The sequence below is a fragment of the Salarias fasciatus genome, chromosome 7 (genome assembly GCF_902148845.1).
Source record: "Salarias fasciatus chromosome 7, fSalaFa1.1, whole genome shotgun sequence".
Taxonomy (NCBI): domain Eukaryota; kingdom Metazoa; phylum Chordata; class Actinopteri; order Blenniiformes; family Blenniidae; genus Salarias; species Salarias fasciatus.
In genome coordinates this window covers 28607610-28890432 of record NC_043751.1, presented here as the reverse complement: position 1 = coordinate 28890432, position 282823 = coordinate 28607610, and the positions used below count along the sequence as shown (strand labels likewise).

The 282823-nt window shown below is 43.5% G+C and overlaps 17 protein-coding genes across 26 annotated transcripts; 12 read left to right on the top strand and 5 right to left on the bottom strand.

The window, feature by feature from the left end:
- The first annotated feature begins 28995 nt into the window (after window positions 1–28995).
- kcng4a (potassium voltage-gated channel, subfamily G, member 4a) lies at window positions 28996–52914 on the top strand. Its single transcript, XM_030096836.1, has 3 exons — window positions 28996–29187; window positions 29326–29967; window positions 51251–52914. The coding sequence occupies exons 1-3, from the start codon at window positions 29080–29082 to the stop codon at window positions 52127–52129; spliced, it is 1629 nt and encodes a 542-aa protein (XP_029952696.1). The 5' UTR covers window positions 28996–29079; the 3' UTR covers window positions 52130–52914.
- A 24053-nt stretch (window positions 52915–76967) lies between these two features.
- Window positions 76968–82239, top strand: LOC115392357 (monocarboxylate transporter 2). Its single transcript, XM_030096950.1, has 5 exons — window positions 76968–77202; window positions 77611–77754; window positions 77834–78513; window positions 79206–79446; window positions 82052–82239. The coding sequence occupies exons 1-5, from the start codon at window positions 76968–76970 to the stop codon at window positions 82237–82239; spliced, it is 1488 nt and encodes a 495-aa protein (XP_029952810.1).
- Window positions 82240–90682: 8443 nt separating this feature from the next.
- wfdc1 (WAP four-disulfide core domain 1) lies at window positions 90683–107070 on the top strand. Of its 2 annotated transcripts, none has more exons than XM_030096458.1 (7): window positions 90683–91181; window positions 100618–100813; window positions 104559–104642; window positions 105903–106043; window positions 106130–106183; window positions 106331–106390; window positions 106584–107070. In XM_030096458.1, the coding sequence occupies exons 1-6, from the start codon at window positions 91089–91091 to the stop codon at window positions 106387–106389; spliced, it is 627 nt and encodes a 208-aa protein (XP_029952318.1). In that variant the 5' UTR covers window positions 90683–91088; the 3' UTR covers window position 106390; window positions 106584–107070. The 2 variants fall into 2 exon arrangements, with proteins under 2 accessions (XP_029952318.1, XP_029952319.1); XM_030096459.1 differs by having other exon boundaries at window positions 106331–106394.
- A 13066-nt stretch (window positions 107071–120136) lies between these two features.
- Window positions 120137–132914, top strand: LOC115392440 (dual specificity tyrosine-phosphorylation-regulated kinase 4-like). 4 transcript variants are annotated; one of them, XM_030097053.1, is made up of 15 exons: window positions 120159–120187; window positions 120273–120321; window positions 124696–124779; window positions 126163–126315; window positions 126435–126585; window positions 126794–126957; window positions 128206–128342; window positions 128877–129017; window positions 129780–129918; window positions 130114–130195; window positions 130281–130453; window positions 131496–131556; window positions 131759–131888; window positions 132225–132382; window positions 132580–132913. In XM_030097053.1, exons 5-15 carry the CDS (start codon window positions 126468–126470, stop codon window positions 132855–132857), a joined length of 1581 nt encoding a protein of 526 aa, XP_029952913.1. In that variant the 5' UTR covers window positions 120159–120187; window positions 120273–120321; window positions 124696–124779; window positions 126163–126315; window positions 126435–126467; the 3' UTR covers window positions 132858–132913. The 4 variants fall into 4 exon arrangements, with proteins under 4 accessions (XP_029952911.1, XP_029952910.1, XP_029952913.1 ...); XM_030097051.1 differs by having other exon boundaries at window positions 120137–120321; window positions 132583–132914; XM_030097050.1 differs by having other exon boundaries at window positions 120137–120321; window positions 132580–132914.
- Window positions 132915–135544: 2630 nt separating this feature from the next.
- Window positions 135545–147851, top strand: LOC115392408 (NADH dehydrogenase [ubiquinone] 1 alpha subcomplex subunit 9, mitochondrial-like). Its single transcript, XM_030097002.1, has 11 exons — window positions 135545–135606; window positions 136741–136914; window positions 144296–144393; window positions 144521–144612; window positions 144712–144853; window positions 144942–145044; window positions 145133–145203; window positions 146895–146971; window positions 147168–147263; window positions 147451–147517; window positions 147609–147851. Exons 1-11 carry the CDS (start codon window positions 135552–135554, stop codon window positions 147777–147779), a joined length of 1146 nt encoding a protein of 381 aa, XP_029952862.1. The 5' UTR covers window positions 135545–135551; the 3' UTR covers window positions 147780–147851.
- A 2676-nt stretch (window positions 147852–150527) lies between these two features.
- LOC115392355 (probable polypeptide N-acetylgalactosaminyltransferase 8) lies at window positions 150528–155653 on the top strand. The gene is made up of 11 exons (XM_030096949.1): window positions 150528–150684; window positions 151568–151766; window positions 152189–152361; window positions 152469–152652; window positions 152736–152933; window positions 153326–153440; window positions 153530–153715; window positions 154877–155014; window positions 155101–155196; window positions 155269–155436; window positions 155519–155653. Exons 1-11 carry the CDS (start codon window positions 150528–150530, stop codon window positions 155651–155653), a joined length of 1749 nt encoding a protein of 582 aa, XP_029952809.1.
- A 3978-nt stretch (window positions 155654–159631) lies between these two features.
- LOC115392186 (probable polypeptide N-acetylgalactosaminyltransferase 8) lies at window positions 159632–167357 on the top strand. The gene is made up of 11 exons (XM_030096726.1): window positions 159632–159829; window positions 161818–162166; window positions 162299–162465; window positions 164419–164605; window positions 165687–165884; window positions 165976–166090; window positions 166295–166480; window positions 166548–166685; window positions 166781–166873; window positions 166964–167134; window positions 167215–167357. Exons 1-11 carry the CDS (start codon window positions 159652–159654, stop codon window positions 167332–167334), a joined length of 1902 nt encoding a protein of 633 aa, XP_029952586.1. The 5' UTR covers window positions 159632–159651; the 3' UTR covers window positions 167335–167357.
- Window positions 167358–168705: 1348 nt separating this feature from the next.
- Window positions 168706–170844, top strand: LOC115392188 (RIB43A-like with coiled-coils protein 2). Its single transcript, XM_030096730.1, has 6 exons — window positions 168706–168843; window positions 169012–169332; window positions 169415–169533; window positions 169607–169795; window positions 169895–170061; window positions 170141–170844. Exons 1-6 carry the CDS (start codon window positions 168783–168785, stop codon window positions 170208–170210), a joined length of 927 nt encoding a protein of 308 aa, XP_029952590.1. The 5' UTR covers window positions 168706–168782; the 3' UTR covers window positions 170211–170844.
- On the bottom strand, window positions 170271–174704 carry LOC115392187 (adenosine deaminase 2-A-like). Of its 3 annotated transcripts, XM_030096728.1 has the most exons (10): window positions 174473–174704; window positions 173862–174188; window positions 173452–173671; window positions 172663–172876; window positions 172442–172569; window positions 172251–172341; window positions 171558–171666; window positions 171289–171446; window positions 171012–171214; window positions 170271–170924 (listed from the first exon to the last, which is right to left on the bottom strand). In XM_030096728.1, the coding sequence occupies exons 2-10, from the start codon at window positions 174163–174165 to the stop codon at window positions 170834–170836; spliced, it is 1518 nt and encodes a 505-aa protein (XP_029952588.1). In that variant the 5' UTR covers window positions 174166–174188; window positions 174473–174704; the 3' UTR covers window positions 170271–170833. The 3 variants fall into 3 exon arrangements, with proteins under 3 accessions (XP_029952588.1, XP_029952587.1, XP_029952589.1); XM_030096727.1 differs by having other exon boundaries at window positions 173862–174704; XM_030096729.1 differs by lacking the exon at window positions 170271–170924 and having other exon boundaries at window positions 171558–171662; window positions 173862–174704.
- A 1333-nt stretch (window positions 174705–176037) lies between these two features.
- On the bottom strand, window positions 176038–213240 carry LOC115391449 (cat eye syndrome critical region protein 2 homolog). 2 transcript variants are annotated; one of them, XM_030095715.1, is made up of 19 exons: window positions 212983–213240; window positions 193924–194018; window positions 191437–191620; window positions 190945–191066; window positions 190658–190744; window positions 190295–190362; window positions 189972–190186; window positions 186465–186554; window positions 186051–186201; window positions 184975–185104; window positions 184860–184897; window positions 184679–184770; window positions 184432–184558; window positions 183337–183716; window positions 183040–183180; window positions 182063–182855; window positions 179523–181545; window positions 179238–179301; window positions 176038–179077 (listed from the first exon to the last, which is right to left on the bottom strand). In XM_030095715.1, exons 1-18 carry the CDS (start codon window positions 213100–213102, stop codon window positions 179250–179252), a joined length of 4908 nt encoding a protein of 1635 aa, XP_029951575.1. In that variant the 5' UTR covers window positions 213103–213240; the 3' UTR covers window positions 176038–179077; window positions 179238–179249. The 2 variants fall into 2 exon arrangements, with proteins under 2 accessions (XP_029951575.1, XP_029951576.1); XM_030095716.1 differs by having other exon boundaries at window positions 189972–190171.
- Window positions 213241–215786: 2546 nt separating this feature from the next.
- On the top strand, window positions 215787–222722 carry LOC115391451 (mitochondrial glutamate carrier 1-like). Of its 2 annotated transcripts, XM_030095717.1 has the most exons (10): window positions 215787–215908; window positions 216977–217330; window positions 217513–217635; window positions 218450–218505; window positions 218747–218837; window positions 218926–219041; window positions 219681–219870; window positions 220262–220434; window positions 221122–221197; window positions 221306–222722. In XM_030095717.1, exons 2-10 carry the CDS (start codon window positions 217311–217313, stop codon window positions 221445–221447), a joined length of 987 nt encoding a protein of 328 aa, XP_029951577.1. In that variant the 5' UTR covers window positions 215787–215908; window positions 216977–217310; the 3' UTR covers window positions 221448–222722. The 2 variants fall into 2 exon arrangements, with proteins under 2 accessions (XP_029951577.1, XP_029951578.1); XM_030095718.1 differs by lacking the exons at window positions 215787–215908; window positions 216977–217330 and adding an exon at window positions 217385–217404.
- A 15-nt stretch (window positions 222723–222737) lies between these two features.
- On the bottom strand, window positions 222738–226843 carry LOC115391452 (V-type proton ATPase subunit E 1-like). The gene is made up of 9 exons (XM_030095720.1): window positions 226664–226843; window positions 226348–226413; window positions 226154–226263; window positions 225147–225213; window positions 224730–224819; window positions 224571–224639; window positions 224367–224461; window positions 224140–224227; window positions 222738–223138 (listed from the first exon to the last, which is right to left on the bottom strand). Exons 1-9 carry the CDS (start codon window positions 226694–226696, stop codon window positions 223076–223078), a joined length of 681 nt encoding a protein of 226 aa, XP_029951580.1. The 5' UTR covers window positions 226697–226843; the 3' UTR covers window positions 222738–223075.
- Window positions 226844–232630: 5787 nt separating this feature from the next.
- LOC115392471 (bcl-2-like protein 13) lies at window positions 232631–245770 on the top strand. Of its 2 annotated transcripts, none has more exons than XM_030097086.1 (7): window positions 232631–232755; window positions 234077–234281; window positions 235961–236047; window positions 236339–236495; window positions 237181–237253; window positions 237341–237469; window positions 242919–245770. In XM_030097086.1, exons 2-7 carry the CDS (start codon window positions 234140–234142, stop codon window positions 243933–243935), a joined length of 1605 nt encoding a protein of 534 aa, XP_029952946.1. In that variant the 5' UTR covers window positions 232631–232755; window positions 234077–234139; the 3' UTR covers window positions 243936–245770. The 2 variants fall into 2 exon arrangements, with proteins under 2 accessions (XP_029952946.1, XP_029952945.1); XM_030097085.1 differs by having other exon boundaries at window positions 235958–236047.
- A 3797-nt stretch (window positions 245771–249567) lies between these two features.
- Window positions 249568–253563, bottom strand: LOC115391929 (wee1-like protein kinase 2). Its single transcript, XM_030096361.1, has 11 exons — window positions 253270–253563; window positions 252927–253135; window positions 252401–252458; window positions 251852–252021; window positions 251621–251742; window positions 251386–251532; window positions 251213–251314; window positions 250855–250940; window positions 250587–250757; window positions 250341–250489; window positions 249568–249923 (listed from the first exon to the last, which is right to left on the bottom strand). The coding sequence occupies exons 1-11, from the start codon at window positions 253546–253548 to the stop codon at window positions 249758–249760; spliced, it is 1659 nt and encodes a 552-aa protein (XP_029952221.1). The 5' UTR covers window positions 253549–253563; the 3' UTR covers window positions 249568–249757.
- Window positions 253564–255719: 2156 nt separating this feature from the next.
- LOC115392404 (protein LCHN-like) lies at window positions 255720–262133 on the top strand. The gene is made up of 9 exons (XM_030096997.1): window positions 255720–256318; window positions 257388–257487; window positions 257583–257741; window positions 258533–258686; window positions 258790–258928; window positions 259101–259232; window positions 259322–259472; window positions 259604–259672; window positions 259825–262133. Exons 1-9 carry the CDS (start codon window positions 255925–255927, stop codon window positions 260018–260020), a joined length of 1494 nt encoding a protein of 497 aa, XP_029952857.1. The 5' UTR covers window positions 255720–255924; the 3' UTR covers window positions 260021–262133.
- A 508-nt stretch (window positions 262134–262641) lies between these two features.
- Window positions 262642–267364, bottom strand: LOC115391735 (acylglycerol kinase, mitochondrial-like). The gene is made up of 14 exons (XM_030096069.1): window positions 267138–267364; window positions 267014–267053; window positions 266858–266937; window positions 266700–266775; window positions 266490–266615; window positions 266179–266273; window positions 265993–266062; window positions 265650–265729; window positions 265504–265561; window positions 264536–264683; window positions 264355–264452; window positions 264207–264277; window positions 264026–264110; window positions 262642–263873 (listed from the first exon to the last, which is right to left on the bottom strand). The coding sequence occupies exons 1-14, from the start codon at window positions 267245–267247 to the stop codon at window positions 263739–263741; spliced, it is 1272 nt and encodes a 423-aa protein (XP_029951929.1). The 5' UTR covers window positions 267248–267364; the 3' UTR covers window positions 262642–263738.
- Window positions 267365–267826: 462 nt separating this feature from the next.
- Window positions 267827–281667, top strand: LOC115391939 (nuclear pore complex protein Nup205-like). Its single transcript, XM_030096372.1, has 42 exons — window positions 267827–267854; window positions 268393–268535; window positions 268701–268872; window positions 269012–269156; window positions 269295–269454; window positions 269561–269789; window positions 269895–270059; window positions 270188–270363; window positions 270465–270581; window positions 270725–270862; window positions 270984–271134; window positions 272671–272876; window positions 272963–273145; window positions 273568–273618; window positions 274043–274252; window positions 274336–274573; window positions 274665–274854; window positions 274965–275085; window positions 275166–275247; window positions 275354–275518; window positions 275597–275721; window positions 275801–275915; window positions 276139–276288; window positions 276428–276502; window positions 276646–276803; window positions 276913–276993; window positions 277070–277261; window positions 277418–277619; window positions 277709–277807; window positions 278047–278192; window positions 278356–278547; window positions 278643–278764; window positions 278880–279012; window positions 279204–279330; window positions 279453–279526; window positions 279626–279754; window positions 279894–280020; window positions 280244–280416; window positions 280621–280750; window positions 280890–281018; window positions 281089–281165; window positions 281252–281667. The coding sequence occupies exons 1-42, from the start codon at window positions 267827–267829 to the stop codon at window positions 281402–281404; spliced, it is 5979 nt and encodes a 1992-aa protein (XP_029952232.1). The 3' UTR covers window positions 281405–281667.
- Window positions 281668–282823: the final 1156 nt, after the last annotated feature.

The following is a 282823-nucleotide window of genomic DNA, read 5'->3' as shown; positions in this document are numbered from 1 at the left end:
AAGGGAGAACATGCAAACCCTCCCAGAGAAGCCAAGACTCAAACTGGGAAATTCTACACCGTGGGTACAATCCACTTCACCACCGTGGTGACCAGGGATGCACTGATACCAGCGTCGATGCTTGGTTTAGTGCTTGTATTCATACTCATCTTTTAAGAAGTGCATTCCTAAAACTGATCATTAAAACCCTGTTTCAAAATCCAAAGCCATTATTTCACCAGCTGTGAGTGTTTTATGAGCCATATTCCAGGTAGAGGCTGTAGCGGCTCCTTGCTTCACTCCTTCTCTGGCACTTCTTTTTCTTTTCTATCTCTTTTATCATGTCTGTCCCTCTGCCCCCCTCCGCTCTCCCTCCTGAGCCGCGTTAAATGACTCCATAACTTAGTTTAATAGAGGCGAGTGCAGAGCAGAGTGAGATATCCGCCCTGTCGCTGTGCCACAGCTGGCCTTCAATTTCAGGCCCAATAGCCAGCATTTTGTGTTGTTTGCCCATATGTTCCCCGGCTCAGAGAAGTGTGTGTGTGTGTGTGTGTGCACTTATGTATATGTATGCGTACGTGTGTGTGAGTGTGTGTGTGTGTGTGTGTGTGTTTGCTGTCCACAGCCCTCTTTGCCTCGTGATTGCTTCAGCAGCACTCTGCTGCTTTCTCTCCACTATTCACTAGTTGGCATGTAAGGTCACGCATGCAGCACACACTTATAAGCACATCTACACACACACACACACACACACACACACACACACACACACACACACACACGCACAATGTCAAACACACAGACCAGCTGTTTTCTCCTCACTGAGACAAAGTGCTGCAGCCGAAGCAGCAGACAGAAGCTTCCCGGTAAACTTGGGCTGCATGTTTAACAGAAATTCGTCCAGGCTTGTGCGTCTCTCTCTGCTTTGGGTTACCTGGCGGTTGTAGGACTTTTAATTTTGAAAAAAAAAAAAAAAGGTTTTGGCACAATCCTTTCCAACAGTTACACTCAATTCCTCCATTCCCCGAGCAATTAGCTCAGGATTAGATTGAGGTCAATGCCCTCACCTCCACTGCATTCCCATTCTGTGAAACATTTTAATCAATTCCAACACTCGCTCACAAGAAAACAACTTTCCTTTTTACCCCCCCTCCCCCCACCCATGTTTTTATGCCTCAATTTAGATTCAAATTAGACTATATCTAATCTGGCAGTTGAGCCTTTTGTTGCTTCTCGGGCTATTAATCTTCTGGTGAAAGCTATTTTCCGCTCTCAGGTGAGGTAATTAGAGGGTCTTTTGGTCTTTTGCTATGGAAAGGAGTCCATGGTTCAGAGGGGCGGTGTGCGTTGTAAAGATGAACATCAGCACCATTGGACGGATGACGGAAGTGAGAGGGGCAGACAATGATCACAGAAATGATGAAGACGATCAAATGGGCCACAGCGCTCAGTGGTGGGAGTCAGGACCGCTTTCCTGGAGAAGAAGTCAGAGCGTTTCACAGTCCATGGGGTTTACTCGCCATTACCACCATCACCACTGAACTCAGGCTCATTCCAGTGTTACCTCGCTGCATTAGCTTGATGGTCTTGGTGTTTATGGCAGATCACAGAGCATGTGGCTCGTGGGGATTTAACCTAAGGTCATCTGTGCCGTGCGCTCGCCAAAATAACATCAACTTCTGCACAGCTTTTCGGCAATTAAGTCTCCCCTCATTAGTTACAAGCTTGGAGTCCAAGGAGAAGAGCAAGAACTTCATTAAGATCAACTTTTAATTACAGTGAGGAGAGCCGCTGAATGTTACTCCAGCAAAATGTTAACACAAAGCTCATAAAGTGCTGAATTCGTCATAAATCCTCCGACAAAAGCCTGTTAATCCTGGATGTCAGGCTCAGATGCTTTTAAATGCTTTGTTGCTGCAAAACGATTGACCTCAATTTAAAGGGGAGACTAAATTAACAAGCATTTTGCAAGCTGCACACATGCTGTTTAGGCTTATTGTGGCTGATGTGTAATAAAGTACCCACTCAGCAAGCAGAGGGATTTCTTAAAGGGTCACGACCTTTCTACTCTTCACCCACACCCATTAACCACTTCATGTCTGAAAATAGACTAATCACTTTTTATTTTCATTTTCAATGGTTTATTGAAGAAATAGCAGCAGCAGGTGATGTTTTTGGGGAAAAAGTATTTTTCCACAGGCTGTCAAAAAGTAATGTTTACTTAAAAAAAAAAAAAAAAAAAGTTGGGCGTGAAGACGAGAAAAGAATTACTGTCCCAAGTCAGGTGAGGAGAGAGTACCAATTCCTTCATGATTATTTTCTCTATCTCCATGTAGACGGCGGAAATGCTGCATGCACCGTGGCCGGAATGAATAATTCTTATGCACATGCATGGGTAGTTAGACAATGATGGAAGGCTGATTTTAACAGGAAATTAACACATTTTAGACAAAAAAAAAAAAAGACAAATAAACAAAAGCATAATTAAATGTAAAATAGAAACATAAAATACATCAGAGTAAAAGAAGCAGAGCCTATTGGAGGGCAAACAGGAGCCGGGCACATTTTGAACACGGATAACTATGTAGAAGTATCAGGCAAAACATAAACCAGCACACCAGAGACTATAAAGTGTATCATAAATAATGTGAAATATCTGAATCATACCCATTTAAAAACTTCACAAAAAGGGCAAAAAGTAAATAGCATGTATTTTCATCTTTCATACAGAAGAACCTTTATAAAGAGAGAGATCAAACCAATTAAATACACAACACGGTTTCAAGAGTTATCTTACAATAATGTTGCTTTCTTTCCTGACTTTTCATCTTGATGGAACAACTTAAACACAATAATGCTGAAGTAGAACGAGCTAATCTGTCATAAGAAGTTATAATATTTACATTTTGGTTTGAATTTTGTTTGAATGAAGTTTTGATTTTAGTGTTTTGTTCGGGATAGTTTCTTTGGGTGGCTGCGGCTCAGTTGGTCAAGCGGTCATCTCTCAGTTATGAGGTTGCAGGTTTGACTCTCCTCCCTCATCATTGAGCAACTGAACCCCAAAATGGGCATCTTGCATGGTGGCTGACTCCATTGGTGTGTGTTACTCATATGCTAATGCGAAGCTAACTGCCTTATTACACCTATATGACAAAAACACTAACTTTTAACAATTTTAACTCTTTAAAAATGAGTTTCCTGCCACAAGCCACATAAAGCTACGAGCTCATGATGTAGAAATAGAAAGAGTTCACACATTAAACTGAAGAAAGACTCAGGCTATATATAGTTTTTACGTGCTCAACATAAAACCGATCATGAGAATATAAGGTTATATCACTTTTGAGCGGAAGCCTAACTGCAGGGTTCATTTCAAAGGGATAATTTCAAATGTAGTTCAGAGCAATGAACTGCTTTCACTTATTAAACACCGTCTCTGCTGCTTGTGGAGGCTGCAGATTGTAACTCGCGCTCCTGCTGCGGCGCTGTATGGATCTCCAGAGGTCATGACTCTCTTAGAGCGGCACACTTTAACATGTCACTGCGGGGAAATTACATGTGTAATTAAATACATTAGCCGTGGCTGCATTTCATGCCTCAGTTCCTGGGTCACTGCATTGTAAATGCCTGCTCACTGTCATTAGTCTGCGTCGGCGGTACAGTATGTGGAGAACAAAAACAGAAGCAGGTGACTTCTGAATTTAATGAGGATCTACAAAAAAGTGATAAATAAAACTGAATACGAGTGGATCAAACCAAAACAGTGATGCAACAGTGAGTTTGACAGTGCAGCGGGTTCAGCGTCACCTTCCTCAGTGGGGAAAGCTAAAATATCCACACAGATGTTGGCAGCGCCTGTGAGATCCAAGGGCAAAGGTGTCCTCCCCTGCCTCGCCCTGAGGGAGATAACTGATGGCTGCAGGGTGAGAGGACAGCGGAGGGGGTGGAGCGGGAGCAGGACTCAAAAAAAGCTCCAAAGGAGAGGCGCCACATAAAAAGTGTTAAATTGAAGAATTTAAAGGCTGAGAAGGAAATTTAATGTGCATGCTTCGATTTCTTCTCCCCATATCTTCAATATTTCTCCCAGTGAGCTCAGATGTAAAACACAGAAGACGATTATTCTCCCAATATGAAGGCGGAGAAACCGTTGTCACATCTAATCATCTCTGACAAACAGCAGCTCCATGTTTACGGGTCCTGCGGTCAGTAAATCACGTCCACAGCAGCTTATGATTTACAGTAACGGAAATGTGATGTACATGTGTGTAAACGTCGCTGAAATATCAGTTCCTGCTTCTGTGCTGCTGACTTATGGATGACTTCTACTTGATTTCTGAGCAGCTCTTCTTGGCAAAGCAGCGCTTTGTGGCGTTTCAGTGAAAAGTGGTGAGTTTCAGTTCAAACGCTCGCTGCTTGACCTTGGATGTGCAGCAGAGGAGGAGGATGGCTGGAATGGACAGGGTGAGAACGAGGACGGAGCAAAGTTATTAAGAGAAGCGGGGAAAGGGCAGCAGAGCAGCTTATTTTAATCTGCGGTTTTACAATAGTAACAATGGATGAAATGAGAATGTGAAATGTGGAAGGCTCCACTGCACAGGGTCCATACTGTCCTTCAGCTTTGGCTGATTATTACTTATTATCTTATTTTTATTAGACACTCTATGTTTACACAATCTTTTAAAATGAAAACTGTCATTGCATTTTGGGTAAAAACAAATCCTTTAAAATTCACCCACAGCGCATTTGATATTTCATTTTGTAAATTTCGCTCAAAAATTAAGTGTGTGTTTGGATAACGCTGCTTTCGGCCACAAGGACGCCTCTCACTTCGCTTTGATTTGAAAGGGGCTCTTCAAATTATTCCAATCCTGAGAGAATGGACGGATATGTCTCTGCTTCCCGTGTATCAGACGCTGTCTCTGAGACGTGACAGTGAATGAAGAGGGAAGCCGATAATTCTTCTATTCATGAAGCCAGAGGAGACACAGCAGGAGAAATGAACCCGTGAATGAAGAGAAATATAAATAGAAAGAGCATGAAACATGAGGGAGAACATGAAACAGATAAACATGAAAGAAAAAAATGACAAACTCACCTGAAATGGACCATTTAGTCAGTTTCTTTGTCTTCTGAGAATTTCTGGGAAGTGTTGAATTTGTTGGCAGCAATAAGGCACAAGATGAAAAAACAGAATAAATACATAGAAACTTCTGTATTTCACTGCCTGCATTAGATTGAGGGGGAATGTATTTGGATTTTATGATCAGGTGAGTTACTCGACAGGCACGAATCGCAGGATTTTACCACCTGTACAGGAGCCACTAAAATATGACTGATGAGAAAAGCTATTAGCACTGCTTGTGTTCTCCATTGACCAAACCATTACCCTGATTTACGTAGTGAGAACCACTAAGTGGCTTTCCACTGCTGCGAACCAGGATGCTCTCAGTGAGTCTGACAAAAGTGAGCTGCTCCTTATCATCAAAGGAAAAGACTGCCGTCTGTAAAAATTAGGGAAAAAAAGTCCTGTATAGACCAGGGGAGTCAAACACTGGTGGGTTATGTTGTTCGTGAACTGCTGTTTTGCCTTCCCGTTAACACAGAAAAGGTTGGCTCCAGTTATTTTCGGGTCAGTAGCATTTCCACTCCAGCAAGCTGAGATTTTTGGCCTACAGCAGCCGGTGGACGTCTCCTGCACAGAGCTGACGAGTCCCAGGAGAACAAACCACTCCGGAGGCCGCCATTGTTGTTACTGTCATCTACACCTGCAGAGCCGCTGTTCACTACGAGCGTGCAGTGCATGTGCAGCAGCAGTGTGACGGAATGTTGTGTTTTGCCCCATATACATGGAAATGGAGTCAAAAAATGTTTTAAATGTTCCACCTCGGGAGTCGTTTGACTTGTCTTCATCAAAATATTGACAATGGTGACAATTTTGTGTTTGAGATGCACAGCACCTAAAATCCTCCTACGGATAAACAAGACAGACAAAAACACACTCAGTCACCAAGTCTAAAGCCCACATCAATACACACACACACACACACACACACACACACACACACGCCTCATCACGCAGGGGAAGCCCACTGAGTCTCCTCTCTGCTGGTAAACAACTGCTTGACCTTTCTTCGTTCTTGTATCCACTGTGTCACTTCGCTGCCTGCATGGCTGAATCACATGTACAGATGTGAGCATCGAGCGCGCGCACACACTCGTCTCTCCTCTCACTTGTCTCTTGTTGATATGAGATACTCGTCTCGGAGAAAGAAAGGGAGGGCGAGCGAGCTTCACATACACACACACACCTAGCTTTCTATAACAGGCTCATCTTTCCCTGGGCTTCTGAGCCTGGATGGGCCTCTTGTTCCCGCTGTGAATTATTAACCATGGCTCTGCCGTCCCAGACAGGCTGCTGGAAAGGAGAGCATTTCTCAAACGTCCGGCTGAAAAAGGAGAGAGCTGCCGGTTTGTCTTGAAGCTGTGCTTCCTTCTCACTTTTCCAGCAAGCTGTGCACACACGTGGAAAAACGTGCACGGCTGCTGCTCCTGCTCCATCACTGTCTGATCACGAGTGGCAGAACCTGCAAGTGTGGGCAACTTTCTCCGGTCTGAAGTCAATAATGAGTGTTGATTTGAAAGAAATCCAATGCCAGGTGATAGAGGGGACAGAAATCAATGGGAATTATGACAGGAGTGTGTGTGTGTGTGTGTGTGTGTGTGTGTGTGTGTTAGTAGTAGGGATTATCCTGTTACTGTTACACTGCTTTAAAGCATCAGGCTGTGATTTCATTAAGCCTCTTCAGCCGCTGAGCCTCAGCATGCAGGCAGAGGAGCGCGCTGAATGGGTTTGTGATCTTCTCTGCTGCTTCCTGTCATGCTGTTTTGTCTCAGACTCCCCGGTGCTTGAAAACAGAAACCCAACACCGTGCACACTGGGCATGAGGCACGGCGGTGAGAGCGGAGGCATCCGCGCAGTAATTAACAGACACACGCAACACGTACGGCGGTGCGTTTAGTGTCTGTGATGGATTCCTGAACAGGCCAGCGGAGCTGCTGAACCACGCGCCGCAGGAGAGCGACGTGCCGGAGCAGACAATGCATGCAGCTCCGCTGGCGGCCTCTACAGTGGGCCGAGTCCGGAGCCGCTGTCAGCCACACAGTACAAACGCCGCATTAACTGCGTGTCACAGCGAGCCACTGTCTCAGCGAGCGGAAATCATTTGATCATCTGATTATTATGGATCTCCGGTTCCTCTGAACGGATCATTTCAAGCGTGTGATATGCGACTCCTCGCCTGTCCACTGATAGCCTGTAACAATCAAAGTGGGCTGGATTTAGACATGAGTCCCACACCCCAGGGGCTAATCAGGCTGGGGATTGGTCACTTTGATTTCACTCAGTGGGCTTCACTGGACGTTGTGCTTGATGTTCACCATCAAAGTTTGAAGGTTACGTTTCCCCCCAGCTGCAGCTAATTGACTCTAACGCTCCCAAACATTCACTTTTTCATGCTTGATATTTTCTCTCATTCAGTCAATATTTAGTTTTATTTTGCTGATTTTTATCATTTTTACAGCATGATTTTTTTTCTTCCTTTTGAATTTTCAGAAGAAATCATGAAAGATCACAGAGTGTATGTCTTGGATAAAAGTGCAAAGTAGCTAAAAGCTCTTTGAGTAAAAATGTAGACAAAATACATCAACACTCATCTCATACAACAAATAAACAATCATGTTTTGAGTTCTGACCTGGAAATACTGTATGTAAAAAATGTATTTCATTTTTATTTGCAGATTTTGTGTGGTAGATATTTTACCCTTCTTCAGTCTTGAAATCTGAACCCCTCCATCCATCTTTTTTCCCACCAGCTTTGACTTGGTGACCGATCATGCCCCGCACTACATTTTTTTTCTTTTTTATTCATACATTATGTATGTTAGATAACACATTTCATTTTGTGCTTGTTGGACTCAGTGCTCCATGCAACCACTTCATGGCCACTCAAGCAAGTGAACATGGAAACATGGAAACATGCACACTTAATGCTGAATCTTAATAAATCAGGTTTTTAATCACCAACGTGTACACGCTTATAACAGAGGACATGATTACAAAACAAGAATCATGAAACAAATCCAAAGATCATCACCTTAGGGGATGCAAAAGTGGAAGTTTCTCATTCTTTCTGAAGGAAGTTCCCAATTTGCCACCATGAGGAGAGATAAACACGACACCTCTGACACCATTCAGCACTACAGCACAGACACACACCGAGTTGAAAACTCAGGCGTGACACTCATCGAGCAGACACACACCGAACGGAAAAGAACAGGTAGAGAACAAAGAGCAGTTCAGAGAGACGTGACAAAACTGGAATCCAGAAAATAAAAAAGTAAGAACAAATGAAATGACAGGACATGAAAGAGTGCCAGGAACCAACGGGAAATAAACAGAAAAAACTAAATGTGTGCACGCTTTCTGACTGGAACAATTTACTAGAAACCAGAGGCTGTTCAATATTTCTCATTTCAGACTGAGATGTGGCAGCGTTGCTTTTCGTTTATCTTTATTTTTCAGCTCAGACAAAGAAAATAAATGACTTGCATATTTGTTTGTGTGCCTGATTAAATCTTGCGCGGCTGAAATTACTGATTAGCTGCGATGCCCACTTCCCGGTGACGCACACCGTGTTGGCGTTGTAATTTAAGATCTAATCGACCAAATGTGTAAAAAAAAAAAAACAACGAGAACACAGCTTTTGTATTTGCAGGTCTTCAGTCTTCTAACTTTTTTTTTTTTCCCCATGTTTTCTTCTTTCTGCGGATTTTCTGCCGCAGGCCAGACATCTTTTGAAGGTAGACAGCTTATCATGATGAGTGACAAATGCTGGGGCAGAAACTTGACCGTATGAGGGGGAGGAGTGCAGGACTAAATATACACACACACACACACACACACACACACACACACACACACACACACACACACACACACACACACACACACACACACACACGCTTCCTGCTTCAAAGGGAAAAGTTGTGAATCACACATGGGCAGGAACTCCATCGGCTTTAAAACACGGCGTTCAGCCAGCTCGTTTCTTATTCCTATAACATCCTCTGAAAACAGCTGGGAAGAACCAAGAAGAGTCAGTCTGATTAAAGCAGAGAGACGCAACGCTAAGTTTTTTCATTTGCAGACTTTTGATTTGTTGCAGAAGAAGACAAACGAAACAGGAGGCAGCAGATGTAAAGCGCAAAGTTACAAATGAGCCAATTACTGGAAGTCTTCAGAAACTGTTCGGAACAAATTAACACAAACCAATTTGATCTGTGAAGTGATTGGAAATTATAGTAATCAGATTGGGAAAAAAATCATGGGAGACAGTAAAAGAATTAAGATTTAGGTTCTAATTATCTTGATCATGACTTATTTTAGCTGACAAAATGTTTTCTACATGTACAGATGGAAGTAATTTTAATTTTATTTCTCCTGACAGTGGAACTGGAGGTTTATGGTCTGAGTGTCCAGCCCCCATCACACCTGCAGTCCGTCGGTCTTATGTCTGTTTGTTGTCTCCTCTGAGTCTGGTCCTGCGGGTTTCTTGTTTATCTTTCTTCTTTCCTTCTCGCCATCTCTTCTGCTTGCTCATGCGGATTTGTTGAGATTTTCTCTGTTAAACGTTAATTTTCTCTTTTTATTTAACCTTTATTCATACAGGCAGGTCTCATTTTCAAGAGTGACCTGTAAAAATTGGAAATGACTAAGAAAAAAAAACAGAACTGAATTGATTAAGGTGTCCACAGGTACTGACATTTTTGATTCTTTTCACTAACCTGTTTTAACCCAGCTATTTTCATAACGAGCCCAGGTCTATTCTTCCTCTTCAGTTTTTTCACTGTTATCACTTTGAACCAATGGCCACTCGTTGAACTAAAAGGTTGTCCAATCAGACTGCGTGTAGGTCAGATGCCACCCCCTTCCGTGAACCAGCTGGTCCGCCTGCGGCACTGTGCCGCTTGTTTGCGTGACAGTTAGAGCAGTTGGCCTCTTCTGCCTGGCGGAGCCGCTCTGCCCGTCCATATGTCGCCGCGCGATGCTAACGTCTCCGCGCCATTCAACAGTGAACAATGACGGTGGATTAACTGTAATCGAATATGCCCCCGTCGTGATGTGTGCACAGCATAATTGGAGTAGATGAGAACAAGAGGGGAGTGAGCTAAAGGAGGTCAGAGAGAGAAAGGGAAAGCTAGAAAAGATGAGAGGGGTCACGGAGCAGATGCACAGGTACACCTGAGGTCGCGCTCTACACCTGCCTTCTGCTTCAAACGTGCCCTTTCTGCAGGACTCTGCACACCACTCTCCCTCTATATTTACTTCTGAAATATGACCTGTGGCCTTATTTCTCCTTTAAAGCGTGCTGTAATGGCCAACACCTGCATGTGAAATGTTAATTCGACCAAACCGCAGCAGCGCTCGCTCGGCCCGCCGCGTTTAACACACAACGCAGTGATGAGCTGCTGCAGCCTCTCCTCTCTGTTAAAACATGGGGGACAGCTTTCCTTTTTATTTTTGTCCTCTACACTTTTTTTTTTTTTTTTTTGTCACAGTTGAATAATTTATGTATGGAAGCTTGTCTAATATCATCAAACAAACAGAGCTGTTGTGTTAATTCCAGTCAGCGCTCCGGCAGTTCATGGTAAACAGTGTGTGCCGTCACAGTTTAGCTGACCGACCACACATGGAAAGAACAAGTTATGCAACAACCAGTAGCGTAGTAATTTTGGTCATTTTGAATGTAACAAAGCTTATAATGTAATAACTAGTGATCCTCATTGAAGGAATATGTTGTTTATCCCATCCATGATGTCTATTTTTGATAAGCAATTTGCAAAAAAATATGAAGAAAGTTTTATTTCCAAGAAATGCAATGCTATTTATGTATTTTCAGAGGACTTTTAAAATACTGCTTAAAACATATAATAACCTATTATGTTATTGGTGAACTATAATGAATAAAAAAATGTAATATCATCTTCTTACACTGTTCCCAAGTTCTTTATATTTCAAGTAGATTGGTACAAAGATATAAATTATCTTAAACGTAATTAATGGCTTCATATTTCAGCAAGTTAAAATATATTCATTTGAAGTATACAGTATTGTGATTTTACCAACGCAATCATAGCTGCACATATTTAACAGGTTCTGTTGTTGTGTGCAGAAACCGTTGCAGAGTTGCTGTCTCTCTTAACGATCATCCAACACTGTCTCCACCAAGAGGAGCTCTGCCACTGTTTAACTGTCGAACCCTGTTTACTTGACATAACTAATAAAGTAACATTTTGTTCTAATGGATCAACTTTTAACTGTAACCACTGACGAATCCTCATGAATTTGCATGATAAGGTCGGAAGTTTTAAACCAGACAAAAGTCGATGGTTTTGGTTGTTAATGTTTATGAATGATTTGCAGTACACATTTGTACAAACACTTGTATTTCAAATAAGTTTCAGTGTCATGCAGGTGTGTGTGTTCGTAATGAAGGACTTAAAACAAACTAGAAATGTCAAATAATTTGCAGTAAAGAAGACCCGTCACTAACCGGCCCAGTGGTTTTCATGCTAAAACTAACCAACACAAATTATATCTTTCACTGAGAAAATCTCTGAATTTCGGCATTCAAACGATTACTTTGCGTGTGCATGTGCAGCATAACATTGTGAGTTTAGAGATAAATGCAGGAGAGTCGGTAACCTTTAAACACACGCTGAAAAAAAACATAAGATGTGTTTCGTTTTACCTTGGAGCGTTGCAGTATTTTTCATTACGTACTTACCCTATGTACCTCATTAAAATGTCACCAGATATCTCAAACCAATTAAACTTTGTGTGCAGAGAAATTAGCTGCGCTGCTTGAAGACTGCTGAGAGTTTATGCTTTCATGCGCTGCTTCTGTCAGTAAAGCACTCAGAACGTCACGCTGTTGCCCTGCGAGCCCCGATGCTTCGTCAGTATCATAAGACTGGTTTCTTTTTGCTTGCAGCTGTTGTTGTGCAAGATGCAAAATAATTGCAAACAACAGACTGTCATACATGTGGACAAATAAAGGAAGACCTACTTCCTGCAGTATTAACATCTGTTTATGTGTTGTTATGCTCACGGTGTTAATACTAAAAAGCCACTGATATACCTATTTGATGTACATAAACTAAGTAATATCAAACCAACAAAAAGAAGAAAGATCCATTTTATGGGATCTGTCATAGATAAACGTTTGTGCTGGTTGTGCCTGGATCACATAATGCTGAAGAAGAGAAGGAGTAAACCACTCTGGTGTGGCTTCACTATAGCATCGTTGCTCCAGGACTTGACTTTGGTCGTTTAAAGAATTCAACTCATGTTTTACCATTTTATTTCTCCTCTCGTGCACGTATGCTCATGCACGGACGTACGCACGCTCACACCCACACACACGCACACACCCACACAGAGGCTTTTTCTTTTCCAAGACAGCTCTGACAACCTTTGAACATTGTTTCCTCTATGGTTTGTAGCACCAAAGGTCAAGAGAACACACTTGAAACGGGGAGGAAATTACAGTCTCCTCACTTACAAGCAGCTGTGGACGCATATAAACACACACTCACACACACATACACACACACACTGATGAGGCCGTGAAGGAAATGCATTCATTACATCCGAGCTGTTAAAAGAAATACATTGACGGTTTGAATGCATTCATATCAGTGACTCAACACCACTCAACAAAAATTGACACTATTTTTCTGGCCATGTAGGAAATATGAAGCTGCCAGGCGGCTGCCAGAGACCTCAGATCAACGGGCACAAAAAGCCCGCCTGTCACTGCAAATGAACCATAAATGCACATAAAGGAATTTCATTCAATGTAAATCTATCACTTTCTTCAATCCTTTTGCCGTCTGTGCTGCAGTTTAACTTGTAAAACCACATGAGAGCGCCGCGGCTGTGGAATAACGTGCCTGCAGTGAGCAGCTTCCTGTGTATAGGCGACTCCAGGATCGAATGTTTCCGCCCTCCAGTTTCCTCTCATGGCTTTGTGTTTGCTCTATTAATCTGAATCAATTGAGAAGCATGCATATGGATGTAAGGTATGATACATTATTGATTTCCAGTTCACGAGGGACTTCACAACGTACTTTCACACAGAAACACCACGTGCTCCTATTGTTGCTGGGGGTTAAATGTTAATTCTGTCATCGAAGCAGCACGTTGTTTTTTCCTGGAGTTTGCGTGAAAGGCCACAACAAAAGCTTCAGGATGACTGAGAAAAAATTCTTCCAGGTTTTTTCTGTTTCGTTTATACTTCTCATCTCCCCTCTCTTCTTCTCTCTTCTGTTATTATTCTGCTTGCGGCTGACACGGCTCTCACTGCTCGCTCCACTCCACTCCGCGCTCCGTGTTCTGTGGAGGGAATTAATTAGTGCTGCAGTTTGAGCCCAGGGTGGAGGCGAGGATGCAGAGGGATCCGCGGATGCAGGCAGGGATTTCAGGAGAATGTATGTAAGATATGCGTGTGTGTGTGTGTGTGTGTGTGTGTGTGTGTGTGTGTGGCCCCAGGTCAAGCGCTTCCTGACATGAACACAGTGAAGTTTATACACTTGCAAATGGTTGTTCTTTATTTCCTTTTCTAACAATTCGTTATTCATCTTTAATAACACAGCTGAGGGTCTCGAGGGAGCTGGAGCTGATCCCACCAGACACACACACACACACACACACACACACACACACACACACACACACACACACACACACACACAATTTAAGCCCTGTTCACACAAAGGTTTTCAAGTGAAAACAGAAAACTTTCATTATAGTGTTTTAGCTCAGAGTCACTGCAAACTGCACTTTTTGAAAACTGGCTTCAAGAGCGCAAAATTTTCAAAATGCATCAGTCTCCATCTCCATGTAGACAGAGAAAACACAACTTTTCTAAAACGCTGGCTTCTGGACCTGCGCACTGTGGTTGCTGTCATTAGTCTTTGACAATAATAATGAGTGTTTGTGCCGCTGATTGTATATTTTACAGCACTTCTCCAGTAATGTATATTTACTACACCGTCAGATACATTTCATACAAACACCAGATGCTGAGTGGGCATATTTGACAAAGAAAGACAGAAAGATATCTTGAATGTTTACATTATGCAAGCATTAGCGGTTGTATTATTGAAACATGTGAAAATATCTTTAAAAACAGGGTGACTATGATTATATGCTGCATTATCGTTTGCTTTAGCATCACAGAAGGTCTGAAGATCCAAAACAAAATTCATCTATTTGTGCAAATTTGTGAAGGACGTCTGGCATACATATAAAAATCAGTCAGATTTCTAAGAATAAAGGTTACCAACGACATCCACGGAAATGCTGTTTGAGGTGCTTTTGATATTTAGCACATTCACTCAGCGCAGCTGCAAATGCAGCTGTAAGTGACACATTTCGCCTCTCGCTCGGTTCTCATGAAGGTATTTTGTATTCACCGCCACTTTCTGCTTTGTACGTGGGCTACATCTTTAGGGAACAGCCACAGTTTAATAATCACACCCAACTCTGACGCTCCATCAGCTTCAATCCACAAGCCTTTACGGTTCACCTGAGGTTTACCGGGGCCGCCGCATTTCTCTCAGTTTACTCTGCCTGCCCTCCTCCCCATGCCAGCTTCTCTACTTGTTTCTGTTATCACCCAGACACTCAGGCCTAAGAAGCAGTGAGGAATTCATATGGAGTCCAAATGAGCTGCAAAGCTGCCAAGCCTCCAAAATATGAGAGGATCAGGCTCCAAATTGTTTCTATAGAAGTATGCGCCTCCAATTTTTCTTCCAAAACAAAACAAAAAAATACTTAAAGTAGCAACACAGAGAGGAACTGAGTGCTGCTGGTTTCTTCGGAGGTTTTCCTCCTCCTTGCATCTCCAGACGATGTCGGCGTTCAGCGATATGGAGAGAGAAAATACCTTTCATCGGAGCATCGCGAGAGAGAAACGGAGCGAGGAAGGGGCAGCAGTGGAGGGGCTGCTGATGATGCTGTCAGGAATAATGACACACACTCTGTTGTCACGCCGAGGCCAGCTAATCCATTTCAGTCTGAAACATCAGATGAGTGAGAACTAACAAGCCGGGGTGTGTGATCAGTCGCACGCCGCCCGGCCGGGAGCATATGCTGCGCTGCCGGCCGCGCTGCAGTGATGGAGGGATTCAATAAACCAAAGCGGTCTCTTGTCTTCACCTCCTGTTAGCACATTCTCAGTCCACTCGCTCTTTTCGCCTCTGTCTCTCCCCCGCTGTCATGGAGACTGATTGCCTTCATGCCTCTGGCCATGAAAACATGGGCTCATTCCTCAACTCTCACAAAACCAAGGGGTTGTTCGGTAAAAAAATAAATGAATAAATAAAAATGACCGTGCGAATCGCAGTATAACATGCTGGCATGTTTAGAGGCGACGCTCTGATTAACAATCAGGGCAGAAACACGCCAGGCTCGTGACGACCAAACAGTGAAAAGCACAAACACGACCATGGCGAGACACAGCGACACGCATGTAAGTGACGGCAAATGAGCGGCCAACATGCAGACAGGGATTTGTTACGCAACGAGCGTTCAGACAGAATCAAAACCCGACAAGTGAAGAGAGTTTACCAGCGTAGACTGGTTGACATGTTTCCATCGTTAATCACATTCGCACACACACACATTCACACACCAAATGAGGCCGCTGCCAGGCAAGCTACTTTCAGGTTCAGTGTCTTGTTTAAGGACACGTTGACATGTGCACAGATAGGGAATTGAACCTGCAACTTTCCCACTAAGAGATAAACAGACATTAATTTGTCCACACGGTGAAGTAAAGGTCACTATCCTGCTACAAGACAACTTTCAGGATACCGTCAAATACATACAATGTCACTATTTTTTCCTAAGCCTTAATTTACTTCAATGTAGATGCTGATTTAAAAGGAATAGATATAAAATTAAGTACGGTTTTAGATTTGGCTTGTCTGTGCACTGCTGAATAGGCAGTGTGTCATTATCTAAACCTGGTGAATGTATTTTTCTGCATTAAAGCTAGGGTTGGCGATTTGAATGAGATACATTTTTTTAAATACTGGTTAAAATGATCTTTATGACCCGATGGGAAACAATTCATGGCGTGTTCTTAAAGTAGTTTGGAAAATATCCGCTATCTACAGCAGGAGTAAAACGGGAAAAACAACAACCAATCGTCTTGACGGGACATCTTTTTTTAAACCAATCAAATCCCTTCGCCGTTCGACCTGCCCCCTGCGCGTACATGTCAATGGCGTGCACTGACCCTGATTCAGTGCGCGCGTAGAAGGACGGAGCGTCGTTGCAGAATGGCGGAGAAGAATGTTTGGGGCTTTACTTACCGGTGAGTGCGCCATACTTGGCATAGTGCAAATAAAGAAAAACGAAGAAACGAAGCGCTGAGGACAGGTTACGCCAGGAACGCACTGGACGCGGAAGTGCTGCGCGCACTGCGCGCGCGGAACGTCTCTGCGTCTCCGCTCCCAACGGAGCTCCTCCAATGGGGTGGGAGCTGGGCGGAGCCTTGGGGAGATGCTACATTCGTGCTACATGCTAGTTTTCTAAGATCGCCAACCCCAGCTTTAACTGAAGCAGTTTGAACTAGGTTCACATAATGGTCTATCAGTGGCAAATATCAATATCCAATGTCTATTATGATATTAAGATATGTATCTGAAATGAATATATACTTCATATCTTCATATAAATATATCTATATGCATAATTTATGTTATTTTTTTATCATATATTTCTTACACTCTTTTTTTTCTGTTCATTTTCCATTCTTTGTTTTGTCTTTTTATTGCTGCATCATTCTTCCTGATTCACTTAAAGGGATACTTCAATATTTTGGCAAATTGGCCCATTTAGCGCAATTCCTTAGTCATTTCGAACAGCATACTTACTTTTTTTGTGAGGGCGAGCTGTTGTTTATTCAGAGGTGAGTCGGGGAAGGTTTTCGGGACGGACACAATGGACAAATACACAATCCAACAACGCCAAAACACTTTGGTGGACACGTTTTAATCCACACATTCACTACGCTGTGAAATATGAATGCAAAATTACGAGATTGAGTGGTTTTTGTGAAGATTGCTAAGACGGAACTACTTACTAAACATGGCGTCTGGGCGTAGTGATTTCAAAAGAAAAAGTAGTTCCCAGTATTTTCTTCAGTGTCGTAACACTACAATATTATTTGTTGGTGTTCCACAGCGTAGTGAATGTGCGGATTATAACGTGTCCACCAAAGTGTTTTGGCGTTGTTGCATTGTGTATTTGATGAGTTTGACGAGGGGGAACAAAAATACCATCCACTTCCATTGTGTCCGTCCCGAAAACCTTCCCCGACTCACCTCTGGATAAACAACAGCTCGCCCTCACAAAAAAAGTAAGTATGCTGTTCGAAATGACTAAGGAATTGCGCTAAATGGGCCAATTTGCCAAAATGTTGAAGTATCCCTTTAAATTTTTCTAAATGTGCGATAAAAGTGAAGTTTGATGGAGCGATGTCAGTATTTCACAGGGATTGTTCACTTATCGAAATCTATGGAAGAGACGATGGTTTATCAGACTATGATGCTGGTTGTTGAGTTTAATTCCTGACTGCTGTGATCATGGAGAAGCCGCGCATCGGTTCATTTACACTGATGTGCGAGTCCAAACTGCACTGACGCCCATATAAAAGCCACTCAATTGAAAATGCAATCACAGATACAAGGTTAACAATGCAATATCTTAGAGAAACTATTCCAGTGACAATCTGTCAAAATAGACAGAAATCTTTACAATTTTTACATAATGTCGCAGCTAAGATTCTATCAAGACTGGTTTCATTCCAGTTTCTGCAGATAATTCCAGTTTAGAGATGTCAATAAGCCTCAGATGTACACAGAGAATGCAGACACGCAAAGGGAGAACATGTAAACTCCACACAGGAAGCCTGGACTCAAACAAGGGCCATGAGGCTGACCTCTTCACCAAAGGTCAAAGGTGAGAACCACATGAAAGGAGGTGACCTTTAGGCTTTTGATGAGATTCTTTCCACAGAGACAGAATTAATCTCTGTTAATTAAATTAGAGAATTCAGAATCAAGTTACACTGGATCTATTGGTTAAATAATATCGTGACTCAACAGTCAGCAAAATGAACCACTTGTTTCAGTTTTGGTTTCGTTCCAGAGTCTGTGCACGTCACACTGTGGACGGTTAATACAGCCATCGTTCAGCACCGGCTGTGTTTTGATGTAAATCGTGCAGTTTTTACCTTTTCAACTAGCAGTGCGCGGTTTTGGAAAGTGCTTTTCCTGGCTATGAGGTTCCAGTCTGTTTGCACCAAAGGCCCCGATGTTGTTGTCTTGTATCTGATGTGTTCTGCCTGACAGTTAATGTCACAGTCCATGAGCCCGATGGGAGGCCTTCGCGTTGGCACCGCACTGATGAATCCCATCATGCATTCATGTGTGTGTTTTTGTGTGTGAATCTTTTTCGAGTTGACATTTGGACCTCACGTGTCTTTTTATTGTCATTTCTGCTTGTGTTGAGTTGGCTGATGACAGATTGGAGCTGAAATGCATTTGTCTTTCTTCTCTGTTCGCAATAAACAGAACGACGTTGCGTCTGACTGGCGTTCTCACCTTTCTTAGCTCAGGTGAAGTAGGAATCCCGGCTGAACTGCTTCGAGTACATCTCACATTGTTGACTATGTAAATGTACACGAAGAAAAAGTCATGCACAGCCCTGGAAAACACACTGAACGGGAATACCTGAGCACTCCCAGAGCCGTCTGCACGCTAACAGCTCCAGCATGGAACCCTGCAGAGCTGTGAAACCAGCCACACACTGGCTGTTCTCTCCAGGAAATCAATGCCTATTTAATTAACATAATGCTGATGAATTGGAGGCCACGGCTGATCACCTGTCTAGATTAGGTTCTTCTTCTCCCCACAGGTGATATTATCACTCTATCAAGGGCTCTCTTTTGATCCCGGGGCACGACAGAGCGTGTGTTCTGTTACCTGTAATGAGATAGAGGAGCGCGGCAGAGCTGAGTGAGAACCTGAGAGCGTAATGAAAGGCAGCAGGGATCGTGTTTCCAGGCTTCTGGCTATTGTTTCACTTGTCTTTCTTTAGAGGTAAAACTTCAGGGATCAAGTCAGGGCAGCAGGGAGGAAAAACACGGCTGGTAACCTTTTAACAAATCTTCATGAGACGCACTTCATCTGGAAACAAACTTCACTCATCTCAGTGAAAAAAGCCTCAGAAGTTTCTGCTGCACCGAACTTTTATTTACTGCCCTTCATGAATAAATGAAATGAACTCAAGCTCTGCTTTGCTGCAGTGCGTTAAGATCTTTGATGCACAGGTCATTTTTTTTAAGCTTTATCTTCATCTGATGAGAAATCTCTCATTTCTCTCTTTTGGCCAGCTACAGACGTCTGGGCATTTCCACTTCTCCTCTTTGGGGTGATGGCTGCTCCCTTCATCCCCGCCTTAGTAAAGACCTCCTCATCTTTTGGCTCTCGCAAAGCTTTCAGCCGGCAGCCGAGACAGAAATTGAGTGTTGAGTGTTTTTCCAGTGGCTGCTTGATAGTTTTAGCGCAGCCTTCTTAAGGATGCCCGACCTTTGGGGAGAGGAGTGGAGACTCTAAATGGGCTGCTTATTTCATCTCCATTTATTTCATTAAGTGGACCGAAATGGGCTCGTCGGCACCACGCCGACGGAATTCAACTACTTAACTTTAGATTTGATTCTTTGGAACGCACATTTCACTCACTATAAGTACCTAAGTGATATGAGGTGTGCATCAAGCAGACAAACTAAACTCTTGAAATGAATACTATCAAAGAAGAATGAAGAGAGAAGGATTTGTATTAATGGGAGAGACGAAGCCAGCGAGGAGGCTGAGGCAGCATTGAGTTTATCCCACCTGGTGGCCCGCTGCATAGGATTCCCTTTCATGAAAGGGATTTTGAAGTCAGTATAGGGCCTTGTTGATGCGCCGCAAACCTGCTTTGAATGCAAATGATTCCACCCTGAGCAGAGTGAGACGGCAGCGGCTCATTCCGAGCGGCTCGGCCCGCTGGAAGTTGTGCAGGTTGGAATATTTTGACATTAACAGCCGTCATTTGGCCTCTGTAAATCAGCCATCGCTCATTATTAGGCCTGCAATTTGAGGCGATTACTGTGTTTATGATAATGCTGCCGTCGGCGCGTCAGCATCCAGTCCTGCTTCACACACTGTAACCAGTCGCCAGGCCTGAGCGCCGGGGATGTCGTCAAACAGCAATGCATTAACATTTCCAGCTCCTCATGAGTGTCGGGCGGCTGGCAGCCAGAAAAATCACAACTAAACAAATACATAAACAATACATCTCCGAACGGTGTATTTTTATCACCATGAGGCTCAATAAATTGCTTACTGGCAAATATTATGTGAACCTGAGGCGTAAGGAAGCAATCATTAATTGAACAAGCTCTGTGACAAATATTGCTCTGTGTGTGTGCGCGGGTGTGTGTGTACCGTGTAATTTAATGTTGTAGTTTTGGAATTACCTTTCGAGCATCCCTTCATCTTCTTCACGGCTTTATTCATCTCAGGTTTGTTGGAGTTTGGAGTCGATCTTAGCTGAGTATCGGTAACAGGTAGTCAGTTCATCACCGGGCCAACAAACACACACACACACACACACACACACGGAGAGTCACACACACTCACATTCACATCTACAGGCCATTTACAGTCACAAAGCACACACAAGAAGAACATGCAAACTCAACACTTCAAGGCCCCGTCACTGAAACAAACGATCTTCCTGTGCTAACACACAAACAACCACATCCACTGTTACTTTACCAGTTATTGCAGATTAAATGTAACTAGTTGACAGAGAAATGAACGTATAATTACTACTTGTAATGATCTCCTTCAGTTCAGAGTGTTCTGATAACGCGCTCAGAGCTGTATTGTTGAAATGTAGGTGTGATTCATCAGCTGAGCTGTTATTACTGTGCACGTCGGTCTAATAAGGGAAGATGCTCTATCTGCTTGAAAGACAACACACACGCATGTTTCATGTAACTGCAGCAAATTCGAAGACAAACACCACAGTTTTCTTTGTGTCTTTCTTTAATCTGCAGAAATGAGTCACTGCTCACTGAGACCACGCAGGACTGTGGCTCTCTGCAGCCAACAGGGATTACTTCTAATGTATAGACTGTCAGTATCAAAATGTCAAGCGTTCTAAAATAAACCAATAAAACAAGCAGACAACAGTTTAGAAAGTTGCTAACAGTGGGATGGCATTTGTGCTGCTGTCAGGGCTCTGTAATGAAAGACTCATTAATCAATTAAAATCCTGAGCACTCCTGCAGTGAACAGGATTTCACTCAGTTGTAATTGGCTTGTTTGCTTTGGCTTTAATACAAGTTTCCTGATTTGTGTCAAAACCTTTTTTGTGTAAAATTTTAGAATGGTCAAATTTTCTAATGAGTTTTTTTTTTTTTTTTCAATTGGAAATAATTAAATGACAACCGAAGCAATAAAGTGTCCAGCATTGTTCAGCAGGCTGCCTGATATCACTCACGCTCTTATTCTTTCTGAAACACCTGCACAACATAAGTGAGGTTATATGATGATCCATTTTAGCACACGTTGCACATTTATCACTGAAAATCGTGTTAAACGTTTGCACGAACACAAAGAAATACGAGTATTTGGGCCTAGAAAGGTCACAAGTTTTAAAGCTGCAGGCAGAATATCATCATCTTTGCTCGTTGGGTTATTTTGACAGTGTGTCTTTGAGCCATTTGTGAAGGTCATTCTGTCCCAGCTGTCTTATAAAGTGAATATGTGAGGCTGAGATTTGTCATTTTCCAGTAAATATGAGTGTGCTTCTTCATGCTCGTGTGGTTTTTGCCTGGCAGAGTACAAGACAAAGCAAAGCTTTTTGTTTTTGCTCTTAAATGCTTGGTGACACTTTCGGGCCAAAACACTGGCGGCTCAGACATTGTTTGGATTTTTAATTCGCATTAGACGAAAACAGCGAAATATTATCGCCGGCTCCAATGAACCCTGACACTAATTAAAGCAGACCTGATGGAAATTCTTTCTTGTCACATCACCAGTGTTTCATCAACCTGTCCTCTCCTCTTAATTCCACCCATGTATCCCCGATCATCTTCTCACCACCTGTTTTTCTGCCCTCTTGAAGACGTCTCTTCTTCCTCTCTCTCATATAAAATGCTTCCCCTCATCCTCTGGATTTCCTCTGTTACTTTGTCCTGATTTTGTTTGTTTTGTTTCCTCCTGGCTGCTGTTGTCAAATCTTTTGATTAACATAATCTGCCGAGAGGAAAATCAATCTGATCAGAACTTGTTTGATCACCTCATTTTGAAGGGAAAGTCTCAGGGAGAGATCGGAACACAGATGTGGGGAGTCGGGCGTGAAAGTTGGGACCATCAGATGTCCATCGGCGTGCGGATGTGTGTTGAAATGCTTTTTAAATAGCTGAATGAGTCATGGCTTGCCTCCTGCATGCACCTCATGCTGCAGCACCCTGCTGCTGCTGCTGCGATCCCATCTCAGCCCCTCTTTGCCTGTGAGGGATTAAACTCTTAATCCGCCGGGCTGAGGCTCGCTATTAGTACTGACAGGGCTGCAACTGTCTTTCCGTTTTTTTGTGTTTACTCTTTGCGTAGCATGTGTGCACGCCTGTGCTGGCTTCTGCCGCAATGCATTGTGATATTTTGGAGACGGAGGGCGGACAGCTGCGAGCATGAAGTGTGTATGTGTGAAATTAATAACATAACAACGAGGCACAGAAGAATAGACGGGGACTGGGAGGGGAAATACGTGCACAAATTGCCTGGTCTGATGTTTGAGGGTTTGGGTGAGAGAAATCCAACTTGAAAAAAACTCAGTGGCATGAGAGTGTTTCCCTCTTTCTGTCTGTAACTGAATGATAACGCAGAAAAAATAATGACGGGATAAATTGAGCAGGCATGTTGCATTTCTGGAACTGAATCCATTCGGCTGTGATTGTGACAATCTCCTCTCTGACTGACAAAAAATAAATAAAAGAACGATTGAGCACTAATAGCCCAGCATGTGTGATCAGTCTCATGTTGCATGCGCCAACCAGCCCTGCTGCACCGGAGGTTAATGAATAATGATGGAGGGATTCAATAAGCAGAATGTCTCTCTCCTCTCCGCACACACACACACACACACATAAACAAACACACACACACATACAGACGACGACAGGGAGAGAAACACAGACCACCACCTGCCTGCCTCCTCACTTTCCATCTCTCCCCTCCACTAATGTGCTGCCTGCTCCGCTAGCAGCCATAAATGCCTGGACAAAGTGTTTGCTGGTTTGAGCAGATCCCTCAGGCACATGCTACCTAATGAGCTGCAGCTCAAGGACGAAGCGCCGGGCGGGCCGACGCAGACAAATCTACAATCCCAATGATATTTTATCCTCTGAACTTTCCCCCTGTTGCAAAAAAAAAAAAAAAAAAAGGTCCCTCCACTTGCCGAGCTTGGCGGCGGTGGTGAAAGTGTTCAGCTGGAACAGGCAGTGTTGTCAAAGTCATTACCGAATGCAGATGTCTGTTTACTGATGACGCGGCTAAAAGTTTAACCAGCTGTCCGGTGTCACTTGGATTTATTGCTGCCCTTCTGACCTCAGACTTCTTCTTTTGTTTGGCCTTTGTTTATGTGTTATGCTGAACATCTGTCTGACAGCTGTATGATTAATTGACTTTCATGCAACAACATTTTCCCAGTGATATATATAAAAAAAAAATCACATTGATTATAAAATGATAAAAAAATCTCCCACACTCACAATTGGATATTGAAGAAGGAAAGTATTACATAAGTAACACAATCCAGCAAAAACAGCAGCTATAAGACTATTTTCATCCAGACAAAGAACATTTGGTTTATTAATATTTATGCTAAGAGACAATAAGCTTCCAGGCATCAGTCCTGTTTATTGTCAGATTCCTGGTAAAAAGAATGGATTGATTTTTATCGAAAAGCACTTTGTCCAAAATTAGATCACAAGAAAAGCCATTGGGCAATAAACAAAGCTGGACAAATACACATTTTACCCAATAATAATCTCACAAGATCCCTCTGGTTATTCTTACTACAAGTATTCTTCTTACTGTTGGAAACAACGTATTAAAAAGTAAAACTCTTCACTGGAGCTTCTGGGATTTCTGGCTTCAACATACCAGTAGTTGATAGCTCAGGTGCAAGATGTTAGATTTAATCTTAGCAGAGTTGATCTGTATTATGTATTTTCAACCCTAAATGAACGTTAGCTTTCCTTTATAAGACCCGCCTGCATGTTGGCAGTTCATCTAATCTGTTTTTGTTTCTTGTATCTTCATTAACCAGTTGTTTTTCAGAAGTTGGGTTGTGTCAAGTAATGTCAAAAAGTGCATCCACCTTTAAGAGATAATGTGTAATTAATAGGCGTATAATCCATCATCTAACTTCAGCAGAATTTCAGGAGCGTACCAGTCAATAAATTTTTAACTCACTGCTCAAAGCTTTGACTGTACAAACACATGCCAGTAAGATCAAGATTTGTAGCTTTTTATGTAATTAAGATAAAAAATTATTGCTTCAAGTGTGTTTTTTAATTAAAAAGTAGCATAGTTATCGCTTTCAAAGTTTAAACCCCTGACTGGCACCCAGAAACTGTCATTTATTGATCAGAATCAATCTTGAAAAGATGGGTGAGTTAGATTTTTCGGTGAAAATGGTTTGACTGGCAGCTAAAATCACTAACAGTAATCAGGAACTCATCTTAAGTATCCTGCTTCTCTCGCTCCTGTTATAAGATATAAAGATTGTGACTTAATGGTCACAAGTTGCTGCTTGGCAGGTGAAGGTAAGTTTGGAGGGAGCCGCGCGCGCCCCCTGTTGCGCGCACGGCGATCCGGGTGAGAAGCAGCCTGGCAGATCGCATCCCCTCTCTGTCCTTGAATTTTTTTCTTTCATTTTACTCTCAGAAAAAAAAAAAAAAAACGATGAGGGATCGGCGAGCAGACAGAAGCAGCCACACTCTCCCTGCGTCTCCTGCTGAAATCGCCTCTTTTTCTTAACCAGGAACTCGCGCGGGCTGGATTGTTCCTTCCCGCACGCCGCCGACACCTTTTTTACGCAAACTTGAAGTTGGGCAGAGCGGTCCTGGAGCGGCTGGAGTCTCCTCTGGTGCGCACCGCAGCCCGGCTCCCCCTCCCCTCCCCTCCTCCTCCTCCTCCTCCTCCTCCTCCCCCCCTCCTCCTCCTCCTCCTGCAGCACCGCCGGTCGAGCCGTAACGGGACACTTGGAGCACAGCAGACCTCCGCCCGCCGCGCACCGCACCGTGCGCGCCCTCCTCCACCGGCTCGGGTGATGCGGATGCCGGAGAGGCGTCCGTGCTTCCGTGACATGTGGCGGCTGGCGGCGTCTGAGTGACCGGAGGGACCAGAGGGGGATTTTTTTCACCGGGAGAGGACTCGGCTGTCTGGAGATGCGTGCGGAGCTCGGGATGGACGGTGAGGCGCGCTTCATAAGTTGCATGCATGTCTGCAGAGGCTGCAGCTCAACATTTGTCTGGAGTTGTGATGTTCCGTCACAATTCTGGATTACTGTGCATTTCTGTTCTTCACAGCCTGCTGCAGCAAAACATGGGAGTCAGATGAATTTAGTTCCTCAGTGTCTGTGTGGCTGCTTTACACGGAGATAATTAGATTCAACGTTATACAGCAAAATAGCTGCAAATTCCTACTTTATTAAGATAAGTATTAATGTCCTCTGAGGCACGATTGACTCTGACGATTCCAGTCGGTCTATAATTTGTTTTTCTTCTTGCTAATTTATCCAAATATCTGTTGGTCTTATGATCTTAATTAAACGCTCAATTTGAAAGAGTTTAATTAAAGGTCTCAGCTAGATAAGGAGCAGAAAATGCTCAGTAACCCCTGTGCGCTCCTCCTGCAAGTTTGTGTGTGTCTGTGTGTGTGCGTGTGTGTATGTGTGTGCGTGCGTGCGTGCGTGTGTGTCTCAGACAGAGCGAGAGTTTTCAAAGCAGACTAGGGTTGATTGTGATTATCCAGAATAAGGACGATCTAAAACGTGTATAATGACTACCAATATAATATATTATGAAACCTTAACATTTAAAACAGGCAGAGTACAGTGTAAAATTAAAAAAGACATGTTTTGTGTAATTGGGTTCATGAGTGACAGAACTGATGTAAAAATAAAAGCTATTGCACATGAACAACATTAATAAAGTCAAAATAACCAGAGTCCCAGTGACAGTTAAACTTGTTTCAGTTCCAGTCATTCTTCCACTTTCTATAAATAACAAATCACTTTTGACTTTGACTCGGATCATCAGCCATGAATTTAAACAGAATTAAGATGTCAAATATCACATGCAATGAAACGTAACAACAATCTGTAGTTTAGGATAAAGTCCTCTTAAACTGACGCCTTTTCTCTCTACTGTTTGTGTCCAGCGGAGAACCGAAGGAGCACAGCGTGCTGCTAAAAACACCCACTTCAATTAACTTTCCACAGGGAAAGAAACCCCAGTCACATCCACAGGGGAAACTAATCGATTAATAAATACTTTATCATGCTCTCCTCTCCACATGAGGTGGAAATGAAATACCAGCATCGTGACACAAGTGATTTATTGGTTTCTCCAGTGCAGGGTCCTAGCCTGCTGGATCTGAATTAGTGATCCGAGGCTTCAGACTGTCCGTCCCGTCCAGTCGCACGTCCGACACGCCTGTGGTTGTTCCAGAAAGTTACTGAGCAGAATAATATGAGTGATGCGGATAACGGTCCTGCTTTACAGAGTCTATACACTTCCAGGCTTCTAATCTCCCATTGTGGAGTGTGTTGTCAGTCAGGGTTCATCGCTGTGACCGATGAGTGTTTTATTTGTGCAGGAGAAACTTTACCTGCATGTGTAATGTCATCATAGTCTGGTTGACAATGTTAAAAAAAGGAGGACATTCCACCATGTAAATCAGCTTAATGTCAGCAACTCGACACCAAAAGCTACGAAAGATCCATCGATCTTCTATTCCTGAACCATCTGAGACAGCATTATGAGGATGTAGTATATAGATAATAAAGATCCAAGAACAGGATGCAAACAGACCTACTTACCAGTATGTGACAGGGTTACATAAAAAGACAATCAAACACACGAACACACACTTACGTGTCATTTTATATTCACCAAGTTCCTGAAACAAGCTTTAGACTCTGGTGTCTAAGTACTTCGACAAAAACACCAACTGCCACACAGTGTTCCTGCTCTCAGCGGAGAGTGTGATCCACTCCACAACAGTGCCGTCTCAGCTGCCGAACAGTGCCTCTCAAAGGCAAAAAATCAGTCAGTCACATGTTTTTTTTTTCATTTCTTCCCTCAATAGCATTCGATTTTAGACAGATATCCATACGCTGCATGTACAGTTTAACATCTATCAGCTTGGATCAAACGCACACAACTTCAGATATGTACCATTTTAGTTTAAGTTTTCAAATCTCCTTCGATTCACTGGAGGAACAAAGTACATGCTTAATTGAGGTTATAGCTATTGAAATAGTCATTATTTAGATTATTAAACACAACAGTGCTTTCCTTTGATGGCAAATGTCAGAATGTTGGCTATGAAATACTATCAGGTGTTTTTTTTTTATTTTTTTTTTACATATAATTTGGTAGGAGCAAGCAGAAACTTAACTGCAGTCAAATGGCATGAAAACGGGCCTACTTTTTAATTAAACTGTTAGAACTATTTAAGTGTTTGATTCGCAGCGCACCTTCCTGGGCAAGTAAATTAACAAACCTTCGCCAGTAAGTTTTAGAGCAGTCTCATTGCCAAAAAAAACATTTACAATCTTGTCTTTGGGTGTCTGTTGCTGGGATTTTTGCCCATTTACAGCAGCCAGTAACTTTCTCTGGGTGTGAAAAACACCAAGTAGCCAGGATGTTTTTTTCTTCAGCTATTAATGAAAAATTCTCACTCGCGTTTTGGCGAAATCTGTTGTGCTCACAGGAAGCTGATTTGAGTGTAAATTCCTTTGCTGGCCGTTGAGGTCCTGCACTGGCCATTAATAGCAGCAGAAGTGATCTGTCAGTCCGGCTCCTCTCTGAAAGGAGGTGAAAGATGAGGGAGGAGCCTCGCCTCGCAGCGCTGCAGTCATTTAGATGTGCCGTCTCTGTCACCTCCCCGTTCTTTCTCTGCTCTCAACAGCTGTCTTTCCAATTCTTTTCCCTCTCTTGCTTCATATTGTGACTCCTGCCTTAATCTCACTCCGCTCTTGTTCGACTCTGACATTTCTCTCGCTGTCTTCTTTCTCTCTCAGCGCCTGCATGACGCCGCCATGTGTCTCGGCCCTCCCTAATCCTGTTGCGGCGACACAGTGGATCTCTCTCGGTCCCCGGACACCTCGTCGGCTCTTCGGCTCATCCGACTCATCCTCTGTAGCGATCAGCTGCTGATCAGTCCTAACCCACCCTTCCTATCCGGGCTTTCCTTTTTCTAGACTCTTTCTTCTGATCTGGATTACCTACTGATGTGATGTTGAGTCCTGATCCGTGAGCCGAGTCTACGGCAGACCTGAAATGGAAATGCCAGAACTGAACCACAGTCTGATTTAACAGCAGGTTTTTACCAGGCTCTGCCCTCTGTGACTTTTTGCTCTGCTGTTAAAAAGTTGAAGCCATCGCTCGTCTTTCACTGAGCGACATCTTGAAACCCAAAAAGGCAGCGAGCCTCAGCTAATCAGCAATAGACGTTGTGACAGGAGAGCCTCTCTCCTACACGAGGTTTAACGAAAGAGTTGGTATTAGAGCGAGAAAAGCTGAAAGGCTCAGCGGGACCCCGTCTGTGGACTCTTCTTGGCTTTGCTTCCTGGTCTGAGCTGCCCACCTCAGAGCAGCTCGCCTTCCCAATGCCACCATGCCCATCATCAGCAACGCCAACCATGACTTCAGCAACTTGTCCGTCAGTGACGACAGCAGCCTCGATCGCATCTTCACCGAGATTCCCGAGACCGAGACCATCAAGGTACGAGTTCTACTTGGTTACAAAGGATGAATATTAACGTGTGAATTTGAAACAGTTGACGGAGATAGTTGCTTCACTGATAGAGCTCCTTCCATGCAGCTGCACAGGTGTTGAGGTTCCTTGTTGTTCCTACTCCAGGGTGTGTACTACCAGAGGGCTCAGTTCATCCGGCGCCCAGAAGACTTGGTCTCCGTCGACCACGCCCTGCTGGCGGTGATCAACGTTGGGGGAAACCGCTACACCTTTCCCTGGAGCACCCTGGAGCAGTTCCCCCTCACGCGACTCGGCCGCCTCTGCGGCTGCAGGTCGCCCGAGGACATCGCCAGCGTCTGCGACGACTACGACGAGGCCCGCAAGGAGTTCTTCTTCGACCGCTCGCCGTCTGCCTTCAGGGTCATCCTCAACTTCCTGGCCGCGGGGAAACTGCGGCTGCTGCGAGAGATGTGCATCCTCTCCCTGCACGACGAGCTGACTTACTGGGGGGTGGAGATGGCGTACATGGAGCGGTGCTGCAAGCGGAAGATGTACACCCGCATCGAGGAGGTGCACGAGCAGGAGAGGCGCGAGGAGGAGCGTCGGCAGAGGAACGCCATGCAGCGGGTGCCGGTGGAGGAGACGCAGTATCGAAAAATGATGAACTGGCTGAGAGACACGGTGGAGAACCCGCAGTCCGGTTTGCCGGGGAAGATCTTCGCCTGCATGTCGGTGATCATGGTGGCGGTGACCGTCATCAGCCTGTGCATCAGCACCATGCCAGACCTCAGAGAGGAGGAGGACCGGGTGAGTGCGCCAGTGTGCTGTGAATGTAGCTGTCAGCATGGGACAGCGCCGAAGAAAAGCCTCCCTAATACTAACACATCAATTAGAAACCTCAGTGTGAACAGGGGCTGTACATCCAGGTTTTGTGGTAAGACGCCTGAAGCAGTTCAGTCTGCCAGAGGAGATTAATCCTGAGTGGTGTGAGTGATTACAGCTGTCACTTCTCGAAGCTCTTTTCAGATAAAAGATATGACGATCGTGAAGCGACAGACCTGCTCATAACTCCCCAAACTGGATGCTCACTTGGGAAAGGTCTCCAAAAATAACTTGGTTTCCTTACTGTGAATGTATACAAATATTTGTTACTTATAGTGGGAAAAAAACTCAGATGAGATTTCCATAATTCTGCAAAAATTCCCAGTTTTAGGATGTAAAACTCCATTTCTGTCACATCCTGTTGTGTATGTATGGGTGTGTGTGTGTGTGTGTGTGTTCTGTGATCTGTCTGCCTGCAGCAGCGTGGGATAATGAAGACTGAGCTGCTCACTGAGGCCTGTCCACTGTCTGCATAATGAAACGGTCGTACTGTATGCTGCCGCATTTCCACACAAGTGTGCCTCAACAGACACACTCGAAGTTGTACAAATCTGCACACATAAAAACACACACACGCATTAACATGCAGTCACATCCCAACACATTCACATATGGGCATTTACAGATACAATACTGATGAAGTCATCCACTGTGACCGACACGGCTCTCCCAGCGTTATGCACGCGCTCACTCTGGGCTTCTGCTCACTTATAACTGAAATTCGACAGCAGCGTATCCTCTGCACAGAGATAATCTGCTTTTCACTTCAATTAAATTATCCAGATGGTTTTTGCATGTGAAGCTTTCTCTCTATTTGTCGACTGTGGCATAAAGGTAAAAGTTTGCACATTTTCGCCCAAGGTGACCTTGGATAAAAGCGGCTTTTGTGTGCACTTACTGGTGGCTGAAGGTAAACTCTACAGATCGTTTTGGCAGACGGTCCTTGAGAAGTCATCCACGGCGCCGTCCATGAAGGGATTCTGATATGAGTAGTCACAGACGGCCAGAGGATCAAGTACAAGAGGGTGCGATGCTGGAGAGTTTAGCCGGGCGGCTGCAGAATGCCTGATGACTTGTAAAAGATGAGGAGAGGATTTGAAGAGTGCTGCCAGCAGGTGTCCAGTAGTTAGTAGGAACACAGATGGAGGAGTCCTGGCACAGGACTGCACAGAGTTCCCGGGTCTGGTGTTGTGGTGGGTGCGTGTAAACCTGCAGGACTGAGTGATCGTTCTCATATCAGCTGTTAGTGTCATCCTAAAGAGGGAAAAAGCGAAGTGGAGTGAATCTACTTTGTGTGTAATAGAGCCAGTGACAAGCTTCACAACAGAAGGCTGAGATACGGAGCAGTACGCCGACAGTCATGCAGCAGAAGCAGAGACTCGGTATGAGTGTCAGTAAATGAAACAGAAGAGATTAGAACTGTTGACGTGGCAGGTTAGCATTGTGTTTCTGACTTGAATAGGAAATTTGATTTTTCTGCTTGCAATTCATTCAGGTAAACACCGCGGTGGGAACGGTCCGTGGAGGAAATCAAACAGTCCTCAGGGGCCGACACACTCCTCTGAGAGCAGCTCACTTCCCCAAACTCTGCACACACACCCAAGCCTTACACACACACACACACACACACACACACACACACACACTGGATTGGTTCCAGGCACGAGTGCTTCAGAAGAATGGCAGAATTTTATGAATCTCTTCATGTGTTTGTGTTCTTCGAGCTTTGTCAGAACAATGTGGACGATAAGGTCGTCATCTTCACGGTGTATAATTGCGTCTGACATCTCAAAGCCTTGAGAGAACGTCGTGGCTCGTGAGGACACTGAGGTGTCCGTATCTGCTCATCTGAGCATCTCTTTGCATGTCAATGTGCGTTCTTGTGAAAAGGCGAGCAGCTCGATTTGCAAGTAAACAAATCCATCTGCTGTTTTCAAGCTCCTGACTGTCAAGCTATTGTCCTGCGTGCCTCCGCTGAAGTCCGGAGCTGCAGATTTCACGTCATCTTTAATTCCCGTGGCCTTGCCATCGGTATTTCTGTCCACTCGTCTTTCATATTGCTTCTTTGTACATACGGAGAGCAAAACCTGAGCTTGAGCAAAAGAAGAAATACACATCCTTTACCTCTGCCGCTCCCTTTCCTCTGCTGCATTCTGCCTTGTAATGACTTTCCCCATGTCCTCAGCTGATCCGCTCTATCGACTGTATATCACTATGAGCTAAATGCTTTGGGAGGGGCCCTAATCTTAAAGCTCAGTTTCAAGTCCACTGATAATGACGATTCTTTTATCCACCCACCGCCTGCTGTGGCTGTCTACTGCTGCACTGTATGAACTCTGTGCACTTAGTGTAAAAAATAGCCTTTTATTCCAGAGGCACTGCTAATCCTTTAATCCAACACTTTGAGAGAAAACACAGTGCTGACAATACCATGTTAACTCAGGAAATCACATGATTTATTGATGTTGTTGTGGTTGTTGCCACAGTTGTTCAAACTGATCGAAATTACAGGCTTAAGGTTGAAAATTGGAAATAAAAAATAAAAGTTTTATATGAATACATTTAGATCTGAGCATTGTGTTTAGAAAATACTTAGATACATTTTTTGTGATGCAAACGCTGCACCTGCCGCAATGCAAATGGATTTATCTAGCGTGAAGTTAAATCAATAAATTGGCAACTTTTCATCCAAAATGATCAATTCATCCATCTTCTGTACAGCTTTTTTTTTCCAACTCATGGGGCTAGAGTTGACCTCAGCCGACGGTGGTGAAGGTCAGAGAGGTCATCAGTCCAGAGGTCACAGAGCAAACACAGAGAGACAAACACACACACAGATGCACACTCAGTCAAATTCACACCCAGAGGCAATCTAGAGTCCCCTGCTTGTTTTTGGACTGACAGAGGAAAATCTCACAAACCCACAGGGGAAACATGGAAACTCAGAACAGAAACTCCACAATCTGTTTACTGCAAACACATATGAGGGTACATTTAGTAACTGACAAGTAACAAAAACCTGAAGAAACTGTAGTTTGGATTAGTAAGCATTGCTATTTGGATGAAAAATATTAATGTAACTGAATTTATTTCCTCATTATCTGAATTGTTCGACTACTTTTTTGTTCGTGTTTTTCTGACAGACTTCATTTGGTCCTTGACCTTTCAAGCTCCAGCTCAGATTTGCTGATTGGCATCTGCTCTGCACAGCTGGAGAAACAGCCGACACACACATCCGCGTTGAAAACAAAGAAAATTTCAACTTGCTTATATTTAGGAAAAAAGCAAGTTAGATTGCTTTTGTAAGAATTGAAAAGTTTTAAAATTTTTACTTTTTTTATTTATTATTATTTGCTTATTTTATCACCAGCTCATAATAATCTTATTGTTATCATGATACCGTTGAGGTTTTATTTCTTTAAGAAGCTCATTTATTTTCTTCATCCGACTCACTCAGGTATAAAACATCACGATTTGAAGGTATGTCTGGTTATTTGAAGCGGCTTGCTTTGTTTGTGAGATGTATTTCTACTCTGACTCCTGCTCTAGCCTGGCAATAACCTCTCTAATCTGCCAGCGTCACATGTCTGGCTGCTGTGTTTAGACGGGGAAGAACAGGGAGGCTGCGGGGTTTTTTAAAGCTGCAGGGCTGCTCCACATGCTGCTAAACTGTCCAAACCTTTCATGTTGATCAAATGTTAAACACTTACTAAATACATTGACTCCCTTTGCAGATATATCTGAGCACAACTTTTCAGAAAACTATTTCTGCATCACTTTTCATCCAGATACATCAAAGTGTTTAGCTTCCAGTGTGTGTCGCTCGGTCTTTTAATAGTATCACCAGATGATGAAGTATTTTCAGACAGCCTCATCAGATTTGCTCTCGTTTCCCTAATTCAGTCATATCCTGGCCCGGGGAGTAATTGAAGTGGCCGTTTTATGCCCTTAATGCCTTAAATTGAAGTGGGATTTGCAGTTCGATAATTACCTCCCGGGGCATCAATCACAGGTATCTGTAAAGACGTGGCCAGTGGCAGAATGGAGGCGCGTCAGGCCGAACCATCAGACTGTGAGGCTTCTCATTGTCTGTCCATTTGCTGTCAACTGCAGGCTCGTCGATAGTTTTATTGAAATGCAGAACCTGTCCGCCCTCGTGGTTGGGATGATATGTGATTCTATTAAGAAACTAAAGATACACAGACAGAAATATTTGTGGCAACCCGAAAGAAGATGAAGTGATTCCTAATGCACTGGAGTGGAGGAAGTAAACAGAGGAGTGTGGGTGAAGGAGGTGGAGTACAGGATGAGACGAGAGCGTACGAGAGGAGGAATGAGGATTAAAGAAGCTGCCTGAGACGAAATGATATGATCTGAGTGCCCGGAAAAGACACACAAACATCAACAGAAAACATGCACACACATTCCCACATGCAGCGTCTCGGGAACCCGGAGCCGATCCATGCAAACTGAAGGAAAGGCAGACTTCATTAGCGCTGGTGGGCAGTTTAGAAACACAAGCAACCGAGCATGCAGGTGGAGTATCTGGAGAAAAAAACCCAGGAAACATGCAAACACCACACAGGGAGATCAGTCAAATCTACACACATGCAGACCTACAGTCAGTTTAGAGACGCCAGTTGAACTAATGCAAGTGTTTGCACTGTGAGAGGAAGCCGGGGAATCCAGAGACAAATCCACAAACACACAGGGAGGACGTACAGACCCGACGCTGAGATCTTTAGATTCTCTGAGCCAAAAGTGTGAAACATTACGCCACTGACTGCATATTCATATTCTGCAAGTGTTAGCTCACTTATGCAGTCACAGGGGTAGTTGTTTAAAAATGAGGAAAAGTTAAACCAGAAGACACATTAGCACAGAAAACGTTTGTCGCACCTCCAACTGTCAGAAACTAAAAGCAGATCTGGGTCTCTTATCTGTCATTTTACACCGATGTCCAGCTCTGCTGAGAATCACTTGGAAAAGATGAAAGTATTTGGCTGCGATAGAATCTCACAAGAATTTCTGGTTGCGCTTGTAAGGGGAAAAAAAATCTGCTTCTTGAACTGTGTAAAATTCCATTATGTGAATCAACAAAGACTCTTTCCCCCCACAAAAACCTGACAGTCCCAGAGGGGAAGCTGCGGCGTGATTTTCCTGCGACTGTCTGGACTCGGAGGCATGGAGGAAGTTTCCCTGCAGCTCAGAGCAGCGCAGACGGATTCAGAGAGGAATGCATTTTGTGTTGGAATAGTGTGTCTGAAAGCCATTACTGCAAACATTTTATTGAAGACATTTCACTTCCACGGCTGAGATGTGAGTCACATGGTGTAACAGAAAGGTTTTATGTGATCGAATGTGTGTTTTATGTGTGTGCACTCTATCCTTTCTCATCAGCCAAATCCTGAAGACAAAATGCCTCCATCAATCACAAACCCTGTTTTAAACCTTAAACAACAGGGGCACACAATTAGGAGCAGCCTGCATTCTTTGCATGGGATGATTTTAATCTCCCTCGCCATAATTCCTCCCTCCATTAAATGAACATGAAGGGAACATAAATAAGTGTCGGCGCCTGTAAACTTTGTTGCCTCAGCAGGCTGAGACAGAGGCCGAGTGACTTAGAGCGCCTCTAAAAAAAAATACAGACTGGAGGAGCTGGTGGCCCGAGAATATAGAGGAGGACTGAAAAGAGGAAACAAACAAACAAGACAGATGGGGAGAAACAAGAGCAGGGCCATGAACCCATTACATAACCGTGGGGTATTTTTTTTACATACACTTACACCTTCACAGCTGCAGGAAACTAATAACGGAACGGTGAAAAAGCTAAACGTGTTTCTACTTTTAAACTTCCAGATTCTGTTACGAAGCATAAGTCTGAATGCGTGCATAATTAAAAGGTGCTTACAGAAGCGTTTCCTCTCTGTCTGTGTCTGCAGACGTGCCTGGTGTGGCTGTCAGCGCCGAGCAGAGCAGATTCCATACCTATTAGGGCCTATCTGGTCAGGAGTTGCATTCCTGCGTCTGTTGCGTCGCTGCCAAGTGGGATTACTGAGAATGCAGCAAAGTATGAAGTGTTTATCCTCTTCATGCCAGGGTGTGATTGCACAGCAAAGACAAATACTGCACAGTGCAGTGACGCTGTTTGTAAGCCCTTTGACAGCTTGGGACATTTTCAAGCACTGTTGACACTTGTGGTGCTGTTCCCTGGTCCGGACCAAAGTGAGCTCAGCTGCGACCTCACCGACCGATTAGAAAAATGAATAAAAACAGTGACAGGAATTCCTCCGTTGTGCAGAATAGCTTCAGTAAGTTGAAAGAATGCTGCTTCTGAAGCTCACCTAATTCTGTAATTGGTCCATTTCAAACTCTGTGGACTTCGCTGCTTTTAGTGCAGTTTGTTTGGAAGCAGAAAAAAGCAGCGTCGACACGCTTGAGTGTGCAGCTCTGTGGTCTGAACCAAAGATGGAAGACAAACGAGAAAACTGCCCGGTTCAGCAGGTCGTAGATTCATGCCTCTGCACACGGACCAGACTGGACCAGCGCTTCAAATAACGAATCTGTGAACTCATGGATCTATTTGCATGTGAAACGATGCTTTCACAGACAAACAATCAAAACATCAAAATTCAAACGTTGAGGTCTTATTTCCTCCTCGCTGGCTGGACTGCTCTCATTTCCATTTGTGAATAATAAAGTAAATACGATTGTTTAAACAGCCACACATGCTGGCGCTCGGTTTCGACATGTCAGACGTTGAGATGTGTTCAGATGATTTCTGAGTACTAAGATTCTCCCAGGTGGAGCTGAAATAAAGAATAAGTCTGTTTGCCTCTGTCTTTTAAACAGATGCATTTCAATATTTTCTCTCACACACTGAGCTCAGGGGTTTTTCTCACACACGAGACCTCTTTAAAAAGTATCCCCATCGTATCAGCAGTTCCAGAGATGGTTTTACCTGAATTCAGATCTGAAAGCAGATCAGTGGCATCACGCATCACAAAACCAGTTTATTTCTAATTTCTAATTATTTTTTTTAAAATGGACAAAACCCGAGAAACATGAACACACACTGCACCATGGACACAGCAGCATTCACACATTCATACTGTATATGAACAGCACTAAATGCAAAGCAAGCAATGAAAGCAAGTTTTTGCTTCAGGCGGACCAAACCTGACAAACGTGAACACACCCACGATCATGCTGTTTGCAGGACATATAACAAGGGCACGTATAGTACAACGCCATAAAGCAGGATTTACTGTTGTGCTGTGCTTCATAAAGAGAGGAAATCTCCTCCAGTGAGCCCGCCTCACCTGGGAGGACACGTCCTTCACAGACTAAAGATCACACTCATTTCTCCCATAAACAAATACCAAATTCCAAACTAACGCTATAACCTGTGAAAAGGTTTAAATTTAGGAACATTCAATGAAATAATCTATCTACCCTGCCTGAATACACTCTTTATGGTTGTACGATAAAGCAAATACCTGAAGAGTGTGAAATGAATCCTCAGATGCATCATCAGAACCGAGACTCAGAGTTGTTCTGCCACATTTTATCCTCAGAGACTGTTCGGAGCAGATGCACAGCGGCCGCCACCGTTCTGCATTCCAATCAGACCTCGCTGGCCCAACACACACACACGGACTACAGAAGCAAGCTAAATAAAGATGCAGACTCATTTCCATAGAAACTAGTAAAGGTTACAGTATGTTAAATATTTAATGAGCAGAAATCACAATGCAATCGCATTTTCAAGCTGATTTCTCTTCCAGCAGGTCTCAACAATGTAGTTGTTTCAGTGTGATGGTGAAATATTTATTGAATTGCTCACAACTCAAAGGTGGATTGTAGTGATCCGGTGGTCGAGCCGTGGTCGTCTTCAGCTGGCAGGAGTGGATGAAACCCGCCACCAGGGGGAAATTAACTTTACTAAACTGGACAAATCATTTGATACCTTTGAGTGAAGCATCTGAAAGCTGGATAAAGTGTGGGATTTTATATGTAGATCAAGGCTTCACTGCACATGAGCAGAGGCGTCTCCACCGTGTGGCTCAGACAAGTAGAAATGACCGATTTGTTTAAGAAGGTTGAGGGAATTCAGATCAGCTTAATCGCAAGTGATTCTTGAAATAAACAGATTTATGCACCTACTCCAAGAGGATTAGGAAAACCTCCAGCAAGAATCAAGGGTAGTTCTCCTTTAGCAGTGTTTATACAATTTTTTATTGATCCACTTATCAAAGCTGCATGAGGAGAAAACATTTTCTTTAAATATCTAAAGTGAATGTTTGGAGAGTAAGAAGGACAAGCAGAGAGAGAGAGAGGCTCTGCAGCTGTGTGATTTTATGTAAGTGAAGTGTATCCTGCTTCAAAATCCAAACTATTCATAACTTCACTAGCCTGGTATGTTATGAAATTCATCCCATCACCAGCTGTATTTATACTTGGAGACAATTATTTGTGTGGCTGGGCAGTTTGTGAGACAGGCGGCAGATGAAAGTGGAACACAATGAGTCACAGGTGCACAAAACAAGACGACACCAGGTGGACAGGTGAGGAATGACACCGGAGAGAAAATCCTGCAAACACAGGAGGTGGAGCAGCTGTGGCAGTCACATGGAACACACACGCACACGCACACACACACACACACACGTAAACAAACACTGCTCTGCTTCCTGCGGTCTCACACACTGCAGCAGGTGTCCAGCACATGAGAGTCCCGTTCGGCCCGGAGCGGCGAAGGAATCAAATGTGGGTGTTTGGATTTCACAGCGCAGCGCGAAGACATCATAAGTCAAGTCAATTACACGCCTTAGTGTCACCGTACGGCGTTCACACCAGACAGCCAGCAGTCAATATGCTCACTATTTACTTTTCTACTTCATTTTTCAGACATTTTCAAAACCTTGTAATGGATTTGTTTTAAAGTGATAGACGTGTCGGCACAGAATTGTGGTAATAAAAGTCGACAGGTTTCCTTGCTGTGAGTGTGTGAGTCTCGCATCTGGTTTGTGTGTGTGTGTGCGACAAGGAAAAACTGAACTGACTCAACAACCTTTAAGTTGTTTTTATAACATTTAAACAGTACAGTAGTTTGGTTAGTTGAGTGCCTACACCTAAATCTCTGTTCTGCACGAGCATCCCTCAAGTTTCTACGACCATTTTCCATAAAACCATCCTGGAAGGGAGAGTCTAACAAGCTGGAACGGAGGGAAGAAAACTCATTTGTTATTTATGTGCACGGTCGACTTGTGTGTGTTTGTGTAAATTGCTGTTGTGAGGGCGTTCAGTCCAAGAGTCACAGCTTCAAAGGAAAATTTGAAGGTTTAAACATGGTTTTAGGGTGAGGGTGAGTATGATGTGAGTGTTTTTCAAGGTTCACGACTTTACGGTTTTGTAAAAATTTAAGCAATAAATATGAAGATGTAAAGAAAAAAACAAAAATCAAGACCCTAGGAACCATGCCAGGTTTATGGGAGTTTTACCTAAACAATCTGAGTTTCTAACAGTGTGCGTGGCGTCAGTTTTAAGTTAATAACGTGGTTTTCTTTCAATGTGTGTGCGTTGACAGGTCCACATTAGTTTTTTTCTATTTTAAGTTGCATTTTCTGGATGTGCTTTGTCTGGTCTGCTGGTCAAAAAGGATTAAAGAAGACGTGGGGAAACATGTTTTATCCCTATTGACTGTAAAAAAAATCTAATTAGCAGAAGCAGAAAGGACTGTATATCCCTTAAAGCCCTGCGGCGAATTGCTCCCTGGTTAGCTGTGATCGACGAGGCCGATGTGGCGGACTTGTGTCATTCAGAGTCTGGGTTTAACAACACTTTGTGAATTGGTAATATAACATATGTTTGGACCATATTTGTGATGACCCTGGTTAACCTGTTATCCTGCGTGGCTGTTTTTACTGTAGTTCATTAAAAACCCAGCTTGAAATGGTTCTTTATTTTTTTACCATCTGTCTGAGACGCCCTCTCAGCTTGGTTATTGTTTGTTCTGTTGCACCACATAACAGCACGCATAGCCTCCTCCTGTTATACAATCACTTTTCTAGCTCCACTGATGACCCTGGATTGTGTTTGTCTGGCTTTTCCGTCGGAGCAGTGGAGCCCGATTTGTGACACAATCCAGCATTTCAGTCAATATTTGATTACAGGACTGCTGGATGAGACTTGCCTTTCACGCATGTCGTTAATGTTACGCTTGCACAACAATCACCTGACCTGTCTTTCTATTTCTATGGCTCTAGCAGGAGTTGAAGCAGAAAACAGGACATACAGAGAGGCCTTCAACTCCTGAGAGAGGAGATGTGAACTTTGCTTTATACTTGCTGAGATAAAGACAAGAGGCTCTGGTGGCTGATTTCCCCTTATTGGTCAGATCTGAGGTTTCAGATATGTGGCATGTGGTTCAGTAAGGCTCATGGGTTGACCTTGAAAATTCTAAAAATAACTGAGAGGACAATTTTATGAATAAAGATAACTGTTCCTAGGTTTACTGTTCCTGATTGCACTGTTTCAGTAAGTGCAATAATAATAACAATAGTAATATAGTAGTGCAACAACAAGCCAGAGCTCCACTACAACTTGGAAAAAACTTTGTATTTCTTGGTCTTTAAAGGTTGTCATTTTCCAGATTCAGCCGAACTGAGATAAAACTAGGTTGAATGTGGCCCGAAAACTGAAAAGAAGTTTGGAACCGAACCTATCATATCATATCATATCATATCATATCATATCATATCATAGTCACAGTTGTCAGAAGTAGCGCACTGGTTCACCTCTCTAAAGTTGTAAAATGATACATAAATCAATCGGTAACACTTCATTTGAAGCCCCCTTGTATAACACATTATAAGTACATTTATAAAGCATTATAATGCCATTATAACACGTGTAGCTATAGTTATAAACATTCATAGATGATCACAATGCCAGGACCAAATCCTAACCCTAACCCTAACCCTATGCTGTATGGTGCTGTATAGTGAGTTATAAAGCATTGTGATCATGTATGAGTGTTTATAACTACTTATAATGTGTTATACCGGGTGCTTCAAGTAAAGTGTTACCAATCAATCTACTTTGCTCCGTTCAATTAGTATTTTCCACAAAAATAGAGACTTGAATGCGTGTGTGTGTGTGTGTGTGTGTGTGTGTGTGTGTGTGTGTGTGTGTGTGCAGGTGTACAGTCTCCTGACGGTTGCAGAATAGAGACATATGAGGTGTGAAGGGATCACCATGCTTCAGATGTCCCATCTTTTCCTCATCAACTCATCTTGTAATCCCTTCCTGCTTCATCCCTCTGCACCGCTTTGCCACCCACTCTCCCTTCATCTCCCTCACATCTCCTTCATCTCCCTTCTTCTCTTTCTTTGGTTCTCTCCCTCATGCCCGCCTCCCCCCTTTCATTTTTCTCCATTGGGGTGTTTGTGTGTGAGCAAGCTGCTGCTCTGTGTCAGTTATAAGCAGGTCTGCAGCTAAAACAGCGGCCTCTGCTCAGCTCTGCTTTAATGTCCATGTTACAGCATCCGTTAAATGGAGCAGAGTGTCATAAAAGTCAGCGAACAGTGTGTGTTTGAAGAGTTGCTCTTTGCCTCCTGTCAAGGATTCATGCAAATGAAACAACACACCACATCCTTTACCCTGTGCACATATGTGCATTCATCCACCTCTCGGCTTACAGGAGCACAGCCCAATAATGGATGGAGGTGTCACATAATACAGGTGCTTTAATAACCCATGACTCGTGAACGCCGTGCTTGATGAGCAGTCTTTCGGGTTAAGGCCAGCAGTCTGCCGGTTCAGCCACACCTCCTCATTTTTTACAGGTTTTTTTCTCTCTTCTGGCTGTCCTTGCAACCTGCTCCTTTCCCCCTACTTTCAATTCTTCTTCTTTGGAGCTTTAAGCTTCAAAAGCGAGGGCAAGGTTAGCGCAGCAACACCGCGGGAAGGTGTGCAGCGGTGCAAAGTTTTTTCTCAAGGATTGCTGCGAGGTAAGGTTGATTGATGGGCAGAATATTTTACCCCGTTCTATCCAAACCTCTTGATCTGGTGGGATCACGGCAGAATCATCAAGGGAGAACAAGCTCAAGAGGGATTGAAAGAAGGAAGACAAAGGGCTAGCTACACACTCGTAATGACATAGAAGGTATAGAAATTCAGAGTGTAACATAAGGAAGGAACGCTAAGAACGAAAACCCAGTTTTAAACAGAACTTCCTGAAATTAACAATAGTTAATAGCTAGAGGAGTGTGCCTGTTTTCTCTTAACCATTGATGGAGCGGTGTGGGAGTTGTGCAGAAATGCATCATCAGAAGAGAGTGAAAAGTGAAGCTTTATCTGATACGCAAGTTGAGAAAAAAAAAAAAAGAAAAACACATTCATAATTCAGAGATGTAGAAGCTTTCTCTTGTCCAACAATAAAGAGACACATTTACACTTCAAACCCGCGGCGTGCACGGTGACCCTGCTGTTGACGCATCCAGCGGCTGTCCCACTGCACCGCCGCCGGCCGGCAGAAAGCAGGGGGTGGACGGGAGCCTGTCAACAAGACTGTAAAACTCAACAATACAGCGTCGTGCAGCCAGCAGTTAGTCATTATATAGTTCAGGAATGAGCAACTACGAGACGAAACATTCATTCTGACTGCTATCTGGTAAAACTGTGACAAGCAAAAAAGATATGTGGCAATTAAAGCAACTGATTTAGTATAAAGAAATAACTTTATGTCTTTAATTCTAATGAATTGTATGCATGCACACCCATCAACCGTGGCATTTGTCTTCCCAGAAGTGTAAAAGGATGGAAAGTACAATGAATGGAGGAACGGCTGCATCTCAAAAACTGCAGCGTTCGAAAGGATCCATCAGAAGTGGTAGAATGAATGAAAAGCAGTGGCCCACTAGCAGGCTTGTGGGTGGCCAAGGCTTACCGATGCATGCTGGGAGCAAAGGCTGACCTGTGTGGTCCCATCCGACAGAGAGGAAAGCTGGTTCTGGTAAAAAGCTGCCAGAATACACCATGAATCACCGGCTGGTGCTTATCAACAGCTAAAGACACAATATTAGGCAAGTGGCCAAAGCGCTGTGTCTGGTCGACTCATTTTCCCACTTCAAAATAAATATAGAAGTAGTTCCTTTTCCTTTACGTACTCGGGAAAATCAGATTGGTGAAATATCAGAGATGAGTCAGAAATTAAACATCATCCAAAACAAACTGGGGATTTTTGGGAGTTGCCTAAAAGCTCCACAGTCTGTGATTTGAGCAGTTCATCCATCCTTCTTTCTTCATTCAGTTTACTGCCAGGGACTCTGGGAAGTTTATGACTAACCACACTGTCTGATGCTGACTTCAAGTTTGACTGCAGAATGAATCAGAGGTGACTACTGCTGCAGTGTAATTACTCTGCCTCAGCTGATAGATGTTCGATCCCCGACTCCCTATCTGTGCCATTGAGCAAGGCCCTAAACCCTAAATTGATCCCAATGGACAGCTGAGCATCTTGCATGGCAGCAACAATGTAAAAAAGTTTGGAAACTGTGAAATAAGTTATATGAGTTCAGTCCAGTAGAATAATAATGTCCCCTTGTTTGTCGTCTATGCTACAGCTGCTTTCAGGCAGTGAATAAATGAACCAAGCAGAGAAGTGTTTTAGTCTGATAGTTCTAAGTAAACAGACAACGTGAGCGTGGTCCAGCATTTGGTGCAGCGCTGCCGTCTCGTCACTTTCTGCTGCGTTTTCTGTTGGCCGTGAGCAGCCGCAGCTTGTATCAGTAGTCAGACAGTGTGGGGTGGAGAGACAGCAGTCATGAAATTTCCAACACTGTTTGAAGATGCTCTCAGGCTGTGGTAGTCTGCTCGGCCACAAATCCATCTCCCTGCACAGCGTAAGACCGCAGGTTATGAGCCGTGGTTCCATCAAAATCAGATTTTGAAGACCGCTAAAAACCAATATTAATTAAAGATACTTTACTGACTTCAGTCTGGGATGGACGAAATTCCTGAGTGTAGACTGTAATGTAGAGTCCGGAGGATGGACGGAGATGTTTGAGACCACAGACTTTCAAAATATACAAATAAAATTGACCAGTACTGAAGTTTTTCTGCCTTCATGAAAAGTTAGCGCATCACTAAATGTCTACAAACCTTTGCGCCTCTATCAATACATTCAATACATAAAAATTCTATTTATTTCTATTTATTACAGACCATCTGTCTAGCCGTCAGCACCATCACTGACAGTATCGTAACACAAAAAGCATTATTGTAATCATGCGAAGGAGAGCCAGAGGGTCAATCAGTTAGAAACCACTCAGTTGTGCTGTGAAGTCAAAGACAAACATTAGCCTGTCAATACAATGATCATCTCCTGTGGAGAACTGCCTTCATGTGCACATTGCATTCTCTTGCGCCAAAGATATTATCAATATTCTCTCTCCCTCCTATGTTTCTCATCAACAGAATTTGAAAAATATCACTGTTGTGTAATGGCATTTCAATTACTTCATCCTGAAAGTCATAACTCATTACTGTCCTAGATTGTATTTAACTTATCTATATGCATTAATGCTGTCTAAATGAGTTTTGAGTTGTTTTTTTAAACCATTACATTTAAATTGTAACTCTATAACTGGCGCTTGCTTATTAATATGTACATTTCTGGCCTTTTTAGATAAGTTCTTGCAGATTATATTAGGATGTGAAATATTTGTGTTAAATTGTAGAAGGACTTGAGTTGACAACATCTGCTGAGAAGAGTCATACGTAGTCTGCTCTCGACATTTCTTGACGCTGTGGAAGCATGAGTGATCTTCCATCTACACAAACAAAATGTCTGACCTGACGCATGCTATTTTTTTTTTTTTATTCCATCAATGGAATAATGTCTTTATGGTGTGAAGATTCTAGGTTTGAAACTTGCCCCTTCTGAGTGGAGTTTGCATGTTCTCCATGGGCATGTTGCCCAGAGTAAACTGGGATTGGTACCAGCACCCCATAATGCTGCACAGGATGAAGCTGTATATAACACTGGATGTTTATGATGTCTTATGTTTTATCTGTACTGATAACTATGGAGCACTTGAGATGTTGGAATTTCCCCTGTGCGGAATTAATAAAACTTCATCTTATTTGATCCCAGTTTAGAAAAGGACATGTCCGATCTAGTACATCTTTTTTTATCCACTTTGAACCTCTGCAAGCCGATGCAGAGCAAAAAGCAGGGTCTGGGGCTAAACACAAAGAAAACACACATTAAAATATACTGCTGATTTACATATGAGATACAATTAGCCTAGAAAGTATGGACTGTGGGAGGATGTAAGAATATCACAGAGGATACGCTGCAGGGGAGTCAGGATGTTGGGTAACAGTGTGCCGCTGTTCCACTCAGGACAGAGTAATTTATTGAGTTACATCTGAATACCACGTTGAGTCATGTTCCTGTCAGTCATACTTAGACGGCCGGCCTGGCACACTCAGAGCCACCAGCGAGTCGCTCTCAATATCCAACAAACCTGCGAAACACTTTCCTTTTCACTTTCACACTTCTGTGTGTGTTTCCAGTTTTATCTTGGAAAGCTTTTTGGAGAGGTTTGTATGTGTGCTATAGAAGAAATGAAAGTTAACAAATAACACCAGGGATGGAAAGGTAATTTCTATGTTCCCCCTGCTGATTAAAAAAAACAACTCTTGCATATTGTCTTTCACCCTGAGTGTGGTCCGTTCAGTAATTGACATTGAGATGTGTTAATGCAGAGGATAATGTGAAGCTCCACATGCGACAGCTGCTTGGGGGGGGGCAGTTCCTGTGCTGAAATGCGTCGTCGCTGACATTAGTTCCACAGAGAGTTGTGCAGAGGAGATAAGGTCAGCGAGACGCTTGCTATTGTGGGAGCTTATCGTGTGTGCAATTGGCTGTGTGTGTGTGTTTGTGTGTGTGTGTGTGTGTGTGTGTGTGTGTGTGTGTGTGTTTAAAGGGGAGAGAGACAGAAGTGGGAAGCCTCTCGCTGTGACAAATGGCCCCGGTCCTGCAGAGGGTGAGAACACTGTCACAATGCTCTGATGGGCATAATGTCAGCACGGAAACAGAGAGGCCAAAAGCCAGGAGAAAGGGGGATAAATGACAGGTAGGAAGCGCACGTGAGAGACAGAACATGCATCCTGTGGGGGAGAAGTGTCCTCAAGATTAATAGAGGACAGACAGCAAGTGAAATCTCAGGAGAGCTGAACTTCAGACAGAAGGGTAAAAAGAAAAAGAAGTAAAGTGGAGAAATGCAGGAGAGGCTGAGGAGAGGAAGAATCAAGGTTAATATTCTGTTAAAGATTTGATCCTCTTATTCTGGGGGAGCGTTAAAATATCAAAATGTGTCTTCAGTTTTGTAAAAGTCCTGTGCTTGTAGAAGAAATGTCCCCCAGTCAACGCTGGAGACCTCTGGAGAAATCATGAGCTGTTGGAATGCCGCCGTTACAGCTCCACTTTTCACTGTGTGGGCTGCTGCACTGCTGCCGCTCCAGACCCACATGCAGTGATTCAGCTCTGAAATGCCAAACAAAGCTGTGAATCCACTAAAAGGGATATTTGTTGTTGTGTTAATTTGGACTCTAAAAGGGCATGAGGTTCTTTTTTTCCCCATCTCTTTTTCTTTCTGTAAGTACGTTTTGAATCAGTTCACATGATGAAGGATTAAGTGCTGGTGTTGTAATCCTGCGCTGTGAGGATCTGACACGCTCCCTCCTCTTTCTACTTTATTTTTTTGTACTTACTGTTACTAACTTCGCACCACACTGATGAAAAGGAAATAAACTGAATTCAGCTGCGAAGGTGCCAGATGTTCCAGTCAAAGCTCCAGTAATTAGATGTTTGATGATCACATATTTCAATCCGAGTGTTAGTCTAGATGTGTGTATGGAGATTTCCTGGTAAATAAATCAATCATATGATGTTCTTTGACTTCAAATTCTTATTAAATCAGCTCAAAATATGGGCTTGCCTTTGCTTGATTTTGTTTTTTTTCTTTTTGTGGGCCAAATTATTTATTACTTTGCTGTAATATTCTCGACAGTTTTCTATACTCACACTTGTAACTCCACCTTATCTCATTTCATTTTGTGCTCATTGCTCCATCAAATCACTGCATGGAGAACATGCAGACAGACAGACAAAGAATTCTGTTTCCAGGCCCTAACGAATGTGAAACTAAATGCACGATGGATTTAAGTGACAATGCAGTTTAACTCACTTTACAGAGTAGTAGGCCTCCGTCAGTCGGTGTCGACTATGGATGATTGCGCCCTGGTTGGACGTCTCGTTGGGACCATGGCTGGAACAGCTTCGGTTGAGACTGGTGAGGCCGATCCGAGAGCGACAGATTCTGCCACAGCGGATGCAGGTGTGAGCGGTTGCGGGGTTGTCTCCAGGTGTGCGCGCCTTCCGTCTGTCTCTCTTGTCCTCTGCCAGGCTCTGGACCTTCTTTTCGCCCATCTTCAACTGCTTCTTGAGCACACTGCGCCATCTGCTGCGGTCAGCTGCTGTGGTCTCCCAGCTCTCAGTGTTGATGTCCAGAGCTTTCATGTCGCGCTTGCAGACATCCTTGCAGCGCAGCTTGGGTCGGCCAACAGGTCTCGTGCCAGACGCTAGCTCACCGTACAAGACGTCTTTCGGGATTCTGCCATCTTCCATCCGGTGAACATGGCCGAGCTTTGCTGTCTTGTGCAGCATATACACTGTGGGGGGGCCAGTGCATGTGAGGACCTCTACGTTTGGCACCTTGTCGCTCCACTTCATGTTGAGGATACGGCGGAGGCAGCGCATGTGGAAACTGTTCAGCCTCTGCTCCTGCTTTGCATAAGTCGTCCATGCCTCGCTGCCATACAGCCGAGTGCTGATGACGGAGGCGTTGTACGCCGCCATCTTGGTCGTGGTTGTCAGCTTGGGGTTTTCTCAAACACCTGTAGTGAGCCGACCAAGTGTAGCTGCAGCCTTCCCGATGCGCTGGTTGACTTCCGCATTGAGGGACAGGTTGTCGCTGATTGTGGACCCAAGGTAGGTGAACTGGTGCACAACGCCAGGTTCATAGTTGTCGATGGTAGTGACAGGTGGCGTTTCCACACCCTGGGCCAAAAAAACATTGGTCTCTTTCGGGCTGATCGTGAGCCTGAAGTCTTTGCAGGCTTGAGAAAATTTGTTCATGAGTTCTTGGAGCTCATGCTCTGTGTGTGAGGTGACTGCAGCGTCATCAGCAAAAAACAGGTCCCTGATCGTGATCTCAGCCTGGCAAAGTTGAACCTTACTTTACAGAGGATCTTAGTAAAGCTGGTCTAAAATCTGGTTTAACTGATAATTTTATTGCCAACTTGCACACACTTCATGTTGAGCCAAATACTCGCCCCCCACATCCCTCGCAATGAGTGATAAGTTTCTAAAAGTTGAGTGAAAGTGTAGAAAAAAAATGTGTTTTACATGCTGGTCTAGAATGTACCCGATCTGGCAAATGCATTGCAGATATTTTTTAATTAACTTGTTGTCTTGCCAAAAAGCTTCTTTGCTGATTGAAGTCTTTTGCACTTTCAATCACAAAGAATATGTCAAGGAAAATGTGAACGCTGGTATAAACTCAAACATTAAAGTATATTCCTGTTAAACTAATTCTTATGTTGTGAATATTGTGTGTATGCTGCTCCCCGGTCTGCATGCATATGAGATTAATTTTACAAATTTAACACTGCAGAAACCGCTCAAATCAATATCTTCCCACTGAACGTTAATTGAATGACTACAAGGGGTGGGCGTCGCTCATGCATCAAATCAGAGGATACCTTTTCAATAAATAATGCCTCAGGGCGCACGTGATGGTAGAGTTGATACAACAACATGAGCAGACCCTGGATTAATCTCAGGCTTTGGTTTATTCCGAGTCTGCATGTTCTCCCTGTGATGAGTTCATTTTCTTGGGGGTCTTTTTTTGGATGTCAGGTCTTTCTAATACATTGCTTATGCATGCGTTTCTTTTTTTTTCCTTTGTGACTATCTTGGTGTGTGTGTGTGTGTGTGTGTGTGTGTGTGTGTGTGTGTGTGTGTGTGTGTGTGTGTGCATTAGCCTTATGATGAACTGGCAATGAAATGGATATAGATGGATGTGACAGATTAACACTACCGAATGAAGAAATCCTCATAGCAGCATGTTTTTCAACATTCAAGTGGTGCCGCATTACTAAATCTGTCAGTCCAACTCTGAACGAACCACCGCTGTCCTGCTGAGGAGCCTGACAGACTGGACTCATTCACACACGGGCTGCAGGACCAGCAGCATCCCAACATGCAGTGGTTTCACAATGAATACGCAATGAAGGGTGTTATGAAGTCAAAACACCACCCTGCTGCACACACAACAAAGATACAAACCATGCAGACCCCCCCCCCCCCCCCCCCCCCCCCACACACACACACACACACACACACACACACACACACACACACACACACACACACACACACACACACAGGCCAGCATGCAGGAATGAAGCGACAGAAGTCAGAGTGAGACGAGAGAGAGAGAGGGTGAAAAAGGGGGAGAGGACACAGAGAGTGATGAACGAGAGCAGTCGGACTGGGACATATGTGTGAGGGATGCTTCATGCATAAGGAAACCGTGGAGGGAGTTGTGTTTCACTTAAAGGCATGCTGAATGAATGAAGGATTTAATGCAGAGAGAGGGCAGAGTGAGGGGCGAGCCGGGGATGAGGGATGAGAGGGGAGGGAGTCCGGAGAGGGTGATGGAAGAGGAAACAGAATGAGTGATGAGAAGGTAGAGATGGAGGCAGGAGGAGAAAAGAGAGGGTGGCAGGGTGAAAAAAAAAAGAAAAGGGGACGAGATGGAAGGAAAATAGATGAGACACTGTGCAGAGAGACCGGTGCAGAAAGTGAACAATGAGAAAAGTGGGCAGAAAGAGGGAGAGCGAGGCTGACGAAAGAGGAGCCGCTGAAAAGACACAAACAGTGTCCGTCTTAATAAAACATATTAAGTCATGCAGTCTTGTATTCGGCATGTCATTTTTATTAAACAAGTCTGCAAAATGCTTGAGGGAAAAATATTACAAAAAATGGATTTAGTGTTTACCTCCTCTTGTGGCAGAAAGAGACATTTTGAGGCCTGAAGCCAAGAATTTACTGCTCCTTACCATTTTTCTCAGTTACTGCAAGTAAACTCAAGCATGGACAGCAGAGTGCCGCCTGAGGAAATCGTCCTCCTCAGATAAACAATGGCATCAGTCCTGTCAGCAAATGCTCATAACAGCATAGGCTGACATTCATATGACCGAAGCTGCATATGACGGCTGCAGGAAATGTGATTTTTATCAGTGAAAAGCAAAAAGGCCGAAGGGCGATGTACTTAAAGAATGGTTGAATTGTGTCAGATAAATATTGGCAGATTGTTCTCGGGGGGACACGATTGGCCTCTTTCTATGGCCATGTGACACATTGGCTCCTTGAACACTTCTGATGGTTGGATGGATGGATAAATATATACAACATTACCAGAGATGATGTGCTTAACATCAATCATAAAAGTTTTTGCCATCAAAACAGCTTGTTGAATTAAATGTATTTTGATTGGCTGAATATTTCACCTATAGATTGATGTTTTTATTGTTGTATTGCTGCTGGTTTTTGTTGTTGTTGTTGTTGTTCCCTATTGCCATTTGAGTGGTTACAGAATATTTGTGTTAGTGTGAGGCTGAGGATTATCATAAAGCATTAAAAGTGTTCTGGTTTAAATAAAAGAGTCGACTGACAGCAGGGTTCTGTATTTGCTGCATTCCTCCTGTCAGATAAATGCTCTTATTTTGATTTCATTGCTTAACCTTTGCAATATAGTTAGAGGGAACAAGGACCAGACTGCATTTGGTCTCAGCTAAGAATGTAATATTAATCACAGAAAGAATTGATTATGTAGCTGGAACATGTATCAGTGCGGCTGCAGCGGCTTCGACATGCTCACTGACTGTAACTCATGATTAATTCATGATCGCTGAGGATGATTATCTGACCTGAGGATTTTTGTCTTTTTCCCTTCTTCCCACACCTTTCTCTCCATCTGTCTTGCTGCCTGTCAATCCCTGCTCCGCTCATCCTCCGTCTCTCCGCCTGCTCCCTCCACCCCCTCACCATCTCTGTCAACCTCAGGGCGAGTGTTCCCCCAAGTGTCGCAACATGTTCATCATCGAGACGGTGTGCGTGGCCTGGTTCTCCCTGGAGTTCATGCTGCGTTTCATCCAGGCTCGCAGCAAGCTGGACTTCCTGCGCGGGCCGCTCAACATCATCGACGCCATGGCCATCCTGCCCTACTACGTCTCGCTGGTGGTGAAAGAGGAGGACCCGAACATGGAGCAGGAGCGGTCGGGAGGTAAGGGATACTTGGACAAGCTGGGCCTGGTGCTGCGGATCCTGCGGGCGCTGAGGATCCTCTACGTGATGCGGCTGGCCCGGCACTCCCTCGGCCTGCAGACGCTGGGGCTGACCGTGAGGCGCAGCACCCGAGAGTTCGGCCTCCTGCTGCTTTTCCTCTGCGTGGCCGTCACCCTCTTCTCGCCGCTGGTCCACCTGGCCGAGAGCGAGCTGACGGGCGCCCACGACTTCAGCAGCATTCCCGCCTCCTACTGGTGGGCCATCATCTCCATGACGACGGTGGGCTACGGCGACATGGTGCCGAGGTCCATCCCCGGACAGGTGGTGGCGCTGAGCAGCATCCTCAGCGGCATCCTCATCATGGCCTTCCCCGCTACCTCCATCTTCCACATGTTCTCCCGCTCCTACCAGGAGCTCAAGATGGAACACGACCGCTTGTTCAAAGAGGAGTGCGCGGCCGCCGCGGCCGCCGCCGCCATCACGGGGGAGCTGCAGGAGGCGGGGGGCGAGGGGGGAGGGGAGAACTCCGCCCCGTCTGGGCTGGGAACACGTCTGGACAAGGATAGCGTGCACTCTCTGGAGTCTCTGGCTCTCCTCGGGAAAAGCTGCGAGGCCGCGGGGAATAACAACCACAGCCTTCCTGCAGCGGCTTTCTGAACTGTTTTCACACTGACTGACTCAATCCACCACTTCCAGGAGTCCAGTACTATCCGAACTGCAGATCAAGGAAGAGCCCAGGTTCTCTGGAAACCCGGCTGGCCATGCACCTTGGAGAGCATGAGTGCTGCGTTGGGACAAAAAGGAACTACACACAAAGCATTTCTTGGAGGAATGTGCACAGAAAGTGAAGGATATCAAACCCTTTAAATCAGACGGTCTGACCAGAAAGCCTCTGCAGCAATATTAGTGACAAGCTGCTTCCATAAACATGCAATATTCAATCCAAAGTTGCTTTTCCTTCCACTGTGAAAATAATTCTAAGCCTGACTGCAACCTTTAGGGTTCATTCTCCTTATTTTTGTTATGTTGCCTACAGTATGATCTGAAGATGTACCCCATACTGTATACTATTTTGCCATGAATTTTAAAGAGTGCTCCTCTTAGTATATTTTTGAGAAGCTTGAAGCCATGTTCTCACAATAAGTACAAACCATTTGGTAGTTTGAACAATATATATATATATAATGTATATCCATCTATCTCTCATGTATATTTGTATGCTTGGACTGAAAGATATGATGCTTTCTCTACTCTCTGCAAACTGTGTTGCTTTTTTTTTTTTAATCAATGAAGAAAAGACAAAACAGAGCGAGAAAGAGATGAGTGTTTGTTTAAGAGATGAAGGATGTTGTGTGCAAGAAAGAGAGCGAGCACTAACAACCATGAAATGTACTTTACAACGCTCCAAATAAAAGTTCTCCCAGTAATCTGAGAGAAATCCATTTTCTGGGCTGTAGTTTTGTTTCTTTTCTGGTTTGTTTCGACTGTGGCGGTCTAATCTCCCAGGCCCGCTCAGGATGCTCAATCAGAGCTAAAATTTCTGGAAGAGATGAACACAAACAGCTGTCCCGGCCAGACACACAGATAAGTATTCTGTGAATTCTGTGACAATCCCCCCCTTACATCACCGCCTGGTTTTCATGGACACAGTTACAACACTCTGGAAAGGCGCCACGTCCCTCCGCAAATCTCCCGCTTTAAAACGGGGATTGGCGCTACGCTGTGCAACTAAAGAAAGATCTACTTATTGTTACATCTTCAGGTTTTAGGAAACACCTCCCCTCCCTCCTCCGGACCAGTAGGACTCTTCTGCCTCACGCTGCGGTCTCAGACGGCTGGACAGACAAACAAAGACATGCCAGATGTGGATGTAATCTAGATTAAAGATGGGATTAAAACAAAACACACAGTCAGATGAGTTACTGCCTGAAACTTTATGTGATCCCCTGCTTCAATTTTGACTTTGTATGTTTGTTTCATCCCCATAATATTCTAATGTAAACATTCTGGTGTGTGGAATCCAGCTTTAAGAGGCAATACAAATGAAAAGAGATTCCGCAAAAACATAGAATAGAAAATAGATGATGCAATATGATCAATTAAATGCAATTTACAACAAAAGACTCAATAGTGACAGGATAAGCAATGAGTTATGTATCTTATTTCACAGGAGTAAGCAAAATTTGATGGTCCTTGATGACATCCACAGAAATATACAGAATTACAGATCATTGATATGACAAATAACTTAAGGCATTAACTAAAAACTAAACAAAAAAAAACTGCCGATGGTGATAGATCAGAACAGATGGATGGCTTAGACAAATCCTGCCATGTTCAGTGAGATAAAGATAGCAGCAGATACAGGAAATCAAAACAACTACAGTAACATAAGCCAGAGCAGAGGAAACCTCCAGAGCAGCGGGTTTGATAGGAATCAGAGACAGTCGGCAGCAGTTTCTGCCTCTGAGCAACACTTCATTCGACAGCAGAAAAACAACTGTCATCGTATCACTCACGGAACCTGATATGTTTACAGGATTCAAAACCCGTGGATCAATATCCCGGATCTTTACGTCTGTGTAAGACATGTTGTCTGTACTGCTTCAGAAAGGTCAAAGGAAATGAAATGCTTGTTTTCTGGATCAATGTAAAGTTTGTGTCAGCCTAAACACCATCCCTGCTTCAGATTGTTTAAAACAGTCTGAAATTCAAGCATCCCTTTGCTTCATCAAACACAAGATGACGATTACTCTTTCCAGTGCAAGTCAAAGACCGGGGTAATGACTTCCGTACAAACCTCCCTTTATATTTACACTTGACAAATGAGCCGCCTTACTTCTGTTAATTGACTATCCACCAAGCGCAGCCACCGCAAATAAATCACGGCTGGTGTTTTTAAGGCGCTCGTCTGAAAGCTCCCCGTGAACAAATGATGCCGACATTATGAGGCAAATAAGCCAGATAGCCGGATTTAATTGGTCCAAATTGTTTCGTCGTTTTTCTAAATTGCAACAGAAGCTGGATCCGGTGATTGTTTACCACTTTTAGATGAAATCGGTGGAAATGTATGCTGGTGAACATGAGCTGTGTCGCTGCACGCGTAAAGCGACTGGCCGCTTTCGGCTGGACACACAGGCTGTTAAAGCACAAATGGGGACATAGGATATAATTGGGCTGGATCTCCTGTAGCCGCTCTTTCAGCCTCTCGGCAGGCTCGTCACATACATCGCTGCAGCCAGACACATTTCCACTCCGCTGCTGAGCACAAATTGCAGAGCTCTTCCAGTTTTGCTCTAACAATAACAGTGCAACACTTTCTGTTCCGGTCTTGATTTTTGGTTTCTTGCAGTCTTTTGTTCTCACTTTTTTTTTTTTTTTTTTTTTTTAAATCTTCATCTCGTATTGTTGTCCTCTCCTTTGTTTCCTCTTCGCCTAACTTAATTCACATGGCTGCACAGCTTGAACAATCAAACTGAAGCATTACTCAGAGAGATTTAAACGCCACATAAGAAATTTCACACGTAATTGTATGCCAAGAGTCAAATCAATCAAAAGTTTTGGAAATGGCAAATCTTTCCCCTTTTCACCGCCACGTTCACATATAAATGCTCCCTCGCAAACCCACTCATATTTGAAACGAAGGTTTATGTAGGAGTAGCTCGTCTCACTGAGAGTCTCAAGGCTGAAGAGGTCACCGCATACATTCACTGTTCCCGCGATGTGGGTGTTCGAAAGCCCTTTGAGACGGCAAAGTGATTAAAAAAATACATTTAGCTTGCAAATGTGCATCTTTTTGCAGCTGGTAAATAAAGCACAGAGGCGCCTGATGTATTCGGGGAGCTAGGTGAGAATGAAGCAGAAAAACCAAATGGATCATCTGGCATTTGCAGTGTCCGTTTTCCTGATGTGATGGTTAAAAAACAAAGGAAAAAAATTGATTTTTCAGAATAGGAATGGCAAGAATAAGAAAGTTTCATGGAGAAGGAGAAAGAGAGTTTTTAAAAGCCACCCAACTATCTGTGGTTTTGCTTCTTACAGTCATTTTGTTTCAAATGAAACTTTTTTCTGCAGCCTTGAAAACAAACAGACTCTACATGGATTAATTCAAATAATCACCAAAACCAAGATAAATATTTGAAAAGCTCAAATTGTGTGCAAAAAAAAATCCTAGATTTGCATTTTGCAAGGTTAAGATGATTAACCCTCTTTTCATCAAGCTCTGTGCACAGAAGCAAACCACCATGTTTCGTCAAATGCTAAATAATTCATCTAAAAGCCGCATGTGCAAACTGCACATGTTACAGTGGCGGACGGCCGCATCCGAGGAGAACTGAGTGATCTTCTTGAACGCGGCCTGATTTTTGTTTGGTTTCCTGCTGTGACGGGCCAATAGTCCATATGAGGAGTAACTGAAAATACGGAGGGGAGAGGGCTGCTTGAAATTCATGGCCGGCTCTACTTTCATTCTATATTTATATACTGGCCGGCCTCTCCACGGCTTCAGTTAAGTGTTGCTGGGTTGTTGGAGCTGAAGGGTGTGTTGCAAGAAGTACTGTAATTTTCCTGGTGAAGCCAGCACTTGACTTTCAGTGTTCTTCAATTAGGAACTGATGAATGATGAAGGTAAGCAGGCGGTGTGAATGCGCTTGGTGCTGCTGATGGGAAAAGAGTCTGTGTGTGTGTGTGTGTGTGTGTGTGTGTGTTTTAGTGCAGGACTTGGAGCTGATGTGCAACATGCTGCAGTCCTATATGTTGAAAATTGTGTTTCTCCTTCATCAGGTAGAAGTCCTCTGAAAGGAGAAACCGCATGGTCTGCACTTTAGACACCAAACCTCCCCCCTTTCATACCTTGATCTGGTTTTGCATTCCTTGGAAAAACACATCATGTAACTACGTCATTCCAGGAAACTGGATGATTGATAACTTCCGTCATCATTCAAACAATATTAGTTAAAAAATAAAAAACTAAAAGCGTTCAGCATTCATGAAGCCATACAACTATACTCACAGAATTCAAAGAAGCAGCACTTTGAGCTGCATCCAAAATCTGATGTTTACAACAGACCATTCAATATAAACACCACAGTTATTCAGTTACTTTCTTATCTTCAGAGAAATGCACTTTTTCGGCACCAGCAAAGTAGAATTTTATTGAGGAATCATCGAGACATAAGCTCAAACACGAGTCAGTGTGAATGGATGGCAGGTTGCCTCAGGACTCCCCGTTTCATCTTTATGAGAAGATCAATCTAAACGATTCCACAAGAAAGAAGTCAGTACAGACAGTCCTCACAGGAATCATCTAACAGTGGATCTCACAGATATAAGAGACAGCTTCTTTGGTGCTCTGATCAGATATCAGGATAGTTCCCCTTTACTTTGATCTCATTGAAGAAAAACAAGTGAAATCAATGGTCTAGTCCTGTTTGCTACATTTTTAGAATCACTTTAAAGATTAGACCGTTTCTATCAGCCAAGGACAAGGTACCTTTTGTTAGTTTGATTTCCTGTTAAATTGACATCATCAGATTCCAATAAACAGGTCGTTTTCTCGTTTTTCCGTTTTTGGGCAAAAACGAAAAAACGAGAATTCAACTCAATTTCTCGTTTTTCCGTTCTGACTGACAAAACGGATTTTCCACCCATTATTCCCTTTTAGACAGGTGGGTGGGGCTTAACACTTCTCGCTCCTGATTGGCTCATGTTTGCACCGTGCTCTTCAGAGTAAAGGTCTGTCTTAAAACGCTGTATGACTGCCTGACTGACGCTCCAGCCTCCTGTCAGTACTGCAAATATCATAGCCGCTGCATTAGTGTTAAACACACAAGCTCACTCTGTGCTGTACTGCTCTTTTGTCCTGATTGTTAGACGCTAAACTGCATTTTTTTTTACACCCGACTTCCGGAAAGTAGTTAAAAAAATGACCAGCAGGAGTCGCCCTACGTGGATCTCCTCATCACTCCGTGTTCCGTGATCAATATCTTAATCAATAGAAATGTGGATAGATACACTAAAAATAAAAAAAAAGATTATTGTTATATTTTTATTTTCATGTTTCACCACATAAATATCATTAAACCAGTACAAAATCTGTCTCCAATACATATTTCAAACAGAACTTCTAGTAGAATACTTCATTTCCACAGACATGAACGCTGAAACTGGAGCCATCGGAATCACAATATTCGTTTTTGTGGTTGTACAGTGTACAATGAGATTGGAGAATTTCTTCTTACCAGTGCAGGCACAACAAATATAACAGTACTACATTTCCCTTGTTCCGGACCATAATAATAATATCTGGGATGAGTCAGTATTAGTCCTCTTAATGTGCTTGGGAATGGTCAGTATCCAATCTGATGGTCGTCTCATGTCAGCAGTGTGAACCCATGCTCTCAGACTGTGTCATACTGGTGGTGTGTAGGGTGGTGGTCTGGATTTATGTAGATGGAGTCTTTCTAAAGTGAAAGACTCAATCCCAAACTCTCCCCCTGTCAATTTGCATGTGTTTATTTATCTTTTGCATATTTCTAATCACATGAACATTCAATAAATGAATAAATTCTATCTTTTATCTCACTCCTTTGGAGTGTAAGTTGCCTGCAAAAAGAGTTTAAGCTCTAACAGGAGTTATGGAGTTTGTCTAAATGTAGAAATTGCCATGTGCAAAGTCTGAAACTTTGATATATAACTAATAAGGATATTTCCAGTAGTGACAACAAAGACAGGAAGCTGCAGTGGTTGTTTGACATTGAGGAGCACGACCAGTCTAAAGTTTGGACACATTTCTCGTTCAATGTTTTTTTCTTTTCTTAATTTTCATGACTGTCTGCATGATAGGAGTTCAGTCAAAGCCATGAATGAATACATATGGAGTGTGAAATAAGACAAAGCATGTTTTATATTTTCCTTTTCTCAAAGTTTGCACCATTTGCTTTGTTGACAGCACTGCAAACAACCGGCCTTTTCTTAGTTTCAACTTGGTTAAAAGAGACAGTTTGACCTGGTGAGGATTTGAGGAGCTGCTCATCCAGGCTGGGTTCATGGTTGGTTTTGGTCTTTGGCCACATGGGGTCTCTGATTTACTAATTTCTAAGCAAAAATACTGGTAATCTGGGTTAACATGATTGTATATTCTAAAACCTCTATGGCATACATCAGTAAAATTGGACTGTTGGCTGTCCCCTCCCCTCCCTCATATCGACTGTACCTGGTGCCTCAGCAGAACTCAGAACCTCATCAAGGACAGACTACATCCAGTTCTCAGCTCGTTGACCTGTTGCCCTTTGAGAGGCTTTACAGATACATTAAAGTGAAGACTCTTTCCAAGAGCCACCGCCATCCTCTCCCATGAAACAACTGCTCAACAATATAATGCAGCTGTGTCTCTGCTGCTGTTCACTGAGTCATATCCACTCAATTCCTGCAATACAGTCACACTAAAGTGTACAATTCACCTTTTTACATTGTTATTCAAAATTCTTTCACACTTAAAAAAAGAATATTAATCCTTTGTGACATTTATGTTGTATATTTTTTACATTTATAATATTTGCTGTTCCTGCAAGGAGAAATTCTCCAATCTCATTGTACACTGTGACAACAAAGAGACCATTCTGACTGTCATGGCTCCAGTTTCAGAGTTCATGTCATCTGTGGAAATGAATTATGATGCTTCTCTGTCAGAAGTACTATTTGAAATATGTATGGAAGCGAGCTGTTGTCCTGGTTTTATGATATTTACATGGTAAAAACATGAAATATGACTATAAACTGTGTTACTCCACTGATCACAAATGAAGGCTACAGTCCAGTGAGGCTGGATTAGTTAGAAATAACCACAGGAGATGTTTTTATTTTTCAGCATATCAACATATCTATTGATTATTAAGATATCAAGTTTATACATTCGGTGTGATGAGCAGATCAATACAGGGCGACCCCTGCTGGTTATTTTTAAACTACTTTCATGAAGTCGTGAATCGAAAAAAATGCAGTTTTTTTTGTCGGACAATGGGGTATTTTCACAGCTCCACTACTTCCTGAAATTAAGTGTGCACATTCATTTCCTGTCTTGCATTATTGGCCAAACTGATTAATCCAGGTGTGTCTGGTTTAGACTGCTGCAACAAGACACACCTGGATTAATCATTTTGGCCAATAATGCAAGACAGGAAATGAATGTGCACACTTAATTTCAGGAAGTAGTGAAGCTGTGAAAATGGCCCATTAGAACCAAAGAGCAGTGAAGCACAGAGTAATCGTGTGTGTAGTAGTATTATTACTGCTATGAGATATTTACAGTCCTGACAGGAGGCTGGACCCTCCTCCAGCAGACAGACATTTACTGCTGTGTTGAGAAGACTTTTATTTTGACGGGAGCGGCCTAAGCCCCGCCCACCTGTCAAAAAGGGAATAATGGGTGGAAAATCCATTTTGTCAGTCAGAACGGAAAAACGAGAAAACGAGTTGAATTCTCGTTTTTTCGTTTTTGGGCAAAAACGAAAAAACGAGAAAATGACCCGTTTATTGGTATCTGATGATGTCAATTTGACAGGAAATCAAACTAACAAAAGGTACCTTGTCCAGCCAAAAGTGTGGAAGTTGTTATTCGCACCTTCATTACAGGTCAACTGAAGCTGTGTGTGATACTGTGCTCTCCAAAGTCAGCTTAAAAAAATGAATAAGTAATAAAATCCCTCTCCTTCATCTAAAACTCAGCTGCTCAAATTTTACTTGGTCCCAAAAAAAAAAAAAACAAAAAAAAAAAACACACTCACATTTCAGAACTCCTGGCCTCCCTACATGAGCTTCCTGCTGCTTATTCAATTGATTAAAACATTTTTCTGCTTTTGAAGCTAAGAAAAGTCTGGACCAAATCATATTTCTCACCGTAGGTGAGCTGATAGACACTCCCTCTCGAGTCCCTCGGCCTCACAGGAGGCAGAAGTTTAGCAGTGGACGGACTTTCCTGAAGAAAATAAGGCTGCAAACTCAGTTTCATCATTAGATGACTGCCTATTGCTTTTTCATCTATTTAATGAAACCTCTTCATATGAATCATGTTATTATTACCATCATAGAATGTTACATTTACATGTATACATTTTCTACACCGTTTCGTTCAGTTCGTCGCCGCACAGGGAGAACATGCTACCACAGCCTGGACTCAAACTGGGGAACATCTCAGAGTGTGGTCCAAGTGCTAACCACATCGTTGTGACGCCCTTTGTTACATGAAAATGGTGAGTGGACTTCACTATCATGGTGCAGATTTTTTCTTCCAATTAAAACTAGAAAGCACTCTTTCCCAGTCTGGTGTATTTGCTCAGTGTCCTCTCATAACAGTCGCCCTCATCACAACTGCAAACAATTTGTCACGGGATGCAGAGAAATGTGTTTACTGGAATGTTTGATAGGGGAGATTATGGACCGATTTGGTCCCTTTGCCTGCTGCTTTTACAGTTATACTGGGAAATGCCATCAAATAGAAGTTCCTCTTCTTTGTTTCCAAACAACAAATGTCTGGCTGTGCTCTTTCCCTGCCAGGAGATATGATCAGTTTGAGTGTGCTCCCTGCTGTTTGTATCAGGGAGAATGCACACCACATGATTTCTGATAAGATGTGAATCCAATTAAGGCACACAAACACAGAATATCAGAGCAGAAACCCCTATAGAGGCCTTATCCCTCCATCTAGACGGCGGAGCACATGGCCCAGACTGAAGATGTAGGATTTAATCAGTCGAATGAGTCTTCCAGGAGTTGCAGAGAGTCGTCTGTCCCTAATTCAGCGGAATGAGAGAGGAAAGTCCACAAAATCAGTCGGTACAGACCCAACTGACAGGACACCGGAGCCTCTGGAGCAAATAAACAAAAAGTATGATTGAAAATAGAAAGATGTTGATGTTTTTGCTCAGCGACTCAAAACGCAAAACTTGGTTAGGGGAATCAGATTTGTGTGATGTGTAGGCTGCACTTTGTTTTGTTTGACAGAAATGAGAAAAGACAGAAAACTGCAGTGGGTGAAGATATGAGAAAGAAAATAGGTCTCTCCATCGACCATCTTTTCTGAAGCCAATCACATTAGCATCTGAGTGATGTGCTCAGACTCTGAATTCCCCCTGTGTCAACTTTACTCTGAAGATCCAATCCTTTTTTAAGCCTTATTTTAGCAGAGGGCATACTCAAACACACACACACACACACACACACACACACACACACACACACAATTGTGAAGTCCGCAAGAGATTAACACACACACACAAACACACAGAAAATACCTGGGAAAGCTCATCGGGAGAAGAGATGAAGCATCTGGAGTTCAGCTCAGAATGAAAACAAACCATTCAGAGAGGAGGCTCTTCATATCAAATCATTATTTCAGAGCGGTGCTGATCGAGGCTTGCTTCTGTTATGGATACCAAAAGAGCATCTTCCTGGGAGGAAGAAAACAAACCAAATCAAGGGAGATGTAAATCCGATGGAGGCAGGATGAACTTTAATGGCTTCAGATCCCACAGGACCCGGGATGCTGCAGTCCTGAGCCTCCTTCGTCTGAAACACTTCAGTCTTGATCAATATTTTGTCACAAATGCTCGGCCAGGGTTTATGTTTAGTTATTCATAAAGAGAAGGAGATTGATTTTTTCCAGAATAAAGATTGACAGCCTCTGTGGAGACTGTCCACTATTCACAAATCTTGATTTCTGATGGACAAAAGGAAGAAAATAGCCTAAAAGTTCATCTTTGCATAAAACACTTGCCTGTTAGCAGCTATGTGCTCTTTCACCGCCTCAACTGGTTTATATAGCATGTGGGGCCACCAGTGAGCGCTGCTGTTTGTTTTGCTTTTTTTTTTTTTTTTTAATAATGAAGCCGCACACAGAGAACAGCAATAATGGACATTAATAACAGTGAGTTCAAGGACATTCGCAAGAACAGAAGACCAAGTTTGATTCCTATTATAGGTGACTCTCAAGTCTAAAAACCAGCAAGTCCCAGGAGAATGTGGACTGGGAGTCATGCCACCCTGGACGGAAACGTTGTTGTTACCGTCTATCTATATGCAGAAGAAGTATTTACTCTGACTGTGGTGCAGAAACACCAGAAGCGTCACCTATATGGAGACTGAGCCCGAGGATTTGGAGAAAGGTGGATTTTCCCCGGTTTCCAAGACCACGGACTCGGAGTATTTTTGAAAAGTTCTGTTTTCAGTGGCTCCAACAAGTGGAAGGTGAAGTCGTTTCTTGTTTTTGTAAATCACATTTTTCCCCCCTTAAAGGGATACTTAAACATTTTGGCAAATTGGCCCATTTACGCAATTCCTTAGTCATTTCGAACAGCATACTTACTTTTTTTGTGAGGGTGAGCTGTTGTTTATTCAGAGGTGAGTCGGGGAAGGTTTTCGGGACGGACACAATGGAAGTGAATGGTATTTTTGTTCCCCCTCGTCAAACTCATCAAATAGAAAATCCAACAACCCCAAAACACTTTGGTTGACACGTTTTAATCCGCACATTCACTACGCTGTGAAATATTAATGCAAAATTATGAGATTGAGTTGTTTATGGGAAGATTGCTAAAACGGAACTACTTACTAAACATGGCGTCTGGGCATAGTGATCTCAAAAGAAAAAGTAGTTCCCAGTATTTGCTTCAGTGTCGTAACGCTACAATATTATTTGTTGGTGTTCCACAGCGTAGTGAATGTGCGGATTAAAACATGCCCACCAAAGTGTTTTGGGGTTGTTGGATTTTGTATTTGACGAGTTTGACGAGGAGAAGCAAAAATACCATCCACTTCCATTGTGTCCATCCCGAAACCTTCCCCGACTCACCTCTGGATAAACAACAGCTCGCCCTCACAAAGAAAATAAGTATGCTGTTCGAAATGACTAAGGAATTGCGCTAAATGGGCCAATTTGCCAAAATGTTGAAGTATCCCTTTAAAGATCAAATGTTTTGGGAACAAAAATGAACAATGCAAATCCAAAGTAAGACAGGTATGATAGATTTAGGCTGCATGCCAAACAATTCTCAAATTAAAAATATCTAAATAGCATAACAAAAGTGATGTTGCCTGGGGATCCAAACAGCCAGATGATGGAATAGATGTGAACAACAGATGCAGGGATGTCTGATCAGAGCTAATATCACGATGAGCCATCCCAGGAGGTGGCTGTGTCAATATCACTGGAAATAATGAAAGCACTGTTTGAACAGTTAGACCCACTTTATCGAATATACTACTTATCAGGGTGGACTGTAGCTGGACTTGGATAACGCTGAGATCACACCGGCGACCGATTCCCACCGGCCTTAACACAATTCTGGTTCACAATCACACCCACAAGTAGTTGGCACAGGTAGAAGATGCAAATACCACAAAGAGAAAGTCTTAAAGATTCAAACACAAGCCTTTTTGCTGTGTGACAGAGCGAATCAACGTGTCACTGGAGGAATCCTCTGCACTTCAGGAATGTCCTGTGTAACATTATACCTGTGTATTACACGTTTGCACAGCTGATCGTCCAAAACAGGGCCGCTGCAGCCTGCACACCTTTACTGATCACACTGTCTCTTCACAGCTGCCTTCAGCACCAACATTACTCACCTCAAAGCAGGATTTATATAATGCACTGCAATTAAAATCAGCCTAAGTACATGTGTTTCTCAGCTCACTGAAATCCTATGAAATACTTTATACAAGGATCAAAGACAAGAATAAACATGAAAAGCTGAATTACACACTTAAAAGAAATGGCTGCCAGCCTAATGGGATGCAGCATATTCTTTCACTGACATAACTACTTAGGAGTTTAACACAGGTAATTCTCAGAGTACTATCTTTTCTTGAAGCAGTGAGAGGGAGTGGATGCTACCAAACTCCCGGGAGCTGTTCCCGTGTGAAATGCCCTCAGCTGATCCCTCTCATTAAGCCCGGTCTTCGTCACACTCGCATCTGCCTGTAAACATCTTTGCATTTCCTGGAAACGACCTCCTGATACGCAGCTTTCGCCTGGAGACCAGAACGACTCATCAACAGGTGAGGGAAACCACGCACATTTGCATATGCCGTTTAGACTTCTGCACAATTTACACTGTTCTCAGAGGGAGTGTCGACGTTCATGCACGCACGTCAAATCACACTGGATTTTAGGCAAACTGTTTGAGGAAAGATGTGTTGCTATACCTTTGTTTGCTTTAGTGTTAGCATGACAGGAAACACCCATATACTTCAATGTGCAGGTAGCTGCAGCTGTTTTATGCACTGAAAGCATCAGACGGCCGTATATCGTTACAAACAAGACGTCTAACAAAAGGTCTTTAAAAGATGTTTTACCTGAATGACAGTTTTGGTACATAACCTGCTTTTATACATTCATGAGAGAGTTTTAGTGTTTGAATTCTTTTACAGTTAAACACACACATAAGAACTAAAGTTTTTCTTTTCACAACAGTTAAAAAAAGAGTTTCGGTGGCTGGTTGACGACCTGCACGAGGTCGATTGCTTGGCTGCTTTGCCTCCATCATCATCAACGCCGCCATCTGGGCAAGCCCACACACACCTGTGCTTCCTGGGAGTGTGCCACAGGGAGGCCAGCGAACGCTGGAGCGTTGAAGTCAAGGTGGAGGACAGGGTGGAGGGAAATAAAAGCTGTGCAAGGAGATTACAGCTGATATAGGAACCGTTGCCTTTACACCAAGGTGCAATCTGCCCGGCGCGATGGAGGGACGCTCACCCCCTCTGGTCAGTCCCTGCCCTTTCTTGTACTGAATTATTTTATTGCGAGCGTTGCAAACGCCTTTCTCCTTCTCACAGTGATTAAAGCTGCTTCACCAGCAGACCAGACAAAATACGTTTTCGCAATTAGGTTTTAACATCCAGCTAAAGCGGAGCTGCCAAGTCACACTTCAAACTGCACATGCAGCATGCGATCTTAGAGAGCCGTAGGTCGGAAAAAAAGCATCACTGAAGAAACATGCAAGTAGGTAGATCCTGGTACACAGACATGCAACTGTCATAGCTGTTACACTAATGAGTTTTTATTCATTAAATTCTGTTTTGAAAATGTTTACAGTAATGAAAGAAAATTGAAATCTTAATGTTCATTTACTCAATTGTCATGATTGCAAAGAAAGAAAGAACAGAACCAGAAACATCTCTCCACTCTTAGAAATAAATTCCCCATCAACCTTTCCTAAGATAAGACACCTGTGATTTATAACTCTAACCTCAACCATTAAGTGGTATAAAAAATGTGGCCTGAAAGTCAGAACACTCTTATAAAAGGGAGGATTAGAAATGCACCTGTTGGTGTGCCCTGAATCAAAAAGGTTGACTTTATCTTCCGCCCCGGGGCACGATTTGGCTGACTTCGCGTCATTTGGCTCAATTCCTGTCAAGGCCTTCAGTTGTCCTCTGGAGGAGGGCCGCTCCGATCCCCCCGAGCCCCCCGGCTCCTCTTCATTCAGCGCAGTAATAACACTCAGCTTAAAAACAAAAACGACAGTTTAGAGGGCTGAGGGTGTCTGGCTGTTTAAAGGACAGAAAGAAGTGATAAGAAGCTAAGTGTGTGCTGCAGTGTGTGTGTGTGTGTGTGTGTGTGTGTGTGTGTGTGTGTGTGTGTGCGTGTATGTGTGTGTATAGACAGAGTTGAATGTGAAATGATCATCAGCGAGGCTGTTTTTTCAGCATGGAGACAGATAGGGAAAAGTGCCGAGGGGCAGTTTTAAAGGAACTTGACCGGCCTAAAAATGAGCTTACACAAACACCTTGAAAGTTTCCTCTGCACAGGAAGCAAAAGTGCAGAGTTCACAGGCTCACACGTCTGATTATTAAGGCATCAGAGACTAATCAAGCTGTGTCATGGTGCATTTATGAATATATAATTTAGATTCACACACATTCTGTAGTCTTTCTGAGTGGCGACCAGAACGTGGGGTATTGTAAATTCATGTGGAGACTGTCGAGTTTCACATTAACAATGCAGCTTTTGTCCTCCAGGATCAGAATGGAAGCAATGTCATCTAAATGACTGAAGGACATAAATGCACATGATTATTCCATTTTGTGCATTTACAGGTGATATGTTCAACCCTGACAGTAAGGAAAAGGTTTGGGGCTAGGAAACGTTTCGGTGTACAGTTTGCATGTCATTCAGGATGTGTAAATAATCTTTAGGAATAAATGTTTGAGACTGGAAAACCTATTCAGCAGCTTTCTTGCCTTTTGTCCAAAGGCTGCTGGGATTGCCTCCAGTCACCTAAAGCTGGACTAGAAAAATGGATTTAAAGATGGATTACAGAAAAAACAGGCTCATGCAATTCCACCACAAATGACACAGATTTTAAAATTTGCACTTTCATTAATTTCATATGCATAACAGAGCATTCTTGAGAAACAGCACTGCAGGATGACTGAGAGGTTAAAAAAATACCTTGATGTGTTGTTTATGTGCTTGAGCCAATATTCAAACAGGCTCTGACAGAGATTAGACTTTAATCACAGATAAATGCTCAGAGATGGTTTGTGATAATAATTTAAAAGGCGTTTAGCTTCGCCTCTTATCAGAGCGCAGGAAACGGGTCCGGAGAGCCGATGGCAGCAGAGTCCCTCAATGTATGATTACCAGCTCATCGTTCTTCCACAGTGACCTTCGCTCATCACACGCACCGAAGCGCGCGTGCACAACACAAGTGGCTTGTTAGCTTTTATTGCAATTACCGTGCGACACGTGTGAGTGGCTGCTGGACGCACTGTGGCTGCATCAGTATTCAGAGGAATCACGCCGCTGTCGCTCTGCGCCGGATGGAGCCACACAATGTCCTGTGGTAAATAAGAAACCTGACAAATGCAACATAAATCTGTGGTCTCACAGGTCCTAACAGCCACATATATTTCACAGTGGTGTCAGAGGAGAGAGATAGATATGAAATAATAAGGCACTTAGAAGAATATGATTAGAAAACAATAGTTGAGGTAGGTTTCAGGGTGCAATGTGTTAAAAAAAAAAATTAATTTTGTGCTATTGCAATTATTGGAGGGGGAGCTAAAAGTCTTTTTTTATCAGATATGAAAATAGAAATATTTGATGCGTTATGTCTTTACTGTTGGTAAAGTAGTTTCAAATGAAATTCATTTTAAACCCACTGCAATAAAAGAAAGTCCAGTGAAGAGGGAGATGCCAACCGGATAATTCCGCCCTGCTTATAAAACGTTGGTTCAACCAGAGAGAGAGACAGCAGCTCTGCAGCTTTTTAAATGTGTTTATGCATGAAAAGCAACAAGCCGCTGATTACAGTAAACACTATTGCAATACTCCGTAACATTACGTTATCCTTGGGGCTGAGTATTATATAATAGGTATGAGACTTGTTTGGCTTTACTTCCAAGAGGCACAGTTAAGCTGCTTTTCTTAGTTATTGCGTCACTGACTCGCTGAAAGTCTCAAAATTGAAACAAGCAAGGAACAAAAAACTACAAAGCTTCAGTCAGCAGCGTCTTCTGAATCAATACGCCGAGGCTCTCTGAAGTTCGTGTAGTTCTCAAGCTGCATTCTGAATGAAGAGTATTGGTTGTATAACATGAACCGCCATAAAACTTTGAACAGCCACAGACAAGCTTTTATCACATGCCATTGAGCTTCACACACACATACAGATCTGGGACTATGTATAAAAGGCAGAAAGTTTGCTCGTCTTTTTTTTTTTTTTCTTTTCCCCCCTTTAGGGCTCGAACAGTGACGTCTGATGGCTGCCCACACAGACAAACCACCCTCTGCTGCAGCAACAATACACACACAGAGCTTGATACACTGCAGCCAAACATGTGAGAGGTCCTCTGAAAACACAGCTCATAACACCAGCCTCTCCTCGCACTGTGTCAGGCCTCCGCGGCACACATTCATTATGCAGGAGGTGTTCCTCTCCTTCTATAACACTACCTTCCCCAGTCTTCCCCACCATAAATCTATAATTTATTAGCAATGCCTATAAATCTTTAATTGTTTTGAGAGCGGCCGTCGGGAGGTATATGGGAGTGTTCAGTGTGCCAAAAGCCTGCTCTTCCATGAAAGCAATTTTTCTGATACTGTCAAAAGAGACAGGAACAATTCCCTTTATATTTTGGAGCTAGGAAATACCCTGGGTATGCGGACCAGTCTAGATCGTTGCCTGGGTGGACAGATGCAGAGAAAGAAGATTGATTCCATTATTCCACCCCTCCTTTTTGGTCTCTCTAAGCTCCCTCTAATACCAGAGCAGAGCCGCCACACACTGACCTTCACCACAATGCAAAAGCAAACTAAAGTTTTTCAAACCACTGAAAATAAAAGCATGAGCGATTCTGCTGAAGAATGGATATAAAATCTGAAATGCCACATTCGGTAAAATGTGAAAATTTGGAGCGGTGAGACAACCGTCTCTGGTCACTCGAGTGTTTTGGTGTTGTGCTGACACTTTGGGAAGCTCTAATGAGATAGATTAACCATTAAGAATAATTTTCTGCCTGTTTAAAAGACGGACTATGGACCTGCTGACTCAGGACTCTGCAGGAACCTGGCCCAGACGCCGCGCACTTGGCTTCGTAAGAGAAATACTATCCTCAATAACAGTCTGGCATACCACAAACCTCAACACTGTGCTTGTTTGGTGAACCGGAAAGCTCATAAAAAGATGCTGTTCAAGAGATTAATTCATAGTTTTCAGTGGTTCATTGGCAGGATGCTCTGCTGACGAGCGGTTGCAGACATTCCTGAGCTCCGAATGCTGATGTGGGACAATATAACCATGTGACTGCTGCAAAATCTCAACTCCATTTCAGGATTCCAACTTTTAGGACAATTTTTTGCATATTTTCGAGTGTGAGAAATCTACACTGTAAAACTGAGATAAAATAAAGCATGTAAATTCAAAAACATTCACTGATTCCCTTTACTGATTCCCTGATTCTGGGTCTAGTTTGCACGTTCTCCCTGACCAGACCTCTGCATTTACTGTAATGTCTTTCCACAGTCCAAAAACATGCATTAGACATTGATTCTCCAAGTGAAAATGGAAAAGTTATTTCGAGCTTTTAGGGTTTCTTTACAGGACAGAAGTGCTCAGAGCTACTAAAAAAAAAAAGAGCTTTTTGAGAACGGCTCCTCCAGTGTGAGGTTTCAAAATCGCACTGATTCCATCTCTGTGTAAGAATGCAAGTTTCTAAAGTGCTCAGGCAGAAGTGCTACTGTGCACAGGCTCCACAGCCATAGTAAAAAGTTTTTCAGTTCATGCGTGAGTAAGATGGTCAATAACAACAGCGGCGTCCTGCAGAGTGTCAGGACTCCCATATTCTCCTTACGGTTGGGAGTTGCAGCACTAGCAATCCATCTTTGTTTTCTGTCTCTACAAATGTCTCTGGACTCGCCATTGTTAATGTTTAACCCATCCTGCTCTGTGTGTGGTTTAAGTACAAAAAGAACCAGTTAGTGTTGTTGTCATGTAAACCGCTGAAGTTTTCAAAACGTTGCGCGTTAACACAAAACTTTTCTGAAACGAAAACAGAAAGACAATGCCTTTTCACTGGAAGCGTTGTGTAAACGGGGCCTGAAGTTGCCTGTAGCTTTGACTGTGAGTGTGTCTGATGGTCTGTCTCTCTCTGTTAACTCTGTGACAGATGGAAAGGTCACCAGCTGAGGTCGGTTCCAGCTCCTCACGACCCTGAGCTGAATGCGACGGTACAGAAGATGGACGGACTGCAGTGTGTGCAGACTTGCAATAGGTAACACCTAAAAAAACAAACGCTCCAGCTAACTTCACTCTTCAAATCTCCACGAGTTGTAAAAAGCGATGTTGAGAGCAGCCTTTTGATTTTGAGAACAAACACAGCTTATTTTGGTCTGTTTCCTAGAAGCTGATGAGAATATGACCATATCTGAGCTTTCATGCTGCAGACAAATTTTTCTTGAAGCGAGCGTAAACTGTTTGCACCTTCTGACCTCCCTGGATGATTTAGCTTTGGTGTGCGACACATCCTGACACGCCGATCATCACAGGACTCATGTTAGCTGTCTGCCAGACAGCAGCGCAAGAGACGTGAGCACGAGGAAGATGATCATTTATGAAAAGACTCGCCGGGCGCCCCGCTGTGTTCACTCGCCCCGAGCAGAATATCGTCTTAGATGTGTGAGCCTGAAGCTTAGTGTCCTCATGTGGGATGTTTATTATGGGCCGTCTTTATTCTTCATTGTGATTAAAAATAGAAAGAAATTACAGTGGGCTCAGACTTTAATTATTGTACTCTTTTCTCAAGGGGAAGTGGAAATCATTAAAATTGATGTATTTTTAACTTCCAGGTCATTTACACAGTTGTAATGGCACGTCAGCGCGATAGGCCTTTTATTCCGACCTATTTTATTACATTTAGTTAAACAGCACTCAGTTTTATAGTGGAGAATTGTTGATGAATATCCACTGTGAATATTTTTCAAAACTTCACTTTGAGTGTGGCTGATTTAGTCATAAATATTTTATGAAGTAGCGAAACACACGATTTGAAACCAAGCTGGGCTTTACATTATTTACCAAATATTTTGGAGACTACAGAAACAGCTTTAATCCGTAGTTTACAGTATTTTTGCTGGGTTATTTTTCAACTTCCACCGAGAGGTGTTCATTTTGTAAAGTTCCTTCTGGTTGCATCGTCACTGTAAGGTTTACACAATAGCAGAACTAAAGCTCCGAAACACCAGATAAGGCTACGTTTTGTAAATATCCGTGGACTACAAAGTAATCATTCAAATCTAACTGGATTTCACTTTGACTTACATTCATTTCTTGCAAAACTTTTGTAATCCTAACTCGTGATGCCTCCTTTAGTCATGACCTTAACCTTATTTACAACTTGTCTTCACTTATTGATCCTCCTGATAGGCCCTATATCTCTCATACACACATGCACACACACACCAATTTACAATACTGCTATATTATTACTATGCCGCACTTCTTGCTTTACCATACAAACATAAGAAACTCTCTGGACTCTGGAGTTTCCTCTCCCACCAGGAGGGTCAGACATACCACTGGACTGCACCTCAGAGACAGCCTCTTGGTCCAGGGTTTTGGTGTTCTGACTTTTTGGTCTCCCACAGTGGAAAGAGAGAGAGAGAGGGGGGAGAGATCATTTTATTTCCATTGAAGTGGACACAGGTTCACAGATTTATACAATAAATCCACGACTCATTTTCTCAACATCACCTGACAGAACAGTTACATAAAAGTTGAGAGAGAGAGAGAGAGAGAGAGAGAGAGAGAGAGAGAGAGAGAGAGAGAGAGAGAGAGAGAGAGAGAGAGAGCAGGAGCAACCCCTAACTGTAAGCTTTATTGAAAAGAAAGGTCTTAAGCCTTGTCTTAAAAACCGAGACTGAGTCAGCCTCCCTTACAGACACTGGGAGCTGGTTCCACAGAACAGGAGCCTGACAGCTAAAGGCTCTACCTCCTGTTCTACTTTTAGGAAAATGAGTGCAACAGGTAAAGGTGGAGACAACGCATTGATTTATGGAGCATTTCCTGTCGACTTAAAATCACCTCAGCACCTAACTATCACTTGTTTAAAGATTTTTTTTTCCTTCACAGAGCGTCACTGATGTGAGAGTGAAAACAAAGTTCTGTCCTCATAACAGTATGAAAACCAAACAGGTGCGTAAGCACGCACGCAACACGTGCTGACAGCAGATAAAAGACGCTGTTTAAAACTTTGCCCTGCTGTGTATGTGGTCTCAGCCCGTTGACGTGCCCAGGAATGCAGGGTGAATGGATTACAGAGGTCCATCCAGGTTAGGTGGCTCACATGTTTCCATAAAAATTGCAGTCCGCTTGCTTTTTAACCCTTTGTAATGTGCACCTGCAACTTCCTTTTCCCCTCACTCCTGCTAATGCTCCTCCGTCTGTGCTTAAACCCTCGCATAATTTAACTTCAAACCATTTTTTTTTTCTGTCAAGGGCCTTTGTGGTATGTTGCTGGATCTGCAGTGTGTGAGTGACACCGCCACTGCAGTCACCAGCACTGCATGTGACGCGGTGCTCCTCGAACGCTAGACTGCAGGAAGGAACATATGGTGTCCAACTGACCACGGCAGGTAAGAACAGGGTGTGACTTTACATGTTTGTAAATCATATTAGGAAATATGCTGTGATTCCCCTGGATTTGCACTGTGAACTTTAAAGCCCGGGTTGAGGATTTGAGCCGTGACCTCTTTCAGACGATGGTTAATCGCTATCTCTGAAAGGCTTCAAAGTCTTTACACACATCGTGCTCTTTGTGAAGCATTGATATTTCTGTGTGAAATGCATTTTTTTCATTAACAGAAAGAAGGAAGATAAAATAGAGCCAAATCCTATCAAGCATGGTAAACCTGATCTGCTTACAGTGGCTTTGGTCCAAAGAGAATTAAAATTACTTACACTGGCAAATTTATTTCCTTTAATACCATTGTATGAACCATTATTTTTAATCTATTTGAGATGTTTGTTAGTCATTCTGTGACTGATTCATTGTTATGAGTGTGATAACGTTGAAACAAAACAGTGACTGAAATCTTAGAAGTTACTTCAGATTTATTCCAAGAAATTCAGTAAACTTCAAGGAAAGTTGATTAAACATTGTTGCTTGTTAATAGTTCTCTTCTGGGTTCATTAAATATTCATACATTCATGGGAATAAGGCTGATCAGACATAGTGCAATCAAACATTTTTAAATGCAACAAACAGTCCAAACTTTGTTGTCAAAGAAAATACAATTTCTGCTTCTTCTTCTTTTTTTTTTTTTTAACTTGAACTAATTTGCAGAATATGCAAGTGCCCTTTATCTTCCCCATGAGAAAACGGGAGTTGAGGTAAATGATTTTACAATGTTACCATAAGTTTATGGCTGTTTCAACATCAGAGAGTGTGTGCCCTCATTGACAGCAGGAAGTCATCCAGCTGGCTTATGGAAGCACATGTTATGTGTCCGGTCTGGCTGATCATCAATCACAGAGTGCATCAAGTGTGATGAAGCAAGACAGCACGTGAAAGATAAACTCACGAGGGCTGAAGTTCAGCGACAAAACTTACAAATTCTGTACTTACTGTTTTGTTTTCGTACTTTTTTTTTTCTTTTTTTAATGTGACAGGAATTCAGCATGGACAGTAAGCGTTACACTGTTGTCCTTTAAAAGATCATTATTACACTGAGTCATTTACAAGCCATTACATGGTGTTTTGGTAGTTTATTTCTTTGTTGTTACTGTGCCTGTCAACTGAAATCGGGGGAGGCAGGGAGGGGGATGGAGGGCGGGGGCGGGGGCGGGGGGGTTATTCTGCCCCGAAGCAACACGGGATTAAAAAAAAAAAAAAGAAAAAAAAAAAAGAGGAACGCTTTGTGTGATTGACCGTGTGCGCGGCCGGCCAGTTCTAAAATGACGCACACGGGTCGGGCAATGTCGGCACAAGAGGTCGGCGCAGCGAAAGTCGGGGGCTGTTTTGTTCTTCTTAAACTCGCGGTGTTCCTGTGCAGCTCTGAGACGTCGGCGAAAGCAGCGAGGCAGCCGGTAAGACAACAGGACCGAGTCTTTTCCGTGTGTTCTGCAGCGCGAGGCTGTCCGCTGACCGCAGACCTGCCGGTCTGTTGCCAGGCAACGGTTGACGCCGCTGTTAACCCTTTAATGGCAGGTCGCGTGAGCGCAGGTTCATTGTAATGAGAGTGTAATTGGTGGTGATAAATTCATTGTAGGTTTTAATTAAGGACTGATCCATTAAAAAAAAACAATCTGATGAAATATTAGCAGATAGTTGATTTGTGATTTAAAGTGATCATTGAATGGCTGAGTATTTAATCCTAAATCTTTAAAATCTGTTTTACAAATCAATTGCATGAATCAATGCACAAATGAAAAAAAGTTTTACAGTATTTCAAACATTGCATAGACTGAAAGCATTTGCAATAGATCTATTGTATCATATTGTTGAATGGATTTGATTGAAATGAATACATCTTAAGTAAAATGGTTTAAATATTTGGCAGACAAACAGACGGGCAGTCAGACATTCCTTAATTTGTCCAACAACAGGGAAACTTGAATTGTTGCAGCAGCCAGTGGACAGTAAATAAAAGTTAAGCAATGTGATTATTTACATTCCTTGAAGAGTTAAAAGTGCTAACATACAAACTGATATAACTTCATAACACATACAGAAAATAAATCCAAGTATTGAAGTAGCTGACTTGCACTGAATTTTAAAATTAGACTGTTTTATGAGTTACATATGCAATATTAGATATTTGTCTTTTTCTGTTAAACGTTTTCCCCCTAGTGGGGTAAATAACTGAACTGTGCTTCATCTCTTTAAATTAACTGTCATATCTTTGGGAAAGAAATCAATTATTCATTTAACTAGAATTCTCCAGTAAAATCTGAGCTGATGATCAATTTAAGAGTTTATGCAGAACCTTTATACTTGAAAATGCTTCTTAGCAGCAAATTCTATATTATTGGAAAGTCTTGTCATCTCCACTTTAAATGGTGCCACAACACCTGTTTTTCCTCCGAGGGAGATGTCATCCCACCCTATCACGTTGCCTTCACCCTGCATCGCTACAGCAGTCAGCACCACATTCTTGGCGTCTTACTCACACTCAAGCATCAGACTGATTGCAAAACGTAGCATTCCTCTACGAGTTCAGGTTCCAGTGCATGTGTTGCAACACCAACGCAAACTGACCCGACGGTGGATGTCAGCAATGGCCGGCTGCGTGCAGTCTGTTCCCGACTGTCCGGGCCAATAACCATCGGCCACATCGTCCTGCAAACCTAAACTGCAAATCAGTGGAAGACCGCTTATGATTCCTAAGCAGTAGCAGAGAAAGGAAACTATCTTCTGGAGGACACTCACTCTGGCTGACACCCCTCATTATGTGGAAATTTGCCTTCAGTTTACAGATGGAGCTCACAGCAAAGAATGCTGCCGTTTAATTTTACACGGAGGTTTCCTTATCCAGGTCATTCAAAGCTGGCGTGGTGATTCCTAGAGAAATCACCAACTTCACTCACAGTCAGCTCAAAACAAGGATCAAAGGCTGTTTGGCACTGTAGAAACGACACAGAAGACATAGTTTTCACAGACACAACCCATATGCTTATCCCACAAATGCACATGCCTTACAAATGTGGCACCACTTTAAAAGGAAATAATAACACACACGAATTTCCTTTCTTTTTTAGCCTAATTTATATATATGAATCTTTAAACACTCCAGATTTCTAGTGCATTAGTGTCCCTGCTCTCGCTTGTTTCATCAGCTTTAAACTTTGCGGTTCCCAAGAAACAGTGAGTAAGAATCTTGTTACACACATCACTGAAGACCACCCACTTTCTGGAATTCCTTATTTAAAAACCAAGGCTACCTGGCCACTTCTTTGGGTGGACTGAGGCTCCATAAATGCCAGGGCGCGAGCCAAGGTCAGCAAACGAAATGAAGCCGCCGTGGCAGCGAGGCTGATCCATCCTCGAGCTTCACTCCCACAGAAGGAGGGAAAGTAAATCTCATTAGATGAAAATCTTTGAGCCGATTTACGAAGGACTTTGGTTCAACTGTGGCGCGAAAGAAGCACATGCAGAATACAATCACATTATCTAACATAAGTCAGTGGGAGTTTTGGACCGCATAACGCAGAACTTTGAAATGAACCCCGGTTCAATTCCAAGTGAGGCTTTTTAGTGTGAATTTTGCATATTTTTCATGTGCATGCCATGTTTTCCCAGTGCAGTCCAGCATGCAAATTAGGACTATTAGTGAAATTCCCTTTGGATGTGAATAAGCGTGATTGTGAACTGGTGACCTGTCCAACTAAAACATGTAAAAATAGTCAGCTACAGCTTTAGGTCGAAATGTAGAATATCAGAAAGCAGATGTGAGCTGATTGCTGTTGCTGTAAAGAAAAGTTCATCATCCATTCATCACCTGGACCCTCTGTGAAGCTGGACGGGCTCAGATGAGCTGTCGGAGGGCAGGCGATCAGAGCGCCACGCAGGCTTTATGCAAAGCCATCACTGATGTGTTTGATACAGGTCAGAGTCTCGTCTCCAGTTCAGTTCACTAGAATCACGCTGAAGCGTCACGCTTTCAGAGGAAGCAGCTGCCAGCAGTAATAAAAAACCTTTTCATGTTTTTTCAAGTGGATTTCCTTAATCAAAATTCACATTTTAGTGAAAATGTGAAAACTGAAGAAATTAAAATTTCAAATAAAAGTGACAGCATTTCTGGTTTAAAAAATGCAAACTGCAAGTTTATTGAAACTATAAAATCATCACTGATATCTAAAAGAAGAACTAAATGTAATTACAGATGGCTTCTTCTTTGCCGACTGTGGCAGAAATCACCCAAAACAAAGTAAAAAAAACTCCACCTATTTGCTTTTCTTGTCTAGATATCCGAGCACAGCAGAACCCAGTCCAGGTCCACATGGACTCTCCAGCGAAGACCCACAAGAGAAGGGTCTCTGTGGGGAAACCTGCAGCCCCCGATGGAGGCTACGCTTGGTTCATCCTGCTCTCTGCTTTCATCGTCTTCGGTCTCACCTTTGGGGTCATTAAGGCTTTCGGTGCTTTCTATGTTGAAATACACCAGTACTTTGAAACCACGGCAGCAGGAACGTCATGGATCACCTCCATCGCGGTTGCTGCCATTCACATTGTGGGTAATTATCACCGATTTATTCCTCTGCCTTCAATATATAACACTTTAACGTGCTAGGATATTCCCAATATGACCCAAAGCTCTGCATTTTGGATGCACACATTTTACAAATCCTGCACGTTGGTGACCTTGAGGTGAAATCCCCGGGTCACGGTGTTTGACCAGCAGGTGGCACTCTACTACATCCCATTTTGTGCTCACCATCAGATCACAGGGTTAAAACAGCAGGTGACAAGGGTTAACAGTCAAACTCTTAAAACCTCGCTCCTTTCAAAGAAATGTTTTTATTTCTACTTTTGAATAATATGAATGCCTTTTTTTATTTTCTGTTGCTCTGAATCAGATTATTTGTTTGCCTCATTCTCGACTTGAATCTTTGTGTGTGTGTGTCTTGTGTTTCCTTCTGCAGCTCCGATAGCCTCGGCGCTCAGCACCCGCTACGGCTGTCGCTCGGTCGTGATAATCGGAGGACTGATATGCAGCGTCGGCGTTGCAGTCGGCTCTTTTTCTCGCACCATGGTGGAACTTTACCTCACAGTGGGGTTTTTAAACGGTAAGTGGGATTTGCTGCGTACCAGTTAAATCCCAACTAATGCACACCAAACAACATCCTTTCTTCTCCTTTATTGCAGGCTTTGGTTACGCATTAACTTGGACCCCTACAATGACCCTGCTGGGTTTATACTTTGAGAAGAGACGTCCGGTAGCAAATGCCTTGGCCAGCTCCGGAGAATGCATTCTGACCTTCATCCTCACGCCGCTCTTCCAGCTACTGATTGACAGCTACTCCTGGAGGGGCGCTCTGCTGATCCTCGGAGGCCTGCAGCTCAACCTGTGTGTGTGCGGGATGCTCCTGAGGCCCCTGGAAGCCACAAGAGATGCTTCCTGTGTCAGTGAGGTCAAAGCAGAAGAGGAGGGCCTGTTCCTGGAGGACCTGGATCACGTCCAGCCAAGCTGTGAAGAAGAAAAGGAACTGAAACCATCAGAGGAGGGTGACCAGCAGTTGTCTCCTGAAGACCTTGAGGACAAACCTGATTTGACCAGAAGGACTAAAAGTGCTGAGCTAAAAGCCAAAATCCGTCGCTATGTAGATTACACACTCATCACAAATGCTCGGTTCATGGTCTACTCGATGTTCGGGGTGTTTGCCGCCCTCGGATTCTTTGCCCCGGGGTTGTTCCTGATTCCGTACGCCCGCAGCAGGGGGATCGAGGAGTACCAGGCAGCAGCCCTCATGTCCATCTCTGCAGTGCTGGACCTGTTTGGAAGGGTGTTTTTTGGCTGGCTGGCCAACCTCAGACTGGTGGAGACGGTATGTTTTGTCTAATAATAAATTCAGTGCTTAAATATTGAAAATAATTCCTCAGGGAAGACTTAAAGGTGCTGTAGGCAGGATTTTGCTAGTCAATGCTAATTTTTCTGTTTTCTTTGGATTAAATGTTAGAGTATCCATTGATAATCCTTTAGGAGTGTAGTATAACTGCACTACCGCGAGGGCGCAGCATTTCCATCTGTCTCTGTTCTGAGCTGAAAAGGAATCTCGACAGCTCCAGGTATCTTTGACCAAACAGAAGAGCCCATGAGGCTCTAACTGTGATTGGTCAAGGGGCGTTCGTCACATGTTCATTTGGGAGGGGCTTAACTTGCGTAAGGTCGTGATGTCAGAGAAAACAGGACAGGATTGGTTGTGCTGGGTTTCAAATCACCATCTTAGATGGGTCAAATCTAAGCAAGATGGCGGAGATGCGGAATCCTGCCTACAGCACCTTTAACTCTGAACTGGCTTTAGCGCGGCACACTGGTCAAATCCTGGGTTAGGGCCTTTCTGTATGGTGTTTGCATGCTCCCTGTATGCATGCATGAGCTTTGTCGGGATGCGCTAGCTTCCCCAGACAAGTCTAAGACAGGTTGACATGTGACTTTATTCGCACATGAATTATTCAGCGAGTTGCTAAACTCTGCTAACAGCCGACGATATCCCCCCCCCCTCTTTCCCCCAAACAGGTGAATCAGCTGACAGTCACAGTGATTCTGCTGGGCACTGTGCTGCTGCTCTGCCCGCTGGCCGCCACGTTCCTGGAGCTGGCGGTTTTCAGCGCCGCGTACGGTCTGGTGTACGGCGCAACGGTGGCCATTCACATCACTGTGCTGGCGGAGGTTGTGGGAGTCCATCGCCTCGGGAGTGCGCTGGGGTTTTTCATGCTCATACGCAGCAGTGGAGGCCTGTTTGGACCCCCCATAGCTGGTGAGTTTTACTGGTTCTCTACAGAAACACAGCTAGCCCTGACTGCGTTTATTCCTACTGATTTATTACACCAGCATGATAGCATTATTTATTACAATGAGCCACACAAAATAGATTTCATGTCTCTAGAATAACAAATAATTACTCCATTTGACCGTAGGTTAATGTTTGCATTAGGAGAGGTTTTGAAAAACCTCGAGGTTTGTGCATTGTCTGCATTTCTCTCCATCCCGTACTCCCAGGGCATTAAATATCTCACAATAGAGGTGCTTATGCTCCGTTCTGCATTGTGACGGCTGCCCAGTAAGCCTCATTCTAACCAAATGAGTTTTTTTTTTTTTTTTTTTTTTTTTGCCTCCTGACACGCAGGACTGCCCTTCAGTTAATCATGGATTTTGTCATTCATCTATTCTACAAGGATCCTCCATTTGGTATTCATAGAGCAAGTTGGCAAAAAAAAATTACGATATCACGGTTGTGTCAATTTCATGGCTGATCGCTTTCCGCTTCCCAAATATCTTTTTTTCTTCTTCACCGATTTTGCATTATCGTACATATGCCATTCTCATGAGCTGTGTCGTCAAGAAGTCATAACAGCCGCGGCAACACAATGAAAAAGGCGAGAAAAAACAAATCATTATATAATAGGTTTGTCTCTAAAAGTTGTGTAAAAATGCACTCGCTGATGTTAGAATGTCATATTTAGAAATCAGGCAGTACAGTTTCGACATCTCTGTGTCATGAAGAATCAAGTGTCTAATATTTACTCATCTTTAAGACAAATGGCTTATTTTGCACCACAGCTAGCTTTGCAGAGTGAATGTCGCACACGTTCACACTCAAGCCATAGGCAATGTCAAGGCACCAATTTACTTCATGTTTGTGGACTGTAAGGAGCAGAAAATATGCAAAGTGCACGCCAACTCCACATGGGAAGACCCCCAAGTCTGGACTTTAACTGGAGATATCTCACTGTGCGGTGGGGATGCTATACACCGCCCTATTTTGATTAAAATTTTATCAAAGTTATCATAACCCTAAACGTCCAAGTATCTCAGCTACACCATTAGTCTGTTAGCAATCATCTATTTTAATCATTAAAAACAACTACTGCACTAAAACTGCAGTGAAAACCCCTGATTCCTGCAGCCGGGAGAATAAAATATTATTTTCCACTTCTCTCTGGACGAACCAACACTGAATAACCGCCCTATCATGACAGCCCCGCTTTTACAAACCAAGGGAGGAATCGAACCGTATTACTGAGGTTATGGTCCATATTCACTCACGGCTCTAAACAATAGCAGTAAATACAGCCTGGAAAAACATCCAGCTGCACTTGGCATCCGACGGGGGCACCTCTGCCAGAAAGCGTCCCGCCTGTGAGCACATTCGGCCATAAATCAGCGGGGGAAGCCTCTCCAGCAGAAACCCAACGTGTAGTTAGGACAGGTTCATCGGATGGGATTTATAAGGCTGTTGTTCCTCCTAAACAAAGAGGGCATGAGAGCAGTGTGAGGATTATAGGAGTGAAGGACAGACATTTCCTCACTCTTTTAGAACAATATACTATATATAGACAGCAGTGTTATAAATCCTGACCTATTACATTAAGCAAAAAAAAAAAAAAAAATTAAGCAATCCTTCTCTTTTCTCTTGTAAATCCTTTGAAATAGCTTTTGCTTCCTTCATTAATAGCCAGTGTTTTCCATTTAACCGGGAGCTGGGAAAGTCCCGATCTGGATTAAAGCGTCACTCCCACATGTAAATGTTAAATTAATGAAAGGCTGAAGGCTAACACTGACCTCTCAGTCAGTTAAATGCTAACTGAAGTGGAGGAGGGACAGATATAGCCTGTGGTGTTCTATTTTTAACCCGACATGCTCCTATTTTTAACTTATTTACCGTTTTCAAAGCTCCACCTCTTTGAAGACGACCGAGTTGATGGATGCTGAAGATGCGTCAAAGCGTTCTAATTATGATTCCTTCATGAGAGGAGGTTTCTGGCATTATCGCCTCAGGATCAACTGTATCACGATGGAATCCACTGATGCTTATCTCAGCCTCTGTGGTTGTGACTCGGGTGTCATGAACGATAGCGCGCTTGTGATCTCGCTCTGTTTTGGCGTCTTCTACTCTGCTCTGATTTGACTGAATTGAATGAAATACAGTATGTACAGATACAGTCACGCTTTAAACTCAGTGACAACAACTTTCTCTCTAGAGGCACGTGGTTTTTTTCCACCCCTCTATCTGCGTGGGTGATCCAACTCCACATGCTTGTTAACTTAATTGGCGAGGTTAAATTGGTTGTAGGTGTGAATGTGCATGTGGGTGATTCTGATTAAAGGTGAGAAAAGTCCTTAGAAACTCCACCAAAGCATAAATACATATACTTGAGTAAAAAAAAAATTACTTTGGTTACAGTAAACATAGTGAATCAGCTCATTTGCCTGAGAGAGAAGTGAGAAAGTCCAGATTCTGAAATGTAATCCAGTACAAAAAAGTGAAAAGTTATCAAAGTAAAGATATCTAAAATGGAATAATAATTTAAGTCTTAAGTCAAGCAAAGCTGCAAACCCCTAAAGCTTCTTGTCTTTTTCAGGATTCTTCATCGATAAGATGAGTGACTACGGGACGGGTTTCCTCATGGCGGGAGTGGCGCTCATCGTCTCCGCCATGTTCCTGCTCCTCCTCAGCCAGATGAACCGGAGGAGTCAGGGCACCGCCGGCAAAACCCCGACGTGCTCCTGGACTAAAGCCAGCACTTCCAGTGAGAAGAGTAGGACATGACACATGAAACGGCAGGAGAGGAACATTTTCTGTGGCTCACGCTGAACGCAGCCTTCACTTTCTGGAACACACTTTAGCTTTGGCGTCACTTTGCACCACAGAAAGAAGGAATGTGCAGTAATCGTGTCGGGAGCATAAAAGTCATGGAACCAAGTGACTTATTTGATTTTCAGAAAGAAATCACAAGGTTAGAATCTGTTTTCTCAAAGTAACTTAGTTACTGAATGTTTCTATCCTTCACTGCATTACTGCCATGAGTGGACAAATGCTGGATTAGCTCTAATGTACCTTTGGCTCCCTCCAGTGAGAGGCTACTGATATTGCATTTGCAAATTATCTACCTGCAAAAAAGAAAAAAAAGCATTGCTGCTATATTGAGGCACACAGAGGATTGAATATTTTATCTGGAAAAGGATTGAAAGAATATGACCCAAAGAACTATATTACATAAAGTTGCTTCATCAAATTTTAAAAATTAAGCAAAGTCAGTCATGCTCTCCTAAAAGGATATTTTAAAACAATATCAAAAAGATTAAACTGTTGGAGCTCATAAGTTCGAGTAACGTCTGGCTTAGTTTAGTCCCAGAGCAGCCTGAATCTGTGCTGCAGTGTTTGGAATGTGCAATCATCAAGAAAAGTGGCTTCATAAACCCCGGCAACAAGAGGCACAAGATAAACATCTTCAATCCGGTGCACTGCAAACACACAATAACAAGCAGAAATAAACATGTCACTGTCCATAAACCTGCAATAACAAACTCGAAAGGGAGAATTACAAACAATAGCCCACACTGAAATCCCTCCCGCTCCAACACAAATACACTCACAAACACGCAGCTGCTAAAGTATACAAAATATACTGACACACACTCACTCACACACACTGCAAAGACATGACGCTGCAGAAAATAAAACCTGCTGCAAAAAGAGCTGGTTACAAAATACCACAAAGCTTTGATCTACGAGACGAGAACAAAGACATAATCCATGTTTCATAGGAGCCCTGCATTGCGCGCACGCACGCACGCACGCACGCACGCGCGCACACACACACACACACACACACACACACACACACACACACACACACACACACACACACACACACCACACACACACACACACACACACACACACACACACACACACACACACACACACACACACACACACACACACACACACACACACACACACACACACACACACACACACACACACACACACACACACACACACACACACACACACACACACACACACACACACAGCATTTCATCGTGCAAAAGTTTAGCTCTGACCTGAAGTCTAACTTTAACCTGCACATAAAAGCAAGTTAGCCCTGAAGCCACATCCTGACCCTGACGGATGTGCTAAAACCTGCAGGGTCAGACCCCAGCTGAGCATCTGGTCGAAGGCTTGAGACCCCACAAATGGAGCAAAGCCAGGACATGCACACACATTCTTCTTTTCATCCTTCGTGAGCCTCAAAAGGTTTTTTTTTTTTTTTTTTTTTTTTTATAGTGCAGACCAGTGGGGTACTCCCTTCTTTCCACTGGGTCTACAGCTGAGTAAGAATCAGAAATGCTTTAGACTATTTATATCATTAAAGCTTGACTGCATTCACACACATTTGAGCAGCATTAGTTGTGCGAACCGCCTTGTGAGTAAAACTACCTTGAATCTGAACATAAAAGTGACTTAACCCCAAAACTATGCATTGATCCATAAAAACATTGTGTGTCTTCAAAGGCTTCAGAGCACACAAACCGAGTAAAACTCAACGTTCACAATCTTGTTCTCATGCTTTGTGAAGCCTCAAGGCATTTTTTTCTTTTTTTTTGTTCTCTCACCTGTGGAGTCTTCCCTTTCCAGTGGATCTGCATCGCTGGAAAAAGATCAGGCATGCTTAACTGTGGCTTCTACAGTAATGTCATCCGAGCTGAGTGTGTTGCTCTGAACATGACATAATGCCTCGTTCTAACCCGAACGAAAGAGCAGCTCAGCCCCGAAAACATCTCGACTCTTAAAAACATGCCAAACATTGTCAAGATCTGAAAAGTGGAGTTTGGTCTCAGCTTTCAGATCCCACGAATGAAGCAAGAACAAACAAAGATCTTCTTGTTTTTATCCTTTGGGAACCCCAAAAGGTTTTCGGTTTTTTTTTCTCCAATCACTCGTGGACTGCTCCCTTTCCAGTCCGTCTAAAGCTCTGGGAAAATCGTGCATGCTTAAGAGGAGTTTCTAGTAATTCAAATCAACTGGAGGCACACACACTCACACACACACACACGCAAGCATGCACGCACACACAACTGACTGCCAGGAGGAAAATAAAGGAGGCCACCTAAGAGGAAAAGGTTACTGCAGGTTTAAACCATAAAAGAGCATTTTTGGACCAAAAGTCTGCTGTGACTCAATACTTGAGAAAGCCAAGTGCTTTCATGACGTACCAGGCTCGCTGAATCCGTGCTGCACTTAATAAAGTAACATGTCTTACTGAGCAACACAAGAAAATTACACAAAATTGTCGTAGAGATTAAAGGTTTTAATCAATCAAGTTGATTTAAACTTGGAGGATCATGCTGGAATGTGGATAGCATGTGTAAGGGACAGGCCCCGCCCTCCAAAAAACTGTTAAGAGGCAGTAAAAACATAGATTTACTGCAGAGAATTACATGTAGAGGTTGTCGATCAATGAGAAAGGGAGTCAGTTTAACTCTCTTTTTCGTGACGTGTTCCAGTAACACACTCAGCCAGTCCCTGTCACACTCAGAGAAAACACACCTTTTCTGAACTTAGGGTATGACGAAAAGATCCAAATAAAACTCATTCGGGAATTTATCTCTCTTCTAGTCTTGCAGCTTCATCTACATAAACAATGAAATATCACCAAAGATCCTGGGATGGCGACTGCAATAAAAACAAGCTCTTTCTGAAAAATCACCACTACAAGAGATCAGCGGCTGATAGCAAATCTGATTTTGTATTTGTTATTTTACTACCAAATCTTCAGAACAATCATGTGGCTGCATGGCTGATTTCAGCTCAGAGAGGATGAACAGGAAAGATCAACCCTTGTTGTTGTTGACTTGACTTGTTGCACCTGCTGGACGTCTGAGACGGAGGGAAACAGTAGTGATTTTAATGAAGCAGATTCAGGGCAGCAGCACACTCCCTGCTCTGACCAACTTTGTGCTTTTGGCTCAGAAAGTACAAATATCTCATGAAAAAGGACTTTAAAAGGATGCACTTTGCTTTTTATTTTATTTTAGAGTTCACATTTGTAATTTCGGTGGAAATATAAAGTTGAATCACTGTATCCACTTTTATTCTTTTGCACTAAAGTACCTACATTATTATGAGAACCTGTGATTAAAATGCCAGTTTTCAACTCCAGTGGTATGTGTGCAAGTGTGTTGAAGAGGAGAGAAGGGAAAAAGCAGCAGCGAGTCTAAATTTGACCCTTTCAACATCAACTCCAATAAAGCCGGAAACACGGGAAGAGCTTTGAAGTGTGACGGCTCTTACGGGTCACTCTGACCTCTCGCTGGAACCCCTGGGCTCAGGGTCTTTATAGAAACAGCTGAAACTGTTTTCTTTTCTTTTTTCCCCCCCGACCTCGGGGTCGAGTTGAGGAATGCTGCACAGCTACCTGAGTTAAGAGCCGTTTGGTAGCGAGCCGAGAGAGAGGAGGGAGAGGAGAGAAACCCGGGGGATGATTGGTGAGAGGGCCGTTTCGAGCGAAGCTGGCGAAGGAAAACACGGCGCTGGAAACTTAAAACTGAGAAGGAGCCTTCAGGGAAGATCCTGACCGGGGAGAAACTTCCACATGACATGAAAGTGAGAACGCAACTTTACAAGAGAACAGATGCCACCAATTGAGATTTACACCCATACAGGGATTTCAAAAAAGGCATAAACAGAAAGCAGAGCAGCACAGATGAGATTTTAACGTCGTGACTGTTTAAAATTGAGGAGAAAGTCAAGCCGATAGTGAAAAATGATCATTCCAGTGGCCAAGGATTTAGCTGCATGAGGATAAGTAGCAATCAGACCTCCACCCGACCTCCAGCACTGAACCCACAGCACGCAAAACTGCTTCAAACATCAGCAGTTCCGTGTGCATGTGCAGGGACTCATTGTGAAAACAATAATTACGCTGTTGTGGCATTCTGGGTGATTTTCAGAAGTTTAACTTAACAACTTAAGTGAGCAAAACACTGCAAAGAGTTTGTGCCAATCTGGCTTTCTGTGGTCTACTTCACCCTGCAGGATCACGGTGAGCACTTTAGTTCTGCGTTTTCTGGTTCTAAAATCTGTGAGTAAAACATTGCTTGAGTCCGTACTGGTGCCTTTTCATTCATTCTTCTTTAATCTGCAGCTATTCTGTCCTCCACCATCCTGTTGTCTTCCTTCTCCACCTTGATCTTCTTCACCTCCCAGGTTTCCATCAGTCGGTGCCAACCCTCCTCTTTAACCAGCTGTGCCACTTTGATTCATCAAGCCCATTGTATTGACATCACCAGGAGACACTTAAAAAAGCCCAACAGGCATCTGATATACAAGGCACAGTACAAGTATGGGATTTATTATACTGGTGAAGTTTTAGTAGAATGCATGCAGGTCGATAGCCTTGTGAAATCATCCCTCCTTGTCTCCTTACGGTTGAATAAATTGTGAGTAATAACACAGTTCAATGTGTTGACTGCAGCCATATTGCATGTGTGGACGACGTAACATCAAATAAAAACATGTGCCACTGGTGAATAGAGCAGGTATTGGGCCTGCTATGGTAACAGATCTCCTTCCTTATGCATTACAGTGCACAAAAAGAATCACATTACAAACAGAACATATGTAATTCCACTATATGAAGCTAACAAAGATCATGAAGACACTTCTAAAATCAGTGGTTCCCAAACTAGAGTTCAGGATCTGTTTAAGGGCAACAGTAAAGATTCAACTGCTCTGAGATTTCCTAAATTATAATTGTAGAAAACCACAAAAAGACCATTTCAGGAATCCAGAGTTCACTGAACCAGCTGCACCTTGTCGCTGTAGGCCTGTGAGAATGAGCGTTTCTACCAGCTTCACTATAAACTCAAACTCAACTGGACTCAGTCAAAGATCATGTATATCTGCCATATTCTCTCATTTCAGAGGTTCAGGGCTCAATTCAAGAATTTGTCCATTCACAGACCTTTTACAGTGGAGCACAGGAATAGTTGGTCTAAGTTTTTGTTTTTTGTTTTTTTGCCTGCTTCTAGGCTGAATTACAAATTGTGGCTGAAATCTGCATTTTTCCAAGTTGTCTTTTCAAGTTCACGCAAAATTTTAAAGATGTTTATCCTGAAATTGTCAGAAATACAGTGTGTTCATGGTAATGTTCTTTGGTCCGATGGGAAACATCTGAAAGAAATGAAATCAGGTCAACTGGACCTGGTCGTATGTCTTGGTTACTGTACTGTTTTGGAAAATCACAGATGTGAGAGGGAGTCTGCAGCCTTTCTCAGAAGGGATCTGGAGGGATTTTTCTGCAGGGAGGGTCAGGAACTGCTGCTTTAGACCAATACTGACCTGAAAAAAATGAAAATTAAAATGAACCAGACCTATTCGACCATGCCACAGTATTAGAAGCATTCAACATAAATAGTCCTGCTGCAATGAGAGGTGTCAATCTATCCAGGTGCAAATTGGACTCCAGTTTCAAAAACAGCCGGCCGGTTCATACCAAGTAATCACGGATGACCCCTGACCTCCTAAGTTGACCTCTGACTGCAGCTGACAACCCCGATTTGGAATGAATGACTTTGACGAGCTTCTGTTTCAGCAGAGCGACACAGGAGAGGCCCAGCAGAAGAGCCAGCGAACTGAGATTTAGATTGATCCACGGTGGGCCATGTTTAAAAGAACATTACGCAGTAGGTGAATCACGATAACTCTGTGACAGTTTGTTTCTTATCTTTCTGGTGAAAGGGTAGAAGGCTCACATGCAAAGCAGGTGAATTTATTAAGGCACAGCTCTCCACAACACAAGGATCGTGATTCATGCATAACGGAGAGGATCATTATCACTCCAAATAATAAAGCAAAAACAAGCTCGTTTTCTGGAGCCACACGGCCGTGACGCTCCTCATTTCATCAGCTCCAGACAGGAAATTTGGCACTGAAGCAACCAAAACAAACTGCGATGTTATATTTACTAAAAAAAAAAAAAGTCCAAAAATGAGTGAAAGAGTATAAATTATGTCTGCTGTTTCAAACTGTAGTTACAAAACTGCATAAATGCAAGTTACAATACAGTTTAAATGCATTATCTTCATCTTTAAAGGTAAAACATGTTTCACGCGTCCAGACAAATCTTATTTGTATGGAGTTAGTGACTGAATTTGCATTACACCATATAAATAACTCGTCTTTTTAATGGGATATGAAGGATTTCAACTCCTGCCATGAATAAACACAGGAGTTTTGGATACAGTAATAATTTGGGATACTTGATTATATTTCATCTTCATCATCATTTTAGGGCTAGAGCCAAAAAAACCCCACAGAGTATCAACACAACAAATAGCAGTGGATGAAGCCCCGTTAGCTCTCCAAACTCACATATTCCATCCAGATGCAAAAGCTGGCCATCATTATCAAACATATGCCTCGCATGTTTTTTTTGGCGGGTCCAGAAATCCTACTGGCCGAATCCATTTAGGCATCGTTTGTGACTGAGGCACTGCCCTGTCCGCTGAGCCAGAGCGCACTCTGGACGGCTCCCAACTATTACACCATGAATCAGACTGGAATTAATCTCCAGCGTCGGAGAGGAGGCGCATGTGATACGAAGCCCCCCGGGACCTGCAGGCGCTCCGATGCATCTTCGCCTGTCAGATGAAAGGAATTTTCTATCAAGTGGAGTTTATCTGCGCAGGCTGTTTTCCCATCAGCAAACTTTATCTCTGAGGTGCTTTCCCTACTGTGTCTCTCCGGAGTCTCCACTTTACACACTCATCAGTCACAAATAAAAATAAACCTCAGTGTGTGAAGTGTGTGAAGGATTGTATTCACTGGTATGTGTGAATCTGTGTGTTCAAATAGCCTTTTGGCTGGACCGGCCCCTCCACACCCTGCTCATGGATTGTTTATCTAATAATGGTGTATACTGTACATTCCACATTCAGAAAGGAGACAGGATATGGATGATGAATGTGACGGCACGTCTGGGAATATCAGCAGACTGTCTACGGCTGCCGAATTCCTCTCCGCTCCAGAGGACCAGGCTGGCCTCAAATCCAACATTTCTGTCTCGGTAGCCAGAGTGTCATTTCCTCAAAGGTTAGCTGGTATTTACCTTTGAAGTATTTCAATATTCCAGACTGTTTGGAGGGGGTGATAAGGGTTGCACAGCAGGTTGTGAGAGATAAAACACTGCTGCGGTTTTCAAACACTGAGTTCTCAGAAAAACAGAGTGGAACGTAACATCCACATGCTTAATAATCATTTCCAGTAATGGACACTTTCAATCCTCTTGCTTTCTCACACATCCATTCATACAGTCACTTCCCTTTCCCCACTATCTGCAGCCTCCCCCCCGGTCTCCCCCGCTCTTTTTTCTTTACTCTGTCTTTTGTGTAAGTGCAGCCGGGGCCTCCCAGTGACATGAGCCCTGCTCCTGTAAAACTAATAATGACTGAGATTTGTGCGGGCTTAGCATTCTTTCCCCCTTTTCAGAGCAAGACACTCCGAACGGAGCGAGGGGAGGAGATAGAGGTCTGATGGTAAGGTGGGAGGGTGAGACCGGGGTACGAGGGAGGAGGTGGTGTCCTAGTTTGAGAGAGAGAGAGAGAGAGAGAGGAACTTGTGATGTATGTGAAAAAGGACGACCAGTGGAGCACAAGACGGGGGAAAAAGAGACAGAGAGGCCCCCTTTTTTTCCCCGAGACACAGCACATGCTTTCATTCTGCATGGGTCAGTGCTGCTGCAATCACACTGCATCCTCTCAAAACACATTAAACACAGGAGTGCATACTTTCACACATTCAAAGACAGATGCACCAATACATTTTTAGCCCAACTAAACTTGATAGAAAACAGTTTTTTTGTTAAATATTAGGAATGTTCACACATGCAGTGGTCAGTTAATGGTTAATATGCATGTCCAGCCTGTTCAGATCACGTGAATAGCAGGAGAGTTCATTCCCACTGAAAGAATATCACCCACACACACACACACACACACGCACGCACAGAAAGCCAAACATGTCAAGAAAACTTTCTGGATAGAAAATGTGGAGCAACTGCACGTTGATACAGCTCTGACACATTTCAGTGGAAATCACCAGATGTGCTGGAAGCCGCGACACGGGGGTAAAGGGGGAGGTCTCACTTCCACTCACTGCCCTTCCCAGCGCTCCCCCCTTCCCTCGGCTCGGCTCCCCTCCTCTCTCGCAGAGACATGTGCGCTCGCTGTGCCAGCACACAGCTCCAGATCGGCACGGCTGATGCACAGACAGCTGCCGTTACTCCGCTCCCCTGACTATTCTTTTTCATTTCTCCTCCACACTGCCTCCATTCATCCCTGCTGTACTTTCCCCTTCCGTCCCTCCGCTCTGTCATTCTGCCCTGCACTTTTCCTACATAAAGGCAGGTCCTGTCGGAGACCGGGGGGGCTTGTGTAACTCGGGCCGCACATGAGCGCCCGAGAGCCGTTGATGCTTCCAGCTGGGAGGACCTGCACGCAGCCACGGGACAAACTGGAGTGAGGCGAGGAAGAGGGGATAGCTCTGAGACAAGAAGAGGAAGAGGAGACATCTGCAGCGGGCGATCGGAGTTCAGGTGCAAAACCCAGACGATGCTGAGTTCACTGGTGCTGCTGCTGTCCCTGCTGGCCCTGTCCACAGGAAGTGATGCCAGAAGGATCAGGAAGAGAGGACTCAACCACAAGGTGAGGCTCCCACCACTCACCTCTGACCTCTGACTTCTGTATTTGTGCACACACGAGTCATGAAAGACTGCACATTTCTGCAAATCGGTGAAAGCGACCAGTACAATGCTGGCTCTGTCGCAGCGAGGCACTTCACACCGCGAGGGCAGATCTGTGGTCGAGGTGAGAGAGCTGCAAGTTGACCTGTGACCTCATGTAAAAATAAGGGAGAGAATTAGTGTTAGCATTTACTTGGATCTTGAAGAAAATGTTTAGCATAGTTCAGCAGTCTATGTCCAGAAATATCTGAATCCATTTCCAGCATGTCAAATGCAACAAGTTGCAATTCAGGAATGCGAGCTGAACTACTTTTTGCCTCATAAACTGCAGCTTCTTTTTGTATTTTTCTTCTATGAGGTAAATAAGGTGGGCTCTTTAATTATTTCTAAGTGATGATGATGACAAATCGTATATTTACAGATATGTAAATGTAATTCTTACTTTGTAATATGCTTTAATTAAGAATTACTACTTTATGAAAAATTATCTCACTTTTTCTATAAAATAAACTGTCTGTAAATTAGGGGTTTTACAAAACTTATGGTCACCTTCTAAAACGCTTGTTTGTTAAAGTGACAATCACCCTATAATTAGACACAAACTGTCGAAACAACCACGTTTTCATGAGCCGCCACATAAACATGCATGCAACAGTCTAATGCATGAGAACAGTACCAAACAGATTCATTTCACTTTGAAAATTCACTCCACCTCCTGAAAAAGCAGCTGGAGAGAAAAGCTCGCTTTGATTCTGAAGCACAAATAATGAGCAGCTGAAAGTCAAATGTGCAACAGGTTGGAATGAGTCGCCGATTTTCGAGTTTCCATGTGAGTAATTGAAGGGCACACAGGATGTGCAGCGTTTGCTGGAGTGTGTCTGTTTGTAGTGGATTATTAGGGCAGGAACTGAACTTGCCGACCAGGCCCCTGCTTGTTAGCTCGGCTCAGTGTAGCTGATTGATCATCTCTAACAAGGGCTCGCTGTGGCGCTCTGCCTTCTCCTCGGCCACATTTCATGCGTCTAACTTTCTGACTTGTTCACTCCCCTCGCTGGCTGCTTTCTCCCTCTGGTTCGCAGCCTTTATTTCTCTCCCTCCGGCACACTGTGCACGGCTCCCTCAGGTTGCTCTCTCCTCTAAACTCTTCCTCTCGTCTCCTCCGGCTCTCGGGATGGGCCAAAAGCACCGTCTTGCTGGACTCGGCTTCAAAGCTACTGTAATTGGAACATGCTGAGACAGCCGTCCATATGGAGTTAGCCACGATCCCCTGAACCTTTTCATCTCCGCATCTCTCCATCTATCTTTCTTTTTTTCCTTTTGTCTTTCCCACATGCACACAATAACAAACCCTCATTCATTCAACGCCGAGGCTTTGCAGAGAGGTAAATTATAGTCACTGTGTCACATTCAAGCTGCACTTGAGAATTAATGTGTCCCTAAAGGGAAATATGTGATTAAATTAAATATGTGATCGAGCTAAATCCACCAGGATGCTCAGCTAGTAGAAAAAAAAAAGACAATAAATCAGCGTTGTGAAACATCTGGCCGGCCTGGGGAACAATCCCGCCGGCAGGAAGATCAAACGGAGGCCTCAACCTGCAGTATTCCAGTGGAAGTCACCGCTATTCTTACACTGTTCACATTGAACTGCAGGATTTTAGAATAATTAGCAGACATAGAAGGTGTTGTGCTGAAGATCGGCCACTTCTACAGGGCAATCTGATTAACAACAGGCTTCTGACAACTTGTCACTGTAGCAACAAAACTACTTTTATTCAGGTTAATAATGAAGCTTTTACTGTTGTGTATTCAATCAATCAGGCCCCGTTTACACAAGATCATTTTAACTGACGATGTCAAGTTTCTGTAGCATTTTGGTTGTCCAAACAAACAAGTTCAGAGTCACTGAAAACACAACTTTTTGAAAATGCTTCGAATCCATGTCTGTGTAGACGGGTGAAAACACAACTTTTTTAAAACGCTGCTATTGGGCATGCGCACCACAGCATAGTAAATAGTTCCACGGTTTGTTCACACACGTGAGGAGAAAGACAGTAACACTAATCCAGACTGGCGTGACTTCCCGTCCAGACTCTCCTGCATTCGGTAGTTTTATAGCTGACAGTCACAGCGTTAACAATCCAACTTCTTCGTCTGCCTACACGAACGTCTGTGTACTCGCACCTGTTAATGTTTATAGCGTATTGTTCTGTGCACGGTTGTTTGTGTGGTTTCACTACAAAAACAAACAGCGCCTACTAGTGGCCCTACATGAAAACCCTCAGATCTGTCTGTGGGAGAAAATAAACAACTGCAGCACCTCAGTCTGTAATTTCATGAACACACAAGTCTCATTTAACAGCACTGTATCACACACACACATGCACACGCACACGCAGATTGTTTAGTCTTCGCAGACATAGCACAGTCTGGCTCAGACATCTGCCTGGACATGTCAGCGTGCCGAACGTTTGCATTGTAAATCTTTACAGTTCAGAGTGTGATGTGATGAGGGGCGCTCCGGCTGGCAGCACCTGGTTTTAATACAGTCGTCCTGCAGATGGTCAGAAACACTTTTACTTCCTTCTCTCTTTCTTCTGGTAGGCTGTTTGCCTTCGCCTGAGGCTGCTTTATAAAAGTCGATTCACGCACTCCTGAGCTGTTTCAAGGAAAAATGACCCCAAGTCAAGACAAAATGACCTGTTACAGCCTCCAGTGGTCACCAATAAGAAAACAGTTTGCAGTGAAGGGAGTGAAAATGATGAGTTGATTGCAGTAGTAGGGCATCAACAAACTTCTCTAAATTACAGGAATACTTGGCGGCACACGGTTGGGCCACACTTCGTCTCCATGGCTGGACTCCGGCGTGAACAGTTCATGATCCCAAAGTGACCCGAATCCAGTGAATGTGTTCATGGATGTAATGTAAAATATTATGCAACCAAAGCAAGCAGGCTGAAGACTTAGATGAATCAAACACTCCAACTCTAACTCGAACACTATCTTCTACTGATTAGATAGAAGACAGTGTTTGGTCCGTGTGACTTTGCTGCGTGACACATCGCCCGATGCAGAATATTGACACCTGCCTCACGACACCTTGAATGTGTGACCACATAATAACGTGGCCTGGATGGCAGTGAAAAATAAATGCGGTAAAATCAATTATGAGTAGGATATAGATTTGGGAAAAAAAGTTCACATTTGGGGCAATTTTAAACCCTGTGGTGACACTTACCCAATAAGTAGGACAGCAGTCTTTCTCTCATGCTGTTCCTGCGTCTCACCAGGTTTCCTCCAGGTGCTCCAGCCTCCTTGTGACTCCAAATCTAGCGAGTCTCTGTGTGGAAGAACACACACCTTTGAGTCATGTTGAATTAGTTTTGCACACAAATACAAAACTTTAGCCTAACTTCACATTGTTTTCTTTTTTTTTTTTTTTGTACGTTAGTGGTGAGAGTCAACAAAGAGCAGGATTTGCAAAATGCTTCGCAGCTGTGAAAACCATCAGTGTGGTATTTAAAAGTGCTAACTTTTACGTGGTTTTTCTTTTTAAGTTACTCCAATTAGCTTGCCACAATGAATAAAGATCGACAACTAAAACAGCCTTTTATATACATGAATAAAGTGTTTAATAAAAGACAGAGCCAAAATAGAAGGATTTACTGAAGCTTATTAACAATTAAGCAGCGGCGTTTAACTGCCTTTTCAGCAGCTGCTCCAGAAAACACACATGACGTACGCATAGTTAAGTTACTATCGGCTAAACATCTTTAGACTGAACAATGTGTCACTGAGCGAAACCAGTCAGCTCCAGAAAACCACTTTTGAAAGATTTTGTCTTCCCCTCAGAAGTAAACTGGTCTCACTTTGGAAGTCGTCATGACTTAACGTTAACTGGTTCACTGCTGATAATCTCAATCGCTAAGGAATTTGTATGCATTAAGGTTGATCTTACGATCCCAAAAACACAAAGCATACAGTCCTGCATTTCATAAACATGCAATATTTTTCATTTTATAGCTACATGCATGCACAAAAACAACGCAACTGTCCACAATCTGTACTGAAGTCCTTCATTCATCCGTAATTGAGACCCGCTTTAGTCAAATAGTGGAGTCATTGTGCAGTGGAGCCAATCCCAGACGACATGGGGCAGCAGGCAGGGTACAGCCGGGGATCATGTACATCATGGGGATAATACACTTTTCATAACTACAGCTGATGTAGAGGCAGCAATTAAAACACATGCTCTTTTACGGTGGAATAAAGTTTCTGCACACATGGGAACAACATGGAACCTCTAAACTGAGACAACAGTGCTTCACACTGCTGCTGCAGCCCAGTTTTAACCACAGTCTCTTAAACTTCATGAGTTTCTTGGATACATTTTTAGATAATTACTTTTTGAAAGATTTCTGCTGTTTTCCAGTTAACCTGAAGTTGCCGACTGGCTGTTGGAGCTCTGGGAAAGGATTAATCCCAGTCAGATGACATGAGCCCGCTGGTCAATAGTACATTACCGGGCTGAACGGGAGAGCTGATTATCTGCCACAGCTTCAGATGCATAAAACCAATATAAAAACATTTCTTTCAGCTCTACTGTTTCAAAGCTGTTTCTTCTTCTTTTTTTAATCATGCCACTACTAATTCTGTATGTATTGTAGCAGATAATATTTTTCAAACTGTTTCCCCTCAAAACTAATTGGTTACACTCACAGTTAGGTTTACTTCCATGGTGTTGTGTGAGCCACAGATCACGTTGGCTCACCCCCGCTCGTCTGTTTTTCAAGGTCAGACGTCGCCGCTTTTCCCAGCCGTGCTTCTACCTGTTAGGTCTGTCAGCACGGCTCGGCGTCCTTCACTGAAACTCATCTCTGCCTGATTTGCAGCCTGTCGGCTTGCTTCCCACCTCAGCCTGCTGTGTCTCCACACATCTGCATGTCTGTCTGTCTTTCTGTCAAACTGACTCCTGATACAGAGGTAAGAAATTAACCTTGACAATGCAGGTTGTCAGGTTTCAGTAAACACTCTGGGTTTTAGTGTTTGTACATGTTTGCACAGTCTTGATGCTTCTCTGTCTTATAAGAGCTGCTCTGAGAGTGTGTGTTTGTATTCATCCTTGCACAAAGGAACCAGAAAAGCTTAGTATCTGTCTAACATCTCAACACTGACCCACAAATGATCAAATGCCAGCTTGGTTACGGATCAAGAAAGATCCCCAAGTGGATTCGCTTCACAAACTCCCAATAAATGACAAAGTAAAAGGCATTAAAGAGAGATGGGGATCAGTGAGGAGAGCAGACACTGCAGCCACCACCATGCTATAGCCTTTCAAAAATCAACAACAGGAAAAGAGAGACACAGAAAAAAAAATGCGAGGAAGTGAGATAGAGCAGTACAGACAAAGACAAGTAGAGAGAAGAGAAAATATGCCCAGGGATAGACACCGACATCACACACAAGCCTGCTGGCAGCGTCTCTACGGGAGCCCGGCACGGCAGACCGGAGCGTAAATAAACAATGTGGAACATCACAGAGATTTGTGCGGGATTGTGCAGAGGAAGCCAGGATGTAAAGCCTGGCAGACGACAGCATGAAAGCAGAGGGAAAGACACAGGATGAGTCCTGAGAGTCAAGCAGCTACACTGAAAGATGAATGATGGGCAAGGCAGGAAAAAGTAATGAAACAAAAAAAAGTTTGAGGCTGCGTTTGTAAAGTCCAACCAAATGAGAATGAATTACTTCCTGTATTTGTGGAGTAGTGTTCATTTGTGCTCACAATGCAAACACACACTGACCCATAAACAGGAAGGGCATGTTTGACCTTGGGCAGGACAGATTTACTAGAGACACTGAGAACAGATCGGATGTGAGACAAGGGAAAACGGCAGTCGTCATTATGCAATTATCCAGTCAGAGTGGACTTTGTAGTGTTCATTCATGGATGTAAATGTACAGGGAGACACTGTTAACCACTGTTAAGCACTGTGTATTTACAGTTATTACTGCGTCTCTAGATATAAGGCAACCAGTATGGCTTGAAATGTTTTGGGTGCCAATTCAGCGCAAACAGATTTTCAGTGACTCACATGGAGAGTTTCTCCTGCTGAAAAATAAAAAGGTTTTTGAGCATATCGATGATCTTTTTATTTTTTAACCGGTGTTCAGTGTGAGGCACACTGCTAATGGCACAAAGCTGGTGGAGTCATCTTTACAACTAGCTTCCTCACTCTGACCCTAAAGGAAGATCTTAGCATGTACAAGTTATAAAACACAGGTGTCAAACATAAGGCTCGTGGTCCTGAACCGACTCGCAAGAGGTTCAAATCCAGCCCGCAAAACCAAAAAGCAAAGTGGAGACGTTTCATAGAAAATATTTTTTCTTAAAGTAAAATTTCTTTCAGAGTAACAGATAAAACACAACAAAGAGACCTGAGCTGAGATGTCGGTGATGCTGCCAAGAAAGAAAGCAAATATCAAACTGGCCTCAAAGCCGTGCGGTCAGGGAGCGTTTGTGAAAACATGCAGGATGGAACAGCTGGAGGAGAAGTTTTTTGGACAGTTCACTTTATTTTGCTTCAGAAAGTTTTATTAAAATTGACTTTATGTTAAGGTTGCAGTAATTTTCAGTTGTAATTGTTTGGTTTTGCAAAAATATAGACATTTTTATCAAGCATAGTCTGCGCCACAACAAAGAAAAACTTAAGAGTGTAAATTTAAAGGTTATTAATGGCTCTAATTTACCAGTTCAGCCCCTTGAGATGAAACTAACACCCTGATTTAAACTTAAAATCCAGCCATAAGCTGAGTACAAATCACTCTTGACACAACTACTCTTATCTCACAACTTTAATGAGCAGGATCCCAAATTAACTTTTACAGGCTGAGGTTTCGCTGTTCCCTCCACAGCCAAGCACTGTAAACTTTCTCCCATCGAACCTCATCCAAACCCCCAAACAACCCAGCGAGCTCGCACGCAGCTGCCAGAGCGAATTACGGTGCGTTTAACGTGAGCACACGTACAGTGTGTGTGATACCACCGCCGGTGCCAAACATTTGCTTTTGTTTTTCCAGGCGGTTCGGGGCAGCGGCCTGTAAGCCTGCCAAATAAACAGCACTGCTTTAATGATCGTGTGCAACCCACAAAGCCATTATCTAATTACAGTCATATTGTGGAGCTCGCTCTTTTTGGAGAACTCTGGAATCCCCAACAGAGTTCAAGAAATTCACCCACATTACTATAAAAGGCATAAGAACACTGGAAACACCGATTCTCTGATAGTGCAAGTTTACAAGGCGAGTTTTCAGGCTCATTGTGATCTACTGTCAATTTACTGTAACATAAAGTTTTTAAGCCCATTAAAGCAAACTAGAAACAAATCTTTAACTCAAGAAAGATTTCTGACAAAACCAGAGGGAGTGATGTTTCCAAGATATAAACAGGGGTAATACTTCCTGCAGAAGTTTGCCCAACATGCCCTTTAGTGATGAATCTTTAAGAATAAATCATGATAAACAAACAGTAAGTGGAGTAAACTGTTATACTTCAGTTAAGCACCACTTTCAGAAGTAAATATAATGACATAAACAACAGAATGGCAGGCCTATGTATAAAGATGTCAAGGTGGATGTGACTGAAGTCAGTTAAAATTAACTATATCTGTCATTGTGAACAAGCAGGAAGTTCTATATTCTCCCCGCTACAGAAATACATCTTTACATGAGGTGAATCAGGGGGAATTAGATGAGTTCTATCATGGTTGTGTCAATTGACAGTCTTGCTTTACAAACTTAAGAATAGACTTTTCATTTTCCTTGTCAGGTCTGCGAGTGAAGAAATCAAAGAGTCCAACAACAACAAAAAATAATCCAAGTAGTTACAAAAACGCTCCAATTGTTAGGATTTTCTGCAGCACATGTGGTTTTATTGAACCATTTTCTGTATTCCTTATTCAGTTGTTCAGTACAAAAAAAAAAAAAAAATGAAATGAATGGAATTAAGTAGAAATATGACCACACTGCTGCTTCATCCAAGTGAGAGTGTGAGAGAGTCGGTGACAGCTGTGCTTCTTGGGAGTTTATCATATTTCCGATGTGTGCAGAATCTCTGCACTGAGTCAGAAACACTACAGGAAACAAGAACTGATTACATTATCCTCTACTCTGCATGCAATTGCTAATGAATCTTCTTATCCGCCGTGCACGGCTGAGTGTTTGTGCACAGCAAGAGTGTGTGAAGTGCGTCTGTTTGGCTCAGGGGTCGCGTGACCTACTTTTTCCGCCTCGCACTCACCGGGAAAGTGTTTAATCTCACAGTCGATCACCTTCTGAATCCGGGTCGAGACGCTCACCGGCAGACACGCAGAACAAACCGAACCGAACCGAACCTTCACGTCTGGCGGTCCGGTGCCGCCCCCTGCTGGTGAACACCGCGCACTGCAGGGATTCTCAACCAGGCCTAAAGGAAACGAGGGGCAAGATGGGAAATTAATCAAAAATAGACAGTTCAGTTTGAAAACCACATAAAATAAAGCAGAATGTTTTATAATGAAATATTGTATTACAATAGGCGAGATAAATATCATGCTAGTAGGGCAAAATTACAAAATAAGGTATAACAATTGCTGCGACAAGTGTGACAGCTCGATGCTTTAAATAGACTGACTGTGGCTTACATGTTCAAAGTCATAGTTCCTGACGAGAACTTATAAAGTGTCGACATCAGCTTCCACCATCAGCCTTGAAATGGAAACACCATCAAAGAAAGCAACTGGTTTCATCACCTCTGTTAGTTTGTGTCAAACTCTGCCTGCAAAGCTGAAGATATATTGAGATTTGCCATCAATCGACTCTTATGAGAAGGGACTTGGACATATAGAGCTTCAGTAAACATTTATATTGTCTCTGCTGAATGAATAGAGTTTCATAATGTGCTCATCTTGCCTTTTGTTCATGATCAGTCGCTGGTTTTGTCTTATCCTTAACCTGCTGTTTGTTCATTACAAAGAATTAGAGTTAGAAATTCTAAATAACACTAGATGGATATTTTGAAAGATATGGCGACAACGTTTACAGCACATTTTTGTCTCAGCCGTATTTCTTTGCTCCGTATTTCTTTGCTTCTTTTTCATCCCAGTCAAGATAGTTATTATCTTTGCATATGGCTTCAAGAAAAAAATGAGTATTTATCTTGAAGAAATGACAAACTTGATTCAGATCAAGCTGTTATGATTTAATTTGGGATTTTATTTCTTTTTAACCTCTCCTTGTCCAACTCAACCCTTTTTGCTGGATATCACTCTCGTTATATGAATCATAATTTTATAATTATCTACTTTATAAACCCTCCTTTTCTTTCTAAAGTGTGTCTGTTTGTCTCTTTCTGTGTGTCTCAGGACTATGAATATGCCAACCACCCCCAGTCCACACAGCACCAGAAGAACGACCGGTGTCCGCCGCCGCCCCAGATGCTGCCGGAGAGGGCCTGCGAGGTTCCCGGCTGCCGCTCGGACTCCGAGTGTGAGCGCCATAAACGCTGCTGCTACAACGGCTGCATCTACGCCTGCCTGGAGTCGGTTCAGCCTCCTCCAGGTCAGCAGAGTCAAAACACTTCAGATCACAGCACCGAGTGTCCGAGACTTCTTCAGCAATAGATAGTAAAAGCCTGTAATAAGAAAAAATATCTTTATAGAATGTACATGAAACATAGAACGAAAGAAACTGAACTTCGATACAAAATATATAAGAACAAATTATTAAAAATTATAAAATGTAATAAAAGATTATATTATTGTAAAAAGTTAGAACAACACAAGAATAACATTAAAGGAACTTGGGAAGTGTTAAATGGAATAATCAGGAAGGGAATCACAAAACAAGGATACCCAAAGTTTTTTACTGAGGGAAATCAAATTATCAACAAGCCTGAGGAAATTGCAAATTCTTTGAATAATTACTTCGTGAATGTTGGAGCCAACTTAGCCAAAGGAATTGTTCAACTACCTAACACTACTGGAATTGATGACAAAATAATCCCAAACAATGTAAAATCTTTCTTTATCACTGGCGTACACGAAAATGAAGTAATTGAAATTGTTACCTCTTTCAAAAATAAGAGGTCCACAGACTACAACGATATGGATATAACCATGGTAAAAGAAATTATCAATTATATAGTTGCTCCTTTCACATATATCTGTAACCAAAGTTTCTTAACTGGCGTCTTTCCAACTAAAATGAAAACAGCCAAAATTATACCAGTTTTCAAAACTGGTGACAAACATCAATTCAATAACTATCGACCAATAGCTCTACTACCACAACTTTCAAAAATAATTGAAAAATTATTTGTTAAAAGACTTGACCATTTTCTTGACAAATATCAACTTTTATGTGAGCAGCAGTATGGGTTTAGGACAAACAGGTCAACATCAATGGCTGTGATGGATCTAGTGGAGAATTTAACCACAGCAATCGACCAAAAAAAATATTCAGTTGGCATTTTTATAGATCTAAGTAAGGCATTTGACACGATTGACCATTCAATACTACTAAAGAAATTAGAACGATATGGGATCAGGGGGGTTGCTCATGATTGGATAAAAAGTTACTTATCAGAAAGAGAACAATACGTACAACTAGAAAATATAACCTCAGTTAAAAGCCCTGTTACTTATGGAATACCCCAGGGATCAGTACTGGGACCTAAGTTATTTATCCTTTATATAAATGACATCAGCTATGTCCTAAAAAATATTAATTGTATTTTATTTGCCGATGACACGAGCCTGTATTGCTCTGGGCATGACCTCGATAGTCTTTTGCATACTGCTGAAAAGGAACTTGATATTTTGAAAAAATGGTTTGATACCAATAAATTATCGATAAATGTGAACAAAACTAAATACATAATTTTTGGCAACAGAAAAATTAACAAACAGTGTTGCATTAAAATTGGCAGTGTAGAGATTGAAAGGGTGGACTCCACAAAATTTCTAGGAGTAATACTAGATAATAAATTAGGCTGGAAAATGCACATTAATACAATCAAGACAAAAGTGTCTAAAACAATTGCCATATTACATAGAATTAAACACTCTGTGAATAAAAGTGCTCTTAAATTACTATACAACTCTCTGATCCTCCCGTACCTTAAATACTGTGTGGAAACCTGGGGGAATAATTATAAGACATATATGAATTCAATTTTTTTACTCCAAAAGAAGGCAATAAGAATTGTAACTCAGGTAGACTATTACACTCCAACCAATGATCTTTTCATACAATTAAAGTGTCTTAAATTTCAGGACATTGTAAATCTAAACACTGCTCTAGTCATGTATAAGGCTCATAACAATATGCTCCCTCACTATATCCAAGTCTTGTTCAAACCCAGAGAGAGACAGTACAGTTTGAGAGGGGACATGATTTTCAAAACAGCTTCAGTGAGGACCAGCTTGAAAAGTCGATGCGTTTCGTTTAGAGGTGTCAATTTATGGAACGATCTGGACGATATAGTAAAGGGCTCCAAAAATATTCATACTTTTCAAAAAAAGTATAAGGCCAGCATTCTAAATAAATATAGAACTACTGTTTAAACTAAGATACCCTGGAAACCATATAAAGTACAAAAATGACTGTAATCTAATTTCGTGTGTGTTTGTGTGTGTTTGTGTGTGGGTGTGAAAAATTGGGTGTGATTTGAACATAGAATAGTGTGTGGGTGCGGGATGTGTGAGGGTAAGACACGCTGAGAGGTGAAATTTAAAAAAAAATAAATAAATTAATAAATAAATCAGGAGAAGAAGAATCAATAGCTGGATGAACTAGATCGGTTGTAGTTCTTTAGTTATTTTCTTTTTGAAAATATATTTTGTTGCTGTCATGGAAATAATTATGTTGCTAGGGGTAGGCGATACAAGTGATAAACTTCTGCCTATACCCTTTCAGTCAATGTATTGTTTTAAGTGTAAGAATTATGTTTCTTGTGTTTTCCTGTAAAAAGATGACTGAAATAAACTTAACTAACTAACTAACCTTTGCTTCAGGCAGCAGCGATTAATGGAAAACTGGCCAAAGGCATAATCAATCTGGACATCCTGAGTGTAATACAGTCAATAATGTGAAAACGTCCATAATGAATAATAATTCTCAATGAATGAATGATAATGATGAATATTTGATGTACGTATATAGAAAAAAAAACAGATCTATATTTGCATAATTGTATTATTGGCTGCAGTTACTTCATTTTGAAAAAAAAAATATTTTAATGTTATTTAAATCATGTGATCTATTATAATACCGGCTCAAATGTGGAGTGGTTTCACCTCTGGGTGTTATTGAAGATTAATTGAAGAAGACTTTCTTTATTTTTTTAAATGTTACATTTCACAGTCAGTGTAAATGAAACACCAATATATGTTATTTATATAGAAGAACATTTGTTAGGAAGAGTGAAAACAGAATAAAACTAGAATTTGGCACTCAGAGCGCGCAGACCTCCGCCACAGCTCAAATCAGTCACCAACAACAATAAGAACACCATATATAATAAAAAAAACATTTTATTTCTTCCCAACACAAACAATGTATGGGAGAAAGCTGTTTGCTGCATGTTCATATCTCAATGTGTTGCCTCACAGTGACTGACACTCCGGAATCCCCCTATTTTCATCTGTTCTGGATCCTGGTATCCGGAGTACTTCCGTGATCTGGATCAGCAGCTGATATCTGTTAGAGTCATTGAAGAACTGACACTGTAATTGTTGCTAAGCCCCCTTGTCATTTATTGTTGAGTTATGCCCAACTATGTGAAAGACTGCCCTATCTCTCAATGATAAAGAATCCTTTAAAAAATTCCTGGATCCAAACAGTGATCCGTATCATCACCAAAATTTAATGGATTCTAAGTTAGCCCAAGACCCACCTTTCCACAAAGTTTCATTGCAATCCGTCCATAACTTTTTCTGTAATGTTGCTAACAAACCAACCAACCAACAAACCAACAAACATGATTACACAACCTCCTTGGCAGAGGTAATGACTAGATAGTCCATGATTTATACTTTCAAAAAAAAAAAAGTCTAAATGGGAACAAATTCTCTCTGGATGTCCAAAAAAGCTTTCAAAATCTGTTTGTTTAATCCTGTTGGTCTACTACATTGTCTCAAATTAGCATTATTTGGAACAGTGATGAGTGCTGCAACTTCAATTGGTTTATAATGGTGAGTTTGAAACAGAAATGTGATAAACAACTATAGAGTTTAAAAGTTGAAATGAGACCTTTTCCTTTTTCAGTTTTGTGCTGGCTGACTTGTTTTTTGTTTTGGGGCAGTGCTGGACTGGCTGGTGCAGCCGAAGCCTCGGTGGCTCGGGGGGAACGGCTGGCTGCTGGACGGTCCCGAGGAGGTTCTGCAAGGTGAGAACCACACCAGGAAGTGACCCCGAAGGAGTGGTGTTTGAGGATATTCAGTGTAAAATTTACACCATCTAATACAGTTCATTAGACTGTCAAAATCATCATTTTATTCACATTTCAGCCTATAAGCTCTTTCTAATAACAGAGAAAACTCCTGCTTTATAGCTACATTTCCTCACAGAATAAACTTCATTGCTGTAATGTTTATATAATTTATTGCAGATATTTTACACAAATTAAATCAACTAACTACCTTATTGACAAAGGTATTAAATAAGGTTAAAAAGTAACTGATACACTTGAATTACTATTTTTAGTGGAGTATTTTTAACAGTACTTTTACTTTGGTTTCAATTTAAGTGATGCATTAATGAAATTAATAAGTAGATCCGTCAGAACGATTGTTTTTGGCCCCAAAGAAGGAGGATTAAAGGCCAGTGCTCATCTTGACTCCAGGTCGTTCAAGAAAACAAATGAAAGAGGAGGAATCGAATTGGGGTGTAATTATGAATTCAGACCTGAAATTCAACAACCACAGGAGGACATTAACAAAAACTATTATAAAAATTAGAAGATTTCTGACAGAACACAGTTCAGTAAAACTTATTTTCAGGCCTTATTACATCATTTTTTGATTTACAGATTTTACTAATTAGTATCCGAGCACCAGGAGTGCATAAGAACCTTAATGGAATTACTCAGAAAAATTTAAAAAATTCTCCTGACAAAACAAACGAGTTCATGAAGCTCTAAATGTTCTCTAAAAGTTACCAAACTTGGGAGAAACATCAGAGCTGGCGGAAAATGTTATATTTTGGGGGAAATACACATGTGACTGGTGAAATGGCTTAATGGCATTACCTGCAAAATTTAAAATGTTATAAACGCTTCACCTGCGAAATTTTGGACACGCCAAACACCCCAAACAAAAATTCCCAAAAAAGTCTGAGGACACAAAGAAAATTCAAAGCAGGTTGGCTATTTGGAAAAATATGGGGGAATTTATACAATTTTGACCCAAATTTACACATTCCATCTGGAGAGACGTCATCCTGGAGGTGAAAGTCTGACGGCATGGCCATCACATTTAATATTTTTTGCTATGAAAGACGAAGTGCAGTATAATCATTCTCATGTCTTTGGTAATCTTAATCACTTATATTAATGCATTTTCTTTATTTCCCTGTAAAGCGCTGTGAGCTGCCTGCACTCTGAATGCCGCTGTAGAAATAAATCTGCCTTGTCTTCCTCACCCCAAAGCCGAGGCCTGCAGCACCACCGAGGATGGAGACGAGCCTCTTCACTGCCCCACTGGCTACGAATGTCACATCATCAACCCGGGAAACCCGGCTGCTGGCATCCCCAACCGGGGACAGTGCATCAAACAGCGCGGTAACTCTGGTGCGTCTGCAAGGCTTCCTCTGTCTGACCGACCTGAGCCCAAGTCCTTCTTGTTTTGTGACTATCTTTTGGTTGTGTCTTTACAGATGGACGAGGCTTGAGGCACAAATACTATAATAAGGACTACAAGGACTACTTAGGTCAGTAGTTCAACCTCTCATAAGACTAAGAAACAGATTAAGAAACTTCTTCTTTCCTTTAGAAGTAATAGATATTAATTCGTGGTGATCATTACATTAATATTTCATTGTTTCACACTATGATGGCTTTTTCCTTTTAATTAACAGGTACCGGTTCAAACAATGCAGTCGGATATGAAAAGCATCACCACAAGCACCTGGGATAAAGTAGGTCAGAAGCCACTTTATGTTGTCATATTCTGTTTTCCAGGAGTACCACACTCATTTGACACCATAACAGTTAAATGAAGGCATAGTCCTTTAAATTTTAATTTTTGCAGCTTTCAGCTTGCAACTAAAAACAGAGCGACTCTCTCAGCTTTAAAGAAATTCTAATGCTTTTTATTCCCTCTGCTCGCAGAGCAACCTGATCAGCTTCACCCTTGACCTCGACCCAACGCCTGACATCAACACGGCCCTGTTTGATCTGCTCACTCCTGAATCCAGGTCCTCCTGACTCCTGCACCCACGGCCACAGCTGCTACCTCTCTACTCTCGCTGCAGTCCCATCATCATGCAAACTCTGTCAGGGAGGCGGGAGACGCCCCCAAAGCACACAGCCAAAGAAATATGAGGGTGGTTCGGGTTTTTTTAGCCTCTCTGTCTGATGATTTACAGACGAAGGATGGTGGTGGTGGTGGTGGTGGTGGTGGAAGCAGAGAAAAAGGCAGAAAACAAGGCAGCAAAGTGGTTTTACTAAATATCTCAAAAGAAAAAGGACACTTGTAGCTTTTCTCCCTCTCAGCCACAGATGTAGTCTTTCACCTCAACACTGCTCGGCCGGTAAAAACAAGTCCATGTGGCTGTCAGTATTCATTCTCTAAAAAAAAAAAAAAAAAAAAAAAAAACACTCAGAAGAGAGGAAATCCAAGCACTGTGTTTTCTTTATGGAATTAAATCTGAACATGATTTAATATTTGACTTAAAAGGTTGAGAAATCAAAATTTGCTGCAGTTTTTTACAGCTGTGGAAAAAAATGTTTGCCCAGACTTTACAAAGATCAAACGGTTCAGTGTTCATCTGAGATACTCCACTGATGAAGTGACAGAACTGTATGGATCTATTGTCTATGCAAATCCAATTTCAGTCCTGAAAGGAGGGATTTTGGGTGGAAATTGTAAGTTGACATTCCTGACATAGATTTCCTAAAACAATGCTTCTCAATAAAGTAAATGTGCTAGTTCTGTATATTTAAGCATTTCACAAGGTGTGTGTGTGTGTGTGTGTGTGTGTGTGTGTGTGTGTGTGTGTGTGTGTGTGTGTGTGTGTGTGTGTGTGTGTGTGTGTGAGGTACATTAACAATACCAGTGGGGATCCTGGGCTCTTTTGGTGCTATTCTCAAACTAAACCTACTTTTTCTGCCGTTAAAGACGCGGATGGTGCTCCAGTGGAATAAACTAAACTGAAGGCGTAAAACAAAACAACTGTTCACGCGGAACTAAAGTGATGTGTGAAATGTGGCTATCGGATCGATGCAGCCTTTACTCTAAATAAACCACATTAATCAAAGAGAAAGTGTCTTTTCTTGTTTGTCTCGGGTCTTATGTGACACATGTTGAGAAGTGATCAGATTTCAAGTAGCGATACAGCAACATTAAAGCACTACAACCCTAAGAAGATAATCATGTAAAATGCTAAAAAGCAATGGTTCTTTTTGATTTTCATGGATCAGTTGAAACTGACTTGGCCTTTGTTCCTGTTTTTATTTCCATGTCAGCAGTGAAAAGTCCTGTTTTTGGTACATCTGCACCATCATCCAACAGGATCCCTTCATACTTGCCATGCTTTCTATTAAGAGTTTGTAGTTTTCTCTGTGTAGATTATTCCAAGCAGTTCAGTTTCCTTCAATAAAACATGCATTTAAGACCAAATTGTGACTCTGAAAATGCTCATAGATGTAACTGAAGAGAATGTGATTATGTTTTTGTGATGGACTGCCTCCTGAGTCAGCTGGGAGCTGAATAATCCAGTAGAAACATACAGGAGATGGATGATGAGACACTGCTTCTCTTGTAGGCAGAATGTTTTCAGTACAGCAGTGTCTTCTTGGTCACCAGGGGAGCACTGTTTGGACTTTTAGGGAATAAAGTAAGCTGTTATTTCACAGACCTGAAACAAATCTCAACTGTCAGTCAACTGTATGTCTTTCACTGGGGGTTTTGAGGCTTTGTTTTTTTTTATTTTTGGACATTTCAAGGCGCTTGGTCCAAATAAAGCAACTTTGACAAATAAGTTGATTTAATCAAAAAAAGGGGGAAACAAAGTATCGATATCGACTATACTTGTAAATGTCCCTTTTCCTATAATAATGACTCTGGACAATGAACAACTTTATTTCGAAATGAAATTATTCATTAATTCTTCCTCATAGGCTTAACTTTTATTTGGATAATAACATAGTTTAAAAATGTTTTCACTGATCATATTGTTTAGGTGCTGAAGTTCGATGTAAAGACAAACGAAGTTGAACGGTCTGAGTCGGGGTGTCGTATTTGCGCTCCTGACGCACAGTGTGTGGAAAACGTATATCCCAGCGGGTGGTCGTGCCCGCCATTGTCCTCGAGCTCAACGCGCGCGCACGTGAGCACCTGCGTGAAAGCGGCATAAAAAAAAGGGACAATCTGATCGCCAGTGAGCACCGAGTGCGGTGCGTAAAACTGCCACTGCGTTTTGGATAAGCCGCTGGTGGCGGTGACGCACCGCGTCTCCAAGGCGGGATCCGGACAACTCACCGGCTATCGGGCATGTAGCGCCTCCACCTCTTCTTCAAACCCGCTTTGTTGATTGTTTTTTCCACCATGAGCGCACCTGGCAAGTCTTCAGAGAAAAGGTCAGTGTTGCACTATTTTAGAAAGTTTGCGCATATTTTACGCCCAATAGCCGCGCGTTTCCCTGAGCGGTGAAAGGATAACTCGATCGAAAGGATATCTCGATGAAGCACGCTTATTAAATTACAAAAAAAAAAAAAGTTTATATTGGTTCATATTTTGATGAACAATTTTGGATATAAATATAAGTAAGGCACATCATGCATCCAGATAGATAGATAGGTCACTGTTTTATTTGTAAACGACCAAATCGTACACCCTGAAAGACAAGTTTTTAAAATCATTAGTCTAAAGATGCTCACTATACCAATAGGACTTTGAATTCCTCTTTTTTTTTTTTTTTTTTTTTTTTTTTTTTTGCCATTCTATTAAAAGTGAGCAATTTCATAATTCTCACGTTAATAAGCTAAAACGTATCCAAAACTCTATTGGTGTAGTTATTAATTGGGAATTATGCCATAATTTTAGCATCTGGAACAATGAAAATAGTTGTGTAAAGCCTCTAAACTTAGAGTTTGACATTCCAACATTGGATGCATATTTACTAAACCAGACGTGAGTTCCCTCTGGAGTTTCAGAACCTGCTGTATCAGACTTATTACCTGTACACAACAGGACCAACAGGACAAGATAGATGTATTTATCTGAATAAGAAAATAAAGAAGTGCCCAGAAGGTGTCAGTATAGTTAATGTAAAAAGGCTGCGGTGGAGAACTCACCATCTTTCAGCTGTGACTATAAGTAAGAGCAGCTCAGAAGATGAAGGTTATGTAAGAGTTATGTTGATGATGTGAGTCATGGGTTAGTCAGAGTCAAGGGCGACACAGATGAAGTTAGTGCTTTCTTTTTGTTCGAGTGATTTATTTTTGAGCAATGAATCAAAATCAACACTCTCCTTCCTGGTATGCCTTAGGTGAATAATGATTTATGATTTTTCATTTATACAGAATCGGCTCCAAAAATAAGCTGGATAAGCTGTTGAAGGAGAGGAAATGCACCTTTCCACTACTGATCAAGGTAAGGACACAGCGGTTTCTGTCTTATGAAAGTCCCACTTGTCATTTTTCAAATAGTTTAAGGTCTTGAATGAGCTCGACAGACAGCGCCGTATATCATCCTAAGTTACGGTGACTTCCGAGATGTTGCGGGGTGAAGGTAGTCCAAGCAACCGAACACCCAGTGCTCATCTGGAGACCGATAAATAAATGTTATTTGGGTGGTAGTGTGCACTCAGCAGAGCTGATTTATTAGGGAACATGCTCTGCTCTGGGATGTTCTTGGCCTGTGCAGCTGAAACATCTGAGAGAGGCGCACCACTGCACCCAACCCCGGAGCACTATAAGGCCACATGCTGTACTGTGGGTGTTCTGCTCTGACGCCGTGTAGGTTAACTCCATCGTCCCCTCGTCCTGGAAAGTACCCCATCTTTCCGCCCTGCCCTACAAGGACACGTTCATGCGGCAGTGGACGCCCAGCGCCGAGGGGATTAGCGAGTTTGAAATCCTCTCAGACCTCCCTCACCGAGCTCCTGCAGGACCATTTCCCACTTAGGGTTGATTACAGTTCCGAACCTCGCCGCTCGTGTTGGTGGACAAACCGGTAGAGCTGGCACGAGTAAATCCCTTTGATGTGAAAGGCTGTGCACGAGGACAATGCCCACTGTCATCTCAGTCCAAAGCTCCCTGCACTCAATATTCATTTAGTCTCTATTTATACAGTGGAGATGGTTGATGAAGAAACAATGAATATGGAGGGAGAACAGTGCAGATAACACGTGCACATGAAGACAGGCGTGCTGGATTGAGATGATAGAAATTAAAAGAGTGTTTCCGTCCACGTGAGCTCGTTTGTGTGCATGACTGAGGAAGAAGGGAATTTTGTAACCTGTAGAGGAATATGTGATAATACAGGACAAAGTCATTTCAAATGAAACACTTCAAACAAGCTCAGTTTTACAAAGACCTGCACTCTGTCTACTCCATGGGCCAGAGAATGTCCAGCGAACATAAATCCATCATGCATGTAATACCAAATACTCCTGAAACTATTGTTTGGTAGAAAAAAAATACAAAGACATATGCAGGATTTAGAGATTTAACAAACAGTAAATCTTGGATGTTCATGTCCAATCATGTATGTCCCAATAACTGCTTTCACTCTTTTCTGATCCAGGTTTATCAACTGTTTGCTTTGTTGTTTTATTTTTTAAAATCAGGTGAATCCTCAAGTTCCTTTTAGCAGAATTTCAGAAGTTGGCGTCTTTATCATTTTCAGTCATTTTTTTCCCTCCTTGACTTCTGGCAGTTTTCCACCAGGTGTAATGTAGTGAAGTGAACCGTCTGTTCTCAACACGATGAAGCCCAGCAGAGCTCCATCTAAACGGCCAGATATGTTGACGAGCACAACATGAGTTCACAGCAGACAAAAACATGCTGCAGCCACAATAACTTTTTCTATCGATGTGCAACTCTTCTGGAGATGAAACATCAATATTCAGCAGAATCGGGTTCAGTTTAAAGCTCGGCCCTCTTCAGCCGTCCCTGGCTGTAATGTTGGCCCCTAGCAAAACCTTTGAACATCAGCGAGCCGTTGCATCGAGGCAACGTCTGAAGCTGCTGCGAGCGAGGTCGGCGCTCACGGCGTCGCCTCCAAAGATTCTCTCAGTTTCTAAGTGAGGATTTCATCGGAAAGCATTTGCGTCATTTGAAAACACGGACGTAAGCAGCTGCTCCCGGCAGACACACCATACCTCTCAAAGATGTGAAGCTCCCTCAGACTGCAGCAAGCTGTGCCTTTTCATGTTTGTGCTTCTTACATAACGTGACTCACTGCTGAAGTCCACATTCGTCATCTACACTTTATTTTTATATCGGGCAATGTTTTCAAATCCATCATATGGAGGCAATGCGCACACACACATATATACACTGGTGTGTTGTGTTTTTGTGCTTTTCACATACATTGCACTGACTCTCATTTATTTTCTGCAGACTGACTAAACTCTTTGAACTTAGATTTTACTCAATGGGATTTAGATTTTCGTCACCGCTTAAAAATTCTACGATCTTTAAATCCTTTCACTTTTTGTTATCGTGAATATTCTCTAAACACATCTTGGATAAAGTGGATTGTACTTTATTGCTCTACTGTATTTTTAGGATGTTGGGGGGTGTTTTTTAAAGCAGTTTCTAAGCAGTAATCTTAATGTACTGGATAGTTGGATTTTTTTATCTGCATCCGTTTCGAGTTGGTTAGCAACAAAGGCAGTGTGAATAATCAGTTCAACTATTTATAGCTGTGCAGTTCTTTCCAGTAACGGTATAGTTTCTTATGTTTTCAGAAAACTCATTTAGTTATACAACTGGAGCCATTACACTGTCATTTCTTGTTTAATTATTCATTCATTTGTTCATTTTTGACTTGATCCAAAAACCGATTAATGGTTTTGTTTCAAAAAAATTTGCAATTGTTAGTGTATTATTAATGAACAATCTTCTGTGAAGCAAAAGAGTGCGTGACTGCCATCCCATTAAAAAAAAAAAAAAACACACACACACACACACACACACACACACACACACACACACACACACACACACACACACACAGTTTGACCTGCTTCAGTGTGCCGTTTAGCAGGGCTCAGCGCTGCACCTGGCCCGGCGGTCACCCCTGTGACGCCCTATTATTCAGATGAACTCTGCCCCTGATAGGGTTTCTCTTCGCTGCTTTGTGCCCCGTTGACACCGGACCCGCTGAATTAAAGCCGGCCATTTAGAAAGAGCGCTCACCTCTGCTGAATTACAGGCCGATATCAGTGTCACCGAGCGCAGCGTTCACACTGCCACTGCACGACCCCCAATGTCTAGTAACTCTTTTCAGTCGCCCATCTTGGTGTGTTTCGTGTTTTCTGTTCTGTGTTCAGTCTGAGTCGTGCCCATATTGATCAAACTCTCACGAGCGTGTGTGTGTGTGCCAACTGAGATGCCTGTTGCTTCCATACAGAGCCGTCACATGGCCCGCTGCTTGTCAACATGTGAATCTCCGTGTTCTGCTGGCACTAAAATAGTCGCACACATAGCAGCATCCTCGGCGCTGTGGCTGGCTGTCATCCCTCCCACCGGTCCTCGCAGGACACCGCGAGCGTGAGCGGCGTCGGGCCTCGAGCCGTGTTACTGTGTCACAGCTGCAGGCGGGAGCGCCGCCGTTACCCCAGAGAGGACAGCTGGACAGAAACGCTACTCCAGCCTGATAAACATTAATTGAATCTACAAGGAATGCTGGGTAAACAACCACCCAGGGAGCTTAGTTAATGAGTGGCTGGCTGGGTTGCATGAAATGTCTGTTTCCCTTTAACAGTGAGTCACGCAGCACAGAGCTGCGGGGTATGCCAGCGTCCTCCCCCAGCGCTCCCTCTCAGTCCATCTCCATCGGCTCAGGAGCAACGTTGTATAATCTGGTTTCATCTAAAATATACACCCTCAATTCAGAAAAACAGGATGTAAATAAAAACAGGATGGGAGGTTTTGCAAATCCCACAATTCTTCGTTTTGTTTAAAACTGAACAGAATACATGTTTACAGAATGGCATAATACCTTTTTCATGAAAAATATGATCTAATTTTGAACAGCAGGACGACAGGTCAGAAAAGCTGGAAGATAACAAGAACAAGTATAATTAACCGACATAAAAACTCTCTTAGAAACAAAGATCAGCGCGAGCTCATCAATTTGCAGAAACTAATTGCTATTTGAAAATTATGAAAACAACTTCAGAACATCAAATTCTACAGACTTTTGAAGATCCCATTATCTATAGTACATAATATCATCAAGCAATGAAGAGACTGGAGAAATCTTTGCGCTAAACAGGAAAAGGACCAAGATCAGTGTTTCATGCTCAAGTGTGTGAAACCACTGCATGAACTCGGGAACATTTCAAGCTTAACCTTTTGACCAATGTAATATTTTTAAGTCGCAGGATAAAAAGGAAAACCAACCTGCCTGTCAGTCATGACTCATTATGCCCTTTTTAATTGTAATTTTAAGGGGATTATTTGATCAATTTTCAGCTGAAATACTTACGTAGAATTATTGGTTTTTAAAAGTTAAATAGCTCCATGTGTAAAAGGCACAAAATCATTCTTGTTCTAGACCTTGCAACTTACTTCATTAAAGTAATACCTTAATACAGTCGTCTATTATTAGCAGTGGTAGCAGTAGTCGTAAGGCTTACAGTTGCATCATATCTGATCATGTTAATCAGGCTTAACCTCTGAATCACCTGTACTGGTCTCACAGGCCGCCATGTGTCAGTGTGTAGCTGTGGAGCAACAGCAGCCCAGTTTACTCAACGACACCAGAGTCTTTAAGATGTAGGACAGAATTTCCTTCACAGACTCCATCCTCTGTTTTTCAAGACGCCCCGTGAAACTCTAGAGCCTCTTCTTGTACTTGGCACCCGAAGCCAACAAGAGCTTCAGTCCCCATTGTCCACATCTGCCAGGCATGTCACCCGATTAAATCCTGTAATTTGCGCTAATTGTTACAATTTGAAAGCGGCGTATTGTCAGTCTGAGTCCAGCTCCGGCACGGGGTCTTTTGTGTCCGGGTGCTGACAAAAGCGTATCGCGGCGCAAAGTTTGTTGTGGAAGGTGACAGAAGAGTTAGTGCCCCGGGGTGAAAAGAGGGCTGACAACTCTCGTCTTACCTGTGGCGACACACCCCTCCCCTGCCTGCCCGTCACCCCCGTGGGTCCAAGGAGACGGGATGCAAACCTCAGCTTCACAAGCACAGAGGGTTTGCAACTCAGGTTTACGACTCAGTCTTGTTTTGTGTATATCAGGATGCAAAACTGCAGCATTCACACCTCCAGAAATTGACCACATTTAGCTGCTCACACACCAGAGTTTGCTATAATTGTGAGAACTCTGAAGCAATGATGAACCAGTTATACATGTATCAGGTACTACTTTTGGAGAAATCTATGAAAAAAACGCATTGTTCTCCACTATCATGTTGAAAGCAACACGTCTTGGAGCCCAACATGAACCAGAGCCTGCAGCTAAAGCATGAGTGAGGGTTATCACCCTTGTTTATTTGGATTTTAAAGTCCATTCACTCGATGCGGTTCGTCTGCAGCTTTAATCACTGGGAGATTTAGATGCATGTCATCCCCCGCTGCAATAAATATCCAGCCGGAGACGAAGCGCGTTGACTGGAGGAGGCTCGGCCCGTCTCAGGCCTCCTGGTGTATTTTAGCAATGAGAGGAAGTTTCAAGAAATACATAGAAATCAGAACTGATAGGTATATATAAAAATGGAATATGAAACAGGGTGATTTCCTTGGTGTTGCTGGGAGATTTTAGTTTACGGGGGGCAACACTGGAGCCGTTTGCGGACAAGGTGTTTTGGCCCCGGAGCTGCCAGAGATGCCAGGCCATCATCACTCACGTCGGCCGGACTGCACGAGCACGTCCACTCCATCCTCAGGTTCTCAGAGCTGGCAGGGCAGAGTCTGGGGCATTCAGGTCAACACCCACACCACATATGATAGGGCCTGAAGCCTGCTGCCCCGCAGGAATATTTAGCGCCGCAGGCCCACCACACACATTTTGATAATGCAGATTAGTTGTGAGACAATCACGCTCCCGTGCATCGCACCTGACTCAGGTGTCTCATGAGCAAGCAGGCCGATGAATTCTGTCTGATCAGCTCTTTTTGAAATGACAGCGACGCTCTCAGTGGCGAGCAGAGCCAGACTTCAGGCCCCGGGTCAGGTCTCACTCCTTGGATGGGACGCAGCAGATCTTAGATGAAAGAATGATTAATGAGGTAAGATTTATCTCTGCTGCGCTTCACAGGGAAGGACAGCTGTCTGGAAGCTCTGCTCGGAGGTGTTTTAGCAGAGGCTGCATTGGGAGCTGCTGTGAACGCTTCCTTTTCCTGCATGTTTTAATATTTTCACTTTTATTTTTGGATGTGAACTGTAGAGTGCAGAAGAGGGGTGTCATCAGCTGTTCCCGCTCAGGCTGGGCGCCAGTAAACATCTGACAGCATATCTAAGCTACTGCAGGTCTAATACCTTCATGACAGCATTTATTAGAGAGAGCAGTAAAGCAAAATACTGGAGGTACCAGTAAAGAAGAAGTGGAGTTTCTGCTTCCATTGATGGGAAGTGCATTGCTGCTCTGAATCTGCTCTGTCATCAGTGTTGTCTGCTTCACTTTCAGTCAAGTTGCTTTTAAGTTTTCCCAATCGCAGACACTTAATGGCTCAGTCTCCCTTTTCTGGCCAGACTGTGTGGTTCTGTCTTTAAAGGGTTCCTGATTACATTTCTGTTTCCCATTTTATCTTCACTCTATGTGTCTGCGTCGGTTATTTATATTCATTGTGATCAGCTACCGAAAACGTCAGTCAAATCTGAAACACGATCCCTCGACTGAAATGGTTTTACTGGAAATACTGCAGATAAATATCCAGAATCAAGTGTCACCGATATCCTTTCAGCGAGTCTTGGTTTTCGAAAGGTTAGGTGGTAACTCAACAGACTGTTAAAGTCATAACAAAATTAGATAAATTCAAAATTACCAGAAAATAAAGAAAAAAAAATTGAGCTTTGCATTCATACACTGATCCCAGGACTTTGTGGTTTGACTGTCCAAGATTTCCCAGCACACACTTGTAACATAAACTTCTCAGTAAAACACAATGAATAACTGCAAGATCTGGGGAAACAAATATATCCTAGAAACAAGATCATACAACTTACTGAATGACTGGATTTATTTAGATCTTCTAGTCGTACAGCAGTAAAAAAAAATCGAGTGCTGCTCGGTTTCCTAAGTTGCAGTATCTGTCTAGCACACAGAATGCACTCACTGTCTTTCTAATGGTTCTGAAGGACTGTTTTGCAGAAATGCATTTAAGACAAAAGGGTTACGTGCAGTTTTATTTTCGATGCCCAGTATTGATCGGTCTCTTACAGCAATACAGTGGATCGAGTAGTGAGTGGAGAGACGTGAAAAAGAGGGTCCACTAAGTGTTGTCTGACAGCAAGAGGTTTACAGCAGTGTGAAACGGTTTTATAGACCCCAGGAGAATATGAGTCTCCGCTGCTGAGGGTGAGGATTGTTCTCATTCAGGTTTGTGGTGGTTTCATGATTAATAACAAAAATTTTATTTTGTTTATTGTCTGTATTTGGCCTCATAAATCTGGGGATTTATTTTTCCATGTCACGTTTTGGTCCAGTGGAGAAAAGCTATTGTTTTTAATGCCACTGTGATCCAATCATGTCCTGGACAACACCGCAGAGGACGACCTGTGGCCCAATTATGGTCCTTTTAACAGACAGTCTGGGTCTCTGTCTGTAAAAGAAGACAGACAGGCGGCTCCTGATCGAGTCCCAGTGATTATTACAGTCCATGAAATGATGTTATTATAGAGCGCGGGAGGATTAGGTGTCCTCTGTAGGTGGTCTTCATAGTCAGCACGGTTGACACAAATATACAGGAGTAGGTCAGCCTGCATCTCCATAAACCTAACAGCACAAATACACAGAAGCTGTGTTAGGAATATATAAATAACAGGAATGACGACTGCGCTCACAGCGCAGGATGTTGTTCTGGGATGTGACTGATGGCAGCAAACCGTTTAGACCTCGATGGCTCTCTGATATAATCACACGCCCGCTTTCATTACTCTTGTTGGACAAAAGATGATTTAAGGAGTTTGTTTTTCAGCCTCAGCCTCTTCAGTCTGGCAGAGGGAGCCTCTCCTCGTGGCTAATAAGATTTGGCTGGGCCTAACGACTGCTTGTGTCCACAACCACAATCACAATCTCTTACACACACACTCAGACAAGCACAGACTTAATCAAGGAGACAAAACACACCCGCACATGCTCACAATAAAACACCCGGCCCTTGTGAGGCAGAATCACAATAATCAGGCCAAAATCCAGACTTTATCTTGATTGTAATTACTGTCATAGTAACTTCTTATTAGATGTTCGTCCAACGCAGCGACTGCAGCTTGTCCGTGACTCGACATTGCTGTTGCACCATTAAAAGCCTGCTCAGTATTTTAAAATTATCTACATTTCCTCAAGTGGACGCATCTCTGCCCTCCCCTGTATTTCCATTCATAGACAGCTACATGCAAGGCCAATAACCTCTCACCACAAATTCTTTCTCAATTTGCACTTGTTTGCAATCCAATTTCAAGGTCTATTAACAACTAGAATGTAAGTCACAATTAAGCCTATAATCGCCCGTGTGTCTAAACGCACGGGCTTGTGTCAACTTGTGAACTCGACCCATATCTCACACGGTGACATGCTGTCACTGGGAGATCTGCTGCGCATCTAAAAACTGCAGATGCCGCCCGTCCACCTGCCAGCCATGTCAGACTACCCACACTGCTCGCTGCCAAATGGCAGCGGACACTGACACTGTCTGCTTTGGCTGACGGCTCACCTCGCCCCGGTCTGCCCCGTCTGGCACCTGGCGGCGATTAGCCCAAACGGCCCAACAGTATGTAAGGCACCAGGTTACCGTCTGCACCCAGGAGGAAATTCAGCCTTATTTTAAGTCTTATCTGACCTGATGTAGCAATTCCAAACACCTGCTGCTCACTCAATCCTGATGAGTCAGAGGCATGGGAAGGCAGCGCCAGCCTGTCAGATGACACCTGGGCGATAGAATCATTAATTATTGCAAATTAAAAAGCTAAAGACAAGTAGGAAGAGGTGGAATACACAAGCTACTGTAACTGCGTGTTATGTAAGTGTCAAAAGTAGCTGACTGGGCAGTAATGAAATACAGTGCCCTGCGGCTTCTTGCTACCAGAATAGCAACATTTTTCCTGTCACCAAAACATGGTGATTCACAGATTTTATTTTTGGCAGCAGGGTGAAAGTTGTGCGGCCTCTCCCGCCGTGTGAGAGCGGCATGAAAACAACCTTTAAAATATAGTGTGAAACTGTAACCCGCCGAACAACATGACGTTAAATGGACAGACGGTGCTAAATCATCTTTTACTCGCCTCCAGTAAATCATTTGATAATCAGCACTGGGTACAGTCATACACTGAAAAACAAAAAAAGACTGTGGTGTTTGTGACATCCAGTGGAAAGCTCAAACTCAGCCTCTTTCGCTCGCCGCGTCTTGCTGTGGACTCTGCGGTTCTCTGCTGCTGATTGCCGCCGCCGGCAGGAGGCCAGGGGTAGCTTACGGTGAGGTGGGGTAAGCTATTTGTCAGCATCCCACAGGGGTTTGCGGCAGCAGTGAAGCAGGTGGAGAGGGCTAAAAGAGACGGAGGAGCAGAAAACGAGAAGCGGGCGGGGGGATATGACATCCCCGCCGGCTTTGTCTCCAGGATACATTGGCAAGTGAGCAGGGAGAGGGAAGTTGAAGGCGTCTGCCGAGCCACATGGGAGGCCCATTAGAGACGCACCTCCTCCCTGTCTGGCTTCCTCGGCCCCATGAAGAGCCCACCTGGGAGGACAGGATCTGTAGCTACTGTACCCACCCACCCCGCCCCCCTGCACTCCCAGGAGCCGCTTTTTACAGGAAGCTAAGTGCCAGGCCCCTGCCGCGCTGTCTCTGGCTTGGGATGGGTCCCTTGTTGAGCCCCGTCCGTACGTCACTGGCAGCAGCGGAGACAGAGAGCACTCCCTCACCAATAATAGCAGCGGCACAAAGCATCAGCATCCTCTCACTGTCTGTCGGCAGCCTGCCTCTCTATTCTGTCTATATCCCGGAGCACAAATAGTTCGCAGGAAGCCGAAAGGGAAGAAAACGCAGTGGGCATCCAGGTCTCGAAACAACCGGAACGTGACCTTATTTGAATAAATGAGGCGGCGGAGCCACGTCCAGAGTGCAGTGAGGAGCTGTGAAGAGTCACAGGAAGTTCTGCGTTAAGAATTCATGCTGAATTTCAGGATTTGCCCACATCTAAAGAGGCGCATGGAAACTCAGTCATGAGTCATGAAAAGTGAAGATCTGAGTTCAAGGAGTTGCTTGGCTAACGGTTAACAGGAAATGCAGGCCTGGCATCTTCATCACCATCATCACACGTGAGTCTTCGTCCAAGCCGAGTGAGTTACCACCTCCCTTCTCCCCGGAAAAGGTGGAGGTAGGCTTCGGGGTGTGGTCGTGGCAGTATGGGGGACACGTGCTATGTGGGAAGACGGGACCTCACCTGCCTGCTGTGGTGTTAGCCTCCTTCAGGGATGCTGCTGGGGCAGGAACAGGAGGGTCCAACCCGAGGTACGTTCACATCCAACTCAGCCCACAAGTTCTGGACTCAAATTTACTTGTGTTGTCTATTTAGCCACACCCTCGTATGCACACGCTAAATCTCAGTCTTTAATTGTTAGCTTTTATTTATTGAACGGTTTAATATTTTTATTATTCTGTATGTGATGCTTTCTTTCTACTGCCCAGAGCCAGACATACCGTCTGCATTGTTTTGCTCCAGCTGCTCTCATGCGTTATCCAACACATCGTCACCTGGGCGACAAAACGGAACGCACGCCGCATAATGACTGTCTCAGGTGTGATGCGGTGAGGTTTACAGTTACCAAACGGCAGAGAAACTAGACGTTTCATCTTGTTTACAGTCTTGATGCCTGGCAAAGCTCCCAGTATTTTTAGCAGACGGACAGCAAAGGGGTGTCTCAGCTTCTCATCCCAGTGTCTTTTCCAGACATGCTGCAGTGTGGATGCAAAGTCAAGGCTTGGGGAGCATTTGAATCATAAACTCGAGTATAGAGACATTTCTCTAACCTGCCTTCTCCAGGTTGTGATCCAGGATGCAAAAGAGGAATGCCTCCCTCTGCAACCCCTGCCTTTATTAAACGGGCTATTTTTAAAAGGGGCTCTTGCACTTCTAAAAGGGTTGTGTTGCCTGCCTCAGTTTTGTTGTTTCTATGTTGGTTCATTTCACTAAAAGGCCACTCAGCCAGCAAGGGCCAAACCCTCGGCACAGCACGATCCAGAAAGCACATGTGCTACCAGTTCCATGAAAGACTTTAGATCTGTCTCTAAATTTAATTCTGACCATTTTTAATATTTTCTTCGACACAGACGCAGGTGGGAGTAAGGAGAACGGCTGCAGAGAGAAACAAGGAGGACAGAAGCAGCTTCTTCTGCTGCTCCTCCTCACAGCAGAGGCTGATTACTGAAGTAGCCTCTAGTTACATAACAGCTGTTGTGTTATCATATTCATCCTCTTGTACTTGTTGTAGGCTAATCACATGTTTAAAGCAACTTGATTACAGCGAGGATTAGTCACTGGAAAACAAATGTCATCTGAGTATATTTAGTAGAGAAATATGGGGGGGGGGGGTAATGTCATCATGTCTGACCTGTTACTCTGAAGAATAACGTGCATACTGCAGTTATTAAAGAGGATTCTATCAAGGTTAAAATACATTTCTGTCTCCTGGTTTCATAGATATATTTAGATGTTTAATAATTTAGTGGGGGGGGGGTTTCTCTTTATAGGTTAAAAAAATGTATCTGCAACGAAATAGGGAAATGATTGAAAATCAATGTTTTGTTTTTCTCCACCTCCAGGAATATGAACCAATACCTATAAATAAAACATCGACTTTAGCCTGAAGGCTGCAGAAGTGCTCGAGGGTTGCAAACTACACCAAACGCCTGTATATCGCAGTATTATGTAAGATGGTTTCAGCCCACTGAACATCCTTCACAGCGCGCGATGCGCCGTGCAGAAAAACGCAGAAGGATCTCAGGTTGAGAAGCGATTCCAGCGAGTCTGCACGACATCCAACCGAACCGAGTCTTGGAAGTGCGCTCCGGCCGCGTGGCCAAGGAGCGCGCGCGCGTCGGCGTTAAGAGAAAGAAGAAGACGCTCGTTCCTGCAGCGCGTTGGAGAGAGCGCATCAGTCACACGGCGTGTTGTAGGTGGACGGATAAAAAAGAAAAAAACACAAATCTATATCGGGAGAGGCCCAGCTGTCAGCGGCAGGAACCTGAACAGGTGGCAGAGACCCTCAGCAGCAGCTTGCCTCGCGCGCTAATCCCGCTTCTGACGACAGCGCGTTTACCCTCCGTGCGCGTAAAACCGGGCGTCCGCCTCAGGTCTGGGTGATCTAATCACTCATCGGGATTGTCTTCTCGCTGCTCATCATCCAGAGTTGGTCACGAAGTTGGAGTGTGTCTTGTCTCGAGAAGAACCGGATATCATGACTGTTGCTTGGATTTCATAATTCCTCCCGTTTGTTTGGATTGTCGAGACACTGATAACGCAACATGTTGCCAGAAATTAATACCAAGGTGAGACATTGTTATTGGTGGGCTGATGGACTGATTTAAGATCTGTTGTCTACCTGAGTTGGATTATTGTGTGGTTGCTTTACTGGAAATTTACTGACCAGATGATTTTTCTTATGATAGCTTAGAATTGCCTCCTTGTATTATTTAAATATCCCTATAGTCAGTCAGATTATGAGTATTTTCATTTATTAACAGTTTAGTTTTTTAATTATCCAATACCCAGAGACAAAGTATTCATTTTACAACGTCTTGTGCAATGTTGCTGCTGTGAAAACTGGCTTTCACTATGTGGGGTGAATAAAGCCAGATTTTTTTTTTAAAGGATATGTATTAGTTCACCAAAACTGAAGATAGATTCTTCTCTGTACTGTACTTTTACATTAATTTAACTGACTAATGCCTGTAATTCACTCTCACTTTGAAACAATTCACATTTTTACCTTCACAAGTTTTTTGGTTTAAATGCTGAATTTCTCCTCCGCCACCCTCTTTCTGCTGAATGCACGCCAGCCTGTGATGAAAAATCTGATCCATTTCTATTTCAGTCGTTTTTTAGCCTACTTACTTCAGTGTTTGTTGTGCTGACAGATTCTGTAAGTCTATACGTGTTCTGGTGTATTTTTCACACCGTACATGGAAAGTGATATAAATTTAACCCCCTGCTGTTTGGAGATCTTCAGTGAATTCCTCCTTTAGTCCACCTTCTTTGACTGATGAGCTCAGGGTGTGTTGACTGAAACTCATTTTGGTCATACTGATTGATCGGTGATTGCATATTTCCAGTGGACCCATGTGAATGCCGGATAGGCGACAGCACAGGGAGGGCACCGCATTACGGTCTGTTGATGTTTACCCTCAGTAACTTCTGCTTTCCCTGCTGTGCTTTGACCCTCTGACCAAGTGAACCTCTGACCACTGAAGCCAAAGCTGCTCTGGCACAGCTGCCTGGATGACCCACCTGCAGCAAAGACCCCAGATCACATGGACAGAGCTGGAGCTGCCAGCTGCTTTTGTCCCCCCCTTCCCATTTTTTTATTTTCTTTTAAATTACATCAATTTCACTATGTAACAATTATTTTATGTGCATTAGCTTTGTGAAACATACACCTAGATTGCACAGTGGCTGTAAAATTATTTGAGTTTTTTGATTGTGCGCATGTAATAACTACAAAAGTAAAGATTAAAAAGCCTGACTCTTGTCTGGGCAGATGGTGTGGTGTCAGCGGGCTCAGTGTTCATTAGCCAGGCTTACAGCAGACCTTTGCAGGTGATGTTTTAGAGGCCAAACCTGGCATAGTGACCTACATGGCTCCTGCTGTCGCTCACAAACCTCCAGAGATCGGAACGTGACGGCGTCAGCGTACCGGACTCTTGCTGGGCTGCACCCGTTGTCATTGTCTCGCTGGAAAATTGCTTCTTCTTCCCATATGAATGGAGAAGCGTTTTCTCCAGTGTGGGACCTCTGACACGTGAGCAGAGCCGGTCATTGTTAGCTTCATCTCTCCTCTCCAGGCTGGATTAGATCACCTAACTAACCTAATGTTTCTTTGCCATTTATTTCAAGCTTTAAAAATCATGTCTGGAAAGCTGTTTCCCATCTAAAACCTGTGGATAAGAAGCCATTTATCCTTTCCTCACTGCCTCCCTCCCTCCCTCCCTCCACCCCCGTCGGGCAACAGAGCGAATTTAACACAGATCCCCATATGAGGCTAAGCTTTGTTTCACCCATATGGTGTCGCCTATCACAGTCACACGCTCACCCACTGATTATTAAAGCACGTGTAAGCTGGCTTGGTGCTCCACAGAAACGTGCCGAATCCTTTGTGTATCTTTTTTTCTTTTGCAACATCCGGAAATCCTTGGATTTTTGTCATCAGTTCCTTGCATGTAACTCATCCATTCAAATGAATTTCCAGGGCGCACATGCTTGGAGGCACGTGTACCGCCAGGCACATGGGCACGCACACCTGCACACACTAGCAGGTACACAGAGTGCTGGGGAGTGAGCGAGTCGTTGTTGCTGGGTTTTTGCAGAACTGATCTATTTTAGGATCATAGTGCATTATTTTTGCTGGTCTGGTTTCCACCCTGCTCAGCTGCCCCGAGACTGAAGTGACTGGAGAATCCAGGCAGCACGTACGCCACGGGATTGCACTAACCTACTGCATTTGGTGCAAAGGAATTCTCCCATCTGGCTGAAAGATCATGTTATAAAACACTATGGAATATAAAACTAAGTAATACGGCTCATTTCATCCACAGAAGAGAAAAAACATGTTTGATCTATTTATGTTGTGTATTTATTGGATGAATGAATTTCTCTCATTCCTCCCACAGGCATCACGACCGGAGGCTTTCCCTCACCCCCACAGACTCCCATCAGAAGGCTCCCGTATTGGAACTAATCGACCCTGCTCGCAGGTCGGTCTAATCTCTTAACAGCTGCCCACAAATACCTTCGACTGCAACTCCTTTTCCATTTTTTGCATTCAAACTATTGCAGCGCACTTGAATGAATCAATACATGTCTGAAAGCGTCAGTCCTCTTCTTTTTTTTTCTGTGTAATGAGATACACAGGGATTCGTGCTTTTTTTTTTTTTTTGTTTTTTTTTTTAGAAACCAGAGACCTGATTACTCTAACTTAAACTGACTGTGTTGTTTGGATCATTAGGAGAAGCCTTCTGTTTAAAACCGCCTCCTGTTAAACGTCCTCTTACTCCTGTAACTTTAGAAACAATAAGCATGAATGTGCTCGTGCACATATGTGACGCATTACAGATTACCAATAACACAACAGCAGTTACGTGGAGGCATGTAACTGTGTTTACTTCCTTTGCCCGTTGTGGCAGGTGCTTGCAACTATATTTAGCCCTATCTCTATGCGTCATAACCAAGTTGGCAGATCCTGCAGCAGCCTTTAACACGTGAGGGGAAATATATCAACTATTGACCGCAGAAATGGTAAAGCTATTTTTTATGAAATGCTATTAATAATTAATACTTTAGAATATATTATGTTAATGCAGCACAGTGCCGTGTGTGGAGCAGCACTCTGTTAGGGAATCTCGTTTTCTGTGGAGTTGCATCAAAAAAAAAAACTGCAAACGTAGTTTAGATAAGCTTTTTAATTCCCTCATTTTGACAGAACATACTTTTACGAGGCAACTTATGTTCTCCAGGAGACTTGGCGAACGCCTGAGGCCTAATTTTGCCCATCACTGCCAGGATGGAGTCCTGCAATAATGTGACACATGTAATCTTGCTCCCGGAGCAATCAGGGTGGCAGCCAGAGAAAAGCAGGTTACTGCACCTCACCTCCCCCACAAAGCTGCCACAGACAGACCCTGTCAGTACCGAACCTCACGGGGCTCCATCCCCTTTTTACTCTCACCCTGATCAGTAACTCCAGCCGCTGCCTGCTGGAGGTCCCGGTCACCTGAGTCTCCATGGATGGAGAGCATGTAGGGAGACGGTGTAGGGAGATAGCTGCAACACAAACTCACAGGGAAAAATGAATGAAAAGAGTAGCCTGTATCTATAAATCTAAAGGGAATCATAGATTTTTGAATTCACACTTGCTGCTCTGCTCTCGTCCTCTGTACACAAAGTGTTACACAGTGTAGAAAAAGATCTTAAAAGATGTGGAAGTTGGCCAATGTCCTCATGGAATGGCCTAAATATTCTCCCTGGAGTTTCTCTTCATTTTGCAGATTGATAATAAATGAAGACATTTTGGTCACATTTTCTGTATCACTGCTTCCAAATTGTATTTCGTCAGTGAGACATGTCCTCCTCCACTGCAGAAGTTTGGCCCCAGCGTGGGGACTCTGCCTCAGCTGGAGCCGCCGGTGGTCCAGGTGGTGGTGAGCAACGCCAAAAACCAGCACCAGCCGTCTGAAAACATCCTGCCTCAGATTGCCAACAAAGGGATTCAAAACAACTATCAGACGCACTCGGTGAGGCGGTCATGTTCATTAGGCTCCTGTAGAGAGCCGTTCTGCAGAACGCTGTGCAGTCCTGTAGACGACAGCACTGTGAAACAAACATGACGCCGTCTGATTATGCTACTTTACAGGACGAGAGACCGAAGCCCACTCAGCAGTTCACGATGCGCTTCGGTGCAACCATGGATAAAGTGTCCGTCTCCCGCAACAGCAAGATTTTCGGCAACAAGCTGGAGAAGGAGAAAGCGTACGAGGGACAGCGGTTACCCATGTCTCCACTGGGTACGTGATCGGGAACCACAACACTCACTCACAACAATCACTGAGGCGCTACGCCTGCTGTGGGCGTTCCACTGCAAACACGTAACTCTGTAAAACATTTAGACTCTCCTGCTGGATGGAAATAGCGTGCTGGCATGGGAAGGCGATCGGAGGTGTTATCAGCAGAGTGAGTCACTGTTTTCCTCCTCCGTCTTTCTGAATGCTGTAGACGCGCTGAAGAACTTCCAGGAGCGGCTGACGGAGTACGAACAGGAGGAGATCATGGACTACGCCGAGACCTGGTTCCTGGGTCTGGGCTCTCAGAAGATCGAGGGCGCCCAGGGAGCGCCGCAGAACTCTGGATACGACGACGAGCACGGGAGCTACATCAGGGTAACGAACGGCCAGATAACTTCAAGTTCTACCTCAGTGGGCCTCAAATACAACTCCAAGCAATATTTAATAATTTAATTCACTTCCAGGTCACTGAAAGTTTCAGTTCATACTGGAAATATATCAAAGAACTTTGTAGAAACCAGCAAATAGTCTGATAAAAAGAAAATATGTTCAGTTTGTCTTGTATTAACCCAGTGTATTGTTATTATTCCATTTATGCAATCAGGCATTGATTGCACATCACAAAATGTCTTCAGCCAAATATTGTGTTAAAGCACCAATATTCACCTCAATGGTTTATTTAGTGTTTGAGGGGGTTATATTCTTGGAAAATTTCAAAACTTCAGTCAGCCCAATGTTCCGAAGCATGTCAATTCAGTGACATTTTTCTGAAGCCGATTCAAAATTCATAAATGTAATTTTTCACATGTTATTGGCTCGCTGCTCAACTTCACGCCTGAAGGATTTCACCTCTTTGGGGGGACAAAAAAAAAAAAAAAAGCTCTTATCATTGGTAACCTGTTGCCAATTGGTTAGAAAAATACTGCAGCAGCTCTCTCTAATGCACTGCTGCCGAACTCATAGGTTGATGTTTTTCATGAAACGGTGAAATGTCCTCGCATTTAATATCACACACAGCACTTTCAGCAAATAGAAGTGGCATTTAAGTGGCCCTGCGAGACGCTCATGCATGAGTGCTTGTTTATGTATGAGCGAAGCTAAACTGCACACGGCCAGATGCCTTCGGATGACCCTAATCCAGCGGCTTCGGGCACCGAGTCCGTTTGACTGACGGCATTGTTTAATACTGTTTACAATAAGGCGCAGCCAGGTCACAACAGCCTTGACTGTTCTGTAGAAATCAGGCGGCTGACAGGCAGCTGTGTGTCAATAGACGATATGTAATGAATGGGCCGTTCAAGGCTGAGTGACTGAGCATTGTTCAGTTCCTTCCATGTCTACTGAAGCTCAACTCACTCAGCTGCTTTGACTGACAGACACAGCAAAGCCTGAGAACAGTTAATACTGTCCCCGCGCCGTGCAGGACCCCAAAACCAGAATGCTTCAGAATAAATGTCGTTTTAACTGCATGTTTTATTAATAGCTGCGGTAGAGTTATGACCGCTGTTGAATAATTCACATGGATGAATGTGGATGTTAGCGCGGTCTATTTTTATTGTGAGTGCGCACATACATTACATAATGCAGTGAAATGTGATATTAACGGCCCTCTTGTGCTCGTAGGTGCTGCACGACCACATCGCCTACAGGTTTGAGGTGCTCGAAGTGATCGGCAAAGGCTCCTTCGGTCAGGTCCTGAAGTGTCTCGACCACAAGAACAACGAGCTGGTGGCCATAAAGATGATACGCAACAAAAAAAGGTACAAAAACAGACATTTTGGTACGGAGCTTCACTCGTTAAAGAAATTTCCTTCAACTCACTTAAGCCAGAACCACTCAGAAAAAAAATTCTTCCACAACTGAGAAATCAAGACTCAAGGAGTCGGCATCTGCCATTCATTTGAGATCGGTTGTAAGTTTTTTTTTTTTTTTCTTTCCTCCCGCATGCTCGCGCAGCGATCACTTTACGATTTAGGACTCTGCCAAATCTGGACCTGATTTAGCAGGATAGAAGTCAGCACCTCGTGGTTTTATCTTACCTGTCCCTCCCGGCGCCCGCCATCACAGCGGCCGCAAACGCTCCAGTCCCGCAGGACGGATGCTGGAGTCTCACCGCTGCTTCAATAATGCAGAAAACAAAATGAGTGCAAACAGCCCGAGATGAACTCTCTTTGGGTCAGATGGCTATCTTAGCTCTGATTCCTGCCGGGAGGGAGTGGATCACATTTAGTTGTTGAGGGAAGAAAAAAAAACCTAGATGTCCTAATATGTAACAACTGTGAATCTGTCTGTAGGTTCCATCACCAAGCTCTGGTAGAGCTGAAGATCTTGGACGTAATAAAGAGGAAAGATAAAGACAACCTGCACAACGTCATCCACATGAAGGAGTACTTCTACTTCCGAAATCACCTTTGCATCTCCTTTGAGCTCCTCGGGTTAGTGCCTCCCTCACATCCCTCCCGCCAGGCCTCAGAGTTCATTATGGCTGAAGGAGGTTGAGGCAGGCCGCCTCTGACTGCTACAGGAGCGGGGTGTGAACTCCGTATTGTTTATCAGAAGCACTTCTCATTTGATTCTCTTCATTACTTTTACATAGCTGGAGTCAGTCGGGATTTAAGTGATTACCTGTGTAGCCTAAGCCATGTGAGGTTAGCGTGGATCACCTCTGAAATCTCTCCGAGGGGAGATAGTTTTGTGTATCACTCCGACTGAATGACCTTTACAGGACGTCTTGGACTGGCACCTTGTCTAACATTACTGTCACCGAATCCTTTAGTTAAGGCCTTGATTAGGGCCCTATCTCTTACCCCTTCTTGCTCCATGGTGTGAAGGATCCAGTTACACAGTCTAAAGCAGTTCATACTTAGCACAAGGAGCAAGAAATAGCAGGAGGGATATCCTTTATCTACTGTATCTTTCTGCCTCTGAATGTGACCACAAAGAGCACATAGATTATTTCTAAGTACGTGCTTGACAGTTGCTGGTGTTGAGTGACACCGAACTTAGCGGCCTTCTTTTCTCAGAGCGTTTATTTGAGGATTATGAAGACGCTATTATGAGCCGCATCTTTTTATAAGCCGGTTTGTGTTGAGCTCCGAAGACTGTGTTGGTTCAGCATGAATACAGAGAGCAAACAGGTCAAAGGAAAGGAAAGGAAAGCATTCTGAGCTCTGAATTGTTGTTTTTTTCCTCTACAGGGTGAACTTGTACGAGCTGATCAAAAAAAACAACTTCCAGGGTTTCAGCATCGCTCTCATCCGCCGCTTCGCTCATGCACTTCTCAGGTGTTTGCAGATGCTTCACAGGGAGAAGATAATCCACTGCGACCTCAAACCGGTACTGACCTCCACCGTATAACCTCCAAATTATGACACTTCAGTCTGGTTAACTCATCAATAGTTGATATTGACACAGAGTTTTGCATTGAACCAGTGTACTGGTTGCACTAATGTGAGTGGTGCTCCATCTTGTGGAGCATTCGAGAATTGCATCAAAGCGCCAGTGTTTGAAAGTATTTCCATCTCTGATCAGGAGAACATCCTTCTGTCCCAGAGGGGACCCGGGAACATAAAGGTGGTGGACTTTGGTTCAAGCTGCTATGAACAACAAAGGGGTAAGTACTTTTTTCATATTCACGTTTTTAACTATGTCACACATTTTGAACTGACCTGTTGAGGGTCTTCTGTCATTTCCTGCAGTGTACACCTACATCCAGAGTCGCTTCTACCGCTCCCCAGAGGTCATTCTGGGTCACCCGTACAGCATGGCCATCGACATGTGGAGTCTGGGCTGCATCCTCGCTGAGCTCTACACAGGCTATCCTCTCTTTCCAGGAGAGAGTGAAGTGGAGCAGATCGCCTGCATAATGGAGGTTTGTCATGGAGACACGCGTCAAGGCCTCTGAGTGAAATCCTGTGAAGAAAACATTCTATTCAAGTTCAGAACACCACAAAAATTCAAAGAACCATTCAAAGTTTTCTTTTAATTTTTTTATAGTCATGCATCAGGTTTCAGTTGCAGGTTATCGTAGATTTGAGCCATTTAAGTTTCTTTAGATTGCACCAGGTTTCTTCTGGTGAAAAACCTTAATGAAAACACAAAATACAACCCAATTACTCCTGCAAGTAGTATTTTTAAAGTCTTTCAAAAAAAGTTGCATTCAATGTAATAGCAGAATTATGACTTTGCAATAAAGAACCAAGTTTTCTTAACAAAGGTAGATTTTAAATAACGTTTCACTCATTTAACACATTTTAAACTGAGTCAGTTTAAACAAATGTAGCAGTAAATCAAATGCTTTAACCCAATTCATGCATGCAAACTTTCTTTTCAGTAAATTTTTTACTTGAACTTCAAAATCTTAAAGAAGACTCATTAATCCGTAAATAAATCTAATAATCAACACAATTTGTATTTCCATGAACAAACATTAAACTTAACATCCGCGTATGACGCTGGAATTTCCCAGGTGCTCCTGAATGCACCAAACATTTCTCCGCGCTAAACCGACGGAGAAATTCACTCAAACACCGATTCTTAACGCGGCTCTTACCAGCTGTCTAGCTGCTGGTGTGAAGAACGTTTGCACAGGTTAGCCACACAGAGAGGAACACCTTCTCTGTTTTAAAAACAGTTTGTTTTGGGCTGTCCCCCGCTTTTTGTGCAGGCTAGCTGTAGCACAGGTGTTTCCTCCACATCCAGCCGACTGGGGACATTAACCAGGTGATTAGTTCCACCTGGGCTTTCTCCTCACTGGGGATGGGAGGCGGAGCACCGCTCACAGGCAGTTTGGCAGGAAACTAGTGTCAAATATTAATCTCTTGATTTTCTAAACTATGCTATATTATATGTGCCAAAACATCAAAATACAGTTTATTGGTGGTTGAGAGCTGTGGTTTGATTTTCTCTTGCAGGTTCTTGGAATGCCTCCAAATGATTTTATTCAGTCCGCATCGAGGAGAAGGTTATTCTTTGGTGAGATTTCTTATTCACCTACATTCATGTTTGCTTTAGATTTCTAATTACTTTTTTATAGACTGAACAGCAGCAGACTCCCATGTCATATACCCGCAGCTGTGTTTATTAGAATATTATATTAAATTTAGCTATTCCTGTCCTGAGCAGAGGGGGACATAGTGTCTCTGGATCATAAATCTGTACTGTGATTTGTGTGCAGACTCCAAAGGAAACCCGAGGAACATCACCAACAGCAAGGGGAAGAAACGGAGGCCCAACTCCAAGGAGCTGTCAGCCGCGTTGAAAACAAACGATGCTTTGTTCTTAGATTTCATCAAACGCTGCCTCGCGTAAGTATAATCCACGCTTCTGACTGACTGTTCATAAAATGACATAATCATCTTCATAATCTTGTATTCTTGATTGGTGAAACAAATGACAGCTCAAGGCTAAAACTGATAATCAGTAATGTCTTACATGTAAGATTTCAGCTAAAACTTTTCAAAGAAGCCTCCACTTCACCCACAATGTATTTTTTCATGAGAGTTTCTTTTCTTTTTTTCTTTTCTTTTTTTTTGCTGTAAAGTTTTATAAGTAAAACGTTTGAAAGGAGTAGCTATACTATATACTGAAGTGTCGATATAAACTCTACTGGTCGACTTAAAATGGTTTTTCATGCTTTTCAGCTGGGATCCCACCAAGCGCATGACTCCTGATGAGGGATTACAGCACGAGTGGATCTTAGAAGGGAATTTCAACAAGGTCCGTCCCAGAGCCAGACCCACAGTGAAGAAGACCTCCGACAGTTCGACCAGCACGGACAGACAAGTGAACAGCAAGCCTGGTAAGCGAGGGAAGAAAAAAACAATGCAAATAACTGAAATGCAGCAGAAAGTTGCCTTCTTTAAAGTTCAGTCAGACTTTCTACTCGCCTAAAATTGCCTTGTAACTCGAGTAGTGAGCACTATAACTGTAGATATACCGAAGCCTTTTGTGTTCGCTGCAAGCTGACATTAAATGACCTTTGTTTCCATGGCACGGCAGAGAAGGTCAGCTCAGACAGCAACAGTGACGACAAGCTGCAGAGGGACAGTTCAGCCTCAGACACAAAGATGGACCCCGCTGAGCGTCTGCGGCCCATCGGAGCCTCGGCCGAGGAGGAGGTGCGCGAGAGCGAGGGCAAGCTCTCCGCAGATACCAAGCAGCAGGAGCGCAGCGGAGAGAGGCCCGTTCACATCATCATCAAACCTCAGGAAGAAGCGGGAGCGGAGAGAGACGACAGCCAGGAGCCGTCTCAGTGTTTGCCTCCCATCGTGTAACAGTCGGAGGGAACCGTGCTGCGTTCAGGGCGGTGCAGACGATGAGCGTTCAAACTGCTGTGCATGCAGAAAAATGAAATACACTCTCGTTTGCAACCAACACTGCCATACTGCTACATGATGTTACAAAATAATGATTGAGAGAAGTTGTGAGTTGATAAAGCAGCTCAGATAAATGTCTTTTACTGATCGGTTAAAAAGTTCGAAGTTCTCAAACACCATGAACTCCACACGGATGTACAGCGGATCCACTGGTCACTAACAAAGATGGACATCTTCTATTTATTGTTTGGAGTATACAGTCGTAGTGTATTATGTTGTTTGGTGAAACTTTCAGGTTTAAAGACAGTGAAGTCAATCAACCAATTGTAATTTAAAAAAAATAACATTGAGATAAACTGTGTCCTGATAAAGACACAAACTGTCTTCTACAGTAAAACCCTCATTTTCAGTTGAAAATGAACATTTTGCCATTATTGTCCCCTATTAATTATTCAACCTAGTTCTTGGAAATGCTTAAAATTGAGACAAACCTTTACTTCCTGTCCTGTCCCATGATCAGAAATCAATAAAAGAAAATAAAGCAACTTAACTTTTCTGAAAAAGTGCATGATAGAAAAACTATAAAATATTCTCAAGCTTCTTATTCTTACCTTGTAGACTCTTTAGCCTGTTTTTTCATTCATAAAATTAAAAGATTTGAAGGAAAGTGTGCAATAAAGGCTGAGCCAAATCTTTTTTTTTCTTTAGTAATTACATTAACAAAGAATTAATTATCATATACTTTATATTTGTAGATTGAGATTGGTACATACTGATTATTATTTCACTTATTTATTGTGAAATATATTTGAGGCTGTGTTCAATTTTGTTTTACAGTTTAACTCAACAACCATGAGATGTGTATTTGTAATAGATTTTATTGTATATATTGTATTTCTGCTGTAATTTCTTATACATGTGTACCACAGGACATATTTTAAAAAGAAATATTTCAGATATTTGTTGAGGTTTTAGACAAGGTTTTACTTGTTGTGTTACTGTATCAAAATGTTTTGTATGTTTGTGTTATTCTTAATATTTTTTATATTAGAAACAAAAGACAATCCTATTATTGATAGTTTGTGCCTTGCAGTATTAGAATTTTTGCACTTTATTATCTGTGTCCAGTTGGATTAGAAATATTTCCCCCCAACATGAATTTAACCTTAATTAGTTTTATCAACTGTAACAAGATGTAAAAAAATTGATTTGCTTTTTATAACTAATTTATGTTTTTTGAAGCCAACAGAGATCCAACTAAAGACAGACTTGTCCCTTTCAGATGTTTAAGCAAACATAAATCCCAAGATGGTGGACTGTAGCTGAATAGAAAAGCAATTTTTATGTATTTTATGATGAAATAAAATAGTTTCAAAGACTGTTTTTTTTTTCTCTTGATATTTCGCGTTTCCTTTCCAGTCCCATTGTTTATTAAACAAATCTGTCATGAAGCTCTTCCATTGCATTCCAACATCTAGGTAGGTACAGCGTACAAGCTTGTAAATCTTTGGAGAAGATCGCCATCAATCAAACAGGAATTTCTTATGGCTGGCAGAGACAGGGAGCGCTATTGGCGCACAATGGCAGCTGTTATTTTATGTGGTTTGTAGTGACAAAATCTCCACATACTATGTTTGTTGTTGATTTGTCTGTTGCTTACTGTTCGATTCACCCAAGTAATTGTATCAGCACAACTTGTGATGTTTCCAAACACCCTTGATCATATGAAAAAGGATTCTTCTTTTACCAGCTGGTTTGATTTCACATCTATTGTTTGTTGTTTCCTTTAGCTGTATTTCTTACAGACACCAGTTTCCTCTTTTCTTTGTCAATCTAGGGAGTTCATGCCAAATTGACCTGGGTCAGTATCATCCAAGACCTTTTTTACAAGCACCAGTACCGTGAACTTCAGTGCAATGATTTTCACTGGTCTCAATCCACTAATTCATATTTTCAATAAATTCATCAGTGAACATCATTTTTGCTTTAAACCAAGTGTCATGCATTTTTTAATCTGTCTAAGCTTGTTCTGCAGACAGTTTGGCAGCCTGTCGGGTTGTTTGTGTCTCACTGCAGCTGGCCACAGTCGGTGTTCAACCATCCCCCATATTCAAAGGTCTCAGACTCATTACAATGCAACAAATCGGTCAACAATTCCATCTTCACAGCCAACCTCATCAAACATGTAGAGATTCAAGTCCAGCAGAGTTTCCCAAACTCAACTGTAACATACTGATGATTTTCAAGTAATGTTTCTCTTTTACTGGAGAGGCTTAAAACCACCAGGATACCCGATAGCAATCCGGATTGTTACCAAGTTGAATGAAGGAAAGTCTGACTCCTAATTTACAACTAATTCCCTTGATCCCTTATTTCTATCCAAATTTTCTAGTTTTCATTAAACTGTTACGCTTACCTTTCCAAAACATTCACACATGTAAAAGAAGTGTAGAAATAAATGGAATACAATATGATAAACAATGCATTTTCCATCGATTAACATTGATTTTTATACTGTAAAGGCTTGTGACTGAACAACAGAGGAATAAATGTGAAGTTTCCATCAAACAGTGATATTTTGCGCCTGTCACGTGCAGGATGACGTTTAGCGTCAGACTGTTTTGGCCCACACGGCTTGCCGTAGTCGGAAAGATGGCGACCGTAGCATTGGTTAGCCGTCCTGCCAGTGTCCTTCCAAAGATTTCAAGTAAGTAGTGAGACTTCAGGATAAAGAATATATGTATAACAACACGTATTACATGTTAACGAGCATATCTTCGTGCGCGTGTCGTCCCATCACGGGCTCCCATGTAGATTCTACACTCGGATTGAGTGACCTTGCTAACAGGCTAGGCTAATAACCTGCTAGCAAGGGCTTCGATTAGCTTTGGGAGAATATAAACATTTAAAATAAATCTATGCAGATGTTAAATAATTATCTACAACAGTTTTTTTTTCATGAAAATTACTCTTAGTGAGTTTATTTTTCTGGCACAGTCGTGATCCGGAAAATACGGCAAGTTCAGAAACCAATGACTTTAAACTAGTCTCTTATAAATGTCAGAGGAACACGCTATGTTGTGTTATGACAGCTACAATATTCACCTTTGCAGTGTAGCTGAGCCTGCAAGGTTACTGCAGGTTATTTACTCTGTATACAATTCACGCGTGCAGGTTGTGACACCACAAAATCACCTAATTTGTCTTTTCTGGGTACTAATTTATCCAGTAGTTCCGTGCACCCCTCAAAATCGCATCCTAAAATCCACCATTGTAATATTCCACGTAATACATGGTTGTAATAATATCATTTGGCTTTAATCCTTATGGTGTTATGAAAAATTACATTATCCATGTATATAAAAAATGGATAAGCATTTCAGTACTCCACAACACCAGTGGTATTGTCATAGTTCAAATACAGAGGGCTGTTGGTTCATCTTTGTGTTTAATTCAGAACATATATATATATATATATTTTTATATTGGAGTTATAAGAGACAAACACAATTGTAAAAACAAAAGAACCATGTTTTAGGGTGCAACTCTTGTTAACTTTTTTTCACAAACCTTTGTCTTTAAGTACCAAGCAGTTATTTAACAGAGAACATTAAAGTGATGAACCTTTTGGAATTTAGAGCTTTCCTGTCACACTGACACCTCTGATAACTGACCTCGGTATGTACTGTAATGTGTGTTTTGGTTTCCAGACGGCCTCTTATGAAGTTTCCATGCTGTATTTTCATGTTCAAAATGCAGTATTTTATATTCTGCCTGGTCTATTGTACTGGGTCCAGCCCTTTGATGCAGACTGAAGTGTGTGTCCCTCTCCTTCTGTCAGGCACTTGCTTCCCTGCTGTGTTGTCGGCTGCCTCGGTCACCACAGTCCAGCAGAGGAAGCTGCACCATGCGGTCATCCCCAAAGGGAAAGGAGGTCGCTCCTCATCCAGCGGGATCGCGGCCACAGTGTTCGGCGCCACCGGTTTCCTGGGTCGATATGTGGTCAACAGGCTGGGTGAGTATAAAAACAAAAGATAGTGGCATCGCTGTGTATTGACTGAATCCATCCATTTTCTTTATACCTGCCTTTAGGACTGAAGTCATAGAAGTTGTGTCACACACACAAATAAATGCTTATGTTGTGGTGTCTGCTGGGAAGGAAAATTCCTCAATTAGAAGGATTGGGGTTTGGTGATGTGGGGAGGTGTGGTGCACTGTCAGTGGGGGTCAAAAAGGCGGAAGTTATCTATAAAGGGTGGCTTCCTGGATTGACAGCTGTCACTCACATGTGCGGATCATAAACTCCACTGCACTCTACTCCCTCATCCGTCTCCTCTCTTTGCAACCTCCACGTTGGTGACCCTGAATTTGGACATGTCTGTGGAGTCAAGCGACGGCGCGGAAGCGCAAGGCGGTTTCGCTGTATATGCCTCTGCGATCAAGCTGCCGGACTTCTGGCAGCACGATCCGGAGCCGTGGTTCCAGCACATCGAGGCACAGTTCCAGCTGAGAGGTATAACGGCGGACGAGACGTGGTGGCAGCTCTGGATTCGACAACCACCTGCCTTATTAACAGACTACCGGGGTCTGGCGGAGGAGGCCAACAGGATGCTGCTCGCATCACGCCCGCTCGGAGTCCATGCGGCGTGGAAGCCAGAGCCGCAAAACCAGCCAGCGGAGGACGCACCAGCTAAAATCGCTGCAGCGAAGGAGCAGCGGACAGATGACGGCCACTGTGCTTTTTCCATTAGCGGTTCGGATCCCAGGCGAAGGGCTGCACGCCGCCGTGCTCGTTCCCGGTGCAGGGAATCAGCTGCCTCAGCGCTTGGTAGCAACTGTGAGCGCTGAGGATACTTACAAGCTGCTGTTTTTTTAAAGACACTGTGTCTGGGAGGCTTTTCCTCGTGGACACTGGTGCACAGCGGAGCGTTCTGCCGGCTTCCAGCACAGACAGAGCCAGTGGTGAGCACAGCTCGCAGCTGGATGCAATAAACAAGACCCCAATCTGTACGTTTGGCACCAGGTTTGTGACCGTGTGTTTTGATGGTCGGCAGTTCGGCTGGGATTTTGTGATGGCTGATGTGGCCGTGCCGATTCTCCGGGCTGATTTCCTGTGCACACATGGATTATCGGTGGGCATTATAAACTACCGCTTGGTGGACGCACTCTCCTTCTCCTCATATCCATGCACCTTGGGGAAGGGGGGATAGCTTTTCCTCGTGAAGTCTGTCCACTGGGGATGTGTACCAGCGGCTCCTGGCTGAGTTTCCAGATCTCACAGTCCCCACCTTCTCAGCTTCCCTCGTTAATCACAGGGTAGAACAGTATATCTCCTGGGCCGCTGGTTTTAGCGCACCCTCGCCGGCAGGATGTGGCTAAGCTTGGGATCGCCAGGGAGGAGTTTGCCGCTATGGAGCGACTGGGAATTGTGCGGCGCCCTGGCAGCCCGTGGGCCTCACCCCTGCACATGGTCCTGAAATCGGATGGCAGCTGGAGGCTGCGTTTTGATTTTCAGCACCTGAATAACATCACCAAGCACGATCAGCACCTGGCAGGGAAAGTTATGTTTTTCGAGGTGGACTTAGTCAGAGGCTACATCCTGGTCCACCCCCAGCACGTGGCCAAGACTGAGCTGATCCCTTCTTTTGGGCTATTTGAGTTTCTGCAGATGAAGTTTGGACTGAAAGGTGTGGCGCAAACTTTCCAGCGGCTGATGGACTCTGTGTTAAGAGAGCTGATGTTCCTGTTTGTGTACCTGGATGGGATCCTGGGGGCCAGCGTCTCGGCCGAGGAGCACCTGTTACACTGGCAACAGATCTTCGAGAGGCTTACCAAGCACGGACTGATCATTAATCCAGCTAAGTGCTTCCTGGACTGACATCTGTCACTCGCATGTGCTGATAACAAACTCCGCTCGACTCTACCCCCTCGTCCGTCTCCTCTCTTTGCAACCTCCACAATGTGTCTGAAGTTGGAACTGTGTGACATTGTACTCATGGACATTCTTGTGTTGTGGTTTTTCATGTTTTTATATTTGAAAACACATTTTTAGTCTTTTGAAATACCAAAATGAATCAGATTTCATAATTTTCTAAACAAGCGAGAAATTATTAGTTGTCAAGTTCACATCACTTATTTTTGAATCTGCAGATGAATTAGTTTTTGAAATAAATTTTTTTGATGTGATCATAGTTCTTTTTCATCACAAATTACTGCAGTATTTTTTATTTCTCTTGTTTAGTAAAAAAAAAAAAGCAATAAATTATCTCTATATTATCCATAACTCTATGGATAAGCTTGTAAATTTCAATCAATTTCAATCAATTTATTTTTGTATAGCCCAGTATCACAACAACAGTTGCCTCAGAGGGCTTCAAGATGTTACATTGATTGGTAAAAATAAAAACAGTGAATAAGCATAATATTAATGTGTCAAATTCACAGTAACGAGACAAAACGAAGCAACCACTGCCTTAGACCCTCACATCCGGCAAGAAAAAACTCCAAAAACCCAGTGGGAAAAGAAGAAATCTTGGGGAGAACCACAGTATGGAGGGATCCCTCTCCCAGGGACGGACAGCTTTGGCAACAGCTAGCATGAGACAATAAGAAGTAAAGCCTAGGACTATGTTGAGTACAGTCCGTTGGACGGTCCAGCACAAGAACTACGGATCCCAGAGGTAGAACTGAAGCCAGTCCGCGGGCAGGACCGACAGGAGTGTCCTCCCAGTCCGGCCGGAGCTTGTTCGTAGGCCCTCGTGACAGTGGAGTCAGCAACTGAAACTGGAGAAGACTCCCACTCGAAGGGGGGGACAACAGGTGAAAAGCAATGAACGGACTAAAGGGAATAACATTCAGACATTAGAGGATAGGACTCAGTGCACCGTATTTCCCACAGCATTCTAGCTCCTAGGGCAGCTTTGTGAATAGTTTAGTATTTAGACTAGTATTTAGTTAGTATAGTTTAGTTTAGTAAAGTTTAGTAAAGTTAAGTTAAGTTTAGTTTAGAATCCCTAGCTGACCTGATCATAGGCTGCATCGAAGAGAAACGTCTTGAGCCTAACCTTAAATGTGGAGACTGTGTCTGCCTCTTTGACACCACTTGGAAGCTGGTTCCATAAAAACGGTGCCTGATAGCTAAAGGCTCTTCCACCTAATGTCCATTTAGAGACCCTAGGAGTCACCAGTAACACTGCATTTTGAGAGCGGAGTGCTCTGATTGGTTGATAAGGCGTTAAAGCATCTTGGAGATAGGTCGGAGCCATCCCATTTAGGATTTTGTAAGTGAGGAGAAGGATTTTAAATCCAACTCTAAACTCGACAGGAAGCCAGTGAAGAGATTTTAGAACGGGAGTAATGTGTTCACGTCTTCTGGTTCCGGTTAATAATCTGGCGGCCGAATTTTGAACCAACTGAAAGTTTTTTAACGCACTTTTTGGGCAGGCTGCAAGAAGGGAGTTGCAGTAGTCCAGTCTAGTAGAAACATATGCATGAATGAGTTTTTCTGCATCGCTTCTAGGTAGAATGTTTCTTATTTTAGCTATGTTGCGCAAGTGGAAATATGCTGTTTTACAAGCCAGGTTGATGTGTGCTTTAAAGGAGATATCCTGATCAAATAAGACCCCGAGGTTCCTCACAGTAGAGGAGGAAGATACACTGACATTATCTAAGGTGATAATCTGTTCAGATAGACACTCTTTCAGTTTATGGGGGCCTAGTATAATGACCTCTGTTTTGCCAGGATTAAGACGGAGATAGTTCGTAGTCATCCAGGTTTTAATTTCTCTGATACAGTCACTGAGTCTGTCTATTTGATTAGTTTGATCAGGTTTCATAGATAAATACAGTTGTGTGTCATCTGCATAACAATGAAAATTGATATCGTGGTTTCTAATTATGTTCCCTAAAGGAAGCATATATAACAGAAATAAAATTGGCCCGAGCATGGACCCTTGAGGAACCCCATAACTGACCTGGGAGCATGGTGAGGACTGTTGGTTAACGTGAACAAATTGGTACCTATTAGATAAATAGGATTTGAACCAGCAGAGGGCTTTTCCTCTGATGCCAACCTCACATTCTAACCTCTGCAGGAGAATATTGTGGTCGATTGTATCAAAAGCTGCACTGAGGTCTAAGAGAACCAGGATTGAGACTAGACCTGCGTCAGCCGCCAATAGCAAGTCATTAGTGACTTTAACTAACGCAGTCTCAGTGCTGTGATAAGCTCTATATCCTGACTGAAATTTCTCAAATAAACTATTGTCCTGTAGGTGGCGGTAAAGCTGTTTAACCACGAGTTTTTCCAGGACTTTTGAAATAAAAGGCAGATTTGATATTGGTCTGTAGTTGGCTAGAATATCAGGATCAAGATTAGGTTTTTTCAGCAGTGGTTTGATTACTGCGAATTTAAATGACTGTGGCACATAGCCAATTTCTAGAGACGTGTTTATTATAGTTAAGATCGTATTTAAAATAACTGGAAGAATATCTTTGAAAAGCTTAGTTGGAATTGGATCTAGGAGACAGGTCGAAGTTTTAGAAGACATTACAATCGAAGTAATCTCAGCCCCATTTACTGGTGAGAAACTATCTAGTATTTCAGGTATTTCAGGTGGAGGCAGTGGCTGGTTTCCCTGAGCTTGATCTGAGGAAAGTGCTTCATTGATTTTACCTCTGATGGTTATAATTTTATCATTAAAGAATTTAAGAAAGTCATGGCAGTTTGAAGATTCTGGGATTATTGGTTCCACTACAGTATGACTGTTTGTCAGTCTGGCTACAGTGTTGAACAGAAACCGAGGGTTATTTTTGTTTATTTCTATTAAACAAGAGTAATATAATGTCTTGGCTTTAAAAAGAGTTTGTTTATAGCTTAGCAAGCTACATTTCCAAGCCTTCAGAGATTGTTCCGATTTAGATTTACGCCACAGTCTTTCTAATTGCCGAGTTTTTTGTTTGAGAACACGGGTTTCAGAATTAAACCATGGAGCAACGCGCCTGGGTCGATTGGTTTTCAGCTGCAACGGAGCCACTACGTGAAGGGCAGATTTTAGTGAGTGCATAGCACTGTCAACAAACTGATCACTATTATCACCACTAGTCAATAAGCTCATTTCTGTGAGTTCACAAGGTAATGCAGCAAATGCAGGCTGGATCAATTCTTTGTACCGAGCCACAGATTTTTCAGATAATGTCCGTATCAACTGAATTTTATCTTTTTGAGCAGAGTAGTCTTCAATCAAAACCTGAAAAGTAATTAAAAAATGGTCAGAGTATGGGGTTCTGAGGGAGAACATTTAGGTCACTAACCTCTATCCCATATGTTAAAACTAGATCCAGGGTGTGCTTGTGACTATGAGTGGATTCATCAACATTTTGAGTGAAACCGATACTATCTAATACTGCAATAAACGCATTACTCAAACTGTCACCAGAATCATCCACATGGATATTAAAGTCACCTATTATAAGGATCTTGTTAGGAGTCAATACTATATTGCTTAAAAACTCTGAGAACTCAGTTAAAAAGTCAGAGTAAGGACCAGGAGGTCGATACACAATAATTAATAGCACAGCTTTTTGATTCTTCCAATTTGGACAAGTAAGCGTTAGTATTAAGCTTTCAAAAGAGTTGAATTTAACATTAGTTTTGGGTTTAAGAAGAAGACTGGAGTGCGATATCACTGCCACACCTCCACCTCGACCTGTTGATCTAGCTGTTTGGAAATTAACATAGGTTGGAGGGGTACATTCATTGAGCCTCACATAATCATCTTGCTGAAGCCAAGTTTCTGTTAGAGCAAGGAGATCAATGTTATTGTCACCGATAAGGTCATTAACTAACAGAGATTTAGTGGAGATTGCTCTATTGTTTAGTAGACCACATTGTATGTATTTCCTACTGGAAGAGTTATTCTGTCTCGTACAGGTGTTAAGCTTTTTACCCATTGACTTTTTTCTAATGCTTTGAGCACTATGGAAAGACACAGTCTGTTTGCATAGGTAAACCTCCATGCTTGACTTGTAAAAATCCAGGAGCAGAATTAGTGATGGGATCAACAAGATCAACAGAGGAGCGTTCTACACGACTGCTCTGCGCCCGGGGCTCATAGCTGATTTGTCAATTTAGCGTACTAAGCCGATCAGCCATATTGCGAGCTAAAAGGGCTGCACCATCCAAAGTTGGGTGGATGCCGTCCCTGCGGATGAGCCCAGGCTTTCCCCAGAAGGTGCACCAGTTGTTTAGAAAAATAACTCCATTTTCTTCACTCCATCTAGACAACCAGCGATTGAATGATGAAAGTCGGCTATACATTTCATCATTGACCAAATTGGGCAGGGGACCAGAGAATATTACAGCATCAGACATCAACTTAGCCAATTCACACACCGAGGCTACTTGTAATTTGAGCACCTCTGATTGTCTCCCCCGGGCATCATTGCCGCCTGCGTGAATCACGACTCGACGGAATCTCCTACCTTCCTGTTTTAAAAGCCTAAGGTTCCCCTCGATGTCCCCCACTCTGGCCCCCGGGTAACACCTAACCTTCACCACTGGCAGCTTCACGTCTCTAACTATAGAGCTGCCAATCACCAGCGTGTCCAGTTCAGCCGGTGTGTCGTCGCTGAGGGGAGAGAACCTATTGCAGACGTGAAGCGGTTCTTGGAGTGCTACGTGGCGGTGCTTAGCACTAGCCTTCCTCCGGACTGTCACAAACCGGTCCTGGTCTTGCCCCGGCTGCTCGGGACACGCTGCGGGGCTAGGCTTGCTAACATTCCTCTCACTGCGGGAGCGGGCTGCGAGCCCTGCCGCTACCTCGCTGTAGCTAGCGCTGCAGCTAGCGCTGCCCTGCCCCTCACATCAGCCGCTCCTCTAACTCGGTTACCCTGGCCTCCAGCGCTGTCAATACACTGCACTTTACGCAAATACCCCTATCGTCAAGGGAGGCAGGGTTCTGACTCAACATACGGCACACTGAGCAGGAAAGAAAAGAAGACAGAGGGGAGGATGCCATAGCGGTCCTGGCGAACCAAGCTAGTTAGCACGCTAAGCTAGTTAGCACGCCGGTGGTGCTAACGGCGGAGAAGAGATGTAATTCACGAGAGATCACTGGTCAATCGGGGGCGAAAGTAACCCCGGGGGCGTAAATAACCCCAATTTTTTGATGGCTTCGTGAATTAACAGTAATAGCAAGAGAGAGACAGCAAGCACTTCAGTCGCTCGCAAGCTTCGGCAAGCTTCACCCACACGGAAAACACTCACCGGAGTGACATCAGCCAGAGGTGCGCAGCCTGATGATGATACACGCCGCATCGACCGCTATCCTGACCGCTAATTTAAAGAGCAGCTACTGATGTCTGATTGTCTGTGTGTATTTTCTGATGATGTACAGGTCGAATTGGCTCACAGATTGTAATCCCTCACCGCTGTGATCAGTATGACTTGATGTACTTCCGACCCATGGGTGATCTTGGACAAATCATCTTCATGGTAAGACACATTTTTACACGTTCATCCAATCATGTAACATTTCTAAAACAGTGAAATATTTTAAAATGCTGGTAATAATTAGATGGAATTGACGTTTTTCTTACGTGTGTTTTTAATTCTGTCTTAGGAGTGGGATGCAAGAAACAAAGACTCCATCAAACGGGCTCTGGAGCACTCCAACGTCGTCATCAACCTGGTGGGACGAGAGTGGGAGACGAGGTACGCCTGTTCGGAGCAGGAAACACATTCTGTCACCAACAAGAAGCTAAAACAGGATGTCAAACTGACTTTGATATATGTTTCCTCTGTTTTGTGAAGGAACTATCGCTTCGAGGACGTCTTTGTGAGCATCCCTCAGCAGATCGCCAAGGCAGCCAGAGAGGCCGGCATCACGAAATTCGTCCACATGTCGCATCTCAACGCGGACATACGCAGCCCATCCAAATACCTCAGGAACAAGGTGGAGGGCTTTTTCTGCGACACTCATCCTCCTCCTATGTACATAAATACAGGCTGACTATAGATCCATGTCTGCCGCTTTGTCTCAGGCTGTGGGAGAGACTGCAGTGAGGGACGAGTTTCCTGAAGCCATCATCATGAAGCCCTCCGAGGTCTTCGGCCGGGAGGACAGATTCTTCAACTACTACGCAAGTAGGTTTTTTTTTTTTTTTTTAATTGTTGTCTTTTTAAAATCATATTTAATATGTTAAAATGTTCATCAATTTCATTCTGTCTCCAGACATGCGCTGGTTTGGAAACGCCATCCCACTCATTTCCCTGGGGAAGGACTCAGTGAAGCAGCCTGTTTATGTGAGTGTTTTTAACAACAGAGCTGCTCCTTCACTTCGTGTCGAATGATAATATCAACCAGTACGTCTCTTTTTCTTCCCGTCACCATAAGCAGCTGGACTGTGTGGCTCTTAGTAGGGATGCACATGGTTAACCGTTTAACCGCTAACCGATAACAGGAACTTTGACCGGTTAAGACTCTCGGTTAATTTTTTTTTTTAAGCTCCAGCTGGAGCGGAGCTCTCCACAGAGCCCGTGCGTCTTCATGCACGCTGGCATTATATTACAGATATCAATGATGGCGCTGCAGATGACACCTTAAGTCACTGATTAATTCCAGGTGCCTTCATGTTGTACAGTCGGGGAGGGTGTGTGTCTTTGAGCACATTGACGCATGTGGCACAAAGCCGGCATTACATTGAATATTATTTTTTTTTATCTCCAGACGCCGCGGGTCGTCCAGATTTACAGTGAAATGGTTCGGTGTGAAGCCGCATCATCCAGATAAATATTAAGCTCCATCAGAACTGTTTAAAAATCGGATTTCAGAAGCTAAAACTTTATTTAGGAAATTAATCAGAACACACACAAAAAATCACCAGCGGACTCACTCTCGACATAATTTAAAAAACAATAGGAGATGATTGAAGCTTACAGTGCTGTTAATTATATCTAAATCTTGTAGCTTTTTTACATTTTCGATGAGAATTTGCTGTCATTGTAAATCCGCAGTTAAGCACCGGACAGCGCCGAGTCAGTCACTCACTCGGAGCGCACATTTCCGTGTCGGAATGGTGGGACGTCTGCGTGTCGGAATAGCGGTATTTCAGAATGGTGATAAGTCTAAATGATGGTGCGTCGGAATGTCGGAGCGGCAGCATGTAACCACTCAACAGGGCGTTTAAAAGTCGTCCATGCTTCGCGTCGCTTTGGAACCTCGGCGCTCCGCCGATGCGCACGCTGTGCGCGTTCAGGCGCACTGTTCCACACATCCTCCAGAAGCTTTTCTGGCACTACAGACTGTTTCTCTGCTCCTTTATTACAGATTATTTAGAGAAAATTAAGCACATGTATTGTCAGTGCGTTATCATTTAATATTAAAGTTTATTTAGCCTTTTTTTTTCTTTTTTCTGAATCGCGGGGCGGCGCCGGAGCGATTCCCTCGGCAGACCTTCTCCTCCCTCCAGACAGCCTGCTGTCTCCATCCACGAGATGCCGTCACTTTTACTGTCATATTTTGTTTTCTGTGGCGCTCTGGCGATGCGTATACCGGCGCGACCTGCGCGCAACGCGGTCACAAATTCTGGCTGCTGCGCGGACGTCCACAGATCGGTCCACGCAGACCAATGCGCAACGCACACCCACGCAGACATGTGAAGCATGGACGGGCTTTAAATCTTATCAGTTAATGGTTATTAACCGGTTAAAGGGCGTCGGTTAACGGTCATAAAAAATATATAAAATGTGCATCCCTAGCTCTTAGCCTGTGTTCAGTGTTGTCGTGTGGTTTTATGGTTCAGAGAAGTATATATAAGAGAAGATTTTTTTTCTCAAATTTTAGCTGAATTTTGTCAAATCTGACTGAAGGATGTGGATGATTCTGAATTCTTCACTCATAAGAACTCTTGGAAAGTAAACCATTTCTCTACTATCATTACTTTATTCAGCAGCACGCCACTAACTGCTCTCTCTGTGGTTTTTGACTCCCTCAGGTGGTCGATGTGGCCAAAGCCATCATCAACGCCGTCAAAGACCCGGACGCTAACGGGAAGACGTTTGCTCTCGTCGGGTAGGCGCTCACCTCGACAGAAACACTGTCTTTCACCTCTTCTGTCAATGAGTTGAACAGATCGTGAAAACTGTAAAGATACAGAGCGGATTGAATGGTTTGGTTGTACAGGTTCTACTCAAACCACTGCTAGAAAGCAAAATTTACATTTCTTTCAAAGTGAAGATGTTTTCTTTTTCCTTTTTTCTTGGCCTAGTCCCAACCGCTACCTCCTCCATGACCTGGTGGAGTACATCTACGCCGTGGCGCACAGACAGTTCGTGCCATACCCGCTGCCTCGCCCCTTCTACCAGTAAGAGTTCACACCTTGTTTGCTCAGCGCCGGCGTCTGTCGGAGCTTCTGCCGATCATGTGATGACCACACATAATTAAAGCAAACATCGCTTATCAACTGTTGTTTTAATGAAAACGCTATCGGTCAGGAACAAGAGTCTCTTCAGTGCAGACGCTGTTTAACACCGCCTGCACTTCTCTTTCAGTCTGGCTGCCCAGTTTTTTGCAATGAACCCGTTCGAGCCTTGGACGACCCCCGATAAAGTGGACAGGGTAAAAAAAAATCCATTCAAACTCATCGACCCGCTGTTTCTCTTGTTTCCACGTTTGATGAGAGGTATTCTGCACTGCTCCTGTCTTCCAGTTTCACACAACGGACATGAAATACCCGGGACTTCCCGGTCTGGAGGATCTGGGCATCACTCCATCGACCGTGGAACAAAAAGCAATCGAGATCCTGCGTCGCCACCGCCGCTTCCGTTACCTGGAGGCGGAGCTGGACGAGACCAAGCCGGCCAAAACCGTCAACTACTGAAGTGCTGGATGAGAAAACCGCTTTGTCTTTCACCCTATTCTGTACATAAATAAAGAATTGTCCTAAGATGATGCCTTTGTGTCAAGTGTTGGTTTGTTTGTTTGTTTGTTTTACTACAGTAAATGAGTTCAGCAGCACTGAGACGTGACACGCTGCTGCAGTTCGTGATATTTGGGCCACATTCAGAGCAGTTTGATCTCAAAGTGGACCGGACCTGTAAATAATAATATAATCTCTACATAACCAGAAATCTAAATGTCTGTTTTATTGCAACAAAGTATTAATATATCATTAACATGAAATCTGAATAAAGCTAGTACAATTTGGACAATATGCCTCAGTTCACCAGGTGCTTTACGACTTCCAGACAGCAGTGGATTTTTATTAAACTACTTACATCTTGAAGGGCCTAAAACCTTTGGCCACATGTAGCTGGAACATAAAAATAAAGTGGGCTGGTCAATACTGTGATCAGTGAAATTCTAGAAATTATCTTGTCTAAATGTAGACAAATTCTACATTTGTGTGGTAAACCTGATCACTTGAACCGGCTCATCAATACAAACTACAGTGCGCCCCTGCTGGTCAAATAAATACATTGCAATTAAAGCCATAATTTCTCACAGTTCACAAATTTCATTCAAATTCTTGAACACTCACACTGTTACCTTTGTCATAGCCGATTTTTAAAAATTCCAAACAAATAAAATTCCCAGTGGCATTTTCTGTCCTGTTTTAGTTTGTGGCTGGAGCTGATCCCAGCTGTCTGGGCGAGCCAGTTTCTCTGACGACTCCCAGAAAAGATCCATGTTGTAAGACGTCTGAAGATCCCTGCATGTGGTGCAACACAGCCAGACTCTCTAAGCCAGGAGAACCTCGTCTACATACATTAACATCAACGACTTAATCATCCATTTGTCAGTAAGAACAGAAAAGACTCTTCTTTACGCATGTCTGTTGATTATGTATGTCTGTTGGTTAGCTGTTGACAGCTAACCAACCAATACTGACATTTTCTTTAAGTCCATCCATCTCAAGGGTTTAACTGCTTCTTACAATCAAGGTATGAGCATCTCTGGCTGCAGCATGCTGAAGCTGATGGGCTCCGGCAGCAGGCGCCCAGACCAGAGGTCAACTAGGGAGAGGAAGCAGAGGCTAGTTTGTACAAGCTCACCAAAAGCTGGAGAGGAAAAAAAAAAACAAAAAAATTCTACTGCCACGTTCATTTGTTGAGGTCAGAATTACAGATAAGTATGAATATATAATATATATAACGGATCATTCACAAGGTGGGTTTTTTAGAACACACACATAATTTGTTTACGCAGTCAAAGTTGTTTAAATTCAATGATCTCGTAAAATATAACACATCAATCATTCTCTTTAAAGCTTTCAATAAATTATTACCATCCAATCTTCAACGCTTCTTTATAATTCGAGAGCAAACACATGATTTGAGAGGTTATGCTAATTTCACATTACCCAGAATTCGAACTACTCGTAAAAGTTTTTGTGTGTCTGTGTGTGGAGTGAAACTCTGGAACAGTTTGGACTTACAGCACAAGCAATGCCAAAGTATTAATCGATTTAAACTGTATTATAAACACCAGATCTGGTCTAAATATAGGTACAGCATCTTGTAATTCACCTGGTCATTTACAGTTACTGATCATTGTGTTATTCTTCACCATAATGTACGTTCTCCTACTGTCGCTTACATGTCGTCCATTATCCATGTTGGTTTATCGTCTATATTAGTGTTCCATTACCTTCAATTGTATTCTGTCCTTCACCTTGCTCAATTCTGGTATTTGTCCATTCCAGTATCTGTCCATTCTGCTATTAGTCCGTTATCATTCCTGCTATTTGTCCATTCTGCCATTCTGTCCGTCATAATAGCTGGTTTTTGTTAATTACCATTGTCGGTATTGTGTAATTGTTATTGTCTACTGTTTACTGTATTTTGTATTGTAGCATAACCATGTGCTCATAGTGTTTCCATTGTTGAGCTTGGGGGTAGGATTAAATAAGTTTTCTTCCTCCTACTCCCCTTTTTTCAGGCATTCTGTGTTTTTGTTATTCTATTGGAATTTTTGTTTTGTTTTGCAGTGTTAATCGCCTGAAATGAATGAAAAAAAAAAAAAAAAAAAAAAAAAAAAATATGAATCTGCCCTGACTTGTATCAGCAGATATCCTGCTTCTAGTGGTGTAACATAATAAAATCTACATGGCTGCAGTGTGCGGCTTCGAGCGGAAGCAGTGTGGATTGCATATTGAATGGATGATGTATCAACAGATAAACTTGCCCGTCTTTACGTTTGAATTGTTCTGACGGGAATGCTTGTTCACGTTGATACACACGCAGTGGTTCTTATCAACCCCAGTAAAACAATAAAACTCTCACAAATCTAAAGAAGGGTTTGTTTGCTTTAGAGGCTTTGAACTTTGAAACAGTCACAGCCGCTTCACGGATTCTTTCCATTCTTTCTCCTTTACCCGGGATTATTATCATACAAAATATTTGGGTTCTATTTATAATGTATTGATGCATTTGTTTTTTTCAGCTCTTTTGTTGTTTGGAAAGAATTTAACAGTTAGGAACCGAAAGGCCTCTTTAAAGGTTTAATGAAAACAAATATTATCTTTCAGATTAGAGGTCCTGTATGGCTGTAAACGCTGCTCAGGAAGCAGAGTCTCTGTACAGCTGCCGAAGTCAGTAAGGAACACTGTTTAGCAAAAACACACAACATGAAGACGCTGATGCGAATAGTTGGAATCATTGGACTCTTTCTGCTGTTAATATATGTCCTCACCTACATAATGGTCCTGCTGAGCGGAAGGAGATCTGCTGCCGAAGAAGTGTGGAGAAAACTGGACCGGATTGAAGAGAAGCTCAACCAACTGAGTGAGTTCAAGTTCTCCTGTTAAGTTTAGGAACCTTTAATGGACAAATAGGAGGGACATTACTTTAAAGAGAGTGTATTTTAATGGTACAGTTTAAATACATCCAGGTAAATCAAGGTTTGAATTTCAAATGTGCGTAACTGAATGACTCTGTGATACAGGTAGGTTGTGTGTGAGCAGAACAAACGGGTGAAAGATGCTTCGAATGAAAGAGGAATTCACCTGAGAATTAAAAGATAATAAAATAGTTTGGTATTTCCAAGTAATTTTGTTTACTCATGACAATCATCTAAATACGTTTTAATTAAATAAATCTATTATCTTTAATAAAAATGTAGTGCTGTGATGTAAAAAAAAAAACAAGATAAATCTTCAGTGCGATCTTTTGGATTAATATTTTCAAATATTTTAAAATACACAAAGTTTCTTGTTTTTTGACGATTAAAACATTTAAATTTTATCAGAACCGTATTCCAATGTTGTCAAAGTCACTTTATCTTTTGTGATTCCCACATGAGGAATAAAAGAAGTTCTTTTTCTTTGTTGAAGATTAAAGTCTTGGTTTTCAACCACTGTCAATACACTTTGTTAACGTCTGCACCTTCCCCATAGATAACTGTGAATCTTTTCATTCTAATTCAGAAGGTTGAAACAAATAACAGTTTAACGAATGTAGGGACCAAAAACACAGATATTTGTGTTCAACTATAATGAAAAAATAAAAATTAACCATAAATTTTAATATTTTAGCTGAAAAAGTCCATTGTTACTGGCCACCCTCCTTATTAATTCACCTCTATGAATTTCTCCAAACACAAGTTCAAAAGGCACGTTTTTAGACTAATCTGATTATTTTTATTCTCCAACATGAACAAAATCTGCAGTCATGAAGGACGAAGAGAAACAGAAGATTGTGATGCCGAAGCTTTTCCCCGACTCGCCCCTGTTCGCCCAGTGGGGCGACGACCTTACAGAAGAGGAGCAGAAGGAGGCCGAGGGCCTTTTCAAGATTTATGGATACAACGTGTTCCTGAGTAACCGGCTACCTCTCGACCGAGAGCTGCAGGATACGAGAGACAAGAGGTGAGACATGAAGAAGGTTTGGAGGCTGAGAGGATTGCTGTAAGTTTGTCAGAACATTAATCAAACTGTCAGGTTATTTTCCTTAAAGAAAAACTCTGTCTGAGCAAAGTTTTCTCTCAGCTTTTCTTGAGAACCACAGGGTGGGGCTTACAAGTGTTTGTTGGGACAACATTGGTTTCAACATCCTGCTTGAATATAAACAATGCAACTGATGCATAAGTGGCAACAGGACTCACCCGGTCAGCATAGATAAGACATGCCAGTCAGCATTTAGCAGACTGCAGGCAGATCGCTCATCCTGCTTAGTCAACTTTCAGTTTCCTGTGCATGCTCACTACAACATTTAACAATGAATGCATTTAGCAATGATAATAAAAAAATAATATTTCCAACACAAACACACTCCATCTGACGGCGTTTAGATGTCTGGTGAGGATGAGGAGATATCCCAAACAGCTGCCGAGCATCAGCGTGGTGCTGATCTACATAAACGAGGCTCTTTCTGTCATCAAGAGGGCGATCCGGAGTATCATGCGGCACACGCCGGGGCACCTGCTGAAGGAGATCGTTCTGGTGGACGACTGCAGCACCTACAGTAAGTCCACAGCGCCACAGCCACAGCCACATAGGATGAGACAGGAGACTTTATTCAGCCTTCTGCGATCCTGAATATGCACATCTGGCTGTGGGTGATGTTTCCAGACGACCTGAATACCCCGTTAGACGACTACATAGACCTAATAAATGAAGAGAGGCCCGGACTCATAAAGAAAGTTCGCCACGAGAGACAAATGGGCTTGTCCCAGTCGCGGATCTCCGGCTGGAAGGCGGCCACGGCTGACGTCGTGGCCATTCTGGACGCCCATGTTGAAGCCACCGTGGGATGGTGAGTCCCTCTGTTAAATATTAGCTCAATGAAGACACATCTGGCTGGTTCGAAAAGCGTGCTCTCTCCCACCTGCTCTGCAGGGCGGAACCCTTGCTGGCCAGAATCAAAGCGGACAGGACCGTGGTGGTCTCCCCCGTGTTCGACAAGGTCCATTTCGACGACCTCCACGTGGAGAGATACGGCCCGTCCGCTCACGCCTTCGACTGGGCATTGTGGTGCATGTACGAGTCCTTTAGCCCTGCCTGGAGAAAGCTGAACGACGAATCGAGACCTGGGAAGTATGTGAGACGTCAGCTGGTATATATAAACGTTTATTTATTTACAGGAAGAAATAAGGACTCGTTTGCTGGAAAGCAAACGGGTCCTTATTTCTTCCTGTAAATAAATAAATAAATAAATAAATAAACAAACATTTTGTTGCTGGATCTTTCCCAAAAGAAGAAACAGCAACTGACAGAACACTGAATTTCAGAGCATAAAAGATCTGCGTTGAATAATCATATATAAAGTCAGTTACCAGTTCAAGCTGAAACTGATTAATGATTAACAGGCTGGTCATTCTGTCGCTCGTTCTATCAGTCTGTCTATACGCGTGCGACTACTCTCCAGGTTGCATTGTCTTTGCAAAATAAGTGCGAGCTGAGCAGGAGCGTTGCTCTGTGGCACACAGGAGTCCCTCTGTGATGGGAATCTTTGCGGCAGACCGACTGTTTCTCGAGGAGATCGGTGGCCTGGACGGTGGAATGACGGTTTACGGGGGAGAAAATGTGGAGCTGGGCATTCGTGTGAGTTTCTCACGTCACTTAATGTCGCCTTTAAGCGGTTCCAGGTTTCTCACGTTCCTTTCGTGACAGTGGCGGTCTCCATCTTTCAGGTGTGGCTGTGCGGAGGGAGGGTGGAGATCGTGACCTGTTCTAAGATCGCCCACATCGAGAGGGCGCACAAGCCGTATGCGCCGGACCTCAGCATCGCCATGAGGAGAAACGCCCTGCGGGTGGCGGAAACATGGCTGGATGACTACAATAAAAATGTTTACATTGCCTGGAACCTTCCTTTGAAGGTTGGTATGGTTCTTTGTGTGTGCGTGTGTGTGTGGTGCAGCTTCATGTAAACCAGGTGTGTCAAACACATTTTGGTTCAGGCGCCATAAACGGCCCAGTATCATCTTGAATGGGCCGGAGCAGTAAAATAATCCCAGAATAACCTTTAAAGGTGCTGTAGGCAGGATTTTGCTAGTCAATGCTAATTTTTCTGTGTTTTCTTTGGATTAAATGTTAGAGTATCCATTGATAATCCTTTAGGAGTGTAGCATAATTGCACTACCGCGAGGGCGCAGCGTTTCCATCTGTCTCTGTTCTGAGCTGAAAAAGAATCTCGACAGCTCCAGGTATCTTTGACCAATCAGAAGAGCCCCTGAGGCTCTAACTGTGATTGGTCGAGGGGCATTCATCACACGTTCTTGTGGGAGGGGCTTAACTTGCGTAAGGGTGTGATATCAGAGAAAACAGGACAGGATTGGCCGTGCTGGGTTTCAAATGGCCATCTTCGATGGGTCAAATCGCCATCTTGCTTTGGTAAACCTAAGCAAGATGGCGGAGATGCTGAATCCTGCCTACAGCACCTTTAAATTTAAATTTGCAAGACTGTGTAATTTTTAGTAGAACAGTAATTGTTTGGTTTTTGCATGAAAATAGACTTTGCACAAAAACATTAATGTTATTATGGCTCTCAAGATGAACGTTTTCTTTTTGTTTAGTGAATGTTGCATTGTAGAAATTGTCACTTTCCAAAAGTGATAGTATAATGGGGATTTTTCGCAGTTTAAGAGAAGAAAAGCATCTCCCTAATTCAGTTTGAACTGAAAGGTTGAGCAAAATTGAATTTATTGGGGGTTTTTTTCAGCAGGTGAGAAGGAAAATTATATCTATCCTCCACTCTTCAAACTTCCATTGTACTTGATTCTCTCCTCACATTCTTGCAACCATCCACGGACAGAAACATCCTACCACAGCAGCTTTTAGGCTTAGGATTAAAACTGCCAACATGTTGATAAATCTGAGGTCATATTACAACAATGGGAATTTAAAGAAGGAATAAAAGTGCAAAGTGGTTCAGTCATGAAATTAGTGCTGGTTACGGATTGAGCAAAGTGTGTATTTCATAGTTTATTTTAAAAAAAAATCACTAACACAAGCATTTTAATTTTCCATACGCTGTGTAGAACCACGGAATCGATATAGGTGACATTTCTGAGAGGAAGAAGCTCAGAGAAAGCCTGAAATGTAAACCTTTCCAGTGGTACTTGGACCATGTCTATCCCGCTCTGGAAAAGTGGGATAATATCTTGGGCTACGGTGTGGTAAGTTCAGCATTCCAAACCTTTTATCTTCACCAACTTATGAGTTTAATCACTGAGGAAGCAAACATCAAACTGTGACGTTACAGCTGAGTAACAGCCTACTGAAGGACGTCTGCGTGGACCAGGGGCCCATTCCAGGAAACATCCCCGTCCTGTACGGGTGCCACCGCATGCAGCCGCAGGTGAGCCACGCTACAACTCTGATCAGCGGCCAGAAACCACAAGCAGCACTCATCACGCTTTCTTTTCCTCAGCTGTGCTACTACAACACGGACGGTGAGATTTATGTGGGGGGGATTAAATCTCACAAGTACAACACGAACCGCTGCCTGGTAGATCCCGGGTCGGGAAGCAACCCCACCCTGCAGGACTGTCGGGTGGCGAAGGAGAACAAACTGAGCATGCACTGGGACTTCAAACAAGTAAGAGAATGTATATATCAGGATCCCGGATGATGAACGTTTGAAATGCACACTCACTCTCTTCATTGCTCAACCCGTTCAGGGCCAAGCCATCAGAAACCGGGAGACAGACCGGTGCCTTGAGCTGGCTCAGGGAGAGGACTCGTACTACCACCTCATCATTCAGCAGTGCTCCGGACAGAGCTGGACGATAGAGCACCTCTTAACAAGCTCTTAGTTGAACTTCTGAAATGGAATTAATAATGTTGTTAGTGGAGCCACATTTTATATTTGCTTTATTTCTTTACTGACTAATAAAACTTTTCATTCCTGTAAGTTTTTGGGTGTTGATTTTGTCTGGAGAGTGATTTCATTTCTTAAAATAATAGTTATTTCAACTGCCTCGGGAGCATATAGGAATATTACATTTTCTGCTAAAATCCTAATGAGGAATAATGCTGCTCACAACTGAATAATATGCTTTTAAGATCCTAGTTTAATCTAATATAATTTGCTTTGTGTTTCAGTACAAATGAATAACATTCAGATTACTAGGATTTAAACAGTAAGTAAGTAAAATTTATTTATAGCCTATAGCGCTTTTCGTAGATCAGCAGTCACAAAGTGCTTCACAATGGTAAAGAAATATAAAGATCAAACATAAGGATAAAAGAGCATTCAACAGAGGATGTAACACATAAGATATAAGATCGTAAAACACTGGACTGCACATAAAAACAGAGCAATAAGAAATTATATAGACAGCACGTGGTACATGGTACTGCCAAGACAAGACTGTCAGTGGGTCTGTAGTGACTTATGAAACAGATGTGTTTTTAAATGTTTTTTGAAAGCATCCACTGAATCCAGGGAGCGCAAGTCAAGACGAAGCTCGCTCCAGAGGCGAGGCGTGGTGGATATGAGCCAGCGGTCACCCCTAGTTTTAAAACGAGTCCGGGGGACTCTCAGCAGGTTCTGATCTGATGACCTCAGGCTTCGGGCCGAGCTGTAGAGCTTGATTAAGTCTCTGATATACAAGGGAGCCTGGCCATCTCGGGCTCGGAAGGTCAGCACCAGGATTTTAAACTGGACACGGAATACAAAGGGAGCCAGTGGAGGGATTTTAACACACATGTGTGATGTGGGAACTCCTGTTGGTGCTGGTCAACAGCCTCGCAGCTGAGTTCTGACATACTGAAGACGAGCCAGCTCTTCCTTGCTGAGGTAAGTGAACAGGCTGTTGCAGTAGTCCAGCCGCAAGGATATGAACGCATGAATGATCATTTCAAGCTTGTTTCTTTGATACCACGGGTCTGAGCTTAGCGATATTGTGCAGCTGGAAGAAACAGTTTCTAGCCAGCTGCCTTGAGTGGTGGTCCAGTGACATGGCGTTGTCAAAGATCACCCCAAGGTTCCTCAGTTCGGTTTTCGTGAAGGGGCTCAGATCGCCAAGGTGACGCTTAATAGTTGGGATGGCACTGTCTGGGGCGATGATGAGAGCCTCTGTTTTTTCTGCGTTTAATTGGATGCTGTTATCACTTAACCACTGCTTGGTTTGTGACAAGTAGTTCATTGAGGAGCTCAGTTTGTGAGTGTCAGAAGGCTTGAAGGAGCAGTACAGCTGTAGGTCATCAGCAAATAGGTGGTAGGAGACAACACTGAAATTCTGGATTATCTGACGCAGAGGAAGCACATACAGCAGGAACAAGAGGGGTCCCAGAGCTGAGCCCTGAGGCACACCGCGCTGCAGGTTGGCTGACACCCTGAAGCTCCTACCAGCCAGATGTGAGGAGAACCACTGGAGCTCTGGACCTGACAGTCCAATCAGGTCCTGCAGCCTGTTTATCTGGTGGTCGACTGTGTCGAGGGCTGAGGACAGGTCCACCAGGATCAGCACTGTGCACCTCCCCGAGTCGGCAGACATCAGGACGTCGCTGGACACTTTCAGTAGAGCAGTCTTTGTAGAGTGGTGTTTACGAAAGCCTGACTGAAACGTGTCGTAGAGGTCATGCATTTGTAAAAAAGATGTAAGTTGTGTCGCCACCACCTTTTCTAACATTTTGGACAAAAAGCGGAGTTTAGATATTGGCCTGTAGATCTTAAGTTTGTGTTGGTCCAAATTAGGTTTCTTAAGTTTAGGCTCTACAACTGCATGCTTGAAGGTGGAAGGAAACACACCAGAAGAGAGCGACAGGTTGAACATTTTGGTCACCCAAGGTCCGACTGTGTCAAAAACACTCACAGCGAGCTTAGATGGCAACACATCTACAGGACTGGAGGAGGGTTTTGTTTGAGCCATCAGTGTTGAGATGTCTTCAAGGCATACAGGAGTAAAGGAGGACCAAACATGTAAAGGCGGTTCGGCAAGACCTGGACTGCACAAGGAAGGTGCTGGGATTTTACCGACAAAGAAGGTCGAAAAATCATCACTGTCAGCCTTACAGTGCAGGGGCGGCCAGTGAAGCAGGGGACACAATGGAGCTCATGGTGCCAAATAACACTTGATTTTAGTGGTGCCACTCGGTCTATAATAGAGCCACAGAGTTAAAATAGCACATAAAGCCATCAGTTTTTTTTTTTTTCGTTTTTTTTTTTTTACTGCTGTTGATTTTATGCTGTTGTTTTTAATTTGATTTGCTGTATTGTGAAGCGACTTTGAGTACCTTGAAAAGCGCTATACAAATAAAATGTATTATTATTATTATTTATTATTAGCATCAGTGCAGTGGGTCAGATCACGAGTGCCAAATAAGGCACAGAATCTTCCAGCTGTGGTTTCAGTAATGATCCTCCTTTGTACAGGCAGGCTGGGGTTCAGGTGGTATAATAAGTTCAAAAAACACACAGTTGTGGTCACTCAGATGGACATCCTCTACACACACATTTCCAAGTGAGAAGACCAGGTCCAGAGTATGACCTTTGCTGGGGGGGGGGGGGGCTGACACATGCTGCTGTAAATTAAAACATTCAGTCAGAGATAACAGTTCAGCTGCTGGGTGTGGACTGAAATCTCCAAGGACTAACACTTTATCCAGTTTTATGATGGATGATAGAAATACACTGAAGTCATTTGAGGACACACCAGCAGGGCGAGGAGGGCGGTAGACCAGGAAACAGCTGTTATTAAAAATGTTATTAGTGGAGCAACATTTTATGTTTACTTTTTCATTTCTGTAAGTTTTTGGGTGTTGATTTTATCTGGAGAGTGATTTCATTTCTTAAAATAATGGTTATTTAAGCTGACTCGGGAGCAAATAGAATTATTAGAATTTCTGCTAAAATCCTAATGTGAAACAAGGCTGGTCACAACTAAATATTATGCTTTTGAGATCCTAGTTTAATCTAATAATTTTTGTGTTTTAGTACAAATTAATAACTCTTCAACTTCTTGCCCTTCAAAGGGTTTGAACACAGGTGATACCATAAAAAAACCAAGGCTGGTGTGAAGAAAAAAATCACATAAATTGCTATTATTAATTAAAAACAATACTTTTAAAAACCATTACAGCGTTTGATTGTAAGAACAGTTGGTTCCGCAATGCACAAAAGAAACACCTCTCAAACCTGGCAGGATCAACAGGCCAAACACGACTCTTCTCATGAAAAATACAAAGAAGGAACATCTAACAAAGGAACGAAACAAGCCCTGGACAACCAGTCCATGCAGCCACAGTCACAGTCCTGCTGATCATACTACACAGTTTCATTGTTCTGCAGTAAAGTGAATTTATTGGATTTTATGATTATAACAATCCATTAAAATCATGAAAAAGCCTTTTTATGTCTAACTATGTGTTGCAGTACAATCAACAGGAGACAGTGAAGGCTGCAGTGATTTTGGTGACACAAAGTGAAACACACATTAGCTCTGTCTGGCTTGTTCACACTATTATTTTTTTTTTTTATCAAACTTTGGGGATTTAGGGGCTGGTAGAGTCCAACAGCTACAGGATAATGTTTTTTGTTTGTTTGTTTGTTTTGTTACATTTCACTGTATTTTGCTGCAGAGGGTTTCATTAAAGTTGGCTTCATGTTGAAACTGAAACTGTAGTTACTTCACATTGAAAAATGGCAGCGTACCTCACCTGGGCGTGTGCGTGAAGGCGGGGTGGTGACGTCAGCTCGCCGCTTGATCCAGGTGTGGATCTTCATCCTCCTCCCATGTGACTGATCCGTTTAAAGACGTGCCTCTCGCTCCACTCCGGGGTCTCGCGTCGTGTCCGCGCGCGCGTCAGCATGAGAGCGGCGTGGGTGAAGCGCGCGCTGTTCACGCTGTGGGGCTGCGGGCTCGTGCTCTACCTGGGCTTTCACCTGATGGTGAGGTATGTGAATCACGTGGAGACACAGAGTGGACTGGAGGCATCACGAGCCGAGAGAAGGATGTCACACCTGGAGGGGAGCATCAACAAGCTCTGTGAGTTCTATTCACTAATATTCATCTGTATTATTGTTTGATTATTAAAGCTACAGGGAGTAATGGATCGATCTGAGGAATATTGATTCACGTTTGTTTCTGACATAATATACATATTTAGACTGCTGATCACATCCACATGCCAGTACAGGTTGCTGCCAAACAATAACGGCAAAGGAATGCAGCTTTATTAGGGACGATAAAAGCAATACAGCAAAGCGATAACGGCCATAGATCTCTGTCCTACGATGATGACGCATTTTGCTGTGAAATTGTCAGTGGAAACTGCTCACAAACGTGTTGAACTAACATGCTTTGTGTTTTGTACCATAACTTATAACAGTGGTGGGTCGTCCGAGGCTGCGAGGCCTTCTCTGCTGTCCTCATGGAAATACCTGAATCACAGCCTTATTGTCCACGAAAACTTATTAATGAGCTATCTCTGAGAAAATCAAGGTGGTGGAGTGATACTGGGTTTATTGACTCTTCATATTAGGGCTGAACGATATGGGCAAAATTTCATATCTCGATATCCATGCCAGATATCTCTATCGATACGATATATTACAATGGATTCAGTGAAAGTTAAGCATTTTTCAGAAAAATAAAAACATTATAATACAAAAGGTTGTAGAAAAAAAAATGCTGTTTTATTTATGAGAACTCACTGCCACGACCACCAAACTTGTTTGTGCAGATTCTGCAACCGCCCTCTGCCATCAGCTGTCAACCAGTAAACGAGGTTTGTGGTTGGCTGGCCTTACCTGTGCATGGGCGAGCTTACATGCAGGGCAAGCAGGGGAAATCTTGATATTGTTGATTTTGAGAAACTAATGTCCTGAATGTTCATATCCCGATATCGATATGATAACGATATATCGTTCAGCCCTACTTCATATAGACCAGGGGTTGGCATTCCTGGTCCTCGATTGCCGCAGCCCTGTATGTTTTCCATGTCTCCCTGCGACACGGCTGTTTGCAATGTGGCTCCTTATCAGGCTTTCTGCTGGACTCCGCCATGATTCTTCACGAGATTCAGTTGTGTTGAAGCAGGGAGACATGGAAAACATGCAAGGCTGCAGCCTTCAATGACCAGGAATGCCCACCCCTGAAAAATGGGGCTAAGTTATTTTTGGTTAAAAAAATCATTTTAGTGGGTGAAATGGCTCTTTCAAAATAAGGCCACCGAATCGACTGGGAAATGTCTCCCATTGGATTCCAAGTTAAACTGAGGTATTTCGAACCTCCTGTTCTCACAGCATCTATGGTGAAGAATTTAAAATTTGTTCTTGTTATATGACCCCTCAACTTTCTAAATTAAGATGCAGTTCCATGAAACACTTCCTCAATTTTTTTTCCTCAAATGGAAATGTAATTTTGTGCAATCTTGATGGCAAAACGGCTCCTGACCGAGACGGAAATTCTGGGATTTATTGAAATGTAAATCTAGTGACGAACCAGTTTTATCGCTGAACAAAGAGGCCATTGATCAGAGGTTACATAATCCTACCTCATAATCTCAGCGTAGTAAATCAGATTTAAACATATTACATAAAACATAATAAAACATTACACATAAAATCCAAGATGGCATCCAAAATGGCCACCAAATGTTTTTTTTTGACATAATTATAAACTTTCTAATGTAGTAATATACTCAAGATGAATCACAGCTGAGAACTATATCCAGTAACTTTGCTGCAGAAACATTTGTAAGATAAGTAATTACATTGAACTGTCTGTTTTGAATATATTTGCATGTTTTTTTTATATTGAATGAATTTTCAATAGAGATATTGAAGAAGCACACAATTTTATCAATTATCCTATTCCTCGTGCCCTGTTATTTTATTCATGTATTTTTAGCTTTTTACATTTAAAATTGTAGATTTCTCTGGTTATATTTGGCTGCCAAAAAAAAGGCAAGAAAGCTATTATGTCTGATGCTTTTCTCTTTTTGTCGTTCTTGATTTCTCACATCCGTAAAGACACAATGATGAAATCCTTCGAGAAAAAGCAGGATAGGATTAAACTCATTCTGGAAGAGGACATAGACAGATGGAGAAACGCTGCTAAAATCCTGGAAGAGAGCCTGAACCGGGGGAGAGACGCTGCTGACGTCCAACAGCCTGAAGATAAGAAAGCCTCCAAGAAGCAGCGTGAGCAGAAAGTCGCTAAGCTGTTCCCCAATTCTGCTCTTTTCAAATCGTGGGGATCGAACCTGTCCGAGGACGACCAAATGGAAGCAGAGACTTTGTTTAAGAACTATGGATACAACGTGTTTCTCAGCGATCGCCTTCCTCTCGATCGAGCTCTCCCGGACACCAGAGACAAGAGGTGTATTTTAAATTCCTGTTATTGTTCTCCTCCTCATCACTTCACACAAGAACCATCGCTGTCCTCACATTTCATTTCCCTCATTACGTCAACATACGTCTTCTTCAAACGTAGTCTTCTTCTCCTGCACAGATGTTTGGACAAGAGTTACCCGAAGGACCTTCCCAGCCTGGCAGTGGTGCTGATCTACCTGGACGAAGCCTTGTCTGTGCTCAAACGAGCCCTGCGCAGCATCGTGGACCGCACTCCCCGAAACGTGCTGAAGGAGATCGTCATGGTGGACGACAACAGCTCTAATGGTGCCTTGCTCAAACAGTAATTACGATGTCCCAACACCTGAGTGTTCACCACAAAGCTTGTTTTGGTTTGCACTTAGGGGGGTGGAGACGAGATACATGGCACAAATTTCGCAATCCTGCTGTGGTCAGTGAAAATGATTATTTTCAGATCCTTTGCTCAGAACAGCTTTACAATTCGCTTCATACAAGAATCCCTCTAGCCTCAGATTGGAATGGAGAGCCTCTGTCGTGTTGCCTTTTTTAAAGACTGGAAAACAAGTTGGTGTTTTTTCCGTCTAACTGTTTGATCATCGAAGTTGTGTGTGTTTTTTTTTTTATTTTACCTTTTTAAAGTACTCTATATTTCAGCAGCTACATAATAGAATTTCAACTTTGAATCATAATGATAAACTAGTGGTTATAAATTAACCTGTCAAAGGTCGCAAACGCCGTTGCCTCGTAAACCAGCACTCCTCAACCAAACACTCGTCATCCGTTTGGATTTTGGAGATGAGCTCAGTCTGGGTAGGAGCCCATAGCAGGGGATTTCACGCAGTCCGGAAACGGCCGAGCCAATAAGCGTTGCCGCTTTTTGTTTCAATTTTTTTTGGCGAATTCCGGTGGCTAAACCGGAAGTGACGCTATCGCTGCGCGTATCGGAGATGACGGACTTTAACCATCGTCTGAAAGCTGCAATCAGTAAAGTTATAGCCAAAATACCAAGAATTACAACAATCAAGCAAGAGCAAGAGTCTGCGCTTGGCGAGTTTCTAACAGAAAAATAGGTTTTCGCGTTTCTTTGCGTGTAAGGACGCGAGAGCTAATGAGCTAATGCTAATCCTTAGAGAAGCGAACGCATTTTGATGACGCATTTGTTTTGAAGCGCTGATTGGCTGAAGTGCGCTGTCAGTCAAAGGAGTAACCGATGCCCCCTGCAAGAAGTTTCAATGGGTTCCTATCCAGACTAATGGTGCGTTCACACCGGACGCGTCGCGGGCGTCGTCGACGCTTGGGACGCCTCGAAGCTGACGCTTGTGACGCTTTAAACACGACGCTTGACATTGGCTGGTCACAAAGCTGGCGACGCTCGCGACGCTCGCAACGCACGTCAGTTAATTGGCGCGCTGGAGGCTGATTTCTGTTTCCAGCTATGGCGGATCGCATCAGGAGAGCGGCTTGGCTTTATTTGTTAAATAAAGCTAGACCGCGTCGTCGTTGGAAAAGTCGCTATTGGCTGCTCTGCTCCTCTCTGCTCTGACTGCAGCGGGGAGCGCTGCTGAGACTGACCGCTTGTGAGCGCTTTGGGACGGGGGAGGGGCTCACGCAGCACCCGCTGCTCATTGACGACAGCAACGAGACGTCCTGTCACGTCTCCAGAGCACCGGAGAAGGTTGCTAGATTTGTCGCTAGTTGCTTTTGACAAAAAAAGGGATCGTCTCTGATTGGTTGACGCTCAGCGGCAGCGCGTCGAAAGTTCAGTTTTCCCAACTCTCAAAAAGCGACGCTCACGACGCTCCTGACGCCGGGGACGAGCGTCGTGGGCGTCGACGCTCGAAACGCTCGAAAAGCGACGCTCATGACGCTCCTGATGCGCCGCCCCGCCACCCGCTGCTCCACGACACTCGTCCACCATAGACTTTGCATAGAAAAGCGCCGCTCACGACGCTTGCGACGCGTCCGGTGTGAACGCACCATAAGTTTAACTCCAAATCCAAATGAGGATGAGGAGTGAGCGGGTCTGGTTTACGAGGCTACAAACGCCCTTGAGTATTAAAAAAAAAAGTGTATATCACCACCGTCGCTGTTTTAAACACCTTGAACCTGATCACTCTTGTCACAATGTTTGAACTAGTGTGACATGTTTAGGATCATACTGGGCAGCACTGTGTTCAGTGTGTGTGTGTGTGTGTGTGGCACTTGACCTTGAACCTGCCCCCATTTCCTCAGTATAAGCATCCACTTCCTGTGATTCAGACGACCTGAAGGGGGACCTGGATGCGTACATAAAAACACTGGAGCAAGAGAAGCCCAGCGTCCGTTTCGTCAGGGTGAGGCACACGGAGCAGCACGGTCTCGCTCACGCCCGGGCGTCTGGATGGAGAGCTGCCACCGCCGACGTGGTGGCCATCCTGGACGCTCACATCGAAGTCCATGAGATGTGGTAGGAGGCGGAAGCTGATCGAGCTCCGTTAAATCTCGAGTGCTTGATCATTACTCCTTGAAGCAGAACTTTTGTATCGCTGTGTACTTTGCCTTTAACTGTACAAAGACTGTTGGATAGATCATTTGCAGAATATCAACTTGTCTTCAAAACAGGATTTTAACAATTTCCAAGTTTTCTGCTAGCTCTGACAAAACACAGTTAAACCCGGATTTTTGGTTGAATCATTTCCCGTGTCAGAAGTGCTTCATTAATCACACACGTTGTGAAATGACCCCGTCTGCAGATAGTGCATTACTCTGTCCTCAGATCCACCCTCATTACGCAAGGTGCTAATTTCCTCAAAGGGCCTGCACCGTGAGCAATTTCCAAATCTTCATATCGATTCCTGAAGCAGTGAGGCAAGCTGACTTGGGAAATCATAAAACGCATTAACAAGCTGGCTGATCCTGTTGCATTTGTGTTGACTGAATTTGTCCAAACTCTAAAGATATTTCGTGAAACTGACTCCAGACAGAAATGCCGAGACAGAAAAATGAGGATCTATTCATCTAATTCATCACTGTCGAGGACAGTCTTTAACATTTAGCTTGAAAAATGTTTCAAGATGAACAATAACAATAGTGTTCTCCAGAGTGTCATGACCGTTGGCCCATGTTCTCCTCAGATTTGGTAGTCTGAGTCTCCTCTAATGGCAGTCCAGCTTGGTCGTCTGTCCATACCAATGTCTGTGAACTCTGCATTATCATTTATGTCCTCTGCATGTGTGTGGGGTTTCATTGCAAAACCAAACAGGCCCATCTACTGGTCCAACATAAAAACTACACTGCTTTAAGTGTTTCTGCCATTGCCATGTAAACACAAAACCTTTGTGAAATGAAAACACAAAAGCAATGCCTTTTGAAAGTTGAATTGCTGTCATGTAAGCAGGGTCGAAGTCTCTCAGATTCATACGTACTGATGTGGAAACTCTTGTGTTGTCTCTGTTTTATTACATTCGGTAAAGTTGATTTATGTTGTGATTATTTGGCTCATACACTGAAAGAGATCTGAATCGAACTTCCTGTTTCCGCTCTCACAGGGCTGAACCGCTGCTGACTCAGATCCAGGCCGACCGGACGGTGGTGGTCTCGCCCGTGTTTGACAAAGTCAACTTCGACGATCTGGAAGTCGTTCAGTACTTCCCTGCAGCTCACGCCTTCGACTGGGCTCTGTGGTGCATGTATGAGAGTTTCAGCCCAGAGTATTATCTGAAGAACGACGGGTCGCTACCCGGGAAGTGAGTTCAGTTGACATCAACAAGGACTGCTGGCGGTAAAACAGTAGAGGGGGACGTTAAATGTGTCTGTGGTCGCTGCTGTCATCTTCAGGAGTCCGTCCGTCATGGGGATCCTAGTTGCCAACAGGGAGTTTCTTGGAGAAATTGGAGTCCTGGACGAAGGAATGAAGGTGTACGGCGGAGAAAATGTTGAACTGGGAATTCGTGTGAGTGAAGCTCCAAATTCATACTTTCAGATCTTAGAAATCATCAAAACCTTGGTAAAACTAGTAAATTATCCAAAATACTGCAGAAACTCCTTCAATTTCTGCAGTTAAGGTTCATTTTAAGAATTCTTGCTGTAAGTCGACTCTAATTTTCCTGCCAATACAAAGTTACAAAGTTAAACGTGTGCATTATTGCTGGTGTAGGTGTGGACATGCGGCGGCAGTGTCGAAGTCGTTCCCTGCTCCAAGATTGCCCACATTGAGAGGGAACACAAGCCGTACATGCTGGACCTGAGCAGCGCCATGAAGAGAAATGCCCTGAGGGTCGCGGAAGTCTGGATGGACGAATACAAGCACAACGTCAACCTGGCCTGGAACATCCCTTTTGAGGTAAAGGAGTCAGGAGGTCCAGCAGGAACATAAAACAATGATCAAACTTCTTTTTCTGTCTCCGTAGAATCATGGAATCGATATCGGAGATGTTTCAGAGAGGAAGAAACTGAGAGAAAGATTGAAATGTAAACCTTTCAAATGGTACCTGGAGAACATCTATCCTAAACTGGATCCCTGGCACAACATACTGGCTTTTGGAGGAGTGAGTTTTCTTTAAAAAAAAAAACAAACAAAAAAAACAAAAAACTTAGATATGTTTGATAGAGTGAGAAACACGCCCATGTTTGTTCCTGACAGTTGAAGAATCTTGACTCTGGCTTGTGCGTAGACCAGGGTAGAGTACCCGGGCACACCCCGGTGGCCTACCTGTGCCACTACTACGGACCGCAGGTGAGTGAAGCACCTCCGAGAGCCAAGTGTCACCTGATGGCGTATCTGCTCAGTTTAATTAGCATTTTCTCCTTTCTTTTACCGCTCAAGATGACATATTACAGAGGAAATGGTGAGTTGTACATTGGTGGCATCAAGTCCCACAAATACAACGACAATCGGTGCTTAGCTGACGTGGGCAAAAATACAACCGAGCCCGGCCTGTACGACTGCAAAGAGGCTGCACAGAAAGGAATGGGAATACACTGGAACTTCACTCAGGTATTACATGACAAAGTACTGCGCTCTGAGAAATGATTAGAAATGTTGGTGTTTTTATCCTCTTTGGTTTTCCTTTGCAGGGCCAAGAAATCAGAAACAACAAAACAATGAGATGCCTAGAAATCAATCAAGGGCTACTCTTAATAACTGAATGCTCTGGCCAAAAATGGGAAATCCAAAATATAATCAAACCATTTTAAATAAATATATATTTGAATGTATGTGGTCCTTGAGGTTTGCAATTTTATACTCATAAGGAATGATCAGTGCAGGGGATTTTTGCAGAAGTTTCTTCACCAGTGTGGTCTATTTTTCAATTTTGGAGAAGACAAACCAACAAAATAAAAATATTTATTTTTAAAAAAAATCACTTTTTTCCAGTTTTTTCTGCCTGTACATTGGCTGCCTCTGATTTGCAATCCATATCTCATTGTGTCATGATCATCTTAATTCTTTTATCATTTGCCGCTACACTCTCACACACATACATACGTATATAAACACATTAAAAATGAGTGATATATGACCTACTCTTCTACACGTACGTGCATGACCTCACATATTTATGGACTTATGCACACATTCACATTTTAGTTAATACAGCCAAAATCCATGAGTAAGTTGCAATATGTTTGTCTTAGAAGGCATTTGAAACGAAGTGTGAACGTTCAACAGACAGTAGAAATATTCATTAGGCTATATCGGTACTTTATATTTAGCCAAAATTGCATTTTTTTAAATTTACTGCTGTAATTGTTTTTGTAAAATCTGGGGTTCAACTCTAGGTTTGAATTTTTGGAGTTTGAATGTTTTGTTTTTATTGTGTCACGTGATGTTATGAACTCGCAGTCTTTTAGCCATCAGGAGTCGTCTGATAAAATATTAAATATGGTATTTAATTATTTAAAACTAGGCCTACACCTTAGGTCTTCAGTTAAATCATGGATTTAAAAATACATGGATTTAAAAATACAAACAAACGTGTATCTCAAACTGATAACACGCGGAAGAGTTTTAGTGGATTTTAGAAGTGTGAAAACGAGCCAATCAGTGTCCTCAAACCATTTTCCCGGAAAAGGCCGACACGTTCCGAAAGCTTACGAACACTCCGGTTTCCTAGCAACCGCTGTGTTTGAAAGTGGTTCGCCTGGGTCTGGGAGTCAAGTCTCAATTAACTTAATCTGTTAGTCAAAATGTTTAATGCTGAATTGCTGTCGGACCGCCTCGCACGAGCTAAACTGGAGCGAAGCCGAAACCGAGAGACTGAAAGACAGCAAAGGATTTTTGACTACAAATTCAGAACGATTGGGGTAAGTTTCCTTAGTCTTTTTTTTTCCTGGATGCAATTAACGTAGAAAAATGATACTATTTCAAGCGATTCATCCCGCTTGTTCATAGGTGATGTCTGACCTGGTAGTGAGGTTACATTAAATGCTATGAATAATATAATTAAGCATAAGTTGATTTTAAAACTTAAGACATATCTGATGCAATAATTTCCTCATAAATTGTAATAAATGATGTAGGAGAAAATGATTACATCAAATTGAGTTACTATCTTGTCAAGCGAATATGTATTGTGCTTAAATATTTATATTTTTAACTGCAACGTGTACTTGCTGGCCAGGTTGACAAGGAAGCCCTCGATATGCAAGTCAAGGAGAAAAAGAAAAAAGAAGATGAAGCAAAAAAGGAGCAAAAGGCGTATGGTGAGTGGCTTGAATGTTTTATCTGACTGGGGACCCTTCAGAACAAAAGTGCCACATTGCCTCCGTGTGTACTATAAATAGTTGCACTCTGCTGTACAGTGTAAAACTTCAAGGAAGATGTGGGTAAGGTACTGAATGCCATGTGTCCGGCCTGGTTTTTCCTTCCAGATGCTGATGTGCTCCACAACACGAGAGCAGCCTGCATCCTCCACAACAGGCTGGAGAAAGAGAAGCGCGCAGCGGAGAAGGCCATCGTCACGTACAGGCAGCAGCAGCAGCAGCCCTGGCACAGGCGGGAGTATGATCTGAACGACTCAGACCGCTGGAAGAAAACCCACCAGGACGACGCCCAGATGATTCTGCCCGGCCTGGTGGGCGAGGACCCCGAGAGTCAGAGCAGACAGCAGAGGCAGAGGCAGCAGCTCCGAGACTGGCTCATCCAGCAGCAGGTTGAGCGAGATGCAGAGAGGCGCCAGCAGGAGCTGGAAGGTACAAGGTCTCGCTTGTCACCGCTCAAGTTCACCCCGACAAACACAAGCTCGCTTGTTCATGTTTTTCTCCTGCATTTCAGAGCAGCGCTACAACCAGAGCGTAGAGAAAATGAACAGCGAGGCACTGCGACGTCAAAACCTGGAGACGGAAAGGAAAAAAGCAGCTGCTGTTGCTACTAAAGACTACAATCTGGCGAAGGTACGTCTAACAGAGGTAAACTTCAAATCACTGTTCAGAGTATCGCGACCATTACATTTCTGGGTCTGCAAAGATTGAAGAAAAGCGGCGCCATGAGTTGGAAAACGACAAGGATGAAAACACACAAGGAAAGCAGATGGGCTCGGATCCAGCTGCATGTGTTGGGGTGCCCGGCATGTGTCCCAGCAGTGACAGGAGAGCCCCCCCTGAGAGCCCCCGGCAGGTCACTCAGTTCCAGAAACACCAAATGGAAGAAAGACGGGTAAAAAAAACAAAAACAAAAAAAAACACTTCCATTATAGATATAGCGATCATCCCCCGTGGATTCCAGCTGCTTGAGACTGTCGTGTGTCGTATACAGAGGGCTGAATCTGAGCGGAAGCAGGAGGAGGACCACCTGGATCGAGTCCGCCTGCTCTCGGCCCGCACGGCTCTGCTCGCTGAGAGGCAGCAGGCTCGACTGGACAAGCAGCTGAGGAGACGCCTGGACAGCACCAACGCTCAGCTGGCCCGAACACACAAACAACAGTCAGTAACGCTTCCGCAACAAGGCACAGTGGGTTTGTTTTCTCAACAGACTGTAACATATCTGTTTCTGAACTTTCAGGAAGCCAGACATCGAAAAAGGATCGATTGATGAGAGCTTCTTCTCCCAGTTCAACACCTGCAGCAGATGATGGGCGACAGATCATAGGAATGAGTGAAATTAAATGAATTACTGTGACACCACACCAGGTTTTGTTTTTTTATATGTCAACATTTTCACATTGGAAGTGGTTACAGTTTTAGAAATAGCATTGGTTTGTTTTCCCTGCCTTTTTACATTACACACAAGCCTGCATGTAGATTATTCAATTTCAAGAATCATCCGTGATCAATAAAAATCTTAAAGTGGCATTCAAGTAGAAACTGTATGAAATCAAACGGCCTGTCTTTGAAAAACATTTAAAAAAACACATTAAAAAAATACTGTAATAGTTTTCTACAAACCAAAATCAAACCAGAAGCACACTTCACACTCTGCCAATACAAATGCTGCATATCATCCTACAGAAAGAGGCAAAACACAGTCATAAAGTGCAAATGTCTCAAAATTCCTCATTTAAAAAAAAAGCCTGTTTTGCCTTGGAAATTTGCAGTCTTCCTGTTAGGCAATGTAAACGATATTTATTACATTAAATGCTGTATTTCCTTTAAAGAGCAACACTGTCAGGCTGAGATCTGAGGCTGTTTTCAAGTCGTTTTGTGTTCCTTGTGAACAATAAAGGCACTGCTCATGTTTGAACGTGCTGACTTCTCTCTAAAGGGCATTTTCAGAGACAAACTTGTTCCACTTCGTATTCCACAGAACAAGAGCCTTCTCCTGTTGCACCGGACTCAAAGAGCTGTACCTGAAAGACAAAAGCAACTGTCAGAGCAGTTCGTTCAAAAAGAAATACATCAACTTTAACGCAGAATTAACCGCAGCTAAAGCTCACCTGATTGAGTTTATGGCCAGCTGTTTGAGGGAACCTAAACGGGATTTAAAGCCTCCAAATCCGACAAACGCTTCATAGAAGTCAAAAGAAAGGCCGAAAGCGCCGAATACAGCGGGGTCGTCGGAGCTGATGACCATTGGGTGATTTTCCGACAGCAGTACAGCTGCTGGATGGTTTCGCAGGTCTTTCACCAACTTCAACACCTGAAACCAAGTTCAGACGGTTGAGTATACGAAGACATGCGGCGGCGGTTTGGCGCTTTGTGGAGACAGCATACCTGGTTGGAGATGGGACACACTTCCACCGCCACCTTGCTCTTCCTGGACAGATCTTTGGCCACCGGATGGCGAAGGAGGGCAAATCCGTGGCCGATGCGGGACGTGTTGAAGAGAAGAGAGTCCAGCAAGTTCTGATCCACGTCTGTCCCCTCAAGATCTGCGGACAGCAGAGACGAAGCAGTGGAAAAGACAAAGCATTTTTAAAAAAGAAGCTGGAATTCTATCATTACCATCATTATCCCTGCAGATGGTGTCATTCACAGCTCACCTGTTTCTCCTGCATGAAAGAAGAAAGGGAGGTTGATGCCTCTCTCCTGAGGCAGCGACAGGGCCTCTCTGAAGTACCACAGCGGTCTGCCCTTATCCTCACGGCCTACCTGTGCAAGCAGAGAGAGAGAGGAGACAAAACACTGTGGACATTTTCTGGACACATGTATGAAAATCTGCATATACGACATACAATGAGACAAATCACAGTTCAACTGGTTTCATGGTTTTTAGTCAGATTTTTTTTTTTTACTCAATAAAAAAAATTAAAATGAAATGTTGGCCTTCAAGCCTTCTTGACATGACTTGGTCATTTTTAAATTAAATCTGCAATTTTTGCAGAGTCTGTCAGCTGCTTTTGATCATGTATCTCTGGATCGTCACTGAACAGTTTTAAGATTATAAAACGTACCGGTAATTTAGCTCAACGGTAGTGACAAAAAGCAAAAAATCTTAAATTACAGATTCATAATTAAGTCTACAAATATACAATTTCATAAGTGTCAATGAAAAGACATGAAGCATTTACACTTTGTTACAGCAATTAACAAAATGTGAATTTGACAGAAATTCAATCAATAGCTCATTGGAGACATTACGTTGACTCTTACTTAGTTTCCAGTGTTTGGTTTCGACGGTTGTTGATATCTTTCGTTATTTTACAGTATTAATAAAAAGCACTGGAGTCTCTCACCATGTCGAAACCAGCCATGATATGTGGGAAGTCTTTCTGTAGCTTCATGGCCTCCTCCACCGCTTCAGTCATCACCGACACATTTACTGCCCTGAAACATCCAGGAACGCATGAGAACAGCGATTATATCTGTATCGTCTTCAGCTCTTCACAATCACTAGTGCAATACATATCTTTTTTTTTTTTTTTACCTTGGAACAGACGAAATGAATCTCACTCCAAAGAAGTCTGGGTATTTGGCAGTGAACTGCTCAGTGACGTCCTGGTAAACCTTCAGGGTGAAGGTTTTGTCATGAGTGCTGCCGTCCAACTCGTACAGCTGAAAAACAATCAATCATAGACAATAAACAACAGTGCATGTGGGACTTTATTTTATTACTGTTTGCCTTGAAATGGCACGGATGTTCTGTACCTCTGGCAGTAGCACCCGCACTTCCAGATACATGACGTTGTCCGCGTAGAACAGGCCGAGGCCTCTGTAGAAATAATCCCTGAACACGGGAACGTACGTGACCAGACCCCAGACTGCCTGGAAGGTCTGCTCGAACCTGTCCCAGACCACATCCTGACTGGGATACACCGCCTCGGGGTCCTCGTCCGTGAACAGCGTCAGGTTGTTCATGATGCTGGAAGCAAGCAAGACAGGAGGGGAAGGAGTCAAACATGCGTCAACGCCATTTAGCATACTTTCGTCCGTTTGTCGACACTTGTCAGCGAAAATTGAAGGCGTGAGCACACACACCCAGAGAAAATCACACTTTGAGATGACAAAATTCATTAAAAGCAACTTTTTTTTTTCAAATCTGTCTGTTCAAAACTTATTTTAACAGGGAAGACATAGAGTTTTATTAAAGAATTTAAAATTAAACTGCAAAAGGGATTTCTCCTTTTCTCCTCTATAATCCACCGACTTAAAGCCACTCAGATCTGGTAATAAAATACAGATACTGTTTGAAAGCCTCAGAAGTCTTGGACATAAAATTGTTAAAACTTAAGGGAAAGCCAAACCAGATTATTATCTGTGCGTTTTCATTTCAAAATAATAAATCAGACATGAACTCAAAGCTTTAGGCGTAAACAGGTGCCAAATATTTGTAGTACAATAGAGTACGGCTAGACACAGCCAGATGAGCCTGGGGGTGTGCTCATATAAAACATTTATCACTTGCGTTTTGTTCTCTGCAGCATTATTTCACGTCACCTGTTGTCGAGCTCGGTGGTGTTCCCCGTCTTGGCTCGGAGGTTTTCCAGCAGGACCCACGGAGAACACTGAGGCCGAGGTTTGGGCCACTGCGATGAGAATATGAATCTGACGGACTGTTTGTCAGTGAAGCACATGTAGCAGTTTGGCCGATACGTCACGTTCTTCACCAGCCACTCCACATCCACGATGGAGAAGTCGTGGAGATGGAGAGCTCCGCCTGCAACAGTGGATGATAGAGTTAGGCTGAAATCAAGAGGAAATCCAGCAGTCATTCCAAACGGTATAATTCTGAAGATAACCAAGACACTCCCAAGAAAGCGGTGATTCTGTGTTCAATGTATTGGTGACTAAATTTGCCTGTTGAATGTATGGCGGTGCAGTGGAGCAGTGAAAAGTGCCCACTGTACCTTTAGGCATCTTCTGCAGCACACTGAAGATGGGGCTGGCCCTGATCAGGTCCCTGGCCTTGAAGAAGTGCATGGCTGGGAGGAAATCCGGCCTCCCCATCTCCTCCTGCTTCATTTTGAAGAGCTGGTCGTCCAGCCTCTTCTCGGCATCTGTCAGCTTTATCTTCCCCCCGGCCTGCATGCCGTCCTCCAGCTGGATGAGGGCCTCTCTCAGCCGGGGGTCCGGGATGGAGAGAGACCCGCTCAGGCAGGACACCAGCAGCAGGAGCACGGCCGCAGGGGGGCGCTGTGGAGACGCCGGCATTGTCCGGAGAAGGAGGGCTGCGACTGGAATAAACATCAACTGTGGTCCGTCTGACACTTTATTTTAAGGAAGCGAAAACTAAAGTATCGGTATCAGTTTACTTAAAATGAGAAAAGTACATTTACAGATCGGTTTTTGTGAACAGCGGTATCACTTCCTCTTAAACTACTTCCACCATGTTTACACGACCTATATGAAGTACAAGGTGGACAACACACAACACACAAATATAAATGTTCGTTATCGTGAAAGGAGAGGGGTTTTTTTTATTTTAAAAAGACAGTAACAAGCATTTTTCTTGACTTACGTTGACAGCTGCCGTCTGTTGAACGTAAAGACTGAATTTTGAGGCACAAAGCTCTGGCGGAGCCCTGACAGCTGACGACGGTTTTCGCAATAACCCGACCGAGATTCCGTTTCAACACGAACTACTGGAAGTATATCTGTGCTTATTGGAAAATAGCACACTTTATTGCAGTTCCGTAAACAAATAAATCGCAGTAAAAACACAGCGCTCGTCAGCGGAACCTGTCAGTGAGGTTTGGGCATGTTTTTGTCAGATGAGCTGCCTCGCAGGCAACTAAGTCCCGCCTTCTTCACTATGATTGGCTGAAAGGGTACAATGGGGACCCGCCTTCTTCAACGATTGGCTAAGGCTTGGTCCCGCCTTCTTCACTCTGACTGGCTGAAACGGTACCTGAGGTCCCGCCTTCTTCGCGTTGATTGGTTAAATCCAAAGGAGAAGAGGAAGAAGAAGAGTGTTGGGACATAAACACAAAATCACATGTGCGATTGAGAACAGTGTCAAACATTAGGTTCGTGGATCAAAACAAGTGTTCTTAAGAGTTTACAATCCGGTCTTGTGCTGAGAAATGACAGCACCATGAGATCAAAAAGAAAGAAAAACAGCTTCAAAACCATTTAATTCTTACCTACTCATGCAACTCACCCATCAGCCTGATTGGCTGCAAGTTGTCATACAGCTTTATTTCTGTCAATGAATGTTAAATCATTTGAGCAACCACTACAGTGTTTTACAGTGTTGACCACATTAACCCAGTCACACACAAGTGGAAGTGGCTGCCATGTTTGGGGTTCAGTGCCACGCTCAAGGAGACTTCTACATTTATAGATGGCAAATCGAACCTCCAACCACCTTCCAGTAGAGACAACCACTCTTACCAACTGAGTCACCCCACAAACTTTATAAAGCCCCCCGCCCCCCCCCCCCCCAAAGTTTTTTTCACTTTAGCCTTCGTTCTACTGTGGAAAAAAGAATTGTTTACAAGAACTGTATGCCATTTGTTCATATTTACATTTAACACATGTCCCAACTTTTGTGGAATTGAGGTCGTAGTTCCACAACAGCTTGCTGTGCGAGCCTCGAGTATCTTAATTACATGCCTCATCTGCATTTTCCCTCCCAATTTTGCCCTCATTAGCCCTGGACAAAAGAATATATTACTAGTTCATTTACAAGGAGCATCCCCAAAAAGAAGACTGGAAAGAGCCACGCTGCGTCATGTTGGACCGGCGTCACTTCACATCACTGACTCCTGCAAACAGGAGGGGTCAGATGCAGCAGCATTCAGTCCGCAGAGGGGGCCTGTCAAAAGGATCAGCACTAATTGAAGCTGACAACGTGAAGCGCTCCAACAGATTAATGTATTGTCTTGCATTAGGCCTTGCCTTGCTTGTTTACATTTCATTACTTTCAGTCTTTCTGTTTATTTACCAGATTGTAGAGATACAGCATTTAGAAGAAAGTGGAATAATTTTTTTTCCCTCCCATTCAAAACTACTTTACCGATGTGCTATCAAAGCCATTAGGTTCATATTTTCACACAGAAGTGACTCAGAATCATTTGAAAACTTTGTTTCAGAAAAAGTCATTTATTTCTAAGAAATGTACAGTATAGAAAATACTCAGTTCCATTTCCAAAATAATCTATATCAGTCAGATAAGAACTTGTAAACGTCACTTAAAAATGAAAGTAGCAGGGTCTTCTCTTTTCAGTGGCATCACTATACTGAAGTAAAAGTCAACTGCTTAAACACACCAAAAACATCCAGGAGGAATAAAAGAAACACCAAATTTATATTAAAACAAGTCCAAAAATGTACAAAAATTCTTGAAAGAACAAATAAATATGATTCACATTTAATCACGCCTAAATGTTTGTCACTAGTGCAGAGAGATGACAGCAGACGAAAAGTGAGAGTTGAACCCACTTCAAATCATCTCGTGTCCATTCTGCACACCACAAACACACACACACGCACGCGCACACACGTATGTACAACAAGGGACAATATCACAACCTTACACTTTCAAAACAGCCCTGTCCTTCATACATAACACGGCACAAATGAACACACCAATGAATTTAGTGGTTCTAATAGGCTCACTAAATATTGAGACAGTTCCCTATTTCAACAAAACAACAAGACAAGCCATGTGTGACAAATTTACAAAATAGTCTCACAGCTCCAACTTTATATCGACTCCACTTTCACTTCTCAAATTCTTCCTAACAATGCCCTTAGTATCTGTCACGAGGACTTTATGATGCTGCCAAACTCTGCTGCCTTTTACAGATTGTAAACTGTATTCCTGCAGACTGCAGGAACTCACGCAATCTGCACAATTCATGGGGTCAACTTAGGAGTCCCGCTACAAAAGTATGAAGTATATATTGTCCATCAATGCTTCTAACATTAAAACATCGAAACCAACCCCTAAATATTCGCTTCTCCTCTAAGCGGTCAGTCAGTTTCGTGCCTTGTGCACTGAAAACTGACAGTCGTAGAGAGTATTGTTGAGGCCACGCTCAGTTCTGTCATTCAGAAACTCAAAGGTGGTGCTAAAGTGTTCAGCTGGTCATAAAATGTTTACCCACAGGAGTCTGGCAGAGCAAGGGAGCCGAGTGGAGGGGCTTTGTGGAAGCCACAGAATGGCTTGCTGAGGTAGATTCTGTTTATCTTTTTTTTGTTTTTGCTAAACTGCACTAGAGGGGCTCACACACAACACAAAGCCTCCAGAAATTACACCAGCAGTGTGAAAACAGTGTTATCAGAAGGTAAAAGGGAGGGAAAAATACAATTTTGATGGCAAAAATGTTGTCATCAAAATAAGAGGAATGTAGGAAACACGTGAGAACCAACTGGCTTTACACTGATGCCATCAAAGTCAGGCCGGCAGTGTGCTAATCCAATTAAAAGATCCTTAACAGCTTCTTCATGGGAGTTGATTTGCCACAGCTGCAGTCGTATTTCCCCCCAATGCCATTACTCCTTCAAATAAGTCAGAACAATACCCGTATATATAGAAACTGTAAACCCTGAGGAAACACTTGGCATTGACAGGGGAGAAAGGAAGCACTCAAAGAAGCAACCACGCACATGTGGCAGGGCCACCAATTATTACAAGCAACAAACAAGCAGGCGGAATGTAATTTCACTCTGGGAAAAATACAAACGGGAAGGTTTGCGCTCAAGAGACACCATTAACTCGACCTGCACCATCAATTCTGTAACGGCTCCGCCATAAATTCTGTCTTTACCACCGTAAGAACAGTATTGATTGACATCATCTGAGAGTTTTGGATTAAACTGCACTCCAGTTTTTGGTGCTATGGTAGGCAGTGCTGCCGAGGTTGGAGCGCGTCATCATGAGAGGTGTTTGTCATAGAATGACATACAGCTCCGCCCCTCCGCAAACCACAACAATAAATTCATGCCAAAAAACTGAACAGGATCGGCAGCGGAAAGGCAGAATCCAGGGCTCACCTGCTGAGTGTGTGTTTACTTTAAGCATGTGTGCAGATACCGCCATGTTGCTGTGTGAGTAATTTAGATTATCCTCATCTGAGGCGTCTCTGGTGAAGGGCTGCAATTAATATATTTATATATATGTATTTACTTTACTTATACATGTGTTAGGAGCCATTGACTAAAATATGACTATCCAAGGCCACTCAGTTTCTGGATGTCAGGACTAGCAAAGTTCATAGTGCATAATCGGGTACAGTCTGATACATGGAGCACCATCCTTACCAGTCTCTCTCTCTGTTAGTCGAGACATTCTTATCGATGAAGGCAGCTTTGAATGATGCATATACTGTGTGTAACTCCAGATGTAGAGAATTATTGTCAGAGTTGTGGGTGCAAATGGACATTATAGCTCGGCTGGGCGGTTCATTCTTTAAATGGATGGTCGACGTTGTTTGTCCTGTCACATGCAACTACTGTGCTGCACTTATCTACACATTCATTCTTACATTCACAAAGGAAACCAAGGCAATTGCAAGGGGTCTCTGAGTTTGCTGGGTTAGCACGACAGCCTCACAGTACCTCCTTTTCTACACCTGAGTTTAGAGATATGGTCGGAATAGAAAACATTAGTAGAAACAACAGTTCCAAATCTTTTGTCACAGTCTCGTCAGTAGCTCCCATCCAGCCTCGTAGTCAGCGGGCGAGACATATGGGCTATGACCAGTGTTCATTAATCCACAGAGAAGAGTTGGGTCCAGTGTTCTTGAAGGCAGTGTCCCCTACGCTCGTGCAGGCTGGCCTAGTGGTTAAGAAGGTTGTCCTCCTGCTCACGGATCAAAGCTCAAACGTTCGAGTTGGGGAGCAGCAGCTGGACTGAGATGTCAGAGCAAGACGTTCAACCTCTGCCAGCTTCACAGAGCTTTTCTGTGATTGGCCACTTTGAGCTCTGTGGTGGCGGCGGGACGCTGGCAGAGAACTGTTCTCCAGGGCTCAATAACATTTCACATTATACCAATACGAGTAATGCCAGCAGTTTGGATGGACTCCAGTGTAAGAATAGTGTGACTCTGTGTAGCCCCGCATTCACAAATGCACCTGGCTCATTACTTTCTCCAGGCGTTTCTTGATGGTAAAGTTCCTGCAGAAAAAAAACAAGACCAAAAGAAAACAATCAGCTGTTAATCACACTAATACGTCTTTCTGGTGGTGGATCCTTGTTTTGAAGACCATAAACCTGAAATAGAAGCAAACACCATACATCAGGATACTGTGAAATTGTAATTGATGGTTATACTTACTTTTATAGAAGGTTACAATCCTTTCTTACTGCCAGGACCACCTGGAGTGGCCATCATCTGCTGCCTGCAAATGTAAAATAGGTCATTTTAACTCTGCTATTTCTCCTTTTGTTGCATTCAGTTTATCTTTTCGTATGTGAAAATCTGATTTTGACAATTGTGGCAGTTAAAAAACAAAAAAACTGAAGTCATAATTTAAATTTTGACATTCAATCTAACAGAGCAATGAAAACACACACTGACATGACCAATGAAATATGCTTAAAATTAGCAAAAGCTTTTTACCCTGGATGTAATAAGCGCTCTGATCCAAGGCCTCCTTGCTGGATCATCATGCCCTGGAAGTGCCACCCGGGTCTTGGGTGTCTGTACATGGCCATGCGCGTTTGCCCCGGGGAGTAGGGCAGCTGCTGGGGTCGCTGCAGAGCCTCCATCAGGTGTGGGTGAGGTCTTTGGGCTACGTAGCGCCCTGGGTCTGGGTATCCCTGGCCCGGGTACGGCTGGGAACTCCCAACCCCCCGATTCTGAGACATCATGGGTGGTGGAGGGACACCACCTTGCTGCATGCCTGGGTGCAAAGCTCGAGGGTCGTACATCAGGCCAGAATGCATATGTGCAGCAGAGGGATGTCGCTGTTGAAGTGGCTGGTTGCTGCGATGGCGGGCAGCAGCGTTATGGCTGTCCAGGTCCAGGATTTCTTTGGGGCTGTCAGGTCGCTCTGAGCTGTCATTTTGAGTCTGCCTTGCCTGACTGCTCCCCTGCTCCCTGCTGTCAGACTTCCCGTCCTCTGTGCCTCCAGAATGAGCTCCGGCTTCCTGCATGGGGCCAGGGGAAACCAAACTGGCGCTACTGGAGCCTTCCGAGCCCAGCGGTGACATACTGCTTTCCTTTGATTGACCGTTGGCCCTGGCACCCGCTGCTGCTGGGTAGGCACTGGGTGGCATTGGCTGAGGCTGGTAATGAGGCCGGTGCCAGTTCTCTGGAGGGTAAGCCCCTTGACCATTGGCTTGGTTGTGAGCCTGAGCTTGGTGGTGAGGCTGAGGATAGTAGGTCTGCTGCTGGTACTGATGGGGTGGGTACATATTGCCGTGGGCCTGAGGGTGCTGTTGACCCGTCATGTGGTAAGAGTACGCAGCCCCTCCCTGCTGGTGGTAGGTGGGCTGGTGAGCAGGATTGTGGAGGACACTGATGGCCTGGTTGTTGTACGAGTGTTGAGCCGATGGAGGCACGGGCCTGCCCATGCTTGCCTGATTGTAGTGTGGATGTGGAGGGTTTCCCATTCCATGAGGACCCATCGCTCCATTGATGTGGCCTTGGGAATGAGGGGGCATGGCGGGATTTTGACCATGTTGTAATGCTCTCTGGGGCTGCACACCCATGTTACTGCCCATCAGTTGGGTTTGATGATGATTAGGGCTAAAAGACGGATGTTTATAAGCATTACTTGGTGGCCCAGATGTCATCATGGTTTGCTGTGGAGAAATGGCAGATCCCTTTGTGTCTGGCCTACTTGGGGGCTCACTTGGCCGCTGATCTCCATGGTCTGCTGGGCTAGGCTGGGAGGGTAATAGCGGGGTCGGGTGGCTAGGTGGCAAAGAAGTGAGAGGGGCTGGCTGAGGGCGTCCGGGCTGGGTGCCTTGGATTGCACTTGGTGGCATCCCATGACTGGGGCTGTTCTGGGTGGGGCATTGGGGCAAAGTGTTTTGGGGGGCATGATGAGACGGTAGCAGCTGTTTGTTTTGGGTCAGTGGCTGTGGAAAGCTTTGAGGGAGGCTTTGAGGAGGTGCAATAACGGCCTGAGAGTGTTCCTGTTTTGGGATGTTTTGCTGGGGTTCATCTTGCTGTTGCGCATTCTGCATGTCGTTTAGGCTGATTTCTGACTTGCGCTGACTTGAACTCTGAGATGCTCCATGTGGTGTCAAGTTTTGAGAATCAACTGCAGGACTCTGCGTGTTTTGCTGTGGACTGGTTGGTGTATGGTGAACTGGGTTTGGTGGAGACGCAACAGCTGAGCTGCTGTCACCCGTGCTGACGTTTGGTGAAACGGTGTTGGTGCTGCTGCACCGAGTCAGACATGGATCCCTCTCCTGTTTGTGGCTCCCGGCTTGTGCTAGCCAAGGTTCGGAGGGAGTTTCCTGTGGAAGGCTTACAGAGTCTGGGGGGGACCGCAGTTTATCTTCTCGCCCATTGAAATGTCCTGTGGGGCTCTGGATAGGTGGGTGCTCACGGTTAACTGGAAAAATGCTTTTTTGTGCAGAAGATTCTTCAGAAATGTTACTGGCAGCCATCTTGTTCTCTGAAGTTGCACCTGTTAAGATATAGAGTAATAAAAGAAAGGTTAGCATGAAATAATGCTGTAAATGTAACAAGCCTTAGATGGTGAATAATAGATGAACAGAGCTGTGAAAGTAAATGAATTAAAGGAAAAATATTTATTTTATTCATAGTATTTATCCGAGGAGATCGAGATAAAGAAAAAATTTGAAATGCGGCAACAGAGCCTGTTCTATCTCTTCATGATGGAAAACACATTTAAGAAAAATGACCTGATGGCATGACATCTCATTTATGCCTCAAAGACATCAGTGAATTCAAGTGATGAATATTCAGTTTGCCTCTTACTGTGGCAAATGATTAAAGTCAAATTGTAAAAAGCGCGAGCCAACAGAATAGCAAGGGGGGGGGGGGGGCGCTGTGCTCAAAAACAAATCAAAATACTACAATCTACAAATGTAATTTATGGAGAGAAAGGTTGCATTGTATTTAAGTTCCATCATGCAGAATAAAGAGGCCTGTGACACACTGCAAGAGAAGGTCAGGTCTACCTTTGGGGTGCAAGTCTGTCTGTTGGGAAGGCTGGCTGTCTGGCCCTTTGTCTCTAGCAGGACGGAGCAGCTGAACCTCAGGGGCAGAGGGGGGCTGTTGTGAGGGGTGAGCTGGGATGCTGCCAATTCCTGATGGGGGTCCGGGCTGCTGAAAGTTGCCGATGTGCTGATGAGGGGCACCAGCAGGGGGTCCAGAGGAGGCTGACAGCTGCTGCAGGGCCAGCATCTCTGGGCTTTCTAGCATGGAAGCCAAGCGTGTCCTGCCAGAGGAGTCGGGATGAGGCACTGGGGGACGGGAGGACATGGGTGTCTGGGAGCTGGCTGCTGCAGACATTTGATATTGAGCATTGGGAGGGTGGTGGGGGTATCCAGCAGCTTCCGGCCATGGTTTATGGCCTGCCGGAGGAGGTATTCCACCATAGTTAAAGCTGCGTTGGTTGACCATGTTAGGATCCTGCATGTGCATGCCGTTGGGCCTTTCCATGCCTTGGTGATTCATGCTAGTCCACATGTTCATACCAGGAGGCCTTAAGGCTGGGTGGTTGTGCTGAGGTGGTCCTTCTGGCCCTGAGAATCGATTCCCCATGGGATTCATGGTGTGGCCCTCTGGACGGTGGTGGGTTGGGTACATGCTGGCTTCGTGAGGAGGCCCAGGCTGGAGACCCATTGGACGTGGGCCCAAGGACGGGCCATGAGTTGGGCCCATGTAAGGGTGCTGTTGAGGATGTTGCTGATTAGGATCTGGGCCTAATGGGTATCTGGGGCCCATGTGATGCCCTTCAATCATGCGATGCTGTGGGGAAAAAATGTTTTGAATCAATATAAATGTATGGTAGTTTTACTTAAGTCAAAATGTCAAGAATATGTCAAGAATTAGAAGTCAAAAAGAGCTCTAATTTAAAATACCAGGCACATGGGTAATGATCAAGTTTAAACACAGATTTAGAAAACAGAAACTAGCGGTGAGTGTGACATACCTGCATATTGAAATTGCTAGGCATGTGGTTGAAGTTGGGGTCTCCATGTCTGGGAATGCGAACCTGGTAGGCAAAGCGGGGATCCATGGGCATTCTTTGGCCGTACATATGTGGCCCATGAGGACCAGGAGGACGACAAAGCTGGCGGGACAAGAAGAGAGCAAAGACTTGCAGTAAAATTAAGGAAAAACATCTGGCACAAAAAAAAGATTCAGAGTTGATTGATGATGAATATGACAAATGGATTACATAATGTTTTGGAAATACGGAGACACTTTAAAGAGAAAAGGTGAGTACCTGTTGTCTTGGGTGGTACATGCCTCTGAGGTCCCCGTCGTGGATGGGTTGCTGTCTTGTCGGCAGGCCGTGGGGGTAAGGGGGGCCGTTAGCCCAGTGGGGCGGGGGAGGTGGCCGTGTCAGCTTGCTGTCCTCTTCCTCTGAGAGTACTGTGCCCTTGCCCCCCTGAGAGTTTCTCTTGCGCTGAACTTGCTCAGTCGCCCTCATCAGACTTTCAGGTCCCAAATGTTTATTGCCACGATTGCGCTTTTTGTCCTTGCGCTCCTTGTCTTCTTTGCTGACGTGGAACTCCTCGTCTGTATCGCCATCCTCAGATGGAAAATGTTTCAAAAGGGCTCGGCTAAAGCATCGTTCCAGAGACTCTGCCATGATAGTGTACTCTGGGGACAGACAGAAATCAACATCAGCTCTGCACAAAAACGTTAATTTGATAAGACATTAATTTTTTTTTTTTTTTTTTTTTTTTTTTAAATCACACACTTGTAGCACAAAAAAAACCTGCTGTAAGCCAGTCACTTCCTCCCCTGTACACAACACCCTCACACATCAGGCAGTAAGCATGCCACATACCCAGATAATACAAAACTGATTCTCTGTTCTCAGCCCAGAGTTAGCTAACTGACCAGGTCAGAGGGCGTAAAATGACCCCTGCTCCTCCAACCTCTCGGCTCTCCTCCTTCTGCTCCACCCCAGGCCTCCTTACCACTCTCCTCCCCCCCTGTCCCCGGGGAGAGCATTCAGTTGGATGGATGGCTCCAGACAGGGGGCTTAGGGGCTGGAATGTTTCTCTGGCACTGCAGGCCTAGGATCCCCCTGAGCACTGGAGCACAACTCAATCACTCCCCATTAATCACTGTCAAGGCTGCCCTGGCCCCGGCCCCAACACAGCACCAAGTCCGGCCCCCCTTTCTTTAGCGGTCTCTCCCACTCCCACCCCCTGCTTCTCACCCTATCAATGCATATGCACACCTCTCTCTCTCACAACATACACACAGTACAATCCCAGAATGTTTTGATACAGCAAGACCCAAACACTGAGACCCAAAACATATTGAAAGGTTTTTTGTGATCTGTAATGCCGAAGTGTTAATTTACCACTGTCTTCTCCATTATATTCCATGCAGTTTTCAAACATGAGCTTCACGTCACTGACAAATTCCTCCTTGGTGATATAATCCCCGTCATTGAGCTTCTTCTCGATGGTGGACAGATCCATGGGAGTCTGAAGAGAACGGGGAACCAGTCAGTGAAGCATGTATGAATGAATCAGCTGGCATGTGAACCACCAACTCCCACACAAGTACAAATTCAATATTACATCAACGGTGACAGCATTTTGTACCTGGATGATCTCGTGGTAATTGGGGGCATACGAGTCGTCAACAGGCTCCAAGAAAGGCCAAGCATCTTTATGGGACTTGAGGGCCTCGAGCACTGGAAATCAGGCATTACCACATCAGGTCATTCATCAAAGCAGACTGCAATAAAGTAACAGGTGTCTGTTCAGCACTGTGTGAGCATACCTTTATATAGAGCAGTGTAGTCGTCATCAATTTCATAACTGAAATGTCAAACATAGATCATGTTAATATGCCAATTGAAAAGCTCATTTCATGAGGAATGTTAACAGCAACTTACAATTCTTTGTTCTTTCGTGTTCGGTGTACAGGAGAAGAAGGCTCTAGATTCATGAGTTCGGGTGGAAGGTCTTTTCCTTGTGACAACAACCAGGCTTTCTCCTCTCTCATCTTCCGCCTCTTTGCTCGTTCTTTAAAAAGAAAAAAAAAAAAGAATAAAGAATGAGCACAGGAGCAATTAGAAGCACAAACAATAAAAACAGTCCCAGGAGTCTATATTCAAACAATGTTTTCATAGGGATTAGAGTTACAGTTTAAATTGCACTTGCAGCCCACTGGGTCAATGAAAACTAGGATTTAGCTGCCAGGGCCCACAGCAGCCCAGTTAGGCAGAAAGAGAAGGATTCACGGGCCATCTTTTCTTAGGCCCGGCGGATCAAAAGAGCAGAAAAGAGCCCAGCGAGTGCATATGTATCACTGCTTTATCTTTCAACATGAAAGGCAGGGAGGCCTGCCAGCTCTCCTGCTGTGTGGATTAAAGACGTTGGAGGGAGGATTCCACATATGCAATCCACACAGAGCGTAGGCCAGGTCCTGCTGTTCATCTATAATACATTAATGAGGCTCCTCCACTGAAGCACAATCAGCAGTTCATTAACCCTTGACAGATGACATCAGAGGGAGGGAGGAAAAAGAGAAGTGATCCTGTGATTAAAGGCCCTGAACATTCCCTCTCGCAGTCTCTGTGTACCACACATAAATCACACGGCTTGGAGTGCTGCTACGCTACTGCAGATTTCTCAGCCGTCAAGATCCTCAGCGAGGCAATGAAGAGGTGGAAGCCTGCGTCTGGGGTGTCCTTCACAATCCGTTTTGCCCTTGATCGAGCCTCCTACCTGCTGCTGACAGTTCACTGATGAAAGAGTGTGAAATTACTGCTGCTTCTGGATATTTGACTTTTGACACCAGGCTTCATTTATATTTTGTAACGTCTCTCAACATAATACCAGCTTCACAGGAATGTCAGCCCCTGTAAGGCCAACCTCGGGCATATTTTACACATTTCAAAAATAAGTGCTTGTTTTTCACTCAGCTTCTCGATCACACTTCAGCTGTTCAAGTATTTCTCCATCGTACCTTCCACAGCTTTGATTTTCTCCATCTTCTCTCTCTGCCGCTCTTCCTGCAGCAGCCTTTCTTCTTCTCGTCGCTGCTCGGCCAACAGAACCTGCCTGTCGAGCTCTTCATCTTTCCTCTTCTCCTCCTCTGTTAAAGCCTTGAGATGTTCCTGAGTGCACACACACATATCCATTAGTCCTTCCTGTAGGTAGACAAGCCATAAATATGTGCAAGTTTCAAAGCTTAAGAAGTCACAAATGAATGACTTGTGAGCATAAAACAACGACAGAAACAACCGGATCGACTGATGATTGAATTGTTCAAGTGAACACTGAACTCTATAAGACCTGTGGTGATGCTGATTCATTTACTTTTATTTTTTTTTCTCACATAATCTATACTGTATGAAAGCAGACGAAGACATGAACCCACCTCATCATCATGTCTAACGTGATGCTCAGAGAATCGTTGGGACATGCGCACTGGAGCTGGATCCAGTAACTTCTGTTTCTGCTCACGCTCCTATAGAAACGAATCAAGATGAAAATGGAGAGATTGAGTGTTTGTTATACCAACACATACAAAGACAATCCAGAATCCGATTCCAGAGGCCGGTGATTGTTGTGGCAATTAAAGATTTGATCAGAATTGGTCTTAAAATAAAATTATTATTGGCAACTTCTTGAAAATATCTTTATATGAATCAATGTTGATTTAAAAGTCCAATGTTTTGTTTTTAATTTTAGCCTTCCGGGCAGATCCACAATCCTCACACAGAGCCAAACACCCTGACAGGCCCCGAGGTGTTGTGAAAAGGGCGAGAGTATTGAGAGGTCACTGATTCTGCTCTCCCCTCCCCCAAGTCATCCTGCCGACAGGCTCCCAGCACTGCTTGGTCAGTTAGACAAGAAAAGAAATCCGATCAATGAAAGCACACCGTCCACAGACTCTGTTACATAATGCAATAGCCTGCTCAGCCAGTTTCCCTCAATAGAGAAGGAATATTTTGATCATCATCCCAATATAATCAACTGCATGCATGAAACGCCATCATTAAGGCCGTTCGGCTGACGTAAAGGGTCGAGGTGCTGCTGACTGTGAACGAGGAAAACACCGGCCAGCCCAAAGCTCTAAGCAGATCCTCTGAAAGCCTGTCTATATCCAGCCTGTGAAGCTCATGTCAGAGTTCATCTGGGAAGCAGGACTGAAGACTAACAGCACGGAGAGGTCGGTCGGCACAGTCGGTCAATATGGACAAACAAAAAAAATTAAAAAAAAAGAAAGAGGCCAAATTACAACATCGCTTCAACACCTTCCTTAGCTAATGTTACGATCTCAGGGAAGACAGAGAGTTGTAGAGAGAAGACAAGAGCAAAGGAAGATAGATTCACATGATCTAATGTTCGGCAGTGCCCTCCTCAAGTCTTGTGTTCCTCCTTCATCTCTGCCTCGTCAGAGTGGGAAACACTGACACGTCCCCAGGCTCCACGGCTCCTCCATACATTACCACCAGCACATCCCCACCCCACCGTCCAACACACACCCACACCCACACACACACACAAGATGGAGTGCCTCTGGTGTCACCACTTAGAGAGGTCGACGAAATCCTGCAGCACAGCAGAGCTGTCACTCAAGAGGCTCCATCCTGCCTCAAGGTGAGCTCCTGCCGACTGTCAGCGCCCCACGAGATGGCTGGCGACAGCAGCGCAACACGCACGTGCACACTGATCAGCTCGCTTGAGCAAACACAGAATATCTACAAACACTGAACAAAAAAGCTTGAGAAAAAAAGTCTGAAATGAGCTGTAGGTGCAACACAATGGCAAACAGCTTTGTCACAGAGGAGGTCAAAGGTCAGAAAACTGACCAAGAATGTATTATTACATTGCTACTTATTTATTACATGATTGGTTCTCTAATGAGATGAGATGCTTTTTTTTTTTTTGAGAACTGGTTTTACAATTTTGGTCACAACAGAAAATTTAAATATTTGGGTCTCTGATTCCCTTCATAGCAGGTTGTCACACGAAGAAGTGGATTAAAATAGGTTCAGTCCTTCCTGCAAAAAACAGAAGCATCTTTTATTGTGAAATTCAGACGTTTTTCCTCCCAGGAAGCAGTTCTCCGATTCTATTTTCTTGCCAATACTAAGAATCTCATTTGCCACGCTGGTAAAACTTGTCTCTGTTTCCTTAATAGAGTCGAGGTGTTTTGATTCTGGAACTAAAAATGAAATCTGCACAAAACCTTTAAGTCTGTTTCCTCAAATAATAGGATTTTCAGATAATGAATTTGTCCCACTGGGAAGTCCTGCTGTGTGCCATCAGTGGCATTAAACTGCATATAAAGAGCACATTAGTGTTAATTTGATTCTTTGAACAAGTGTGAACCAATTGGAGCTTTTCTCACGTTGCGACCATGATTAACCTAGATGAAACCCTTCTGAAAAATATTTGTCTTTTGTGCACAAGCTTTAAGAAATAAAAGCAGATTAATTTCTTACATGCAAATGGTGCACTGAGGAAGCTACACTTTAAATGCCAGATGAAACAGTGCGTGGATATGAGTAGTACATGAGTGCTGAGTGTTTAACAGATGAAGGACGACACTACGTTCATCTACGGGCCATTTGCAATTGGAAAGTGACCCCTCTGCCGACATCCGACTGCCAACAGGATTTTTGACTTCACTGCTGATGATGATGATGGAAACCAGGCTTAGTGGGTTTCCATAGCAACAGCAAGAGCTGGTTATATATGACAGGAGCTGAAAGCCTCCATCTTTGTCCAAACAGGTAGAATGAAAAACCAACACTGGCTTTGTATAGCTGAAGCAATCAATGACTAACTAGAGGGGAAAAGGAGGCATTTTGGCTTTGACGTGCTTCAACAAGGCGTAAAATATGTGTGTGTAATCTCCCCTTGAGCTACGCAGCGCCAGGTTCTGAGGTTTATATACGATAGACACATGAACATGGCCCACTGCACAGCATACATCAAACAAAACTACACAATTTAGGACTTTATTCTTCAAAACTAGGGTAAAAACACATACTTGCTGGCTCTGTATACATTTCCAATACAATGTAAACTGTTATATCACCTTTGTTTTGGATCTTTGGCAAGGTTTAAATATCAAATTAGGTTTTTTTGTGAAGTTTTGGTGTGCTGTGCTGTTGTGCAACAAAGGTGTCATGTGATCTTCCCTTCCCTGTTTATATAAAAACAGAGTGCTTGCAAGATTAGAAAAATGTGTTAATGTGGTTGCTGTCAAGGTCCATGTCATTTTCAAAATTACTGCTGGTTGAGGGAAAACTTTCTTATTACATGGTACAACAGTTTGTGTGAAGCAAAGCCAGGCTATAGGCTCTTCAATGCAATTGCATTAGGAGTACAATGAGCATAGTGTCCGTTTCAGAGCTTAATAATATGAGCAGAAACTGGAAAACTGCATCTAATTTCCAGAATGGAGACTGACTGAAAAATGATGAAGCTTTATAAGACAGCTATGATGTCAACAGTGAGCACAAAGGCAAAGAGACACTTAATTTAGAGTAGAAGAGCTTCCTGGTATTAGTCATATTTCCTTTAAACGAGTCGCTCATTCTATTCAAACAATAACTGTCTAATTCAAATGACACAGGTGTACGTCAGTATCCACCTTTACAAAAACATTTCACTGCAGAAAAAGTCATGATGGCCTCTCTCTACCCACATTCACACGATGTTTTTCACAGAACCAAGAAATGATGCCATAAAGCAACGCGAAAAACAGCAACGAGTCTCTCATTCTCATAGGCAAAACAACTAACAGAAGAACTGTTCAGAGAGAGGTAACCCCATATAAAAACAAACAACTCTTCCACTATCCACACCACAGCAGAACACAGAGGACGTGCAGCAGACTTGACCAACCGCTTTCACTTTGTCGTCTGACCTTGTGCTCGATCATGCTGCTGATCTCCGGCAGGAAGTTCTGGCTGATGACACGGTAGAGGTGGCGGTCCTGCGGGGAGGTTTTGTCCTTGATGCTTTCTGCCAGACTGACCCACTGCTCCTCGGTATCGCACACCAGGGACCAAGCGCCTCGCTGACGGCTCGGCGGAGACAGAGCCGAGCAACATTCGGTCGCAGAGTCTGAGGGGGAGGAAACTGGTGTGAGCAAAACTACTGGTCAGAACATGGATTCAACACGCCTTCAAACATTATTGTCAGTGTGATTCATGTAAAAATGATTGATATCGTAATAGAATACTTTACTTGTGCTTGGGGAAAGGTCTTCATGTCCATTTTCTGTATTTCCATCAGTTACTTCACTTTCTACCTCACTGAAAAAGACAAACAAATTATGAATATCAAATACATTCAGATATTCAGACAAACGTGAGTAAAAAGCTGAGCTTTTAGAATGATGTAGTTGAAAACTTCTAGAATCACGTTTTGGTATTTCTTAAAATTTGTATTTAAAGGCCAGATCACAAACAGAAAAAGCAGCTGCTGTTTGACATTTAAAGACTTCTCTTGGTTTTACAGAATGACACATCTGTGCGACACATGCACAGCTTCACATCAGCAGTGATCCACACTGCTGCGGCGCCGCCAACAAAAGAAATGTGTTTTCACCTCAGCTGAGGGTCTTCATACTTCCTCTTCTTTGGTGGTCTTCCTCTTCTCTTTTTCTCTCGTAATGTCAGGTCAGATGTTTCCCCACTGCAAAAAAAAATAAATAAATAAATGAATTAATAAATAAACAGTGGGTTATCCCAAATGAAGTATACTGATAGTTACCACTGAGGAGTCTATAAACAAGTTTTAAACATGTTAGTTCACTAAGAACGCTCGACTGTATTGATATCAACTTCTTATGAGAACAGCAGAAAGCCGGTAGCACAGAATCCAGCAGTGTTTACCTGAGCCTTCTTCTGTGGCTCGGCTCCTCTTTGTACATGCGAGTGCCGTAAAAGTACCAGTAGAGGGCACCATTTCCGTCTTGCCCCAGAGGTTCTACCCTCAAGCTGTCAGCATCCAGACCCTGCAAGATCAGATGGTACTGTTATCACGTCCCTCTCATGAAACACTGTGTAAACTGTAAAAACAAAAACAAAAAAACAAACAAACAAACAAACCCTGACCTCATTCAGCAAACTGTGGATGTGAAATTGCAGCCACATAGGACACATTAGATTAAAGATATGTTGTATAATCGATTCTGGACCTTATCAGGTAACAGTTTACATAACTATGGAGATAGAGAGATACACAGAGAGATTCAGTGGCTCCTATTTAAATCTTGTGGAATCCTGAAACTCAGTACTGATTAAAATGCTTAAACAAACTTTGTACAATCTGCCCATAAAGGTACTTCTGCCTTATTCAGCTGCTGATTTCCACAGCAGGTGTACCTTCAGCAGGTCAAAGACATCGGCGGCATCCAGACGGTAGTCACAGAGTCGGTGCAGCAGCTCCACCTGCGTGCGGGGTGGCAGATTCTCAAAGGGCCCCTCGTGGAGTGGGTTGGGCTTCCCTTCCTCCAGCTCCCAGCGGTAGCTGATGATGTCGTCCAGGTAACTGCTGAAGGCCTGGGGGCTGAGAGAGCAGTCCGCCGTCACGAGCAGTTCACGAGTCTCACACCACTCCGACTCCTCAAAGTGTTGTCTCTTTCAGACCCTGCCTGCTACGACACCGTCAGGAGTCAGGGAAAACTTAGGCTTTTTTTTGTTTACAATCTAAAACAGACCTCATAAAGTGTCCATTGATCTTATTTTTAAGGCTCCTGCGTTTGCATGTTCGTTATACTGGGTGTGTCCACAACCATTTCACTTCACTGTAATGTTTTGGTAAGTGAGAGATCAGAGAGGGGAGCTGCAGCATTCTCAGAGCCATCTGGACAGGCTGTGGAGGTGAAGAATGAACGAGGGAACCATCAGTCATGATTCATTTCACATTAAGTCTTCAATGAACAAGTGTTTAAGCTACAGTTTATCTGACAATCTTCTTTCTAACTTAATGAAATTATTAAGACTTAAATTATTACTTGAACATGGTTTCTTTAGTCTACTATTTGTCTTTGTCTGTCCGAATAAATGCACTCTGTTCAATCGCCATGAGATGCGTAAAGCCAGCCCCGCATGTTTCAAAATAAAAGGTGGATACCTTTGTAATACATAGTTTAAAGGAAAAAGCAAAGTTCAAACTACCGTAGCGAGTGGAAAGACACTGGAGGAGGGGCTAGGAAAAGAGACCAGTTGCTTTGAATTGGGTTCCGTCTTGCTATGAGTGGTAAATAAATGTTGGTTCCGGTTCAGAATTAATGTGCACCTTTCAGTTCCAGCTCAGATGAACAGAACAAGAGGTTTGGGGCAGGGGTGAGCATCGAGGCAGCAGCACACAGGGGAGAGGGGCTGGGAAAAAAAATGGCTTATCTTGAAAGAGCAGAGTGCACTTTTCACACAGCTGCAGGCTGCCCCCTCCTTACTACCCCATCTCTCTCCTCCTTTCTGTCCCCTATTTTCTACAACATCCTCCCTCCCTCCTTCCCCCTGCTCCGGCAGAGCGTTTAACGCGTGCTGATGAAAAGGGCAGCTCAGTGAAAGGCCGGAGCTGAGCAGCCACCCCCAGGATGCCAGCGCCTGTCCAGTCCAATAAAGCAGGCTGTCCTCCTGTTACCGGCTGCCTGGGTGGAAAAACTGGATCATTCCTGCCTGTGTTCTTATCAGTTTACTGTATTGCTGTGCTACTATACTCCTCTCTAAAGGTGGGCTAACACAGAAGGTGAATAAAAGGGGAAACCCCTGAAAGGAACGAGGACGTGTAGATTTAAATAAATACCCGGCTCTGCTTCAAACTCACTTTCTCCCATCATTAGATCATAGGGCAGAGAGGTTTCTGTGGCTGTGCTGCTGTCATACGTCGCAACAGGAGTAAAGCATGATTTCACCGCACTACCTTTCAGAGCCATAACTCACCATCTAGTGAGGGAGTTCTGACTCCATCCGCCACTGACTCACACTTTCTGTGAGGGTTCCTCGGTCCAATGTCTCACTTCAACAAAATGGAAATACAGCCACAGATCTGGCAAAGTGTTCATTGATCGTTTCCACTGTGGCTCTGATTATTTTGAAACTGTAGGAGATGCTTCCACTTCCTCTTCATGTGATTATATACTAAGCTCTAGATAATAACCACTAAGTCATCACAGTTTTAGTCAGTGAGACGAGGTTATTACGGCTCATAACAAATATTAAAATACCTACACGTAATTCTGATTTTGAATCGACAGTGTTAACACGTCCATAACCCCATTGGTGTTGTCTTTGAACTTTCTCCTCACAGCAGATTTCCCCACTTTGAATCTTCTGAGGCTTTACAGTGCATAGTTTGTTCCGCTTGTGCTCAGATTTTCTGTGATGTTCATTCCACTCAGTAAACAGCATGAGATTGCGGTTAAGAAGTGGCTCAGAAACTTCACCCATAAGTCAATGGGTGTATTTGATTGTTTTTTTTAGAAGTTCTTCTATTGTATTATATCTGCTTTAAAAACCTCAAGACATTGGCCTCCATCTGTTCAATACACATTTATTTTCCACAATGTATAAAACAAGGGCAAGGACTTCCATCATAGTCAGTGGTGCTATGTTTTTACACTCAATCACAGAAAGTTTGTCAGTGAACCCAAGAAGGTTCCTTTCAGTTCCTGACGTACCGATCATGGTGTTGTGATCCCATAATTTTCAAAGAGTTCAGTGTTATATGCCGTTACTTTTGGAATGAAGCTCTGAAGAGTGAATAACAGTAAATTCTACATCAAGAACTTTACATTACATTATTGTTCAATCGATACCATACCAAGGTAGCGTTGCACTCTTACTTGAAATCAAAGTTCCACTTACGTGATGTCGGTGCGCTGATAGCATCCCTGCAAAAGACAGGCAATAAGGTCTCCGAGGAAGTCGAAATCCTGTTCAGACAAGGCTTTCTCCAGTTCCTAGACACAGCAAAAGAAGACACACTTAATGCAAGCATAAAGACCACTCGGCACAGCTGTTTCATGCCCGTGAAGCAGAACTCATTCGATTCAGGGGAGTTTGGTTCATTTTCACTCATACTTTACTGACTGTGCTCTAAATGCTGCTCCGACTGCTAGTTTCCATGAATACTGACGGTGAGGGGTGCCATGTTTACGTGAGGACAGTGGAGTTTCTCTTAAGTATTTTGTGTAGCTCAGAAAACCATCACTTCCCATTTTGTCAAAGAAAACACACACCAGGACACATTGCACACACTATCGTCTTTTATGCTGTGCTCTTGCACAGTGAAACTGAAGCCCTTTCCTAAGAGGAGTTTCAGCTGTTAGCAGGATTTATCACAGAATAAGTCACAATACTAAACTACTGGAGCACTTTTAGTTCAAAGTAGCGAGAACACGAGGCTGGCAGCGTGAACGTGATCAGGGTTTCTTTCACACCACATTCGTGCTGCACGTGAGAGTGACTCCAACCGCATCAAGACCGTCTTTCTGAGCTAGTTTTGGTGCAGCTGTTCTGGTTTGCAACAGAGTGTGAGTGTCATGTTCACACCTACAGTGTCACACAATTTCAAATCTCAACTGGGGAGATCTAAAGTTGTCATGTGTCCACTGTTAAACCTCGTCATACATGACAACTTTTCATGTGAAAATGCATAGTTTTTCAAAACCTTGGCATGTAAACGTGAAACTTTACTAAAGCGAAAATGCAAAAAGATGTGTTTGCACAGTAACGGCAAAAACACTGAAAACAGCGCAGTTTTAGTGTCCTGTGGGTACTGTTGATTGTTTTTGGTTGTGAAACCACTCAAACATGCATGCAGAGAACAAAACGCTCCAAACATTAATAATAGAGAGTGCGTGGACAGACGACCAAGTTGAACTGCAATTACAGGTGAATCCCACCTATAAAACTACCAAGTCAAACAGGAATATGGACTGGGAGTCACGACACTCTGGGGGTCGCCATTCAGTCGACTCATGCATGTGCACAACTATTTACGACAGCTGTGCTTCACTTGCAGAGCAGCAACGTTTCCACCGTGCTTGTGCACTCACCATACATTTCAGTGTATGGTAAGCTGGCAGGTATCAGGAAGAAGTGATGATTAATGTTTACAACTTTTAATATGACGTCTTGGTCTGCCAGCGGTTGGTGGGCTGCATATAAGGTTCAAGTTCAGCCATGACCCCTCGCCTGCCTGGCATTGTGTTTCAGCTATTGAGGTTTTATGAAGCGGCAGTAAACGCCAGTGCAAACTCCAAAAGACCTGAAAGCGCAGAGGAAAGATGGCAGGCAGCAGGGGCCGAGAGCTGAGACCAAACCACGGCCCCTCCTTCCCTCTCTCCTGACCAACCGAGACACAGCACCCCACACAGCTTCCCAGCATGCACTGCTCTCCCCAATGATACCCAAAAACTGTGGAGTGGAGAGAAAGCCATAGAGAATGAGAGGCTGATCGGGCAGAAATGCACGTTTTAAGATTTCAATCAACCAGGTGTCCATTACACCTAAATCCTTTCATAAAGGTTGCAAAGTCTGACCAGTCCCTCTTCAAATCAAGAGCACACATGCTTACATCTAACCACTCCCAACCCTTCATGGAGTGGCCATTGTATTCTCATCGTCCACAGATCTAGACATATCCACTTGTGTCAATCTGCCTGTCTCATTCACCATTATTTCACTGGTTTGAGTGATGCAGCCTCATCCCAGGTCCAAGCAAAAACAAAAGGGTTCAAAATGATCTCACTGACATCGACGCATGTTTAGCTTCTTTGTGCTCTTCTTTTCTCAGTCCACCTCTCTCTAGAGGAACCTGGCTGGGCCCAGAGTTCACCAAAGGTCAATCTACACACCTCCTGGCCATGGAAGATGACGGAAACCAGGAGCCAACGAGTCAGCACGATGAAAACCAGGAGAGGAGGAGGGGAGCAGGAACAAGGAGGTCCAGAAAGAAGTTGAAAAACAAGATAAGATAAATGGTTCTACTGGAGGTAACAAAAGAAATGGATGAAACCTAACAGCACGCTTCTGTTTCTCACCGTAACGTAACCAGCCAAAGGGCGTTTGCTGACTGAAAAGTACAATGAACGTACAGATCATTGCAGGAATACTGATGGCAAAAACTGTTAGACAGCAAGGATTATACATGAAGGTACATGTGAGTGAGTGACACGCTGCCAAGAGCAGTCAGACATCGAAAATAAAAATTCATTGCTACTGTTGTCATTTACCTGTGATACAGAATGAAAAACAAAAAGAGTTTTGGGTTACTTTTATTGATCACCTTCAGGAAATTATTACTCTGTCTGAATCTAATCCTTCGATTTTACCGTTAACTACCCATACTGAAACTAAAAAGCAGAGGGCTGCTGCACTGAAGCAGCCGGGAAAATGTAGGGGAGCTACGGTGGTAAACTGTCAGCAGTGGGATGTGCACTAGCAAATTTCCAGCTCTAACTTCTAAACCAGGGGGGGTCATGCTGAAATAGTCTATAATGTTGAAAAAACTGAAAAAGTTGAATATTTTAGATAAAGATCAGAGCAATTTCAACATAAGCCAAGTTTACTGTGTACAAAACAGTGATAAGGCACGCCCGCAGTTTGTGACAGTGTGCACTTAAAAAAAACAACAACAAAAATTCACATCCATAGCGTGGTTTTGATAGTAACGCTTCTTCAAGAGGAGTAAGGTAACTTTCAGTACTGCATCACTGATCTCTGCTTCATGCCATGTGAGTTTGCTAATACGGCACTAATATAGTGCAAGCAGCAGTGACTAATTCAGTTGCCTTATTTGTAATTACATGAACTGGAATTGAACGTCTGACAGGGCCAACACTGTCCTGCCAGCAGTTTGACACTCCTGAAACTATCAGACACAACATGGACTTTATCTTTTTCGGGTTGGTCACACTAGGAGCTTTAAATGCATTGAGCATGGGTACATTTTTCTGGGCTGAGGTAACTGAAACCTGGCTGCATCAATGAAGTCTTATTTATGGTAGTGGTCCCATTCAAAAGTACTGACAGGCGCCAAACGAGGACGAGACGATCCACAAAGCAGCGATCAGTCTGCTTCCACACAAACTCTGGTGCCATTTCAGTGAAATTTGATTGAAGTCTAAAGGCAGAATGGACCAAGCCCTCTAAACAAACCACACACAAGATGATGGGCTTTGGATTTTATATCCGTGAAGCAAATTATGTCAAGAAATTACAATTGTAAATACTGAGTCTTCTGAAAGTTCTAAAAGGTGTTGGTGTACTTACCAAATGAGAATGCACCAACATCACATATCCACAAGTTTATTATGGTTCATAGCTCAGTCCATCACGTTGTAGCACAGCTCATGAAGTTACGTCAAATGCTATATTTCACAACAGCTGCACAGCATGCATTCTGTTTTTATAACTTTTTTGTCTGATTTAAAAAATTGCCAGCGAGACCACAAAGTGAACTGAATTATAGAGCAAACTCTATTCTGTTGTCAACTTTGGTCCAAACCAGAGAACTGCAAAATGATGGAAAAAAGTAGCACTCAAACATACATCCACAGTTTATATGTGACCATAAGAGACACCCTTTGGGTGTTGAAGCCCCACTCCGTTATGCACGAACAATTCAACCTTTCCTACTGATATCAATGAGAAGGGTTTGGCGGTAGTGCCGTCTAATAATCTGTTTTTTTTCCCCCCCAACGCCACCACAACATAGATTTAGCAAACAACACTTTACATGCTCTCAGCATACAAGCGTTTGACCTCCCAGGGTAATCTCCAGCTCAGAGTCAGTGGTTCTGATAATCCGATATCTATTTGGTGAAGCGTCACATTTCAGGGAGTGAAATGTTGTTGAGCATGTGGTGGGAAAAAAAGCACTCACAACTCTACAAAGCCAGTATTTCACTTAGCCTTAAAAGTGAGAGAAAAAAAGTATAATCATGCATAATTGCAAATAATACCAACCTGGAGTACACCTATTCTGTTTAATTTTCTAAACAACGCATTCACTAAGTAAACGAAAACGGTGAGTGGGATTGTTAAAGTTTTTTTTGTTTTTTTTTCTAAACCGGATGTGTGGATATGAATGAAGTGAGCCACCTTCATATTTCACTTATAGTAGAAAAAATTGATGTTTATTAGTGAAATAAGTTAACTTGGACTAATCTTGGAACCAAAGTATGAGTATGTATACAGATTAATAAATTACATTATTACTACTTGACCATTTTGTTCTTTGCTCAAATCTATTTTTGAATGTTTGTTTATTTTAATTGCGTATTCATGTAAGCCTGGGGGGAAAGTCGGCATTTATCTCTGAAACTTCAACACAAACATTCTCATGTTTACTGGCATTATCTTCGTCACAACACTGATAAAACAGCACGCTGACAGTAAAGATAGTGGAGGCCTAGTTGATATACCTGCCAATAATGTAACGGTGCTGAGGCCAGTAGTAGTTTGGTCACACCCATGTCTGTCAGACAGCTGAAGATCCTTTCCTCGCCACAAGTTCTGATCACAAAGAGAATGTAATGTCCCTTCGGTGTGTCTCTCTGCTAGCGTACGTGCATATCATGAAAAGAGACTCCATAGCATGTTCTCTTCCCCTTCCAGGTCCCCATCAGGCATCCTCCTGGCCACAGCAAGCCCATCCATCAGAGAAAAACTGCACTTTGATCACACTTTGAAAAACTTGGGGCCACGGCTGGGGAGCGGGAGGAAGGCTGAATATCGCACAGCAGAGCGGTGGGCTCATGCAGCCCCTGGATTAACGGCACCCTTCCCAACTTTGAAGTGAACCACACACCACCTGAGATAGCAAAATAAAGGGGAATTACTGCTACGTGTGGACCCTTTCTTCCATCACGCATCCATCTGCTCGGCCAATCCCTGAGCAGACGGTGCTAAGAACACTCAACTTGATGAAGGTCTGCAGAGAACACCCTGCTGTGATGTTACAACCTTTCCTCTCAATGAATCCCCACATGACACATTTTGAGCTTGAAGGGCCTTTACCATCATCAAAAGTACTTTGGAGAGCGTTAGCCCTTCAGTTTTTTTATTTCTTTATTAATTTTTGCTCCGAGGTGTAACCAGGAATCTTTCGTACACCAAAACTGCAACTTGACAAATTTTATAGTGCCGAGTTTAGAGTATATCTTGTACACTACCTCACAAAATGGGAACTTATGTGGGATGGAATGATTGTGGTAGAAAAGTTGAATAAAGTATTGATTATCGCCGTTTATAATCTCACCTGGGATACTAAAAATGTGATTTGCCAACATGGACAATTCACATCAAAACTTATCACATATATCATAGACAACATGTAGTATATATATATATATATATATATATTATGAACAAACACCTTTTATTGTTCGATATGTTTGCACATGTCAAGCATTTGAGCACACAGTCAGCTTTCTCATGTGTATCGTGATTGTTGTCTAAGCAGCACACAAAACTTCGGGAATGAAAATGGAAAAAACTTCCAGAGGATTTTCCTCGTGTAGACGGGGCCTGAGAGCAGAAAGAAGTTACATCACTCCGTCTCCCTCCCAGCAAATCCCTGGATGAACGTAATGAGGCCAAAATTCAACAAAAAGAAAGACAAGTCTCTGTAAACATCTCAATAAGCTCTGCTAAACTTGCATCTGATCTTTTTGCATGAAGACAAAAAGATGAGAGAACCTTGACATCTGGGTAAATGATGTAATTGTAGGATACTTCCCCTGGAAATGTCCCAGGAACTAACCAGTATTAAGTATATCTGTCAAATGGAAAACATCCACAAACTTACTGAAAGACAGACACAAACACACATTTACCAAACACCACTGTGCACGCCTCGGCAGACCAAACAGTGAACTGCAGTACTTTGACTGTCTCAAATTAATGATCAATGGGATTCAAAGATAAGAACGCTGGTTCAGTGATTATCTTTAAAGAATATAAATCTCAGAACTAAACTGTCAGATTTATCACAGAGCTACTGCTGTGAACAAAACAGGCGATTCATTTCACAAACTGGGACAAGGATTGGAGGGTGAGTCAAGGCTTACTCAAAAGGTGTGTCATCACTTCAGTCCCTCTGTGGGCCCGGCTCGCAATCAGCAATTCACCCTGAAGGTATTTGCCACTTCTCTCACCACACTCCCCTGCTGTTTCTCTCTCTCTCTGCATCTCTTGCTGGCTTAACCTCTTATTCCTCTCTCTGCCACACCATTTTCCTCCCCCTGCCTTGCTGCCCAGGGCCTGCGAGGGCCTCAGAGGCATTCTATTATTCCCCTGACAACACCCTTACTTCTCTCTCCACCCCAGTCTTTTCCTTTCTCTGTCTTCCTTATCTCTGCTCTCCCTCCACACATTGTCCCCACTCCACCCGATTGTAGGGTTCACTGTAGCTGTGGACAACAATATGGTGAGGTAGTGATTTTGAACTACTGTTAAGTAGGGAAAAATCTGAAGAAACCAGATTTGGATAGTTCCGTTTGATGTCTCATCTGTCCGTGTGAGAGGTAACACCTGTGGCGACAACGTGTTTTACCACTTGTCCCTTTTCTCTTTTTCACAAGGTCCTGTTATGTACCTTCACAGACATCAGCATCATAAAATGCAAGAACTACTTATGATGGCCGTGGTGCACATGAGCAAAGGCAATGTTTCTGCCATTTACAGTGATGAAGCACAAGATTTTTCAGAAAAGCTGCATTTTCACTCATTCAGTTTTCAAAAATCTGTGTTTCCAGTAGCTCCAAACACCGTTTTTGTGTAAACGGACACCCAAAACACAACAAAAATTTTTCGTTTTCACTTGAAAATGTTGCCGTTTAAATGGGCCCTGACAGAACTTTCTTCCCCTGGAGTCAACAACTTCTATTGAAATACTGAAAGCTTCCCCTGAATGCTCAGTTCCTCCACAGATAAAACCTGAAATACTCATGACAAAAAGGGACATGCTCACACCTCCAATGCTTTGATCCTCTTCCAGTCAACTCCTAATTCAGACATACATTGTGACAACTTCTGACTGAGTCAACGGGTGTCAGTCAAACTCAAACTGCGACCCCCTGCCAGCCTTTGTTAAACATGGATCACAGGCTGAGCTGAAGTGCCTGGCTTTGATGGCTTACGATTCGCTGTTGGGACTGGAAGTGACTTTGTGATTGACATTTCACTGTCATTTAACTGACCACAAAACGGCAGGGAAATAAAGTAAAGAAAGATAAGCTGGTGAGACAACATGCCCAAGAGGGTAAAACAAAGAAATATGTAACACCGGAGAAGTTAAACCTACTTCATGCTTTGTTTAGTTTAATTACATATTATGTGGTTTGGAAGTAAAACATTTACTGGTACACTGCAGACTGGTGTTGAGGCTAAAGGGAACAACCAGAGATTAAGCATTCACTTCTGTGCTATAAGAAATGTTCCAACAGGGGTTGACTGTGTATTCATTAAACCTGCATCTGCTGTATGGTATGGTTCTTATGATACTATTGGAACAAAACGCACAGTCTATGTTTTCTATGAAAATGACAGTGATAAATGTTATGAGACACATTAATCAAGTGAGAAGAGCAAAAGTTTAAAGAGAGCTGAAGCTTAAAAAATAAGACAACGGACTTCTTGCATGAAGGAGAGCATCTGCAGTAGCAGATAAACATGAATTTTGCTTTCTTAGTGGACACTAATGGGGACATCATGTGACCCAATCCATATCTGCAGAGAGAGAAAAAAAACAAGATAAAACAAAAATTTCGTGTTTGGCTAACACTACTGAGAGAAAGAGACAGAGCGAAAGGGAGAATGCAAATGGACTGCAACCACAAGTGGAGCAGCGTTCCTATCAGCAGCTTCAAGGTTGTAGCAGATCCACAGAGCCTGTAGTATCATGGGGTTGGCCTCTATGGCTACCCTCATCGCAGACACTTTCCATACCACTGCCGTTAACAGCCCCTTTGGGGTCTATATCACCAACAGTTGGAGGATGTGTGCATGGATAGCTTGAGGGGGAAGGGAGGCCTGTTTGTTGTGTAAAAGGCTCTTCTCTTCCTCTCATATGCTTCTTTCTTTATTTCTTCCTCCCCCACCCCCTCCCACTTTCAGCTCACACATGGTTCCTCCAGGAGCCATCATCTGACAACACCCTCCACCCCCACACGTAACCACCTCCTGCCACATGACAAACATACACACACAGTCGTAAAACCACAGGAAAACGCCTTCGCATCCTCAGGATGTACGGTTCATCTGATCAGAGGAAAGCATCAGCGTCTCCGACTTGTTGCCAGATGCATCAAAACAAGAACTTGTTGGCTGATTTGCCTGCTCAGTAAGCCCTGATTTACAAACTGTGTGCTGCGGCCACAGTGAAAAGTTGTGTCCTCGACGTCAACGTTCCTACTCTGGCCTTTGGAGGCATTCAAATAAAAGGAGCCTGTAGGCAAAGACAATTTGTTCATGAAAATGTGCAAACAGCAAAAAGACTATAGGTGGTTCCACATAGGCCGAGGCACAATATGAGCTCAGTGACAAACACTAAATATAGCTCATACTCTCCACAAGTGTCAGGTTTGTTTCAACTTTCAGCTCAGTTTTATTGTAGTGTCACAGTCAGGGCCAGGTGGAACAGGTGGCTGGGGAAGAGGAGGAGGTGAGGGATGACCATAGGACAGATCCTTCCGGAGCCAGGCACATCCCAGACAGATGGAGACCCTTTGCCTTGGACTGGCTCATTGACCATGTGGGTGAGGAACATTAAGCACAGGGAGATGGGAGGCCACCCAGCGCAGCAGAGCCTCACACACTTTCACAGTCAGCTTTTAGGAAACTAAATCATCGACTTCCTTGTATAAAGCTGAGCTTCCTGATTCAGCTAACATCCCAGTGGACGCACATAGTCATGCTCATGTTTACACACAGAGGGACTGGAGAGCGTGACTGTAAAAGGCAAGGGAAGTCTGAATTAAAGCTAAACTTACGATTGATGACCCCCCCACCCCCAATCAAATATTTTATAGCCATTGATTATAAATCTAGCATTGTTTTGAAATGTCATATGTAACAAAAGACATCAGGGGACACAGCACCTAACCTCTTTGAAGTCAGCTGGCGGTGTCAAGGTCCTGACATTGTGAAACAACATAGCAATGGCACCCAAGGCACTTTGACCATGTTCACACCAACACTGGCACTTGGATGAGATAACCCAGCCCTCTAATCATTTAAATGCAGCCAGCCTGGAAACAACAGCAGTGAGCAAGGCAGTGGGTGGATTTATGGTTGTTTATGCATGTGGATGGAGCATGTGCGTGTGTGGTAGATGACAGTAGGGGGAATAATTAACTGTCAATTAGATGTACAACTGTGTTAAGGTTATTATGTTAAGTGTCATAATATCTTCAGCTTATAATTGGAAACTATTGTAATTGGTGAAACGTGTGCTTTGGTAGTTGACAAGTACTTTTACACACCACCGGCCTTCCTGGATTGTAAATTAATTTTCACTGATTGGATACGCCCAAACTGATGAAACCTGTTGCATTTTTAGTAAGGGGTGAAACACTGGACACCGTGCTCCCAAAAGCAGAGGCCGGTCGTGCCCTTTGGCCTGTGTTGCTGGCTTGGTAAGGCTGCAGCCTCAAGCAATGTTGGAACCTATCCCAGGCTGCTTTTTCCAGAAAACAGATTAAGGGATGTACGCATAGATTATGTACAGCTTGAGTGTGCAACCGACCAAAGGAGAACTTCCCTACATCTCTCACTTGTGTGAGGAGGCCCATTCACAACAGCACTGACTGGCAGAGTGAGTCAATGACATTTTGAAATACTAACACCCACTTTGTTAATTCCAACATAATGTCTTAAAAAACAAACATTTATATTAGCACCAGTCAATATTTGGAAAACTAACCATGTAAAGTTTTACACGGGGGGTTTAAATGCTCAGGCAGAAATCTTAATTTAATTTTTGGCCTCCTGCAATCCATGTTGGTCCGGCCAGAGTGCCAGTTTGCACCTCGTGAAAGCCCACAGATGAAAGTCTATCCCCTCTGTGTTTTTCCTTTTGCCAACTCAGTATTGTCCCAAAAATGTTTTCTGATTTTTGGAAGAAAATCCCTAAAGTTAACATGCACCTTTTATAGTCCATGGTGCTTTACTTGCCTAGCGGATTTATCACCCTTATGTTTCAACCTACACCCTCCATAAAGTTACATCACACTCAATCACTCATAAACACACACACAGCAGCACAACAGAGACTTTCAAGACACATGCATCCCAATGGAATGAATGAGTCCTGTTTTGGTGACGTTCTCATCACGTAGTCTCCCTGTGAATTTTCTCATCCCTGCTTCACAACAACCGCAAGGATACAGAGCAAAAAAAGCAAAACTGAAGGGATGCAGAACCCAGACTGGAGACAGAGAGAAGGAACCATGGGGAGCTTCAACAATGGAGCTGGCAGAAAAAAAAACAGTGTATGTGCCCCTCTACCTCCCCCCTGAGCACACACTCCCCATGTGAAACCATCTGATGCATGTACTGCTGCTCTCACTTGTCAATCACAACTGGGGGAGGGGCAGCTGCCTCTTACAAAGCCCCCCTCGCAGTGCATTCTAGAGAGGGCATTAAAAAAGACGTGCAAAAGGGTTCTTGATCTCTGAGTGGTACTCATGGAGTGTGAAAAAGTTTTGAAGGCATTATGTGTCGCCTGATCTGGAAAGGAAAATGTCAGAGGTTGCTGTGTGCAAGGATGTAAGAAGGGCTGAGCTAGGGATGTGCCAGTGGGTGGGACGGGGACTAGAAAGGAAAAGGGATGTGAGGGATAAATCAACGGTATAGATTTGGAGTGAGAATGGATCATTGTTGATTTGTGTGGTGGATGAAATCATCTCCTTGGAAATGACAAAGAAGGAAAATCAGCTTGAGGTTGACAGTCAACACTGTCACCAGTCTGTGATCTCTGCTCATGACCACAGCAAAAACACTTCTACTCCTGGAAAAATCCACTATTTTCCTCCTTCATTTGCTTGTTCCAGTGATGTCCTGCCACACTTCAGTCTAAACATGTTTGTCACTAATATACAAGCAGCTCCTTCGATGCCAGATTGGCAACATTATTGGCACACATTTGCAGTTGCACTGTAGAAAAAGTGGAAATCAGGGGGGTGTGCGTCTATCTGAAGTTGGGCCATGATGAAGCGACACTTAAGCCTCCATCCGATCCCCCTCCCCCGTTAATCCATTTGCTTTCAAGACAACAGAAACAAGGACATGCTTACAGGCAGTCTGCTCTCACTTATTTACCAGATCTAATAGGACTAAATCTTGTTTTACAATCACAGTGGGCGCTTTTCAAAAAACACTGGAGCCCCCTCCACAAAACGACTGCGGTGGCAGCAACTAGCACCCAGCCTGAGTGAAGAGCCTCCACCCTCCAGGGGGAACGGAAAGAAAGAACCACCATCTGGGGTTTAGTCATGGTGATGCCAGGGGCTGGGGCGCCGTGACAGGGAGACTACTGGGGCTCGAGAAGGGGATGGGGCAGAGGGGCTGCTGCTGGGTACGTGACAGAGGTACAAGTGATGGCAATCACAAAGGCAGACGTGGAAAGGTGAAGAGACGACAGATGCATAATTGGAGAGGTTGTTATGGCAAGAAGCTGCCTGAAATAAGTAGAGGATGAAATGGATGATAATTCCTAATGAAAAGACAGCAAATCTGAGAGACTGAATTGCAATCAGTCAGTATTTTATCTCATGAAAGAGCAGAACGTACTACAATCAGATCCTTTATGCCACCTCAAAACTTAAAAGCTCATTCACTGAGGACCAGTTCTTCATTTCCAAAAGATTCTCATCATATGCGCAACAAAACTGCTAACATGCGGATTTGTTTGGTACCGCTTAACAGTTTGAACAACACATCCAGGACAGCAGCAGAGAGAACGTTTTTGTGTCCATGCGGGGTGTGTTCAGGGACACGAGGTGACTGTAGGTCACTGCCTTTTGGAAATGCTCCGTGCCCGGTGGCTTCCGTTGTGTATGTAAAATAGAGAAAAATAGACTCAGTGGCTGACAGGTTGGGTTGTGGCTTAACCCATGCAAAAACACCATGAAGAAATGATATGAGCTGAACAATGTGCTCAGATGGAAGTCAGTCTGGCTTTAAGGTGGACGCCAGGATATTAACGTCAAGATGCCTGGGTAGAACACATTTTGATGTCAAGAGTAAAAGGATGAAAGCTTGGTGAGACATTTGATGCACACCCACAGAGGCTATTAAGACATCCATTCACGTCGATGTTAGGTGTGGTCATGTTGGCAAATACGTGATGACATGAACTTCTCAAGCTATTAGCAATAACCGGTGCAACAAAACAAACTGGAAAGCGCGGTAGGTGTACGGTTTGTGCACACCTACATTGGCTTCAAAAGAAATTTAATTTGAAGGGAAAACACCTATGCAGGAAGACTGTAGGCAAGACGGAGTAAAAACGCCAGGTTACACGGAGAAACACAGCAATTTTTAAAGCAAAAAAATACTTTAGATTAATGAAAACAGACATACTGGCAGAGATGGACACATCATAAACAAAAGTGGGTTTATAGCTGTAAACCTCAAACATCAGTGTTTTGCTTATTGTTCAGAAGCTAGAGGTCACAGAGATGGAGGAGAGTCAGAAGTTGAAGTGAGTGTGTCAAGCAAAGCAATTCAAATATAGGCTACCAATAAAAAAAAAAAAAAAAAAAGTACACAGTGCTGCACAACTCTCCAGCTAATCAGGCCCTGAAGTGAGTATGAATGTTGGATCATTGGTTCAATGCACAGACATAACTGGAAGTCGTGAACCCTCTGCCTCCATGCCTTCGCCATGGCAGTCATCATAGAGGCGTGGAGCGAGTGGGTTCTGATGAAATCTACCTACTGAACACAGCACAAGCTTTTTGTGTGTTCGAAAGACAATCAGTAGATGTACTTCAATGAAGCTCTTTGCTTCGAGCCATCATCCAGACAGCAAAACCAAAGAAACGATCAAACTCAAACCATATGGAAACAAAAATAATAATAATAATAATAATATGTCCACTGACACGACAAAGCGGCAGCCTACCTGCACTGGAAGATCTGCAAGGAATACAACATGAAGACAGCTGATAAGTGGTACGAACACCAACCCAACACCGTCACCGAGAACAACGAGATCACCATCCTATGGGACATGCCCATCCAGACAGACAGAGAGATCAAAGCGAATAGGCCAGATATCATCATCAAGCATAAAATGAAGAAGGAATGCATCCTCATAGACATGGCCATACCATCTGAAAGCAACACCTCTGTCAAGGTAACAGAAAAGCTGTCGAAATACAAGGACCTGGAAATCGAGATCAATAGGATGTGGGGAACAAAGACCACAACAATACCAGTGGTCATCGGAGCTCTTGGACTTGTGAAGAAGGTATTAGAGAAATACACCGACAAGATCCCTGGCAACATCAACGTCCAAGAAGTCCAGAAGATAGCCCTCCTCGGAACAGCACACATACTACGGAGGGTTCTATCAATCAAGTAGAAAGTAACAGCTACCCTTTAGCGCCTCAGGACCATTGTTTGGACCCGGCTCTCTAGGATGTAAAGAAGGATGCATAAAGAACATATAATAATAATATTTATAATGAAGCAACACTGTAATCATCATCATTAAAAGCCTATCTGGTTCAAAACAAGTTAAACTAAGTGATATAAAGTATTATTTAAAAAGCTGTAACTGTTGTATACGTGGAACAGCAACCAATACAGCTTGAAGTGTGGGCAATTAAGACAAGGCTGTCAAGTGGTGATAAATTACCCACTTAATGTTTTGATAATATAAATCAATTCATATGACAGGTGAATCTTGCTTGGGTGCTGCACCTCTTTGAATCAGGACAAACAGGTCTACTCTGCAATCTTTTGACACGGTGGCAGAGTATTTCTGCAAAATTGTTCAAATGATTGAACAAAATTTGATTTGGAACATCTAATGCTACAACGTAACCTTTTTCTTTCAATAGTTTCACAATTTAACAAGAATCTAGTGATAGTTACTAAAAATTGGAGATGAAAAGGTACACTAAAACATGTGAGAGTAATTGATTAACTTGGAAGAGCAATACCATGTCATTTATTTTGTACAATGATGAAAAAAAACCACAGCATGGAAAATACAAGATCAAATTCATGAATACAGTGACAGGCCACTGATAAAGATACATGAAATAAAGGCATGACAAAGTGCCAAACAGGCTGCCAGCAGAGCACGGACTGACAAGAGAACGAGAACAGAGGTCTTTGGCATGGATGACCATGTCTGGCAATGAGGATGGAGCAACAGAAGCCTGCGGTGTCTGCTGGCTGTAGGATTTCAGGCATCACTTCACAGATACGAAGCCAAGAAACTCGGCATAAGCCACAGAGACAAAAAGCCAGGCAAAGTGGACAGCCATGTTGACCCTGGGCTGCCTTTAGTGCACGTCCTACTAATGCACTTTTGCTTCCTCGCTGTCTTGCGCTCCATCTCGAGGACACTTTTCTCTACTTCCCCTCTTTTCCCCTTTTCCCTCCCACTCAAGCTCTCCATCTCTCCCACTCAACTCCCTCGTCCACACACACGTATACACACAGCCTTTTCTTTCCAGCTTGCTTCCTGTAACAGAGGAAAGTGGAAACCAGTGACAGTGAAGTGTATCAGCCCAGGAACAATGCGCAAGGGGCTGTTTTGTAAGGCTAGCCAAGGAAACAGGGGGTAGACTCCATTATCACTGACCAGCACCATAGAAAGAAAAGAGCTGCCACAGCTGAACTGCAGCAGCACTATCCAAGTGGACCACAGAGTTTGTTAGTATCGGGCGTTTCACAAGGACCCCACAACACTGAGATTCCATATGTGGGATTTATTACTGAACTATCTACTTTGACCAAAAGAAACAGGTGTTTCAGCAACAGCATAGAGCAGAACTTATGTATCAGGTGTTCGGATAGGGCTGGCTGCATTCATTTTCATAGCATGAGATTCTCACACATTTCACATTCATCAAGTGTTTAGAGGTGAAAGAGTGGAAAGGCTTGACACTGATCTATTCCAGCTCCTAACTAAATATAAAAAATATGTCACTTTCGATGCTCAAAATCCAATAGTAAGCTGTCAATGAAAGGTCTCCTTGGCATTAACTAATTTGTCAAAAAAAAAAAAAAAAAAAAAAAAAAAAAGAAAAACTGATATGAATTCAGAGAGAGAAAACTTCAATTTCCACGCGTTTTCCGGGGGTGTATCCGAGACATAACAAAACCTGTGAAAAATTAAAGTTGTTTCACTATTTTCTTTCTGCGTGTGTTGATCGTCAAAGGCCTGAACAATATTCTGTAAGATGATCACAGACTTTGGATTCTGGACAGCAGTGACCAGTCTTGTCATTCATATTACAAAGAGGCATGAAAGATTTTTTTTCCAAAGGAAATACTTAACAGAGCCACAAAGTGGTGAACTGGTCAAAGTGTGAACATTCCCAGGACAACCTAATTCAAGCCTCGTGCATTTAAATATAGTTAGCAACTCTGGCTTGTAGGTGTGTTTGTGTGTGTGTGTGTGTGTGTGTGTGTGTGTGTGTGTGTGTGTGTGTGTGTGTGTGTGTGTTAAGGGTAAAGAAAATAGATATGGATAACACAGATCTGTCAAGATGGGACGGGCGGATCAATACCTAAAAGCAGTGTCATGCAGAGGTGCTCAGGTCATACTGACCCCTGCTCACTGGAGGCACGCAGTAGCAAAGATGGACACAGGATAACGGCAGCTATGTCCACAGTGAATGACTGATAGGGTTAAGAAAGTAAAGAACGGAATTGAGTAAGCTCACTCAACACACCGCACTCCATCATGTCCGATGACACTGCAGAGACTGGCTGCCCCCTTATTCACCCACCCCTTTAGTACTTGGGTAATTCAACCCTTATATCCAGGGATAGGATCGCAAGTTAAGCTGACTCAGATCACAAAATCAAATGCTCACACGCAGTGAAAAGCGTCATGAAGGAGGGGGGGGGGGGGGTCGTTTTTAGATAATTACCCACAATTAGGTTTAATGTTTTGCCAAAAGTCAAATGTAATTGTTATTTATGCAACCATAAGTGGGTCATTAATTTTCAGCACCCCTGACAAAAAAACAAGTCCAGACAGAGGGGAGAGGCAAATGATAATGTGTCCAAATGCCTACATTTGCCGAGAGTGCCCTGGCCAGCTTGTCTTGTTGCTGCAATGTAGCGTTAAGCAAAACAAGCCTGTCTGCATGACAAGTTTCCTCTTATTTCGACAACACAAAGTCCTCAGAGAGCAAACACAGTGGAACCAAAGGTCCAAACAGCAGAAGTCAGTCTGAATATTTCAGTTTGCAGCACCACAGTAGCAAAATAACATGAACCAGGCCGATAAGCAATTGAATTTCTAGGGATCTCATCTTCAAAGTGCAGTAACTTTTTGCTCGCATTTCCAACAGTTGAATCGTTTTGATTTAGTCAGAATAATTATTTGTAATTTGTGAAAATGGCATCTACCCATAAGCTCACTTTAAATACTAAATGGTAGGGTGCAAACGGAGGTCAACCTTTACACAAGGCTAAGTGCTCCACAGACTTGAGATGAGCAGCTATGAGCTTTGAAAAATGCCATGAAAAGATGAAAATAATCACCCACAATGTGAGCACAAATAGGCTAATTCAACAATAAATTCCAAGAAAAACTTCTGATTATATACTACTAACAAGCATTAATTTTCACAGGTTAGAATAGGTGAAGAGTTGTTAAAGATTTTATTTGTGTATACACTATCAAAATTCAAGCACAACAAATAAACTGTGCATAAAAAATATAACTAGACATTACTCTTTCCATATGGCTGTCTCAAGATTCAAATGAATAAATAAAAAGTGTAATGATATTCAATATGTGTTCCTAGCTGTAGTTTGTGATAAAGACATTGAGTTCTAAGTAGGTTTTGTTTAATAAACAATCACTAGCTTAAAACACAGAACAAACTGTTGGTGTTTTTGTCAAGTTGAAGATGGGACCCAGCATTCAGAATAACGTCATGTTACAGTAGAATGAACAGGGGTTAGATAAAAAAAAGCATCTGACACACACAAGAAGAGAGCACTCAGCAACATGAGGTTTACTTTCAGTTCTCATAATTAAAAAAAAAGTTAATGTTGCAGATTCAGCACACATACTGGTGCTATGTTTTCATTTAAGGACACATACAGTGAACTAGCTTTGAATCCAGAACCAAATATTACCATTCTTATAAATGCATCTGCAGACAATTAGTATGAAATTGTAATCCAAACATTTATTTAAATTGATCTGAGGGGTGTAGCAGGATATCTGAGCTGCTCTGTGGTGTGTTTCAATACAACGACACCATTCACCCAGGGTTACAACAGCACCATCCTCCTGTTCAAGCTGAAAGGCTCGGGCCACGTTTAGTCCGCAGGAGCACTTGTAAAGTTAAAATTAGACGGCTCAACCTGTGAAATCCCTGGATCTACATAACTTCTCGTTAGCTTCGTGGTAATAATGAAACAAACAGCCCCGGTCTCCGGGCGGGCCGAAGGAACAAAGCAAGCAGCAGCACAACATTTTCAACTTTCATGTAAACTGGGCGCAACGCGATCCCCCATCTGGCTCGCACTTCGTTTAACAACAAAGCCCGATGCGTACGTGTTTCTCTCCCCGGAGGGGGTGGGGATGGGCGGCTGGCTGCCTGGATGGCTGACTGATGGAGGCTGTTGATGCGTGATGTTGACCCCACCAGTTTCTTTAAAGTCCCATCATTCCTCGACAAGCTGAGCCATCTTCATCAAACCCGGTGTGGGGTTGATATGGTGGGGCAATATTTGACTTTGCAGTGTTTTCAAACCATAAGAGCCGGCTCGAATCGAGTGATAAAGTTCAATTATGTAATAGTGGTGTAATAAATTTGAGTCGGATATCACGTTGAGGCTGGGTTTCCACCTTGGCGGTGTACTGTAGCCGATTTTCTGTGTAAACAAACGTTTAAATCCTCGTTTTTTGAAGCAATATGGGACTTGGGCGAGCAAACAATGCCTCCACAGCATCTGCGTCCCTATGGCTACCCAAGCCAGATGGCTTTCCAAGACAATAAACTCAAACCTCACGCCGTGAACTTAACTTCATGTGACAGAAAAAACATGAAAAAACATACACGGTGGCACGGCTCACATCAAAACAATATACTACTGCACGACTTCAGCCCAAAAGACTGAATATTAGCCAGTTAAGTGTAATCCAAACAATGTTTTATGGGAATATAAACGCCATTCAATGATGTAATCCGAACAGACTACCTCAGATTAAGTTATTTTTTGAGGGGTGGGCGGAGGGGAGGTAAATAATCTGGCACACAGTCGCTCGCAAACATAAACACGACCCCGGGCAAAATGAAAACAAACGAGAGAGGCACATGGTGGAAGAGGAGCTCCGTTCTAAAGTTACCACGGTTCAAGAGAGCATCACTGCACGCGCAGCAACACGTACAAAATACACCTGGCCGCTCGACCGGCTGGAAGTTTCTATCAGTCAGTTTTAAACTTTTGTCGGAACGACAATTAGCCCCCACAGCTAACTTTAGCTTAGCTAACGAGCTCGTTGGGTGGTTACCTAACAGGATTGCCTTAGTAACCGTACAGCACGAGAACTTCACGGAACAGCGTTAAGCTGGTTAACCGCATAACTAGTTCCACCGGCTGCGCGAGACACACGCCGCACACGAAAAAGCTGACACAAACAACTTTTCATTTCCGCAAGCAAACACATTCAAGCCACTTTCGAGAGTCGTGATTTTAGTTTACCTCTATTTCAAAGTCGGGAAGGTTGAACGCGGTCCTGAACAGCGAGCAGAAGTGGGCTATGGCGGGGACTTCCCACCAGGACTGGATCTCTTCCACAGAAACTGTACATCCCCGGGACATTTTCGGGCCGGAAGACTTGTGTAGCGTTTTGTTCTCACATTAGAAAGTAGTTTCTTCAGCGACTTATAACGCCTCCGTAACATTACAAAGAGGGAAAAAGTTGTGACCGCAGTCCTGTCGGGATAGTTGCCATTGCGATCCGGGGAGCGTTACAATCTGTTTCAATCAGAGTCTCACCGGAGCTGAACAGATGGGGAGGGTCATACCATTCCGTCACAAAATGGGGTGGTCTAGATTACCTAGCGCGATGTTTAGGGCAATATTTCAATACAAATCATCCATACACTATCAAAATATAATTATTTACACTAATAATAAATAATTCCAGTCGACGCTTGACATTTTTGTTTTATATTTATTGTTTTGGCAAAAGGTATATTTTCAAAATCACCCATCTCCATAACAATGCGCCCGGTGTTTAAAGGGAACTACTGTGACCGATAAATGAGTGAAAACTACAGTAAAAGCAGGCATGAGTCAGGAAAAGTTTGATTTCATCCCGAATTTAGTAATCACTATTTGGTACATTTTTTTTCGTTCTTATTGCTGAGTAAAGGGGCGAGTTGCTCATTGCTTAGTTTTATTTTATTTTTTTTCCATCACACTTAATTTACTTTAATGACCATATTTGAAAATCCCCTGAAGTATCACTCAGATCTTTATCAAGAGATACAGTGACCTCCCTGGTGTGTTGATCTTTCGTAAACAACACTACAGTGGTAGTTTAAATAGACAACACTGGGGCTCCCCCCATCGTAATGCTTGAAACAGTGCAGGCGACAGTGTGGGAACACACACTTTTCAGTATACACTGCGCAACCTCTTGCACAACTCAACTTTTTTGAGTTCTTATTTGCTGCAAGAGGAAATGCAGGAAGTGAAATGCTTATCTCACAGCGTCAGCATTTATCAGTATAAGAGATTTTTGAAAAATTTACTCAGAGTGCAAACGTGAAAAAAATTGTCTGCAATGTCGCACTTTGGCCTAAAGATGGCGCAAGAGGAACACTTTGAATTGTCCAATGTTCAGAATGTCCCCAGGTTTGCAGGACCCGTTTGAGGCAGTGTTGAGTGTCCAGGTTTGTTCCTCATCCTGATGCAGAGACACATGCACATATGCATATGACACATAATGCACAGTACACACATCACCTGAATGAATCCCGCTGGGAGGGAAGTCTTGTGCTCCAACACACAAAAACTTTCACTCTGGTTTCCATGTTATAACATTAAGCTCATCCCCATTGTTTCACAGTACAACCGATGCTGCAATAAATGCTGGAAACAATACAACTTGGAAAAAAGCTGTTTCTTTGGCAGCATAATTTCAGTGAAACAGTGTAATAGTGTACAGGAAATAATGGCAGGATACAACTTCAAATATGTTTGAAATTTTAATCTGTCAAGAACCAAAAGTATTAAGAGCAGGTTTACACCTGGTAACTAAAGACAATTTACAACTTTGAGTCCAGTGCAAACAGCTTGAAAATTTGCTGTTGGCAAAAGTCAGACCGAGCAACATTATAAAGATCAAGCTCTACACGGAATGGGACAAAAAATGGCTCGAAATAAATACATCTGCTAATAAAATCTCTGCATGAAAATAGAAATGATTTTTTTTATCATTACAGTGTTTATTTAAACATATATAAACAGACAGTATTACCTTTAATTACAAGACCTGTGACATGTCATACAACCAAAATAGATATTCAACAATTATGCTGGTATCAATACGGTCCATTCGATCACCACAGTGTCACAGCAGTGCAACAAACAAGAAAGCAGTCCCATGACCTCTTAAAGTTCTCAGCATCATTATTGATCTTCGCCAGCACGTGTTCACATGATACGATCTCTAATGCTGATTCCATCTAATTCTTAATATCTGGAGTGGATGCACTTTTCCACAGTCTGAAGATCACTCAGGTCGAAGTGATATCTCATATCTTTATCACTGTCAGGTCATATTTTGATATATTGGGAATTTTGAAACAGAATTTTTTTTTAAAGTCAGGTTCATGCTACGGCGTCACCAACATCGAGGGCAAAAACAGTTTTCCATCCCCATCGCACACAATGGTAAAGAACTATCTAAATAAAGTATTAATTATTAACCCATGTAAGAAACTACGATCTGTGCTGATGGTTTTTCACTGCTGACAAGTGAAAGGGTCATTGATGGTAATTGCTTTTCCATCAAGATCAATATATATGTCAATCGATCCCCGTGAAAAACATAGTTTAAGGGTAATGAGTAGTTACTGCAGTGGTCACATGTTCCTTTTGTGTATGTGGATGTCCTTACATAATAGTTTGTACTTCATTTCAATCTTTATATTCTTTCCAAACACAACACTGGATACTCTACTACCAGTAGTAATTGGAAGTCTGTGAACATTTCCGGCATTAAGCGAGTGTGGAGGCATTATGTAATACTAGGGATGTTGAATAGGGAGCTCATTACTGATGGGAGAATTCTTCCTTCTTCTTTTTATAGTATTACAAAATAAAACACACTGGTCATAACTGTGCAGTATTTGTCATGCATATGCTATAATTCTCAAGAAAGAGCTGATGCAGAGTTGTTTTAGTGCAGATCTAAGTTGCTGGGGTTGTGTCTACAGAGAGTCACCGGGAGAGGGAGGGACTTAGGCTGCAGGACAATGCTGGTGTTTGTGCAACGGCCCCTGAGTGGCGGCTGGCTCTCTCAGATCGCTCTCGCTTGGCTACCAGTGCTGCATGCATTGTTGAAGTGAAAGGAAAGTGGACAGCTTGATCCTGCCTGTGGGATGCATCGACAGAGGTAAGACTGCTGTTCCCCACCGCTACGTCTCTGTGATGTGTTAAAAGAAATATTTTTTCTCTAAGCCGCCTCATGAGGCTTGTGCTGTGCGAACTCTTATGTGCAGTTTTGGGGGAAGCCGGAGGTGGCTTTGGGGTGAGACACTCTTCTCTGTGTTTTGGCAGGGTCACTACAGTGTGTCAATGGAGCTGAAAGAGAGTTTCTCAGAAAGGGGCTCAGTGAAAGGCATGTGTAGAATGTGTGGTAGGCTCCAGCATTGGAAAAGACAGAGTTTAGAAACAAAAAAATAAAGACACTTTGATATGAAAGTATCCCTAAGGATACAACGTCCAAATCAAAAAGGACGGACAAGGAAAAAAACTGATTGTTTCAGTTACAGTCAACGGGGAAGACAGGCAAGGACAGAGTGAAGCTTTACAGTGGTAAAAATAGAGACGAGAATGGAGGTGGAGAGATTAAGAGAGAGATTAATTAGGGAGCTGAGGGAAGAGGGAAGTCAGGAAGGGAAAAGGCAGGAAAAGAAAGGACAAAACAGGACATAGTCACGGAAAACAGGAGCTCAATGTTTGTGGACCGTTTCTGGGAAAAATTGCATCATCTTTAATACTTCTTGATACAAACTGCTGTAAGTCCAGAATCAAAGGAAATTCATCAGAGGGTTTTTCATCCCTCTTTCAGTTCTCTTTATCAATTCTTAGTAATTGCTGGATAGAAAATGCATAAAAAGAACACAGATAAGCTCCTAATTTTCAGTTCGGCCCTCCTTGCTAGATCAAATGCTCTTATCCCTTTTAGCTGACAGATTAGAGAGACTCAAGATGTTCCGTGTCAGTGTGGTAGCCCCCGGATATTCTGCTATTCACGTTTATGAATGACTACATCTGGACTTTATGAAAACTTGAGATTCAGTGAAAGGTGTGCCAATCCCTCATCACAAAACAAATCCTCTCACTACGATACCAAAGCTTTGTAAATGTCTGTTGTGCGGAACAAAAAAAGAAAATAAAACAGAGAAGCTCTCACTTGTGTGCTTAATCCAGGCTAACTGCGTGTGTTTTGTGTTTTCAGACAGTGGGAGAGAGATCAGGTTTTGACGTGAAGCACAACAAAGCAGAAAGGCTGGCCACAGGACACAGACCCAACAGCGGTGGTTTTGGCCCCAGCAGAAACCAGGGCGTCCACCCCCGCCGCGCCGGAGAGGAGGCGGGTCGTCTCCACCATATTAGAAGAAGCGGCCGTGAGCTGCATTTGTGGCGTGGGTGGGCAGGTGAGGGCTGAGCCGTGGTGACAACCTGTGGCGTCCAGCCGGCGCGTGGTGGGAGAGAGGAGGACGAGAAAGGTGGGGAGGAGTGGGAGGAGCAGGAGGCGGAGGGCCTGAGCGTGGAGCCCGGACACCAGCAGGATGGGGGAGAAGAAAGTTAGGTGAGTGTCTTCGTCCCGTTTGTTCAGCTGAATCATGAGCAGCTGTGTCGATGTTGGTCTTTCACCTTCTCATTGTGAGTTAAAGCTGCTCTTCATGCGCACAATTTATTGACCTCTTTGTCCACGAATGTGATGTGAATGCGTAAATGGGTCTGTGCGTGTCTATGTTGATCCCTTCGCAGTCTCCCCGCTAAGCTGATTAATGGGGGCGTGGCAGGCCTGGTTGGTGTGACATGTGTATTTCCTATTGACCTGGCCAAGACCCGCCTACAGAACCAGCAGGGCATCCAAGTCTACAAAGGAATGTGAGCGAGACCTCCCTGAGCACAGCTAATATGCTACTGTGATTGATCTGTCATGTATAACAACTTTATATTGACAAACGTCAAGAACAGTTAGAGTAAATACAAAAGTTTTCCAAATACACGAGTCTCCCTGGTTATAGAGAGTCTCTTGGTTAGAGACACTGCCTTACCACAGTTCACATATTTTTCTTCTGAATCAGAGGGTGGTGATCAAAACAAGATTTTACCATACTTGGGTTCATGTGATTTCATGAAAAACTCAGCCGTGGGTGTATGTTTACACGGGCAGCAATAGAAACTGTCCACCATCGAAACCGACTCACTCAAAACCTCACAAAGTTTCAGATTATTCCTCTGAAATACTTTTATATTCTATGAGGGCATTTAGCAACAAAGTTTAGATGATGAGACCTGCGTTCTGTGTCCTTAAAGGACACCATGACTCTCAAGTTGGAACTGCTCACATCTGGTTTGAATCGGTTTTCCTGGATTATTTGGGTGCAGCCAAACAGCTCAGAAGCTTGTGGTTTTTCCACTGCCAGTTTAAAACAGAAAAAAAAAAGAAAACTCTGGAAAACCCAGCCCTTCAAGGCACAGTAACAAGCTTAGGTTTTTTTCCTTTTACACACTGGCCTGTATTTAGTTCATCATAGGAATAACAGGATGATGGTTGCTAACAGAAATGTAGCTTATTGTGATCCAACCCTGTTAGAAGAGTTAAAGTTGAGAGATAAATTTGGTATCATCAATGACATGACTAAATTAGAACTTTTTAAGTAAAAATATTCTGTTTTTTGTATTGCTGTCTTTAAAGGCTTGATTGTCTGGCAAAAACAGTCCGCTCCGAGGGCTATTTTGGATGCTACAGAGGTAATCTTTGCATTTCTAATCTCTGTGAACAGCAACTCTACCACTGCAAATGTAATCTCACCACCTACGCTGTTGTTTTCCTCCCCGTGAGCCTTAAATCTTTTTATCATGATAACTCGTGTCTACTACTATTAGTCAGTGGTGGGGGTGAGCCCTAAGCTGCCGTTTAGGTTAGTTCTATTTGCGGGCCTGGGTGGAAACAGTTGTGTGTCAGTCTCATTAGCCTGTTTGTCCTCCTCAGGTGCAGCAGTGAACCTCACGCTAGTCACACCAGAGAAAGCCATTAAACTCGCAGCCAATGACGTGTTCCGGCAGAAGCTCTCCAAGGATGGGTAATCACATTTTAGCCCTCGCAAAAACAACCAAACAAAAAAAAAAAACCCTGCAGCAGGTTGACTGTGCGTCTGCTCCTGTGTCCAGGCATTTGCCCCTGTGGGGGGAGGTCCTGGCTGGCTGTGGGGCTGGAACTTGTCAGGTAGTCGTCACCACGCCCATGGAGATGCTCAAGATCCAGCTGCAGGATGCAGGAAGACTCGGTGAGTCGTCCGCCGGGATCGATGTGTTGATCACGAAGTTTTTTCTGAATATTTTGTGTAAATCAATATGCAATAGTAACCCGAGAAGGTCATCTAGATGGAGCTCCAGAATTTGCAGCATAGATTAAAAAGGGGGGTCAAACATAAGGCACGAGGGCCAAAACCGGGCAACAAGAAGCTCCAATTCTGCCTGCCACACCACCAAATTGTACAAATTTAAAAGATGACATAGATTTGTGGAAATCTAAATTCTTTAGAGGAGTAATAAGACAACACTGAAAAGTGAGCTGAGACATCAGTGGCACTGCTGCAAAAGATAACGACATAGCATTAGCCTGAAGAGAGCAGGATGAGTTTATAAAAACATGTATATGCAACTATTTTTAGGATATTTCACACCAGAACGTATCAATAAAATTTGTCATATGAGGTAATTGTGAGTTTCTGACATAATTGTTTGGTTTTTCAAAAGAAAAAAAAAATTCTCATGCACACTCAAGGTAGGTTTACATAGTTTACATAAATTATGAAATGAATGAGAAACTCAATATCTGACAGCTAAATTTCCTTTCATAATCAGAAATATTTGCAGGATTCTGTTCATGTAACATTGTGAGACCGCTTGTCTTTCTCCACCAGCTGCACAGAGGCCTGTTCCGGCTCCAGCTCAGGCTGCAGCTCCCGGTCCGGCACCGTCATTGGTGGCTCCGCCCCCTCGAGCCCGGGCGACGCCCCCACAGCGGCCCTCAGCCACAGGCATCACTGTGGAGCTGCTGAAAACTCGCGGCCTGGCTGGCCTCTACAGAGGGGCCGGGGCCACCTTAATGAGGTGGGCGGAAAAAAAAAAGCACACTCACCCACTGTCCTACAACACGAGCCTGAGTTTTTACGTCTTGTTCTGAACTGCTTTGGTCCTTCCATGTAAACAAACAGAAACATACTTTAATTTTTTTCCAGAATTTCATTTTCATTCAATCAGAAAACCATCAGCTCCAGAGCTATTCATGACTGAGCCTGGTCTGTGTTTCTTTAACGAGCTGGATGCAGATTGCATAACATACTGTACATATTGCATTTCCTGACGCCTCTGCTAATCAACGCTGATCAATAGATTCCTGCAGCCATGTCTGGCTTCTGTCCTGCACTGCATCCGGTCGATGTCTCAATCCTAATCTAACCTGTGATGGAAAGTATTCATGATATTGTTTTGCATTTTGCAGAGATGTCCCTTTCTCGATGATTTACTTCCCGCTGTTTGCCAACCTCAACGCGCTGGGCCGGGAGAGCGCCGGCGGCCAGGCGGACGTGCAGGCCCAGGCGCCGTTCTGGCAGTCTTTCATTGCAGGCTGCTCTGCCGGGTCGGTGGCGGCTGTGGCAGTGACGCCGCTGGACGGTGAGTGGACCAACCACACTGAGGAGATGTGAACGACTCCTTCATGCAACTCCAACTCAGACACAGTGTTCTAACGCTTCATTCTGATTCATTCATTCGAGTTTAAGCCAGAAAATGAGTGAAATTTACTACTTATGAGAAAAAGCCAGAAGGAAATTATTCTATATGTAAAATGCACAAGTTGCATGTTTTTCCTTCACTTTTATCTAATAATGTACCCAATAATATCAATATAATACTGTATTACTCAGTATATCTGAATACTACCAAATCAATTTAAGATAATAACATAACATCTGAGTTATACAGGCACAATTATTTCAAAATCAAACAATTCAATTAACTAGAATAGCAAGACATTTTTAAATCAACACATGAAGCACGATATATGAAACATTTACTTTTGGATCCACAAAAGCTTCTTTTACCTCATTGCAGTGTGTTTACTAGTATTTTCATGAAGACAGGTTTTCTGTCTTCCTCATTTGGGCCATTATCACTTTAGTGACCAGAAGTTCAGAATTTCTAAACTAAATCCAACTGTCCAACATATGAAAGTCAATAATTTACCAAAGAGTCAGCAATTTAAGTGTTGAAGTACTTGTGATTAAATTAGAAAGTTAGACTCATTAGTTTCTAAGTGGAAGTGAAGTAATGACTGTGTCTCCTTGTCTTGAACACTCACAGTAATAAAGACCCGCCTGCAGACCTTGCAGAAAGGTGAGGGTGAAGACACATACAGAGGAATCATTGACTGCACAAGGTGAGACCACAGCCCACCACTGAAGCCGTTCCTCCATTCACCAGAGTAAAGAGCTTCGTAACACTTCCTTTTCCTGTGTCTTTGCATTGTTGTGTCTGTGCTTTGCAGGCGCATCATGACGCGGGAGGGCCCATCAGCATTCCTGAAGGGTGCAACGTGTCGCGCTTTAGTCATCGCGCCTCTTTTTGGCATTGCACAGGGTGTCTACTTCCTCGGGGTCGGGGAGATGGTGCTGGGTTTCATGGGATAGCGGCGCTTCTGGCACCGGCGGCAGCGGCTGCATTGCTTCTGTACAGATATTATGCTGCTTTATTCTGCAGTGAGTGAATGAATGAGACAACTGAGTGAGCAGTGAATACAGAGCGAGGGGAAATAATGGGGCCACAATCCACTAACCAAAGGAAGAGCACTGCTCCCAGTTAATGAAGAGGCTCTATTTACTAACATGTGGACCACTGGGTTCACACTAATCATGTTTCTCTAGGTGACAGCAGGGTGCTTTAGGTTAAACAAGGTCCTGTAAATGCGTGTGATTAGTCTGTGGGTATGAGTCCCAAGCTGTCGCGGCGATCCGAGGGTGTTTGTTTCATTCTGCTCAGAGATCGATGCACGTTGTTTGAGGCTACTCAGGAAAACGGCTCCTGATTCGACTGAGCGGGAAACATCTCCGGTCCTCTCTTCATCTCATGCTGCCTGATCGAGTCAATGCTGGGCGTTCTGTCTCCACTCCATGAGCCCATCATTCAGGCTTCTTGACTTCCTTTCCGCCGACGCATCTCTCCCACCACATCTCAGAGGTTTGAGTTGTAATCCTAAATTCTTTCAGTGAACCGGGTGGCGCTGCCTGTCACTGCCTCTAAGGTTAAAGTTAATCTGATGGTAATGCTTTAATCCCTGTATTAGCATGCAATATACCCTAATGCACAGCTCGCTTCCTGCTCAGAGGCTACAGATGAGGCTGTTACTATCTCTCAGACTTCCGTTTCTCCACAGCTTAGCAGGGTTTAGAGAAAAAAAAAAAAACAAAAAAACAAAAAAATAAACTGTGAGATGCCTTGGGATGATTTCACTGCTTTGGAACGGTTTTAGAATATGTTGCTTCAAACTGTGTGCGCACAATAACTAAAACATACGCTATTAAAGCCTTATCACTGCTGATAGTCTCCAAGGCATCAAAACTGTAAGTCTTACATGGATCCGGTGGAACTGTGGAGGTGAAATGTTGTTTTGGTACTTCAGTCCAACGTAGCGAGGACAGATATGTTTGACCCATGAGGGAGCATGGCACTTTGTACTGCCAATTTGTTTTGCCATTACTGGAGCCCACTGGGTGGCACAAAAAAAAAGGAAAGGAAAAAAAAACTTTTTGCTTTTGTTCTTTGTATTTTTTACATTTTTGATGCAAGACACATTTTTATGTGGTTAGCGTTCTAGGCTACTACTTTCTTCTCATTGTAGAGTGAACATAGCCTGAGTAAACTGTTTGTTTACAAGCTGTAAATAAAAAAAAAATATCCAATGCTGATTTTCCTGTGTTGTGTTTTTTTTTTTTTTGGTTTGTTTATTGCTTTAAACACTTGCTCAGCATAATTTTCAACACACACAAACACACTCAGTGTATTTGTTTGTAACAACAAAAGGCATCTTTGGCACAATAAAATGTAACAGTTGACCTGAAACTGTTGAAAACAGAAAAAAAAAAGAAATGCCCCTGAGATATAAAGAAGGCTTCATAAAATGTGAAGAGTGGTAAAAAGGAAAAAAAAAAAAAAAAAAAAGATGTCCATTGTCTCTCATATCCACAAACCCACTGTTGTGATGCCCGACGGTCACCTTAATGTTCCACCCGTGGCGTTTCCCGTCTCTTCGAGTCCAACACTAATCCAGAAACTTGCGGTTGGGGTTGGCGCCGAACAAGCTCACCCTGATTTCAGGCATCATCTGCAAGTGGGAAGGTGAGAACACAAAAAGGTACAAGTACAGTAAACACAGGCAAACATATCAAAGAGCAATTATGCACTCAATGGACTATTTTTTTCCAAGCATACGTAGAAATAACTTGCCTTTTTATTAAATCTCAGATTTATTGGTAGAACATGAAACATTGAGACTCCTGAGGTCCTCAGGAAGAAGAGATTCACTAAAGTGCTCCCAGAATCAGAAAGACCAAGGTGAAGCAGCTTTTAGTTCCAGTGCTCCTGTGGAACAAACTTACTGACACACTCACTTCTTTTAAATCAGGCCTTAAAACTTTATCATTTGCTCAATTTTTTCAGTCAACAATAGATTTAACTTTTTTTTCTTCATCTTTGCCTTACTAAAGCTTTTCCTTTATTTATGCCTTTCTTGAAAGTCCTGTTTTACTGTATTCCCTTTCTTTCCTTGTAAAGCACTGTGAATGGCCTTGTGTCTGAATGCTGCTTTAGAGATCAATTTGCCTTGCCTTCAGTATCTACTGCTTTGTATATAAAAGGATAAAAATGCTCAAAGAAAATTCCTAAACAAGTACATAATTATTTGAAATGAGATTCTGTCTCCTTATTTAATCACGGTTATGCAACGGGACCAATGCCACCAGATATAAATCGAGTAAATAACTGGAAATGCTCTCTCGTTTCTTCTTTTGGCTGTTGCTTTCCGGCGTCTCCACAGAAGATCATGTGCATGTTTGCCTTGGCACGGCCTTAACTTGGTTACCAGCCTTGCTCAGGGACTCACGGCAGAGAACAGTCAGCCGTGAGAATCAAACCAGTAAATAACCAATCACAAGCTCTGCTCAAAGCAAGGCACTCTGGCCTGAGAAAATCATTTCACTCCTCACTTCCAGCTCTACATCATTGATCTCATTATGCTTAAGGAGAGGACGGGAAAAAAAACCCCACGTGGGCTGTACTGCCCTCTACAGGCAAAGAGAAGAAACTGCAGCAGAAATGATGAACTACCTGCTGTGCTATAAGCTCCAGTCTGCTCTCCAAAGTGTTGCAGACCTTGATCTTCCCATTGTCGTTGTACAATTCAACCCCTCCACACCTGTTATAACAAAGGAAGCACAGGATGAACACATAAGAAAAGCAAAGTCAGCTCCAGTTCACCTTTTTTTATATGCTATAATGACAATATATTTGTGACAGAAGAGTAAAAGTTGACGAGAAAGCCCATTAAATCTTACACTCCAGATGGGAGAAAACGTTCCTGGTCAATTTTGACAACGATGTTGCTTTTCACTGCGTCTTTGTAGATGGGAATGCTCTTATCAACTGCAGCCTGCCGGATGATAAAAGCAGTCACGCCAAGCAGTCAGCAATAGAACAAGAAACAGAAGAGGCAGACTTTCCTTGAATAAGCTGTTGGTTCAATCAGAATTCAGCTTCACCTGGACAACGTCTACATCCTGCTGTCGGCACCGGATGGTAACTTTCGGTTCCAGAAGTCGGTAAAATCCCTTCAAAGTAAATTATAAAGCACATTTTTAAAAACATTAAGAAACCAGTCGAGTGTTGAGTGACTTTCTCAACAGCGGAGCGCGTCTCACCTGAAGCACCAGACCCTCTAAAAGCGTAGAGTACTCAGCAGGGTCCTGAGCAACTTCTGCAAGTCTCTGCCGAGCGTCATTTAACAACTCCTGAGACAGAAAACAGAAAGAAAAGTTTAAACATTTGCATGTTTTTCTGTTTGAAGCCATACATTCTGTCTAATGGTTATTCATGCTTGTTTGTGAAACATAAAAGAGAGACAGTTACATGAATAATATTTGTTTTGCCTGAGGAACTATTGCATAAGTAAATGTGGGTTCACTTCTACTGCAGTGGGAGAGAAATGCAACTGAAAAGGAAGAACCTTTAAAGTGTGGCTATGACAAACCAGTGCAATTACCTGATTGTACCTGATGCAATCTAAAATTAAAAGGAGAAAAATTTTAATGCATGAAAATTATGTGCAGCTCTCCAACCTTGATCATGTCATCTCGGGCCTTCAGCACCTTCAGCCTCGCTTGGTTCATTAGGTTGGACATCTGACTGTGAGAAGGGAATTATTTGCATAGGTATTTTGTGCATTTTGTGCTACTTTATCGTAAGAATTTTTTTAATTCATTAGAAATTGAGGAAAAAAAATTATAGATGCAGAATTTCCAACCTCAACTCTGTAAATATTGAGCAATAAAAAGAGTCAATAAAGGTCAACAGTTAAATCCAAAGTATTTAAGCAGACAGAACACTTGATGACAATATATAAATTAAAAATATCCCCATGTCTGAATGTTAGGTGTGACACAATCTTTCCACCTCAGTTCAAAGAGACAACATATTAGGTTTACATTTACAGGTTTACAATTAAACTATAGTCAAGTTCCCATGTAAAATATGTACACTGGCAATAACATCTGTGAAGCCAGAAAGCTTTTCCCACAGGATCAATAGCTCAATTTCATGTGATTTCTATAGCACCAAAAGCAACACAGCCGTTTTAAGAATAAAAACACAAAATTCCACAAGTGTGAGCAGAGGAGGTGGTGGGAAAGAAAAACTCTCTTTAACAGGAAGAAACCTCCAGAGCAAGACCCAGAGGAACAGACTTTCTGCAGAACCAGATGTGGATGTGATGGCTTTCTGCTGTCTCAGTTTGGGTTAACGGACAGAAGCTGAGGGGTTCTGTTTGTTGGACAGTTTGCGATTTATGCTGCTCATTCTGGGAAAATACTATTTTTCTTTCATATGTGTGATTGAATTTCATTGAAAAAAAACAAATCAAAACAAAACAATCTTTATGAAAAAGGGTTAGAGGATAGAGGGAGAGAAAAGGACAGGATGGACAGATAGATTGTGGTGGGGATTCAAACCTTGTTTTGGGTCAGGGGTGGGGATTCTTTGTTCAATTCAGACATAAATCCACTCTCTGTTGAAGTTGCATTTTGTCGTGTGACATGTTTTGCCTCCACCACTAGCAAAAACAACTCACATTTTCTTATGCTGTTCAATCTGCTTCTCCTTCTTCTCGAAGTACTCCATGATCTTGACCCTCTGAGTCTGAACCAGGCGTCCTTTCTCAATGTTGAACTCTTCTTCTGCCTGTAAACAAGTAAAGACCATCAGCCCATCACTAATCAATGAAGGCGGGGTCACGAGACTGGTTGACAGACAGGCTCCAGTTACCTTAGCATGAATCTCTTCCACTTTCTCACTGGCCTCTTGCTCAATGAAGGCCATCATGTGTTTAATCTGTCACAAGAGACAAACAGGAAGGGCTCTGTCAAAACATGTCCCACCACTCTAGTTTATGGTTTCAGGTTATTCACACCCAAATGCACAAAGATGGAAGGTTAGTTTACTGTCGAGCGCTAAAACGTGAAGAAGTAAGAAAACAGCTGGAGGTTTTTGGTCCTTTAGCCAGAGATAAGAAGTGTTGACATGAGGTGAAAAAGTCACAGATACACACAGTCGTGCTAAAAGTGAACTCCGTCTACTTTACCTGTTTCTGTACGTCTGCGTCGGTGAGCGCCATGTCGACTGTTTTAACAACAACAACAGCAACAACAAAAGTCTTCTTTAACCACTCGAAAAGTTCGCAAGATACCCAGAAATACAACCGCTAGAGAAGGAAACGCACACACTTTCGAAAAACACACTTCTGACTTTCTGGTCGAGCTCGTAAGCGGCAGCGCAACTCGGAATTCAACTTCCGGTTGTGACTTTCAAAATAACACACCTGTTTTTTTTTTTTTAAAGAAAAATAATTAAAATGAAAACAAAAAGTGTTTTGTGTAGTTTTGTGTTTTATAGGAACACAGGTGAGTACTAGGTAATTCTGTTTATCACCACTAAGATATTAAGACCATTCTTAAAAAATATGAGGATTTTTTTTCCAGAGCCGGAAACACATTTCAACTTCAAAGTAAAGCCGACACACCTCAGTATATCCAAATGTGTATAACATTTTATTATTTTATTAACAGTCTTAACCATGTGGTAGTGTTAGTCCTTGACTAGGGCCACGTGGTGGAGCAGTGGTTAGCACTCCTGCCTCACAGTGACAATTTCATGGGTTGAAGTACTAATTGGGCCTTTTTGTGAAGCCTTTGCATGTTCTCACGCATGCATAGGTTTCCTCTGGTGACTCCAGTTTCCTTCCAAAATGCAAAACATGCATACGAGATTAACTGGTGACCTTAAATTGCCTATGTGTAAATGCAAGTGTGTGTGTGTGTGTTTGTCCTGTGATTGAGATGTGTCCAGGGTGTGTCCTGCCATCACCCATCATTACCTGGGATTGAACACAATAACACGAATAGAAGATGGAATTCGACTTCTTCTCAATTTTCTCCTCAGACTGAGCAGGTTCTACTGGTATCGGGGCGCTGGCTCAGGTTTTACTGTCAACAAATAATGCCGAGTCACACGTGTGTTTGTTTGGGGTATTTACACTCTGTTTAAAGTCACAACCACCAAGTCATGCTGCTCCGATTCAATCAAATACAGTAAATGATTTATAACCTAGTTCACACTGAAAATTTAAAAGATGTTCTATTATTTTTTTTTTATCTGTAACATAAGAAAAACATAAGAGCAAGCATGATCTGCAAAAAGTAATAATGCTTTTGAGGCGACAATCATTTTTGCATCATGCACAGATCTTACATGACTACTGGTTTTTGAAGTTCCTCTGCAGACCTGCACCGATGTCACCTGGGCCGATGGGCCATGCTGGATTTTCACATTCAACTGTGGCTGCAGAAGGAAAATATATACATATTTATATATTCTGGAGACTTTGAGGAATGTCACACAAAGAAGAAAGTGCAAATGTGGCAGTAACTCATGTATCCAGTATTATTCTAGTGAGCAGCACGTCATCGACATGCTATGTTAAATATTACTGGACTCTGCTGAGTTGAGCTCAGCCTCCATTTGACATTCTTGTGAAACTTTGTACTTTACCTTTTATCTTCAGGACCTCAATAGTGGACTTGCTAATCTCCATTTCCTTCTCAGACAGAGCAGGTCTGGCTGGCATTGGAGTCACTGGCGGGTCCTGCTGGTTCTGATTTCCTGATTGTTGCTGCAGAAGTAAGACAGATACATATTTGTTGATTGGATTATATTGGATATGGATACACTTGAACATAGCCCACATTTTAGATCCATCTCTACTGACTGTGAGCAACATGTGTGTGTTTCTTTATGTGGGACAAGATTTCATTTCATCTTCCACATATTGTTTTGCAGATTATAGTATATTGCATTGAAATGCATTTAGGAAAGCAGTGAAAAGTCATTAGCTTCCATCCAGCAGATGAAGCTCACCTCGCCTGCAGTGTGTCTCAGCTTGGAGATGTTTCAACCCACTGGGTTTGGCCTCTCACTGAGGATGAGGGTCCTGTTGCTCTTCGTCGCAGGAACAGTGATCCTCATTTGGCTTCTGTGATCACCAGAAGTGAAGAAGGTACTTACTCAGATTCCAAGTAGATGGGCAATCAAAATGTGACCAGTACACAAATATTCTGAATCAAGGGGTTGAGGGGTTTGGTGGGCCAAAGCATGAGCCTGGTATGGGCCAAACACTCACCCTGTCAACTCCATGAGGTCCTGCAACAATCAATCAAATCTGAGGCGATCTTGTGCTCCTTTACCATCTTCCCCATCCATCTGAAAATTGATGCATTTGAGGGTGATGAAAAAAAAGCATAGAAAAGGTGAGACGTTTTATTTTCATTTCTCAGTTTCCTTACAACAAAAAGAAGTTCTCAGTAATATGCATTTTATTATACTGTACTTTTCAGTTTCTTGCTCAAAATGAAATAGGATTACAGGGTCTGATTGAAGGCCTTGATTTGTCAGATCAAGGTTTTCTTATTTCCAGCCTTTAAGATAAGCTATGAAAGTTAGAATTTGACATACGGATTCCCTTATAATTGACAGCAAGATTTCCAGTAAATGTCCTGAAAGTAGCTTTGTATTTGAGAAAAATAATGTAATATCAGCCTTGGTGAGTTATTCAGACATATCTTTCCAAGAATCTGATGTTGTAATGCAAAGGTTTTGCCACCAAAGGGCGCTTGAGCTCCATGGTGCAGGAATACCAACAGATCAACCCCATCTTTTTTATCCTGGCATTATCAAATGAAGAAAATTAAATTTAAAAAAAAACACTCATATTCGTTTTTTTTTTTTTTTTTTTTTTTTTAATCAATCTCGTTATTATCACCAGTGTGCTCACACTCCAAATAGCCACTCTTGTTCTTGACTTCTCTTGGTGTGGAAGTGTCTTCACAGCTCCAGCTCAGAATTACACTTCAGCAAACAGGTTTTGGGAACATACAGAGGTGAACAAGTGAGTATAGTGCAAATAAACAGGCACTTGCAACACTCAGTGTCAATGTTCTTCCCTTTACTACTGCCCCAGCAGGAGCAGCAAAGTGGAGATATCACCTACACAGAGAGACTCTGACAGATACTGAGGTCAGTGGTTAGACCCAGGTACTGACCTCCACTGGAGAAAATGAAGCCAATGCAGACATGGAGAAAAACTGTAATTCTGGGGAAAACCAAACTTCCTTTTTTCAAACTCAAACCATATCAGGAAGTCATCCAACAACACGCCGTTGTGGGGAAAAAACTTCATTCATCAATACCATCAATCAAACCAACACCAAGGCTCTCATTGCACTCACCACTGGCTTTATTCACCTTCAGTTAATGAGTGTAGCAGGAAGAGATTTGCTCCAGGCCTGCAGTAATCAACCATCTCTAGAGGGAGAGCTGTCTATAAAGACAGTCCTGTCACTTGTGCTCCCTCCTCTCGGTAGCGGGTAAGAGGTAGAGATCATCTTCCTCCAGAGTTGTCCCAAAGTGACACTTAGGATGAAGAATTCAATGGTTTCAGTGATGTGGAAGGACATGGGGAGCTTGGTGAGCTTGCCTGATGTGTTAAATTGGCCTGTCAGTCTCTCGGGCTCATTTTTAATGCTATTTTGTTACTGAAGAACTGTTAATGTGTTCCATGAACATTCCGGACAGCCTGTTGCTCTGTTTGCTGTTGTGTAGTGGAATAACTTGCCTTTTTTGAGCTTGGATTTTGTGAAATTACTTACTAAATAAATTTGACTTATGATAGATGTTTCTTGGCACATTCAGAGTAATGAGAGAATTTAAGACAGTAGCAAAAGGTGAACATTTCAGGCTACCATATGGGCTTATTCAGGAGCGTATAATGATATTCGCTTGACTGACCCTCTGTGTCGATAGCTGTAATAAAATGACAAGATGTCTGTGAGTAAGCATTGAGTATTATTTAAGGACATTGCTCAGAGACCCTCAGTGGTGACTGTTGGCAGTGGTGGAAGAAGTACTCATTTTTTTTGCTTAAGTAAAAGTACAGATATTGGGGCAAAAAAATACTTAAGTAAAAGTCAAAGTACCCAAGGAATAATTTACTTCAGCAAAAGTACAAAAGTACTTGCTTTAAAATTTACTTTGCAAGTAAAAAGTAAAAGTATTTATTTCGGATGAAAAAATGCAAAAATGTAAAATATTGAACGTGAATTGTGAATGTAGTAAATATTCAAAATAAGAACCAGGCAAAACACTGTCTGCTCAAATTTATTTAGAACAAATCATTGTCAACAAAAGCTTTACAAGCTCAAAAATTGTGAATTATTTACAATTCTGACACAATATTTAACAAGACAGACAATTCTCTTGGCAAGTATTTTACAGGTGTTTGTGGTATAACTTCACAAGAAGTTGATTTTCAAAGTTTTTCGAATGGAGACGTGCTCTTTTAGGAGAGAAGATCAATCCAGCTGTACTGAACAGTCTCTCGCATGCTGCAGATGCAGGTAAAGGTGTGTTTAACTCGAGAGACAGACTGCACACAATGGGGAACGACTTCAAAGCGTTGAATGCTGTGCTTGTGCTGGTTAGGTAGGCATCTTGCTGCTTTGTACTTCCCTGGACGTTGGCCTTCACGGAGCCAAAGAAGTCCTCATCATCTGATGATGGGGAGCTGCTGCCAAACCTTTGTGTTGGTACCTGGTCCAGATGTATCTTGGTGTAATCCAAACCTATACAAAAAACACACATTTGCAATGATTTGGTGACTTAGCATTTTATAATAACTCATATTAAAGAAAGTGGCTGAATGGCAATTGTTTAAAAACATACCTGCTTTCAGCACATCCTCATTACTTGTCCATGATGTTCAGAACTTTGGGAGCAGGATAGCAGCAGCGATCATTTCAGGATCAGCTAATATTTCTGAAAATCTCTGCTCAATCAAAGCCTGCAGTGCGTTGATCAGGGGCTGACACAGCTTTGATGACAGCTGGAGGCGATGAGGCTTCTGGGTAAGAACTGTAATGGTTGGTACCAGCCATCCCACGTGCACATCTGCTTCAGTCTGCAATATGTTGAGATCCTTCGCGGCTGGGGTCATAACTGCAACATATTCAGTCAGGAACGAGAGCTCGATTGGAATAAACCTGCAAGATAGATATTGCAAACAATATTATAGATTAAATTTACTGCTCAAACACATTTCATATTACAAGTACAGTTATTGTACAATGTAAATGAAAAATAGAATTAATAGATTAAATAGAAAAGTAGTAAGTAAGTAATAAATTGTGACTTACATTGGAACTTTGAGGGGAAATTACATTAAACACACAAAGTATACCGTGATCATTTCAGTTGTTTATTATTCGTGAATTATTTATCTCATATCATGACCATTGATTTATCACACTAAACCATTGGCCATTAGTGTACAAATTTAGTTGATCATTAAATGTTTTCTATGATCTGCTTTGACCAATAAATAGGGTTTTAAAAACGAAAACAGAATATTGGACTTATGAAAGACTCAAAACTAAATGTAGAGGAGATCTTTCACCAAATGTGTTTGTTGCATATGTTGCGCTTGTATGTGTTGTGGTCTTTCCTCACTGATTTTGCCCTGTAAAAAAAAAAAAAAGCCGTGTTAAAACTTAATGGTTTTTTTTCTAATATTTCACAATTTTCCTGGTTGGTTTGTGGGCCTGATTTGAGTTTCTTGCGGGCTGAATTTTTGTCCACGGTCCTTATGTTTGACATCGCTGGATCTATGGATGGCACGAGCAGCTGTAGAGGAGAAATCAGAGCAGGGCCTTCCGCGTGCCAAGTGTCAGGTGCGCTTTGTTGCTAGGATACGATACACATAGGAGTTTGTGTGAAAACGCCGCCGCAGTGCCATTCATTACGTTAAGAGCTGCTTTACGACGCGGAGGAGCTGCGCGTGCGTCTTCTCCACCAAAAATGAACGCGTTACTTTGAAGGCTGCGACGGGAAAGGTCTGCCGTGAAACTCTGCAGCTTGTGTAACGTCGCGAGCACACGGTGTACTGTGTGTGCTCTGTGTGTGTGTGTGTGTGTGCTCTGTGTGTGTGTGTGCCGCCGCTGCCGCTGCTGCTGCCTTTCAGTGGTGGTGTGTGTGTGTGTGTGTGCTCCGCTCCCCTCCAGCTCCTGAAGACCCCTAATACCCCTCGGCCGGCCGCTTTCTGCCCCTGGCTGCCCCCGGACAAGGACGGTAAGAGGAGCGAAGGCTCGCTTTTTGTTTCTGCTGCTGTTAAAATGGAAGTTTCCTCTCATGAAAATAGGATCTGGGCGCTAGGAGCTAGCTAACAATAGCGCCCATGTGAGCTGGTACTGCAGGCGCGTGGTTAGAAAATAGATGTATATTTTTAAATTAATTGCATCAAAAATGTAATTCAGATCTTTCTGGTGTTTATTCTCGCTAAGCACAGTTTGATAATTGTAGAATAACGGTATGAATTGAAATACTTATTGGATTTGTTGCAATATATATATAAATATATGCATTGATGCATTGGTTAATTTCTAATTTTAGAATTCTTAGCGTTAATTGTTTTTGTTTTATTTCCAATAACCTTAATGTGGTGTTTATCCTGACAATCCAAGCCCCGGAAGCGTTTAGTTAGTTGATTCATACTTGACATCAGTATGAAGTTTAGATCCACATGGTGTAATGTGATCTGTAAAAAAGTCAAGGCCAACAGTAAATAACAGCATTTCTTTAAGAAAAAAACCCCCCAAAACTCTTGCTCAGCGTTTTTCTTGGTAAAAAGGTCGTTCTTCAAGACAGTTTTGATTGACCTTGTCTGTCCACCACGTGTGTTATGTAAGTTGTATTGTGTCAGGATGTACAATTCGAATTGTTGAGGTTAACTCACCATTCTTTAACAGCTAGTACCTTGGGATGGGATCACTGTTTTTTGTCATTTAGAAGATGGCACTTTTGAGTCCACTGGGAGAGTACAGTTACACATTTTGGTTAACACACATTAATTAGATTATCTGCTGTTCTTCAGTCAGTCTGTATGGAAGTCAGCATGTCCGTCAATAGAGCAAGATGTGAGTCGTAAGTAATTAGAAAGAAAGAAAGTGTACTTTATCGATCCCTTTGGGAAAGTAGGTCACTGCATTTGACGCTACTCTGACTACATACTTACAGCTGGTTGGAGACGTGAGTCCCAAGTCTGCCTCATTAACTTATGGGCCACAAATTAGGAATTGATCATACTATATTTATGTGAATGCAAAGCACGCCAGGAGCAGTTTTAAAAGTCTCTGGTGTATGCTATGCATTTTATTGATTTTACTTTTTCCTGTTTGCATATGTGAAAGTCATAAGGGCCTATATTTCTGTAATAATCATATTATAATGATAATAACCTCTGTGATATGAATTCAGGAAACACAGAATGATCTGTTTCCTTCATATTTTCACTGTTTCACTTTATTTGTATTTAAACTGTAATGATTTTCACGATGGCCATACTCTTTCATCCTCCCGGCTGTAACTTTCCTTTCTTTTCTTTTTTAAACAGGTGAATCGTCCAGCTTTGACTGTAAGAATTAATGTGCCTGAGAGTCTGACACACGTCTTTCCGATGGCTGCCTCGGGCTCCACCTCCTCTGCCTCTCTCACTGCCGCTGTGCCTGAGGGTTTCCATTATGAGACCAAATATATTGTGCTTAACTACCTGGGAATGCTGCCTGTCGGCCGATCGCAAGCAGCGACAACGGCTCAAGGTGAGAGGAAAGGGGGCCAGTCTGTTCAGTTTTATTGATGTTGTGCAACCTGAGTTGAACCTTTTGTCCGTTTTACAGTCCACATGCGCAATTCAGCCCTTAAACAAGCACTAAAGGAGCTGTGCAGACGTGCACTTGTGTCTGCTACTTGTAATATTTGAGGAATGAAGACACGTAGCCACCTGTTTACCAGCTGAATTTAGCTCCCTCTGAGTTTAGCATGAGAACACAAGACTTCAGCCTGACAGATAGAACAGCCAGGGCTTGTAAACAAAGACATGTCATGTAAGGATCTTCATAAGCCCAGCTGCAATCCTATTAATACCTAAAGACTGGTGCCTTTTTCTTTTTTCTTTTTTTATTGTCGGCTTATACAGCAACACTGTGCCATGATTGCATGCTGGCAGCATCTTATGTTTCAGACATTTAGGGACATAACCAGCATGATTTCTTTTCATCAATGTTTTCCTATCTGTAGAGCACTGATTTGTAATTCTGATCAGAGCCATTTAATAAAAGTTCAGGCTATTCTGAGACAGCAAAATAGAAGGAGCGACAGCTGACGGAAGGAGCAAGGGGAAGTTCTCTTAATTTCCTGTCCGCGTTATTGTGTGCATGCTTGGGATGGGCGGAGAAGGGCAGACGAGTGGCTGATCCCTGCTTTCCGCTTGACCCGGTCCAATTTGTGACAGCCTGTCAAGTGTAATCATTGTAGGATTACTCACACACCAATTGACCAAAGCAAAATAGTTGTCTGGCTAGCTTTCTGACTGAATGCTGAAACAGCACCAACCCCAGGAAAAACCAACACGGGTCCTCAGGGCGTGCACATGTGAGCTGCAGGGAGGAGGGAAAAGCCTGGATAAATGCTCCCTTACTTCCTGTTTTCATATCTGTGAGAATGACATGAATAGATTTTTGCTGTGGAATGAGTGACTTGTATTAATTATATTAAGAATAGTTGATTATTTACAGCTGAGAGCAGTTCATGAAGAACAATACATGAAGGTCCTTTGTATTTTATTTCCCTTAGTAAGAAGTCATTACTTAAGCTGCGCTGTTGGTTCAGGGCGAAGACAACAACCGCATGGCTGCAGTTTATTTTCCCTTCGTCCACACCGTCTTTGTGTCATATGGAGTGGTTCGTCACAGCCCCAGCAGTGCAGACTCAGCCTCGTCAATAATGAACGAGCTTTGCGTTGGTGCCTTTCATGCACGCGATGAGAGAGCGTCTCTCTTGGCTGCTCTTGCTTCGGCTCAGCAGAGTCACACTGAGGCTGACTGCAGAGTACACAACTTCAGTATGGGCCACACCTGAACCTGCATAATGCTCTGTCCTCCAGTAAAGTTTCCGTTTATGTACTCAAAACTGGTTTCTTGACAAACCGGATGCAGTTATTCATATTTTATGCAAGCATTGCTAGTTTATCATTGAAGTTTTTTTTTGTCTTGATAAAAATTAAGTTTTATCAGATCATCATGTAACCAGGTAAAATCACTGTCATTAATATTGAAAAAAGCTGTCTATGAAGCATTAACATGATTTTACCTGTGCAGTAGACGCTTCATAAGTGCTTTTGTTGGTGGGATTTTAGTATATATTACTATGTAACAGAAGGAAACGGTGAGGTGGATGATTTCTCTGAATACACTGTATGTTTTCTTTTTTCTTCCAGCAGATTCCCAGGAAGAGAGAGAAAGAACCACCTTAATCAAAGAGCAGGTAGAGGAAGAGCTGAGAAACCTTGAAGATGAAATTGCTGCCTGTGAGTGGTCTCTCTTTCTCACACGCACACACACACACACACACACACACACACACAGTCAGCCTGTTTTTCTCTGTCAGAATGTTTGTGGTCAGCCGTCCAGTCATAAAATGTGAGGGAAGCTAAACAGAGTCAAATTTCACCCGGGTTCAGGTAGCGGGACAACCTGGTGCAACGTGGCTCTTTATGGGAATCTGTAGTGCAAACAGAGTTAGGAAAGAGAGCGATCACTCTCAATTAAAATGCTTCACTGTTTTAAAGCTTTTGTCCTACACATCCTGTGTTTCACAGCGTCCTCCAGCACAGGGTTCGACCGCCGCTCCTCACTTGTGTTCTGTCCGGCCGACCCGGCAAGCTCTATTGAAGACTGTCTCGCTGTGATGGGGGACAATGTCGCCAGAGACCTCCACGCACATCTGGATGCAGCTGTGGACAAGCTACTCGCAGGGTGAGTTGGCAGAGCTGGGACGAACTCTCATGGAGGAATCCCATTGGCTGATCGCTTTAAAGGAGTACAACTGAACCAGCTTCCTGTTTTCTTTTCACAGTATTCAAACAGCGTGTGGAAAATGTCACAATCTCAAAAAGAATGACAAAGTCAATGTGAATATATTCTGCCCGTATTGTTCGCTTTTGACTGAGCGAACTGTTGAACTTTACCTCTTTGCAGGGTGACGATAATGAAAAGAGCTGATTAGGGAGTTTGCATGACCTAAAAGTCCTAGAAAATTATGAATGTGCTTTATGGCATGTTCACTGAACTCACAGACCTGCACTTCAGCTTTAGCATTTAAGAGATGAATCATTTTATTGTGCATTTTAAGGCACTCACATTTGCACTTGTTTTTTTTTTTTTTTGTATAAACACAACACAGTATCACATGCAGCACATTGTGTTGGTGTTTCTCATAAAATCCCAATAAAATACATTTAAATTTGTGTCCGTATTGTGGAAAAGTTAAAGGCGTGTGAATGCTTCTGCAAAACCACTGTAAATACAAAGCTTTATTTCCCTTGAATCGAAGTTACACTTCAGTAGCTTGACTAGAACAAGGACTAAAGGTACACTGTCAAACTCCTTAAATATGTAAACTGTGTCTGACACAGCTCATGATGTCCTGTGTGTGTTTCAGACCTCTGGACTACCAGAGTTTCAAAGGCACGGCGCTGGACCTCTCGAGACACACACAGGGAGCCTGGAGTCATGTGAGTTCGTCGCTCCAGACATGTAAGAAATGCAACACCTCTAGACTTCTACCTCACCGACGTGTTGTTTTGTCTCCACTGCAACAGGTGCTCGCACCTTTGGTGCTTCTCCAGGCTTTGCAGAGTAAAGGCCAGTCCGTGACGACTCTGTTGCATCTCGGGACGAGGTTCCTCGAAGAGAACGAGGCTGAATATATCACGCAGCAAGGCGGATGGGTGAGTTCCACTAACGGAACGGTTTTTACATGAACATTTGAATGCCTGGACAGACTCACAGATTTTCTATTGCTACGATTATGGTGATTATAAAAAATGTGCTTATCATAATTCAGGTACAGCAACTACTTTCTTTTGTAGTTCAGTCGAGACTAAATGTACAACGTTGGATTATGCAGGAAGATAACTGCGATGTGAACACTCAGTTTCCACTATACACATGAATATGGTCCAGACGTGGCCAGAGGAGGGCACTAGTGAGCTACAGCAAGCTCACTAGAAGATGGAGAGAACATTTTCAGCAGATGATCAGTATGAATACACAGAATGTGTTCATACTGCTGTGCTTTAATAACTCGGCTCATCCTGAACTCACCTCAGTGGAAACCAGTATTTTCTAAATGCTTGTTGCCTTCTGCTTGGTGCTTCCAAATATTTGTAAATAGTTCTAGTTAGATTATTTACACACTTAGACATGAGGAAAAGCTGAAGTGCATTAGAGCTCGTTCAGTGATACAAGTCCTGACTGATACAACCTCGGGTGAGAATAAAAAAGCCAGCAGTCATAAATCTTTCCATGTCACTCTCTCTCCATGAATGAGGTCACGCTGACGAAGGGCCACGTGACTTGACATGTTAAGTGTTGCTTTGCTCGCCGTTCCCCCGCCGTCACGATGCCCTGCCCGGTTTTATGCAGTGTGATGTGAACACAGTGCATTGGCTCAAAACAAAGCTGCATTCTCTGCTTGGTGTTATGTCATGAGGGACGAACAGATGATCGGCGCTGGCAGGGTCACCGACGGAGGGATGAAGAGAGGGGAGGAGGGACAGAAAGAGAGAGTGCACAGAGACCTTGATAGGAAGGGAGGGGACATGAGGGGGGAGGAGGAGGAGGAGGAGGAGGAGATGGGAGAGCGATGAGGGATGGGCACAGAGAGCCAGCCGGAGCTGCGTGCACACTCAACTTTCTACCTCCGCTCCATCTCCACGACTTGCTCGTCTTTGTGACCGCCCTGAGCTTTGACTGCTCCGCTTCGAGTAGGAACTTTCAGGACTTCGCACGGAGGTAGGATGGTTTATGACGTAACCACTCGGCGGACCCCCCTGGTGTCAGTGTACACGGCGTCCGAGAGCGAGCGACGATGTAGTTGTCACGCTAACAGAGATGGTCTCGACTGTCACCTCTTGTTTATGTTAGTGCGGCGGCATGTAAACAGTTACGTCGCGTTTCTTTACAGCATCATGGACTGTGACGGAACAGAAAGTGGTGATTGATACAAGTTTCGTGTTAAATTTTTCCATGAGATGATTTAAAATGAAATATCTGTCTGTCTGTCCGGCCTTCTTTCACATCATTGCGGTGGTTTAAGTGTAAGTGGCACAGTAGGGTATACATGGTTGGGGTGCCTCTAATAATTCCTTTGTTGGTTACATCGGCACACAATAAGGTTAGTTATGACCCCGATGTGATGCACACTTCATTTGGCAGGAACAAAACCAGCAGCCCTCAGACGGAGCGCAGCCGGGGGGGGTTACTGAGAGCAGGGGGAGGCGGGGAAGATGAACAGAAAAAATGGTGGAAGAGCTCATCTGCGTGTTTGCGTGCGTGGCGTTGAGCCGTGCTCCTGTGGGATCAAACCGCTGTCCCCCCTGACAGTGAAAACTGCTGCATCAGACCCGCGTGTGCACATCAGCCATTTTATATTGCCGTCTCCGTGAATGTGATGTAATGTGACGCTCGAGATTTGAAAGTGTCACACCTGACCTCTCGACAATGACAGAGAGAGGATGGAGGCGTGCATCACGCTAACTGCAGGATGCAGCGGAATGATTGTGGGAGGAAACTTCTGATTAAAAGAATGAGACGTTGCAGATGACTGCAGCTTCTTGGAAGCAGCGGCGCTGCAGTGGTGGTGTTTAGAGATGGAGTGCTGCACAGGTTCCCAGCTGGGCCTTGTCAGGGAACGTCGCGCTATACCCTGTACAGTATCACAGCGCTGCCCGCGTTACGTAAGAAACTCCGTTCAGCTCCAGGGTTCAACATGTGCAGCACTGAGCCACTGCATCTGAATGAAACCGGACCAGATAAGAGCGCCTCTGCAGGCTGAGGTTGCCCCCAGAATAACTCTAATAATCCTCTAAAAGCATCCCCACCAGGGGCTCGACTGACCCACTTGTGGCTCCCGTTAAAAACTTGCTACGGCAGCGACGCTTTGGCTGACGGCCACCGTTGAAACAAGGCAGTCATCCAGTCATCTGCTCCGTCCCCTCAGACCCACCGCTGCCGAAGGATGTCTGCCCGAAAACCAATATGTACCGATGCAGATTGTTCAGCTGTGCACAACACTGGAGCATCAATACAGAAGCTAACACTGAACGTTCTCCCACAAGATCTTTTGATTGATTGCAGTTCAAGTTGCTCAAAGCCTAAAATACCAGAAGCACTTTCACACTGCAGGCAGATAAATGCTTTTTTGTTAGTTTACATGCAATCTAGTGCAATTTTGAATTGTAAAAACCGGCTGTATTGTAAAAAAAAAAAATTGTAAAAAAATACGGCTCAATATCATTTAAAATGTAAAAAAACGTAAGTTGCCTTGGTAGTGAATGTGTGTTGTGCTTTTCAACTGCTTTAACTTTGATCTTTGATCTGTCTTGGGGTATTCCTGCTGGTATTAAAGATTGAACAGCTATTCTGAGCTGTAATCTTTTAATTCAAACAGAAATGACCTGAAATCCAGACACTTTGTGTCTCTAACCTGTTTTTTTGGGGGGGGAGTGGTGGGTGAATATTTGCTGATTTGCAGTTGAATATATCTGTCGGCTTTCAGTTTACACCAAGTCAGCTGTTGTTTGACCTCTATCAATGACATGATTTATCAAAAGTGCACGTCAGCAAATTACCTCAGTCAGTATTAGAATTATGTCATCTGATTAGGGCCATTTTCTGTTTTTTGACAGATCATACATGTTAAAGATTCCTTCTTGTTTTGTTGCAATCCAGACCCGCAGAATGGATTTACACTCAGTAGTGTAGCAGCCATGTGTCAATTTAGCAAGTACTTGTCAAAACCACATTTTGTACTCACAGAAAACTCAGGTTTTAACAGGTTCTGAAGGCAGCAGCTATGTGCTTCTCGGGTTTATTGTCTTTCAGTTCTCACCATTAAAAAAGAAGCACTTGTTAATCAGTGAAAATTAAGAAGCAGTTTGTTGACGGGTAGGACGAACGCCCTTGGCTCCGGAACAGGAATGTGCACTTGTTTTATATAGTTTGTCTTGAGGCGAGGGTGGAGAGTTGAACCCGACAACAAAACGTTCACTGCTGTTTCTCACTTTGACGAGCGCTGAAGGACATTAAAGACAGGACCCATTCGAGGTGAGAGAACTTGGAACAAAGTAAGATGAACTGTCCTTACAGGTATACTTTACATTGTTTTATTTAGATTAATATTAATAGAATGTACCAGATCTGGTCAGATAGTTGATTTTTCTCTTTGAATTTGACACACCGTTTCTGTCTTTATGACGTTCAGCACCATAGTGCATAAAAGGTGAAGTTATGGCTCATGATTTTTGTTCTCCATTCCCCGAACATTTTGATGTCGTCCTCTCTTGACAGCATAAAGTACATTATGTTCTGTAGCATTCAGTCTGACCTCCTCTGAAGTTCAGCCTCAGTTCACATTCTAGATGTCTTGACAACAGAAGAAGCTGCAGCCGTTTGAGAAGGACGACTTTTGCTGAGAATTTATTTTTCACATGGCCGTCTTGTCCTGTGGAGTGAAGTCCGTGGAGAGGCTACATCCTGAAGGGAGAGGATTTTACGACACACTCCTCTCACACACACACACATACACACACACACTCTTGTCCATGAAAATCAGCTTATGTAGAAAGCAAATGTTGGATAATGATGGAACGCCGTCAGATTTAATCTCCTTCCTGCCGTACGCAGCTGCCATGCCACTATTCTGAGTGACCTCCTGAGAGAAATGACCTTCAGGTCGAAGGTCATTTATGTTTACACAGATCAATACTGCTTTACATGCTTCAGAGTTCAGTTAGCGTGTGGATCAGATGCAGTAGTGAGGCACACTGAACGACAGAATGACATGTATGGAGCATGTGGATTTGGTTTGAGCTGGTCTGTGTCGTCAGAATCTTCCTGTCTGTCGCTGCTCGCTCAGAAAGTCCACCTCCCTGTTCACCAAACACCTCTGAGCCCGCCGTCTCTTCGAATATCGTCAGTTCAGGTCACACCTCTGTGACATGCCACACAGCCGAGACCAGACTTTAAAGTCAGATCTAATCTATTATAACTGTGTGGATCAATCCCGTGCCGTAGCTTTTTTTTCTTCTTTCTTTTTTTTTGTGGATGTAAATTGAAACATTGCGTTCACTACTGAAAATATTACATTAACTTATTTAAAATACTTTTCTATGTTAGAAATATAATGGAGTATAAATGTATTAGAACTGATATTTTGTACATGTAGTTCAGGACTGTCAAACTCATTTTTCTTCAGGCGACTCTTTTGGAATCAAAAAAAAATTGCATAACAATCTATAAATAGGGATAACTTCGAATGTTTCCCATTTGTTTCAATGCAAACATGCATGTTTTTTCAAACTCATCCTCTCCATATGGCTTTGGGTCCAGCCTGCTGCATGGCTGATCACTTGGCTGTGAGCACTGCTGCCATCTGCTGTTCACTTCTGAATGGCATTCTGTGATATAACTGTGGTGATTCTCCATAAGGAAGTTCTCGGGAAAGGAAGGCTGTTACAGGCTGGACCGACCCTCTTTCTGGCTGGCTTTGTATAACTGACACTGCTGATGTGGTAATTCGTGGTTTTAGTTCCACCTGTTTGGTATAGGTGATGTAGGATAGCCACATATCTCAGAGTGATTTGGTGCTACTTGGAGCAGCAGTGGATCTTGGAACTGCTCTGCTGACATGTTGGATTTAGCTGCTTTACACGCCACTCAGTAATCATGATGCGGTTTTTCTGGATTATATTGAGTCACGTCATGTATGAAAAGCCTCGCGTCACTGCAGGCTCAATTTTAGGATCTATCTAGAAGGATCTCAGTCTTACTCCAGTGTCCGGTGCCTCCATCATCACGGGAAAACCAGCTTTTAATAATGAGTTTGACCTTTTAATATTTCAGGGGTCAAATATGTGTTCAGCTTCCTGGTGAGATTTACTTGCACGTATTCTGCTTCTGCTCCCCTCCGTTATTCGTTCCCACATGATTACATGATGCTCTGTTACATAACAGAGACTCTCAGAGGTTCGCCGTCCGGCCACTAATGCTCTACCATTGGTCACTAGATGGCATAAAAGGCCGACTGGAGGTGTAAAGCTGTGCAGTGTCAACTTATTTCTATTTGTGTTTGAGATTAATAATTTTTTCCTTTCTGTCCCCCCCACCCCCATCCAGGGTGAAATATTCAGTCTTGTGACCGAAGAGGAGCGAGGTGTGACCATCGCCGAGGACAGCAACGACATCTACATCCTCTCAGGCGACCAGCACCCCGACCAGCTGAGCCCCCCCTCGCCTCTGCTCTGCGCCGGAGAGAACAGCAGCGGGCAGAGCTCCTGGCAGACGGAGAGCCTACCCGTCTCCCTGGCCGGCCACGAGTCCTGGGCACAGGTCGGCGCCATGGACCCCGAAGACGTCAAGAGCCTGGACAGCAACGAAGGCGTGGAGAACAACTCCTCCAACTCGGACATCGTCCACGTGGAGCGCGAGGAGGCCGAGCTGCTGGAGGAGGGCGGCGAGGGCGGCGTGATCGACGACAGCATGATGAGTGTGTTAGGGACGGAGAGCGAGCTGGCCGAGCTCAGGGAAGAATTCAAGGACCAGACTCCGCCCGTTTCAGCCCCGGACAAGGCGGCGTCCACTCCGCCGGCGTCCCTCGTGTCTCTGGAGGAGCCGGTGGTGATTGAAACGCCTGAATGCCTGTCCGCCGAGCCTTCCTTCGTCTCCTCGGAGCCAGAGCTGCTCCCCCCCGCCCCTCTTCCCGATGAGCCGGAGCCCGCAGCACCTTCGCCTGTTCCTGCAGCAGAACCAGAGCCTGAGCCAGAACCAGCTGCGACCGCCGCCTCAGTGCCTGCTGAGGTGGAGCCCCCACCTCCAGTCAAGGACGCCCCGACCCCACCAGCAGAGGTCTGCGCCTCACCAGAGCCCGAGCCGGAACCGGAGCCCGACACAGTGCCTCAGCAGTCCCAGGAAACGCAGCCACAAGCAGAGACCGCTGCAGAGCCCGACGCCGCGCTCACCCTCGCCACAGCCCCGCCCCCGCCCGCCGTGGAGCCCCCAGTAGAAGCCGCGGCCGAGGAGGCCCCGCTGGAGACGGAGCCGCCGTGCGAGGTCCCGGCCGGCCTGCTGTACGGAGGCGCCGCCGTGATCGCCGCCGTTTTGATATACGGCCTCATGAGGTACAGGAGGAGATAGAGAAGAGCCGGGCCGCGGGCGGAGGAGACCGCAGATCCTCCAGACGTCGGGCTAGAAAGAAACGCATCTGTAAACACAGAGACCCCCCTTTCAAATTGTACCGGATTTAAATGTGAAATGGATTTTGCTTTGATTAAACCTGGTAAAGTTCTGAAAGTGTGGAAGTTGTGGAAGTGACCCCGGTAAAACCAAAATCTAACCTCGTCCACAACCTCACTGCTGTGTCCCGCGGCGACTTCAGGGAGACCGTGCACTCCGCTCTACTCCCATCGGTTTTACCCTGTTTTTGGGGTTGCCTGCAATTTTTTTTTTTCTTTGAATTTCACTCGGCTCCAACCTTTTACCTCTTAGAATGAATGTCTGTGGTAGTTTCACCCAACTCTTATTTTTTTAAAAAAAATCTTTTCAGTCAGTAAATTCACAGCAGTCCACATGAAGATTCCTGTGCGTGTTGGCTTTTTAACTCTTTCTATGCAGCAAAGCCACATATTTTCCACCGTTAACTGTGACGGGGTTTTTTTTCCCAATACTTCCTCGTTTAGACAAACCAAATGAAATGAGTCATTTTCTGTTTTTGAGTCAGTTCAAAAGAACTTCTGCCACAAACAAGGAATATTAATTTAAATACGTTCTAAACTTCTCCACATTTACCACGCATCAAGAACAGCTTACCCACAGATCGATAAATCACTGTTAGCCGAGTTATTAACTCACAGGGGAATTCATGCTGCCAGCAGTGTGGGGAATTAAAATTCACTGTGAAGATGAAGAGAGGCTTTGGTCCTGGACTTGGTAGTTTTGGTGTTGAGAGTCCATATGAATGTCTCGTGTTGTCGCCGTCGTTCATATTTATAGCATGTTCTCTGCAAACTTGTGGCCCAACATGAAAACTACTCCGTTTTCAAAACGCTGCCTGTAAACGGGCCCTCAAGATTTTGAGTCTCAGTCCAATGCAGTGTAGTTTTTTTAATCTAATGTGATAGTCTCTTAAGAAACTGGATTTTTATGCTGTGAACTGATTTTTTTTTTTTTTGTGTTAAAACCGACAGCTTACTTCTCACGCCACTTTTGCAGTTACGTCTTCACAATTACTTCAGTTTTCCCATTGATTCAATAATATTTCAGTGTCCCTCCACTTCCACTGCTTCACCCTGAACCAGTATTATTGTTGCTGCAGCCTTTTGAGGCTGGTTGGTCAGAAGGGAGCCTGATGCAGTGACTGGAGAACCACGTCAACAGTGGAGCAGCAGGGGAGCATTAAAAGCACCAATAAGTCAATTGGTTTCTAAACTGCGAAGAAAACCGACTTATTCAAACAAATTTCTTTCTTAGTAGTGGATACAACTCAGCTCAAAGACCTGAGATCATTGAGCAGTCTCCAAGCCATGCTGTCAGGCTGAGTTTTTAAAAAGTTCTGTAATGCAGGTTTGTTTTTTAAATTTCATTATTTTGCCACAATGCATAGTTTAAAAGTTCTCTGCAACTAAATGCATCAAGGTCTGCAGAAATGTGTGAGAAAGGATAAAATCAAAACAACCTTTGAAATTTATCCCAATAGCTGAAATCTCAGCAAACACACTGTAGGAAGAAAAACTGTTCAGATGTTTTGGGATGAAAAAGAAAAAAAAAGAAAACAAGGGGGTGTTGTGTGTTTCAGCGTTGCACTCGGTAATGCTCATCAGCTCAAACTATGCCAGCTTACAGGGGGAAACTGTCCACAGTAAAGAGGATGGATGGATATCAACACGTCTCCAACGTGGCACTCGTACCTTTAGTTTCCTACAATATGCTGTTTGAAATGAAAAAAAAAAAAGTAAAATATTTGACAATCTTTCTGCAGTGGTGTTTTATTTATGTGCATGTATATAAAATACACTCAACGCATTTGTTTCAAGGTTGAAAATAACGAGAAACCCTGAAAAAACATAATTCACATCATGACCAAAAGCAAAGGAATTCAAAAATAATCAAACGTTCAAGTATAAAATGAAGACAGTTGCAAGAAAAGACAGTTTGATGCTCAAAGTCATGAAAAAATATTCAAGTGTCACAAATATGTTTGTATTTCTTCTCAATAGTATGAGGAACTGAAAAGATCCCTTTATCGTTGCGCTTCTCTTCCAACTGCTGCTTTCACAGTCCACTGGGCCGTGAGCAGCAGACGCTCAGTTCAAGTCCAACAGCCTTCCTCTCAGGAGTCACCTGGCCGGGCTGATCAGCTGCAGCGCGGCGGCGAACAGGCCCCTGACCAGCCGCGGCGCCTGCACGCACACGCCCCGCACCAGCGTGAGCGTGAGCGCCATGAGGACTCGCTCCTGGGGGAGATGCTCCAGGCCCACGCCCTGCCTCATCGCCCGCTCCACCTCATAGGCCAGGTGATGCCTCCACTGCTGGAAAGGAGAGACACAAGGACTTCCAGTTCTTCCAGTAGGCGGGGCCAGTGGAGCCTGTCAGGTGGTTTCACAGTTTCAGGGACTTACTTCGGAGGGGGAGACGGATATGTGGCTGTTCAGGTTCTGGATGCCACGAGCCACGACGTCCTGCTCCAGCTGGGCTGCGATTTCCCTCAGCCCCTCTGCCACCTGCCGAAAGGCTGCTGCTTCCACGTGACCCCCTGTGCCAAAAAAAAGACCCCCATATCAATGTAGTGTATTACAGTAAAATATTTTAGTCCTCCTAAATGGATAAACTGAATATTAATCTAAAGATAAGACAATAAAAAAACATTTCTCCCCATTGTACAAAACACTGATTGCATTTTTCTCAAGTGAATGTGTTCAAGGATTTGAGAAAATTTTTACTGGTTTTTCTTTTTCCAAGGCAAGTATGTCAAATGTTATTCAAACGTAGCGTCGTGTATTGGGTTTCTTTCTTCCTTTATGCATCACCTGTGTTAGTCGGTTGGCTTTCATGTGTGTTGCTACGAGTTCTCGCTTTCAAAATCACATCAGCATGCAAAGTTTCTAAACTGTCAAGATTTCCTCGACTTCCTCTTTCATGTCCGAGCGTCTTCATAAAGAAAAACAAAAACAAAGCTCCTAATGTGATCTTGGAATAAAATCAAGGTGACAATTGTTCTGGGGAAGGCTTCACATAGGAGGGAGGAGAGGAGTCATAAGACGCCAACTGATGAGCAAAAAAAACTTTCCACCTCGGCTCTTCAGTCGAGACGACATCTGTGATTTCTAGATTCAGTAGGAAGGGCAGTGAATGGAAACGTTGCCATGTTAACACATTTTAAAGTTTTGAAAGCACCTCTGTGTCACAAACCGCAAGACAGAGAGATGGACGTGGGTGTAAATAAACACCAACTCAGACACTTGGGAGTTTTCACTTTAATTCACAAACTCCTTTCCCGAGTGTGACACAAGTAAACAGATCTTAAAGTTTTTTATCTCCAGCTTTGCTTGGAGGAATCTGTAGCAAAGGTCAATGGCTGATGCGTGTGTGCTTTCAAAATGAAAGAGTTCCTGGTTAAATTAAAACATACTTCAAAGTGAATGACGAGGAGAGAGCTGACCAGTTGGTGAGACATTCCTTTCCCTTCGATGCAGCATGAACTCTTCTCAGCACATTTTCACACCAAGATTGTTGAACTATACAAATATGTGTGGATGCAGCCTGTTTCAGATCCATCTGTCTCTTCATATACATGCAGACAGACTTTATGTTGAGACTGGAGCTCTGTGGGAGGCACTGTACCACGACTTCCTGCTGTTTGTGACACGGTAGAAATTTCTACTGAAGTACTGACTGCGCGCTTGTGGTTATTTGCTCATTTGTAGAATGAACTCAGAGTCAATCCGATACCTTACTCCTGGAAATATATAACACATTAGTATTACACTACAGTGTAGCATATCTTGCTTGACAGTAAACTCGCATCAACATACAAGGTCAGACTTACCAAAACAAATCCTCCTTTACATGTTCCGCCAAACAACTTCTGCTTAAAATTCCACTTCTCTGAATGTTAGATTATGGTGATGCAATCTGCAGATCTTAAGATGGATGTTATTTCCAAAGCTGTTTACTGCATGATTGGAGCTCCATGCAGCCATGATACCCTGGATACACTCACTGGTTTCGTTTCATTTACTAAACTCCCATATCTACAATTCCTTCTCAATATTCTCAACACAAATCTCAGGATAACTTCTCATAGATTAATCTGTCTGGCCATACCTACAGTCTGTACTTCATTTGGTAGCTCCTCATTTCACTTATTTACTGTAAATGACAGTAATCTTCTGCAAACAGTCTTCTAACTCTACATTAATTCTACAAATACCATCCAAACATGAATATCACTGTCAATGCTACTTTAAGATTGTGTGACAGTTTTTCTATGTATGTATAAGTTTGTTTCCGTTTTGTCGTACTTCCTTGCTAACGCTTGTAAATGAGTATCGGCCTACTTGGTGAAATAAATAAATACCCAGGAGGAGCAGGAACACATGTCAGATCTTGTTTGTTTGAAAGGCAGCATCGTGTGATACTCACTGGGCCACTGATCCACCGAGGGCAGGATGTCATCCAGAGAGACCGAGATGCCGCCGGGCAGATGGCCATCCGTCTCCAGGGTACCATCGTCCGTGTAGTCGATCCTGGACCCGTTGCTCTTGAGGTCCTGGTAAAGATTCAGTTCCCCGGCCAGGGAGAGAAGCTCCTTTTCATAGTCCGAGTCAGCGCAGTCTGCTTGAAGGAAGGCGAAAACCAGGGCGGCTTTCTGGCCCCTCGTCAGACCATGCAGGTCGTCCATCGGAGACTCTCCTGGCCTTTAATTCAACACGTCGACGCAAAAAAAAGTTAGCCAAGCTTCACGCCGCCGACTACTTTCAAAATTCATTTAAACTCACACATGAACTCACGCAGCAGTCTGAAAATGAACAATAAATCTACTTGGAGAAACTTTTTTTTTATCGAGTTGGCGTCAAGCTAACGCTAACGAGATTATCTATCAAGCTAGCGGAACATAAACACCGTCACGCGGTTAAAACAAAACTCGCTTCATTTCGTCTTGTTTTACTCACAATCGCTTCTCGATTTGCTAAATTAATTGATTATCTACTTACAGACTGACTTACGGTAGTGGTGCGCCAGAGAAAGACGACCTGCTGCGGCTTTTCTGGTGCTCCTGCTCGTACTGCCGCCGCCAGTGCGCCGAAACAACAGAGACAGCCTTTATTATGACGCGGCGAAGGCCAAAGTTCAGAGTGGAAGCAGTGACCTGAACGCCGCATGATGCCTTCACGCTCCATCGTTCCTTTAGCTGAACTTTTACTTTCGCTGCAGTGAGCTTAAACGCCTCATAATCAAATCGGAAGATGTGGCCCCTGAAAAGCAGTTTATGTATTTTTTTTTTAAACACGGTTTCAAGAGACCTAAGACTGTGCCCGAGAGTGTCTCATTTTCACTTTACCCGTGGCTCCTTGTAAAACTGTGATAAACAATGAAGGCACGTGACTCACAGTTAACTGCAGCCACTGATAAGCAAAGGCATCCTCTGGAAAGTCCCTGGGAAGTTGTTTTTGCAAGACTCTACTGTGACACACATTATTAGAAACACATTTGATAAAAACTTTAAAATGTTTATTTACAGTTAAAAAAAAAAAAAGAATGGAACAATTGGACGTGTCTTGTCAAGCGCTCTAACAGATGTTGAGGATATCACTTGAGGCAGGTGTTGGAAGTTACATTAATAATTCAAAATCAGTATTATCCAAATACCATCAGTCCATTCAGGAGACAAATCCCTCTAACGTCCGCTACAATCTTCACATCAACAGCGAAAACACATGAGGAGGCTTCACTTCGTGGCATCAGATGTAGGAACCAGGGCAGCCAAAGCTCACAGAGCGCCTTTCCTTCCTCCCAACAAGCCTCCTCCCGGCTCTGGGCACAGAACCCTCTCTGGCAGGAGGTTTTAGGCCAGGAGACAGGTTCTGCATGGGGGACAACGCAGCCTGACGAGCCTCCTGAAGCTCTCTGTGGAGGGAGGGACACTGAAATGTGAATATATTCATACATTACTGTGTGACAGTTGAGGTTAGTTGTCATGAGATTTCTTGACTCACTCTGATAAACAGGACAGAGCATTCAATTAAATATGAAATTACACCATCTGCTGGCCCTATTTATGAAGTTCAGTGTCTTACAGGCTCAGAAATAAGAAGTTCAAGTGTTTTAGATTCAACCATAATCCTCTCTAGTTACTTCAGTACTTCTCATTTCATAATCATGCCAACATTTCCTGGAAGGTCTTATATAATCAAAATTGTCCATCATAGTTTTCCCAAAATAACAATACATCACTTGAATATTAACACTTTAAAGATTGCTGTGGGGCTCAAAACAAATTATAAGCTGTATCTGTAGAGATAGAGGGCAGATTTCATTTTATACTTTTCAAGCATGGCTGTCCTGAACTTCTCCACGTTGAGCTCTCGACGCAGTTGAGCAGCCAGTCTCTCCGTCCTCTTTTCGCTTAAGATTGTGTGCCTGCAAAGGTCCTTGGCAGACGGACGCTTTGTAGGGTCTGGATGCAGCATAGACTGACAAAGAATAAAAACATTTTTTTAATTTGTCCATTTCTGTCAGATATACAAAACAAGACATAAAAAAAGGGGTTTACAGACACATCCCCTGTACCTGAAGCAAAGCTTTAAAGGGAAGTGAAAGCTTCTGTGGCAGTTCAGGAAGTTTCTCCTGTCTAAGATGGTGCCACTGATCTCCATTTCGCGGTAGAGGAGGAGCGCCAGCTGCCAGCAGCACGGTGAGACCCAGAGCAAATATGTCTGCCTTGTGGAGGTGGCTGTAATCCTGGAGAGATCCAAGTAAACACAAGAAACAAAAAACACCAAAGGATCTATTTTTCTTTCCCATTACTGTCAGTTACAGTTGCATATATACGTTTTACCTCGTGCAAAATCTCACTGGCGAGAAAGCGACTGTCCCCCTCCTCAACTTGAGGATTGATCGTGGATGTCACATGACCAAGGTCGCCTGTAGGAAAAGAGAAGTATGAACTTTAAAAAAAAAGCAGCAACACACGTATGTAGAAATCATTTATCCTCACCAAATTACCAGAGGCCTTTCTGTGTGAACGCAGGATGGGTCACCACACCAAGACAATCACCCACACACAGAATTAAATGACAAAATATTCTAAAAAGAATGTTTCTGGCCTACTGGAGGAAACTGAACTATCCATCACTCGGATGTCCAACTCTCCTCGTCGGAGTTTCTCCAACACAGAGTAGAAAAAAAAAAAATACCAATTTTGTAAATGACGCCAGCTGTCGCGCTTCCATCTTCCTCTTCACTCTCCCCCTCACCCACAGCACTCGTGCTGCTACGCTGGCAGATGAATATATTGCCTGAAATAAAATCACACATTTTAAGCACAAAAGGTTTTCAGGTGAAAACTTTTACAGAGAAAAAGACATACTTGGTTTGATATCTAGGTGCACAAGTCCTGAGCTGTGGATGTACTTCAGACCCATGGACACCTGCAAAAGCAGATCTTTCAACTCGGCCTCTGTGAAAAGATCACCCTGGACCTCCCTCTTCACGATGGCATCGCCGAGGCTCCCACCTGAAACAAACATCCACAACGGCAGCGTCAAACCACAGAAATCTAATATGTCTCTCAGGCGAGGTCATTTCATGTGCGTCACACCTACCATCACAGAATTCATTCTGAATAAGCATGTGGTCATCCTCTGCCCATGCTGAATAATAGCGAACAACATGTGGGTGGTGCCCAAGAACAGCATGTGCATACACCTCCTTGAGGGCCAGCTGCCTGATGGGCCATAAAGCACAGTCACTAATAAGTCCCATAAACAATGACATAAAAATCAAAAGATCAACGCAACTGTCTTTAGCAGAGCCCGGATTAATGACCCACTTACTCGTCATAAGAGCCTGCCAGAGGTCGGCGGGATTGTTTTATGGCGTACAAGCAGCCGTCCAGCCTCTTAACGCATTTGTAAACTGCCCCAAACTCGCCCACGCCGATGCACTCGAGCTGCAGGAACTCGCTCTCATATCGTGACAGCATGCAGGCTTGAACAGCTCGCCTCTGCCAGACAAACAGACGGAGGCCTTTCTGATGAAATCCAAGACATTTCTAAAGGGAGGAGCCCGCGTTACACCGTCATCGATGAGCTCCACAGAGGACAGTCAGGATTTTCTTTGATGTGTCACCAAATATGGTAAAACTTCCACAAGGAAATTGTTTTATATAGAGTCTGACGGCAGCTTCTGTTGTTTTTGTTTTTTTTCACTTTTGGAGATTCCTTCAGAGGAATCCCGGAAGAAGACTTGGCAGCATGTAATTTTGTACATAACAAGAAGTGAGGAGGCAGCTGCATATGACAAAGACTGATGATGAAAGCCTATCAGCTTCATCTGAGAGGGAGGGTTACGTCTACCACCAGCGCTGATAAAAATAGTTGTACCTTTGGTGGGAGAAAGGCTTCGTCATCCTCTTCAGATGATGTGAGGCTGTGTTTCAGACTGAAAGATGGAAAAGGCCAGTTAGACATTTTTATGCTGGAAACAGAAGAGCCAAAGTAAAGCCTGTGTGTAGGGTAACTTAATATCAAAAGGTAAAGACGATTTCAATATTTACTCCAACATCATATGGTCGTTTCTAACCAACGGTTGACACCAATTCTACAATTTTAAAATGTATGATAAAAGGATTGTCCTCTGATTTCAGTTCCCGTCTCAAAATATTACAAAGGACTGACTAAACTTATAAATGATGTGTGGAGGTCATTCACACTGTGTGGAAACCTAATTGTTTTATCATGTGTTACTGCATGGATAACCCTAAGATTCTAAAAACATCCACTTTCATGCTTTCATTTATATCATTATTATCAAAAACAATATCTCCTGTTCATTGTATCCATCTTCTAGTTCTCCTTCTCATCCAAGGTTTTTTTTTTTTTTAAACCACTCGGAGTAGGGTGGAGTTACCCAGGAACGTAATCGTCCTCATCATCGCTCATACAACTCTTGGTCCAGTACTGCTCGCTGTTCCTGCGCACGGTGTCAGGAGTGAAAGGATTCACGTTGACAGAAGGTGCCTGCATTAAGTTTGCAGTGGCTAAGGTGAAGCACAGTCTCCTCTGGCGGTGAGGGATCTTAATGTTGGAGACTGGCTGAGACGACTTTGACAGCAAACTCTACATGCAGAGAGGCAGAGAGGGAGGGAGGGAGAGGAATTTATTCAGCTGAAGGAAAACTAGTCTGACATCTGAAGTCGTACTCTTTCAAGTCAGCGAAGGAGAAGAAACTCAGAGTTGAAAATATTCCTAACCTTGGGAGTGTTTGGAGAGCTGCAGAGTCTCAGTTTCTTCCAGGAAGCGTACGGTATCGGGCTGGTGCACAGCATAGGGGAGGATGAGGCATTGAATCTGCTGCGGTGGCGTTGCACTCTGGGCGTCCCGCAGGCGGAGCTGGGCGTGCGGATCCGAGGACTGCGAGTCCTGGACGTGCAGTTGTCTGAGGTGTCACTGCTGCTGCTGCTGCTGCTTCCATCCTCTCCACAGCTGGAAAATTCCAGCTGCTGGCTGGTCCCAGTAAACAACGCTGCCATGCTCAGGGCCTGAGGTTTGGGACAAATGTTCTCAGAAATGTTAACAACAATGTTAAGTAAGTTGTTTCTATTCAACACTCTTAGGGCCAAGAGGACAACAGTCACTGATGGTTTGGGATGACAATCAGCTGTGCTTTCAGACCAACTTTAAGTAATTTATTCAATTAAGCCAAAAAAAAAAATCTTGTTATTTTATGTGCCCATCAATTTGAGATCAAACTGCAAACTGCTTTTCTAAAGGGTAAAAACCCAAGAAAATCTGTATTACTTTTACCCAACCATTTAAGTCAACACAAATTAAAATTGTGATAATTGATCAGGTTAAAGAATATTGAGGTCAATCACCTGACAAACCAACTTTAGATGACGAATTGTTTAGGTTTATCGAGCTTTGTGTAAAGAAGTGTGCAACCTCGCTTTTCCCCGTCCTGTACATGGAGCTTGCAGCTAATTTGAGGCCACATGGTGACCTTTGCTTTTGTTAACCTGGATTTAAGGAGTAGTGAACGGTACCCACTGAGCATACACACTCCGTTCTCTCACCGAGTTGGTTTAATTCGAAAAATAATGTGTTTAACTTACGAAAGAGTCGATTTCAGCATCACCACCACAACCACAGTTGGATTTCGCGCCACGTATGTATAATACTTCCTGTTTATTTAAATTGGGTCACCATGGGACTCGCTGATTGGTTGAAGTTGCAGGTGACTTATAAAACACCTTTGTACAGTGTCAGGATGGGAAAATGTTTCTCTTACATCAATATAAAGCGTGGGTTTACTGGAATAATATATATGTTTAAGAAATTGAGTAGATTTCGTTGAATAAAGGACAGCTATATTTTATCAGTAAATGTTAGCTAATAAATTTAACAATCTTGGATAGCACAAGCAAACAACAAAAAAGTAACAGAGTTGAAAATAATAAGTGTGTAAACAGTAATGTGGGATCGTTTATGCAAATTTACAATATTGGTTGAATGTCTCCAATGTGAAATGTTACATAATTGCTTTAAGGTTGGTGGGATTTTTTCCCCTTTCATTTATGCAGAGTGACCTGTAAAGTTTGGCAGTGCAAAACTTAAGATATGTCTTCTTTCCATAATAGCTGTGCTTTGTTTGGGTTTTATTATTTTATTTTATTTATTGCGCGAGTGTGTGTGTGTGTGTGTGACTGTGATTTGCTTCAATGCTGTTCTGTTTTGTTCTATTTTTATTGAATTTCTTCACTTCCATTTAAAAACAAACAAACTGCCTTTGTACAATCGTAATAATTGACTGAATCCAAGCCAACATGCGTCTATGGGCCCTTCATGGTATGTTACTTGGGTACTGGGGTCCCAAATGGAAAATTCAAGAGGGATGCATACAGATCCACTTTCGCAGGCTTACTTTATGGGTCAATTGTTGGAAATGTTCACATGAACTCAGTAACCCATATCAGGTGCCTCATGGGTGGACTAAATAAATACTGCATTGAGCTCACATGGGAGTTTGTACTTTTAATAGTCTTATTAATACTTTTGTTAAATGAAGTTACGTGAAGTTAAATAAAATTTAAAATAAATACAAAATTTGATAAATACACTTTTTTCTTTCACCCTGTAAAGCACTTTGTGCTGCATTTCCTTGCATAAAAAGTCCTTTATGGATAATATTTTTTTATTGTGCTGATATTACTAACTGTAAACCCTGTACATATCAACATTTAATATTACTGTTCGTTTTTAAGAGATCTTAAGACACATGTTTACTCTGACGTTTTCACCCAGTTTGAGACTCTGCTCCTGTTTCAGTGTCCCCATTTTATTGTTTTATTGTATCTTTATTTGCCTTTAGATTTTCGTGATTATTTATGTTTAGCACTTTGTTGCTACAATGGTTGTTTTAAAGTGCTTTAAATAAAGTTGAGTTGAGTTCAGTACTTATTTGATTTATACCATGTCCGATGTGTCACTTTTTCGTGGAGCAATGTCTTTAAATATTTTCTCTGCTCTATTCTTTTGATTGATTAAAACGGTAAATTGAAAATAAATTGTGGCCTGATGATCAGAGCGATGCCTTCAGTGTTATTATATGTAAAATAAACATGCGGAGGAACAATTAGGTCATTGTGGAGCGAGAGAGACACGTGGGCGGAAGTCCGCTACGTCATCACAACAGAGCGACGGGAGGAGGCGAAGCGCTCCGAGCCGCCGCTGATGTGACACGCTTACAAATACACAGAAAACCACCGAGCGGGCGACAGGACACCATGATCCGGCTCCAGCGGCGTGTTTAGTCCGCCCGACCCGTCCGCACCTCGGAGCGCTGTGTTGTTCGTCTCCCTCCGCCTTCACGGTAGTCCTCTCGGAGCAGCGGCAGCGGCAGCGGCAGCATGGTGGAACAGTCGGATCGAGCCCCGCTGCTGGACTGGGAGGAGATCCCACCGCCCGATCCCAACCAGGCGGCCCAGCCGCCGCCTCAGCCGCCGCCGGGAGCGGAGGAAGCCGCCACGCAGAAAAGTTCGCAGCCGCAGACTGGCACTGCGGCTGGCACTGGGTGGAGCAGCGGCAGCACCCCCTCCATCATCACCTGCAGCCCGACGCGGAGCCTGACCACCGTGGTGCTCAGCGAGGACGGCGGCCGGCCGCGGACCGAGCTCTTCGGACACGGGTGGGACCGCACGGCTTTCGGTCCCGTCTGCTTCCCCGGGCTGTCCGCGAGGGACCAGTGGGAGGAAAAGGACCAGATCGTGGCCGTGTTCGTGGTTACATTTGACACCAGATCGGGTAAGACGGACAAGAAATCCCATTTTTATCACCTGTGAAATAAACATCATGTGATGTTTTCATCATCCTCAGTAGAGTTCAAATAGAGACACGGTCCAACATCAATAAACTCACTCAATACTGATAGTTATCTCCACATTCATTACACATAAACTCAAATGATTCAAGCATTTATGAAATATGCTTACATGTTGTGACCCTTTTTTATGTAAATAATAAATTAATATTTTAGTTTTTGTGTCACGAATGGAGGTTTCACCGTTTCTAAATAGGATAAAACCAAACCTTATTATACCTAATATCTTATGAAAATCCACGTGAATGAAGATGACCATAAAAGGAAAATACATCCTATCACATTTAATTTTGATTGAACAACCAAGAGGCACATGCAGTAGTTCATCAATCATAGCAAAGTATGAGACCTTGATGTCAATACTTCAATCTCATAGTCAAGGGGTGACTGATTAGATGCATCTCAAACAAGTACAACTGAAATGTTCATTTTGTTCTCAGTTTTTTCTACACATAACAAATAAACAGTTTTTAAAATTATAATTGTGATCATCAGTATTTGTTGTTATGAAATACTTAAATATGTAAATTGTTGAATTTATGGCTTATAAGAAAATTACGAATCAGTTTTGTGTATTAAATATATGCAATTACAGAAAAATATCACTTTCCCTTTGTGTGTGTCTGTGTTTTTTTAATCTGTCCCTGTCAATTCACAGTATTTATCCCTCATCTGAGAGCAGGGTCCATCCTGTCTGGTTTAGTTGGGACTTGTTGTGGGTCAGTATTGATTAAGCAGACCACACTGAAAGGCAATGGTTAATAAAAACATAATTAAGCATGAGGCCAAGATGTCAGTGCTTCAAACTCAGATGCAAGAGGTGAGAAGTTCAATCCCTGCTGTCGCTGAGTCGGAGCTTCCTCACCGTCCCTGACTTCTCCTCTTCACATGACATACATGAAGAATTAGAGGAAGTGGTCAGAATGAAAGTAGACTGTACAGGAAGTGACCCTGGGCTTTCTGTTTCTGTGTGAATGTGTGCGTGAACCGTAGGGAACATGGTGGAGTGGTGTCTGCCTCACGACGTCAACCTGGACGGGGTTGAGTTCAAGTCGATGGCCAGCGGCTCTCACCGGATCACCAGTGATTTCATGTATGTGGATTCACCGGGTTTTCCTCCATCCCTGACTGAAGTCAAACAAGCCCTGGTTTTCACTGCAGCTCTCTCTTTGTTTGGCTTCTGGCTAGATATTTCCGTAAAGGCTGTTACTTCGGGCTGGCCTGTTTCGCTAACATGCCTGTGGAGAGTGAGCTGGAGCGAGGAGCCCGGATGAAGTCAGTGGGAATCCTGTCTCCCTCCTACACTCTGCTGTACCGATACATGCACTTCTTGGAGAACCAAGTCAGGTAGGACATGCTGTGTGTGACTGTGTGTGTGTGTGTGTGTGTGTGTGAGAGAGCCTTCTGTCTCTCCTCATTCGAACTCGCTGCCACTCCGTTTGTTTTCTGTTTACCTTGTTTATTTCTCCCCCAACTGTTTTTACAGGTTCCTCTTCATGGTTCTCCGTCCCTCCCTCGCCTCTTTGTATCAGATGTTCTCATCTATTAAACATGAACCTCGAGTTGCCGTTAAAGCTTTTGTGACAAGAAACCCACTGACATTCAGTTTTTCTCTTAGCAAAGAAGTGAAAGAAACCATGACAGCTGCTTCTTTTTCTTTTTTTTTTCCTCCCTCATTTTCTGCATTGCTGCGACTCGGCTTTAGTTTTTTTCATCAAAATCTGACTTTCGTAGTTCCAAGTTATCCTTGACTGCGTCTCAATATGTTTCTCCAAACATTTTCAGTTTGCATAAAGAAGTTAATCCGCTCTGATCTCAGTCAGTGTGTTATAAGGTCTCAGTTTTTGTGAAACAGCAGGCGGTTGGTGTAAGAAAGTCACTCAGCATGGGTCCTACAGTGGTTGAAGTGGTGCAATCACTGCATTTGTGAAATGCTGCTGGCCTCAGATGATCCCAGAGTGTAATTTTAGAACGAGTGATGTCTGCTAACCTGAACGCCGTCTTATATTGACATTTCATTTTCATGCACGTCATGGCGTTTGGACGTACTTGACGGTGATTCATTGCGGAGCAAGCAGTGATGTTAATGTTCATCCACAGGATGGAAGGGAGATGCTTTACTGCCTTTTGCTCTGCAGACACCAGCTGCAGTGCCCGGGCCAGTACTCCCCACTGGAGGCCTTCTACGAGGACAAGAAGGCAGTTCTCCCGCCGACGGGGAACGGCCTCGTCAACGCCTGTCCCACCTGGAGCGTCACCACCATCAACCGCTGCATGCACCCGGAGATGAAGGTCAGCCGAGCAACAGAACGATGCTGGAACTGCAACTGCACTGGAAACTGTTAAAGATAATACTAATAATGATGTGACATCCGTCGCTACTTGCTCGATGCAGATCACCCACCCGGCTGGCTGCATGTCCCAGTTCATCCAGTTTTTCGGGGAGCAGATCATGGTGCTGTGGAAGTTTGCGCTGCTGCGGAAACGTCTCCTCATCTTCTCCCCTCCTCCCGTGGGTGTGGTCTGCTACAGAGGTGAGAAGCTTGAACACACACGCTTGCACAAACACGCTCAGCCCCTTTGAGGTGGTGTATAGTTAACCTAATGAGGGGTGATTAAAAACTTTGAAGCAGATACTTGTATCCAAATAAATTAATAATGGCCTGTTTTCAGAGTTTCACTCAGTGTGTTCTTGCATTCCCTCAGTGTATTGCTGCTGCTGCCTGGCCAACATTTCTTTACCTGGAATCGGAGTGTCTGTGCCTGAGTTACGGCCTTTCTTCTACATCAACATTGCAGACATCACTGCTCTGGAGACGGAGCTGTCGTACGTGGCCTGTGAGTAAACCGCCAAACTGTAAATATTTAACCGTCCACATGTATCCGAATGACTCCCTGCTTGAACGTATGTTGCTGTGCGTGTCAAGGCACCACAGAGAAGATTTTCGAGGAGAAGAAGGAGCTGTATGACGTCTACATCGACAACCAGATTGTGAAAACTCACAGAAGCCATTTGCAGCCGCTTCTGAGACTGAATGCGGCCGATAAGGAGAAGTACAGGAAGCTGACAGAGCAGAGGTACGCTGAAACTCAGCCGCAGCGTTAAGAGATATCTGCTGAAAACACGAGGATCTGTGCTACTGCAGAAACTACCGGCCATGCTGTAAGATTTTTGCAGATTTCTAGTAACTGACTGTTTGTTTCCTCAGGCAATTGTTGCTTTACTCTCAGGAGGTGGAAGAAGACTGCACTGCAAACGAGGAAGATCTTTTTATTCTGTGAGTCCCTAACAACCGTCCTCTTCGTCAGCAGTCGTTGCAGCGCAGCGCCACCCTCACAGCTGCTTGTTTATTTATTCTTTTCCCAGTGACTCACTGTGTGATCTCCATTCGCGTCGAAATTGATTCAGCCGTCACTCATCCTGTTGCAGGTTCTTCATGGAGATGAACAACCGCATCTTCCAGACGCTGTCGGAGGTGGCGGGCAGCAACGACCCCACCCTGACCGCCGAGCACGTGAGGGCCATGGGGCTGGATCCTCAGTGCGACCGCTCCTTCCTGGTGGACCTGCTGGAGGTGTACGGCATCGACGTCACGCTGGTCATAGACAACCTCTGCTGTCCCTGAAGCCCGGACGCCACTGGATCGTCTGAGGCCGCCCTACACCTACACACACACACCTACACGCACACACACATACACACACAGAAACTAAAGACACTGCCGCCACCTGGGGACACCATGTTATCCTCTGTGTGTGTGTGTGTGAGAGACTGATCAGTGGCGACTGTTTAAACCACCGGGTGATAAGGACGCTCTCCATGGCGGCTGATAAACTCCTGCCTGGCAGCTGCAGCCGCTCCAGTCCCGCGTCACTCACTCCGTCCTGCTCCCGTCCAGCACCCAACTCTCTTGTACATGTTTGCCTGTTGGGCTTCTGACTGTTGATTAAGACGCCCAGGCCGAAGCACTGGATGGATATTTCTCACTGCAGAGCGACGGACTGCTCTCCGCTGCACTCACTATACCGAAGTCACCACATTTCAACAATCCCTGCAGCTTCTGTCGTGCGGTTTAAATCCCGGAAAGCCAAACGGACTTTTCATCCATATTCATGGATGCTCTTCTTCTTCTTCTTCTTCTTCTGGTAATTGTACATTGTAAAATGAAAGCTTTGTAACCACTTTATTTGCCTTCATAAAGGGAAGCAATAGGAGCCTGTGTGTTGAAAGTTTAGTTTTTACTATTTCTTCACAACTGAGAGGTGAGAACAAGGAAATGTGTTGAGTGCAATCCTCTTCTTTTTTCAACAAAGAGGGGTGAGTATAATTAAGATGGAAGATTATTATATGGATTATCTGTTGACCTTAATGCACCTTTCACATCATGTTCGTCGTGTGTGTCTGACAGAAGTAACCAATGCGACTCGCTTTCTTACACAGTGTAGCCTTTTCTTTGGTGGAGGAATTTTCAATGAATGTGACTTTCTAACACTAATGTTGTGGCGAATGCTGCACCGGTTCCACCGCTGGACTCCCTCCTGATGCACGGAGCCATGCTCGACTCTACTGATGTGCTCTGTTTATGCGAAAAGTCTTCAACTGATCTGTTCACGCGTCACTCGGCTTCAAAGAGATCCTCTCCGCTTGTCTGTTTTCATGACAAAGATCTCTTTGTGTACTTCCTTCTTCTTCTTCTTCTTTTTTTTGTTTGCGGGGGAGATCTGTTGACGTCCTGACGGGAGCCGAGGCGAAGCTTTAACTCCTCCTCCTCCTCCCGTCTGTTTCCAGCCGAGGGTTTCTCCCAGTCCTTTCCATCAGCGGCTCGTTGACTGAGTCCAGCTTTAGAGGAGGGCCGAATGTGTGTGTTGAACAGTGCTGGCAGAGCGCGCTCACTCCATCCACCCCATTGCCAATCACAGTAATAATTTGTTCCATGTTGGAACACACGATGTTGATGTTTGCCTTGTTTGAATTTGAGGCGGCGGTTCCTCAACCCTTCTCCGGCACCCCCTCCCCTCCCGCGATGCAAGCTAACACACCAAGTATTTTTAAAATGTCTTTGTTTTGTTGTTTTTTTCACAGTCAAATTCACATATAGAAATTGGGGCATGGAGGGGTTCGACTTATTGACCTCCTCGAAATGTTTTCTGGGTTGGATAAATTATGAAGAGACATATATGGAAGAAGTGAACAGCTTAGCTCTTTTTTTTTTTTCCTTTCAATGGGGCCTTAATGATGTGACTTTTTCCAGCTTCTTACAACAAAGTGACCGACTGGTTTCTGGATGTGCGTCAACCTTGTTTGCTCACCAGATTAGGATCATGTCTCCAGTCGACTCCACCTGATCTGTGCAACTGCGTTTGTTTTACAGATGTGTGTGAAACATGAATGTGAATGTACACCCCACACAGAGAAACACACACACACACACACACACCACTGTATAAAAATGCCTTCTTTGTGGAGCCGCTCACAGGTGTGTACCAGCATTAGCTCAACGAACTGTTTGTACAGCGTGTCACTCTACTGAATGTCAAAGACAGCAGAAGTATTGCGCACACACACACACACACACACACACATCACGTCTGAGTAGTGTAACCGTTTTCCTTTTGGTTGTGAATCCAGAGAATTCACCTTTTCCTCATGTGAAACACTGTAAGAGATGTCAGTAATATACACAACAACCCAATAGCATGAGCAACTGTCAGTTTCACTATACTGCCACTGTAAAACAATAAAACACTGATGAAGTTTAAGTGTCATCCAGTCTTCTAACGCCGCATAGCTTGTTCTTCTTTTAAGGCACCGCTCTGTAACTTCTCATTCCAACCATAATACGAATGTAACTAATCAGCCCCTGGAAATAAGCAAAGGGTGTTTAACTTCACATTGTGCAAATTTTCATCATAAAAATTACACTTCATGTAGCAGACTAGTTCAAATAACTCTTAAATGGCAGATATTTGAGGTCTGCCAAGCAATTACACTGAGATTAAGGTCATTTTAGTGTAACTGCAGCCTATTACTTCTCTCATTCAGAGCAAAGCATATTCATCATGAGGATGATAATTAACTTGTGGCTCAGGAAAAATTAAATAACTTTAAAAAATATATATATTTCACAGATTGATAATCTGATTCTCAGTTTATTCTTTGCAATCAATAAATCATAACAATCAAAAATACAACACCTGAAATGATTGTAAGTTCATAAGATCACATCATATTTTTATTTATTTTTTTAAAATTTAGAGCCTCAAATGATGACAATTCTTTGAAAATGAAATTAAGCTGTTCCGGTTTGAATGTAGAAACAACTGCCACTGCATAGTGGAACCTGCCGAGGAGGATGTTTTACACGTCCTGTGGATCTGGGAGAACAGGAAAAACTACTGATGGCACATGAAGCATGTGGAGTAGACTTTATTAGAAAATAAAGGCCGGCTGCATGAGGAAAATTATCACTGTGAAGCAAAAAGTAAAACAATAACATCAATTTCAGGAAGATGGTGTCATATAATACTGATCCCTCAGCATTATGGCACCAAGTCTGGAATTGAGGAAAATGTCTAAAGTATTGCATGAAAGTAAACAGCCAGTATTTTAAAGTACTCAAGATGAGACATTTGCCTTTGAAATTTTCCCTCAATCTAGAAAACCAAGACGACACCTTGTGCATCCTTTTGTCTTTTTCCAAGCAGCTCAACATGTGCAGCCGCCATCTTAATCCCGGAGATTTGCTTTCTGCACCATCTGTCAGATCAGACCCAGACTCTCTGAGCGCAGAGCCAAGAGCCCTGATCACAAGACGGAGGCGCATCCAGACGCCTCGCGCACAGGCTTCTTTATTTACTCGCCGATATCCACACAACCCCTCCGCACGCCATTGTTCTCCTTCAAGGTTTCACCACTAGTGGAAGCGAGGGCGACTTTTTTCTCAACGGATACGCCGCTTGCTCAGTATTCCCTGTCAAAATCAGGCTTCACGTGGCCACAGACGTCAAAACGGCCTGCACTGAACCGGACAGACACCAGGTTTATTCACCGGTTGTCATTATTAAACTGGTAAAGGTAAACATACTGTAAAACAACCTGCACTGGCTTAGAAAATGAGCCTTGGTCCATTGATGTATGGTAGTCTATAGCATAATCTTCTCAGTAACTGTTTAACATGAATAAATGCCATGTATATATGTAATTATGTAGCTTGTTTAAACAATTTGAACTTCATGATCAAGAGCGATGTGTTCGGCAGCAGCTCGTCCAGTGTTTGTTGTTTTCTCTCTCAAATCAGTTCTTGTCCCGCTGTTCTCCGTCTTCCCGGGGTTTCCGTCTCCTCATTACTGTGTCTGTGTGAGGAGCTGCTCTCGGCGCTCGGCGCTGATGAAGAAGCGGAGTTTCCGTGGCAACAGCCTTACCTCTACAGGCATGGCCTCGTACTCCTCGTTGTCGATGTTGTAGAAGCCAGAGGTGCCCTGTAGGATCGAAGCACAAAGTTAAATGTCACAGCAGAAGCTCCCAATTTGGAAACGAGTCTGGTGAGGACTGTCATGATCCTGAAAATAGACTCCGTTTGTGCTGCTGAGACACAGTCAGACGTGAAATCATTTAAAGACAACTCAGTTACCTCTGGTAACTGCAGCCGACAAGCACCAGCTTCCAGTTTTGTGGCGGCTTTCGTGAATAAAGTTGGGTCTTCGTCTTTTTTCTTACTGCAAAGAAGAAAAAAGTTCTTTAATTAACAACTTAAACTCTGAATGTAAAAAAAAAGAAAAAAAAAAAAAGAAAAGAAAAGGGCGTCTACCTACCCGACTGTGATGAATTCACCCACGCTTAAGTCATCAGGCTCTGCACAGATCATCAGGGAGTCATTCACACGCTGCAAATCACAGAAATAACAGCGTGAGCACAAGGGAATGATCTGATGTGAAAGGTTTCTTATCACGGCACACTGACCCTCTGCACGGGGTTCTTGTTGTGCGTCTGAATAAACAGCTCCAACGTCGACAGCTGCTGATCCTCCCACTTCTCCGGCTCTTCCACTTTTGGAGGCTCTGATCGAAAACGTGAGGAATTAAAGAGATTCTCCTAACACAGCGATGCTGTGATTAATGTGTCACAACACTCAAACACTCACCCTCCACCGGTGGACTCCAGTAGTTCTTCAGCCGGCGGATGATGCGGTGGAGCAGATTCGGCCTGGGGGGCTTCTGGGGAGGAAGGTCAGGGGGTCGGAGCGTCGGAGCCAAGTAGGATACGGAGGCTTCCCGGATGAGAGGCCACTCCTGGGAACATTTACAACAGAGATGGAATTACATCACCGGCCACATAAATAAAGGTTGAACTTCTACTAAAACTAATTTGTATCAACAGTTCAATAAAGAACACGCATGATAGAAAATTCATAACGGACAATTATGTGTGTGAACAAGCTTTGTGGTCATCATCCGACATGTGCAATATGTTTACCACTTCAGCCTCTCAGCGTGCACGCTCTTTAGTGTGCATGTGCACGTAACTCCTATTGATTTTGGTGCTCTGTGTGCTGTGGTGTGTTACCACTCTGTCTGCTGCAGCTGGGAAGAACTCAGGATAAATCTCCCCAAGGGGGCAATAAACTAGATCTCATCTCATCTCATCTTAGAAAAATTCTTTCAGTAGAAAAAAAATTAATACATAAAATATGCCAATATAACATTTATTGATCTTTTGGTACAAATTACTTTCTAGTTGATCAAAGTGACATCGTTTTACATTTATTCACTGTATTACAAAAAAAATAAACATCTGTGAAGACAGCAAACTATTTGAATGAAAATGGGACTGTTTTTTTTCTGTCATCACGTTCACAGCTCTACAAGTGTTGTACGCTGTAATGAAGGTCTTCTGTTCTACCTCATTAGTACATATTTTTATTTTCAATTGAGTGAACGTCAGGCAAAGTAACAACAGCTAAATCTGAGAACAAGTTTTCAGGACTGTGATCGAACTAATAACTGTATTTTTTCCCCAAGAAAACACACAAGCTGGAGCTCAGGAGGCTTTATATTTGCAGTTTAACATAATAAATAATCTCGTATTTTCAGGCAACCAAAGCAACCATACCCTTAGAGTACTGAGCCAATGTGCTGCGCTCGTCTTCAGTGGTCCGAGGTACCAGAATCTGTGGGGAGACATTAAGAGTCAGTACTCTTATGTTTGGTCGGGTTGTGCACGTTTTGATGCCTGGAGTTATGAGCAGTGACTCTTACTTGCTGATCGTTGCAGCCACGTCTCTAAAAGCGCCCCAACGCAGCCCCATCAGAGCAAAGACTGGCTGCTCTTTCTCTCCCTACAAAACAGAAAACAAAAGAATAAACATATGCAGTTCAAACTCAGTCTTCTGTAAAAGTGCTAACACATAACTAAATTTACTGAGTTATGACATAGTGAGTCAAAAAAAAAATCCTTAATCTGACTTCAAATGAAATCATCTTCTATGACCACTGTACTGAAGTTACTGGTAGGAACTGCATCTAAACTGACAATAAGCAAGCATAAATCTTTGAATTTAATCAGATGAATCTATACAGAGCAAGGAAAACAGTTTCTCACTTTTATTTGTAGGACATCCAGAGGTACAGTTTCTCCTTTCAGAATGGACAGTGTTGCTGATGTGATGTCTCTGGAAAATGAATAAGACAGACATGTATTCTCTTCGTTCTCTGAGTGTAACAGGAATTAGAGCAGCTGACGATGTTAGTGTGTAATGACAAAATGTGGATATTGAAGGTCACTTACTTGACCTTGTTGTCAGCGAGGAGATGAAGGCTTGGACTCAATGAGTTCCGAGAACCAAGTGGAATAAATCCGATGGGTGTGTTACTGAAGACCTCCTATTGTCAGAAAACATACACTTATTTTATATTTGGAAACAGCAATAGTAATAAATCAGACAGTGGCAGGAGTTTATAATTGAGGAAAAAAGCTGGGCAAGACAGAAATCCAGTGAGTAAATTATTTTTGAATCAAGTGATGTAATAAGTCGGTTTGTAAGTTTAATAGTAAATAATGACAAAGAAACATTAATACCATAAGTACAATCCACCTACTTGATCAGGTCGCCGAAGTAAACCTGTGATGACTTCTTGTAATGTACCGTCTCCACCGGCCACGATCAGAATGTCTGTTTGCTCCATAAGTTCCATCAGTTTTTTAGCCTGGCCCTCATAGTCAGTCTGCAGAGGAACATGTCAACAACATGAAATCGTGACTATAGCTGAGACTAATACGTGTCAGGATGAAACACAAAATTACATTACCTTGACTATAGTAACTTCTACACCTGCCAGCTGTAGAATGGGAGCAGCGTTTTTCTCAAACAGATTGTTGGCTTTCCTGAAAAGACAACGAGGCAGATCAGTTGTCTAGAGTTCAGATGGAGTTGTCACGTGTAGAGAGGTCTGAGTGTTGTTCTCACCCACTGCAGGCTGCAGGGTTTAAAATCACAGTTGCTTTCCCGAGTCGCTCCTGTGGTCCTATCAGTTGACGTCCATACTCCTAAACGAGACCACAAGAGGTTAGAAAGTGCAGTCAATGACTGAAAGAAATCTTAAGAAAATACATGATGCCTCACCCTGGCCTCAAAACAAGCCTCTCTGCGCAGAACATTGTCACTGATAAGATATAAGAGACACGAGTGAGTAAAAAAAATAAACAGCTGTCAGATCAGTAGATATTTAATGATCTTGGATACCGACCAGTGTTTACCATACAGCCAGTAGCCCCCGTAAGACAGGACGCCCACAGCAAACGTGGACTTCTTCCAGTGATTCCGCAACGTACGGAACACTTTCACAACCCGAGCCATGCTGAACGTTAAAATTTCATCAGACCTTATATTTCTCTACTTTAAGATGGTGGCTTTAGGTAATAAACTGCCATTTTTCGTGACAGCGGTCATAATCTCAGCACATTAGCATGGACATCTTGGTGTACCCTTAAAACAGTACCGACAGAAACCTGGTTTACCTCACCATAGTGCCGCTTGTTTTGAATAATTTGTTTCGGCTCTGACAATGTCGTTTTCATTGTGAAAATACAAAATATATTTTGAGTGCACATTCTTGATATATTATGTACAACTTTAATAGACAGAATTACTTTATATTACTTTTTAAAAGTAATTTGAACCAGAAAACTACAATTCCCATTGAATCAACAAGTTTGCGTCGGGTCCTTTGGTCGTCTAAAAACATTGCCTGAAAATATTAAACAGAGTGCAGTAATGTTTTAGTTCTCCTCTGGACTTAGATACCAATTATTCGGTTTTAACGCATGGCTGGCGTTTTTTTCACCCAGAATAAAAAACAAGTTATAAGGAGTCAGTCATTTTAAATTTTACACCGGCAAAAACTCGGAAGCTATGTCACAGTTTTCCGAATGAATCATGGCGACACAGATGGCGGTAAATTCGGGTAACTACGATTTTATTGTCTATAACTGTCCAATTCATGTTCATTTTATCACTCGGTAATTTACAATCAAGTCCGGATATGTCTGTTTGATTACTGATGATTTAGTTTATTACCTTGTTTCTTGAACCACATGGAGCTGTGCGGCTAAGTTAGCCTAGCCCAGCCCATGCCATGGAAACGTTAGGTCACAGATTCAGCTGCTTGCTGACTTGCAGTTAAAACAGTTTCACCAGCTTTTCGTCTTTAAACCTCAAGTCTGGGTACACGGTGGCTCCTAATCTCCCACCTACTTTCACATACCTGGAAGCGAAACCGAAACCTATTATGTACAACCAATTAATGGGATCAGGTTTGCAAACCCCGTCTCACGTCTTATGTGGTTTTATTATTTACGTCTTAGTCCTCCCTTCACTTGGCTAATGTTAAGGAATTATGCATGCAGAACTCATGAAAGGATGTGAAAGTTGTTTCGTACATGGTATAGCGTAATAATAGCATCAGTCATGGATGAGAACTTAAAAAGTTGTTTACTCTCCAGGAGCCAGTCTGTGGGGGCCACTGAAAGAGCTATGGGAAACTGTGGAGGGAGCGGTGGTGAGGAGACAGCCGGAGAGTGTCCACCTGCTGGATCTGCAACTGAAGAAACACAAACCGCACTTTCTGTCACTCTTTAAAAACCCGGTGAGGCATGATGCTGGGCACAACGCTTTTGTGAACATCTGGCCATGTGAAAAATGTCACTCTGTTATCATTTCTTCTTTGTGATGTTGGAAAAACAATGCACCAGTGTATATTTTACCCCTTTAAGACGCACATCAATAACATTGAACCTCCTCTTCAATACAGCCTAAAAGTGCAGAACAAAGAGAAAAAGTGCGCAAAGCCAGCACAGACGGCATCGCCATCCAAGGTCAGCAGGGGTCACGGCTCCTTCCAGAGCAGCTTCTGACAGAAGCCTTTATCCTCAGTGATCTGTTTGACATTGGAGAATTGTCAGCCTTGGAGCTCCTACTAGCAGGTAAAATAAACATAAGGGAAATCATTGATTTGTAATCAGTTTTAAAATTCATAATTGCTGTTTTATTTCAGGGTTAGGTTCATCTTAATCTGCACGTTCGACTTGTATTTGACAATGAGTTGTTCTCGTATTTCTCCAGGTGAACAACAGCAGCCATATTTTCCTGGTCTTACTCGAGGTTTAGTTGCTGTTTTACTCTACTGGGATGGGAAGCTTTGTATGGCCAGCTCTCTACGGTCACTCATCCAGTCACGCCAAGGCAAAACCTTCACCCTTGATCTAAGGTAATTTCGTCATGTATGTTATTCACAAAATGACCTGTACTTGAGAATATCCTCCTCACATAAATGTAACTGTCCTGTTTTTTTTTTACCTCATGAATTTAATGCTGATGTGTGCTGTCATTTGTTTTCCTCATTTAGTGCAGAGCTGGTGGCATTGACAACACGTTTTACAGATGAGCTGATGAACCAGGGTCTGACTAAACGCATCCTCACCCTGGTGTCAGAAATAAGTGTGACGCGTGAGTTTGAACGGCTGCAGAAGGAGCGTGGCCTGGGCAATGAAAAGCACAGGAAGGAGGTGGGAGCAAGAAAAATCAAACAAAAATGTGAAATTGCATTTTATTCTGGTGGTTCGGCTCCACAAATCTGAGTCTTCTGGATCTGAATTCCTTCTGTCTCTCTAGGTTTCTGACCTTATCAAAGAATGCCGACAAGCACTAGCAGACAGTCTGTTTTCATGGACCTGCCAATCACCCTTGACGAAAGACGATACCCTGGCTCTCATCGGGCATCTGGAGACGGTGACGGCTCAAGCTGACGGCTCCCTGGACAGCGTGAACCTGGCTCTGGTTATGTCACTGCTCTACTGCTTAGATGTCAGCTTTATAGAGCAAGGGACTGAAGATAGGGAAGGTGAGTGCATGTTAAACAGTGTAGCAGGTTGATAAACATGTATTTCTAGTTGCTTCTAGTCTCAGTATGACAGATACTCAGAGATAGTTTCTTGTCCTGTGTCAGATCTGCTCCAAGCGCTGCCGCTGCTGACTGAGAGGCAGTATGTGTCTGCAATACACAGTCGTCTGATGGACGGTCAACCGTGGAAGCTTCCAGGACTCCAGGCTGTGTGTCGCCTGGCTTGGGCTCTGTCCTTGAGAGTTCTTTCTCAGCTACCACAAGGCTCCGGTAAGGGATGTTGATATTAGACCTGCGTTAGATATTCCTTTCTACATTTAAAAAAAATACTAATTATGAACAGAATATTTAGACACAGAATATTAAGAAGTGCTTGTTTGTGCTGGTGTACTGTGCAGCCCTGGTTGAGTTCACAGAGGCAGATGAGTCTCTGGCCGACCAGGCTCTCCTTGGCGATGTCTTCCTGTTCATGAAGGAGGGCATCCTGGGATGTGAGAGTTTTTCCCAAGAAGAGTTTTACATCCGACGCCTCCATTCGCTCATCACAGACTTTTTGGCACTGATGCCAATGAAGGTGAGATATTAGTCAAGATAAGTCATTCAGTGCGTCACCTGTTGGACTTATCAAGTCTCGTTTGTTTGTCTTTTGCATCTTTTGTTGCCACACTCACGCAGGTGAAGCAGCTTCGTAACCGAGCGGATGAAGACGCCCGACTGGTGCACATGTCCCTACAGATGGGCAGTGAGCTTCCATCATCACTGCGCAAGGACTTGGACCATCTCATGATCCTCGTCAGTATTTTAATCATCATATGTGCTAACATAGTCCTCCTAACTTTGAAGGTTACATTTTAGTAGCAAATATGCTCAGAAAAACACTGCAATGCCTGACAACCTAATTTAAGTGGTTTGTTTTTTTTTGTTTTTTTTTTCAGATTGGAGAATTTTACAGTAAAGACCCCTTTGGACTGGAGCTGGGTGTTGAATTCTGGTGTCCCACAGAGTCGCTCCAACACACCTCCCTGCAGGGGTCCTACCTGGGAATGGCCCTACAGCGACCGCCACATAAACAAGTGAGGGTCACGATTTCTCACCGCAGGAAAGACTCGAAATTGACTTTCGCGATGTCAGAGTGTCAGCAAACACTTTTTTTTCCCTCATTTCAAATGTTTTCCTCTGTGTGCTCTGATGCAGGTGGTTCTGTCCAAGTTTGTTCGTCAGATGGGCGACCTCCTGCCCTCCACCCTCTACATCTCCTACCTTCGGATGTTAAAAGGCCTCGCTAATGGCCCTCAGTGTGCTCACTACTGCTTCAGTCTCCTGAAAACCAATGGAGCCACACACAGTAAGATCTCATCAGTGCTTTAACATATCAAAGCTCACTCTCTAAATCTGGACTGATTAAAGCTCAGTCTGCATTTTTGACTGACATATGTTAATGAGGCTATTATAAGTTTTCAGTTGAACATTTTTTTATATAGATACCTGCTAAGCTGTAAACACTGACGCATCAGGTCTTTTATGGCATCATGTGTTTTAACTCCTCATAGACTTCTCATTTAGATACTTAAATCTCAACAGAATTCATAAAAATGTTGTGATTTATCTCAGAGATTAATTTCTCTCTTGATTTCTGTGAAAAAAGTTGAAAATACTGTGAAAAGATCTGCATATCTGAGTACTGCTCTCCCACATAGTAATGAAGTGGTAACAAAAACTGGATATAAGAATTCAGCATCAAAGAAAAGTGGCGACCACAGCCTTGTTTATGGTACCTTGATTTCTGCTTCCAAGCCATTGTTGACCATAACTCGTGTGTCATATTATTGAGTGGATAATTGTGTGGACTTTAGTTGGTTTGGAAGAACTTTGGACATTTGTAATCACTTGTCATTTATTTGTAAATTTAAATTTTTATGATCTAGGTATTTCTAAGGCTACGTTCACACTGCAGGGCTTAATGCTCAATTCGGATTTTTTTGTGAAATCCGATTTTTTTGCGAGTTCGTTCACATTTACAATAAAATGCGACTTGTATGTGATCTCCCGTCTGAACGGAATACCACCCAAAAGTGTCCCGCATGCGCAGAAGAGGACATGACGACGTCACGCAGCAGCACGCTTCAGTATTTGCTGAACTCACAAACAACATACAGAATCTGTAGCTTTTCAAGCGTCGATGATTTATTTAAGAACTGATCAAACACGTATTCTTACAATTGAATAGTGAGCAATCATTTCAGTGCTGCGCTTCTAATCAGCTGCGCCGAGCTCCTTCTGTGTGTGTGAGAGAGAGAGAGAGAGAGAGAGGGAGAGAGATAGGGAGAGCGCGCGTGTGGATATTATTATTATTTTTCCTCCCCGTTGTCCTGGCGCTGCAGAATTTAGCGAATGAGAAGGAAGAGAGCCACGTTTTTGGCCATGGCGTTTTGTGGGGCAGTGGCAGCAACAGAGGAACGCAGTCAGGAGTGGTGGGACAGTGATGAGAGGCTTTAATGATACGGAGTTCAATAATATTTTTCGGATGACAAGAACTCCCTTAATGTACGTCTGCGAGCGCCGTTTTTTAACACTCACGGTAAGACACACGTCTTCAGCGCCCCACATCGTGACGTGCAGGTCGGATAAATGCGACCTGGCCGTTCAGACTGAAGTCGCATGGCAAAAGATCCGATACGTATCGGATTTAGGACCACATATCCAAGTGGCCTGGGTCGCATTTGAAAAAATCGGATCTGTGTCGTTCAGACTGTCAGGAAAAGATCCGATACAGGTCGCATAGGGGCAAAAAAATCGGATTTGGGTCACTTCAGCCTGCAGTGTGAACGTAGCCTAAGTGTTTCTAATCAAACCTCTACTAACCTTCTTTTCACATATGCAGGTGACAACATCCAGGGCGTCTCCGGAAGTCCAGTTTCTTGGGAGCATTTTTTCCAGTCCCTCATGCTTTACCACGAGAACCTGCGAAGAGACTTCCCAAACCCGGACGCAGCCCAGTACCGCCACCCGCCTCTCCGGGGCATCACCCAAAGAGAGCTGGAGGGACTAACTTCCTTTTTGGAGTTGCTCACCGTCATCATCACATGGGTGAGACACCGTAGGGGTGGTTCTTCCCACTCGGGGTGTGAAATATAAAATCACAGTGAAGTGTTGACCGGCTTCTGTCTGTCCAGAGTGAAAATGCTCGGCTGGCCTTGTGCGAACACCCGCAGTGGGCCCCGGTTGTGGTGATGCTGGGTCTGCTGCAGTGCAGCGTTCCTCCCATCCTGAAGGCCGAGCTCCTGCTCTGCCTGGCGGCCTTTGGGAAGTCACCAGAGATCGCCGCTTCGCTCTGGCAGTCGCTGGAGTACACACAGGTACAGGACGGTCATTTTACCTATTTATTAAGTAAAATACAGCAAAATATACATGAACCACAGACTTTCTGTTTGATACCTGATTAATGGGTATGGTGAATTAATTTTGTGATAAATTATTCTGATGATTTCATGTATATGATAGCTTTAATCTCAGCTTTTGATGTTTTCCTGTTTGGTTCTTTTTTTTAAATTAAATATAACAGTCACACTAATACTCTTCACTGAAATGAATATAAGATTTTATGAACTGAAATGAAATTTTAGACGAGCATCGCCATTTTCCCCTAAATCTATAATAAATATGAGCTCTTAACTGATGCTTTGGATCAATAGTTTGTAGTGTATTTGCATTATGTGTTGACGATTGTTTTGTTTGAGGCTTAAGTTTTATTTATTTCTGTATTTTTTTTATACCACAGATCCTTCAGACAGTGCGAGCCTCTGGACAAAGACAAGCAGCAGGAATCGAGGTGAGTTTGTTTTATTTGTTCGATGCTGAATCCAGCTTTTTTTCCCCAATATGTCCCACTTCTGTCTTCCTCCCTTCACTCTTTTCCAGAATGACTCATTAGTTATAAAAGCTTCCTAAAGTATTATTGTTAAGCACTCAAATTAAATTTCAGTGATTTTTAGGGGATGAAGTTTGTTGTTTTTAATTAGTAATCAGAACTAATGCAGACAGGAATGTAGTTGGATTTGTGTTTAAATGTTTTGCTGTAGAAAAATGTAGCACTCTTCACTGGATCATCAATTATCTGGAGCTTCTTGTACCGATGTAGAATAACCTGTAATGTCCAGTACTGTTCTAACATATGTAACGGTGCTGTCTGCCTGATGTAGTATAAGTAAAGAAAAACTCACATGATGAGCTCTGGTTGTTTTTCTTGTGGCCAGGTCGAGCTGAATGAGATCGAGTCGAGCTGTGAGGAGTATCCGCTGACGCGAGGCTTCTGTCATCTGATCAGCACGCTGGTCGAGAGCAGCCTGCCAGTCAATCTGGGGGCGGGGCTCCGAGTTCCCGGCTTCCAGCCCTACCTCAACTTCCTGCGAGACTCCGTGTTCCTGCCGTTCCCCACCAGAGCCTACCGCCGCCCGGCAGAGAAGGTTCCGTCCTCTCCTCTCCCCGCGCCGAGACGCAGTCGCGTGCCGGAAGCGTGTGTTTACTCAGCTGTCCTGTTGTCTCTCAGTGGGAGGTCGCCGACTCGGTGCTGGAGGTGTTCCACAAGCTGCTGCGGGACTACGAGCCGCAGCCGTCAGACTTCATCCAGGAGATGGTGGAGCTGCAGGGGGAGCAGGTCCCGGCCCACAAGCCCCCCGGCCACAGCATCATGTTCCACCTGCTCAACGACTCGCCCATGCTGGCGCTCTGCCTCAGCCTGCTGGAGGAGGGCGTGCGCCAGCTGGACACCTATGCACCCTTCCCTGGTGAGCGAGCATACGCTGCTTCTGTCACAAACAGACGGTTTGTGTGTGTGTGTCTGCTCTGATAACAGGCTCCACCCTCCGTCTCTTACAGGTAAAAAGCACTTGGAGTCAGCAGTGCTGCACTGCCTGTGCCTCCTGGACTTGGCTTTGCAGAAGGAGGTGATGTTTATGGACCTTCTGAGGGAGAGCCAGTCCTCCCTACTGGTTTCTCCGCTGGAGCAGCTCCTCCAGGGCGTCAGTCCTCAAACCCGAAGGGCCGATCACATCGTCAATATCGCCAGGTAGGTGGCAGAAAACCATACATGTTAAGTCGGTGTGAATTGTTTTGACTTTTTGGAACATTTGAAATGCTCTGACTACCTTTGATGGGACTCTTGCTTGTCTCTTGCAGATATCTGTACCACAGCAGCTCAAACCCCGAGGCTGGTTTCCAGAGTGCCAAGATCCTGCGTCGCATTGCCAACTACCCCAACATTCAAACTCGACTGGTGGGAGACTTCACACACGACCAGGTACTGAGATTTGTTTCACTAACTTGTCCCGGTTGGGATCAGTATTGCGTGGTATATCATTCTGTCTCTCGGTCCACCAGACTGTGAGTGACAAGCTTATGGCCGGTTTTGTGGAGTGTCTGGATAACGAGGAGGCAGAAGAAGGAACCGAGAAAGGAGATGGTGAGAAAAGCGTCTTTTCAGCTGAAAGCTTTGATTCTGTGCTGGTGAAATCTTCATCACACTCAGACTTGGCTTCTCTTTTTACACCAAACTCTGGATTTTTCAGAGTTGGAGCAACCGAAGAAGGTGGCAAGGATCCGACACGAGACTCAGATCCACATCCTCAACCTGCTCATCACCTCTTTGGAATTGAAGGCGCCTAATCTGGCACTTTACCTTCTGGGCTACGAAGTTAAGAAGTCCGTGTCCTCAACCAATCTCCAGGACCCAGGTAGGAGCTTTACCAGCGTTTATTGATCAATGGTTTGAGTTAAAAAATGGAGCTCCTGACTGTGCCTGTGCGTCCCAGGCGTGTTGGGGTGTCCACGGAGCTGCCTGCATGCAATCCTGAGTCTGCTGCAGAGAGGAACTGAGAAGAGGTCCGGGCCTGCACTGACACAGAAGGCCCCCCACCTGGCTGAGCTCTGTTATCAGGTAATGATAAGTGAGACACGACTGTGAGTTTAGATTCAGTGAGAACCTCATTTAAGTGCCTTTTGGCTTCCTCTCGTAGGTGATCTACCAGCTGTGCGCCTGCCCAGACACATCTGGACCCACCATGCGCTATTTGAGGACCAGCCAGGACTTCCTGTTTTCTCACTTGCAACACCTACCCTTCCTTCTGAGCGGTGAGCGAAGAAATCCCTGCTCAGCTCTTTGCTTTCACTGTAGAAATCCCTCGCATTGCAATGAAAAGCAGAAAACAAACGTTGCAGTATAATAATTGGGGATTTCTGTATTGCATCCTAAAGATGCTTCAGATTTTACAAAACAAAATAAAATACTTTTGGAAGTCACTCCCAAAAAATGTTTTCCTTGTCTTTGACTGATTCAAATCTTGGATTTCCTCAGGTAACCAGATTGCCGCCTTGTCCCAGATGTCTTGGCTCATGAAAACAGCTGCAATCGAGCTGCGAGTGACTTCACTGAACCGCCAGCGCTCACACACACAGCGGCTCGTCAGCCTCCTGCTGGACGACCAGCCACACGCTCAGCATGCAGGTGCCTGATGTGGTCTTGTTTTTACTTCCCTAAAGCATTCTGTAACTATATTAAATGTATTAAATCATATTTTATAGTCTGAGTAACCATGATTTCCTGATACGTCTGTGCTTAAAAACCTCCTAATTCATCTCCTCAGTGGACGGGGAGTCAGGCATAGAAGAAGAGACCAGATCAGTCAGCGGATTTCTGCATTTCGACACAGTTTCTAAAGGTTTGCGACGCTTCAGTCTGCATTCAGTTCGGATAATATCAGAATCGTGTTTTAAGATCTACTTTGAGACTGATGCAAGCTGACATGCGAGGAGCTCAAAATTCTACAGAATTAAATCAGATTGTCTTTACTTGCCCCAACAGTGCGCAGGAAGTTGCTGAGTGTGCTGGACGCCATTGACTTCAGTCAGGACATGCCTGAGTTGCTGCAGCTGGACTTCTTTGAGCGCACTCAGATAGAACAGGTGATCTCCAACTGCGAGCACGTCAACGAGCAGGGACACACTGTCTGCAACGTCAAGGTGGGTGTGGAGCTCAAGCATGCCGCTTCCTCTTTCTGTTGTTATTTTTGCTACTTTGCAGTCCTACACTGATTCTTGTTAAATTAGTTTTTTTTTATCATCTTACCAGTTGCTTCACAGAGTGTTGGTTGCTGAGGTGAACGCACTTCAAGGAATGGCAGCGATTGGACAGAGACCCTTATTAATGGAGGTGAGTGTACCACTGTTGTCGGCTGGTTCTTTAGTTTGTAGCAAAATGCAGACTCGGTGTCTGAACGTGTTTGCAGGAGGTGAACTCCATCCTGCAGCAAGTGGTGGAGCGTAACCACGTCCGCCGGAGCCTGAGCGCCAAGCGTCAAGCGTTGCAGTCCTGGAGGAGCCTGGTGGAGACTCTGCTCACCGCCTGCCCCGCCGACCTGATTCCAGCTGACGACAGGCAGCTCATCATCAGAGACCTCCTGCTGGACCTGCATGACAAGGTCCAGAAAGACTCCATCATATTCTGTATATCGGGGGGGGGGGGGGGGGGGGGGGGGGGGGGGGGGGGGGGGTTGGAGTGAAACGATGCACCCAGCAAGCCTCCGTGCTTCAGGGAGTCGTCGGGGAGTTGTTCTGAGTGGCTGTCGGTTCTGCAGGTGCTGTCCGAGGATGCGGCAGGAGAACTGATGCCCATAGTTGCGGGGGCCGTCTTCACTCTGACGGCCCACCTCAGTCAGTCGGTGCTGTCGGAGCAGCAGCAGGGGGAGGGGCTAGAAGCCTCCTCCGGATTCGCCTCCATCGCCAACTCTGCCCTGCACCTGATTCTCCGCAAGCTGCTCGACTTCATCCTCTGTACTGGTCAGTGGTTCCTTAAAAGCCCCTTTAATTCATAACAGATGGTTTTTATGGTGTGTTTGAAGGATTGTATTGTCTTTTTGCATTTTCAGGAGGTGGATACCAGCGTCTGCGTGCTCACCTGTACGGCTCTCTGCTGTACTACCTTCAGATCGCCCAGAAACCTGAAGAACCAGACACTCTACAGACAGGTACAACATAGCAATTATAATGAAAACAGTCTGTTAATTTAGAAATTCACAGGAGCTTTGATTTTTATTTGAAGCTGTTACTATCTTAAAAGTTATGGTATTGATCCCAGTATAAGAAAATGTTTTTTTTTTTTTTTTTTGTTTCACAAAATGTGGGGTCGTCTTGTATCGGTGGTGTTGAATGTATTCAGCAGTTTGCACAGTTTTGAGTTGCCGCCTGAGCAGGTTTCTTTCCGCAGGGAAAGCGATGTGGGAGCGTCTCACTGCCCCTGAAGACGGTTTCTCCAAACTGCAGAGAGAGAACCTGGCCATCATCGAGAGCTACGGCAAAGCTCTGATGGAGGTTGTGTGTCGGGACGCCTGCGATGGCCATGAGATCAGCCGGGTAAGATCCAGACTTTGAGACCTGATGTTGATTACGGTTTGTTTTCCACTCTCACTACTGTTCTACCTTTTTTTCCTGGCTCAGTGAGAGGATTCTTTTCATCATACAATATTCACACTTCATGTGCCTCTTGCCGTCGTCTCCGTCTCTCCCGGTCTATCAGATGCTGGCGCTGGCCGTTCTGGACCGGATCCTGTCGATAGACCGCCAGAACCAGTGGCTGCTGTATGTGTGCAACAGCGGCTACCTGCGCTCGCTGGTGGAGAGCCTGAGACAAGACGACGCCGCCCTGCAGACGATGCTCACGCCTCAGCCGCCGCTCCTCAAGCCGCTCTACATCTACGAGAGCAAAATGGTGAGGCGGTGGTTAAAGATTCATGCTCAGTGCTCATGATGAATGTCTGCCAGAGGGAGTGCAGGATTCTGAAACACTTGGCTGTGTTTCTTCAGGCTCTGTTGACTCGCGTGGCGAAGACGGGCGAGGGAGCTGTGGAGCTGCTGCGCTGCGGTCTGGTGGCTCAGCTCATGGAGTGTCAGGTGTTTGACATGGTTCCTGACAGCGACGCACACCGGTACGCAGAAAACGATATATTTTAGAATATTTTTTGTTGCTCTCTGGTGCATTTAGCTGAGTCTCTTTTCAAACTAGTGTCCTAAGTGTTCGTTGCGTTCCTCTGTGTGCTGCAGGGTGATGAGGGACCCGTCAGGCTTCATCCCCAGTCCTCTGGATCGCTACCGGCAGATCCTGCTGCCGACCTTAAGGCTCTTTCAAGTGATCCTGACGTCTACCTCCATAAACCACCAGCAGGGGGCAGCACAGGTAAACGCAACAACTCTGGAACTGATATTTCTACTAATAGATCATATTTTGATCATGTAAATGCTAATCTTTGCCTTGACTTTGGTTGTATTCTGTAAGGTTGTTTTGTTGTGTATCTGTCTTTCCAGGAAACATAAGTGAGGATTTGGAAGTACGTGGTTTTAACGCAGCGTCTGTTTGTCTGAACTCAGGTTCTCCAGTGGCTGATTGTCCATGCAGACACCATCCAGTCCCTGCTGCGATGCCAGGAGCTCAGTATGGGAGCTCTGCAGGAACTCTCCCTGCTCACTGGGATCATTAGTAAGACTGCTCTGCCAGGTATGGAAAAGCAGCAATCACACCGAGCTGAAAGCAATCAGATTCATTTACTTGATTGTTCCATGTTTACTGTTTCCCTCTTGTTAAAATTAGTATATGAATCATAATGCCTCCCCTCTCAGGTGCTCTTGAAATGGGTGGAGAAGTGAACAGTGCAGCTCTGATGGAGTTCCAGGGACACATTAACAGATTCCAGGTGGGACCTTCTCTCTGTGTGATTACATATCGAGGGTCTCACCTCTTCTGTCTTCAGCTTAATAACTGCACAGTCATTTAAAACGTTCGTCTCTTCCAGCGCCTGTGTCTGTCTCTGCTCGGCCGCCTGGCAGGAAGTGAGCGTGAGAGGCTGCTGAAGCAGGCGGAGATCTCTGCTCCCGGGGAATCTGCAGAGCGGCGAGAAGAGATGGAGGTGGCCATGCAGCAGGTTCGATGATAATCCTTCACTACATCAGGATTGTCTTCCACACCGGCAGAGGGAGGATACAGAGCGTAAACGTTGAGTACTGAAACACTGAAATGAGTGCCCGGTCTGGGTGTTCTGAGCCGTGCTGTCTTCCTTCTAGGTGTGCGCTAACATCATGGAGTACTGCCAGACCCTCCTCCTGCAGAGCTCCACCCAGGCTCAGTTCAGCATCTGCCTCTTCAGCCCGTCTGGCAGCGAGCCAGCGTCCCGGGACGGAGGACGAACAGGTCAGTGATATTCTGCCCATACTTTAAAAGGAGGAGGATTTGACTCATGTCTCTGTTAAGCCGACTGTTCCTTCCTCCTTTACAGCATTTGTCCTTCTCAGCTTGTAAAATGTCCTTCTGATACCGGTGCTGAAGTCCAGGCCCTCAGGATGTCATTTTCTCTTCTCTTGAGCATCTCTCAGCCACTTCAGCAGACGTCCGACTGTTTCTCTCTCTCTGTCAGATCTCCCCTCCGCTCTGCCGTCGATGGCTTACTCCCGAGTCCCGAGCTTGGGTCTGATCCTGTACCTGCTCAAGAACAGCGCCGCTGATTTCTTCCGATTCCACCAAAGTCACCGACAGAGCCTGGGCAAACTGCAGAGCCTGGATCAGCTGCCTCCGGAGGAGCTCAAGGAGGTAACCAGCCCATAAATCAGCTTTATTTCTTAGCTCAGCTTTATTTCAATCACGATAACACTGATTGGTCCATTGTGATTTAGTGGTTTCATGAAAGAGGATTCTTCTGACAGTTCTGCTGCCGTACTCATGCATTCTTTGTTTTAAGCACTCTCCCCTTGCTTTGTCTTCAGCCTTAACAGCAGACTTGTTTCTTGTCTGTAGCTGTGCCAGGGCCTGGTGTCCGGCCCGGGAGGCGTGGAGAAAATCTCCTCCGTCCAGAGGAGCCTGCTGGCCAAGAGACGGCTGGTCCAGCTCATCAACAACAGAGCCAAGCTGCTGGCGCTCTGCTCCTGTATCCTTCATTCTTCACAGGAGAATTACACTAAATATGTCGCTTTTCAGCACATTAATCCACAGACTGATTGTCTGTGAGTTAAACTAACGCCACGTCACGAACTGCTGTGAAATTCCTTGACCGGTTTCTTCCTCAGACGTCATCGAGACGTGTTTGTTCGTTTTGTGGCGTCATCTGGAGTATTACCTCCTGCACTGTACGCCCTCCGACCCCAAAGACTCTCTGCTGCCCGGAGCCAGTTTATACCGATCTCGACTAGCCAACGGTGAGTCGTGTTGTCTTTTAAGTCAGTTTCCTGTCCGACCCCGCCCGATTCAACGTCTGTTTTTCTTCAGATGCTTTCGGCGGGTTGCAAGCAAGCGGGAGCCGAGGACTCGGCCTGTCGAGAGTCAGCCAGCAAGACCTGGACGTGGTAAGAACCGGCAGTAGGCCGCCTGTGCACGTCGGCGCGTTGTTTTTTTATCAGCACGTCCACATCGTTCCGTTCGCTGTGTGCAGCTGAAGAGCGACATGGCGGCGGGATTCGGCGAGGCTCTGCAGAGGAAGCTGCTGGAGGTGGAGGGCCTGTACAGCCAGGTCCGCTCTCGCTACACCTTCATCCAGGCTCTGGTGCGCCGGATCCGCGGCCTGCTCCGGCAGTCCAAAGGCTGAGACGGACAAACAAAGACGCTCTTTTTTCCCCCTGTGATGAGACTTCAGCCACACGTCGATGGAGACCCAGCAAACTTCTCTAAAAGACTCGAAACTTTTGCTCACTTTGGCTGAATGAGATAAAATATCCTGAATATTTCCACTGACTGTTTGGAAGATGTGAGGCAAAAAAATCACGTTTTTAATTGTAAGAAACATTTGATATTTTTGTTTGATCTCACTTTTTTTTTTTTGGGGGGGGGGGCTTTTTTTTGTGAAAATAAACGTTTTCTAAATCTGTTATTTCTCTGGTTGTCTTACGGAAACTGCAGGATTAATAATTAGCAGTCCACCTTTTAATAATAAAGTCTGCTGAATCAAATTTGGTGGTGTTTACAGTGTGTTTGGATTTATTTACTGTCATAGTGACTATAAATGCACCAAAGCACCAGATATACAGACGTGGACAAAACTGTTGGTACCCTTCGCTTAATGAAAGAAAAAAATCACAGTGGTCAGCGAAATAACTTCAATCTGATGAAAGTGCGGTAATAAAAAAAAAAGAAATTCTATGAAATTTAACTAATGAAGGCCAGACATTGCCTTTCAACCATGCTTGAACAGAATTATTTAAAGAAATAAACTCAAACAGGCCTGGACAAAAATGATGGTGCCCCTAGAAAAGACTGAAAATGATGTGACCAGAGGGACATGTCTGTCCAAGGTGTGTCCACTAATGAGCATCACAGGTGTCTGCAATCTTGTAATCAGTCAGTGGCTCATATAGAGGGCGACAGGTGGTCACATGCAGTGTACTACACCCAACATGGACCAGAGGAAGCAAAGGAGAGCGTTGTCTCAGGAGATTAGAAAGACAATTATAGACAAGCATGTCAAAGGTAAAGGCTGTAAGACCATCTCCAAGCAGTTAGATGTTCCCGTCACTACAGTTGCACATATTATTCAGAAATTCAACATTCATGGAACTGTAGCCAACCTTCCTGGATGCAGTCGCAGGAGGAAAATTGATGAAAAATCACAGAGATGGACAATAGGGATGGTAACTAAAGAGCCCAGAAAAACTTCTTAAGAGATTAAAGGTGAACTTCTAGCTAAGGAAACATCAGTGTCGGATCGCACCATCCGTCGTCGTTTGAACCAAAGTGGACTTAATGGGAGACGACCAAGGAGGACACCACTGTTAAAAAGAAAAAGCCAGACTGGAATTTGCCAGACTGCATGTTGACAAGCCACAAGTTTTTGTCAAGGCACATCAGCTCTATGTTCACAGAAGGAAAAATGAAGCACATGAAGAAAAGAACACTGTCCCTACTGTGAGACACGGAGGAGGCTCTGCTATGTTCTGGAGCTGCAGTGCAGGGTACAATGAAATCTCAAGATGATCAAGGGATTCTAGAGAGAAATGTGCTGCCAGTGTCA

What these genes read in the sequence shown, in the direction of transcription:
- kcng4a (XM_030096836.1), top strand. Translation starts at nt 29,080, where the DNA reads ATGCCCATCATCAGCAACGCCAACCATGACTTCAGCAACTTGTCCGTC. An exon ending in CCGAGACCGAGACCATCAAG is followed by an intron (nt 29,188 to 29,325) that starts GTACGAGTTCTA and finishes TTCCTACTCCAG; the next exon opens with GGTGTGTACTACCAGAGGGC. An exon ending in TCAGAGAGGAGGAGGACCGG is followed by an intron (nt 29,968 to 51,250) that starts GTGAGTGCGCCA and finishes TGTCAACCTCAG; the next exon opens with GGCGAGTGTTCCCCCAAGTG.
- LOC115392357 (XM_030096950.1), top strand. Translation starts at nt 76,968, where the DNA reads ATGGACTCTCCAGCGAAGACCCACAAGAGAAGGGTCTCTGTGGGGAAA. An exon ending in TGCTGCCATTCACATTGTGG is followed by an intron (nt 77,203 to 77,610) that starts GTAATTATCACC and finishes TTCCTTCTGCAG; the next exon opens with CTCCGATAGCCTCGGCGCTC. An exon ending in GTTTGGACCCCCCATAGCTG is followed by an intron (nt 79,447 to 82,051) that starts GTGAGTTTTACT and finishes TGTCTTTTTCAG; the next exon opens with GATTCTTCATCGATAAGATG.
- wfdc1 (XM_030096458.1), top strand. Translation starts at nt 91,089, where the DNA reads ATGCTGAGTTCACTGGTGCTGCTGCTGTCCCTGCTGGCCCTGTCCACA. An exon ending in GTCGGTTCAGCCTCCTCCAG is followed by an intron (nt 100,814 to 104,558) that starts GTCAGCAGAGTC and finishes GTTTTGGGGCAG; the next exon opens with TGCTGGACTGGCTGGTGCAG. An exon ending in GGACTACAAGGACTACTTAG is followed by an intron (nt 106,184 to 106,330) that starts GTCAGTAGTTCA and finishes TTTAATTAACAG; the next exon opens with GTACCGGTTCAAACAATGCA.
- LOC115392440 (XM_030097050.1), top strand. Translation starts at nt 120,232, where the DNA reads ATGTGGGAAGACGGGACCTCACCTGCCTGCTGTGGTGTTAGCCTCCTT. An exon ending in CTAATCGACCCTGCTCGCAG is followed by an intron (nt 124,780 to 126,162) that starts GTCGGTCTAATC and finishes CCTCCACTGCAG; the next exon opens with AAGTTTGGCCCCAGCGTGGG. An exon ending in CTGCTATGAACAACAAAGGG is followed by an intron (nt 130,196 to 130,280) that starts GTAAGTACTTTT and finishes CATTTCCTGCAG; the next exon opens with TGTACACCTACATCCAGAGT.
- LOC115392408 (XM_030097002.1), top strand. Translation starts at nt 135,552, where the DNA reads ATGGCGACCGTAGCATTGGTTAGCCGTCCTGCCAGTGTCCTTCCAAAG. An exon ending in TTGGACAAATCATCTTCATG is followed by an intron (nt 144,394 to 144,520) that starts GTAAGACACATT and finishes ATTCTGTCTTAG; the next exon opens with GAGTGGGATGCAAGAAACAA. An exon ending in CCAAATACCTCAGGAACAAG is followed by an intron (nt 144,854 to 144,941) that starts GTGGAGGGCTTT and finishes GCTTTGTCTCAG; the next exon opens with GCTGTGGGAGAGACTGCAGT.
- LOC115392355 (XM_030096949.1), top strand. Translation starts at nt 150,528, where the DNA reads ATGAAGACGCTGATGCGAATAGTTGGAATCATTGGACTCTTTCTGCTG. An exon ending in CAGGATACGAGAGACAAGAG is followed by an intron (nt 151,767 to 152,188) that starts GTGAGACATGAA and finishes GACGGCGTTTAG; the next exon opens with ATGTCTGGTGAGGATGAGGA. An exon ending in GCCACCGCATGCAGCCGCAG is followed by an intron (nt 155,197 to 155,268) that starts GTGAGCCACGCT and finishes TCTTTTCCTCAG; the next exon opens with CTGTGCTACTACAACACGGA.
- LOC115392186 (XM_030096726.1), top strand. Translation starts at nt 159,652, where the DNA reads ATGAGAGCGGCGTGGGTGAAGCGCGCGCTGTTCACGCTGTGGGGCTGC. An exon ending in ATCGAAGTCCATGAGATGTG is followed by an intron (nt 164,606 to 165,686) that starts GTAGGAGGCGGA and finishes CCGCTCTCACAG; the next exon opens with GGCTGAACCGCTGCTGACTC. An exon ending in TACACTGGAACTTCACTCAG is followed by an intron (nt 167,135 to 167,214) that starts GTATTACATGAC and finishes TTTCCTTTGCAG; the next exon opens with GGCCAAGAAATCAGAAACAA.
- LOC115392188 (XM_030096730.1), top strand. Translation starts at nt 168,783, where the DNA reads ATGCAAGTCAAGGAGAAAAAGAAAAAAGAAGATGAAGCAAAAAAGGAG. An exon ending in AAGACTACAATCTGGCGAAG is followed by an intron (nt 169,534 to 169,606) that starts GTACGTCTAACA and finishes GGGTCTGCAAAG; the next exon opens with ATTGAAGAAAAGCGGCGCCA. An exon ending in GCCCGAACACACAAACAACA is followed by an intron (nt 170,062 to 170,140) that starts GTCAGTAACGCT and finishes CTGAACTTTCAG; the next exon opens with GAAGCCAGACATCGAAAAAG.
- LOC115392187 (XM_030096727.1), bottom strand. Translation starts at nt 174,201, where the DNA reads ATGTTTATTCCAGTCGCAGCCCTCCTTCTCCGGACAATGCCGGCGTCT. An exon ending in GCTGCAGAAGATGCCTAAAG is followed by an intron (nt 173,672 to 173,861) that starts GTACAGTGGGCA and finishes CCACTGTTGCAG; the next exon opens with GCGGAGCTCTCCATCTCCAC. An exon ending in TGCGGGTGCTACTGCCAGAG is followed by an intron (nt 172,570 to 172,662) that starts GTACAGAACATC and finishes ATTGTTTTTCAG; the next exon opens with CTGTACGAGTTGGACGGCAG.
- LOC115391449 (XM_030095715.1), bottom strand. Translation starts at nt 213,102, where the DNA reads ATGTCCCGGGGATGTACAGTTTCTGTGGAAGAGATCCAGTCCTGGTGG. An exon ending in ACGTTAGACATGATGATGAG is followed by an intron (nt 186,202 to 186,464) that starts GTGGGTTCATGT and finishes GTGTGCACTCAG; the next exon opens with GAACATCTCAAGGCTTTAAC. An exon ending in ATTACCACGAGATCATCCAG is followed by an intron (nt 184,559 to 184,678) that starts GTACAAAATGCT and finishes CGTTCTCTTCAG; the next exon opens with ACTCCCATGGATCTGTCCAC.
- LOC115391451 (XM_030095717.1), top strand. Translation starts at nt 217,311, where the DNA reads ATGGGGGAGAAGAAAGTTAG. An exon ending in CAGAAGCTCTCCAAGGATGG is followed by an intron (nt 218,838 to 218,925) that starts GTAATCACATTT and finishes TCCTGTGTCCAG; the next exon opens with GCATTTGCCCCTGTGGGGGG. An exon ending in GGCAGTGACGCCGCTGGACG is followed by an intron (nt 220,435 to 221,121) that starts GTGAGTGGACCA and finishes GAACACTCACAG; the next exon opens with TAATAAAGACCCGCCTGCAG.
- LOC115391452 (XM_030095720.1), bottom strand. Translation starts at nt 226,696, where the DNA reads ATGGCGCTCACCGACGCAGACGTACAGAAACAG. An exon ending in CCCGAGATGACATGATCAAG is followed by an intron (nt 224,820 to 225,146) that starts GTTGGAGAGCTG and finishes TTTCTGTCTCAG; the next exon opens with GAGTTGTTAAATGACGCTCG. An exon ending in TGGAGCTTATAGCACAGCAG is followed by an intron (nt 223,139 to 224,139) that starts GTAGTTCATCAT and finishes TCCCACTTGCAG; the next exon opens with ATGATGCCTGAAATCAGGGT.
- LOC115392471 (XM_030097085.1), top strand. Translation starts at nt 234,140, where the DNA reads ATGGCTGCCTCGGGCTCCACCTCCTCTGCCTCTCTCACTGCCGCTGTG. An exon ending in TGAAGATGAAATTGCTGCCT is followed by an intron (nt 236,048 to 236,338) that starts GTGAGTGGTCTC and finishes TGTGTTTCACAG; the next exon opens with CGTCCTCCAGCACAGGGTTC. An exon ending in GTGGACAAGCTACTCGCAGG is followed by an intron (nt 236,496 to 237,180) that starts GTGAGTTGGCAG and finishes TGTGTGTTTCAG; the next exon opens with ACCTCTGGACTACCAGAGTT.
- LOC115391929 (XM_030096361.1), bottom strand. Translation starts at nt 253,548, where the DNA reads ATGGCAGCGTTGTTTACTGGGACCAGCCAGCAGCTGGAATTTTCCAGC. An exon ending in GCTCTCCAAACACTCCCAAG is followed by an intron (nt 253,136 to 253,269) that starts GTTAGGAATATT and finishes CTCTGCATGTAG; the next exon opens with AGTTTGCTGTCAAAGTCGTC. An exon ending in TCAGAATGAATTCTGTGATG is followed by an intron (nt 251,533 to 251,620) that starts GTAGGTGTGACG and finishes TGTTTGTTTCAG; the next exon opens with GTGGGAGCCTCGGCGATGCC.
- LOC115392404 (XM_030096997.1), top strand. Translation starts at nt 255,925, where the DNA reads ATGGTGGAACAGTCGGATCGAGCCCCGCTGCTGGACTGGGAGGAGATC. An exon ending in CGGATCACCAGTGATTTCAT is followed by an intron (nt 257,488 to 257,582) that starts GTATGTGGATTC and finishes GCTTCTGGCTAG; the next exon opens with ATATTTCCGTAAAGGCTGTT. An exon ending in GGGTGTGGTCTGCTACAGAG is followed by an intron (nt 258,929 to 259,100) that starts GTGAGAAGCTTG and finishes GCATTCCCTCAG; the next exon opens with TGTATTGCTGCTGCTGCCTG.
- LOC115391735 (XM_030096069.1), bottom strand. Translation starts at nt 267,247, where the DNA reads ATGGCTCGGGTTGTGAAAGTGTTCCGTACGTTGCGGAATCACTGGAAG. An exon ending in TGGATGTCCTACAAATAAAA is followed by an intron (nt 265,730 to 265,992) that starts GTGAGAAACTGT and finishes TCTGTTTTGTAG; the next exon opens with GGAGAGAAAGAGCAGCCAGT. An exon ending in GTGGCTGCAACGATCAGCAA is followed by an intron (nt 265,562 to 265,649) that starts GTAAGAGTCACT and finishes GTCTCCCCACAG; the next exon opens with ATTCTGGTACCTCGGACCAC.
- LOC115391939 (XM_030096372.1), top strand. Translation starts at nt 267,827, where the DNA reads ATGGCGACACAGATGGCGGTAAATTCGG. An exon ending in AGCGACCGCCACATAAACAA is followed by an intron (nt 270,863 to 270,983) that starts GTGAGGGTCACG and finishes GCTCTGATGCAG; the next exon opens with GTGGTTCTGTCCAAGTTTGT. An exon ending in GACACATTAACAGATTCCAG is followed by an intron (nt 279,527 to 279,625) that starts GTGGGACCTTCT and finishes CGTCTCTTCCAG; the next exon opens with CGCCTGTGTCTGTCTCTGCT.